We start from the raw sequence: 260,630 nt of genomic DNA, 5'->3' as shown, positions 1-260,630 counted from the left end.
AACGGTTCTATTTTTGTTTCATCAGACCAGAGGACATTTCTCCAAAAAGTACGATCTTTGTCCCCATGTGCAGTTGCAAACCGTAGTTTGGCTTTTTTTGGCGGTTTTGGAGCAGTGGCTTCTTCCTTGCTGAGCGGCCTTTCAGGTTACATTTACATTTAAGTCATTTAGCAGACGCTCTTATCCAGAGCGACTTACAAATTGGTGCATTCACCTTATGACATCCAGTGGAACAGTCACTTTACAATAGTGCATCTAAATCTTTTAAGGGGGGGGGGGGTGAGAAGGATTACTTTATCCTATCCTAGGTATTCCTTAAAGAGGTGGGGTTTCAGGTGTCTCCGGAAGGTGGTGATTGACTCCGCTGTCCTGGCGTCGTGGGGAGTTTGTTCCACCATTGGGGGCCAGAGCAGCGAACAGTTTTGACTGGGCTGAGCGGGAACTGTACTTCCTCAGTGGTAGGGAGGCGAGCAGGCCAGAGGTGGATGAACGCAGTGCCCTTGTTTGGGTGTAGGGCCTGATCAGAGCCTGGAGGTACTGAGGTGCCGTTCCCCTCACAGCTCCGTAGGCAAGCACCATGGTCTTGTAGCGGATGCGAGCTTCAACTGGAAGCCAGTGGAGAGAGCAGAGGAGCGGGGTGACGTGAGAGAACTTGGGAAGGTTGAACACCAGACGGGCTGCGGCGTTCTGGATGAGTTGTAGGGGTTTAATGGCACAGGCAGGAGCCCAGCCAACAGCGAGTTGCAGTAATCCAGACGGGAGATGACAAGTGCCTGGATTAAGACCTGCGCCGCTTCCTGTGTGAGGCAGGGTCGTACTCTGCGGATGTTGTAGAGCATGAACCTACAGGAACGGGACACCGCCTTGATGTTAGTTGAGAACGACAGGGTGTTGTCCAGGATCACGCCAAGGTTCTTAGCGCTCTGGGAGGAGGACACAATGGAGTTGTCAACCGTGATGGCGAGATCATGGAACGGGCAGTCCTTCCCCGGGAGGAAGAGCAGCTCCGTCTTGCTGAGGTTCAGCTTGAGGTGGTGATCCGTCATCCACACTGATATGTCTGCCAGACATGCAGAGATGCGATTCGCCACCTGGTCATCAGAAGGGGGAAAGGAGAAGATTAATTGTGTGTCGTCTGCATAGCAATGATAGGAGAGACCATGTGAGGTTATGACAGAGCCAAGTGACTTGGTGTATAGCGAGAATAAGAGAGGGCCTAGAACAGAGCCCTGGGGGACACCAGTGGTGAGAGCGCGTGGTGAGGAGACAGATTCTCGCCACGCCACCTGGTAGGAGCGACCTGTCAGGTAGGACACAATCCAAGCGTGGGCCGCGCCGGAGATGCCCAACTCGGAGAGGGTGGAGAGGAGGATCTGATGATTCACAGTATCGAAGGCAGCCGATAGGTCTAGAAGGATGAGAGCAGAGGAGAGAGAGTTGGCTTTAGCAGTGCGGAGCGCCTCCGTGATACAGAGAAGAGCAGTCTCAGTTGAATGACTAGTCTTGAAACCTGACTGATTTGGATCAAGAAGGTCATTCTGAGAGAGATAGCGGTAGAGCTGGCCAAGGACGGCACGCTCAAGAGTTTTGGAGAGAAAAGAGAGAAGGGATACTGGTCTGTAGTTGTTGACATCGGAGGGATCGAGTGTAGGTTTTTTTCAGAAGGGTGCAACTCTCGCTCTCTTGAAGACGGAAGGACGTAGCCAGCGGTCAGGGATGAGTTGATGAGCGAGGTGAGGTAAGGGAGAAGGTCTCCGGAAATGGTCTGGAGAAGAGAGGAGGGGATAGGGTCAAGCGGGCAGGTTGTTGGGCGGCCGGCCGTCACAAGACGCGAGATTTCATCTGGAGAGAGAGGGGAGAAAGAGGTCAGAGCATAGGGTAGGGCAGTGTGAGCAGAACCAGCGGTGTCGTTTGACTTAGCAAACGAGGATCGGATGTCGTCGACCTTCTTTTCAAAATGGTTGACGAAGTCATCTGCAGAGAGGAGAAGGGGGGAGGATTCAGGAGGGAGGAGAAGGTGGCAAAGAGCTTCCTAGGGTTAGAGGCAGATGCTTGGAATTTAGAATGGTAGAAAGTGGCTTTAGCAGCAGAGACAGAGGAGGAAAATGTAGAGAGGAGGGAGTGAAAGGATGCCAGGTCCGCAGGGAGGCGAGTTTTCCTCCATTTCCGCTCGGCTGCCCGGAGCCCTGTTCTCACAGACATCATTCAAACAGTTTTAGAAACTTCAGAGTGTTTTCTATCCAAATATACTAATATTATGCATATCCTACCTTCTGAGTAGCAGGCAGTTTACTCTGGGCACGCTTTTCATCTGGATGTGATAAACACTGCCCCCTATCCCAATGAAGTTGTTTAACAGAATGTGACTGGCAGAACGGGTGTTGTATGTGGAGAATGAGGGCTGCAGTAGATATTTCAGATAGGGGGGAGTGAGGCCTAAGAGGGGTTTATAAATAAGCATCAACCAGTGGGTCTTGCGACGGGAATACAGAGATGACAAGTTTACAGAAGAGCATAGAGTGCAGTGAGGTGTCCTATTTTATTATTTTTATTTCACCTTTATTTATCCAGGTAGGCAAGTTGAGAACAAGTTCTCATTTACAATTGCGACCTGGCAATTAAGGAGCATTGGTGGCAAGTCTGATGGCCGAATGGTAAAGAACATCTAGATTTAGATTTAGATTTAACTTTAGCCTACAGCTTTGATATGTGCTGAGAGAAGGACAGTGTACTGTTTAACCACACTCCCAAGTACTCTTATGAGGTGACTACCTCAAGCTCTAAACCGTCAGAGGTGGTAATAACACCTGAGAAGAGGGGCATTATTCTTACCAAACCACATGACCTTTGTTTTGGAGGTGTTCAGAACAAGGTTAAGGGTAGAGAACTTGTTGGACACTAAGAAAGTTTTGTTGTAGAGCATATAAGACACAAAATCCGGGAGGGGCCAGCTGAGTATAAGACTATCGTCTGCATATAAATGGATGAGAGAGAGATTCATACTGTCTGAGCTATGTTGTTGATGTAAATTGAGAAGAGCGTGGGGCCTAAGATTGAGCTTTGGGGTACTCCCTTGGTGACAGGCAGTGGCTGAGACAGCAGATTTTCTGACTTTATACACTGAACTCTTTGAGAGAGGTAGTTAGCAAACCAGGCCAAAGACCCTTCAGAGACACCAATACTCCTTAGCCGCCCCACAAGAATGGAAAGGTCTCAAAAGCTTTGGCCAAGTCAATAAAAATAGCAGCACAATATTGCTTAGAATCAAGGGCAATGGTACATCATTGAAGACCTTTAAGGTTGCAGTGACACATCCATAATCTGAGTGGAAACCAGATTGCATACCTGAGAGAATACTATATTCATCAAGAAAGCCAGTCAGTTGATTACAGACAAGTTGTTCCAACACTTTTGATAAACAGGGCACAATAGAAATAGGCCTATAACAGTTAGGATCAGCCTGATCTCCCCCTTTAAATAAAGGACGAACTGTGGCTGCCTTCCAAGCAATGGGAACCTCCCCAGAAAGGAGAGACAGGCTTTGCGATGATAGGGGCAGGAACCTAAAAGAAGAAAGGGTCTAAACCATCTGACCCAGATGTTTTTTTAGGGCCAAGTTTAAGATGCTCCTTTAGTTACTGCCTGCAGGAGGAACTTTGTAGCGGGCAGGGGGAAAAGAGGGAGAAGCATCGGGGATAGTCACATTAGAAGGGGTGGGAGATGAGGAAATGTTGGACGGGCAAGGAGGCATAGCTGAGTCAAATAGGAATCTGCCCAAGGATCAGGTTAGAAGAACCTCATGGTTTAAGGCTATTACGCCACACTGGTGGAATCGCCAGGTTTGCATAAATATCCAAATGCAGAAGAATATCATAGCTGTTATTTTGACGGACACAGCTCACTAGTCCTTACTACAAGCGAAATATGCAAGCTTTGTGCAATATACATAACTAGCGACTTACCGGTGATTAAGTGCTTAAAACACACAAATATATTGAGTAACCAGAGCCCACAGCTTTCAGTGCTGCTCAATAGCCTGAAACCATGAGGTTCTTCTAACCTGGTCCTTGGGCAGTTGATTACACTTAATTTGGTGGTATTTTTCTCCTACCATTGTTACAACAAAATGGTACACAACAACAAATCGGCATCTTAAAAGCAGGGTTAGCTAGCTAGCTAGTTAAGAAAGTCAGTTGGAATCGTCTCTTTGGCTGATAATCTTGCGGAACATTCTGTACAACCGTCTATCTGTTCATGCTAACATTTTTACGTTTAGAATTTGTGTGTTTAAGTATGATGTTATTTGTTGTTAAGACAGCATGGAAGTATGTTAAAAATGTCCAAGCAAGTATATCTAAAATATTTCTAGAATGCTTTTTTTTTTTTAAAATACAGCCATTGTCGGTTATGAGTAAAGTAGGCAATTTAACATAAGAGTAACGAGAGTACCCTACTCTGGGGCATGGTCACGTTAAGCCCCTGCTTTGCCACGCCCTGCTTCTCTTCTTCCAAGATGGCATAGCAGTCAGATGTCTTCGTCTTGTTGTGTCCCCATGCATATGTCTTTTTATATATTTTTTCTTCACATATATTTATAAAAAATATATATATATATTTTTTTTTTTCTTAACCTCAACTTCAACATATTCTCCTGCAATCCACCTCACTCATTGTGCTTATGGATCTGTTATTTTCTTTACTTTTTAACCGGAACCCCCAACAGAAGCCAGTCTGCAAAGCGCGATTCAAACCAGAGCATATCGGACTTATTTTTCTCCAAATGTTTCTTCGGATTCCTACCACATGCTCTGAACATTTTCACCTGGATCATCGCAGCTAGCTAGCTGCTATCTGAGTGGCCACTCCTGGCTAACATCTATGTCCCGAAGCAAGAACCAATTAGCCTGGAGCTAGCCTTTGCTAGGCCCATCTCCCGGATAGCCTAAGAGGTCCATCAGCCACTACTTGGGATACAATACCTATTTTGCCAATTGGACTGGACCCCTTTAACTGCCGAGATGGAGCCCCGCCGATCCATCACGACTGGTCTACCGAAGTAATCTGCCCGAGGGGGTTTTTCAACTGGCTCCTCCATCGCGATGTCCCTTGAATGCCCATCTACTTGCCTGCTAGCCGTCTAGAGCATATCGGATTGTTAGCTGAAAAGGCCCATCGGACAATTCCTTTGGCCACTATACCTATTTTGCCAATTGGCCTGGACCCTTTTACCACACGTAGCCCTGTTGATCCATCACGACTGGTCTGCCGACGTAACAGCACGAGGGGCTACAACAGCCTTCTTCTGTTGCGACGTTCCTTTAAGGCCCTTCTGCTAGCTTGCTAGCCCCGGCCTGCTAGCTGTCTGAATCGCTGTGTCTCCAGCCCGCCAAACTACTCACTGGATCCCTATGATCACTCGGCTACGCATGCCTCTCCCTAATGTCAATATGCCTTGTCCATTGCTGTTTTGGTTAGTGATTATTGCCTAATTTCCCCGTAGAGCCTCTAGCCCTGCTCAATACGCCTTAGCTAACCCCTTAGTTTCACCTCCCACAAATGCAGTAACCTCACCTAGTTTAAATGATGTTTCTAGAGAAAATATCTCTCTGTGTCACTCAATGCATACAGTGCCTTGCAAAAGTATTCGGCCCCCTTGAACTTTGCGACCTTTTGCCACATTTCAGGCTTCAAACATAAAGATATAAAACTGTATTTTTTTGTGAAGAATCAACAAGTGGGACACAATCATGAAGTGGAATGACATTTATTGGATATTTCAAGCTTTTTTAACAAATCAAAAACTGAAAAATTGGGCGTGCAAAATGATTCAGCCCTTTTACTTTCAGTGCAGCAAACTCTCTCCAGAAGTTAAGTGAGGATCTCTGAATGATCAAATGTTGACCTAAATGACTAATGATATGATAAATACAATCCACCTGTGTGTAATCAAGTCTCTGTATAAATGCACCTGCACTATGACAGTCTCAGAGGTCTGTTAAAAGCGCAGAGAGTATCATGAAGAACAAGGAACACACCAGGCAGGTCCAAGATACTGTTGTGAAGAAGTTTAAAGCCGGATTTGGATACAAAAAGATTTCCCAAGCTTTAAACATCCCAAGGAGCACTGTGCAAGCGATAATATTGAAATGGAAGGAGTATCAGACCACTGCAAATCTACCAAGACCTGGTCGTCCCTCTAAACTTTCAGCTCATACAAGGAGAAGACTGATCAGAGATGCAGCCAAGAGGCCCATGATCACTCTGGATGAACTGCAGAGATCTACAGCTGAGGTGGGAGACTCTGTCCATAGGACAACAATCAGTCGTTTATTGCACAAATCTGGCCTTTATGGAAGAGTGACAAGAAGAAAGCCATTTCTTAAAGATATCCATAAAAGTGTCGTTTAAAGTTTGCCACAAGCCACCTGGGAGACACACCAAACATGTGGAAGAAGGTGCTCTGGTCAGATGAAACCAAAATCGAACTTTTTGGCAACAATGCAAAATGTTATGTTTGGTGTAAAAGCAACACAGCTCATCACCCTGAACACAACATCCCCACTGTCAAACATGGTTTGGGCCTGCTTTTCTTCAGCAGGGACAGGGAAGATGTTTAAAATTGATGGGAAGATGGATGGAGCCAAATACAGGACCATTCTGGAAGAAAACCTGATGGGAGTCTGCAAAAGACCTGAGACTGTGACGGAGATTTGTCTTCCAACAAGACAATGATCCAAAACATAAAGCAAAATCTACAATGGAATGGTTCAAAAATAAACATATCCAGGTGTTAGAATGGCCAAGTCAAAGTCCAGACCTGAATCCAATCGAGAATCTGTGGAAAGAACTGAAAACTGCTGTTCACAAATGCTCTCCATCCAACCTCACTGAGCTTGAGCTGTTTTGCAAGGAGGAATGGGAAAAAATGTCAGTCTCTCGATGTGCAAAACTGAGAGACATACCCCAAGCGACTTACAGCTGTAATCGCAGCAAAAGGTGGCGCTACAAAGTATTAACTTAAGGGGGCTGAATAATTTTGCACGCCCAATATTTCAGGTTTTGATGTGTTAAAAAAGTTTGAAATATCCAATAAATGTCGTTCCACTTCATGATTGTGTCCCACTTGTGGTTGATTCTTCACAAAAAAATACAGTTTTATATCTTTATGTTTGAAGCCTGAAATGTGGCAAAAGGTTGCAAAGTTCAAGGGGGCCGAATACTTTCGCAAGGCACTATATGTTTACCTCCACTGTATTCACATCCTACCATACCTTGTCTGTACATTATGCCTTGAATCTATTCTACCGTGCCCAGAAACCTTCTCCTTTTACTCTCTGTTCTGAACGTACTAGACTACCAGTTCTTATAGCCTTTAGCCATACCCTTACCCTACTCCTCCTCTGTTTCTCTAGTGATGTAGAGGTTAATCCAGGCCCTGCTGTGCCTAGCTCCACTCCCAATCCCCAGGCGCTCTCATTTGTTGACTTCTGTAACTGAAAAAGCCTTAGTTTCATGCATGTTAACATTAGAATCCTCCTCCCTGAATTTGTTTTATTCACTGCTTTAGCACACTCTGCCAACCCGGATGTCGTAGCCATGTCTGAATTCTTGATTAGGAAGACCACCAAAAACCCTGAAATTTCCATCCCTAACTATAAAATGTTCTGACAAGATAGATCTGCCAAAGGGGGCGGAGTTGCAATCTACTGCAGAGAAGGCCTGCAGAGTTCTGTCCTACTATCCAGGTCTGTGCCCAAACAATTCGAGCTTCTACTTTTAAAAATCCACCTTTCCAGAAACAAGTCTCTCACCGTTTATTTTATTTAACCTTTATTTAACCAGGAAGATTTAAAATCTCTTTTTCAAGAGCGTCCTGGACAAGATAGGCAGCACCAAATCATTACAAACATTACAGACAAACAACATGAAAAACTACAAGTAATCTAGTAAAAACCATAGAATTCACAAAGAGTATAACAAAATCAAAAGCAGCTAATTTAAAAACATTGACAGGTCAGGGAATCAGTCTCAAGATCATTCATCAGTGATTTAAAAATACCAATCGGGACAAGTTCTTCCAGTTGAAAAGTATTTTGTAAGGCATTCCAAGATGATGGTGCAGAGTACATAAAAGCCATTTTACCACATTCAGTTCGGACATTTAGAACAGTTAGCAGGATAAAGTCCAGCGAACGAAGAGAGTACCCACCACATTTCTGAACAATAAAAATGCCCAAATAAAAAGGTAGTAAACCCAAAATGGCTTTGAAAATAAAAAGTATACCAGTGCCTGAGCCTACGAGTGACTAAAGAAGGCCAGCCAACCATGGTATACAATGTGCAGTGTTATGTAAGGGTTGTGCCATGGTAAAGGGTGTCAATTGATCTCAAACACTGAGTGGAAGCATTCATATATAAAATATCCCCATAGTCTAGTAAAGGCATAAATATAGCTGATACTAGCCTCCTTCTGGTTTCAAAAGAAAAACAGGCCTTATTCCTAAAATAAAATCCCAATTTCAGCTTAAATATTTTGTACGTTGTTGAATATGCAATTTAAGAGAGGCCGTCATCAATTAAAATTCCAATATATTTATATGAGGTTACAACCTCAATCTCCTTGCCCTGACAGGTAGTAATGGGTGAAAGGTTCAGAGGTCTATTTCTTTCTTTAGAAAACACCATTAGTTTAGTTTTGTCAGTATTGAAGATAAGCTTCAATTGACACACGGTATGTTGAACAGTATAAAAAGCAGTTTGCAAGTTCTGGAAAAGCTTTTGTAAGAGACGAGGCACAACAGTAAATAACAGTATCATCAGCATAACATTCTTATCGGCAGACTAAACAGCCTTGGTTTCTCAAGTGACTGCCTCGGCCGGTTCACCAACTACTTCTCAGACGGAAGTTCAGTGTGTCAAATCGGAGGGCCTGTTGTCCGGACCTCTGGCAGTCCCTATGGGGGTGCCACAGGGTTCAATTCTCAGGCCGACTCTTTTCTGTATACATCAATGATGTCGTTCTTGCTGCTGGTGATTCTCTGATCCACCTCTAAGCAGACGACACCATTCTGTATACTTCTGGCCCTTCTTTGGACACTGTGTTAACTAACCTCCAGACGAGCTTCAATGCCATACAACTCTCCTTCCGTGGCCTCCAACTGCTCTTAAATGCTAGTAAAACTAAATGCATGCTCTTCAACCAATCACTGCCCACACCTACCCGCCCGTCCAGCATCACTACTCTGGACGGTTCTGACTTAGAATATGTGGACAACTACAAATACCTTGGTGTCTGGTTAGACTGTAAACTCTCCTTCCCAACTCACATTAAGCATCTCCAATCCAAAATTAAATCTAGAATTGTCTTCCTATTTCACAACAAAGCATCCTTCACTCATGCTGCCAAACATACCCTCATAAAATTGACTATCCTACCGATCCTTGACTTTGGCCATGTCATTTACAAAATAGCCTCCAACACTCTACTCAGAAAATTGGATGCAATCTATCACAGTGCCCTCCGTTGTGTCACCAAAACCCCATATACTACCCATCACTGCGACCTGTACGCTCTCGTTGGCTGGCCCTCGCTTCAAATTCGTCGCCAAACTCGCTGGCTCCAGGTCATCTATAAGTCTTTGCTAGGTAAAGCCCTGCCTTATCTCAGCTCACTGGTCACCATAGCAGCACCCACCTGTAGTACGCACTCCATCAGGTATATTTCACTGGTCACCCCCAAAGCCAATTCCTACTTTGGCCACCTTTCCCTTCCAGTTCTCTGCTGCCAATGACTGGAACGAACTGCAAAAATCACTGAAGCTGGAGACTCATATCTCCTCACTAACTTTAAGCACCAGCTGAAAGAGCAGCTCACAGATCACTGCACCTGTACATAGCCCATCTGTATAATAGCCCATCCAACTACCTCATCCCCATGCTGTTATTTACTTGATTTATTTTGCTCCTTTGCACCCCAGTATCTCTACTTGCACATTCATCTTCTGCACATCTATCACTCCAATGTTTAATTGCTATATTGTAATTATTTCACCACTATGGCCTAGTTATTGCCTTACCTCCCTTATCCTCCTCATTTGCACACACTGTATATAGACTTTTTCTATTGTATTATTGACTGGTTGTTTGTTTATTCCATGTGTAACTCTGTGTTGTTGTTTGTGTCGCTTTGCTTTATCTTGGCCAGGTCACAGTTGTAAATGAAAACTTGTTCTCAACGAGCCTACCTGGTTAAAGAAAGGTGAAATAAAAAATATATAAAAAATGTGTATCTCTACCAACTCTGTTTATCCTCACTGCTTGATGTGCGCCAAAGATATAGTGGATATGACCAATGACGTATATACAGTGCCTTGAAAGTATTCGGCCCCCTTGAACTTTGCGACCTTTTGCCACATTTCAGGCTTCAAACATAAAGATATAAAACTGTATTTTTGGTGAAGAATCAACAACAAGTGGGACACATTCATGAAGTGGAATGACATTTATTGGATATTTCAAACTTTTTAACAAATCAAAAACTGAAAAATTGGGCGTGCAAAATGATTCAGCCCTTTTACTTTCAGTGCAGCAAACTCTCTCCAGAAGTTAAGTGAGGATCTCTGAATGATCAAATGTTGACCTAAATGACTAATGATATGATAAATACAATCCACCTGTGTGTAATCAAGTCTCTGTATAAATGCACCTGCACTATGACAGTCTCAGAGGTCTGTTAAAAGCGCAGAGAGTATCATGAAGAACAAGGAACACACCAGGCAGGTCCAAGATACTGTTGTGAAGAAGTTTAAAGCCGGATTTGGATACAAAAAGATTTCCCAAGCTTTAAACATCCCAAGGAGCACTGTGCAAGCGATAATATTGAAATGGAAGGAGTATCAGACCACTGCAAATCTACCAAGACCTGGTCGTCCCTCTAAACTTTCAGCTCATACAAGGAGAAGACTGATCAGAGATGCAGCCAAGAGGCCCATGATCACTCTGGATGAACTGCAGAGATCTACAGCTGAGGTGGGAGACTCTGTCCATAGGACAACAATCAGTCGTTTATTGCACAAATCTGGCCTTTATGGAAGAGTGACAAGAAGAAAGCCATTTCTTAAAGATATCCATAAAAAGTGTCGTTTAAAGTTTGCCACAAGCCACCTGGGAGACACACCAAACATGTGGAAGAAGGTGCTCTGGTCAGATGAAACCAAAATTGAACTTTTTGGCAACAATGCAAAATGTTATGTTTGGTGTAAAAGCAACACAGCTCATCACCCTGAACACCTCATCCCCACTGTCAAACATGGTGGTGGCAGCCTCATGGTTTGGGCCTACTTTTCTTCAGCAGGGACAGGGAAGATGGTTAAAATTGATGGGAAGATGGATGGAGCCAAATACAGGACCATTCTGGAAGAAAACCTGATGGAGTCTGCAAAAGACCTGAGACTGGGATGGAGATTTGTCTTCCAACAAGACAATGATCCAAAACATAAAGCAAAATCTACAATGTAATGGTTCAAAAATAAACATATCCAGGTGTTAGAATGGTCAAGTCAAAGTCCAGACGTGAATCCAATCGAGAATCTGTGGAAAGAACTGAAAACTGCTGTTCACAAATGCTCTCCATCCAACCTCACTGAGCTCGAGCTGTTTTGCAAGGAGGAATGGGATAAAATTTCAGTCTCTCGATGTGCAAAACTGATAGAGACATACCCCAAGCGACTTACCGCTGTAATCGCAGCAAAAGGTGGCGCTACAAAGTATTAACTTAAGGGGGCTGAATAATTTTGCACGCCCAATTTTTCCGTTTTTGATTTGTTAAAAAAGTTTGAAATATCCAATAAATGTCGTTCCACTTCATGATTGTGTCCCACTTGTTGTTGATTCTTCACAAAAAAATACAGTTTTATATCTTTATGTTTGAAGCCTGAAATGTGGCAAAAGGTCGCAAAGTTCAAGGGGGCCGAATACTTTCGCAAGGCACTGTAAACCCTGGATTGCTGATGCTATGTATTTGCCATTGAGAGGCTTTGAAGTCCCAGTCCAGCCATATTGGCACTCCCTAGTAGGAGCAATCCTCCATAGGAATTAATTGAATTCTACAGTATTTCAATTAAATGTAATACAAAAACAAACATTAGTGCTTTCAACAACAACAAAAATACTTCAATCTCTATGGGACGGTTGTTGCTAACACGCTGATGTGACTAGAGTGACATTGTATACAACAGCCAACTTTCTGGGACATAGACATGTCTTATTTGGGCAAAAGCTTAAATTCCGGTTAATCTAACTGCAGTGTCCAATTTACAGTAGCTATTACAGTGAAAAAAATACCATGCTATTGTTTGAGGAGAGTGCACAACACAACTTTTATTGACAACTGGTTTGATACATTCAGCTCTGAATGTCAGCTCTCAGGTCCTGAGCTACAGGCAGTTACATTTGGGTATGTCATTTTAGGCGAAAATTGGAGAGAAAAAGGGTACGATCCTCGATGGAAAATGTTTTTTATTTTTTATTTGTATGTTTAGCTCACATAATATTCCACACACATAATATTATATTATAATATAATTAAAAACTATGCATTAAGGTGTATGTAATAGAATAAACGTGTCAAAAACGAATGCAGACATTAACAAATGCATTTCTATAGCTTCCAACATACAATTGAGGAGTACCAAGGTGGCTGCGTGGTGGCTTCAATACAGCGCCACTTGTCAGTCATCCAGAGTTTATACACGTCATTGGATATGACTCAGAATCATTTTCTGGACACAGCATTAGAAGAAAATGTCGCATGGTTTTACTGTGGTGTGCTCCTGTCACTGGCCTAGTTGCAACTTGAGATTGAATTAGCAAAAAAATACGTGTTTTTTTTATCCTTTGAATGTCTTATGCTATTTGCATGTCATGACAATGTCGTTTAATTTGGAAATCGTTGTTGAATAAACTGTAGGCTATGGTCAATATCCACGACGTTAATTGAGCTTTCAATAATAGGTAGCCTAATTGTAGCTACAGGCCGTTGCACCGCACCGAAGGACCCAATCACAATTCTGAACGTGCTGTTCCTCTCAATTAGCATAGTCTAGCTGCAGAAACATCTTGCACATTTTTTGACGTCGACACGTGCTGTCGATACCTTTATGGGCTTGGCTGTTTCCAGACAGCTGTTACTTGTAGCTGCACCAAAGCAAAGCCTGCACATTCAAAGCCAAGTTTATCATAGCCTATACTACAGCAGTAGAATTGAGAGCAGACTACTTACTAGTCCGTGTCGGATTCCATATTTGCAAACGGTGATACTTATTGCCAAAGTAAGACTGATCTCCCTGAAACTCGTGCGCATCTTCAGATTCGGTTTCATTTGCCAGATACAACCGTGACAAGACACAGCCATGGATACTACTGTGAATTCAGAAATAAATTCAGAGAAGTCTCACCTCGTTAGCGAGAAGAATGGCAAAATGTATTCACTGAAAAGGTAATGCAATTTTTTCCCATGTTTGAGCAGTGATCATTTTATATCAAACTAAATCATCTTCAGTAGATGTTGTATCTTATAGGTTTTAGGTTTATTGTAGATGACATGCTGATAGGTTGTGCATTCTATCAGCATTCTTCAGAGGGAGTATTTTAATTTATAAATACAATTATACAGCCATAATTGTGTAGACCTCTCTCTATATATTTTTAAAATGCAGACAAGGGTTTATTAAACTGAGAGCATGTATAGGCTAAGGTGTAGGGCAGTTGGTGTAAACTATGTATCTTGTGCTGCTAGTGAAGCGTTTTGTAATTGTTGTAGATCTATATGTAGGCTACCAAAATCAAACCGATAGAATGAGTACATAGAATGAAACAATCGGTATTGCAACGAAAATGTATCTTACCATAAAGTAACATGCGGGGCAAAGCTCATGCAAATAGAAGACATTCACATAGCCTACAATTTCCAAGGACACAGCATAATTGAACTGTATATATCTATAGTAGCCTAACGTTGCTTTATTCACGCCGAGTCTTTTATTATGTTGTCCGTGTGTGGAATGTTTTATGGGAATGAACAAATGCATTTCCATGCTTGGCTTCGTTTTGGACAGTAGGCTATTTGACGGATGGCCCGAGGGAAGTTCATTGAGCACTGGCAAAAACTCATATTTCATTACGAGATCTGATGGGGGGAATGGTGAAACACCCCTGACTGACTATTTTATTGGCAATATTATTCGAATGAAAAAACGCATAGGCATTACCATGTGCTGCCAAAGAGAACAAAACATTGATTTAAGAGCGTCAAGTTAAAAAAATTAAATAAATGTTAATTGTAATACTACTTATCTAATTATCTAATCGTCTTTTCATATTTATTTAATGGGGAGGAAAAGTCCGGTGTAGTTAGTTGTATTCAACATTTAGGCCTATATTGAAAATAACAAAGCACCATACATTACATTAGCTATTATAATGAGTCACATTTGTTTAATTTAATCTAAAACTACCAGTCTATTCTTTGAGTATATCGTGTTTGATAATCGATTCCCTAAATCAAGGCAAATTAATTGTAAAGGCGAAAACACAAATGAGTGAAGGGTATTCGATTTCGGCATGGACAGGGAAGAAGAACATTTCTTTGACAAATGCTCGTGTTTTGTGACACTCAAGTTCACTATTTTACGTGAAATTAAAGAATGCACCCCTGTCACAGCAAGTCATATAGAATCCTTGATGTTTTATTGATTTTGGAAATGTATTACAATACAATGAATAATAACATTAGGCGTACGTTATGGAAGTTCATGTGGCACCCGGATCATCACAAGGGTTATTAAGGCCTATCCTGGATTGGGCGAGACCTGACTATGTCCAATTAGATGTGTTAAACACTAGCCAAAATAGATATCTTAATCATATCATAAATATCTTAAATGCCCCCGATATTAATATATTTTCCTTGTGTGAATGCTGTGTAGCCTACTTAGTTAAATTGCAGTAAAGAATGTCAATATGCCTGCGCTTAATTAACCCCGTAGATGCACCCATCATGTTCCCGCCTACAGCATTTCATTTCCAATAATGTAAAAATAGCAAATAATAGCCTTCTAGGCCTAGGTCGCAGATTTGATATAACCTAATAACGATTTCAATGTCTGCAATTACTTCAAAATACGTGTAATGACCCGAGACCGAAACTATTTGGAAATACGACATTTTAATAACATGGATTTCATTTTAATTGTTTTAATGGTCAAAGTTATTGATTTCGACCCTCCATATGCACCAGCACATGTGCCATTCTGCTCGCTCTGACTAAACAAGTGTCAAAAACTGCAGATTATTATACTAATTGGGTCCTGTTAGGAAAACTACCAGTGAGCGCAGTGTGAATTCAACAATGACAAGAGGACTTTGAAACAATCTTTCTGAGCTTTGATTCAATTATTTGGAAGGCAGGAGTACAAATTAAAGTTAGGTTGTTTGTCAACGCAATGCATGCCATGTCTGATGTAATAGCTATGAGTGAGACTGATGATTCAGGAACCAACAACCCCTGGAAAGCATTGCAGCATGAAATGGAGAATGTTTATGGCATGTTTGAGTGTGCAGACCCTATCATCTCATTCTAGTTATTTGGTGCAGACATTATGTGGGGGTGGGATGGGTTTGTTGCAGTGTCACCATGACTTCATGCCAGATCAGCAAAGCAGGATCGTCGGTCTACAACCACAGAGCCACCCATGCATTGGAAATCATCGCTGCAAGCTGTGCATGTAGTCTATTCTTGAAACCAAGAAGACCATTTGGAAGAGGATGGAACTGGAGTCAATAATCTGTTTTTAAATGGACGAATTAACACAATATTCGAATAAATCGAATTAGGAGATAACAATTTTAGCCTATAAAATGCTGAAAGCAACAGCAGATCCTTGTTGCAGTGAAGGCTATAGTGTCTGGGATCCAGCATCAGACTCGGGTTTGTAGGCAGGCTGAACCGGGCAGTAATTGTGTCTGAGAAATGGTAGATTATAACTATTTTTGATTAATCACTCATGAAAATGGGCCTCGCTAGTCTGTCTAACAGTAATGCTAATTGGCCTTATGATGATAGACCTATTTCGAACATCCCTCTCAATAGAAGGCACTAAGGTTACATGAAGCCTATATAGAGGGCTGGTTAGGTTACTTTTGACATGTAATCCGTTACTAGTTACCTGTCTAAAATTGTAATAGTAACCCTACTTTTTTAATAGCTAAACTCAGTAACGTAATCTGATTACTTTTTTTACTTTTGGATTACTTCACCGTAAAACACAAAATAAGAAAAAAGGATAATTACTAATTTAACAACATTTATTGCACGACACATCACAAAACATTACGACAAAAATGTATTTAAGCCCTGTATACAGTACCTACCTCTAACATGCGTCCTTCATCCCGATCTGGTCCATTTACACCTATAAGATCTGACCACAGTCAGACCTTTGGCTCCCAAGGCACTGCATCTCAGTGCTAGATGCGTCACTACAGAACCTGGTTCGATTCCAGGCAGAATAGGAGTCCCATAGGGCGGTGCACAATTGGCCCAGTGTCGATCGGGGTAGGGTTTGGCCTGGGTAGACTGTCATTGTAAATAAGAATTTGTTCTTAACTGACTTGCCTAGTTAAATAAAGGTGAAATATATATATATATGTCAGGTATGTGTTTACATCCCAATATTCATAATCATAATATACATCATAATATACATTATGAAACGTATAACATGAGACCTGAAGAAGGCGATTTGGTCACTTGACTGCAGGAAATGGGGTACTCCTATTCTGACCACCACTGTGAACAACACGGCACCATCTGATATATTACACAATGTAATAGATCACATTTATTGATTTAATAAAACATGTATATTCCCTAACCTGACATGTGATGTGCCTAGTGTCGTTGATCTAGTGACAACAGCTCTCCAGAATGAACAAAGCAAACATAATTTTGTTAATTATCCAGCTGATTAAACGTTTGCTAACTAATAATCTGAACAAGTAAAAACTGTTTGTCTTATAGTCTGTTGTAAATGTATTTAGTTAATTGTGCTCACATGATCTTAACGCATTTGGTAGGGTGTCCACCCACTCTGCCCAGACTAGTGAAAACCCTCCTTTGGTGATGACATTTCAAATAAAAAGCTTGAAGTACGTTGACATTTCACAGATATACTCCTGTTTTTGTGAACATTCTTTGAAAAAGAACAGGAACTTCGCATTAATATGAAAACCGTATACTAAAATACTACATGTATTGTGTCACAATCATTATGTATATATCTAATCTCCATAACGTTTTATGAGAAGAAAGATGACGAATTGTAAAACCTGTCCGGAGCTTTAATTCTCTCACAGCATCCAGCCTAGATTACGAGATGCTATTTTCCTGATTTATGACAAAACATTTTTGTCTGGCCTCCATGGATTTAGTCGCTCTAATTTTGACCAACCTACAAAGGTAAAAACTCATCATGAACGGATTATGATAGAGACATGAGGTTTGGACCATTGGTTGTTTTTAGAGGATTACACAATGAACATATTATTAACCCATTGGTAAATATTAAAAAAAAAAAAAGATGCGTTTTTGATTAGACATCCTAATTTTTTGGACTTTTTTATTTATTTCACCTTTATTTAACCAGGTTTATTTGGCTGAATAAATTATAATGAAAGTCAACATAAATATTTTTTCCTTGCTCATAGCCAATTGCCAACTCTGTAATGTTTTTGAAGATTGCTCATACATTTCGGATAATTTCATGCACTGCGGAGTCTCTCCTCAGGCAGGCCCTTTAGTCTGCTTGTCTTGAGCACAGAAACCTGGAGATACATTTGCTCACGTTATTCTACACCAAATACATAATATTTTTATCTTTACTTAAAAAAACTATTGCATGATGATTTAAAGGAGCAATAACATGTATTGAATTGAGCCAGGGAACGTTTATGTAGAACTCTATACAGTGTGAAAGTTACTATTTAATAAGAGGGACAAGATACCAATGTTGTACAAGACATTGCTTTATTTGAGGAGTACATTGAACCCACTTGCATTCATTCTAAATCTTTGTTATAAAATGGTTCCAGATAGGACAAGATGTAAATATTGGTTGTGTATAAGACCATCCATGTTTTAAACAGTAATGAGCCAGTGATGCTGATTTGTCAAATGTTTATTTTCTCTGTAGGACAAAGCGGTTTTGTCAGTGTAGCCTACAGTATGGTGTACTGACAATAATTACACGATACTGCACTGAATCAGAAGATATCCTGCAAATGGACGAGTTCACATGGCTGTGAAAATGGACAGGTCTCATAGGATTTATCCTGATTTACGTAAAGCGTTTTATTTATGACCTGGGCAAGGACACGCCAACTGATTGAAATTGGAAAGGTTTAACCTGACATAGATCCCTTCTTTGAGAACTGCTGTATAGAAATCCCCAAAACATATTCATTCAAGACAAGCCCTCCATTTGTTCAATTGAATGGAGTCGATCCTGAGGTTAACCAATCATGTTTGCTCTGCAGTGTTAGGCTATGTGTTGATGTAATGTGTGTGTGTGTATGTTCACAGCGAGGGTTTATGTTATGTTTGTATATATTCTCTCTGTGTGTGTGTGTGTGTGTGTGTATGTGTGTGTATGTGTGTGTGTGTGTGTGTGTGTGTGTGTGTGTGACAGACGGACATTTTGAATAGCCTCTGCGTTGGGTTAGGATGGGAGGGGGTGTATTTGCTCTCGTCTCCCCATGGTGTGATTAAACAGAAGCAGTTTTCCACTCGGCCGACTCCTTTCAGCCTTCGTGTCCCTGGGCTCTGGACTGATGGAGTCGCGGCCCAAAGCTGGGTTATCTCCTAGAAGCCAAAATTGCGTTTTTTTCCACCTCATTAGTCTCATCATCCTGCTTATCCTCATTACACATGGCGAGAGAGAGGGGGGGGCTACCCAGCATTTGTTATACTGGTTTAATTTGAATCTGATCTCTTACGGTGACGTGGGAGTGTGCTATTTATGTAATTATCAGGTGATACAAACACAGTTGGGGAATATCAAACCTACTTCATAAAAAACGTTATGTTGATGATTTACATTTAACACAGACGCTCTTTCCAGAGCGACTTACAAATTGGTGCATACAATGACAACCAGTGGAACAGCCACTTGCATCTAAATCTTGTTGGGGGGTGAGAAGGATTACTTAAACCCTATCCTAGGTATTCCTTATGGGGTTTCAGGTGTCTGAAGGTGGTGATTGATTCATACTATTTCATCCTTCCACAAGATACAGTCCCGACACAAATCTAGGGTTGCTACCCAAGTCGCCTGGTCGTTCGCTCTATCTGTTTTGACAGAGACAGGACCCGTTAGTTCAGTCTTTTTGTTCTGTATCTATGGACGCGACCCAATCGTTCGTTCAAAATGTTCCATTGCCATACTGGCTGGCAACGTTCTTATCCCTTTCTTGCTAGCCAACCACGGCTAACTTAGTCATGTCAAAAAGTGCAGCCAAAATAATAGCAAAGTAGCTGCATTTGTTTAAGCTGTTTTCTAGTGACATTTATTTGGATACATCCATAACAATAAGTTAATGAGGTTCGATTTCGCCTGGCATAGAAAATGTCCTCACTCATCAGGACACTGTTGTTCAGAGGAGCTAGCCAACAACGCAGCTAACACAATCACTTCAAACTGAAGCTGGAAAGACTGCAAACTAGCTGCACTTCGTTGCGTTTGACCTTTTTTCACTTGGCATTTCTTTTGTATATATCCATGAAAATGATGACAACTGATTCATGATTTCAACTGTCTGAGAAACGCTGCCTGCTTGTCTGTCTCGTCCCAACTCGTTCATTACTATGGGGCAGTTGGAGATTGAATTTGAATATTTAAACAATGTTGCAAATGTTGGCAGACAATAAGGTTTATACAAATCTCCACTGTTGAAAACAAAATGTTAGTCTAAAAGAAATGTAAGATAATGTCTAGATGCTTTTTATAGTGGAGATGAGGTGTATAAATTGTCTGGCTGGGCTGATGAGACAGTGAATTGCACAGTCAGATGGAGGAGAGTAAATAGATGTTTTAACATAATTGATTTAGCTGGTGGTAATTAGTGAAGTAGACACCGGCTGGAAGATTTTTTAACCAATCACCATTCAGGATTAGACCCACCCATTGTATAATACATATATATTTTTAAAAAAGCCACTTCCACTGCAAGTCCATTCTATAGCGTATAGTCTACATGTTGTTATGCAGCATCATCTTTTATGAAAATAGGATTTTATGACGGGGCAGTAGACTTACTGTAAGTATGCTATATAAATGCTATATACAGTGCATTCGGAAAGCTTTCAGACGCCTTGACTTTTTCCACATTCTGTTATGTTACAGCCTTATTCTAAAATGTATGACATTTTTTTTAATCTTCAATCTACAAACAATACCCCAAAGCGAAAACTGGGTTTTAGACATTTTGCAAATGTGTTACAAATAAAAAACTGAAATAAATTATTTACAAAAGTAATCAGACCCTTTGCTATGAGACTTGAAATTGAGCTCAGGTGCATCCTGTTTCCATTGATCATCCTTGAGATATTTCTACAACTTGATTGGAGTCCACCTGTTGTAAATTCAATTGATTGGACATGATTTGGAAAGGCACACACCTGTCTATATAAGGTCCACAGTTGACAGTGAATGTCAGAGCAAAAACCAAGCCATGAGGTCGAAGGAACTGTCCATAGAGCTCCGAGACAGGATTGTGTCGAGGCACAGATCTGGGGAAGGGTACCAAGACATTTCTGCAGCATTGAAGGTCCCCAAGAACAATGGCCTACGTCATTCTTAAATGGAAGAAGTTTGGAACCACCGAGACTCTTTCTAGAACTGGCCGCCCGGCCAAACTAAGCAATCGGGGGAGAAGGGCCCTGGTCAGGGAGGTGACCAAGAACCCGATGGTCACTCTGACAGAGCTCCAGAGTTCTTTTGTGGAGATGGGAGAACATTCCAGAAGGACAACCATCTCTGCAGCACTCCACCAATCAGGCCTTTATGGTAGAGTGGCCAGATGTAAGCCACTCCTCAGTAAAAGGCACATGAAAAGGCACCTAAAGGACTCTCAGACCATGAGAAAAAAGATTCTCTGGTCTGATGAAACCAATATTGAACTCTTTAGCCTGAATGCCAAGTGTCACGCTTGGAGCAAACCTGGCACCATCTGTATGGTGAAGCATGGTGGTGGCAGCATCATGCTGTTGGGATGTTTTTCAGAGGCAGGGACTGGGAGATTAGTCAGGATCGAGGGAAAGATGAACAGAGCAAAGTACAGAAAGAACATTGATGAAAACCTGCTCCAGAGCGCTCAGGACCTCAGACTGGGGCGAAGGTTCACCTTCCAACAGGACAAAGACCCTAAGCACACAGCCAAGACAATGCAGGAGTGGCTTCGGGACAAGTCTTTGAATGTCCTTCAGTGGCCCAGCCAGAGCCCGGACTTGAACCCGAACAAACATCTCTGGAGAGACCTGGAAATAGCTGAGCAGCAACTCTCCCTATCCAACCTGACAGAGCTTGAGAGGATCTGCAGAGAAGAATGGGAGAAACTACCCAAATACAGGTGTGCCAAGCTTCTAGCGTCATACCCAAGAAGACTTGAGGCTGTAATCGCTGCCAAAGGTGCTTTATCAAAGTACTGAGTAAAGGGTCTGAATACTTATGTAAATGTGATATTCATTTTTAAACATTTTAAATTTCTTAAAACCTTTCCTACGAGTATTATTTATTGACTGACCAATGCTTTCCAAATCACCCAACACTGCTATTTGTAAGGTTCATTTTAAGTGCACGTTGTGATTTTATAAAATCATTCCTGAACCTGTGACCAGAAACAAGCTACATAGGGGCAATACCAGAATAAATTATCTATTGATTCTGTTTCATCGCAAACAAAATCTACAGAGCTGAGATTGTTGTATGCCCCATATATATATATATATATATATATATATATATATATAGCATTACGTTGGTGGCAAGAATGTTATATAATCATTTCAATTGAAAAACTCTGTTTTGAATCAAGTGTAGTTTTTTGTACCAGTTCATAAACCATGTGCCATGCAATTGGTACATCGAAAATCTCCCATTTATTTTGCAACCTGTATGGCACAGCTGTTAACATTTTTGTCCTCACATAAACTGGTATATTTGTCTATTTATGCCAGTTCCTTTCAGCCAATTTGTATCTTTAATATATGGCAGGCAAACAAGTTCCCAACCTTCTCCCTTTTCCACTTGCCTCCTCCATTTTGTGGTAGTGCTGCAATCAGTTGGTTGTAAATTTGTATTGAGCAGATATTACCATATATTTTCAATAACTGCATATGTGACAACTCCTCCATTTCTATTCATAAAATCATTAAGAAATATAATACAATTTTAAAACATTTTTTTCCATAAAGAATGTTTTTTTTTTTAAATGAATCAGTATATTTGAATTTAACCATAGAACAAATGTTATCTTTTCTGGAGGATAAAACTGAAATTGTAACTGCTGTGTATGGCTTGTTTAAGAAAGGGCGAAACTTTAAACAAATGTTCAATTTGTCGGAAATGAGAAGTTGTAATCTGTATGAAGGCAATTTTTGAACATTTATTTAACTAGGCAAGTCAGTTAAGAACACATTCTTATTTACAATGACGGCCTAGGAACAGTGGGTTAACTGCCTTGTTCAGGGACAGAACGATCGATTTTTACCTTGTCAGCTCAGGGAGTCGATCTAGCAACCTTTCAGTTACTGGCCCAATGCTCTAAACACTAGGCTAACACTAGGCAACCTACTGGAAAACCAGTTTGGGTTTAAGTATAACTTATGAGTGAAGCTTTTAGTGAGAGGTTTAAAGCTTTAATATTTAATAATTTTAGCCCCTGAAACTCCTATTCAATATATAAATAGGCACGTTTAATTTCGCCTGGCTTAGCATTCCAAATAAAATATATTTTTTGCTCATATGATTTAAAAACGAGTTATCTGGAGTAGGCAATGCCATTAGTAAGTAAGTAGACTGTGATAGGACCAAAGAGTTAATCAATGTAATTTTTCCATAAATAGACAAGTATTTCCCTCTCCGTGGTTGCAGAATCACATCTATTTTTGCTAACTTTCTATGGAAATTAATTGTCTTAAATTCATTTAGATTTTTTGAGATGTGAATACCAAGTATGTCTACTTCCTCATCCGCCCATTTTATTGGTAAACTACAAGGTACTGTAAACACTGTATTTTTTTTAGCGATCCAATACATACTATAGTACACATGTCATAATTAGATTTTAATCCAGAGAGGCTAGAAAAGTGATCAAGATATTCGATGAGACTGTGCATGGTTCCAGATTGCGGATTTAAGAAAAAACTAGAGTCATCAGCATACATTGACACTTTTATTTTTGTCCCCTGGATTTCTAACCCCTTGATCTTCTTGTTGGATCTCATTTTAATAGCTAACATTTCAATGGTCATAATAAATAGGTGTGGAGACAACGGACAGCCTTGTTTTACTCCTCTTAAAAGCTCAATACTTTCTGAGAAGTAACCACTATTTACTATTTTACATCTGGGGTTGCTGTACATAACTTTAACCCATTATTGTATAAGAGATTCACCAAAATGTTAAGTAATCCAGGCATTTATAAATAAATTCTAGTCATACTTTATCAAATGCCTTTTCAAAATCTGCTATGAAGACTAGACATCTTCAATGTTTCATAATGTTAAATTGTTTCAAGTAATTGTCATATCTCCATTCCATGTTTTAAAAAATGGTCTGATCAGGATGAACAATATCTGGTAAAACCTTTTTTATTCTATGTGCTGTGATGTGAAAATCCTGGCGAAATACAACATTGAAGTGTTAGAGGCCTCCAGTTTTTTAAATGGACTGGATATTTATACTTATCACCTGGGTCCTGTTTCAGTTGTAATGAAATCAGACCTTCCTGTTGAGTACCTGAGTCTACTAGTTGTATAATAGTAATTAAAACATGCTAATAATGTATCTTTGAGTACATAAAAAGGTCTGATATACCTCTACTGGTATACCATTAAGCCCTGGTGTTTTTGCAGACTGAAAATATTTTATTGTCTTAAAGTCCCTCTTCTGTAAGTTGGCCTTCGCACAGGTCTTTCTGTAAATGTGTTAATTTTACATTATTATTATTAGGAAAGAAATCCTTACAATTAACATAATTCTGTGGAAATGGAGGAGACTGAGAAAAAAAAACACATGCTTAAAATATTTTGCTTCCTCTTTCAAAATATTATTTGGTGAATCATGGATAACTCCTTTTGTAATGAGGTTCTGTCAATTATTTTTGGTAGAATTTCTATGTTGAAGATTCAAGAAACATTTTGTGCATTTTTCACAATTTTCCATTCAATTCGTTTTATTTTTGTCATACATTACACTTAATCGTCCTTGAATAAGTACCTCCATTTCTTTTTGTTTTTCCTCTAACCTATTTTGTGCCTCTATAGTACAGTTTCCAATACCATCTCCCTGCGCTGTTACTTCCTCTATTTCCTTTATTAGTCTAATCTCTTTTGACCTAAACTACTTTAGTTTTAATGATGAGCATTGTATTGAATGGTCTCTAAAAGTACATTTGAATGTGTCCCATACAATAAGGGGATCTGCTGTACCTATGTTGTACAAAAAAAGTAAATTATGAATTATTTTATCTTAGTTAAGAACAAATTATCATCCAATAGGTTTAGATTAAATTTCCTATATCCCCGTCCACGTGGAAATTCTGTAAGAGTTATATGGAGGCCAATTAGATGGTGGTCCGATCGCATTCAGTCTCCTATTAATACTTTTTATACTTTTGATGCCAGCAAGAACGAGACTAGGAAGTAATCAAGACGGCTAGCTTGGTTAAGCCTCCTCTATATAGATCTCACTAGGTCAGGGTTTTTCAACCTCGATATATACACTAGTTCTAATGTATTCATAATCTTTGATCTTTTTCAGTTCCTTTCCAGACTCCAAAGAAGACTATCCCAACTTCCCGTTTGAAAACGGAGATGCGACTGGTGCCACCAAGCTGAAGAAGCAGCCTGTTGGTGCCCATTGTCATGGTAATAAAACAGTGAGTGAGGAGAACCATGACAAGCTTCTGGCTAAGAAGAAGCTGTACGTTGCCTCCATTGTGTGCCTCATCTTCATGATTGGAGAGGTCATAGGTAAGGCTGGAAGATAGCATTTTAGACTGATTAATACTATTTCATACCTAGGGCCAGGAGCTTTTCCTGACCATGTGACGTGGCCACCAACTATAAATTGTAAAAATGTATATACAAATATTGAAAGCATTTAATGAGAACTTAGAGGTGTGCAACATGAAAATATTGTCTCATTTACATTGTGCAATTTATTGACAACCGCTAACTAACCCTGGAGATAGGAAATCCAAAGCCAAACCAATTTTGCCACAGTCACCAGCCAGTTAATTTACGAACACACAAGAGACACCAACATCAAGCCACACCCTGAAACCAACTCACGTTTGAATTCAGACATGGTCGCTAGCATTTCTTAATGAAATAAATGTAGAATTAGGCCAAATCAGGAAGTTCAGCCGCCATTTAAGTGAAATTCGATTTAGCTGTCATTGCAATCAAAATATAATAGTTTAGTTGTTCAAAAACACAGTCTGTATTTTCCATTCATGAGACCTAGTCATCATCAATAGCATCTAAAACATGGACCTGATGTGCGCCTGCCTCTGAGACATCTCCATTGTGTCAATATGTCTATAGGTGGCTACCTGGCCCACAGTTTGGCTATCATGACAGATGCAGCTCACCTCCTGACTGACTTTGGCAGCATGATGGTTAGTCTCTTCTCCCTGTGGATCTCCTCCAGACCGCCCACCAAAACCATGACCTTTGGATGGCACCGCTCAGGTTAGGCCCATGACATATCACCTTAAAACATCTGTGAATGTACTTTCTCTTTTACCATTTAAACTCCAGATTACATGGCGAATGTTGAAATAGCTGAATGATAATAGCCACGGTCACAATGCTCTAAAATGACCTTTCCAGGGGTCATTGGATGTGTGATACTGATCGCCACTGTTTCCAACCCCCACAGAGATCCTCGGAGCCCTGGTGTCAGTGATGTCCATCTGGATAGTGACTGGGGTGCTGGTGTACCTGGCCATCGAGAGGATAGTCAGGAACGACTATGAGATCAACAGTCAAGCGATGCTCATCACCTCCGGCTGTGCCGTCATAGTAAACATCATGTGAGGGGTTCATTATCATGGCTTGATCTGGAAAAACTACACAAAGTGATGCAAATAACAGCTGAAGTCAGACATATATTGCATTCAACTATGCTGTCTTTTCCCCCCAAAGCATATGAATTTAAGAAAAACTAAGAGGAGGAACTTTAGACTATTGACATGTAGCATTCTCTATTCCCTCTGTCCTGTAGCATGGCGTACATCCTCCACCACTCTACCACCTTCCACGCCCAAGGCTCAGGCTACCAGCAGATAGACGAGAACGGGCAGAGCCCTGTGGGTCACAGCCACTCCCATGTGGGTCACGGCCACTCCCATGCTCTTCTGGGTCATGGCCATGGCAACACCAGTGTGAGAGCAGCCTTCATTCACGTGTTGGGAGACCTCCTACAGAGTGTTGGGGTCCTAGTGGCTGCCATCGTCATCTTCTTCAGGGTCAGTAACAAATACTAGTGTTTACATACATCTTACAGTACAAATTACATTATGGCATATTGTTATACTGTTGTTATACTGTTTATTTACAGTGCAACAAGTGTATCCCTTATATATTTATATTTACAGTCTCAATAGGAAGGGGTTTAACTCATCTCATCACCCTGCTGGGTAAGACAGAATTGGCTGGGTATATATTGCTCTTCTGTTAAAAACCCTCCCTGTGATCTGACTGGCCTAATGTGTTATGACATCAGAAGAGCAGCACCCCATCACCACCTGATACCACTCCCCTCTGCTCTCCTCATACTCTCTCCTGTGGACCTTCTGTTGCAGCCTGAATACAAAGTAGCAGATCCCATTTGTACCTTCCTCTTCTCCGTGTTTGTCCTGGGGACCACGATCACCATCCTCAGGGATGTCTTCAGGGTACTCATGGAAGGTAAACTCAACTCAACAGCCTTTTCTGTTTCTCTTGCTCTGCCCTGAGTCCAGGTGAATTCAAACAATAAAATGTTTATCCAGACATTTTCCTCAGTTTGTAAAAATCATTTATTTAAGGAGAAATACATCAGTAGAACATGGCCGTGAGTTCCATGAAGTGAATGAACTATTGATGCAATACTCATCTGTCCTCAAATCTTTTACAGGGGCTCCTAGGGGAATAGAGTTTGACTCCGTGAAGGAGGTGTTGCTGTCTCTGAAGATGGTGAAGTCTATGCACAACCTGCGTGTGTGGGCCCTGACCGCAGGACAGACCCTGGTCTCTGTCCACGTAGCCATCGGTCAGAAACCAACTTTACTCAATCTGGCACATCCATTTAGATTGTGCACATACAGTCTAGCATGTTCATTCACACACATTGCCAATTGTGGCCAAAATAAAAATAATATCATACATAACTTCACAGTTAGACATTACGGTATGGGGCGGCAGGTAGCCTAGTGGTTAGAGCGTTGGGCCAGTAACTGAAAGGTTGCTGGATCGAATCTCTGAGCTGGCAAGGTTAAAAAAAAATCTGTCGTTTTGCCCCTGAACAAGGCAGTTAACCCACCGTTCCTAGGCTGTCATTGTAAATAAGAATTTGTTCTTCACTGACTTGCCTAGTTAAATAAAGGTTAAATAAAATAGATGATTGTTGACATCTGTTATGGTCATTGTTGTTTTCCAGAGAAGAATGCTGATCCCCAGAGTGTCCTTAAGGAGGCTACAGAGATCCTCCAAACCAAGTTTGGTTTCTATAGCACCACCATCCAGGTGGAGTTGTACTCTGACGACATGGCCTACTGCACACACTGCCAGGACCCTATGGGCTAAGACACACACAGTCACCATGGGGACAGGAGAGTTTGAAAGGGAGTGGGCCGGGTTTGGCTTCTCTAAAACGTTGCCAGTCAATATAAAGAACATACAGCACACATACACAAGCATCATTGAGGACGTAAGGAATGGAAACACTGTGGAAAAGCCTCACCATGAAACCAAGAAACATTTTTGATCCATCGTCAGCTTTACAGGACCCAAACAAATGTACGACTACCGTGTGTATATTCACCATATCATGCCAAAGATTCCCACATAAACACCATTCATTCAGGAGATATAGATTCTTTAAAAAATAGTTTCCATGCCCTAAGAGGGCTGCCAATTATCATAAAACTATCACAAGAAACTGCATTTTAGGGAGACAGACAGACATGAAAATACAATGGTACATGTATCAGGACATGTTTTTAGTACTGTATTCGACCACTTCACCAGTTGGTGCTGATGTACTGCAATGTTCGACAGCCGTTTGGCTTTGTTTGACTTTAACACTCCCTCACTGGCACTGTGCATTAGGGCAGCAGCACCGTGTAATGGCTTGTCTCTGAGTTCTTTGGCGTAATACATTGATATTGACGTGAGAACCTTAAAACCAATTCTGTCTTACCCAGCCTTTTATATGTGCTTCAGCGAGGGTGTCTGCCAAATGGAAGCATTGTATTGTTCACAACTGAAAAGAGTTTGGGTACAAATAATGGATTATGTCAGTGTGAGAAAGCATCCTACAAGCTCACTCATCTCACTCAGAAGAGGAAGCCTCAAGACAGGCCAATTTACAAAAGGAGTTGGTCGATTAATTTCAACATTGTGGGCTGTATTAATCTATGCCCCATGATATGCCCTAAGCGGAGCTGGCAAATAGACTGGCTAAGACTCAGACAGTGCTCTGTCCCTAATTTGAAACTCACTGACGATAGGCTATAGTGGAACGTGTTGTTAAGTTACGCTTCGAGTCATAGCCCCAGGCCGGACGTTTTCTTGCACTGTTATGGGTTTTCAGAAGAGGGAGGTCAGATAAATGAACTCACCTATCCACACTCTCCAAAAGCACATCCATACACCCTCCTCACCCACTCCCACGCTGTCATAGGCCTACATGCCGTGCAGCTTTGCACAGGGTTTCTGTTTGTTGTACCAGTAGTTTGTTAGTTCCATCCAGTTCCTCCACACGGCCTCCAAACAACCTTCCTAAATTCTGGGGAGGCTCAGTTGGTCAGCTTTCTACTCCATAACTGTCCCCCAACACCACACGCATGCTCACACACCTGTCAGCTTCATCAAAAGAAATGCACCAACAAATAAATGTAGTGGAAAATCTCCTCAAATGTATAGTGATAAGTGTATTGTACAAAAAAAGTCTGTGTGAGATGTTGACACAATGAAATCTAAAAGGCACTCGTCCTGCTTGTCGTACTTTGATGCCTACAGTGAAGTCTCAATGTTGTAACCTGCACAGAAAATGAGCAGAAATTGACACATTCTTTATCAAACACTTGCATGAGTGTTGTTTATAATTCAGATGACGTAATAAGGATATCTTCATATGTTTGAGACCAAGTCTACTTCTTAATGTCACCAAAATCCTCATTAAACAAATCTATATTTTGATCACTTTTGATAACTTTGGAAAGTATATATTAAATGTAAATATATTGTCATTTGTAAACCATACGGAAATTGAACAAAGAAAGATCCCACTGTAAGGACTTAAAATAACAGGAATGTTACAGCCAAGAGTCTACTCAAATTTTTGTTCACCAGCTAAGTGTAGTGTTTCAGAGTGCTGTCTTGTACTGTATGAAAATTGTAAATATGCCAAATATCAGTATTACCTGTAGATTGTGTAAACGTGTAAATACATTTGATTTATTGTATAAAATAAGTAAAGTGTGTAAATGTTTGTTTGATATTTAATTTCTACGTATGGTACGTTTTTTGTAAAACTGAAATAAAAGTATGCAGATAACTGGTGGATTATTTAATTATTTGAGGTCTAAACTTGTACAATATTTCAGGGCTTTGCGTTGAAATCTCGCTTTACCAATAATACTCAATTTTCAGTGATTCCAGATAATGCAGACAATCTCATGGGCTGTTAATCTCCAGTCCCAATCAGAGAGAACTAATTACATCCGCAGTAGTGCACAAGGCAGCAACAGGAAATATGGCACAACAGTTTATCACAAAGTTTTGTCGTTCTAGGGCACATCCATTTGACTGCAAAAATGATCAGCAACCACAAAAAACGGATAAAGCCAAGTAATGTAGGTGCAAAGTATTCGGAAAGTATTCAGACACCTTCACATCTTCACATTTTGTTACGTTACAGCCTTATTCTAAAATGGATTCAATTGTTTTCCCCCCTCATACACACAAAGTGTAAAAAATACAAAATTATCACATTTACATAAGTATTCAGACCCTTTACTCAGTACTTTGAAGCCCCTTTGGCAGCGATTACAGCCTCGAGTCTTCTTGGGTATGACACTACAAACTTGGCAATCCTGTATTTGGGGAGTTTCTCCCATTCTTCTCTGCAGATCCTCTCAAGCGCTGTCAGTTTGGATGGGGAACATCGCTGCAAAGCTATTTTAGGTCTTTCCAGAGATGCCTGATCGGGTTCAAGTCCGGGCTCTGGCTGGGCCACCCAAGGACATTCAGAGACTTGGATGGTGCCAGGTAGGGATGGTGCCAGGTTTCCTCCAGGCGTGACGCTTGGCTTTCAGGCCAAAGAGATCAATCCTGTATCCCCAAATACATGATTGCCAACTCTTGTTTCTCAAGGTCTGAGAGTCCTTTAGGTGCCATTTGGCAAACAAGCGGGCTGTCATGTGCCTTTTACTGAGGAGTGGCTTCCGTCTGGCCACTCTACCAAAAACGGCTTGATTGGTGGAGTGCTGCAGAGATGGTTGTCCTTCTGAAAGGTTCTCCCATTTCCACAGAGGATATCTGGAGCTCTGCAGAGTGACCATCAGGTTCTTGGTCACCTCCCTGACCCAGGACCTTCTCCTCGATTGCTCAGTTTGGCCGGGCGGCCAGTACTAGGAAGAATCTTGGTGGTTCCAAAATTCTTTCACAGTGGAGGTCACTGTGTTCTTGGGGACCTTCAATGCTGCAGAAATGTTTTGGTATCCTTCCCCAGCTCTGTGCCGCGACACAATCCTGTCTCGGAGCTCTACGGACAATTCCTTCGACCTCATGGCTTGGTTTTTGCTCTGACATGCTCTGCCAAATGTGAGACCTTAAATAGACAGGTGTGTGCCTTTTCATGGCCAATCAAGTTGTAGAAACATCTCAAGGATGATCAATGGAAACAGGATGCACCGGAGCTCAATTTCGAGTCTCATAGCAAAAGGGTCTGAATACTTATATAAATGTACGTAATACATTTGCAAAAATTTCAAGAGTAGTTTTTGCTTCGTCATTAAGGAGTATTGTGTGTAGATTGATGAGGAAAAAAATCAATTCAATCCTTTTTAGAATAAGGCTGTAACATAACAAAATGTGGAAAAAGTCAAGGGTCTGAATACCTTCAGACTGTGCTGTATATAAAGCATGCAGACAGGCATCCAGTTACTGTCCTCTTGAATGTTAAAATGGGCAAAATGAGGGACCTAAGAGACTTTGAGCGTGGTATGATCGTTGGTGCCAGATCCAGTATCTTAAAAACATCCGCCTTCCTGGGCTTCACACACACAACAGTGTCTAGGGTTTACTGAGAATGGTGCAACAAACAAAAAACATCGTATCAGTGGCAGTCCTGTGGGTGAAAACGGAGACTCATGCAAGCTAACAGGCGGGCCACAAACAGACAAATAACGACCCAGTACAACAGGGGTGTGCAGAATGGCATTTCAGAATGCACAACTCGTCAATCCTTGTCACAGATGGGCTATTGCAGCAGATGACCACACGGAATCACACTCCACAATCAGATAAAAACAAGAAGTGGCTCCAGTGGGCATGCGATCACCAACACTGAACAATTGAGGACTGGAAAAACACTGCCTGGTCTGACAAATCCCAGGATTTGGCGTAAGCAGCATGAGTCCATGGAACCATCCTGCCTGGTACAGGCTGGTGGCGGTGGTATAATGTTGTGGGGAATGTTTTTTCTGGCACACGTTAGGTCCCTTCATACCAATCGAGCAAAACAAACTTTTCTCTCACCTTGTAGAATCCATGCCCCGGAGGATTCAGGCTGTTTTGGAGGCAAAGTGGAGTTCGAGCCGGTACTAGATGGATGTACCTAAAAAACTGACTGGTGAGTGTATCTAAGAATAACCATACAAAATGTGGTGAATGCAGATGATTCTGAAGCTAAAAAAATGAGTTGGCGTGTGGGAAGTGACTTTCAGGAAATGGCAATTAAAGACAGAATTTAGACCACCAAATGCCAATTTATACCCAATCACCATCTCTCCAAAGAAAGTTACTAAATATAGTTCAGTTAGTAGATTTATGAAATGGGTTTTTCAATTGTAATTCATGTAGTGACTTTGAAATCATTGATGCAGGTCCACTTTAAAAGTGGTCAAATTCATCAACATTTTCACAACACTAGTATGGTAAACTAAAGAACATTGAGTCTCCATTCTATCCGCTGAGAACAGATCAATGCTTCACCGCTGCTATGCTGCAGTCGATAAGGCAGTACTGCTAATAGTCTTTTACTGCTGCTGCTTTCTTACTGCCGGGTCCCATCCTCTCTGGACTATTTTCCACCATCATCAGCTCTTAAATAAGGTATAAGTCACATAGAATGGAGCCTCTATCACACAGGGATGGATCACCGCAGCGATAACCCACCATTAGTTACACACATCAGGCTTTTATCACAGTAACCAAGTCCACGCTTAACAGACTTACAGTACATTTACTAACTACAGGAGGCCTTGAGACTTGGGGGAAAAAAACAGGGAATATGAGATTTAGAAAAGACTGAAATTATAATTTTAATAAACAGACATTGACAGACAAAATACTTAGAGACTCATTGGCTCAGAGACAAATACATCTAAAACATGGTTTATACCTGATATACAGAAGTCATGGACCTGAAAGTGTGTGATAGAAAAGGAACAGCGGCAAGAAAGGCAGAATATAATCAGAATGAATGAACAGAAAAACCCTAAAGTGCTATAGCTTTGCAATGACGCCAAGTCTGGGTTCTATAAGAACCCTTCAAGTCAGTCCTCAGTTCACAATGTATTCACACCAACAACAACAAAAATGTTTATATCAAAATAATAGTGAAACATTTACAAGTTCTAGCAAAATAGCATGGATTTTTTCCCGTCTTGAAATAAGTTAAATATAAAAACATTGTGGTCTTGCAGAAGATAAAAACACAGTGGGCTTACTGTCCAAACAAAGCAGCCAATCACATTCCTTGGGAGCTGGATCCTACCATGAGATCCACTCCTGTAACTCAAACTTCCATGAAAATCTCATTTTGACATGGATGTTCTATGGGTGGATCCAAAGTTAGAACGAAGCCCTAATTTGAGTCTTTAGGAAGTTGGGAGTGGTGTACACTGCAGTACACTGAGGGAGCGCTACAGGGAGCAGACCTCCAGGAACCTACACCTACAGCTTTTCTGTGGTGTGTCTGACGACCCTGGCGTCCCCCTGGCTGTCTGTCGTGTCCTGGGGGAACATGGTGCTGAACTGGGCCTGGCTCTCCTGCACCATCTTGTTAATGTGAGAGCTGTTCATGGCCCTGAGGCAGTGGGCTCTTACCAGGCCCGCCTGGCCCCCAGACAACACCCAGCTCTGGGCACACAGGTTGGGGTTGAAACGGACCTACAAAGAAGAGAAGGAGAACAGGGTGGGAACAGTCAGAGAACACAGATGATGGTTTAGGATTATTTACAGATGGCTCAGATGTTTGAAGCATGGTGTTTGAGACACCAGACATAGGTTTGATTCCTGCATGTGCAACTAACTGGATACAAATTAACATGTTTATGTTTTATGTTAATGTCCTCAACTCAACAGTCACACATCCAAAACTAGAAATATCCCTTTCCCAATAAAACATACATGACATGATTAAAGGGAATCGGCAAGGATGAGGGAATAAGGTCAGCCTGTCAACCAATAAATAACCGTGCTTGTACTTGAGACAGTGGAGATTGAGCCTGTCAACCAATAAATAACAGTGCTTGTACTTGAGACAGTGGAGATTGAGCCTGTCAACCAATAAATAACCGTGCTTGTACTTGAGACAGCGGAGATTGAGCCTGTCAACCAATAAATAACAGTGCTTGTACTTGAGACAGTGGAGATTGAGCCTGTCAACCAATAAATAACAGTGCTTGTACTTGAGACAGTGGAGATTGAGCCTGTCAACCAATAAATAACAGTGCTTGTACTTGAGACAGTGGAGATTGAGCCTGTCAACCAATAAATAACCGTGCTTGTACTTGAGACAGTGGAGATTGAGCCTGTCAACCAATAAATAACAGTGCTTGTACTTGAGACAGTGGAGATTGAGCCTGTCAACCAATAAATAACCGTGCTTGTACTTGAGACAGTGGAGATTGAGCCTGTCAACCAATAAATAACAGTGCTTGTACTTGAGACAGTGGAGATTGAGCCTGTCAACCAATAAATAACAGTGCTTGTACTTGAGACAGTGGAGATTGAGCCTGTCAACCAATAAATAACAGTGCTTGTACTTGAGACAGTGGAGATTGAGCCTGTCAACCAATAAATAACAGTGCTTGTACTTGAGACAGTGGAGATTGAGCCTGTCAACCAATAAATAACCGTGCTTGTACTTGAGACAGTGGAGATTGAGCCTGTCAACCAATAAATAACAGTGCTTGTACTTGAGACAGTGGAGATTGAGCCTGTCAACCAATAAATAACAGTGCTTGTACTTGAGACAGTGGAGATTGAGACTGTCAACCAATAAATAACCGTGCTTGTACTTGAGACAGTGGAGATTGAGACTGTCAACCAATAAATAACCGTGCTTGTACTTGAGACAGATGAGATTGAGACTGTCAACCAATAAATAACCGTGCTTGTACTTGAGACAGATGAGATTGAGACTGTCAACCAATAAATAACCGTGCTTGTACTTGAGACAGTGGAGATTGAGACTGTCAACCAATAAATAACCGTGCTTGTACTTGAGACAGTGGAGATTGAGCCTGTCAACCAATAAATAACCGTGCTTGTACTTGAGACAGCGGAGATTGAGACTGTCAACCAATAAATAACCGTGCTTGTACTTGAGACAGCGGAGATTGAGCCTGTCAACCAATAAATAACCGTGCTTGTACTTGAGACAGTGGAGATTGAGCCTGTCAACCAATAAATAACCGTGCTTGTACTTGAGACAGTGGAGATTGAGACTGTCAACCAATAAATAACCGTGCTTGTACTTGAGACAGCGGAGATTGAGACTGTCAACCAATAAATAACCGTGCTTGTACTTGAGACAGCGGAGATTGAGACTGTCAACCAATAAATAACAGTGCTTGTACTTGAGACAGTGGAGATTGAGACTGTCAACCACTAAATAACAGTGCTTGTACTTGAGACAGTGGAGATTGAGACTGTCAACCAATAAATAACAGTGCTTGTACTTGAGACAGTGGAGATTGAGCCTGTCAACCAATAAATAACAGTGCTTGTACTTGAGACAGCGGAGATTGAGCCTGTCAACCAATAAATAACCGTGCTTGTACTTGAGACAGCGGAGATTGAGCCTGTCAACCAATAAATAACCGTGCTTGTACTTGAGACAGCGGAGATTGAGCCTGTCAACCAATAAATAACAGTGCTTGTACTTGAGACAGCGGAGATTGAGCCTGTCAACCAATAAATAACCGTGCTTGTACTTGAGACAGCGGAGATTGAGCCTGTCAACCAATAAATAACAGTGCTTGTACTTGAGACAGCGGAGATTGAGACTGTCAACCAATAAATAACAGTGCTTGTACTTGAGACAGCGGAGATTGAGCCTGTCAACCAATAAATAACAGTGCTTGTACTTGAGACAGTGGAGATTGAGACTGTCAACCAATAAATAACCGTGCTTGTACTTGAGACAGCGGAGATTGAGCCTGTCAACCAATAAATAACAGTGCTTGTACTTGAGACAGCGGAGATTGAGCCTGTCAACCAATAAATAACCGTGCTTGTACTTGAGACAGTGGAGATTGAGCCTGTCAACCAATAAATAACCGTGCTTGTACTTGAGACAGTGGAGATTGAGCCTGTCAACCAATAAATAACAGTGCTTGTACTTGAGACAGTGGAGATTGAGACTGTCAACCAATAAATAACAGTGCTTGTACTTGAGACAGCGGAGATTGAGACTGTCAACCAATAAATAACAGTGCTTGTACTTGAGACAGCGGAGATTGAGACTGTCAACCAATAAATAACAGTGCTTGTACTTGAGACAGCGGAGATTGAGACTGTCAACCAATAAATAACAGTGCTTGTACTTGAGACAGCGGAGATTGAGCCTGTCAACCAATAAATAACAGTGCTTGTACTTGAGACAGTGGAGATTGAGACTGTCAACCAATAAATAACCGTGCTTGTACTTGAGACAGCGGAGATTGAGACTGTCAACCAATAAATAACAGTGCTTGTACTTGAGACAGTGGAGATTGAGACTGTCAACCAATAAATAACCGTGCTTGTACTTGAGACAGCGGAGATTGAGACTGTCAACCAATAAATAACAGTGCTTGTACTTGAGACAGCGGAGATTGAGCCTGTCAACCAATAAATAACAGTGCTTGTACTTGAGACAGCGGAGATTGAGCCTGTCAACCAATAAATAACAGTGCTTGTACTTGAGACAGCGGAGATTGAGCCTGTCAACCAATAAATAACAGTGCTTGAACTTGAGACAGCGGAGATTGAGCCTGTCAACCAATAAATAACCGTGCTTGTACTTGAGACAGTGGAGATTGAGCCTGTCAACCAATAAATAACCGTGCTTGTACTTGAGACAGCGGAGATTGAGCCTGTCAACCAATAAATAACCGTGCTTGTACTTGAGACAGCGGAGATTGAGCCTGTCAACCAATAAATAACAGTGCTTGTACTTGAGACAGCGGAGATTGAGCCTGTCAACCAATAAATAACAGTGCTTGTACTTGAGACAGCGGAGATTGAGCCTGTCAACCAATAAATAACCGTGCTTGTACTTGAGACAGCGGAGATTGAGCCTGTCAACCAATAAATAACAGTGCTTGTACTTGAGACAGCGGAGATTGAGCCTGTCAACCAATAAATAACAGTGCTTGTACTTGAGACAGTGGAGATTGAGCCTGTCAACCAATAAATAACAGTGCTTGTACTTGAGACAGTGGAGATTGAGCCTGTCAACCAATAAATAACAGTGCTTGTACTTGAGACAGCGGAGATTGAGCCTGTCAACCAATAAATAACAGTGCTTGTACTTGAGACAGTGGAGATTGAGACTGTCAACCAATAAATAACCGTGCTTGTACTTGAGACAGCGGAGATTGAGACTGTCAACCAATAAATAACAGTGCTTGTACTTGAGACAGCGGAGATTGAGCCTGTCAACCAATAAATAACCGTGCTTGTACTTGAGACAGTGGAGATTGAGCCTGTCAACCAATAAATAACCGTGCTTGTACTTGAGACAGCGGAGATTGAGCCTGTCAACCAATAAATAACAGTGCTTGAACTTGAGACAGCGGAGATTGAGCCTGTCAACCAATAAATAACAGTGCTTGTACTTGAGACAGCGGAGATTGAGCCTGTCAACCAATAAATAACAGTGCTTGTACTTGAGACAGTGGAGATTGAGACTGTCAACCAATAAATAACCGTGCTTGTACTTGAGACAGCGGAGATTGAGACTGTCAACCAATAAATAACAGTGCTTGTACTTGAGACAGCGGAGATTGAGACTGTCAACCAATAAATAACAGTGCTTGTACTTGAGACAGCGGAGATTGAGCCTGTCAACCAATAAATAACCGTGCTTGTACTTGAGACAGTGGAGATTGAGCCTGTCAACCAATAAATAACCGTGCTTGTACTTGAGACAGTGGAGATTGAGCCTGTCAACCAATAAATAACCGTGCTTGTACTTGAGACAGCGGAGATTGAGCCTGTCAACCAATAAATAACAGTGCTTGAACTTGAGACAGCGGAGATTGAGCCTGTCAACCAATAAATAACCGTGCTTGTACTTGAGACAGTGGAGATTGAGCCTGTCAACCAATAAATAACCGTGCTTGTACTTGAGACAGCGGAGATTGAGCCTGTCAACCAATAAATAACCGTGCTTGTACTTGAGACAGCGGAGATTGAGCCTGTCAACCAATAAATAACAGTGCTTGTACTTGAGACAGCGGAGATTGAGCCTGTCAACCAATAAATAACAGTGCTTGTACTTGAGACAGCGGAGATTGAGCCTGTCAACCAATAAATAACCGTGCTTGTACTTGAGACAGCGGAGATTGAGCCTGTCAACCAATAAATAACAGTGGCTTGTACTTGAGACAGCGGAGATTGAGCCTGTCAACCAATAAATAACAGTGCTTGTACTTGAGACAGCGGAGATTGAGCCTGTCAACCAATAAATAACAGTGCTTGTACTTGAGACAGCGGAGATTGAGCCTGTCAACCAATAAATAACAGTGCTTGTACTTGAGACAGCGGAGATTGAGCCTGTCAACCAATAAATAACAGTGCTTGTACTTGAGACAGTGGAGATTGAGACTGTCAACCAATAAATAACCGTGCTTGTACTTGAGACAGCGGAGATTGAGACTGTCAACCAATAAATAACAGTGCTTGTACTTGAGACAGTGGAGATTGAGACTGTCAACCAATAAATAACCGTGCTTGTACTTGAGACAGCGGAGATTGAGCCTGTCAACCAATAAATAACAGTGCTTGTACTTGAGACAGTGGAGATTGAGCCTGTCAACCAATAAATAACAGTGCTTGTACTTGAGACAGTGGAGATTGAGACTGTCAACCAATAAATAACCGTGCTTGTACTTGAGACAGTGGAGATTGAGCCTGTCAACCAATAAATAACAGTGCTTGTACTTGAGACAGTGGAGATTGAGCCTGTCAACCAATAAATAACAGTGCTTGTACTTGAGACAGTGGAGATTGAGACTGTCAACCAATAAATAACCGTGCTTGTACTTGAGACAGTGGAGATTGAGACTGTCAACCAATAAATAACCGTGCTTGTACTTGAGACAGTGGAGATTGAGACTGTCAACCAATAAATAACCGTGCTTGTACTTGAGACAGCGGAGATTGAGACTGTCAACCAATAAATAACAGTGCTTGTACTTGAGACAGTGGAGATTGAGCCTGTCAACCAATAAATAACAGTGCTTGTACTTGAGACAGTGGAGATTGAGACTGTCAACCAATAAATAACCGTGCTTGTACTTGAGACAGCGGAGATTGAGACTGTCAACCAATAAATAACAGTGCTTGTACTTGAGACAGCGGAGATTGAGCCTGTCAACCAATAAATAACCGTGCTTGTACTTGAGACAGTGGAGATTGAGCCTGTCAACCAATAAATAACCGTGCTTGTACTTGAGACAGCGGAGATTGAGCCTGTCAACCAATAAATAACAGTGCTTGAACTTGAGACAGCGGAGATTGAGCCTGTCAACCAATAAATAACCGTGCTTGTACTTGAGACAGCGGAGATTGAGCCTGTCAACCAATAAATAACCGTGCTTGTACTTGAGACAGTGGAGATTGAGCCTGTCAACCAATAAATAACAGTGCTTGTACTTGAGACAGCGGAGATTGAGCCTGTCAACCAATAAATAACAGTGCTTGTACTTGAGACAGCGGAGATTGAGCCTGTCAACCAATAAATAACCGTGCTTGTACTTGAGACAGCGGAGATTGAGCCTGTCAACCAATAAATAACAGTGCTTGTACTTGAGACAGCGGAGATTGAGCCTGTCAACCAATAAATAACAGTGCTTGTACTTGAGACAGCGGAGATTGAGCCTGTCAACCAATAAATAACAGTGCTTGTACTTGAGACAGCGGAGATTGAGCCTGTCAACCAATAAATAACAGTGCTTGTACTTGAGACAGTGGAGATTGAGCCTGTCAACCAATAAATAACAGTGCTTGTACTTGAGACAGTGGAGATTGAGCCTGTCAACCAATAAATAACCGTGTTGTACTTGAGACAGTGGAGATTGAGACTGTCAACCAATAAATAACCGTGCTTGTACTTGAGACAGTGGAGATTGAGACTGTCAACCAATAAATAACCGTGTTGTACTTGAGACAGTGGAGATTGAGCCTGTCAACCAATAAATAACAGTGCTTGTACTTGAGACAGTGGAGATTGAGCCTGTCAACCAATAAATAACAGTGCTTGTACTTGAGACAGTGGAGATTGAGCCTGTCAACCAATAAATAACAGTGTTTGTACTTGAGACAGTGGAGATTGAGCCTGTCAACCAATAAATAACAGTGTTTGTACTTGAGACAGCGGAGATTGAGCCTGTCAACCAATAAATAACCGTGCTTGTACTTGAGACAGCGGAGCTTGAGCCTGTCAACCAATAAATAACCGTGCTTGTACTTGAGACAGTGGAGATTGAGCCTGTCAACCAATAAATAACCGTGCTTGTACTTGAGACAGATGAGATTGAGACTGTCAACCAATAAATAACAGTGCTTGTACTTGAGACAGTGGAGATTGAGTAAGTCTGCTGTTAAAACAACTGTCCAGTGAAAATCTGTCCAGTGAAAATTGTCATATTGTGTTAACTCATACCCATATTATGTTGTGGACTCATCCTATGCTGTTTTTGTAGCCCATAAATTGGAGAACACTTAACAAATTAAAAAACACCTCAAAATTAGGATCTTTAACTCGACCAAATCCACAGCTCTGCTCTCTGAAGCCATGGCTGCCATTACTTACTTAACTAAGCAAGTCAGTGAAGAACAAATTCTTATTTTACAATGACGGCCTACCCTGGCCAAACCCTCCCCTAACCCGGACGACGCCCGGGATCGAACCAGGATCTGTAATGACACCTCTGGCACCGAGATGCAGCGCCTTAGATCGCAGCGCTATTCAGGAGCCCTGTTAAGAGAGGGCTAATGTTAAGACAGAGCTAATGCACTCTGACACCAGCGTTGAGCTCCAATGCAACTCTTTACCCAGCTGATCAATTCCCAATCAGGAGATCTGCTCAATCCACAGCTTAATCCTGCCTGGCCAGCATCATTAGACTAGATAACAACACTACTGATATTTCTATTAGCACTAATCTAGAGTCACTGCCTGGCTCCATGACCAATCCATGGGCTGCAATCACTGTTATAGCATAGTGCCTCAATTGGAAATGTTTGTCAACGAGTCGCTGTGGCCCTCAAAGCGATTTCTGTGAATAACCAATGAGCTCTGCAATAGTTCTAAGATCAAATAGTTGCCTAAAACTTTTACTTTACTGAACATACGAGAAAGGCACAAGAAAATGCATTTCAAATAAGACTAAAGGCTCAGTGGTACAACAGGCTGGTTTAAAAAGTGACTTTGCCATGATGAATAGTGGCCTCCGGTTCTCCTCCGTGTCACCTGGGAGAATCCCACCCGTTTCCATCACTCCATAGTGAAACGACAGATCATCCCTATGGCACACTTCTCCTCGCATCCCTCCAATCAAACCCGGGGTGACACATTCCTCATTTTACAGCTCATTACTTTCTGTCTTTATCGCTGCCTGGCCATCAGAGTCTCTCCCTCTATCCCAGCTGGGCCTAATGCAGACTGGGGGGGGTCTGATGATAACGTCCGTCAGAAGAGATCACATTCACACAGCTTTCAGCTTGGCTGCTCCAGCAAGTAAACACATTAAATACGGAAGAGCTGTTGAAGGTGGAATGCAGTCAGAGAATCATGTTTTTTTACTCTTAGACATACCTTAGTTAGTGAAGCCAAAGGCATTAGGTCCAGACACGGTCCCCCTTTGGCCTCTGCAACCTGCATGTGCTTCCACGGAGCTCGGCTCTGGGCATTCTTAAACGTTCTCTGGAAGAGAAAGAGTTCAATCGTCTGATTACAAGCTAAAACACCACAAAACGGACACACCCAAATACAGAGCTATCAAGCAATAGTCACTGTATCACAAATTAAGATGAATTTAGAAATGCATTTTTTTTTTACCATTTCTTCTATCTCTGGGTTGATGTTCTTTTTATACGAAACATTAATGTGTTGAAAATCCCAAATTGTTTGCATAGTCACTTACACACAGCTCTGACACACACACTTACCCCACCAGACATGCCACCAGGGGTCTTTTCACAGTCCCCAAATCCAGAACAAAATCAAGAAAGCGTACAGTATTATATAGAGCCCTTATTGCATGGAACTCCCAACTCATATGGATCAAATGACCAGCAAACCTGGTTTCAAAAACCAGATAAAGTAACACCTCGCGACACAACCCCTCTCCCCTATTGGACCTAGATAGTTTGTGTGTATGCATTGATATGTAGGCTAAGTGTGCCTTTACATTTTTTTATGTAGTTCTGTCCTTGTCTATTGATGTTCTGTATTATGTCATTCTGTATTATGTTTCATGTTTTGTGTAGAACCCAGGAAGAGCAGATGCTGCTTTTGCAACAGCCAATGGGGATCCTAATAAAATACCAAACGCTCCTCATCTCTACTGACCTATGCTGTAGCAGTGGCCCATGGTAAAATGCCACAGCCCTCTGAACCCTCAAAGAGTCAACCCTAGCATGTTGTTTCCCACACTGGACAGCCGGGGAGACAGATTGAGGCCAAGAGAGCGCTTCTCTCAGCGGTTGAGTAAGTGGAGCGTTATGTCAAGCAGTAAGAATAAACTCCACTGCCCTGGCCATGACATCCCCCACCCCTCCCCTCCTAACAAAAGGCCCTAGTCAGGTGACATACGTCAAAGGTAAGTGGGCCGTGGCGCGATGGGTTGTGGGTAATGGACATGCTTAGGCCACGGCGACTCGGGGTGGTGTGTGGGATGTGTGTGTGCAGGGCAGTGACAGGGCCGGTGGAGCGGAAGGCAGGGGAACAGATGGAGGAGCCCTAGAGAGGAGCGGTGGCGAGGGAGAGGGGGAAGGAGGGTGCGGTATAAATTAATGAAGGGTGCAACACTTAATCAAGTCCTAACCCAAGAGTCGGCCATCGCTAAGGGCCACGGCTAGGTGCACTTCTGGGTTGTTGTGGAAACCGACGGCACCAGCGTGTGAGCAGGGATGGCGTTTTGCAGATGCGCCCTGGGCCCTTTGGTTCCCCCAGGTGTGTCAGATACAACTCATCTAATAAATCTATTGGGTCTAGCAGACCACATGTGCTCTGTGCATAAACACACCAGGCAGGTTTATGTCATCAGCTGCTCATAGACTGCAGTCTGGTCCTGACACACAAACACACAATCGTCTACAATGCAGAGCTCAGGCAGTCTTGTGCTTAGAGAGAGGACAACCGATATCCCATCATTTAACACACACTCAAACAGCCAAATGTGTTTGTGCGTAGACATCTCCTTCCTCTGTATTAACCCTAACCCACCATGTCCATGTCGTGGTAGTGGAGGTAGTACTTCTGGGCTGTCTCTCTGTAGGTCTGAGGTGTATGATGGGATGTTCCGTTACTGGTGGAACCACTTCCTTCCTCTCCAACTCCTCCCTCATTCTCCTCAACTTCTTCTTTCAATTGGACCATTTCGGTTCTGAACACCGGCTGAAAGAATAGAACAAATGTGATTGAAGAGAAAAGATGGACCCATTTAACATTCATACTGCATTCTTTAATGTGTAAGTCAATGTCATGAAATATGTGTATAATTAAGTAATAAGGCACCTCGGGGGTTTACGGTGTATGACCAATATACTACGGCACGACACAACGCGGAATGCCTGATACAGCCCATAGACCCCCGAGGTGCCTTATTGCTATTATAAACTGGTTACCAACGTAATTAGAACAGTAAAAATATATGTTTGGTCATACCTGTGGTATACTGTCTGATATAAAACGGCTTTCAGCCAATCAGCATTCAGGGCTAGAACCACCCGGTTGGAAATGGCGACTTTAGAATTGCTAATTTTGGAGATATCTGTGTGTGGTGCGAGGCCGGCCTGGACAGGGTACTTACGAATCTGCGATCGATGGATCGTTTGAGGTAGCAGGGGTTGTTGAACAGGTTGGGTATTAGGACCATGATCACGTCTCCCACCGAGTCCGCCGTCACAGCTGTGTTCAGCCAATCAGAGATTGACAGGCTCTGCAGAAATACCAAGATGGACCAATCAACACGAGGAAGGGGGTTGGACCAAGAAATGGTGTGCAGCCCAAAATCAGCTCAACCCCTCGTCTCTCTACACTAAAACAGATATGGAAGGATTTGAGAGGTATCAGCAGTCTACAGAAGTGAATAGTGGTAGGGACTACAGTGGAATTGGTCGTGTTTCTGTCCCAGTTTCCCCACCTACCCACATGGTCCCTTTCCGTGGCACCAGAAAGAGTGGCTTGAAGCCCAGATACCCTGAGTCAAAGTAATTGAGTCCATGTTGGCCAAACCTGAAGGAGGACACGAAAAATTAAACAGGTCCCCTGACAAAACAGACCGAGAACAAAGCGCGATACAATAGAACACCCTTCACAAGGTATCGATTACACAAGATACACAGAGGGGAATGAGGGGTGGGGGGGTAGGAGACGACAATGGAGAGGTAAGATGTCGATTGAATTGGATGGAGGAGAGGGGGACTCACGTGGCGTAGGTGCTCTCCTGAGAGATGAAGACCCCAGCCCAGTGCAGGGGCCAGGCCGCCTCGGTGGAGAGGAAGCGCTTGAAGGACTGGCAGGGCTCCCAGGTCCTCCTCAGGTCCCACATCTTCACCAGCCTGTCATCACCCGCCGTCACCATGAGGTCTCTAGGAGGAGGAAGGGCAGAGGAGAGGGAGGAGAGAGGAGACGAGATGAGAGGAGGGGATAAGGAGAGGAAAGAACAGCAGTAGGGAGGACAGGGAAGACAGCGGAGCTGATGGAGAGTAGAAAAGGCAGAGAGAAGATGGCAGACAGTCTCACCACAAAAGAGAGGGAAATGGAGTTGGAAGAAACGTGGGAGGGGACAGCTCCAGTCAGCCAGCCCAGTGTCCTGTACAGTAGCTCTTCATTATCCCTCATTAAAACCCAGCCAGCCAGCCAGATAAGATGGATGCCTGCAGTCTGTCCCCTACCAAACAACCCAGCGGGGCCCCCCGAGTGTCTCCATAACGCCAGCCCATAGACTGGAGAATAACCCGCTGCTACGGTTGCACTCTAACCCGTGACTCATGATACTGCTGCAGATCTTTACAGCTTTCTAATAAACCTGGTTTAGAAGTCGCTGGTGGTTGTTCAGTATGAAGCCGACTGAGGAGTGAAATAAGAGGAGGAATACCTTGCCTTCATACTCTACTAGCTAGCCAATTTGATTTCTCTGCTCTGTTACACAGGAGATGCATGGCCTGGGAGGCTACGCTTCTTCTACACCTTACTACAGGGCGGTGCTAATGAGAGGGAGGGGCAGGCACTGCGCACTAGCCAGTAAACTGAGTGGTATTGTTTGGGACCAGACCAGGGGTAGATCCCATCTCTTTCGTCCATGATACGTGTGAAACTTCCAGAGGCTGTCTTTTATGGCGGATTTCTGGAGCTCAGTTTGTGTGCTGCCACTGCCTTCATGAGACTATATGACCAGGATGGTAGGCCCCTGGCCAAAAGGACGTACCCTCTAGAGTCTGTACCCGACAGAGCATCTGGAGTGGGGCAGGATTGACAGCTGTGTGCCCCTCTCCCCTCCCTACCTCCACCCTCACACGTCGATATGTTTACACGAGTCGCGACATCACAGAGCGTAACATCTTCCTTCCCCTCCTCTCTGCCCGCAGATCCACCATCTGTGTACCTCTCCGCTCCCCCTCCATCCTCCAATAATGGGAATGTGTTTTAGCAGAGAGTGTTTATTAGAAATCCGGAGGTAGCGAGATGCGACGTGAGCTTTCTACTTGGCTTCATCCACCACCCACTGTTCCTGCTCTCCCTTCCTCTCTCCCTCCCTGACCCAGCCAGCTAGGAAAACCAACTTTGCTGCTTACCGTCCAGCAGACTCAGACAGCCGCATGGCGCAGCTCACTGCCAAAAGGTCACTGCTTATTACATCCTACATGCTCAGAATGGTAATGGTGGCTCTGGTCTCTGAGCTTGATGCAGTCTCATACTACGGATTGAAGTCATACTGCATGGTGTTTTTTCCTACAGCTTTGGTCCAGTTGGTCGTGATGCTGGGCAGGCTTTCAGAACCTAGTGGTTGGAGACGGGCCCTTGAATCCTCCGCTCTGATCGGCTGCTTACCTGGATGCGTGGCAGAAACTGAGGGCGCGGGTGGCATTGTCGTGGGCGATGAAGCAGTGGTAGGGGTAGAGGGTGAAGGAGCGGTCTGGAGCACGCACCCGCTGCAGAATAGACTTACTGGACAGGTTCCACAGGGCCACCGTACCTGCAGGGGGAAGACAGCAGGACATGGATACGAGTCTGTAGGCTCAAGAACAAGGGCAACGGTGACAGTCACACCACAGGACGCCCGTTTCACAGGTGACACCTCATTGGCATCCTGGACTATGATGTGTTGTCGTCATACCGTCATAGAAGCCAGCAGCCAGGATATTGTGAGGTTTGACAGGCAGCCAGTCCATGGAGAGAACCTGGTTATTCTTTTCATCGTGGTTGGTCTTGAAGGAGCCCCGCTTCAGAGTGATCACACCCTGTACCTACACACACGGACAAATTATAATTAGATTTGTACACACCAGCAGGATAAGCATCTCAAAAGATTTCAAATAAAACATTTTGTGTGTGGACAGTGTTTTTTTTCTCTTTCTTTCTCATAATTGCTGAGAGTTGAAGATGACACTTGGGCTAAATTAAAACGCATGAAGAGGTGAGATCAGATATTAGCCTACCTGGCAGATCATCAGTGTTGGGCAGGCTCCACCTATTGGGAAACACATGAATATTACATGAATATTATTTATAAACTCTATGATTATTAATGGGAACTCAATACATACAGATTTATTACGGATTGTAATTTAACAAACCCGGCTGTGGAGTGTGAACACACACTTAAATCAACCAGCGATCAGTGCAGTCAGAGACAAGGAGGTAAGCAATCACAGTCCCTCTCCAAAGACAGTCTGGTGTTAAAAACCATCTAGCCGTCAGAATCCCAGGCCATGTCTATCTGCTCTGCGAGATTTATTTTACCTTTATTTAACTAGGCAAGTCAGTTAAGAACAAATTCTTATTTTCAATGACAGCCTAGGAACAGTGGGTGTTCAGTGGGAGAACGACACCTTGTCAGCTTGGGGATATGAACTTGCAACCTTTCGGTTACTAGTCCAATGCTCTAACCACTAGGCTACCCTGCCGCCCCAAGTGGATGTGTCCCGGGGCCATTCAATCACTGTCTGTCCATCTGACTACTGTTTTTCAATAGAAGCAGACACTCAAGAGTCTGAACCTTCTTCTCCTGGCATTACACCAGATCTGACTGGCCACTCTGCTGGCCCAGACCCAGAGAACCAGTCTCCTTCCCTGGATGTGTCCAGAGATCTGGCTACTGTTAGGATCCTGCGTCTGTCGGTCTATTAGCTTTATTTATTTATTACAAAAGGCTGTAATAACAACATGGCGTTGGAATATGTACAATACTGGAATGTTCACGACACTTTATATCTAACAGGAGGCATACGGCAAAGGTTGGGTATCTGACAGAGTAGTGTTAGTCTGTGGAGGATTTCAGGACCAGCTACCTCTCCTGTGGTCTCATCCCTCTCTACCCCACCTCTTCCACCCCCTACAGGTCGATGGGGGTAGATACAGCATCACGCCTCACTGCCCCTCCACCCCATCTTCGACCCCCTCCACCCAAACACAGCAGCCTCCCTTCCCCATAGGCTGATTGAGGCCTGTGTGAGTGACAGGTTTGGGGGAGAAAGGTGTCGGGTACTAGGCTGAAATTCATGGCTTCCAACACTAACAACTGCGTAGCGATGCATCTTCTTTGTCATTTCAATTATAGATCCTTGTCTGATGGAACGAGCTAGTAAATTATCTTCATTGAGCAAGGAGGAGATAGGCCCTTTTTGTTTTACCCGGCAGGTTTTTTACAGGCACTCTCACGCATACCAAAAGCTATTTGTAATTATCTGCCCCAAACAGTCTCGCAGATAGTGAGCGCACACGCACAAGCATCTGATCCCTTAACCCTGTCACTTCTGAACAGAGACTAGGCTGGCTCACATTAATGCTAAATTACAGCGACGGCATTACAGAATGGGTATTTGATGATCTAATTTGCATTTCATCCAGCCGATGTGGCGCGTTTTCTATCAGTCTGTTAAAAGCCTCCCCCCCCATCTCTCTAGCTCCATGGCTAAATGTAGACAACTCACTACATTCCCTCTCCTAGCCTCACACCTGGCCCTCCAGAAAGGCAGCACAAGGTGCCCTAAATGTCACTAGTCACAGGTGTGGCTGTCCCGTCCTGCTGTGACTCTGAGGGTTTCATAGTTCAGTGTAGTGACCCAGCTCTCCCAGACTAGCTCTTGGCAGGACATGAAGGACGACTAGCCAGGGCCCAGCGTTCCCTCTCAACAGTCCAAAAACCGAAATGTAACTTCTCAGGGCACTGACCATAAACTGCAACTTTTCATCCCCCAGCTCAGAAACCTGGGGGATGGGGAGAGGCTGCTGTGGAACTGTGTACAATGGGGCATGACAACAATTAACTGATAGAAAGGGCACTAAAAGAGGAAAAGAACAGTCAGTGATTTTGGGCACTGAAAAAAATAAAATAAACCTATGCTGCATCCACAAACTGCTCAAAAGGAGCACCGTAAAATTTGGCCCCAACCTGATATACTGAAGGGAGCATTCTGACCTTATAGTGAATGACTACAGCTTTCTGAACTGCCTGTATAGGACCGACAGACACTTACAAGCTGTGACTCTATAAATATAAAACCTTTGAGGCAGAGTGATAAATTAAGACCGGTGCTATAGAAAGAACAAGGCTAAAAATGCAAGGTCCTGACGCTATACAGGTCCATGAATCAGACCCTCTCTGCAGTGCTGCTCTTATCTCCTGGAGTGAGCCCTACCCTGCCTGGCTGGCTACCCTGTGTCATATATATATATATACACATTCAAGTTAACTTCAAATTGGCACAACTATGAGGGATGCAGCAGGTATTTTCTATTGTAAATGATGGATGGGCCAGATAAACATCATCAACCTAATGACCAGTCTTTATCACATCACCCCCAACCAAGGCTGTTGAGCCTCATAGGGGAGAAGACTGTATGGCAGGTAGCCAAGTGGTTAAAGAAGTGAGTCAGCAACTGGAGGGTAGCCAGTTCGAATCCCGGGTCACATGGGAAAACTCTGTTGGGGAATGAGCTGTCAACCGGAGGGTTGCTGCTATCAAATCATGACAGCGCCCAGCATGGCAGCCTCCCGCACCTCTCCAAAACAACTTGTATCTGTATGCATGTGCATTTGACCAATGTTGTGAGCTTAATCTTAACAGGACAGTGCAGTGTCATCTGTAAGAGATACAGCAAAACACTCAGACATTTACCTCTCCAATGCTACGTCAAGTCACTCCTTACAGTTTATGGTATATAATAAACTGGGTGGCTCGAGCCCTGAATGCTGATTGGCTGACAGCCGTGATATATTAGACTGTATACCACGGGTATGAGAAAACATGTATATTAACTGTTCTAATTACATTGGTAAGCAGTTTATAATAGCAAAAAGTTACTGGTCTAATTACATTGTTAAACCATTTAGAATACAAATAAGGCACCTTATCGGCTTATATATATTTTATTTTTTATTTTATTTAACTAGGCAAGTCAGTTAAGAACAAATTCTTATTTACAATGACGGCCTACCAGGGAACAGTGGGTTACCTGCCTTGCTCAGGGGCAGAACGACAGATTTTTACCTTGTCAACTCGGGGATTCGATCCAGCACCCTTTTGGTTACCGGCCCAATGCGCTAACCACTAGACTACCTGCTGGTTACTGGCCCAATGCTCTAACCACTAGGCTACCTGCTGGTTACTGGCCCAATGCTCTAACCACTAGGCTACCTGCCGCCTCTTATGGCCAATATACCACAGCTAAGGGCTGTATCCAGGCGCTCCGCCTTGCGTTAGCTGTGGTATATTATTGCTTAGTTATACATTGTAACCATATTATACAGCTGATCTATCGGTATCTGTTGTAACTGCCAAGTGCTCACTGTTGCTACACACTACTAAAACATCTACAGCTCCAGTCACTGAGGTGTAAAAGTCTTCAGAATTAGAATGTTGTGGGTTAAGTCCTTTCATCTTTAAAACCCTGTGAATCCATTATGATGGGAGTGGATATCGATGTCTCATTAAAAGTATGCGCCTCATGATAAACCAGAGAAAGACTGCCTCTCTCATTGAAGCCACGGAAGGCCATGGCAGACCGCAGTACTGCAGGTATTGTTATCAGAAACCAGGATCCCTATCCTCCCAGGTGGCGGAGTGGTTAAGGGTGCTTGCGCCAGCTGTGCCACCAGAGACTCTGGGTTCGCGCCCAGGCTCTGTCGTAACCGGCCGCGACCGGAAGGTCCGTGGGGCGACGCACAATTGGCCTAGCGTCATCCGGGTTAGGGAGGGGTTGGCCGGTAGGGATATCCTTGTCTCATTGCACTCCTGTGGCCGGCCGGGCGCAGTGCACGCTAACCAAGGTTGCCAGGTGCACTGTGTTTCCTCCGACACATTGGTGTGGCTGGCTTCCGGGTTGGATGCACGCTGTGTTAAGAAGCAGTGCGACTTGGTTGGGTTGTGTAGAGGACGCATGACTTTCAACCTTCGTCTCTCCTGAGCCCGTACGGGAGTTGTAGCATTGAGACAAGATAGTAGCTACTAAAAATAATTGGATACCACGAAAGAAAAAACATGTAAAGAAAACAGGATCCCTAGCTTTAGGACACAACATTGGGAGTCTGTGTATTGGTTGTTCTGGTGGTTGGCGATGGAAAATAACCATATAGCCGGCTTCACACAAAAAAAATGTTTCCTACAAATAAAAGCACATTCTAGTGTGTTGTTGCCTTCCCTTACCACCTGGGGGCAGCCCATCAGGAAGTCCAGGATCCAGTTGCAGAGAGAGGTGTTTAGTCCCAGGGTCCTTAGCTTAGTGATGAGCTTTGTGGGTACTATGGTATTGAACACTGAACTGTAGTCAAAGAACAGCATTCTCACATAGTCTCACATTGTCCAGGTGGGAAAGGGCAGTGTGGAGTGCGATTAAGATTGCGTCATCTGTGGATCTGTTGGGGCGGTATGTGAATTGGAGAGGGTCTAGGGTTTACAGGATGATGGTGTTGATGTGAGTCATGACCAGCCTTTAAAAACACTTCATGGCTACAGATTTAGGCAGGTTAACTTCGGACTATGGTGGTCTGCATAAAACATTTGGTATTACAGACTCGGTCAAGGAGAGGTTGAAAATGTCAGTGAAGACACTTGTCAGCTCGTCTGCACATGCTCAGTACACGTCCTGGTAATCTGTCTGGCTCCGTGGCCTTGTGAATGTTGACCTGTTTAAAGGTCATGCTTACATCGGCGATGGAGAGCTTGATCACACAGTCGTCCAGAGTGGGAAAGCAGACATGCGTTTGGACAAATTAGTAGACACTGAAGTATATAAAAACATATCTTATCCAGGACCGGACTCTAAACAGACCGGTGCACCATAGCCAATCAGAGCTACAGTAGGCCTTTATGCCAATAAGCCATTTGCCACAAGGCAGTGTTGCCAAAAATATTTTGTGAGTATTCAGACTCTTCCAGTGACTTTTTTGGTAAACGATTCTCGTGACAAATTCAGCTGCTTACACAGGCCCCACTGTGTGTTTACAGGCAGCAGCAACAGTGCGACTTTAGATCGGTAGAAAGCATTTTCCAAAAGGCACAAATAAAACTGAATGCAAATATTTAAATACCGCGTTTTGGGAACTTTACAGTCCTATTGATCAAATCAAAGTTTATTTGTCACATGTGTCAAATATAGTGAAATGCTTACTTACAGACTCTAACCAATAGTGCAAAAAAGGTATTAGGTGAACAATAGGTAAGTAAAGAAATAAAACAACAGTAAAAAGACAGGCTATATACAGTAGCGATGCTATAAAAGTAGCAAGACTACATACAGACACCGGTTAGTCAGGCTGATTGAGGTAGTATGTACATGTAGATATGGTTAAAGTGACTATGCATATATGATGAACAGAGATGAGCAGTACCGTAAAGGGGGGAAGAGACACACAATGCAAATAGTCCGGGTAGCCATTTGATTACCTGTTCAGGAGTCTTATGGCTTGGGGGTAAAAGCTGTTGAGAAGCCTTTTTGTCCTAGACTTGGCACTCCGGTACCGCTTGCCATGCGGTAGTAGAGAGAACAGTCTATGACTGGGGTGGCTGGGGTCTTTGACAATTTTTAGGGCCTTCCTCTGACACCGCCTGGTGTAGAGGTCCTGGATGGCAGGCAGCTTAGCTCCAGTGATGTACTGGGCCGTATGCACTACCCTCTGTAGTGCCTTGCGGTCGGAGGCCAAGCAATTGCTGTACCAGGCAGTGAAGCAACCAGTCAGGATGCTCTCGATGTTGGAGCTGTAAAACCTTTTGTGGATCTGAGGACCCATGCCAAATCTTTTTAGTTTCCTGAGGGGGAATAGGCCCTCTTCACGACTGTCCTGGTGTGTTTGGACCATGCTAGTTTGTTGGTGATGTGGACATCAAGGAACTTGAAGCTCTCAACTACAGCCCCGTCGATGAGAATGGGGGCGTACTCAGTCCTCCTTTTCCTGTAGTCCACAATCATCTCCTTAGTCTTGGTTACTTTAAGGGATAGGTTGTTATTCTGGTACCACCCGGCCAGGCCTCTGACCTCCTGCCTATAGGCTGTCTCTGCGTTGTCAGTGATCAGGCCTACCACTGTTGTGCCGTCTGCAAACTTAATGATGGTGTTGGATTCGTGCCTGGTCATGCAGTCGTGGGTGAACAGGGTGTACAGGAGGGGACTGAGCACGCAGCCCTGGGGGGCTCCAGTGTTGAGGATCAGCGTGGCAGATATGTTGCTACCTACCCTCACCACCTGGGGGCGACCTGTCAGGAAGATGATTAGGTACACAGCGTAGCCTAGTGGTTAGAGCGTTGGACCAGTAACCGGAAGGTTGTGAGTTCAAACCCCCGAGCTGACAAGGTACAAATCTGTCGTTCTGCCCCTGAACAGGCAGTTAACCCACTGTTCCCAGGCTGTCATTGAAAATAAGAATATGTTCTTAACTGACTTGCCTGGTTAAAAAGGTAAAATTTAAAAAAAATTAAAAATTTTAAAAAAGTCCAGGATCCAGTTGCAGAGGGAGGTGTTTAGTCCCAGGATCCTTAGCTTAGTGATGAGCTTTGAGGGTACTATGGTGTTGTACGCTGAGCTGTAGTCAATGAATAGCATTCTTACATAAGTGTTCCTTTTTTTCAGGTGGGAAAGGGCAGTGTGGAGTGCAATAGAGATTGCATCATCTGTTGATCTGTTTGGGCGGTATGCAAATTGGAGTGGGTCTAAGGGTTTCTGGGATAATGGTGTCGATGTGAGCCATTACCAGCCTTTCAAAGCATTTCATGGCTACGGACGTGAGTGCTACGGGTCTGTTGTCATTTAGGCAGGTTGCCATTGTGTTCTTAGGCACAGGGACTATGGTGGTCTGCTTGAAACATGTTGGTATTACATACTAAATCAGGGACATGTTGAAAATGTCAGTGAAGACACCTGCCAGTTGGTCAGCACATGCCCGGAGCACACGTCCTGGTAATCCGTCTGGCCCTGCAGCCTTGTGTATGTTGACCTGTTTCAAGGTCTTACTCACGTCGGCTACAGAGAGCGTGATCCCAAAGTCGTTCGGAACAGCGGATGCTCTCATGCATGCCTCAGTGTTGCTTGCCTCGAAGTGAGCATAGAAGTGATTTAGTTCGTGCTGTGCTTCCCTTTGTAGTCTGTAATAGTTTGCAAGCCCTGCCACATAAGACGGGCGTCGGAGCCGGTGTAGTATGACTCAATCTTAGCCCTGTATTGACGCTTTGCTTGTTTGATGGTTTGTCGCAGGCATAGACAACCATGAAAAGGTAGGCTCTCTCCCTCAGTTGCCTATGCACAAGATCAACAACTAATGCTAACCAGAGCGAGATGAGCTAAAATCTAACAAGGGAACAGTAGATGAACCCTCAAACATTTTCAGCTTGTAGTTGGTCGTACAAATTCCACTGATAAACGATGGGGAGTAGTATCCTGCTCGTCCTTCTGCAGCTTGCCTGCCAATGCATGCTTGTCCCAACCCACGTTTTGACAACTGAATGGGAACTTGCCTGCCTGTCCACCCATTTGATCGATGCCAAATAGAATAAACTGGGAATTTGATATTTTTTAAAACTTATAGTATGATTGTCTGTTTGTTTCATATCTGCAAAGTAGTTAAAACGCTGTCAGTTCCACTTTAAACGAGCATGCTAACCTTTAGCGGTGTGTTTCCTGCGGGCCATTAGTGTGTCGGGGTGAGGCAGGCTGTAGATAGTGATGTGACCATCTGATGTGGAGGCAGCCAGGAGACCCAGTCTGGGCATATGAGGGGCCTGCCAGAGAGAGAGAGGAGACAGAGGGAAAGAGAGAGACAAAGAGAGAGGGACAGAGGGAGTCGTACATTTTTCTATTTTTTTGCGTGTGTTTTATACAGTTCTCTTTTACAGTCATGTGGAGCCATTATGCATTACTGACATTACTGATGTTGATTTAACACATCAGTTCTTTGTGTATTTCTGTGTGCTGCTGTTCCTACCTTCCTGTTAGTGGTGGGCAGCTCCCAGGCTCCTCCTGGACACCACTTCAGGTTCCACACAAAGCCTTTATCCTGGGCAATACCATAGGCCAGCCGTGGAGAGGACTGGGGACTGGGGAGAGATGAGGAGGGTGAGAGTGAAGGGATGGAGCAGAGAGATGTTGGGGGGAAATAGCCCAGAGAAAGGTAGAAAGATCAAGACGATTGTAGCGGTAGATAGAGAACGACTGATATTACACTGATCCCCATTAGCTGGCCATTGCCATGGTTCCTACCTGGTGTTGTACTGGAGTTGTCCCAGGTCCCAAATCTGGATGAGTCCAGGTTTGGTGTACAACTCGTTCATCCTGTGTTGGTCGTCCAGGTTCCTGTGGCAGTAGATGGCAGCGTACTGGCTGGCAGGGGCGCCATCGGGGGAGGGGCACCAGTCCATGGCCCACACTGGGCCGCCCGTATAGAATAGCATGTCCCAGCGCTCAGGGTGGGGTGGAAGGCACTCAAACCTGGACAATAAACAACAGTAAGATATATATATATATATATCTCAAGGCCTTGATCAAGGCCTTGGTGTTGCAAGCACAATTGCTAATTGCGCTACAAAGGATCTACCTCTTCATTCTGTGCAGAGGAGTCTCCTCCCTGATGCCCTCTCTTGAGAAGGTGAAGGCTGTTGACATCATCTCCTGCGGTAGATACTTCTCAGCCTCACTGGGAGGGGAAACGCATAGCAAACATTTGATGTATTCCTGGGTTACTCGGTATGTGAGATGCATGTAATATTTTCCCCTGGGAGATCAAGTATAATGTAATAATCAAATTTGTAATGATATTTCTACCTGTCTGACAAGCAATGCCAATCCTTCTCTGAAGGCATCCACTCAGCAAAGACCCATTCGTTACAGTGTTCATCACGGCTGTCAAACACACAGAAAGAGCCAGGACCAAAGACCCAGGAGTGAATAATGTAATGCATTGAGCACCCCCTACTGGCAGTGAGCAATAAAACATATATTTTTGTTTTATTGCTACATAGAAGACAGGTGAGCAACTTACAAGGTCTTGGTGGTTTTGGTGCACATCCAGATTGGTCCCATCATGTTGTTGGACAGTCCATTGGGGGAATTACCATGGTATCGAACTTGACTTGACTGAGTGACAAAAAATAGAACATGACAACAGTAATACAAAAGTCTTAATTTAGCTTGTTGGTCTCCTAGTGGGCAAAATCCCTCACAATATATCTCTGTCTGCTAGTCCATTTATCACAATCTACAAAAATACAAATAAAAAATGCCACTCACAAGACCTCTGGAAATGCGTCTGGATCTAAGGTCTTTCAGTGGTGTGTGCCTCTTCTCCAAGTCTAAGTCTTCTTGAGTATCTTCAGCCTCACTTTCCTCCCCAGTGTCTTGATTTTCTGGAACAAAGTCCACATCCTCTGTGGCATTGTCACTGTCCAAATCGGGGGCCTTCCTCTTCTTGCCCTGGCCTCTGGTTCGTTTCTGGGGCTGGGTTGAGCTGGGGCTGGGGACTGGGCTAGACTCCCAGTCGTTCTTAGTACCATTGTCAGGTTGGTTGTATACCTCCTTGGCCAGGGTATGGAGGTACTGCAATGCACTAACATGGAACAGAAACATACAACAATGGGTCAATTGAGCATGACCTTTTCCAAACTGAAATTGTCTTTGATGTGAAGAGATAAAGTTTGATTTGATGGCCATTTCTGATTGTTTTATAATCATGACAATCAAACGTGAATGAGATATTGAAAAAGCATAGGGAGTCAAAGGTAGCTGTATAAAACACAGGCCAAACAAGAATAATACTACTGCTCATTCACTTAAATCCCCACTAATAGGCATACTGTATAGGATCATCTCGTTACCATCAAAGACTGCTTACTTGCTGTAACAGAATCAAAATGATGGGGGACTAGATGATGTCACATACGCTTTTGCTGCCCTCCGCTTGGGTCTGCCACTAGGGGTGTTTTCAGGCTCCTCTGGGGTCTCCCTCAGTTCCGGGACTGCAGGGGCGGGCGTGGAGTTGACCTGTGGTGTTTCCTTTTGTATCTTCATGGCAGAGGTCTTCTTGGCAGGGGTCTGTTTGATAAGCCCCTTGTCACTGTCTATGCTCGAGACCACTGGCTTTTTCTGTGGTGCCTTTTTCTGTGGTGTCTTTTTGGCAGGTGTCTTTTTGGGGGGGTTTGGGGTCTTTTTGTCAGGCTCCTGCTGGTCAGTTTCTGTGTTAGAGACTATGGATATTTTCAGGCCCATCTTTTTCCTTGGCTTTTTTGTTGAGTCAGGACATTTTACTATGCAGAAAGAAATTACCAAAATATAAAATCAGAGCAACAAAAGAGGCAAGTTGGTTTGCGCTATCATCTAGGCATATATTAGGCTACTGCTAGTACACAATATTAATAACCAGTTTATTTAAGTTCAGACACTCACGGTTGGTCGTGTCTGGTTCTCTCTGATATTTCGGATTAGGGACTCTTTTTCTCTGTAGACGATTTCCCGGGGTGGAAGATGGTACAGGAAGCTCTTCTGGAGGCACATCCTGGCCTGGGGAAACATAGGAACATGGTGGGGTCTGTACTCCACTACATGTAGTATGGAATGCAAAATTCCCTAAAAACACACCACTTTGATACAAATATGACAGGAAGTGACTGTTTTTGTAGTAGGTTAGGAGAATTTGCACAGCAGGTTAGGTGGATTATCGTTGCAGGTTAAGATAATTAGGTCAAGGTTAGTTAAAGGGTTAGTGAAACGTCACTTCTGCTCATAGCTGTATTGAAGTGGCATGTTTTTAGGGAGTCCTGGGACACTTTACTTTATTAAACAGTGTCACTCTCTCTCTGCTGCTTACCTTGTTCAGATGAAACACCAACAGCCTCCCCATTGGTGTCCTGTGGTTTTTCATGTGGATTGGTCTGCGCCTCTGCCTGAGGTTTTTCGTGTGGATCAGTCTGCTGATCTGTCTCCTCTCCATGGGGTAAGCCCATGGATTCGCTACCCTGTTTGCCCAACTTCTGGGCAATGGTTGCCATCAACAGCCTAGACAACCTTACTGAGCAACGCTTTTGCGTCACAGGCAGAGTAGATAACTTTACTGAGCACCACTTTGTCACAGGTAGCCTACACAACCTCACGGAGCACCAATTATCTGTCACAAGAAGCCTTGACAGCCTTACTGAGCACCTCTTCTTTATCACAGAAAGCCTAGACAAGTTTACTGAGCAACTCTTCTTGGTGAGAGGCAGCTTCAACAGCCTAACTGTGCAACTCTCTGTTACAGGCATACGTCCTACAGTATACCTGAGAGAAGAGAGGGAGGGAGAGGGGAGTGAGAGAGACTTCACCAGTTGAAACATGTGACAGTAGATACCCTAGTTTATTTGCAAATTTCACAGAATGACTGCAGTGTATATTGCATGATACAATTTCTTGCTTGTTAGCTAAAATGGCTATTGGCTAGTTAATCACACCACTCATATTTGGCAGATGACTCGAGGGCACATGTAGTAGCCAACTAGCCTAAATGTGGGAGAATGGGCCACAGACTGATTTGCATTGACTGATTGATTGATTCAAACCGATAATCGACTAAAAGTAGTAAAAAAACGGACAAATTGTTAGTGATGACAAAGCTAACGTTAGCGAACTGGACTTTTATGGCATAACTAGCTTCAGTTGCTACTTACACACTTGCTACAGCAAGTTTATGTAGGAAGTGTCCGGCGTTAGCTAGTTAGCTAGCTAATGTCAATATGCTACACGATAGCTAGCTATGTAGCTACCTACTGTACATAGATTTTCTTGAGACGTCTGTCATAATACCGACTAAGACAGCGTCTGTGGTAAAAATGAGCTAACCGCGCAGACTCGTACAACACAAAAGACATCGGACATTTCTTCCAAGGGTCTATACTATCCCGTGGCTCATGGTTTGTAGACCTCGTTTCCCAGTTGGCCTGACTCGCGCCTCTACTCTAACCCCCGGTTCGAATCCCCATGTCCGTGCCAATATGGTTAGGTTACGATGGAATACAGATGTACGGTGACATAAATTAGAAACTATAGTTACCGATTAAACCTTCTTCAAAGTCCTTATCGCCGCTAACAGCAATAATAACGTATTTCATCTGTAATATTCTCAATCGGTATTCTGTAGAGCGTGGATCTAGCTGGAGACCGCCTTATTTGTTGTGACGATATTGGCCGGTAGACTGCTGCCCCCTTCTGTTCGAAACTAAATATTGCCTTAGTGCATGGCTGCGGTACACCTTTCCTGCCACAGGTGGGGCCCGAAGTGGATACAACCAGAGCTCATTCAACACATGCAGGCATTAGTAGAACACTGATTACTGTGTAAGGCATGAAGGGCGAAAATGAGTAGCATTATGTTAATATTTTATTTCACCTGTTGATATAGCGAACACTCCTGGTAGTTAAAAATAGCAGCGAATTAGGCCTACAGTACTTCTAAAAAAAAAAGTATAATGCATTTTGTTTTCTAAAACTTGAAACAATAGATTTTCCATGAATACAAATGTACACAAATGTGGAATTGAAGTGTAATACTTTTCATTTTTTGACAAACAACAGTTGGTTCAAAACAGTGAAGACTGAACACGATATTGGCCGGTAGACTCAAGAAGCAGTCTAATGCCAGACAACAAATTAGGGCACACTTGTCACCCTTCACAAGGTTGGGTTATGGGAATGCCTATCGTTAGACTGAGCACTTAATTTCATTCAATATAAAAGTGCATGCGTAATGCCTCTTGTTTTGGTCACAGGAATCATGGACCTGAGCAGAGCCTTTGAACTGAAAGACATTGGTTGTCTAACTTATCTTACGTCGATTTTAAAAGGCATCAAATAGAGAAAACCTATCGTTAACATCATGTGTTAGGGATCACTTAAAATGTCCAAGGGCCAGTTCATTATTCAATACTAAATAAAATAGTTATGAATCTACTCAAAACCTAACTTGAACAGAAGTGCGTGCACTGACAGAAATATCAACAGAAGAATAAACTAAATACATTCATACATCTGCAGAAACAGTACAGGGCCACACAGGAAGTAAATGAAATGACAACTGCACCTATTTCCATCTGGACTGTGTACATCAACAAACAATGCAGTGTTAAAAACAACACGGACAACTATAACCGACAACCACTGTATCTCAAATGTATCCTGTGTTATCATATCACTATCCAATATATAAAATACACACTACATTAACACCACATGCTATTGGTTAAATATGCATTGTAAAGAAGAGGTCTGATAACAAGTAAGGTATAATAAAGGAGTTGTATGAAATAATAGATCCATACACTAGGCACAGTCTGAATCGAGGAGCACAAGCCAACACATAAGCACTTGTCAAAATAGGGGTTAAAAGATTAGTCTAAGTAAGCATGTCAGAAAACAAAGAGTTATCAAACTTATTAAAATAATAAAACACATTAAACGTTGGCTAAGATGACCTCATAGTTACAGTTGAAACACAGACTACACATCCCAGGACCAATGCACTTCTATCTGAATGTTCTGTAACGTTGCACCCTCCTGACCAGACCCCTGATCTGAAGTCAGGTGATTGGACGAACTAGGGGTTGCTTCTGTGTTGCTTGGCGACATCGGGGTGGGTCTCGATGATACTGGGTCTTTGCAGTGCCCATTGGTCAACGTCGTGTCTCTGGCCATCAAGCTCCTCTGTCTCTGAATCGCTGCTGGAGCTGCCGCTGCTGCTACTGCTGGAGTGGTCACTGCCAGTGAAGTCATAGCAGTCCTTCTCCTTCCCTCTCCCCTTCCCCCTCCTCTTTCCTTCTGCTGCCTCAGGGTTGGCCTGCAGGGCTGGCTCGGGCACCACTGGTGGAGGTCCAATCGGCATGTCCTGCCAGGGCTCCAGGACAGGGGTGAAGACATGGAGGGTCTGGTGCTGGACAATGGGGTCGTCCACGGTGCTGTTCTCCTTGGTCTTGGCCTTCAGAACCTTAAAGTTCTTGGATTTTGAGGTCACCGCAAACCAGTCCTAAGAAAACACAGGACAAAGGAAATGAGCATTGTGTGCCACCAAAAATCACTACAATGTATTTTTGCAATACTGTATTCATATGGCAAACAATTGTAAATTCATATGATAGAGTAGGTCATCAAGGTGGTGAAAAGTCCTAAATACATTTCTGACCTGGGAGTGGACAGAGTTGATGTGGTACTTCACCCCACTCTCAGAGTTGAACTCTTTCTTACAGATCAAGCATTTATATTTCCCTGCTTCAAAGTCCCCCTGCATTGAGAGAGACAACATTTGGTTGAATTAGATGCTTAATAATGGGTTACATTTCTGCTAAAATTAGGTTTGAATGCTAAAATAAAATGTAAGAATTGACTCGGTTTCAGCTGAATAATTTTCACAGTATTCTGGATACGTTGCAGTACTTGGAAGTGAAAGAGAGGGGAGCAGTGTGGGGAAATCTATTCAGTTACCCTTCCGCAGAGCCCAAGGTGAGCCTTCAGTCCAGACACGCTGGTGTACACCGAGCCACAGCCCTGAGGGAAACCAGAAAGCTTCCCAGTCACAATATAAGCAAAGTATAGTACAGAGAGTAAAATCTCTACTATAGGCAATATGGGATGAAAGATCATTTAGAGACGTATGGTTCGTACCAGGTTTGGGCACTGCACTTTCTTTTGCAGCTTCACTTCATTTTTCCACTTTCGAAGGACCTCCTGACTGAAGGCAGGCAGCCCTGGGCGTGCATATCTCAGCTGTGGAACCCAACAGAAATAATGGTTAATCTGGAGGTCAATGTTCACACAGGAATAGATACATGAGCACAGCTCTAAGACCATCTTAGTGTTGAAGATCCCTCGCCTTCTTATCGTCAGGGACCAGGTCCCCGATGACCTTCCTCTTGGGCCACTCCTTGGCCAGCTCGTCATTAGCAATCTCTTGTAGGTGGAAAACAGCCACCTGGGCTGACATGCGTTTGACCCGGCCGCTGGGTGTCCTCTCAGGGTTGGGCTCTCTCTGGGCCTTCACCTCATCCTCCTCCACATTCTGGGGCACCTGCGGGGGAGAAGGAGACAACTGTCTATCATCTCCCACTCAAGCAAAGTTCAAATAAATTAGACTAAAAAGAGACTCAAAGGAATGGGGTCTTCTGGGAGAATGAGAGGGTGGATATACTGAGAAAAATGTGTGACATTGAAGTTGCAAGGATGTAACTGCTACAGATTGTATGCACAATGGCATGTTGTGTGATGGAACGTCTCCCAGTGAATTGTAACCTTGAAAGACCAACTGTCTTACTAGTGGAGAAGTGTATACTGTAAATGCAGTGCAATGGAAACTCACTGGTGCGTGCTCTGACTTGAGGTGGTACTCCAGGCCTGCCTTAGACTTGTAGACCTTGCCACAGTGTTGGCAGTTGAGAAGCAGCTTCTCCAGCTCAGACTCCTCCTTCCCACACTTCTTCATGTGGTACAGGTAACCCATGATGCTGGTGAAACTACCAGTACAGCCCTGTAATGTAACATACAGTCTTTAGAATGGAACAAAATCTTTAGTTCCCCTGCACCAACAATGTAGTCTCAGAAATCCCTGGCCTGTCAGAACATTGTGGGAGGCAACCCATCTGCCTAGGAAGACTACCAACAATGGGTTAAGGTGAAATCTGTACTACAATTTCAGATACAGACGCCAGCAAGGAATCATACCTCTTTCGAGCATTTTAATTTGCCCATCCGTTTCAGCACCTTCCTCAGTTTTTCCTTCATGGACTGGTCATCCAGGCCATTTATGTCATCTGGCGAGGGCTGGAAAAACAAGACAGTTAACACCAATGTCAACATGAAACACACCAAAACCAGCTTCAGATGGGAGAATGGCCTTACCAGGTTATTGTGGTCTGCCATGATGTGGTACTTCATTCCAGTGGAAGATTTCAGTTGTTTCCCGCATTGCTGACACGTGAAGGGATTCTACAAAAAACATATTCGTTTAGTTTTTCAAATTCAGTTGAACTAATGTGAGTGCAACATGAGAGGCTGTTATTGTGAGGATGGTGCAGACTCACCACTCGGCAGTTCTCCATATGTTTCTTGAGGCCCTCCACAGTCTTCCTGCTCACACTTTTACACTTGGGGCACGTGACTCGCCCTTTCCCCAGGATCATCAGCTGCCACCTCTCCTCTTGACTTCCTGTTCCACACAGGAAGTAGTAAAAAAAAAAAAATAAACATAGGATAAGGAACAATCCCTACTCCATTACTATGCAATTCTCAAAGAAAAACGTAACATCATGCTAAAACAAAATTTTTACTAGAGTAATTACAGTGTTATTACACAAGCATATGATCAACAACTAAAGTTTTGCCAGAGATTATATCTATGGTGACATTGCATTTGCTAATCCTTTGTCCTCTCACCTGGGGGGTAGACAGGAGGTTCTTTCTTGGTTGTGAAGGTGAAGACTTTAGATTTCTCTTCCTCGGACGGCTCTGCTGGGTGACTGTGACTGCTCTGGATAGCTACACCTCCAATAGAGTGACTGCTATGGACATGTCCACCTACAACAGAGTAACTGCTCTGGACAAGTCCACCTCCAATAGGGTAACTGCTCTGGAGATGTCCACATCCAATTGAGTGATTGCACTGGACATGTCCACCTCCAATCGAGTGACCGCTTTGGACATGTCCACCTCCAACCGAGTGATCGCTTTGGACATAGCTATGGACATGTCCACCTCCATGCAAGTGACCGCTGTGGATGTGGCTATGGACATGTCCACCTCCAACCGAGTGACCACTTTGGACATGGCTATGGACATGTCCACCTCCATGCAAGTGACCACTTTGGACATGGCTATGGACATGTCCACCTCCAACAGAGTGACCACTTTGGACATGTCCACCTCCAACCGAGTGACCACTTTGGACATGGCTATGGACATGTCCACCTCCGACTGAGTGACCACTTTGGACATGGCTATGGACATGTCCACCTCCGACTGAGTGACCGCTATGGACATGGCTATGGACATGTCCACCTCCAACAGGAACTGGAACTGCATCAAAGGAAACATTCAGCATGAACTAAAACTTGAATACCTGTATGTAAGAGAAAGAGTCATAAAAGAAGAGATTGATGGTTGCAAGATACAATAACTACCTGTGTGTCTCACTTCCGGAGGGAAATTTGTAACAGATGGTGCTCCGTTGTCCACCTCCACTCTCCGCATTTTCTTCATGGCAAAATCGGAGGGTGGAGGTGGTTCCTGACTTCGGCCCTGGGCCCTGCCCGTGTCTGGAGCCTGGTTGGGCCAACAGTCTTTAGCCACCAGCCTGTGAGGCAGTCTGGCAGAGGGAGGTGGAGGGGGAGGCAGCTCCCCGTTGGCTACAGCCAGGCTGGAAGACACCACGGAGCAGCAGGACGTCTCGCTGGTTGAATCCTCCACACCAGAGCCCAGGGAGACATTCTGCAGATCCTCATACCTAGAGGATTGAAAAGGTAGGAGTTGATTTCATTACACTGATGGGTGGGACAATTGATAGAAATGGACAATAAAAAATAAAAAAGGAAACTCATTTACCTTTTTCTGCCATATGTTCTTTTCATTTTTTGAGTCACCTGGGCATGGGGGTCATCATTCTAGAATATTCAATTAGAGAACTGTAAAGCAGATACCCAGTGTCCTACAGTACCTTACATGGTTGTATTGTGAAAACTGCAATAAGGACCATCGTACTGGAAGTTAATGTAGAAGTGCTTAATGCTCAATCATTTGTCGATCATCATATGATTGTCGTTATTTCAGTTTCATATTGAGGACTGGAATAGTGCACCCATTCTTTGGCCAGAACACCCATAATGGTCAAGTAGAACTGAAACAAAATACTGTATTATCCTAGTCAAAAAAATCCTACAGGGTTCCAATAAATAAATCCTATTAGAATCCAATAGAAAATACTATCAGATTTTGGAACGAATCCTATAGGATTTCAATAGGACTGGTTCCAAAATCTGATAGGATTTATTTATTGGAACCCTGTAGGATTGTTTGACTAGGGTACATTTTTTATTTTATTATTATTTTTATAGGACAGATGCATGTACATATATGGAGACAGATATAGAGAGGGGTCGAGAGTGGTTGAGGACACAGTCGATGGAGGACATAATCCTATAGGAGTTCAATAGAACTAGTTTTGTCTCCTATAGGATTTCTATACATTTTGTAGAAGGAATTGTATAGATATGTACATTACATTCTAAAGGATTATCCTCAAAACTTGGCTATATATTTGATTTACACTATAGCTAACTTGGCTGCTTAACATATGGAGCACCGACCCTCCAGCTCATTCATGGCTTGTTCTCCATCTTCTTTTTAAATAGGGAGCCAATTTGTTTTCAGCACTTTTATTTCCATGACTGATCTAAACTCATTTTCTCATGGCTCTGTCTCTCTGCAGCAGACATATGGTGAGCAATATATTGGGACTATGGAGACGCAATAAAAGGTACAACCCTGGGAGCGAAGGAGTTGAGGGGGGGGTCCCCTTTAATGTTTGTTTTTCTTTTCATTTCCCATCATAAAGATGTCATGGGAACATTCTCTGTTTTGTATGCATAGCTGACTATTATATATCAAAGTAAAGAAATGCTCATATATTTGTGCCCCGTGTAAAGCGTGGCACTTGCAAAGCCAGGGTTGTGGGTTTGATTCCCACGAGGTACCAGTATAACTACTGTAAGTCACTCTGGATAAGAGCGTCTGCTAAATGACTAAAATGTAAATGTTACTGTACCTAAAAATGTATTTTCCTTCTACTTTTTAATTGCATATAAGCAATGTAAAGATGCTGTGCATTCTAAGGGGAAAACTCCCTAAAATCTTGTGTTATTGTAAAACTGTATATAGCATTGTATGTCATATTGTAATGTCAAATTCAAAGACAGGAAGTTGAATGAATAAGGATCAAATCAAATAACTCAAGTGAGTTATTTTTTGAAAAAGGTGTACTGTACTGGTGGTCTTACTGCAAATGAACACGCAGCCTTGAATCACTCCCATATTGTGGTGGTGAATAAAACCAAAATGAATATAGAACTGCTGTTTCCGATCAACAAAAATGTTGTACTTAATGTTGTAGTATAGTACTGGAACAAATTACATCAAACTATAATTTAATGGGTTCAATGAAGATATTTTTTTAAATAATAGGCTTCTGATTGGGTTGACAAAATCCTACAATATTCATCAAAAACCTATAGGATCGATTTTGTTTTCCAAAAGGGAAAAAGTAGTCCAATTCCATTCTGATAGAGGGGACACAAAATCCTATAGAATTGTGAGAATTCTATTGGATTCTGTTGGAAAAAACGACTAGGGATTTTTTGACTAGGGTATTTATTCTTACCTTAGGTGGAGCACCAATCATACTCATCACACTCATATCTGACATCCTCTGGATAGCTGTTGGATGGGCACATTTTCATTAGTTAATCTCTTTTCAGACAAAACAGTATTAAAAAGAGAGTTTCCGAGACAATTTGCATGGAATACATAAATGGAGACTACGCAGGCAATAATAATCTAGATTAAAGACATTTGAAATTGCAACTGGCCAGAGACAGACTTGGACAGCATGTCATTTAGCATGTCATTTAGCTCTAAAGTTTGCTCAGTAAACTGACAATGTCAAACATCTAGTGATAATTTGGTGACATTTACCTGGTAGTGGAACACCACTTTTTTGTTTTGGCTGTGAAGCCTTCCTCTTCCTTGGAACATATGATGGTGACATGCTTCCCTGTGTGTGATGATGAAGTTGATGATGATGATGGTGATGATGATGATGATCATCCATAATTGCAGCAGACCTCGCCGATCAGTACTGCAACACATAACACAACACCAGGCCTGAATTATTCAAAGACATATAGTGCATGCAAAATACATCATCCCTATCACATCATTGTCAAAAGGGCTTCAATATTATTTAGTCTGGAGAACATCTATTCTGGTAGTAGGCCACTGTATTTTGACGTGCACATAGAATAAAAAAATGACGTGGCATACCAACCCTTATGAACACAGGATTAGCCCGTGTGTTAATCCAAAGGTAATATGAGCTCCTTGATTCTGTTTGATTCAGCTCAGCAGTGCAACATTGTAGCCTACTCGAGCAGTGTAGCAGTAACAGTGTGTGATCGGAGTCCCAGCCACCATCATTGTCCACCACGGATAGCCACACAAAAAAAGGGAAACGCTTGCCTTGCAGCAAATCTACACTCTGGATGCTGATACAATGTAAGCATTATAACCGTGCACTACATGCGCCCAAACAACTTGGCTACAATGGCTTGCTACTGATTTTGTTTGATACACTCACATTGTGAAATGTCTACCCGTACAGTACACTCCCATTAGCAAGGTTAGCTGCCATTCCTCCCTGTTTTAGTCCCCCCCTGTCATTTTCCCCGACAACGACCCGCCTAACAAGTCTTTGCATCGACTCGGTTATTCGAATAGATGGCTATGCTGAAAATTTCAATAGGCTATCTACTTGTGAAAAATATTGACTAGACAAACAGTACACAGTACAGTATCAATTATCTATATTCCATACCCTACACGAGATTACTTCATTCCCGAAACGCCCTCTTTGCGGAGACAACAAATGAGATTCCCATCTTATTCACCACGACTGGAGCAAAGATTTTTTTATAACTAACCCAAGATAGACCACAGCCTGTCGTTTCCACCGGGAGGAAATTGATCATAGTGGGCAGAACAAGCAATGAGGTGGGCAGTGACAAGCACGAGCTAGCGAGATCCTATTGGCGCGTTTTAGCACGTGGTTGCATATTTCCGTTAGGGAACATTTGCTATTTGAAGTGCGCATGTGCAATACGTTAACTCGCCCTTGCACTCCGAAACAAAGCATAAAAAAACACTTTGACAAAGGGTCGAGTCTACAAAACTTTGTCCATTCTGTTCCTAAGGGATTCTAGTTTTGAAAACAGAAAACTGTATTGAAGAATACTGTATTGAGATAAAATGTTTCATCAATGAGAAAATGAGCTAAATCCATCTCGCTCCATCTTCTCCCACTGCCGGCTACTGAGCTTCCTCTTATCACCATATTTGGTGATGAGTGGAAACGCCAACCGGATGCTTCAGCATTATATATAAAATTACACATCTGGCTCATTGTTATGTCTGTGACTATAGCCTCTGCGGAGTCGGGCCGAGTCCACAACAACCGTATGTTCCGGTTTTCAGGGGAAATGGAAAGAAAGCCTGTGACGCGACTTCCGGGTTTGGACGTCTTCGAGAGGCTCAAAACCCCAATGTATCATGTGTAAATTGTGACTGACTGACTGATCTACAAATAATAAAGAGTCTTTATTTATGATGCTAGGTGATTTGTATATCAGTCAGTCAGCAGTTGCCTGCAGTTGATTTTATTCTCTCGAACACGACCAAGGCAACATCCATCTTAAATCCTCCTCCACATTTACTGGATTGGTTGAACAGCCAGAAGAGAACCTCCCCCAGCATTTCCCCCTTCTCATCAAGTCCAGTATCTCTAAGACATGGTTCCCCAACTGGCGACCTGCAGGACGAATTTGGCCCAGGGGCAGTGGCGACCTGTCATTCAGGGCAGGTGCAGCAGAGCCCCACAATTTTTGCTTGCCTGTTTTGCATGTTATTTTGGCATTAAACGTGTCACATATCACTTTGCAAACAATGTAAAATATATATATATATATATAACTGAGTTAATAAAGTCGAATACAAACATGGTCTCTTTTTTGTTTTCTTGAGTAAGGGAGCTCCAAAATGCAGATGTTACAGCCTAGCTCACATTTCTGTGGTGGTGGGGCAAGCCAGCAGAGAATACGAAGCATTGCGCCGTGATCGGCTCAGTGTTCTGTTACTCATGGGGACACTACGTCAATGCCAAGTCTAATGGTAGAGCTCGAAGATTCAAGCCCCCTGGGTGCTGCCATAGGGTTACATTAGAAGTGCCCATCCAAGAAGGCTCAAGGTCAATGGCCACAGATAAAATTACATCAAATCACGTTATATCTACAGTAGCTTTGATTGGACTGATCATGCCAACATCATACTTTCAAAATCATAGGTAGCAGTCATCATCATGAATAAAGTTGACAATCTACTGGCAAATCCTTTTAAATCCTTGTTATATGAAGAGAAATAATGAAGAGAAATTCTAGATAAAACGTATCAGTGCTCATCTGCCATTGAACATAAACATTACAAGTTGGAAATCGCAAATTCAACAATTTGGCCTCCTGAGTGGCATAGCGGTCTAAGGCACTGCATCTCGGTGCAAGAGGCGACACTATAGTACCTAATTTGAAACCAGGCTGTATCACATCTGGCCATGATTGGGAGTCCCATAAGGCAGTGCACAATTGGCCCAGCGTTGTCTGGGTTTGACCGGAGTAGGCCGTCAAATGTAAATAAGAATTTGTTCTGAACTGACTTGCTTAGTTAAATAAATAAAAAATATATAATTAAAACAATGAGTGGTTTGGAAGGAATCATTGGCTAACTGCAAGCATTGAAGGAAATCATTCAGTGGAGTGGCTGTGCAGTCCCAAGTCTATAATTAAGGGTCTCTTTTCCTAGTTTAAAATGATAAACATTCAACATTGGCCATGCAGTCAGTGAAGCATGATTTGTGCCGCGCTCAAAACAACTGTTAACTTGGAACGGCAAAATCTGACTTTAGTGAGTTTAAGACAACTGGGAACTCGGGAAAAATGAGTTACAACTCGGAAAATACGTTTTGAACTGTCATCCTACTTTAAATTGTAAATCGGGAACTCAGGCCTCTTTCTAGAGCTACGACCTGAAGATCACTGACGTCATCATGATTCAACTTTTTTTTCAGAGTGCCCAGTTGTCTTGAATGCACCATAAATTCAGAGAATGCCAGACTTTGATGAGAAAGTTTGATGACACAATTTTTCAACGAAGGACCGCCACGCCACCTTCCTGTTAAATTGAGGTGAGTCCAAAAATGTCTTGTATGCTGCTGCATAAATGATGTAATATTGCAGGGAGATATGTATTCTGTAGCTAAGAAAGTAATACTAAGTGTATGTTGTGTAGTAAGCTGTTAGTAGCCCATGTGCCTCAGCCTAATAATTTGATCCATTTTCACCTCTTATTAATTTCACCTACTGTTCATGTAGCCTATAACCTGTTTTTTAAATGTAATTTAATTTCACCTTTATTTAACCAGGGAGGCCAGTTGAGAACACGTTCTCATTTACAACTGCGACCTGGCCAAGATAAAGCAAAGCAATGCAACACAAACAACAATACAGAGTTGCATATGGAATAAACAAATGTACAGTGAATAACACAATATAAAAAGTCTATATACAGTGTGTCCAAATGGCGTAAGGGGGTAAGCAATAAATAGGCCATAGCAGCATAGTAATTACAAGTTAGCAAATTAACACTGGGGTGATAGATGTGCAGTTGATGATGTGCAAGTAGAAATACTGGTGTGCAAAAGAGCAAAAAGTAAATAAAAACAATATGGTGATGAGATAGGTAGTTGGATGGGCTATTTACAGATGGGCTGTGTACAGCTGCAGCGATCAGTAAACTGCTCAGATAGCTGATGCTTAAAGTCAGCGATTTTTGCAATTCATTCCAGTCATTGGCAGCAGAGAACTGGAAGGAAAGGCGGCAAAAGAGGAGTTGGCTTTGGGGATGACCAGTGAGATATACCTTCTAGAGCGCGTGCTACGGATGGGTGTTGTTATGGTGACCAGTGAGCTGAGATAAGGCAGAGCTTTACCTAGCAAAGACTTATAGATGACCTGGAGATAGTGAGTCTGGCGACGAATAAGTAGCGAGGGCCAGCCGACGAGAGCATACAGGTTGCAGTGGTGGGTGGTATATGGGGCTTTGGTGACAAAACGGATGGCACTGTGATAGACTGCATCCAGTTTGCTGAGTAGAGTGTTGGAGGCTTTTGTAAAGGACATCGCCAAAGTTTTACGAGGGTATTTTTGGCAGCATGAGTGAAGGATGCATTGTTGCGAAATAGGAAGCTGATTCTGGATTTCATTTTGGAACGATGTTTAATATGAGTCTGGAAGGAGAGTTTACAGTCTATCCAAACACCTAGGTATTTGTAGTTGTCCACATATTCTAAGTCAGAACCATCCAGAGTGATGCTAGTTGGGTGGGCGGGTGCGGGCAGCGATCGGTTGAAGAGCATGCATTTAGTTTTACTAGCGTTTAAGAGCGGGGCGAGGCAGTCATTTGAGAAACCAAGGCTGTTGAGTCTGCCGACAAGAATACGGTGATTGACAGAGTCGAAAGCCTTGGCCAGGTCGATGAATACAACTGCACAGTACTGTCTTTTATCGATAGCGGTTATGATGTTATTTAGTACCTTGAGCGTGGCTGAGGTGCACCCGTGACGAGCTCGGAAACCGGATTGCACAGCGGAGAAGGTACGGTGGAATTCAAAATGGTCAGTGATCTGTTTGTTAACTTGGCTTTCGAAGACTTTAGAAAGGCAGGGCAGGATGGATATAAGTCTGTAACAGTTTGGGTCTAGAGTGTCACCCCCTCTTCCGCGGTAGCTTTCCAATCTTTAGGAATCTCGGACGATACGAAAGAGAGGTTGAACAGACTGGTAATAGGGGTTGCAACAATGGCGGCAGATAATTTTAGAAATAGAGGGTCCAGATTGTCTAGCCCAGCTGATTTGTACGTGTCCCGGGTTTAAAGCTCTTTTAGAACATCTGCTATCTGTATTTGGGTGAAGGAGAAGCTGGGGAGGCTTGGGCAGGAAATTGCAGGGCAAGTAACTACAGGGGGTGCGGAGCTGTTGGCCGAGGTTGGGCTAGCCAGGAGGAAAGCATGGCCAGCCGTAGAAAAATGCTTTTTGAAATTCTGGATTATCTTGGATTTATCGGTGGTGACAGTGTTTCCTAGCATTGCAGTGGGCAGCTGGGAGGAGGTGCTCTTATTCTCCATGGACTTTACAGTGTCCCAAAACCTTTTGGAGTTAGAGCTACAAGAGGCAAATTTCTGTTTGAAAAAGCTAGCCTTTGCTTTCCTAACTGACTTTGTGTATTGGTTCCTGACTTCCCTGAAAAGTTGCATATCGCGGGGACTAATCGATGCTAGTGCAGTCTGCCACAGGATGTTTTTGTGCTGGTCGAGGGCAGTCAGGTCTGAAGTGAATCAAGGGCTCTATCTGTTCTTAGTCCTACATTTTTTGAAAGGGGCATGCTTATTTAAGATGGTGAGGAAATTACTTTTAAAGAACAACCAGGCATCCTCTACTGACGGGATGAGGTCAATATCCTTCCAGGATACCCGGGCCAGGTCGATTAGGAAGGCCTGCTCACAGAAGTGTTTTAGGGAACGTTTGACAGTGATGAGGGGTGGTCATTTGACCGCGGACCCATAGCGGCTGCAGGCAATGAGGCAGTGACCACTGAGATCCTGATTGAAAACAGCAGAGGTGAATTTGGAGGGCAGGTTGGTCAGGATAATATCTATGAGGGTGCCAATGTTTATGGATTTAGGGTTGTACCTGGAGTGTTCCTTGATCATTTGTGTGAGATTGAGGGAATCTATCTTAGATTGTAGGACTGCCGGGGTGTTATATCCCAGTTTAGGTCACCTAACAGAACAAACTGAAGATAGATGGGGGGCGATCAATTCACATATGGTGTCCAGGGCACAGCTGGGAGCTGAGTGGGGTCTGTAACAGTCGGCAACAGTGAGAGACTTATTTCTGGAGAGATTCATTTTTAAAATTAGAAGCTCTAACTGTTTGGGCATAGACCTGGAAAATATGACAGAACTTTGCAGGCTCTCTCTGCAGTAGATTGCAACTCCTCCCCCTTTGGCAGTTCTATCTTGACGGAAAATGTTGTAGTCGGGGATGGAAGTCTCAACATTTTTGGTGGCCTTCCAAAGTCAGGATTCAGACACGGCTAGGACATTAGGGTTGGCGGAGTGTGCTAAAGCAGTGAGTAAAACAAACTTCGGGAGGAGGTTTCTGATGTTAACATGAATGATACCAAGGCTTTTACGGTTACAGAAGTCACAAATGAGAGCGCCTTGGGACACACAGGGCCTGGGTTAACCTCTACATCACCGGAGAACAGAGGAGGAGTAGGATGAGGGTATGGCTAAAGGCTATTAAATCTGGTCGTCTAGTGCGTTGGGGACATAGAATAAAAGGAGCAGATTTCTGGGCATGGTAGATTCATGGCATAATGTACAGACATGGGTATGGTAGGGTGCGGGTACAGTGGAGATAAACCCATGCATTGAGTGACAATAAGAGAGGTTGCATCTCTGGACGCACTACACTAGTTATGCTGGGTGAGGTCACCACATGTGTGGGAGGTGGGACAAAATAGGAATCTGAGGCATGTTGAGTGGGACTACGGGCTCCACAGTAAACTAAAACAATGATAGCTATCCTAAACAACAGTATGTAAGGCATATTGACATTAGAGACATAACGCAAGGCATAAAGCAATCACAAGTGTTGATTGGGAGAACTAGCTAAGACAACATCGGGTAAGACAACAACAGCTAATCAGCTAAGACAACAACAACAGGTAAAATGGCGATGAATGGGCAGAGAGGGTCAGTTAACTTCACACAGGGCCTGAGTTCGAGGCTGGGGCCGACAGATAAACAAAATAAACAAAATGGAGTACAGTGATTAATTTACAGTCCAGCAGGCATCAGCTATGTAGCCAAGTGATCATAGGGTCGAGCGAACAGCAATATATGAAACAGGGAAGCCGCTAGGTAGTCATTACTATGCTAGTAAGCGGGAGAAACGGCGTTCAAGAAAGGTAGCAGGCCGGGGCTAGTAGAAGTGTCTTCACTGAGGTCCGGCTAAGGCCGGTTGAGGGCACAACAGATGGGGTTACGTCGGCAGATCATTCGTGATGGAATCGGCGGGGCTCCGTGTCGACAAAGGGACCAGGCCAGTTGGCAAAAGAGGTATTGTAGCTGGAGTCATTTTGTTTGCTAGCCGGGAGATGTGCCTGGCTCGAAGCCAATGGTGCTAGCTTTGGGACAAGGGCGTTAGCCACTATAGCCACTCGGTAGTCGCTAGCTAGCTGCAATGATCCGATGCAAAGGTCCAGAGCTTGCGGCAAGAATCCGGTTATGTAGTGGATTCTAGCCATGTTAGTGAAGAGTCCGGGAGGCATCAGCTGTGTAGCCGAGTGATCATTGGGTCCACTGTACAGGCCGGAAGATGGGCCTGGCTCAAGGCTAGCTTCGGGGCTGGGCAACTCGGTAGCAGCTAGCTAGCTGCGATGATCCAGAGTAATGGTCCAGGGCTTACGGCAGGTATCCTGTGTTGTAGTGGAGAAAAACCAGGCAGAAATTGGCAGTAGTCTGTGCTAAAGGTAAAGGCCGCTAGCAGTGGCTAACAATGACTAAATAGCTGGTATCTAGTTAGCTTCTGATGGCTAGCTTCTGATGTTCTGGCTATAAGGTCTAAAAATATCAGATCCATATCACGTTGGGTGACGGTGGGTGTACATGGGAGAACGACAAACAACGTCTGCACTGCTATGCCATTTTGGATTTTATTTTGAGAAATGTAATCATCAAATATTGTACGAGCTTTCATTGTCTGCTTATATGCCCCCTTTATTTATTATACGGTTCTGACTTGGTGTACAGGGAGAACACTGTAAGAACGGCCCCTGTTCTGAATTCTGTCGCTGTACAGTGCAGAACAAATAGTCATATTGACTACGTCTGTCCTAGCTCGCTCATTAATATCTTAATCAAAATTACGGATTGGCTCTTATCGTCTTATCGCCCTTATGCCATAGTTTGTACATCTTAATTGTCTTTAGAAACCACATTTGTTTAAGCAAGTCAGCAATATCAGCTATGTTTTTTAAAAGGCAGTAAATGAGGCTGAATTAATTGTTTTGCTGCCAGACAAGGCTCCGCTGGTAGCCAGGTGTAGCAATGGTAAGATATTGGGACTGCTGTTGGGACAGTTTTATGTAGGCACCAACAGTTTAAGGGCACCGTTTGTCAACATTATAGTGCAATTAATGTATTGTTTAGTGTTGTGTTGTGTAGTGGCTTTGCTGGCATGCATCGCACCTGTAATTTGTTTTGCTCCACCAAGATTTACATGCTAAAATTGCTGCTGCCCAGGGGTATATATAAAAAAATTGTTGGACATAAAAGACTGTAAAAACACCAGCAAATCAGCTCCCAGTGATTTTAATTTTGGAAAACTGTTCCAAAGTAATCCCAAGCATAATAGAGAGATTTATCCGTAACCAAATGTAGGCAAGGTTTGAAATGATTATGTTTTAGTCAAATATTATATATGTTTGGGCTTCTTATGGTCAATTTGCAGTCTACAAATCATTTGTAATTATGCTACGGCCCCCTGACCATTCGGTTAATAATAAATTGGCCTGAGTGAGAGTGACTAACAAAGTCAATGGGAGCGCACCCGGTCGGTATTTTGACCATGATTACTACATGTTTAGATAGCTGGCCATTAGACTAACTTACCAATCACACATCTTTTGCTGACATGGGCTTATTGAGTGACTATCAGTGACTGACATAACAAGAGAAAAACTGCTGATGGACAACCACATTTCAAAATTGCACCTTGTGTATTCTACTATTCTATTCAGAAAAGAGTTGACTGGGAAATTTCCCAACTGACTGGGAAATTCAACCAAGGGCCTTTAAAAGGGGGGCCAGATGCCAATCCCATATATACAGCATATGTTCAATATCTACGGTACGTGTGGCAGGAAATCTAGCAGTTAGAAAGGCGAGTTCGAATCCCGAGTCTGATTGGAAAAAAATAAATCAAACCTGTCTGCCATTGTGCCCTTGAACAAGGCCCTTAACCCCCCCACAGCAATGTTACCCAGTGCGGCAGCCCCAAGCACCTCTCCAAGAATCTGTGTTCAGTCCCAGTCAACATTTTGGACACACCTTCAAGGGCTTTTCTTTCTTTTTACTATTTGCTACACTGTAGCTATGAACTGTGAAATAACAAATATGGAATCATATAGTAACCAAAAAAAAGTGTTAAACAAATCAATATATATTTTATATTTATATTCTTCAAAGTAGCCACCCTGTGCCTTGATAAAAGCTTTGCACACTCTTGGCATTCTCTCAATCAGATTCAAGAGGCAGTCACTTGGAATGCATTTCAATTAACAGGTGTACCTTGTTAATAGTTAGTTTGTGGAATTTCTTTCCTTCTGAATGCGTTTTAGCCAGTCAGTTGTGTGCAATTGACCAATGAAGGGATTTTAATCTTAATCTACATGCTCTTAAAATTGAATAAAACTGTTATAGGGGATCAATGTTGATGCCTCTAAGAAAAACACACTGTAAACAGAATATGTGTAAGCAGACTTTGATTTCAGTTACAAAACCACATCCACCCCTTTCTCATTTCAAAAACTATTATGATATTAAAAACACATGCTTTATTACTTACTAAAGTCATCAAATACCCTCAGAAGTGTACTGTGGTAGAGTGAGCACTTATGGCCTTCTCTCCGCCTCCAGTGCCATTCGAAAGCAAATGGCAGGCTCCTTCTGGATAAGAGTTTGGGTTTCAATGATTTGGCAATGGCTAAAAAGCATAACCTGGTGAAAATAAGTAAGTTGTGGGTGGAAATATGTACACTATATATACATTATGTATACAATAATATGTGGACACCCCTTCAAATTAGTGGATTCGGCTCTTTTAGCCACAACCGTTGCTGACAGGTGTATAAAATCGAGCCCCCAGCCATGCAATCTCCATAGACAAACATTGGCACTAGAATGGCCTTACTGAAGAGCTCAGTGACTTTCAACATGGCACCGTCATAGGATGCCACCTTTCCAACAAGTCAGTTTGTCATATTTTTGCCCTGCTAGAGGTGCCCTGGTCAACTTTAAGGGCTGTTATTGTGAAGTGGAAACGTCTAGGAGCAACAACTGCTAAGCCGCGAAGTGGTAGGCCACACAAGCTCACAGAACGGGACTGCCAGTGCTGAAGTGCGTAAAAATCGTTTCTTCTCGCGCCCAGGCTCTGTCGTAACCGGCCGCGACCGGGAGGTCCGTGGGGCTATGTACAATTGGCCTAGCGTCGTCCGGGTTAGGGAGGGCTTGGCCAGTAGGGATGTCCTTGTCCCATCGCGCACCAGCGACTCCTGTGGCGGGCCGGGCGAGGTGCACACTAACCAAGGTTGCCAGGTGCACGGTGTTTCCTCCGACACATTGGTGCGGCTGGCTTCCGGGTTGGATGCGCACTGTGTTAAGAAGCAGTGCGGCTTGGTTGGGTTGTGTATCGGAGGACGCATGACTTTCAACCTTCGTCTCTCCCAAGCCCGTACGGGAGTTGTAGCGATGAGACAAGATAGTAGCTACTAAAACAGTTCGATACCACGAAATTAGGGAGAAAAAGGGGTAAACAAAAGGAACATATTAACTCCTAGCTTAGACAAAATACAGAAATAAAATGTTACAGCTCGACATCAGCAAATTCTTTACACGCAAAGTGACTTCAAGTGCTACTTCAGTAAAGGTTTGGTCAGAGGAATACAAAGAGATGTAATGGGTTCAGGGTTGTTTATATGAGTGACAGGTGTAGTGGACAACTAGCTGAACCAGCAAGGATGATGAGGAAAACTATGGCCTTTTTGTTTATCACCTTCTATCTACAAAGATCTATTATTGTGCAGCACTTCCCTTGTTTTTCACACAATAAAATCTCTTGCATAGTTGTTGAGAGTCATTTCGGGGGCTGGGCTGGCTTACAATCTCTATTCAGTCATCTCAAGTAATCATTTAATTGGATATTGGAAAATGTATCAATAACAAGATAGAATGAGACAAAGACAATTAATTTACAACTACTAATTTCAAATTTAAAGTCCACTGCCTTGGCCAGTATGTCTTCCAGTTGTTTGATTCCAAAAGATGACGGTATCTTGATGGTCAACTCATGTCCCAGACATCTAATGATGATGGTTCCCTCCTGAAAAGAACAGTAGGGGAACCAACCCGTGGCACCAGATTCATCTAACAGGGAAGAGCGAGAGATCTTGGCATGGGACACCTAGTTAGTTGCACATTCAACTGAAATGTGTATCTTCTGCATTTAACCCAACCCCTCTGAATCAGAGAGGTGCGGGAGGCTGCCGTAATCAACGTCCATGTCATCAGCACCCGGGGGTGCAATTACTGCACCTGTACATAGCCCACCTATAATTTAGCCCAAACAACTACCTCTTTCCCTACTGTATTTAATTAATTTATTTATTTTGCTCCTTTCCACCCCATTATTTTTATTTCTACTTTACACATTCTTCCATTGCAAATCTACCATTCCAGTGTTTTACTAGCTATATTGTATTTACTTTGCCACCATGACCTTTTTTGCCTTTACCTCACTTATCTCACCTCATTTGCTCACATCGTATATAGACTTGTTTATACTGTATTATTGACTGTATGTTTGTTTTACTCCATGTGTAACTCTGTGTCGTTGTATGTGTCGAACTGCTTTGCTTTATCTTGGCCAGGTCGCAATTGTAAATGAGAACTTGTTCTCAACTTGCCTACCTGGTTAAATAAAGGTGAAATAAAATAATAATAATTGGGGGTTAACTGCCTTGCCCAAGGGCAGAACAGCAGATTTTTCTACCTTGCTGGCTTCAGGATTTGAACCGGTGACCTTTCAGTTACTGGGCCAACACTCTTACCCACTAGGCTACCTATCGCCATACATACTGTATAAATCAAACGTTATGTACTACATTACAGGGAACACTAAACAACAAATGTACATTTAGTCTGTAATCTATTGATTGTGCATACATTTCTCTGCTGTTTGCTATTGTGAGAAAGGAAAACACTTTAAACATATCAAATTGAGAATTGAAGACATCTTTCACCTGCTGAATTTGATCTGCTCAGCTCCTCCGACCCTCCTCTGGTCCAGTTGTGTTCACACCTATGAACATTTAAAAGAACATGGTGCAGAATGACATGCAACATAACATACATTAGAACAAGTATAAGCACCCACATTATTATTGGCATGTATGGAAAATATGCTTAGGAAAACAAGCAACACAGCAACCACATGGTCTTGCCAACATCTTGTGAAACATGCATTACAATGACTGGCTTGTAATATGCTTTACAATAACACTTTACCTGTTCTCATGACAAACTGTTGCACTCCACTAGTGGCCAGATGCTGCACCTCCTTGTCTTCGCCATGTTTCTTCAAGATGTGGACAACAGCCTCCACCCCAGATCCTCGAATATTTGACAACTTAATAGGAAATGTATTAAACTACATAAGGAGGAACCAAACATTATTTATTTTATAATAGATAGTAAATTGTACACTTTTTATACTGAAAACAAATTACTAACTTCTGTAACACATAATAATTCTGTCTAACTCATCTCTGAACCTTTATTTTACTATTCTCTTCTTTCATCCTTCCTGCCTTACCCCATGGGAATTTGTAAAACTTACACTTTATTTAAGCCCACACTTATCAGGCACTAATATGTAGCCATAAGAGCAAGATCACTGGTTCAATCCCCGGCTGCCAGGCAATGGCAGGAGGGTTGCTGAATACATAACAAGGGTCCAATTAACTACCTATGAAACACTTATAAACTCAAAAGTAGTGCCTAAAAAGTGTGGGCTAAAATATAGTGTTCGGCTGCCATCCTAGCATCTGTTACTCTGACCTGGGCTTTCAATGACTTTATGTAGTCATCAACTCTTCTTGCCCTAACGCCTTCAGTCATCTGTCCTTTAACCCTTGACTCTCTGAACTCCTCAGCCATCTTCTGGAATCTCCTCCTCGCCATCTCACCTAAACTCCCCCAACTGCCACTGAGGGTTGTCAGGTCACCTGAGATGACAATATTGTATACTGATGTCAACCATAAAAGAGGATATTGTCGTGGTGACAAGTGTCGTGAGCTATTAGCTTACTTGATCAATACAGGATCACATTCAAACTGCCCATGCTCACCTGCAAAGCAGTCAATGGACTGGCGCCCACACACCTTACACCTCCTGCACCCCTACATACCGACCTGCTCACTGTACTCCTCTGACACTGGTCTCCTCAGCATCCGTTTCACCAGGCTCCACTCTATGGGAGACCGCGCTTTTAGCCGTGCAAGCCCCCAAAATAGCACACAACAAGTAATATAAATTGTCAGATACTTTTAAGCGACTTATAAGATGCCCAGAAGATTCCCATTATTTGCTAAAGTTGGCATGGCTCGAGAGGACAAGAGCAGTGAATGTTCCTTAGACCAGATTTCCAGTAATGGCAGCCTATAAGTGGAATCGTAAGTATGGCAAAAGTATGATGTCCAGCCAGAAACAGCTCTCTTTCTTCCTGGGCTCGTCTTCCTAAAGCTATGCACTTTGTATGTATTGCTGTTTCTATTTGAGACTGAATGGTAATACCTATATTGTGGCAATAGGGTCATTGTATGAGCGCTGAAGATTGTGTGATATTATTGCTGAGCGCTCCAATGGTGATTATTGATTTGTGAATCTCAAAGTGGCACTGAAAAATATTGGTGCTTCAGAAAATAAATCAGCTCTACCTCTCCACCAAACCTACCACTCCCTCATCAGCTGCCTTCATGACATCCAGAGCTGAATGAGCATGAACATCCTCAAACTCAACAAGACAGAGGTCATGCTCATCGGCTCCAAATGCACTCCCTCCAAACAGCACAACCTCAGCATTATCATAGATGGTTTCCCAGTCCTTCTGTCAAGACAAGTCAAAAGCCTCGGTGTCAACCTGGACAGTTCCCTCTCATAAAAACCAGCACCCGGACAGCATTCCTCTACCTACGGAATATCTCCAGGCTCCGCCCCTTACTGTCACACTCCAGCACCGAAACCCTGATCCATGCCTTCGTCACTTCCAGACATGACTAATGTAAGACTCATCAGATCCCCACAACTCATCAATAGATTCCAACTGGTCCAGAACCATGCTGCCAGAATCCTCCCCTGCACCAGATCAACTGAACACATCACACCAATCCTCCTCAATCTACACTGGCTCCCTGTGCAATCCCCTATTAACTTTAAGATACTGCTCCCCACCTAGAAAGCCCTCCACAACTTGGCCCCCACCTACCTCTCTGACTATGCCCCCTCACACTCCCCCTCTGCTGGTCTCCATATCACCCCTCATTCTGCCTCGTCACCATAGGTGCCCAGGCTTTTAGCTGCTTGGCACACAGGCTCTGGAATGCACTCCCCCCATACATACGACATCATCTCACTCAAAAACCTGAAAACACACCTCTTCCAGGAAGCCTCAGTTTGGTGGTCCTAGTAGGCATACTCGTAGGCATACTGTTCCCAGAATGCCTATGATCTATCCTATGTGTCCCCCCCAACCCAAACCCGGGTCTGTATCCTATTCCCAACCCCCTAAACAAAACCCTTACCCTAAACCCGGGTCTGTATCCTATTCCCAACCCCCTAAACAAAACCCTTACCCTAAACCCGGGTCTGTATCCTATTCCCAACCCCCTAAACAAAACCCTTACCCTAAACCCGGGTTTGTATCCTATTCCCAACACCCTAAACAAAACCCTTACCCTAAACCCGGGTTTGTATCCTATTCCCAACCCCCTAAACAAAACCCTTACCCTAAACCCGGGTCTGTATCCTATTCCCAACCCCCTAAACAAAACCCTTACCCTAAACCCGGGTTTGTATCCTATTCCCAACCCCCTAAACAAAACCCTTACCCTAAACCCGGGTCTGTATCCTATTCCCAACCCCCTAAACAAAACCCTTACCCTAAACCCGGGTTTGTATCCTATTCCCAACCCCCTAAACAAAACCCTTACCCTAAACCCCTAAACCCGGGTTTGTATCCTCTTTTTATCTGTCCTGTTGTCTGGTTCTTTTTATTTGTGATCGTTTAGATTTTTGCACTGTTGATTAATGCACTTGATTTTACTTTTAATGTAAGATATCCTTCAGTGTCCTGAAAAGTGTCAGTCAAAAAAACATGTTATAAGTTATAATTCAAGCAGGCTTTTATAAGAATCATGCTAAGACGTAATACTACAAAAATAGACTATACTTGCCAATGCCATATTTAAGTTGTTAGAATAACTTTCCTTGCCTGTAAATAGAACACGGTACACTGCCGATCAAAAGCTCAAAAATCTCTGCAGAAACACAGGAATTTGAACTAAAACCTCATGCGAAATACACTGCTCAAAAAGATAAAGGGAACACTAAAATAACACATCCTAGATCTGAATGAATTAAATATTCTTATTAAATACTTTTTTCTTTACATAGTTGAATGTGCTGACAACAAAATCACACAAAAATGATCAATGGAAATCTAATTTATCAACCCATGGAGGTCTGGATTTGGAGTCACACTCAAAATTAAAGTGGACAACCACACTACAGGCTGATCCAACTTTGATGTAATGTCCTTAAAACAAGTCAAAATGAGGCTCAGTAGTGTGTGTGGCCTCCACGTGCCTGTATGACCTCCCTACAACGTCTGGGCATGCTCCTGATGAGGTGACGAATGGTCTCCTGAAGGATCTCCTCCCAGACCTGGACTAAAGCATCCGCCAACTCCTGGACAGTCTGTGGTGCAATGTGGCGTTGGTGGATGGAGCGAGACATGATGTCCCAGATGTGCTCAATTGGATTCAGGTCTGGGGAACGGGCGGTCCATAGCATCAATACCTTCCTCTTGTAGGAACTGCTGACACACTCCAGCCACATGAGGTCTAGCATTGTCTTGCATTAGGAGGAACCGAGGGCCAAACGCACCAGCATATGGTCTCACAAGGGGTCTGCAGGATCTCATCTCGGTACCTAATGGCAGTCAGGCTCCCTCTGGCGAGCACATGGAGGGCTGTGCGGCCCCCCAAAGAAATGCCACCCCACACCATGACTGACCCACCCTCAAGGGGCCCTCATACCACCCTCATGGAGTCTGTTTCTGACCATTTGAGCAGACACATGCACATTTGTGGCCTGCTGGAGGTCATTTTGCAGGGCTCTGGCAGTGCTCCTCCTGCTCCTCCTTGCACAAAGGCGGAGGTAGCGGTCCTGCTGCGGTCCTGCTGCTGTGTTGTTGCCCTCCTACGACCTCCTCCACGTCTCCTGATGTACTGGCCTGTCTCCTGGTAGTGCCTCCATGCTCTGGACACTACGCTGACAGACACAGCAAACCTTCTTGCCACAGCTCGCATTGATGTCTCATCCTGGATGAGCTGCACTACCTGAGCCACTTGTGTGGGTTGTAGACTCCGTCTCATGCTACCACTAGAGTGAAAGCACCACCAGCATTCAAAAGTGACCAAAACATCAGCCAGGAAGCATAGGAACTGAGAAGTGGTCTGTGGTCACCACCTGCAGAACCACTCCTTAATTAATTGCTAATTGCCTATAATTTCCACCTGTTGTTGCACAACAGCTTGTGAAATGTATTGTCAATCAGTGTTGCTTCCTAAGTGGACAGTTTGATTTCACAGAAGTGTGATTGACTTGGAGTTACATTGTGTTGTTTAAGTGTTCCCTTTATTTTTTTGAGCAGTGTATTTTGGTTTTGGCTTCTATGGTGAACATGCGCAATCACAGTATGGCGTGTGGTTCAGAATCGCCATTCAAAATGAATGACGTACCACATATGCGGTGAGAGGAAGACCACCCATATGAATGGTTTGATTGGTAAAATTATTTCCACCTTTTAATGGGTTGATTGTAGTCTAATCGTGTGTTTGAGATTACTCCGAATGCAATGAAATCAACGTCGCCCCGGCTACTCAGCTCCTCCCTCCTCACTCACGCTTGCTGTTGGTTTCGCTTATTATCAAACAGATCAACTGGCAAGAACAGCTGCAAGGCAAGTGATGTTCATTTTCTCAAACACTCCGCCAATTTATATTTAGCTAAGTGATTAATATAAAAGTTACAGCAATTATTAAACATTAGGCTGTGTCTAGGGTTGTTGGCTGGTTATCCTGGCCCGGGAAATATCGATTCAATTAGACTATGGTTCAATGTTTATACATTTTTTTAGCGGGTGGACATCCTTCCAACATCCAACATTCATTTTTTTATTCGTGGAACTGTTCCATAAATTAAGCATTTGTAAAGAAGTAATGTTGAAGTTTGGCGTTGAAATATAAATACATTAATTCCTAGATAAGAGGCTAAATTGGATCTAAACTGATATTGCTTTTACGATTAGTCCTAAAAGTGAAAGTGAAAGATTCTAGTTGGAAACAGTCACACAGAAACAATCACTGGTTGTTATGCAAAAACGAACACTTTATTTCTATTTGTTTATTTTTCCCTACACGACCACAATGAAACAGAGGTAATTTAACAGTATATTATTTAATGTAATAATTCAGTCATTTATACTACTAACCAATACCGTTGAAGTCAGAAGTTTACATACACCTTAGCCAAATACATTTAAACTCAGTTTCACAATTCCTGACAATTAATCCTAGTAAAAATACCCTGTCCTAGGTCAGTTAGGATCACCACTTTATTTTAAGTATGTGACAGAATAATAGTAGAGAGAATTATCAGTTTTTCTTTCTTTCATCACATTCCCAGTGGGTCAGAAGTTTACATATACCAATTCAGTGTTTGGTAGCATTGCCTTTAAATAGTTTAACTTGGGTCAAACGATTTGGGGAGCCTTCCACGAGCTTCCCACAATGAGTTGGGTGAATTTTGGCCCATTCCTTCTGACCGAGCTGGTGTAACCAAGTCAGGTTTGTAGGCCTCCTTGCTCGCACACGCTTTTTCAGTTATGCCCACAAATGTTCTATAGGAATGAGGTCAGGGCTTTGTGATGGCCACTCCAATACCTTGACTTTGTTGTCCTTAAGCCATTTTGCCACAACTTTGAAAGTATGCTTGTGGTCATTGTCCATTTGGAAGACCCATTTGCAACCAAGTTTATCTTCCTGACTGATGTCTTGAGATGTTGCTTCAGTATATCCACACAATTTTCCATCCTCATGATGCCAGTGATTTTGTGAAGTGCACCAGTCCCTCCTGCAGCAAAGCAACCCCACAACATGATGCTGCCACCCCTGTGCTTCACGGTTGGGATGGTGTTCTTCGGCTTGCAAGCCTCCCCCTTTTTCCTCTAAACAACAATGGTCATTATGGCCAAACCGTTATATTTTTGTTTTATCAGACCAGAGGACATTTCTCCAAGAAGTACGATCTTTGTCACCATGTGCAGTTGCAAACCGTAGTCTGGCTTTTTTATGGTGGTTTGGGAGCAGTGGCTTCTTCCTTGCTGAGCGGCCTTTCAGGTTGTGTCAATATAGGACTTGTTTTACTGTGGATATAGATACTTTTGCACCTGTTTCCTTCAACATCTTCACAAGGTCCTTTGCTGTTGTTCTGGGATTGATTTGCACTTTTCGCACCAAAGTATGTTCATCTCTAGGAGACAGAACGAGTCTCTTCCTGAGCGGTATGACGGCTGCGTGGTCCTATGGTGTTTATACTTGCGTATCATTGGTTGTACAGATGAACGTGGTACCTTCAGGCATTTGGAAATTGCTCCCAAGGATGAACCAGACTTGTGGAGGTCTACAATTTTTTTCTGCGGTCTTGGCTGATTTCTTTTGATTTTCCCATGATGTCAAGCAAAGAGGCACTGAGTTTGAAAGTAGGCCTTGAAATACATCCACAGGTACACCTTCAATAGGCTAATTAACATAATTTGAGTCAATCAGAAGCTTCTAAAGACATGACAATTTTCTGGAATTTTCCAAGCTGTATAAAGGCATAGTCAACATAGTATGTAAACTTCTCACCCACTGGAATTATGATACAGTGAATAAGTGAAATGATCTGTCTAAACAATTGTTGGAAAAATGACTTGCGTCATGAACCAAGTAGATGGCCTAACCGACTTGCCAAAACTATAGTTTGTTAACAAGAAATTTGTGGAGTGGTTGAAAAAGGAGTTTTGATGACTCCAACCTAAGTGTATGTAAACTTCCGACTTCCTTCTGGCCTGTGTCCCCGCGGAAATCAACAGTGCCACCAAAGCATGCTCCAGTGGCAGATTCTATCTCCCCTCTTATAAACCAGGCCCGCTACAGTATGTAACATGTAGTACGTTGCCTAATGTTTGAGGTCAATGCCAAGATAGTCTAACTAGGAAACAGATGGCTCGAATGTTATCTAAATATGTTTATTATAAAATCTGCACATCCCTTCTCATGCGGTACTGGTCAAGAAAGAACAGTATAATAATACCAGTTCAATGGCCTGCTCACTCAAATACATAGTTGTTTTTAATTACATTAAAGTAGCCTATCAAGTGGGGTGTTCAGGAAACAAATCAAGAAAACAGAAATCATGTAACGTCTTTATCGTGATAGCCTAAGATAACCTTGCCAAATGTCCAAGCCTTATCTATGGGTGCTTCTCAACCTTTTTTTGCACCAGGGATCAGCTATGTTGTGGCTTTTTCCCCCCCAAAATTTCAACAATTTAAGGCAATGCTACAAAATACTAATTGAATGTATGTCAACTTCTGACCCACTGGGAATGCAATGAAAGAAATAAAAGCTGAAATAAATCATTCTGTCTACTCTTATTCTGACATTTCACATTAAAATAAAGCGGTGTTCCTAACTGACCTAAGACAGGGATTTTTTTACTAGGATTAAATGTCAGGAATTGTGAAACTGAGTTTAAATGTATTTGGCTAAGGTGTATGTAAACTTCAGAATTCAACTGTACATGTAGGTAGAGTTAACTTCTTGCAGATCAGTGGGACACGTCCCACCTGGCCAACATCCGGTGAAATTGCAGAGCACCAAATTCAAATTAAATTACTAGAAATATTAAACTTTCATGAAATCACAAGTGCAATCCATCAAAATAAAGCTTAACTTGATGTTAATCCAGCCGCCGTGTCAGATTTCAACAAGGCTTTATGGCGAAAGCAAGCCATGCGATTATCTGAGGACAGCGCCCAGCACACACATGCATAACAAATAATTTTCAACCAGGGAGTTGCGACACGAAAGTCAGAAATAGCGATATAATATATGCCTTAACTTTGAAGATCTTCTTCTGTTGGCACTCCAAAAGGTCCCAGTTACCTTACAAATGGTCCTTTCGTTCGATAAACTCCTCCTTTATATCCATAAAAACAAAGTTTAGCTGGCGCGCTTCAGTCAATAATCCACTCGTTTTACCTCCTTCAAAATGCATACAAAATGAATCCCAAACGTTACCAATAAACTTATCCAAACAAGTCAATCAACGTTTATAATCAAACCTTAGGTACCCTAATACGCAAATAAACGATAAAATTTAAGACGGAGAATCGTTGTCTTTACCGGAGAAAAATACCAGAGAATGCGCTCTCATTGACGCGCTTGGAAACACTACAACCAAAATGGGAGCCACATAGAAAAACTACAAATTTTGGCTCATTTTTCCAAAAACCAGCCTGACACTCTTTCTAAAGACTGTTGACATCTAGTGGAAGCCCTAGGAACTGCAATCGGGCACGAATTCGCCCTATTCTAAAAGTGCCAGCCATTGAAAGTGGTAGGATGGTAGGATTTTTTGGGGATGGTTTGTCTTTGGGATTTCGCCTGCCATTTCAGTTCTGTTATACTCACATAGATTATTTTAATAGTTTTAGAAACTTTACAGTGTTCTATCCAAATCTACCAATTATATGTGTATCCTAGCTTCTGGGCCTGAGTAGCAGGCAGTTTACTTTGGGCACACTTTTCATCCGGATGTCAAAATACCGTCCCCTATCCCAAAGAAGTTTTAAAGTGACTGACTATGCATAGAGAATAAATAGAGAGTAGCAGCAACGTAAAAGACGGGGGGGTGGTTGGACAATGCAAATAGTCTGGGTAGCCATTTGATCAGCTGTTCAGGAGTCTTATGGCTTGCGGGTAGAAGCTGTTAAGAAGCCATTTGGATCTAGACTTGGCGCTCCGGTGCTGTTTCCGTGCGGTAGCAGAGAGAACAGTCACCGACTGTAGTCTGACAATTTTTAGGGCCTTCCTCTGACATGCCTAGTATAGAGGTCCTGCGTGGCAGGAAGCTTGGTCCCATGGATGTACTGGTCCTTACGCACTACCCTCTGTAGTGCCTTGCGGACGGAGGCCGAGCAGTTGAATTATTTTTTTATAGGATCTGAGGACCCATTTCAAATAGGCTTTGTTGTGCCCTCTTCACGAGATTGTTAGTTTGTTGGTGATGTGGACACCAAAGAACTTGAAGCTCTCACCCTGCTCCACTACGGCCCCGTTGATGAGAATGGGGGCATGCTCTGTCCTCCTTTCCCCGTAGTCCACAATCATCTCCTTTGTCTTGATCACGTTGAGGGAGAGGTTATTATCCTGGCACCTCATGGCCAGGTCTCTGACCTCCCTGTAGGCTCTCTCATCGTTGTCGGTGATCACTATTGTGTCATCGGAAAACTTAATGATGCTGTTGGAGTTGTGCCTGGTCATGCAGTCATGAGTGAACAGCGAGTACAGGAGGGGACTGTGCACGCACCCCTGAGGGGGCCCCGTGTTGAGGATCAGCGTGGCGGATGTGTTGTCATCTACCCTTACCACCTGGGGACGGCCCGTCAAGAAGTTCAGGATCCAGTTGTTTAGTCCCAGGGTCCTTAGCTTAGTGATGAGCTTTGTGGGTACTATGGTGTTGAACGCTAGCTGTAGTCAATGAACAGCATTCTCACATATGTGTGGGAAAGGGCAGTGTGGAGTGCAGTAGAGATTGCATCATCTGTGGCTCTGTTGGGGCGGTATGCAAATTGTAGTGGGTCTAGGGTTTCTGGGATAATGGTGTTGATGTGAGCCCTGACCAGCCTTTCAAATCACTTCATGGTTACAAATGTAAGTGCTATGGGTCGGTAGTAATTTAAGCAGGTTACCTTAATGTTCTTGGGCACAGGGACTATGGTGGTCTGCTTGAAACATGTTGCTGTGAGGATCGACGCTGGAGACGAGAAACCGGTACAGGGAGTGAACATTTAATGAAACACAGACATGAAACATGACAGGAACGGCATCTGGGCAGGGGAAACATAACGACATCATGCTGACACAGGGAACAAACGGGGGAACAGACGGTAATAGATGGGGGCATACAACAAAGGGAAGGAGTCCAGGTGAGTCCAATGATGGCGACAGGTGTGCGTAATGAAGGGCAGTTCATGTAGTTGTGAAAGTTCGTATTACAGACTCAGTCAGGGACAGGTTGAAAATGTCAGTGAAGACACTTGCCAGTTGGTCAGCACATGCTCGGAGTACACGTCCTGGTAATCCATCTGGCGCTGTAGCCTTGTGAATGTTGACTTGTTTAAAGGTCTTACTCACATCAGCTATGGAGAGCGCGATCACACAGTCGTCTGGAACAGCAGGTGTAGTACGATTCAATCTTAGCCCTGTATTGACGCTTTGTCTGTTGGATGGTTCGTCAAAGGGCATAGCGGGATTTCTTATAAGCTTCCGGGTTAGAGTCCCTCTCCTTGAAAGCGTCAGCTCTACCCTTTAGCTCAGTGCAGATGTTTCCTGTAATCCATGGCTTCTGGTAGGGGTTTGTACGTACAGTCACTGTGGGGACGACGTCATCGATGCACTTATTGATGAAGCCTGTGACTGATGTGGTGTACTCCTCAATGCCATCGGGAGAATCCCGTAACATATTCCAGTCTGCTAGCAAAACAGTCCTGCAGCTTAGCATCTGTGTCATCTGACCACTTCTTTATTGACAGAGTCACTGGTGCTTCCTGCTTTAGTTTTTGCTTGTAAGCACGAATCAGAAGGATAGAATTATGGCCAGATGGAAGGTGAGGGAGAGCTTTGTACACATCTCTGTGTGTGGAGTAAAGGTGGTGAAGTGTTTTTTTTCCCCCCCTCTGGTTGCACATTTAACATGTTGTTAGAAATTAGGTAAAACTGATTTATTTCCATGCATTAAAGTCCCCGGCCTCTGGATGAGCGTTTTCCTGTTTGCTTATGGCCGTATACAGCTCATTGTGTGCGGTCTTAGTGCCAGCATTGGTTTGTGGTGGTAAATAGACAGCTAGAAACTCTTGGTAAATAGTGGTTTACAGCTTATCATGAGATACTCTACCTCAGGCAAGCAAAACCTCAAGACTTCCTTACTATTAGATTTCGTGCACCAGCTGTTGTTTACAAATATACACAGACCGCCACCCCTTGTCTTACCGGAGGCAGCTGTTCTATCATGCCGATGCAGCGTAAAACCTGCCAGCTGTATGTTATCCATGTCATCATTCAGTCACGACTCGGTGAAACATAAGATATTACAGTTAACGTCCCGTTGGTAGGATATACGTGAAATGATTTCCAATTCAAAAGACAAAATCTAACCTCTAACCACAGTTACCGCTAGCTAGCTATAAAGTTGTTGTTCCACATGTTTTCTATCAAAACAGGCAGTTAGCATTCATAAAATGTTCAACCAAAATCAGATGATTCTTGGACCAGGATTATGGAAAACTCAGAGTTAGAGATATGGCTGGGGCTAGAGTTCACGGGACTGCCCACCAGCTCCAATACAACTGCATTAGTTTTGCATTTATATGCAAGAATGAAAGTTGCGTTATTGGTCTGAATGACTCGAGGAATCTTGCATAGTCAAACATAATTGTTTTTTCTCTTTACAATAACTTTGTTTTTGCATAGTAATGGAGTTGAGGGGTTTATGTTGTTAAACAAGTGGCGTAAGGAACAATACTTGTGTAAGAACTCCCTTACAATGCAATTACTAAAATACTAGTTATGTAACAACATAATACACTGTGAGGTCTTTAATTTCACTTTCTATGTGATTATACTTTTGAAATGTATACATTTGTTACCCAAGTTGACAAAAGTAATACAATTAGACAATTCAATACATGGCTTTGTGTGAGTGTCAGAGCTATAACGTTGCTATCGAGGGTCCCCGCCCCAAAATATCCAGTCTATGTTCATATTAGCTACTGAGCTAAAATATGGACATTTCTTTTATTTCTGTTGAACCAAGGATGAAGAAATTCTTCTCTGTTGTGACTGGGCATACCCTGGGGTCTCATGAGAAATTAATTAATCGTCTCGCTTCCAAAAGACACTTAACCGAAGTGACGTCACTAGAGGAGAGTGATGTCATCCTGGCTTTCTGTCCCATTGTCTCTCGTGCTGGGACTGATATTGAAGCAGCACTGCAGCAGATTTCAGGTAATCAATATCCATGAAGAACATTGTCAAAACGTTAATGATTCATTAATCAGGTATGTTTACGTGATTATTGTTACTGTTATCCCCTTTCTCTTGACAGCTGGTAAACCTGTCATCCTGGTAGTGCTGCATCACACCTTCGATCCAGACAACACTGTACCTAACAGTAGCAGACTAGTGACCAGAGGTGATGTAATACTCACAGTGGACTGTCTCTTCCATGAGAGCAAAGGACTACTGGAGTGTCAACGCAATAGGAAAGCAATCAAAAAGATTCAAGAGAGGCTAAACAAATGGCCAAAGGTATTTTACTCTTAGTTTAATTATCATGTTTGGTCATAAATGCTGGGGCGGCAGGGTAGCCTAGTGGTTAGAGCATTGGACTAGTAACCGAAAGGTTGCAAGTTCAAATCCCCAAGCTGACAAGGTACAAAATCTGTCGTTCTGCCCCTGAACAGACAGTTAACCCACTGTTCCTAGGCCGTCATTGAAAATAAGAATTTGTTCTTAACTGACTTGCCTAGTAAAATAAAGGTAAAAAAAAAATACATGCCTACAGTTGAAGTTAGGAACCACTTACACAGCCTTATGTGTGGCTGTGTTTTTATTCAAAATGCGAAGGTGAATGTCAAAAATTACAATATATGTATTTATATTTTACAACTTTACTTCTTATCAATCTGATGAGATGACCAACAATTCTACAATATCTACAGTGATAATTGGCATCTAAAGACTGGGCATCCATATGAACACTGTTCCTGGACTAAAAACCACTTTCAATAGATTCTCTTATGAGCATGCTTTTTAGTCCAGAAGGCTTAATCTGGATGTGGGAAAACAGCCCGAAGGGTTTTTAATAACTTTCATAGGTAAATGATGCCATGGAAACGGCTGAGCCAAGGACTTTTGGGATGGTACAGATGTAGGATCTTAATTTGAGCCAGTTTGCTACAGCAGGAAAATAATCCTGCAGCAACAGGAAATGTGAATTATTATTTGGATTATAATTCATGGACATTTTTGTAGGGGTTGATATGTTTTTTGTAAGGGAAAGTCTGAAAGCCTTTTTAAACCTAAACTACACTACACGTTCTCCTAGAACATGGTGATCCAATTCAGATCCTACATGTATGTGTATTCTCATTTTATATGGTTTACTTTAAATATACATAAATCATTGACTTCTTCTGGGCTTTGCAAAAAGAGACCGTGTAATCAACTAATATATATTTTTTGGTAGGAGACTGAAGGCGTACATGAGTGACATGACAGAATAGTCATGTACTATTAGTGTTTGTCAAAGTTGATTTCTGTTGGTCAATGAATGCTTTCCAAATAAGGTTGACCTATATCCTCTCTTCTAAGGTGAGACAAGAAACAGAGGGGAAGGTCAGTTGCTGCAGCATTTGCTGATGAAAGGCCCAAGAAACGAGGCAGTGCACACTCACACCTGAAGATGAAAAGAAGACGAGACCAACCTGTCTTTAGAAGTGTGTGAGACAGTGTGATCAGCAGTAATACATTAACACCACTGTAATCATTGTATGATGCAATAATTCACACATTGGCTTTTTGGATTCTGAATGAAATCAATGATAGGAAGTACATTTTCCAGTAATTTCTTGTTTGAATGCATATTACTTTGTCTATGAACATATTAATCTCAAATAGCAGAAATTACCACAGTGATATTTTCCCAAGTTGTTTACTTTCAAGTAGTTTACTCACCGACGAAGCACTTATTAGACACATAATTTAATAAATGAGAGATGTACTGCACCCTGGAGGTGACATTGACCGAGATGTTTTTTTTAAACAAGCTCACAAATTATAAAATGTGCTCATGATTTATAAAACGAGCTCATATTAAGAAGTTAATAACCACCAAGGCTCTTCCTAGAGCTGGCCGCTCGGCCAAACTGAGCAATCGGGGGAGAAGGGCCTTGGTCAGGGAGGTGACCAAGAACCTGACGGTCACTCTGAGAGCTCTAAAGTTCCTCTGTAGTGATGGAAGAAACTTCCAGAAGGACAACCATATCTGCAGCACTCCACCAACCAGGTGTAACAGTGGTAAGGTGTTGGGACTGCTGTTGGGACACTGCTGTTGGGGCAGCTTTATGTAGGCTTGAACAGTTTGTGGGCACCGTTTTTTTTAACCTTTTATAGTCCAATGAATGTATTGTTTAGTGTTGTGCAGTGTAGTGGCTTTGCTGGCACGCATCTAAAACATTTTTTATTTAGTTTGCCCCACCAAGATTTACATGCTAAAATAGCCACTGTTGAGTTGTCTAGTGCTATTCAACTGGTAATTTTCCATGGCTGTCTTGTGTTCCTTTTCTCAGGGCGCACAAAGGAGTTATTTGGTGCAGGCTCCTTATCTCTTCGGGCACCAGAGGCCTAGCTCAAGGTTGAAATCTTCTTCCAGCTAAATAACTTTTTAGGAACATCAATCCCCTCTCTTAGACATATAGTCTGTGAGAACTGGTGTACAATGCTTTAAGGAAGTGGAGCCAAGTATCCATTATCTCTCATGTAAGCTTGCCACCCATTTAGGAGAAGCAAGCAGCTCTTTGTGTAAGAAGTATATAATGACTGTGTACGACTCGAACTTTGAGTTTCCTCTCCGATTTATCCCGAGTGTGATCTCCCTTGCAATTGCTTGAACAAACTCTTATTAACTGGATAATGAGCTCTGCCTGGTCCTTGAAACAAGATTTCCTCAACAATGTTTACTATGTTATGCCTAGTCTATGAAACCAGGCTGATTCATTTGTTCTACTAAGTTGAGTGTGGCAGTGCTGGCCCCTTTCCATCCTTCCCTGCTCCTTCAGTAATCAAGGTACAGGCCTAGTCCTACAAGCTAGCCACCTTGCTTTTTTTGTGGTTGTGTCCAATGTGTGGCTCTCACTAACTCTGTTGTATCAAACAAAATAAACATGTTATTGATCACATGCACACATTTAGCAGATGCTATTGTGGGTGTAACGAAATGCTTGTGTTCCTAGTTTCAACAGAGCAGTAGTATCTAACAATAAAGAAACATCTAAAAGTAAAGGGAAATATAAGACATATATGAATATTAGATTGAGCAATGTTGGAGTGGCATTGACTAAAATACAGTAGAATAGAATACAGTGTTTACATGAGATGAGTAAAGCAGTATGTAAACATTATTAAAGTGAATAGTGTTCCATTATTAAAGTGGTCAGTGATTCCAAGTCTATGTATATGGGGCAGGGCTGCGTTACCTGCTCCATCACTAGCCAATGCCAGTTAGTGATGGCTATTTAACAGTCGGATGGCCTTGAGATAGAAGCTATTTTTCAGTCTCTCAGTCCCAGCTTTGATGCACCTGTACTGACCTCGCCTTCTGGATGATAGTGTTTCCCAACTCCAGTTCTCAAGTATCCTCAACAGCACACATTTTTGGTGAAGCCCAGGATAAACTCACTTGATTCAACTCATTGAGGGCTTGATGATCAGTTGAGTCAGGTGTGCTTGTCCGAGGCAACAAGAATGTGTGCTGTTGGGGGTACTGGAGGACTGGTGTTGGGCTGTTGTGAGTACTGGAGTTGTGCTGTTGGGGGTACTGGAGGATTGGAGTTGGGCTGTTGTGAGTACTGGAGGACTGGAGTTTGGAGTCACTGTAACATAAGAGGTTAGTCAAATAAATCAGTGATGTGACTGACGGGGAGTAGAAATTATTAATCTGGTCCGAAATATTTCCCCTGAGGGGCAAGAAGTTATGGCAACAAAGAGGAGGAGAGATACCTTCCACTGTTCTGTTATAGCCACAACATGCTCTTCCACACACACACACTCTCACACACATTCCTTGCTGCTACAGACCTTAGCCTGACTCCCAGTCTGTTTGTGCCATCCTGCCAACTCCTTGTCACTCACGGCGATGCCAACGGTTTGGCTTGACAATGACAGCAATGGAGTTGGCTACAGACACCTAGCCAACTCACACTGCATTACAAACGCACACATTAACTGCACTACGCCCCCCCACCCGCCCTCTTGGCCCTCCTCACGGTGGACTACCACCTGGCTATCTTCATCACTGTGATGCTGGCCAGGAAACTCGTGTGGACCAGAGTGTCAGAGGTACTACACCTTCTATGTATCTCTTTCCCTCTTTATCTGTCGCTATGGGTCAGGAGACTCATTATTACATTTGAAAGGACAAAAAAAACTATTACATTATTGGCAGTTATTACATTATGGACTACTCAATAATAGAGCTAAGATTGTCCACTCCTTGTTAAGTATGTCAGTCATCAGTCTTTTACATCTTGTTTAAATGCCAGTAGATTACCTAATGACATATACACTGAGTATACCAAACATTAGGAACATCTTCATAATATTGAGTTGCACCCCCCCCACACCTTTCGCCCTCAGAACAGCCTCAATTCTTTGGCGTATGGCCTCTACAAGGTGTCTAAAATGTTCCACAGGGATGCTGGCCCATGTTGACTCCAATGCTTTCCACAGTTATGTCGAGTTGGCTTGATACACCCAGGAAACTGTTGAGTGTGAAAAATCCAGAAGCGTTGCAGTTCTTGACACAAACCGGTGCGCCTGGCACCCACTACCATACCCTGTTCAAAGGTACTTTATTTAAAAATATATATATATTTTAACTTTATTTAAAACTTCTTCAGGATCGGTGGCTCCCCATGTGATGGTTGAGCTAATGTAGGCTAATGCAATTAGCATGAGGTTGTAAGTAACAAGAACATTTCCCAGGACATAGACATATCTGAAATTCTTGTTAATATAATTGCACTGTCAAATTTATAGTAGCAATTACAGTGAATGAATACCATGCTATTGTTTGAGGAGAATGCACAATTTTGAACTTGAAAAGTTATTAAACAAATTAGGCACATTTGGGCAGTCTTGATACAAAATCTTGAACAGAAATGCAATGGTTCATTGGATCAGTCTTAAGTGTTGCACATACACTGCTGCCATCTAATGGCCAGAATCTAAATTGCACCTTTACCAGATCTAATGTGTTATATTCTCCAAAATTCCTTTCACATTTCCACAAACTACAAAGTGTTTCCTTTAAAAATGGTACCAAGAATATGCATATCCTTGCTTCAGGTCCTGAGCTACAGACAGTTAGATTTGGATATGTCTTTCTAGGCGAATATTGAAAAAAAGTGTCCGATCCTTAAGAGTTAAATTCAGTTAAAACAAATATAATAATAATAATAATATATGCCATTTAGCAGACGCTTTTATCCAAAGCGACTTACAGTCATGTGTGCATACATTCTACGTATGGGTGGTCCCGGGAATCGAACCCACTACCCTGGCGTTACAAGCGCCATGCTCTACCAACTGAGCTACAGAAGGACCAATCCTTATATACAATGAATGCCTACCCTGGCCAAACACTCCCCTAACCCGGACGAGGCTAGGCCAATTGTGTGCCACCCTATGAGACTCCTGATCACGGCCGGTTGTGATAAAGACCGCTGCGCCACTCGAGAGCATAAAGATGCACTATGCAGAAATCTTTCTGCCATTTCCTGGTTGCTAAAATGTACCATATATACCAAATATATTTTCCATAACCAAAACTATTGTACTTTCAGCTGTTTGAAGCTGGTTTACAAAACCAAAAGTATAAGACGCAAAAACTAAACTTAAGCACGGGAAGCATAGATATAACATTTCTATGTGAATTTAGTTGGGTCGCCCAAAAAGTGACATACACTACATGGCCAAAAGTATGTGGTCAACCCTTCAAATTAGTGGATTTGGCTATTTCAGCCACACCCGTTGTTGACAGATGTATAAAATCGAGCACACAGCCATGCACATGGCCTTACTGAGGAGCTCAGTGACTTTCAATGTGGCACTGTCACAGGATGCCACCTTAGCAACAAGTCAGTTTGTGAAATTTCTGCACATCTAAAGCTGCACCAGTCAACTGTACGTGCTGTTATTGTGAAGTGGAAACGTCTAGGAGCAACAACGGCTCAGCTGCGAAGTGGTAAGCCACACAAGCTCACAGAACGGTACCGCCGAGTGCTGAAAGGTGTCGTGCGTAAAAATGGTCTCTCCTCGGTTGCAACATTCCCTACAGAGTTCCAAACGGCCTCTGGAAGCAACATCGGCACAAGAACTGTTCGTCAGGAGCGTCATGAAATGAGTTTCCATGGCCGAGCAGCCGCACACAAGCCTAAGATCACCATGGGCTATGCAAAGCGTTGGCTGGAGTGGTGTAAAGCTCACTGCCATTGGACTCTGGAGCAGTGGAAACGCGCTCTCTGGAGTGATGTATCACGCTTCACCATCTGGTAGTCCTACAGACGATTCTGGGTTTGGCGGATGCCAGGAGAACGCTACCTGCCTGAATGCATAGTGCCAACTGTAAAGTTTGGTGGAGGAGAAACAATGGTCTGGGGCTGTTTTTCATGGTTCGGGCTAGGCCACTTAGTCAGTGATGTAAAGTACTTAAGTAAAAATACTTTTATTTTATCTTTATTTAACCAGGCAAGTCAGTTAAGAACACATTCTTATTTTCAATGACGGCCTGGGAACAGTGGGTTAACTGCCTGTTCAGGGGCAGAACGACAGATTTGTACCTTGTCAGCTCAGGGGTTTGAACTTGCAACCTTCCGGTTACTAGTCCAACACTCTAACCACTAGGCTACGCTGCCGACTTGAAAGGACTACTTAAGCAGTTTTCTGTACTTTCCTTTATTTATATTTGACAACATTTACTTTACTACATTCCTAAAGAAAATAATGTACTTTCTACTTTATACATTTCCCCTGACAGCCAAAAGTACTCATTTTGAATGCTTAGCAGGACAGGAAAATGGTCTAATTCACATACATCAAGAGAACATTCCTGGTCATCCATACTGCCTCTGATCTGGCAAACTCAAACACATGCTTCGTTTGTAAATTATGTCTGAGTGTTAGAGCAAATCCCTTGGCTATCTGTACATAAAACAAATAAGAACATGGTGCTGTTTGGTTTGCTTAATATAAGGAATTTGAATTGATTTATACTTTTACTTTTGACACTTCAATATATTTGAGCAATTACTGTCACGTTCTGACCTTTATTTCCTTTGTTTTGTCATTATTTAGTATGGTCAGGGCGTGAGTTGGGGTGGGCAGTCTATGTTTGTTTTTCTATGATTTGGGGATTTCTATGTTTCGGCCTAGTATGGTGTCTGATTGTCTCTGATTGAGAATCATACTTAGGTAGCCTGGGTTTCACTGTGTGTTTGTGGGTGTTTGTTTCCGTGTCTGTGTTTTTCACCACACGGTACTGTTTTGGGTTTCATTCATTCCACGTTTATTGTTTTTGTATTCAGTTGTTCATGTGTACTATTTCTTATTAAAAGAACCATGGACACTTACCACGCTGCATATTGGTCCTCCGATCCTTTTCGGAAGAGGAAGTAATCCCATACAATTACATTTTCTTTTGATACTTAAGTATATTTAAAAACAAATACTTTTAGATTTTGACTCATGTAGGATTTTACTGTGTGACTTTCACTTTTACTTGAGTCATTTTCTATTAATGTCTCTTTACTTTTACTCAAGTATGACAATTGGGTACTTTTTTCACTACTGCACTTAGTTCCAGTAAAGGGAAACGCTACAACATACAATGACATTCTAGACGATTCTTCAATTTCAACTTTGTGGCAACAATTTGGGGAAGGCCCGTTCCTGTTTCAGCGTGACAATGCCCCCGTGCACAAAGCGAAGTCCATACAGAAATGGTTTGTCAAGGTCTGTGTGGGAGAACTTGACTGGCCCAAAGGTGTTCAACCCCATCGAACACCTTTGGGATGAATTGGAACACCGACTGCGAGCCAGGACTAATCGCCCAACATCAGTGCCCGACCTCACTAATACTATTGTGGCTAAATTGAAGCAACTTCCTGCAGCAATGTTCCAACATCTAGTGGAAGCCTTCCCAGAAGAGTGGAGACTGTTATAACAGCGTAGGGGGGGGACCAACTCCATATTAATGTCCATGATTTGGAATGAGATGTTTGACGAGCACATACACTACATTACCAAAAGTATTTCAGCTCTAAATATTTTGTCTTGCCCATTCCCCCTCTGAATGGCACACACACAATCCATGTCTCAAGGATTAAAAATCCTTCTTTAACCTGTTTCCTCCCATTCATCTACACTGAAGTAGTTTAACAAGTGATGTCAATAAGGGATCATAGCTGTCACCTGGATTCACCTAGTGACTCTATGTCATGGAAAGAGCAGGTGTTTTTAAAGTTTAGTTCCATATGACAAAAGTTTGCCAAAGGAGAGCTAAACTATCACTTCAACCCAGGCTCCAACAAGGAACTTCACTGCAGTAAAAAAAAACACTGGCCAGACTCCAGCCTGGCATTGGCTGGACTTTGAACCAGTCCTGCAGGTCTCTAAGTTCTCTGTGTACCATGATCCCTGGTGCTCTCTAAGTAATGATCTCACACACAGTGACTCTGTTCCTTGGTCAGTCAGTGTATAATGGCTAATCCCATACACACACTGACAGTTTGGCACATACTCAAAGAAACACCAATCCCAGGTAGCCATTTCCAATAATACGAAATCACTGACAAAGTGGAGTAATACTGGCAACATAATGTAATATATATTGAAATGGACTGGATTTATGTCTCTTTCATCTGAGAGTGGAGGACTGTCGTACCTGAGTTGGTAAACACAAACTGTGGTAGGGCAAGAGCACAGAGGCATCCAATGAGATGTGACATGTGTTTGAATTATTTTGTACAAAATGAATCCCATCATTCTCCTTTTTTTGATGTAATCACTGACCTGACATGAGTTTACTGGTGGGTTTACTGGTGTAAGCCATGAAATGTACACATTGCTTTGACCCTATCCAATTATGTTATACAGTACATACAGTACCAGTCAAAAGTTTGGACACACCTACCCGTTTTTATTTATTTTTACAATTTTCTACATTGTAAAATAATCCAAACCCAATGTATCGCTGCTGGGATTCAAGTGACACTGACAGAAGATCGACTAGGGGTATTTAATTGCCACTGGTTTAGACCTGCTGACACATTGGCTAAAACGACTGCTGACTATTGTAGTTTTACTGCAACATTTATGGACTACTGTAGTTTTACTGCAACATTTATGGACTATTGTAGTTTAACCTCCCTAATTTTTCTCTTTTTCCAAATGTTGCAATTGACTGGTTGGTATCCGCTTGGATTCAAACGTCCTGCTACAAACGGTTGAGATATGAAGGAGGGTATTGCACTGATGTGTATTTGTATTTTATTGACCGGCCAGGGGTGATCCATAGATCAGGGCAGGGTGATAAATAATTGCCTACTCGACATCCTGCTCTTCAACATCATTGAAAACAACCCCCAACTAAGCAAAAAGAAAATAAGCGACAGGGTAAATATAATGAAATATGTAGGCTTACATTTAAGTTATTCTACTGTGGGCTACTGCTTATTATTGCAGTTGCACGAAAGTGAACATTTTAGATTGCTCCATATTTCCAAATGGTTTATGTTATACAGTATATTAAGTAAATAACAAATGTTCCTATTACATAAAACAGAGGCATGTATTTGAGGTTGATATATACCGTGCTCGACTCTCACAACACAAAGAAGCGATTCTGGAGAGGATGTTGCACAGAGGTCCAACGTGAGAGAACACTTGTGTTTCTGGGAAAGAGACCAGATGACATTAACATCATAGTTTTGTGTACAATGTGATCAGATGTAATACATGATACAGTATAAGTACTACTCTGAAATTCTTCACTGTAACAACAGGGAATACTGGGACGTCTCATGAGGACTTTACAGGGTCTCTCACTACAGGAAGAGGTTTAACTGAAGTGACGAAGGAAGAGAATGATGTTATCCTGGCTTTCTGTTCCATCGTATGTCGTGCTGGGACTGATATTGAAGTACCACTGCAGCAGATTCCAGGATTTCAATATGAATGCTTGCCCTAGATTTAAGGAGCTGATACTTAGTCCTTTCAAACCACATGTACTGCACTCCTTACCACAACAATTATGTACCTTAATATATTGTAATTATCTGTTTTCCTGAATGATTTATTGTTCTTGTCTGTCCCTCACTCTCTTGACAGCTGGTAAACCTGTCATCCTGGTAGTGCTGCCTCATACCTTCAATCCAGACTACACTGTATCTAACAGTAGCAGACTAGTGACCAGAGGTGATGTAATACTCACAGTGGACTGTCTCTTTCATGAGAGCCAGGGACTACAGGAGTGTCATTGCATTGAAAAGTAGTCAAAAAGATTCTGAAGAGGTTCAACATATAACCAAAGGTAAGACATTTCACTTGAGTTCAATACTGGTGTATACTTATTGTTGGCACATTCTCATTGTTTTCCATACCAACATTCACATATGTTACCCTCTTTTCAGAAGAATCTGCTGCTCAGCTGCTGTGCCTGTTGATGTTGCTGTTCCACTGACAATGATATAATCACTCGCCTTGTGAATCAAGATGACTGACACTGGATTATACACCAGTCAGAGCTGTTTATGATGAGGGAGGAGGATTTTTGTTGTTGTAATGAGCATGGCCTTATTTCTATTACAGCATATTCCATTCATATTCCATTCACCCAGCTCAATGTAACGTCGATAGGATTAGGCGACAACATTATAATATAATATAATAATATATGCCATTTAGCAGACGCTTTTATCCAAAGCGACTTACAGTCATTCTACGTATGGGTGGTCCCGGGAACGAACCCACTACCCTGGCGTTACAAGCGCCATGCTCTACCAACTGAGCTACAGAAGGATTATCCTCAAATTTTCCATATACCCATCATGAGGTTGTTACAACCAAGCCTGAATGAAAGTGTACAACGTAGCTGCACACAGGTCAAGAGAAAATGTTGAGGAGACAGACAGTGACATATTCAATACCGCCGTGAACACTTTTTTCTTTCTTTCATCTAGCAGTTGTAAACTAGAGTTTTTATTGGACAAATTCAGGTATGTTTATCCCTGTTTCGTTCCATTTGCTTCTGTTTAAGAAGTGTTTTTCAACAGAGTCGGCGGAATGAATACACCCCTAATCACGTGTAAACAGTTCACTCACCTTTTCTCTTAATTTGTGGACTTCAATGCATTCAATGCATGCAGTATGTGACTAGGCAAAATAAAAGTTCAACCCAAACCATATCCTAAGCGCTACACACAGTCTACATGTCACACCCTGATCTAATTCAACTGTCTTTGCGATTGTCTCCACCCCCCTCCAGGTGTCTGTCCATCTTCCCCATTATCCCCTGTGTATTTATACCTGTGTTCTCTGTTTATCTGTTGCCAGTTCGTTTTGTTTTGTCAAGCCGACCAGTGGTTTTCCCTCTGTTCCTGTCTCTCGATTGTTCCTGTTTTCTAGTTTTTACAGTTTTGACCTTTTCTGCCTGCCCTCACCCTCACCCTGAGCCTGCCTACTGTCCTGTACCTTTGCCCCACATATCTGGATTACTGACCTCTGCCTGCCTGCACCTTTGCCCCACCTATCTGGATTACTGACCCCTGCCTGACCTTGACCTGTCTTTTGCCTGCCCCTGTTGGATCAATAAACTGTTGTTATTTCGATGTTGTCTGCATCTGGGTCTTACGTGAAACGTGATACTACATCGTTGTTAGCATATTAGCAAAAGTAACGTCCTAGTTAACATAGCTAATAGAACCAACGCGTTAATAAACCCCTTACAATCATGCAGTAATGTTAGTGTCATTAAGCAGTATAGCAGTTACACCAGCGGACCCTGGTGGAAATAAATGAATAAAACCAAAAGCTTACCTTGACTTGGAAGAGTTCCAGTGTTGTGTTGGATAGCCAGCGAGCTAACATAGCATCCCTCTGTTTGAGCCGGGTGTTTTGAGTAGGCTAATTTGCTAGCTAAGTGAAACTGAAAGTGAAGAAAAAATACACTCTCTCTCTATCTTCTCCTTCATTTTTGAAGAAATGAATTTGTTCAAAACTGTTCAACTATTGTCTTTCTCTCTCTTTGAGTCAACTACTCACCACATGTTAGCTTATGCTTTCAGTACTAGATTCATTCTCTGCTCCTTTGATTGGGTGGACAACATGTCAGTTCATGCTGCAAGAGCTCTGGTAGGTTGGAGCACGTCCTCGGGAAGTTGTCATAATTACTGTGGAAGTCTATTGAAGGGGGTGAGAACCAAGAGCCTCCTAGGTTTTGTATTGAAGTCAATGTACCAAGAGGAGGACGGAAGCTAGCTGTCCTCCGGCTACACCATGGTGCTACCCTGCAGAGTGCTGTTATAAGGCTGCTGTCGACCTTCATTGCATAACAGTGTGTTTAAATAAATTATTTGGTGACGTGAATATATTTACTTTCGTTTTCTAAAAAGGATAACTTAAATGTCTGACCATTTAAAAAAAACGAAATTCAATAGGGAGGATAGTCCTCCCCTTCCTTCTCCGAGGAGCCTCCACTGTATACATATAGTTTACACTACACTTTGGACTGCAGTTGAACACATACTAAACACTATCCTGACAATGACATATTTCATCGAGCACCACATCGACTGAAGCTATATTATATCAACTGAAATGAAGGACTTTTATATGTATATGATATGTATATTTTGTGACATTGAGACATTAGGGCGGGGGGAGGGGGTGATTGATGGGCATAAATGCGCTAAAATATTTGCATTGACAATCAAATAGCTAGTATAAGCTATGAAAGCAACTTGTTTACACATGCACATGGAGGGCATCAGACACCTGTGAATCATTACATAAATTAGGTAAAAAATGAGAAATGTTGACATATCAGTTATATTCTTGCAGGGCTCAACCCTTACAACAGAATTGCTCTTAATATACAAGGCAATAGCATTGTAAGGTCAATGACTAAATTAAGCAGATTTCTTTTGTCACCATGGGAGTTGCTGTGTATACAGCAATATACAATATATATACAGCAACATAAAACAATCTGTTTTGTCAGAAGCAGTTTGGACTTATCCTATTTTATAGAAGTCTGCTGGGTTAGTATAATGTAAATCCACGTGATATACTCACCCTTTTAGTTTCACTTTCTTATTATAAGAATTCAGTGAGTTCAGAGAATATTTCAAGAGTGAAAGTAAATGCTTCGACAGACACGCAGGTTCGTTATTTCATTGAATCTCTTTTCATGAATGCAATGTTCAAATTGTTATTGCTTTGTCTATCTTGATGGGCTCATTGACATTGACAGAAGTTCAGTATGCACCTTGATGTTCTGAGGTAGTGCACACTGTATCGGACAGACTGTCATTTGAGCGTCTTGCTTGTGTGCTCACGCATCTGCTTTTGTATTACATTGATGATCAGATGATCTTTGTGAGGCTCTGCAGCGTCAATTAAATTTGAAAATGAGCAACAAGGTAAAAGAATATGGCAAAAAAATTCACTCATTAATAATAACCAGATACATGTTTACTTTGAATAATGTTTCGAACCAGCACTTAAAGTAGACCTATGTATTTATCTTTCCAAGGTAAACTGTCTGCCACCTGCAGATGCAGATGCACCCCAAGGTGAGCTGAAGGACTATGCATGTGACACCTTCACAATCTTACCTTTTAATGCAATGAGGAAACCCAGAAATATGTTTAAAATAAATGTCAGATTTGACTTTTCATAGCAGGTTAGGAGAATTAACGTAGAATGTTAGGAATATTGGGTTAATGTTAGGGTTAGCTAAAATGACAAAAAAAATGACAAAAGCTGGATCCCTTCTAGCCGTGCTGCAGGCCCGTGCATTGTTTCACACAATATGATTGCAAAGTCAGCTGCAGCAAAAAAAGAAAGATTGAAAAATTACATAAATTAACGCATTTCTTTAGTTAAAAGAAAGGTGCCGCTGATAATAGTGCCATCATCGTCGAGGCAGAGGGCACGATGGAGACGAGCCCAGACACAGGGTAATTCCACTGTGAAAAAATATACGAAATTCAAAGCGTTCTTATATCGCTCAGATATAGAACAGACACTTCTAAACATACCTAATTTTAACTTAATTTTTGACTGATAAGTTTCTATGGGATAATAGCAGTAAGTTCAAATTAAATATTTCATCAAATAATTGTTTATGTTTTGGTGACGGCTCAACTGCAGCCCCTCATGATTTTTTGCCCATCGCTGCTCAAAGTTGCCAATCGCTGCTCTAGGTGGTTACAATACGCATTTCTTTCGTTAAAAGACAGGTGCTGTTGATAAATCTGCCATTGTCATCGAGACAGAGGACATGTATGTGTAGCGCTTGTATCTGATGCTGTCTGGTCAAAAAATATTATGGCATGTCATACTCTTTTTGACCAGACAGCATCAGATACATGGGCTAAATATAGTAAGAATGAGGGGCGCTGTTTCACTCACTTGGATGCTTTCATCTGTGATAGTTTCAGCCACTTGCGAATTGAAGGAATGATTTTGGATGAAAGGGTAACCTGCATTTCTTTAGTTAAAAGTAAAGTAAAGTAAATTATGACATTCTATATTTAGCTGATATGTGAGCGAATACATTGAGTCACCGATTGTATACTATGTACTTTTTATTAGCTAAGCAATAAGTGGTAAATGCAAGTTTCGTATATACGGGTTCGCTGTAACACCACACAGGGTAGAACAGAGAACTAGCCAACACACTAACGGTATCTTCTTTAATACTCTGACAGAAGTAGTTCCTGCTTCCGAGCCGGCCTGTCAGAGTAGAGACTGGGCGTTGATTGTTGGCGCACGAGCTGGTCCCAGCCCCCTAGGCGCTTCAGCGTTCAGTCGTTGCAGTTGTGTAGAATATCTATGCGCTCATACACTCGATACAGTTATCACACACCTGGCTCCTGTTATCTAACAAAAGACCGTTTGTTTCTTCCACTACGTTCTGTATGTGTCCCCCGCAACTCATTGCACCGTCCCTGTTTTTATGTTATTCTGTATTTTTCCATCATGAGAAAGGCCCATGGCCGTGAAACTGTTAACAATGTCTCAAGTTTGCTATGTTGCATAACACATACACCCACACAAGCCAACAGCAAATAATATTCAATCACATACGATATGGTAACGGGCTATAGCGCATAACACAGAACCTCACAAAATGAGAAGAATACAAGAAAACCCAATAATCCACCCAAAAAGGTATTTTGTTTAGAAGTAATAACTAGTGATTACAGGCTATTGTAAAATGATAGAACCTGCAGTATCCAACTAGCTAGCCATGTGATTTTTTTCTTTGTGACCAAAACATAACGTCCTATTTTTAGCTGCTATGGAAATGAATACACTTGCAGCATATCAAACTGTGATGTTTTATGTTACACTGGCTAAATCTGATTAAGACGTGGGAAGCTAAAAAGGCTAACTAGCTTGCTATGTTTTTAGCCAGGCTACCAGCTAGTTACTAGCAAAGGAAGGTGACTCTTCCTTATTTTCATAAAATTAAAAGAAAAATACTAAATTTTGCTATCGCGCCCATGTGAATGGGACTGGTGAGCATATCATGTTTTTATTTATTTCACAAGGCAGGGCAGTTATAAACATGTTTTTTTTATTTTCAATGACAGCCTAGGAACAGTGGGTTAACTGCCTTGTTCAGGGGGAGAACAACAGATTTTGACATTGTCAGCTCAGGGATTTGAACTTGCAACCTTTCGGTTATTAGTCCAACACTCTAACCACTAGGCTACACTGCTGCCCCATGTCAAAAAAAGTGTCCACTACTCCAAGAATCCCACTCCATCCACATGCACGTGCACATAGATCAACAGAGTGGAGCTTGAAGTAGCCTTAACCCAAACCCTTTTCCTAACCTTAACCTCATTCTCCTACCTGCTACATTAATTATCCTAACCAGCCACGTTAGTTCTCCTAACCTGCAACGTTAATGATCTTAACCTGCAGTGCTGTCAAACCATCAATATCACCACACCAGCCATCTTGTTATGTATAAAAGGCATACAAGACTGGGGTACTGCTCCCTTATACTTTGCTCCAACAAGTAAGTACTGTTATAAATGTAACATGAATATAATATGTTGCACAATAAATAGGTGTCATAGGGCCTTTTGAAAAGGTTATCTACTGTCAAGCAGGGTGTTCCCTTCAAGGTAATCAATATCCATGAAACCATGTTAAAAGTGGTTATCATGGAATAAGCTGAGGGTTCATCCACTGAAGTGAATACTTGTGTGTTGATCAGAGTGAGCAGGGCTTAAAGATCTGACAATCCTCTCTAGTTTACCTCAGACATTTCCTGTATCTCTATAGGGTCGACGATGGACACATTCTTCACGGTTGTGACTGGGAATACTCTGGGGTCTCATGAGGAATTAATCAACCGTCTCGCTGCTAAAAGACACTTAACTGAAGTGACTTCACTAGAGGAGAGTGATGTCATCCTGGCTTTCTGTTCCATTGTCTCTCGTGCTGGGACTGATGTTGAAGCAGCACTGCAGCAGATTCCAGGTAATCAATATCCATGAAGAACATTGTCAAAACGTTAATGATTCATTAATCAGGTATGTTTACGTGATTATTGTTACTGTTATCCCCTCTCTCTTGACAGCTGGTAAACCTGTCATCCTGGTAGTGATGCATCACACCTTCGAACCAGACTACACTGTACCTGACAGTAGCAGACTAGTGACCAGAGGTGATGTAATACTCACAGTGGACTGTCTCTTCCATGAGAACCAGGGACTACTGGAGTGTCCTCGCAATGAAGCAGCAATTGAAAAGATTCTAAAGAGTCTTGACAAAGGTCCTGAGGTAAAGCATCAATGTATCAACTTACCTTCTAAAATAAGGGTTCAATAATATAAAAGTAACAATCAATACCTTCATTGTGGAGGATGGAAAATCTGTGTGGGGGGGGTTCAGACTTTTGGGACTCTTCCATAGGTTCCATTATGCAGACCAAGCTAAATGAAGAAGGAAAACAAATAGGAGTTGACGATGTAATGTGAAAACATGTCCTTTTTGTGTTTGTTTGTTTTTTACAGAACAAAGATCAGTCGGCCAGACTGGTATGCCAATACTTTGTAAATTACACATTTCTAAATAACATATTATACTGTATTGACCCATTTTCATATAACTAACGTTGAGAAATGTGTTCTGTATGTTAATGATTCCTAAAAATGTTTGTACTGAAAGTAAAACTAATATACAGATGTAAGCCTAGATAAGTAGTGCAGATATAAAACTCTATTTATTTGGCATCTTTCTAATACATGATTTTCTTATCTTTCTCCAGAGGAAGATTCTCTGGATCTGCAGTGTTATTGGTGTAGCCTGGGGCATATACACTTGTTATAGAAGGATTAAAGTAAAATGCTTTCACTTTTTGCAATAAAACGGTTCCAATTTATTCATGAATCTAAGGTAATTACACAGCTGTAAGAGGAGTGCCAGTTGTATTTCACATCAGATATCAATTTTCCAATGTGATATCCTTGAAGAAGAATAAAGGAAGATAGAGGATCAGCGAATTTCTTTCTGTCATCTTTCCCACCAACACAGACACAAATTATAAAATAAAATAAAATTGTATCAAATAAAATAAAATGTTATTTGTCACATGCACCGAACACAACAGGTAGACCTTACAGTGAAATGCTTACTTACAAAGCCCTTAACCAACAACGCAGTTAAAAAAAGAAAAAGGTGTTAAGTTAAAAAATAGATTCAGTTGAAGTCAGAAGTTTACATACACTTAGGTTGGAGTCATTAAAACTTGTTTTTCAACCACTCAACAAATTTCTTGTTAACAAACGATAGTTTTGGCAAGTCAGTTAGGACATCTACTTTGTCAGTGACAACAATTTATTATTTCTATGTTTATTTATTTATTTCACTTAAAATTCATTGTATCACAATTCCAGTGGTGAGAAGTTTACATACACTAAGCTGACTGTGCCTTTAAAAAAAAAAAAAAATCCAGAAAACGATTTCATGGCTTTAGAAGCTGCTGATACGCTAACTGACATCATTTGAGTCAATTGGAGGTGTACCTGTGGATGTATTTCAAGGCCTTCCCTCAAACTCAGTGCCTCTTTGCTTGACATCAAGAAATCAGCTAAGATCTCAGAAAAAAATTGTAGACCTGAACCACAAGTCTGGTTCATCCTTGGGAGCAATTTCCAAACGCCTGAAGGTACCACGTTCATCTGTACAAACAATAGTACGCAAGTATAAACACCATGGGACCCTGCAGCCGTCATACCGCTCAGAAAGGAGACGCGTTCTGTCTCCAAGAGATGCTTGTACTTTGGTGCGAAAAGTGCGTATCAATCCCAGAACAACAGCAAAGGACCTTGTGAAAATGCTGGAGGAAACAGGTACAAAAGTATCTATATCCACAGTAAATAAAACAAGTCCGATATTTGAAGTAACCTGAAAGGCAGCTCAGCAAGGAAGAAGCCACTGCTCCAAAACCGCCATAAAAAAGCCAGACTACGGTTTGCAACTGCACATGGGGACAAAGATCGTCCTTTTTGGAGAAATGTTCTCTGTTCTGATGAAACACAAATAGAACTGTTTGGCCATAATGACCATCGTTATGTTTGGAGGAAAAAGGGGAGGTTTGCAAGCCGAAGAACACCATCCCAACCGTGATAGCACAGGGGTGGCAGCATCATGTTGTGGGGGTGCTTTGCTGCAGGAGGGACTGGTGCACTTTACAAAATATATGGCATCATGAGGAAGGAAAATTATATGGATATATTGATGCAACATCAAGACATCGGTCAGGAAGTTAAAGCTTGGTCGCAAATGGTTCTTCCAAATGGACAATGACCCCAAGCATACTTCCTTCAAAGTTGTGGCAAAATGGACAACAAAGTCAAGGTATTGGAGTGGCCATCAAAGCCCTGACCTCAATGCTATAGAAAATGTGTGGGCAGAAATGAAAAAGCGTGTTCGAGCAAGGAGGCCTACAAACCTGACTCAGTTACACCAGCTCTGTCAGGTGGAATGGGCCAAAGTTCACCCAACTTATTATGGGAAGCTTGTGGGAGGCTACCCAAAACATTTGACCCAAGTTAAACAATTTAAAGGCAATGCTACCAAAAACGAATTGAGTGTATGTAAACTTCTGACCCACTGGGAATGTGATGAAAGAAATAAAGCTGAAATAAATCATTTTCTACACTATTATTTTGTCCTTTCACATTCTTAAAATAAAGTGGTGATCCTAACTGACCTAAGACACGGAATTTTTACTCGGATTACATGTCAGGAATTGTGAAAAACTGAGTTTAAATGTATTTGGCTAAGGTGTAAGTAAACTTCCGATTTCAACTGTACATGTAGGTAGAGTTAAAGTGACACTGCATAGAGAATAAATAGAGAGTAGCTGCAGCGTAAAAGACGGGGGGTGGTTGGACAATGCAAATAGTCTGGGTAGCCATTTGATCAGCTGTTCAAGAGTCTTATGGCTTGGGGGTAGAAGCTGTTAAGAAGCCATTTGGATCTAGACTTGGCGCTCCGGCGCCACTTGCCGTGCGGTAACAGAGAGAACAGTCTATGACTAGGGTGGCTGTAGTCTTTGACATTTTTTAGGGCCTTCCTCTGACATGCCTAGTATAGAGGTCCTAGATGGCAGGAATCTAGGCCCCAGTGACGTACTGGGCCGTACGCACTACCCTCTGTAGTGCCTTGCGGCCTCCATAATTCTTAAATTAAATTAAGAAGTTTGGAACCACCAAGGCTCTTTCCGAGAGCTGGCCGAAGGGCCAAACTGAGCAATCGGGGGAGAAGGGCCTTGGTCAGGGAGGTGACCAAGAACCTGACGTTCACTCTGAGAGCTCTAAAGTTCCTCTTTAGTGATGGAAGAAACTTCCAGAATGACAACCATATCTGCAGCACTCCACCAATCAGGTGTAACAGTGGTAAGGTGTTGGTGGGACTGCTGTTGGGACACTGCTGTTGGGGCAGCTTTATGTAGGCTTGAACAGTTTGTGGGCACCGTTTTTCAGTGTTGTGCAGTGTAGTGGCTTTGCTGGCATGCATCTAAAACATATGTTTTGAGTTTGCCGCACAAATATTTACATGCTAAAATAGCCACTGTTGAGTTGTCTAGTGCTATTCAACTGGTAATTTTCCATGGCTGTCTTGTGTTCCTTTTCTCAGGGCGCACAAAGGAGTTATTTGGTGCAGGCTCCTTATCTCTTCGGGCACCAGAGGCCTAGCTCAAGGTTGAAATCTTCTTCCAGCTAAATAACTTTTTAGGAACTCATCAATCCCCTCTCTTAGACATATAGTCTGTGAGAACTGGTGTACAATGCTTTAAGGAAGTGGAGCCAAGTATCCATTATCTCTCATGTAAGCTTGCCACCCATTTAGGAGAATCAAGCAGCTCTTTGTGTAAGAAGTATATAATGACTGTGTACAACTCGAACTTTGAGTTTCCTCTCCGATTTATCCAGAGTGTGATCTCCCTTGCAATTGCTTGAACAAACTCTTATTAACTGGATAATGAGCTCTGCCTGGTCCTTGAAACGAGATTTCCTCAACAATGTTTACTATGTTACGCCTAGTCTATGAAACCAGGCTGATTCATTTGTTCTACTAAGTTGAGTGTGGCAGTGCTGGCCCCTTTCCATCCTTCCCTGCTCCTTCAGTAATCAAGGTACAGGCCTAGTCCTACAAGCTTGCTTTTTTTGTGGTTGTGTCCAATGTGTGGCTCTCACTAACTCTGTTGTATCAAACAAAATAAACATGTTATTGATCACATGCACACATTTAGCAGATGCTATTGTGGGTGTAACGAAATGCTTGTGTTCCTAGTTTCAACAGAGCAGTAGTATCTAACAATACAGAAACATCTAAAAGTAAAGGAAAATATAAGACATATATGAATATTAGATTGAGCAATGTTGGAGTGGCATTGACTAAAATACAGTAGAATAGAATACAGTGTTTACATGAGATGAGTAAAACAGTATGTTAACATTATCCGAACATTATTAAAGTGAATAGTGTTCCATTATTAAAGTGGTCAGTGATTCCAAGTCTATGTATATGGGGCAGAGCTGCGTTACCTGCTCCATCACTAGCCAATGCCGGTTAGTGATGGCTATTTAACAGTCGGATGGCCCTGAGATAAAAGCTATTTTTCAGTCTTTCGGTCCCAGCTTTCATGCACCTGTACTGACCTCGCCTTCTGGATGATAGTGTTTCCCAACTCCAGTTCTCAAGTATCCCCGACAGCACACATTTTTGGTGAAGCACCAGACAAACTCACTTGATTCAACTCATTGAGGGCTTGATGATCAGTTGATCAGTTGAGTCAGGTGTGCTTGTCCGAGGCAACAAGAATGTGTGCTGTTGGGGGTACTGGAGGACTGGTGTTGGGCTGTTGTGAGTACTGGAGGACCGGAGTTGTGCTGTTGGGGGTACTGGAGGATTGGAGTTGGGCTGTTGTGAGTACTGGAGGACTGGAGTTGTGCTGTTGGGGGTACTGGAGGATTGGAGTTGGGCTGTTGTGAGTACTGGAGGACTGGAGTTGTGCTGTTGGGGGTACTGGAGGATTGGAGTTGGGCTGTTGTGAGTACATGGTGATGCCAACGGTTTGGCTTGACAATGACAGCAATGGAGTTGGTTACAGACACGTAGCCAACTCACACTGCATTACGAACACACACATTAACTGCACTACGCCCCCCCTAAGATTGTCCACTCCTTGTTAAGTATGTCCAGTCATCAGTCTTTTACATCTTGTTTAAATGCCAGTAGATTGCCTAATGACATATACACTGAGTATGTGAAACATTAGGAGCATCTTCATAATATTGAGTTGCACCCCCTCCCCCCACACCTTTCGCCCTCAGAACAGCCTCAATTCGTCGGCATATGGCCTCTACAAGGTGTCGAAAATGTTCCACAGGGATGCTGGCCCATGTTGACTCCATTGCTTCCCACAGTTGTGTCGAGTTGGCTGGTGCACCATTCTCGATACACACAGGAAACTGTTGAGTGTGAAAAACCCAGAAGCGTTGCAGTTCTTGACACAAACCGGCGCACCTGGCACCTACTACCATACCCCGTTCACTTTATTTAAAACTTATATTTATACTGCAACATTTATGGACTACTGTAGTTTTACTGCAACATTTATGGACTACTGTCATTTAACCTCCCTAATGTTTTTCTTTTTCCAAATGTTGCAATTGACTGGTTGGTATCTCTGCTTGGATTCAAACGTCCTGCTACAAACGGTTGAGATATGAAGGAGGGTATTGCACTGATGTGTATTTGTATTTTATTGACCGTCCAGGGGTGATCCATAGATCAGGGCAGGGTGATAAATAATTGCCTACTCGACATCCTGCTCTGCAACATCACTGAAAACAACCCCCATCTAAGCAAAAAGAAAAATAAGCGACAGGGTAAATATAATGAAATATGTAGGCTTACATTTAAGTTATTCTACTGTGGGCTACTGCTTATTATTGCAGTTGCACGAAAGTGAACATTTTAGATTGCTCCATATTTCCAAATGGTTTATGTTATACAGTATATTAAGTAAATAACAAATGTTCCTATTACATAAAACAGAGGCATGTATTTGAGGTTGATATATACCGTGCTCGACTCTCACAACACAAAGAAGCGATTCTGGAGAGGATGTTGCACAGAGGTCCAACGTGAGAGAACACTTGTGTTTCTGGGAAAGAGACCAGATGACATTAACATCATAGTTTTGTATACAATGTGATCAGATGTAATACATGATACAGTATAAGTACTACTCTGAAATTCATCACTGTAACAACAGGGAATACTGGGACATCTCATGAGGACTTTACAGGGTCTCTCACTACAGGAAGAGGTTTAACTGAAGTGACGAAGGAAGAGAATGATGTCATCCTAGCTTTCTGTTCCATTGTCTGTCGTACTGGGACTGATATTGAAGTAGCACTGCAGCAGATTCCAGGATATCAATATGAATGCTTGCCCTAGATTTAAGGAGCTGATACTTAAAGAGCAATTGAAGGATCTGAACCCAATAGTAGGGACTGATCAGACGTTACACTCCTTACAAACCACATGTACTGCAACCTACTGCAATCTACATTCCTTACAAACCACATGTACTGCACTCCTTACCCCAAAAATTCTGTACCAAAGTAGATTGTAATCTGTTTTCCCGAATGATTTATTGTTCTTGTCTTTCCCTGTCTCTCTCGAAAGCTGGTAAACCAGCCATTCTGGTAGTGCTGCATCACACCTTCGATCCAGACTACACTGTACCTGACAGTAGAAGACTAGTGACCAGACAGGATGTAATACTCACAGTTTAGGCTTATACGTGGTACTCAACTTTTCCCTATACCCATCATGAGGTTGTTACAACCTAGCCTGAATGGAAGTGTACAATGTAGCTGCACACAGATCAAGAGAAAATGTTGAGGTGACAGACAGTGACACATAGACAGCGACACATTCAACACCACCTTGCACACTCTTGCATGCATCTAGCAGTTGTAAACTAGAGTTTCTATTAGACAAATTCAGGTATGTGTCACAGTTGTTGAAGGATGAGGACCAAGGTGCAGTGTGGTGAGCATACATTTTACTTTATTTACGAATGATGCCAACAAAAAACAATAAACCATACAAACAAACCGGGAAGCTAAAGGCAATAGTGCCAACAAACAAAAGACAACTTCCCACAAACACAGGTGGGAAAAAGGGTACCAAAGTATGGTTCCCAATCAGAGACAATGATAGACAGCTGTCCCTGATTGAGAACCATACCCGGCCAAAACATAGAAATAGAAAATCATAGAAACACAAAACATAGAATTCCCACCCCAACTCACGCCCTGACCAAACCAAAATAGAGACATAAAAAGGATATCTAAGGTCATGGCGTGACAGTATGTTTATCCCTGTTTCCTTCCATTTGCTTCCGTTTAAGAAGTGTTTTTCAACAGAGTCGGCGGAATGAATAGACCCCTAATCACGTGTAAAACAGTTCCCTCACCTTTTCTCTTAATTTGTGGAATTCAATGCACAACACATCAGCAGTATGTGACCAGGCAAAAAATATATAATTCAACCCAAACCATATTCTAAGCGCAACACACAGTCTACATGTCACACCCTGATCAAATTGACCTGTCTTTGTGATTGTATCCAATCACAAAGACTAATTTGCTAGCTAAGTGAAACTGAAAGTGAAGAAAGACAACTCTCTCTCTCGCTCCTTCTTAGTTTTTGAAGAAATCAATTTGTTCAAAACTGTTCAAATATTGTCTATCTCGCTCTTTGAGTCAACTACTCACCACATGTTATGCACTACAGTGCTAGCTAGCTGTAGCGTATGCTTTCAATACTAGATTAATTCTCTGCTCCTTTGATTGAGTGGACAACATGTCAGTTCATGCTGCAAGAGCTCTGATAGGTTGGTGCACGTCCTCCGGAAGTTGTCATAATCACTGTGGAAGTCTATTGAAGAGGATGAGAACCAAGAGCCTCCTAGGTTTTGTATTGAAGTCAATGTGCCAACAGGAGGACGGAAGTCATCTGTCCTCCGGCTACACCATGGTGCTACCCTGCAGAGTGCTGTCGAGGCTACTGTAGACCTTCATTGCAAAACAATGTGTTTTATTCAATTATTTTGAGACGTGAATATATTTAGTTTCATTTTCTAAAAAGGATAACTTAAATGTCTGACCATTTAAAAAAAATGAAATACACTAGGGAGTATAGTCCTCCCCTTCCTTCTCTGAGGAGCCTCCATTGTATACATATACAATTTGGACTGCACTTGTACACATATTAAACACTAACCTGACAATGACATGTTTCATCGAGCACCGCATCAACTGAATTATATCAACTGAAATGAAAAAACAAAAACTCTAAAATATTTGCATTGACAATCAAATAGCTAGTATAAGCTACGAAAGCAACCTGTTTACACATGCACATGGAGGGCATCAGACACCTGTGAATCATTACATAAATTAGGTAAAAAATTAGAAATGTTGACATATCAGTTATATTCTTGCAGGGCTCAACCCTCACAACAGGATTGCTCTTAATGTAAGGCAATAGCATTGTAAGGTCAATGACTAAATTAAGCAGATGTTTTTGTCACCATGGGAGTTGCTGTGTATACAGCAATATACAATATATATAGAGCAACATAAAACAATCTGTTTTATCAGAAGCAGTTTGGACTTATCCTATTTTATGGAAGTCTGCTGGGTTAGTATAATGTAAATCCACGTGATATACTCACCCTTTTAGTTTCACTTTCTTATTATAAGAATTCACTGAGTTCAGAGAATATTTCAAGAGTGAAAGTAGATTCTTCGATAGACACGGTACAGAAGCAGGTTCGTTATTTCATTGAATCTCTTTTCATGAATGCAATGTTCAAATTGTTATTGCTTTGTCTATCTTGGTGGGCTCATTGACATTGACAGCATTTAGAAGTTCAGTATGCACCTTGATGTTCTGCGGTAGTGCACACTATCGGACAAACTGTCATTTGAGCGTCTTGCTTGTGTTCTCACGCATCTGCTTTTGTATTACATTGAAGATCAGATGATCTTTGTGAGGTTCTGCAGCGTCAATTAAAATTGAAAATGAGCAACAAGGTAAAGAATAGGACAAAAAATATACATTATTAATATTAATATTTTTATTATTTATATCCTATTTAAAAATGGGGGGGGGGCTCCCGGGTGACACTGTACTGCAGCGCCAGCTGTGCCATCAGAGACCTTGGGTTCGCGCCCAGGCTCTGTCGTAACCGGCCGCGACCGGGAGGTCCGTGGGGCGACGCACAATTGGCTTAGCGTCGTCCGTGTTAGGGAGGGTTTGGCCGGTAGGGAAATCCTTGTCTCATCGCACACCAGTGACTCCTGTGGCGGGCCGGGCGCATTGCGCGCAAACCAAGGTTGCCAGGTGCACGGTGTTTCCCCCGACACATTGGTCCGGCTGGCTTCCGGTTTGGATGGCGCAGTGTTAAGAAGCAGTGCGGCTTGGTTGGGTTGTGTATCGGAGGACGCATGACTTTCAACCTTCGTCTCTCCTGAGCCCGTACAGGAGTTGTAGCGATGAGACAAGATAGTAGCTACTAAAAAAAACAATTGGATACCACGAAATTGGGGAGAAAAGGAGGTGAAATTAAAATATAAAAAAAATATTTTTTTTAAATGGGTGGCCAATGTGGTGTTTACATAGCAGATTATAATGACTAAAGTAGCAGGTTAGGATAATTAATGTGGTGGTGGACTTACCATTACATGCTGACCAAACCTGAGGTGCTCGTGGGTATATGCTCTTAAAAACCAATGAGGAGATGGGAGAGGCCGGACTTGCAGGGGGTTGAGCCTCCCAAAAAATAACCTACTTCTTCTATCTTAGCGCCTGGCCACGCAGACGCTCGCGTGCAGTGTGGGTGCAAGGACTGAATAACTTGTCTGTGTACATTTATTTTGCAACGAACGCGATGTGAGCGGTGTGATCAGCATGTTAGGCAGAAGTGGCATTTGCCTCAGGCTTCACATCATCAGTGGGCCTCATGAGCTGGGAATATTTAAGATTCATATTTTTTAAATAAATGTCAGATTTTACTTTTTGTAGCAGGTTAGGAGAATTAACGTAGAATGTTAGGAATACAGACAGAGCCCCCCTGCTGTTTCAAATCCACCTGAAGGTACAGTCAGCACATGGGGATTCATTTTGACACTTTATTTACAGTATGCATTGTCTTCCAATCCCTGCAAAATGCTGCGTTTCCTTGTCATTGTCCTTCAGTGCTCACTCACTGCTGTTTTTTTCTATTGTTTTTTAGAAGCTGTTAACGATGCTGACGAACGTCCTCCAGGTCTCAAGAACTCTGTGATTACAAAGCAACCTAAACAGGTTGGCATGAAGGCTACAGCTATGTCCATTTTCCTCTAGGCATTCTGTTGATATTTGATAACTAATAGTTACCTCATAACATATCGACATTAGAAATCACATTGAATGACACATAACAGTCTGCTTATGGCAATTATGTTGGACCTTTGAAATGAATATTCCCCCCCTCCAACAATTAACACAGGGTATTTTCTATTATTTTTTAAAAGGAAACTAAACTTTTCTTTCTGTTGCAGCAGGACTATCCAACAAGTAAGTACTGTTATAAATGTAACATTAATATAATATGTTGTACAATAAATAGGTGTCATAGGGCCTTTTGAAAAGGTTATCTACTGTCAAGCAGGGTGTTCCCTTCAAGGTAATCAATATCCATGAAACCATGTTAAAAGTGGTTATCATGGAATAAGCTGAGGGTTCATCCACTGAAGTGAATACTTGTGTGTTGATCAGAGTGAGCAGGGCTTAAAGATCTGACAATCCTCTCTAGTTGACCTCACTCAGACATTTCCTGTATCTCTATAGGGTCGACGATGGACACATTCTTCACGGTTGTGACTGGGAATACTCTGGGGTCTCATGAGAAATTAATTCATCGTCTCGCTTCCAAAAGACACTTAACTGAAGTGACGTCACTAGAGGAGAGTGATGTCATCCTGGCTTTCTGTCCCATTGTCTCTCGTGCTGGGACTGATGTTGAAGCAGCACTGCAGCAGATTTCAGGTAATCAATATCCATGAAGAACATTGTCAAAACGTTAATGATTCATTAATCAGGTATGTTTACGTGATTATTGTTACTGTTATCCCCTTTCTCTTGACAGCTGGTAAACCTGTCATCCTGGTAGTGCTGCATCACACCTTCGATCCAGACTACACTGTACCTGACAGTAGCAGACTAGCGACCAGAGGTGATGTAATACTCACAGTGGACTGTCTCTTCCATGAGAACCAGGGACTACTGGAGTGTCCTCGCAATGAAGACGCAATTAGAAAGATTCTGGACAGGCCAGAAATACAGCCAAAGGTAGTTTCTGCTTCTTGACAGCAAACAACTTATTATTAAATACAATACACATTCAAAAGCAGAGATTTGACACCAAAAACATTTTATTTTTAAATGTGCTATTGTCTTTAATAATATTAATAATTTAAAACTAGTATTTGAATAAATTATAATAAATGATTCATTGTTTTGGATGAATGAGTAACAACCTCTCCTTCTAGACAAGTAATCCTGCTGCTCCAGAGAAGACCAGACAGAGACCCCCTGCTGTTTCAAATCCACTTGAAGGTACAGTCAGCACATGGGGATTCATTTTGACACTTTATTTACACTATGCATTGTCCTTCAGTGCTCACTCACTGCTGTTTTTTTCTATTGTTTTTCAGATGCTGTTAACGATGCTGACGAACGTCCTCTAGGTCTCAAGAACTCTGTGATTACAAAGCAACCTAAACAGGTTGGCATGAAGGCTACAGCTATGTCCATTTTCCTCTAGGCATTCTGTTGATATTTGATAACTAATAGAGTTACCTCATAACATATCGACATTAGAAATCACATTGAATGACACATAACAGTCTGCTTATGGTAATTATGTTGGACTTTTGAAATGAACATTTTCCCACCAACAATTAACACAGGGTATTTTCTATTATTTTTTAAAAGGAAACTAAACTTTTCTTTCTGTTGCAGCAGGACTATCCAACAAGTAAGTACTGTTATAAATGTAACATTAATATAATATGTTGTACAATAAATAGGTGTCATAGGGCCTTTTGAAATGGTTATCTACTGTCAAGCAGGGTGTTCCCTTCAAGGTAATCAATATCCATGAAACCATGTTAAAAGTGGTTATCATGGAATAGGCTGAGGGTTCATCCACTGAAGTGAATACTTGTGTGTTGATCAGAGTGAGCAGGGCTTAAAGATCTGACAATCCTCTCTAGTTTACCTCAGACATTTCCTGTATCTCTATAGGGTTGACGATGGACAAATTCTTCACTGTTGTGACTGGGAATACTCTGGGGTCTCATGAGGAATTAATCAACCGTCTCGCTGCTAAAAGACACTTAACTGAAGTGACTTCACTAGAGGAGAGTGATGTCATCCTGGCTTTCTGTCCCATTGTCTCTCGTGCTGGGACTGATGTTGAAGCAGCACTGCAGAAGATTCCAGGTAATCAATATCCATGAAGAACATTGTCAAAACGTTAATGATTCATTAATCAGGTATGTTTACGTGATTATTGTTACTGTTATCCCCTCTCTCTTGACAGCTGGTAAACCTGTCATCCTGGTAGTGCTGCATCACACCTTCAAACCAGACTACACTGTACCTGACAGTAGCAGACTAGTGACCAGAGGTGATGTAATACTCACAGTGGACTGTCTCTTCCATGAGAACCAGGGACTACTGGAGTGTCCTCGCAATGAAGAAGCAATTCTAAAGATTCTGGACAGGACAAAAATACAGCCAAAGGTAGTTCACCTTTATTCAAAATGATAATTTAGATAAAGAGGAACATTGTGTCCCCAATTAATACAAATGGGAAAAAGTGAGCTTGGGAAATAACACGTAGTTGTAATCCTCCTCATGCACACTGACCTGTATGTGTACTGTGTATTTTAACTCTGGTGCAGAATGATGAGGTCTGGGAACTAATCGGAGAAGAAGAAGCCAGTGATGCCCCTGAGCAGGAAAACCTAGAGGTATGTCGTCTCATTTCAGACTTTGCCACTTGGTCAAAATACGAATGACAGGTCAGAGCAGAGGGAGGTGGTCAGAGCAGAGGGGATCAAATCCTTTTTCCTTACAGCAGCATCAGTGTGACAATACAAATATGTTTCAGGTAACTACAATTAAATGATACAGTTAGCAGCTGTATAAGCCTGTGAACAGTAATAAATAGCCTATCAATCTCTTCCTCTTAGGCAAGGACAATGAGTTTGGAAGAGCAAATCAGGGGCCTCTCACCAGTTGCAGCATCTGCCCTTGCAAGTAAGTTATCTCCCTGAGCTTTATGCAGTTGTTGTTAACTGTCCTCCTAATAACATCATATCTGTTTTCAGGAGCTGGAATTAAAGAGGACATTGATATTCAAGAGTTAACAAGAGATGATCTGAAGGAACTTCTGCCAGGCCTTGAGCATTTCAAACTTAGGAAGAAGATCAGTGAACTTCTAACCCAATCTAAACAGGTTGGTATAATCCCAAAAGCTTCTATGGTTACTGTACCACTTTGTGGGATCATTCAGTATAGTTAATAGAATGAAGGTTTTTGATTCATTGTACATTTCCATTGTATGTACTAATCCCCCCATGTTTTCTGTTATTTTTGTTTCTTAGGACACAGCTAAACTTATCGATTTCATTCTTAACGAGTTTAGGGAATTCCTTCCAGCTGTTGTCATGAAGAGTAAGTCCCTTTTCAAGGACTTTCTGCATAGCTGTCACCCAATACATTTGTGGTGTCTCTTTGGTTGTAATTGTATGGACTGGTCACTTTCTCCTTACAGATGCACTTGTTCCTGGGCGAGTGTTACATGGCTACGTCACTATTCTTAAAGATTTGAAGAAGCAGCTGGCCAAAGCCGTGCACTTAATTCAGGAACACATTGAACTGCTTGAGAGCTACAATAAAGAAGAGCCCATGGAGGCTGAGGGCAATGCTGTGTCCCCATCAGCTGACTCTGCTACAGCAGGAAACCAGCTATCCAATGTTGCAGGTAAATGACATAACTGCTGTCTGTGTTGGTTGCAGAACAGTGGGTCTCATCCCTCATGAATCAAAAGACATAGATAATGGTATACAAAATGTGGAGAAATTAAACATTCAAGACATTCACTATTGGGACTTTAATGGAGCTCGAACACAGTCTTTTCTTAGCCTAAAATTACTCTGTTAACAGCCGAAATGTACATTATTTCCAGTACATAAGCAATCTGTTGAAGGCGCTTCAGAACGACCAGGTAACTCAACCTTAAACATGGCATGTTTTTCTCAAAACATAAGAATTCTATAATGTTAAACCCTTTTACAGCTGGCAAAGCCAACCACAATGACTTGCACAGACTCACAACAATGTGCTGCAAAAACACTGGACTTGAATTCATAGTACTTTGTTGTCCTCAGCCTTAGGCGCTGTAGAGGTCCACCCCAAACGACCAAGAACAGATCTGTCCACCAGTGGTAAGTGGCAAAACTTCAAGGAACCCCCACCTCATACTTCAGGAGCAGCTGGAATAACATATGCTCCTCCAAGTACCAGTGGTAGTGTGCAGTTCAGGTCGCGAGGCAAACTAGAGACCTCAAAATCATGCTCTCCGTACACTTCAGGAACATCTGATATTGAGCCATCTGTAACATCCTACAAAGGCCATTATCAAAGCCTAAACACTGTTCAATGTCATTAAATCCTTTAAAATATAATTCATTTATAAGTCAAAAATTGATGTATCAATCACAGATAGCCCCTTTAAGGAATTGGAAACAATGTGTTGAGAATTTGATTTAAATTGCTACTTTCAGATAGGTCCTCATCAGTACCTGGTAACATCCAGGCCCCAAAAGAAAAGGAAGGAAAAGAACCTGGAAGTTGGAATCTTTTCAGCAGATTGGTAACAAAACATTTGCCGGGTGAGATTCTTGAGATATGCTTTGTACTAATCGAAAACAATTTTTTCATGCATTTCCTGTCAGTCAATCTAATTGGCATAAATCCCTCCTTACCTCTCCACTCTGATAGCTGATGTGTGATGAACTTTCTAGTGTGAAATGTCTGCAATGGAAATCCACCACTTTGCTTTAGTTTGTTGTTTGCAACATCTTGGGGATATACTGTATGTAGTGTTGTCATTTAATTATGTTTTGTTTCAAGAAGTTAAAGTCTATTCTCAAGTGTGTGGAAAAACCCTGAACGCTCACCTTGCACTCATGAAACAAGTGGAGGATCTGGGACTTAAACGAAAGGAGACCAGTGTAGAGGACTGCCAAGTCATAATGGTCTTCTGTCCTGTTACATCTCGTGTGGGAAATGACATTGAGGCTGCCATGAGCCAAGTTCCAGGTAGGAAAGCCTTTTGGGATTACACCATGAAAGCAAAATATTTCTAGACCGAATACAATTGTCAATACTACTTCTATCATGGGATTTCATTTGGTCCATGTTGTAGAACAACCTTTTGTCCAATGATTTTTTGGGTGGAAGTACTTTTATAAAGCTTGCATCATTGTCTCAACAGGTAACACAGATGCCATTCTAGTGGTGATGCACCATACTTTTGATCGCTACTTTGTCACAGACCAGAGATCTGCATCTCACTACAAAAGCGTAGTAGAGAAAGTTAATGTTCTCTTCCATGACTCTGTGGGACTTCTGCATTGTAAAACAAATGATATTGCAGTGACTCTCATACATAAGGCCTTACTGAAATACAACAGCAGTTCTTACAGACATTAAGCGCCCCATTGTGGCAACACAAAGAAAGTGTTTGAAGTCTGTAACAAGATTACAACGCCACCAACATTATTTAACCTACATTTCTAAAACTTCCACCCAGGGCGTTGGTGACTTATTCTAGCTTAGAAGAAAGCTTATCACAATCTGTGTAGTGATCCAAATTAAATATTATCTTAATTCTCAATAAGTACAAAACTAGACTTCTCTGTAGAACCTCTGTTGTGAGTGAATCTTTGAAGATAAGATACCTCATATGTATTTGTGAATTTCAGCTTGTTCTACTTTTAGTATTAGAAGCACTTATAGTTTGAGGTGTTTTCTACTGTTACATTATGCTTCAATCATGAGAATGTGTTTATGAATGTTTCATCTTATTCTATGAGAATAAATCAAGTACAAGTGTTGCATAAAATATTGAATTAACTTAGTAATAATGATATTGACAAGATTTTCCTCAACTCTTCTGATATCAAGACTTACTCATTTGTGTTGAAGAATTTCTGTCTCTGCAGATAGACTAATAATCTATTCCAAAGCTAAAATAAAAGAGTGCACACGCAACATTGATTGGAACAAGTGTCAAGTCAAATATTTAATATTTATCATAACACAAAGAACGTAATTGATTATAAAAATTCTGCTGATATCAATATAAAAGATGCATAGCGGCATTCATTTCTAAACATCCTTGTAGCAATACTTTTGCATTTATATTCACAAAGTGATTTAGAATCACTTTTCTCTTGCCTTAACAGTCTTTCCATCAAAGTAAAGACAGGCTTTAATGACAAAACAGCAGTTTTGTCAACTGATGTAAAAACCTGCTGTTAATAAAGGACACCATGATCAAAATGTCATAAGCCCACCAGGCCACAAGAACAACACTTTAGTGTCAAAACACAACCATGGGCCTATAGCACCAAAATGAAGTAGGTCAGTCAATGAGAACGTATGTTCTTATTTCCACTGGAAGTAAGGCCATGTCCCATCCATCAACCATCTCCACCTCGCAGAAGTAACCGTGTCATGACAGTGCTGATTATTGATAAATATATTATGATATTTCATGTTTCCCAAATGTAAATGTGTTTATAGGGACAGGCTTTACAGGAGATTGTCCTCAAATATTCTCCCTCAACAGGAATTGGTCTGCAACCTGTTAACGTGTGCAATATGCTTAAGTGTGAGAAAACATCCTTTTACACTTTGGTATGAATCACATGAGCATTTGTCCTCATAGGACACTAGAACTACTGCCACATGCTGGAAAATATAGGCCATTAACAGTATATCACTGTTCTTTAATATATTTAACTGCCGTCTCATCACCACCACTGGTTTTATGCCCATTAGACAGTATCATATCCCCACGTCACAAGAAACCAACTGTCTTGAATTCACAATAGCTTTACAATTCTCTCTCAGACACACACATCATGGCATTTATCCCAGTTAACTCAACCTAGACAATCAACCATCTGATACGTCTTGTGAATATGTTAACTGGACAGCCATGGTTAATATACTCCAAATAACACACACAAAAATATATACAGTACCAGTCAAAAGTTTGGACACACCTACTCATTCAAAGGTTTTTATTATTTACTATTTTCTACATTGTAGAGTAATAGTGAAAACTGAAAAAACAAACAGAATCATGTAGTAACCAAAATAAACAAATAAAAATATATTTTGTTTTAGATTCTTCAAAGTAGCCACCCTTTGTCTTGACAGCTTTTCACACTCTTGGCATTCTCACAACTAGCTTAATGAGGTAGTCACCTGGAATGCATTTAAATTAAACAGGCATGTTTTGTTAAAAGTTAAATTGTGGAATTTTGTGACAAGGTATACAGAAGATAGCAATATTTGGTAGAAGACCAAGTCAAATAAGCAAATAGAAACAACAGTCCATCATAACTTTAAGAAATGAAGGTCAGTCAATCCGGAAAAATTCAAGAACTTCGAAAGTTTCTTCAAGTGCAGTCGCAAAAACAATCAAGCGCTATGATGAAACTGACTAATGAGGAATGCCACAGGAAAGGAAGACCCAGAGTTACCTCTGCTGCAGAGGATAAGTTTAGAGTTAACTGCATCTCAGATTGCATTCCAATGCTTCACAGAGTTCAAGTAACAGACACATCTCAACATCAACTGTTCAGAAGAGACTGTCAATCAGGCCTTCATGGTCAAATTGCTGCAAAGAAATCACTACTAAAAGGACACCAATAAGAAGAAGACTCTTGCTTGGGACAAGAAACACGAGCAATGAACATTAGACCGTTGGAAATCTGTCCTTTGGTCTGATGAGTCCAAATTTGAGAGTTTTTGTTCCAACCACCGTGTCTTTGTGAGACACAGTAGGTGCACGGATGATCTCCGCATGTGTAGTTCCCACCGTGAAGCATGGAGGAGTTGTGACGGTGTGGGGGAGACACTGTGATTAATTTAGAATTCAAGGCACACTTAACCAAGATGGCTACCATAGCATTCTGCAGCGATATGCCATCCCATCTGATTTGCACTTAGTGGGAGTAGCATTTGTTTTTTAACAGGACAATGACACCAAACACTGTGTAAGGGCTATTTGACCAAGAAGGAGAGTGATGGGAGTGCTGCATCATATGACCTGGATTCCACAATCCCCCGACCTCAATCAAATTGAGATAGTTTGGGATGAGTCGGACCGCAGAGTGAAGGAAAAGCAGCCAACAAGTGCTAAGCATATGTGGGAACTCCTTTTTTAAATGTTACCTTTATTTAACTAGGCAAGTCAGTTAAGAACATATTCTTATTTTCAATGACTGCCTAGGAATAGTGGGTTAACTGCTTGTTCAGGGGCAGAACGACAGATTTTTACCTTGTCAGCTTAGGGATTTGAACTTGCAACCTTTCAGTTACTAGTCCAACGCTCTAACCACGAGGCTACCCTGCCGCCCCGATCCTTCAAAACTGTTGGAAAACAATTCCAGGTGAAGCTGGTTGAGAGAATGCCAAGAGTGTGCAATGCTGTCATCAAGGCAAAGGGTGGCTACTTTGAAGAATCTAAAACATCAAATATATTTTTTGGTTCTACATGATTCCATATGTATTATTTCCTAGTTTTGATGTCTTCACTATTTTTCTACAATGTAGAAAATAGTAAAAATAAAGATAAACCCTTGAATGAGTAGATGTTCTAAAACTTTGGACCGGTAATGAATATACACACATATTCTGGTTCGGGGGAGAGACGGGCAAAAAAGTGCCATTCATATACATTAAATTAACAGCAGAGAAAGTCTGGCTAGGGTCAACATTCCTCCCCTTATAGTCCACACCCTCTGTAACCCTGATGCTGTCGCCCTGCTATTGGCCCTCTGCGGTGTTCGTCACTGGCTAGGTCGGTTGGGGCGGCCCCTCCAGTAGTTGTTATAGGCCTCCTGGAACATGTTCTTGCAGCCGAGCTTGGCGTCGAGGCGGGAGCAGATGAGGAAGGAGCCGCCCATCTTGCGGTGGAGAGAGTAGGTCTCCTCGGGAGGCGGGGTGAGGCGCTGCTTCAGCATCACGGGGATCAGGTTGTGGATGCGCTCCGTGGTGCTCTGGGCGCCGAAGTTAAAAGGCTCCATAGAGGCAAAGGCCTCGCCCAGGATCATCACCGCGTCCACATGGGCGTTCACCATGGACTGAGGGAGGGGACGGACAGAACATACTCAGAGAGAGTAATAACCTGTATGTGTTTGTGTGTTTTTTAGTGGGTTCAGGGGGAGCCATTGTAATTAAGTTATGGGTATTCACTACTCAGTTTATGCCATGGAGTAATGAAGAGCCTTCTCAATTCATTGTCTACGACAAAATAAACTAGTACGTGGCATTGTTGATTCATGTGTTGAGAACGAATGATTGGACTCACCTTTGACTCATAACCTGTGAGGAACTTGAGCTCTACTGATCTTCTCCGAACCCCCTCTCTGTCTCCCTCTGCTGCAGACTTGATGAGCTGATTAAAACAATGAATGTCACACACACGTCAAATAAATCATTTTGATCGGCTATGTTTTGTTGTGGGATAAAGCCTAATAGCTTACCTCGATGTAGATGTCAGTGAAGTCCTCACTAAATCCTCTTGTGGCTCCGAAATCCAACAATGCAACCTATGGATGGAACAGAAGTAATGTTTAGTCATTCTAAGCATTCAACAACATCGTGCTACTGGAGGTGGCTACTGTATAGGCTTGGCAGGCTCTACAGAAGACACCAAGAAGACCCATTTAAACAGACAACCTTTAGGAGGGTCATCAACATTAGTTACAGGACTCTAATGATGAAATTGATAACAAGAGTTAAAACTCACCCTGTGTGTCTGTGGGTCGTAGAAGAAGTTGGACCAGTTGGGGTCAGTCTGCATGTATCTGAACTCAAACAGCTCCCTTAAACAAAGTTTCAGGATATTCTCACAGATCTGACACACACACAGCAAGAAAAAGGCAGAGAGAAAGAAAGATACTTTAAGAACACACATTTTTCAGTCTGCAATTTCACCACCAAGGGGCAGAAATGAGACAGAAATTAGTTCTGTAGTGGCGTTTGTCTTACACATCAAAACAAGCTTGGGCAAGCAGAAAGCACACATCAAAATCCACAAGTACACAACGTACAATAAGTAAATACCAAAATACATAATGGTGGCCTTTGTTAATGAACACAGGTGCAGCATACAGTGACCTCGTTCTTGAGCTCCTGGGAGAGTTGTTCAGCCTGGTCCAGAGGGAAGCCTGGGACCAGCTCTGTGGTGAGGACGGCGTTGCTGCTCAGCTCGTCTATTACATCTGGCACGTAGAAGAACGGGTGGTCTTTCAGCAGCTCCCTGTACCAATCACATAACCATCGTCAGACGCGGGAACAACACAACACACAGCGTTGAAAACTCAAGCTCTTATGACTAAACTCTTATGACTAAATGGGAGTATATGTGCAGTATTTATGTCATGACAATTCACAGGATATTTCCAGTGTTTCAGAAATGGCATTATGTTACTGTATGAATTTATAATAACACGGTATGATCTTCTGTTCAAACTCCACAGATGTGTCAGTGAGTGACCTCTGCAACAACTCATCTCCACAATGCCTCAAATAATCCTCCCGTGTCTACACTCTAGCTGTACAAATCACTGTTTAATACTGCATGAACATGTATAGAAGGGAGAGTCCACCGGTCATGGTCAAGGTGAAAAAGCATGTCATCCACAGCTGGTGCGTACTGTATGTAACAGGAGCCTCCTCTCTGGACACAAATCTTCTCTCACCCTCGCCCTGCCTGCCAACAAACTTGGGGATCATGGAGCGGGGACAGGGGCCATGAGGACAGGGTATGTAGAGGGGGTGCTTGTTGTCTCCTTGTATTATGTCCAGATCGGCTATATTTAAATGCTGGCTGGCTGTAGACGAATGATGCACTTTTATATCAAAGTCATCCAACCAACACTCCCCAAAGGCCTGGAGTGGCTATTCGTAGACCCTACAGGCTACAGTACATTTCCTGATCTGGAGTCATACAATAATATGCTGTGTTGTCCTCCCACCACGATCTGGAAAAGTCACTGTGTTTAAGAGATTCATTTACCTTGGCCCCCTTGGGATTTATGGATTTACTAAGTGCTCACTAAAAAGCCACTGCTTGAGTCATCACAAATTCCTATTGCTTGGCTACATCCAAAAGATAAAGCCACATTTCCCCCCCTTCATTTCTGGAGCTTGCTGTGACGATTAGATGATGAAAATAGTTACGGGGGAGGTGGGCTTTAAGAGAAAGCTCATCTGGTTGTTTTGATCACTCACTGGAATTTCTTGGCACATTTGGCCTCTCTTATGTAATCACATTCCAGTGCCAGCTCTCTGCTCATCACCTCAATCAGATGCTCAGGGAAGAGACCTGCACAAGATGTTAACAGAGGGAGAAAGAGCGAGAGAGATATAGAGAAACAGATTATGGTTATGGATTATGGTCGACTGAGGCCTAGAGGGATGTGTGCTCGGATCATTCCCAGAGTACAGTGGAGGCCCAGAATGATGGGTATTGGACACCATCATCGATCATCTGCTGGGTGACTCTGCTGTCGATGACTGCGTGGGCTTTATTTTTGGCAGGCGGTAACTGTCAAACGCACATTAGTTAGAAATTGTCATGTAAAAACTGGTGCACTGGCATTTTCCACCCCTTAAGCCAGGTTCGACAATTTACCTGTCTAACATCAGCACGTTTGTGCTGAGGTGGAGGTGTGGAAATAAAATGTGCGCCAAAATGCCAATTTCAGTCAGCGCAACTAGAAATATTGAAGAAGGACCGAAAGCTGGTCTTAGCGGAAATACAATTGGTTATGGCATTGATTTTGCCAACAAATGTGCACACAGTAGTTTTATGTACATCACCAATGTTTAAAACAGACTGCATAAAGTTTTCCCTCATCTTTAAAAAAAATATAATGCATCTTGGACCAAACAGTCAAATCGCGGGAATTCCGATCGTTGCCTGTGGTTACTACATGATTCCATATGGGTTATTTAATAGTTTTGATGTCTTCACTATTACTCTACAATGTAGAAAATAATAAAAAATAAAGAAAAACCCTAGAATGAGTAGGTTTGTCCACATATTTGACTGGTACTGCATATCCATATTTAAGCCAAGCATATTTAGCAAATATGGGATAGGCCTAGATTTTTTTTTCTGTAGGCTATTTTACAAACTAGGCTATAACGGACTAACATTCCAATTGTAGCAGATGACGACATAATACACAAAAGACCGTAAATACACAACTTGAACCAACCACATATTTATCAATGGAGCACGTTCTGATTGCCCAGTGAAAAGGGTCAAGCCTCAACATGCCTTCAACTTGTCTATTCATCAAAACCCAGCTACTGCACCCATTATTCTGGTTGCAAAAATATTTCTGACACACTCCAAACCTATAGCACTACCGCCTGCTCTTATATTTACTATTGCGTTAGGGTTGTTAAAATAGAGCCCCGTATGTGTGCGAACAGGATGAAAGCAGGATCAGTGTGTGCTTACAGGGAGGGGGGCAGTATATTCTCCACGTTATGTTGTGCTGCATGTGTGATTTACGCTAAGTCATAAATGTGATTACTACATCATGCTACAAATAAAATACATAAAATAAAAATCTAATTCTACAAAACAAATCTGAAATCCGTTCAGGGATCATCACCTTCAGGCAGTGCGTTGCTCATGGTGAGGAGAGTCATCAGGTTGTTGATGTCACTGTCGATGCTTTTAGCCACTCCAGGGTACTGCATGGGACAAACAGAGCAGGAGAAACAGCATGACAAAACAACCATGTTTACAGGTTTGACTCCCTGACACCAAAAACTGAAAACACTGCCATGATATGGTGTCCCTTAGTGCCCTCAAAGCTCATATCTAAGCTAAGGACCCTGGGACTAAATACCTCCTTCTGCAACTGGATCCTGGAATTCCTGATGGGCCCCCCAGGTGGTAAGGGTAGGGAATAACATATCTGCCACGCTGATCCACAACACGGAGGCCCCTCAGGCATGCGTGCTCAGTCCCCTCCTGTACTCCCTGTTCACTCATGACTGCAAGGCCAGGCAAACTCCAACACCATCATCAAGTTTGCCGATGACACAACAGGAGAACCTACAGAGAGGTCAGAGACCTGGTCGTGTTGTGCCAGGACAACAACCTCTCAATGTGATCAAGACAATAGGAGATAATTGTAGACTACAGGAAAAGGAGGACTGAGCACGCCCCCATTCTCATCGACAGGGCTGTAGTGGAAAAGGTTGAGAGCTTCAAGTTCCTTGGTGTCCACATCACCAACATGGTCCAAGAACACCAAGACAGTTGTGAAGAGGGCACGACAAAACCTATTCCCCCTCAGGAGACTGAAAAGATTTGGCATGGGTTCTCAGATCCTCAAAAGGTTCTACAGCTCCACCATCGAGAGCTTCCTGACTGGTTGCATTACTGCCTGGTTTGGCAACTGCTTAGCCTCTGACCGCAAGGCACTACAGAGGGTAGTGCGTACGGCCCAGTACATCACTGGAGCTAAGCTGCCTGCCATCCAGGACCTCTACACCAGGCGGTGTCAGAGGAAGGCCCTAAAAATGGTCAAAGACCCCAGCCACCCTAGTCATAGACTGTCCTCTCTGCTACCGCACTGAAAGTGGTACCGGAGCGCCAAGTCGAGGTCCAAAAGGCTTCTTAACAGCTTCTACCCCCAAGCCATAAGACTCCTGAAAAGCTGATCAAGGGCTACCCAGACCACTCTTTTACACTGCTGCTACTCAGTTTATAATCTATGCATAGTCACTAACTTTACCTACATATACATATTACCTCAATTACCCAGTGCCCCCGCACATTGACTCTGTACCGGTACTCCCTGTACATAGCCTCGCTTGTTAATTTACTGCTACTGTTGAATTATTTGTTAATTTTACATATTTTTTTAACTTCTTAAAGCATTGTTGGATAAGGGATTGTAATTAAGCATTTCACTGTTAAGGTCTACACCCGTTGTATTCGGGGCATGTGACAAATACAATCTGATTTGAAATGCTAATGAGACAGGAATTGAAACTTCTGAAAAGCACTCTAAGAGCCACATCTATATACACGTTTGGAGATACATCTCTACAGTTTATGACAGACAACAGAGGAGACTAAAGCATTTTAAGGTAAACAATACAGAGTTGACACACAATGTGATTCAAAAGGTCATGTTTTATCTTTTCAAGGAAAGACGAACATTGCCTTAAAATGGAGCCACGGGAACAGCAGAAAAACAAAACAGATTGTTAATGCTGCTGGTCACTGCGGAGATTTGTTCGCTCATTCAACATCGGTCATTTCTACACTTTGGACTATTAGGTCAATGCAGCAGACGAGGCCTTTAAAGTAAAAACAGAGGACATGAAATGCCTATACCGTGATGTAAGGTTCGAGAGGTTTGTTCAGGAGGGTGCAACATCAGAATGTTCAGATATAGAAATATACTGGTGTAAAACACAGCATCCTCCTGAATGACTCCCAGGTCGCCATCTCACCTGGATCTTCATGGCCACCTCCCTGCCGTCCTTCATCTTAGCCAGGTGGACCTGTCCAATGGAGGCCGCAGCAAACGGCCGCTCCTCAAACGAATCTAGCTTGTCCCTCCAGTTAGGTCCCAGGTCGTTGTTGATGGACTTCTACAGAGGGAAAGGGACACAGATACCTAATGGCAGCTCCCTCAACAGTGTATCACTGCAATGGGCTATAGCCTTCAATGATGGTACCTTATTAGAAGACTAATAGGAGGTATCTGTTATTCACTTTCATTGTCTTGTCGTGACTGACTGACTAATTCATGACTCAAAGAGCAGTTTGGCACAATTTGTTTTTCTAGTATTCCCCTTTATAGCCAAGGGTTACAGGGCTAGTGACGAGGGGACTTAAGAGTAGGTTATTAAAAGGTGAGACATTACCGTCATCTGCTTGATGGGCATGAAGTCTGCACTTTGTCTCACACGCTCAAATATCTTGGCCAGCTGGGGGTTGATGAAGGCATCATCTGAAACACAGAAGAGGGGGTTGATGAAGGCATCATCTGAAACACAGAAGAGGGGGTTGATGAAGGCATCATCTGAAACACAGAAGAGGGGGTTGATGAAGGCATCATCTGAAACACAGAAGAGGGGGTTGATGAAGGCATCATCTGAAACACAGAAGAGGGGGTTGATGAAGGCATCATCTGAAACACAGAAGAGGGGGTTGATGAAGGCATCATCTGAAACACAGAAGAGGGGGTTGATGAAGGCATCATCTGAAACACAGAAGAGGGGGTTGATGAAGGCATCATCTGAAACACACAAGAGGGGGTTGATGAAGGCATCATCTGAAACACAGAAGAGGGGGTTGATGAAGGCATCATCTGAAACACAGAAGTCAGGGAGATGGCAGTGAATGGCTGATTGACGTACAACAGCCAGAACAAAACATGAGGAGACAAGCCATCTTGTTGCTGTCTGTCAACCTGTTCATTACACTATGCACCAATACAGGACAGGAAATGACAGGTCTTAATCACAATGCCTTGTTCAGTTAAAAATGACCAACTAATATAAATAAAATCTAAGGCCTTGGTACCTCTGGGCACTTGGACAGAGTTTATCACAATTTACAGGTCCTTGCCAATGTTCACTAAATGTCTCTGGGAGACCAAGATGTTTGGCACAGCAACCACCTTCACATACCTGAAGCTGCCAGTGCCGTAAAAGGGCCCTTAGATTTGTTATAGCAACAGAGGTGTCTGTGCATGTTAAACAAAACAAAGTGGTGTGAGCCGCGCTGCAGGGCATTGCGGGTAAGATCTACAACAGTACAAACATTCCGACAACTGGGGAAAAAGCACTGGAGGAGAACAGCAGCAAAACACATGACTGAGGTCAGAGGAAGAGATTCCTGCCAGTTCCAGCTGATTGTGAAGTGAGGGTGACTTTACTCGGTATTTAGGCTTCGTTTGGCAGAACAAAAATCTATTACCTGAATCACTGAGAATTACAGAAGTGGTGATTTTACCAGTCTTACTTTAAATTACAGTGATTATTATGGATGTTTATCATGACTTTTATCTGTTTATCATTTATCTGTCATGATCAGACAGCCATTGAGTAAAATCATTAAAGAGATTCTCTGGTGCTCTTGTATACTTTTTAGCCAGTAGTTCTGAAAGTAGGCAAAAGTGGTCCCCTAAAATTGCATACGCATCACGTTTGTGCACCAGGTCATTGTGCTCTCTCTGTGTGTGCATTTTGCTAGCTGTCATTCAAAAGGCGAGGGGCTGAAGCTCATTGGCTTGAACTCAAATTGCTAGGGGGCTGGCCCATGTTGGGGAAAATGGCGCACCACAGCGTACAGAAAAACAGTCACTTTCAAACTAGGGAGTTAGTGGCTAAATAAGGTAAGAAAGTAATTCTGCTCATAGATTTTAAACCTCCAGCCCAAAGCAGGAGTTTTAAGTAAATACTTAGTTGCCGCCAAAGTTCCAGAATATGTCTTTAACCCTTTACACATGTAGAAATGGACTATTATGGACGGGGCGAAATTGAAACGATTCTAACAGAAGATGTATAAAAAGCATATGCATGACCATGGTAGCAAATTAAAGAACACTTTGGAGTTCATGGGGAAATGATCAGGCCGACGGTGAGGACAAAACAGTTCATCTGGCACAAGACTGAATCCAAACACTAAACCGTTGATTTCATGTGCATTTCACATTTACTGTACATTTCCCAGCAATGTATACTCTGGACACATTCAGTAACGTAACAATATTCATGGGAATTTTGGGGGAGGTGCAACAAAATAAGATTACAAGGGTTTGAGTGAGAGGTCTAACTGGTGTCTCCAAGTGGCCACAAACGCACACCTCTCCAAACTGTGCACAGTTCCTAAGTCATTTCAATGCACATTTATGACTCAAAGAAGAGTCTTCAAATATACAGTGTTTTGTTGAGCTCTCCTAGCTTTGTCGTTGGAACACAGCCCTGCGTCCCCACCATCACACAATTACTCTTATTTACACAATGCAAAAATGTACTATTATAAATCTCAATCTGGGTCAGGTAGGCATCATTTTATTTGAAAGTGTGTCCTATTGCCAACGTGACTAGCTAAGTTATAAAATACGAACTTAGTGTTAGGCTTTCACAAGGCACTTCAGACAGATTGTAATTTTGGTGCACGTAGAATGGAGTCAAAACACAATGTAAATTTTATATGAGTTTTCAATTATGGAAATGTGAAAACGCACATTTGTACTCATGGGTGTGTGGTTTCCTTGTAGGGCATCAAATCTGTATTTATTATAATCCTCAAAGTCTCATCTTTCAGAACACATGGACTCCTCTCGAATTACAGCATTTCCTACACTCCGACAACAAAAAGTGCAGAAGTAACCCAATTAGCAGGAGGGATGGGGCATCTTTTTGTTGCGCTTGGTACACACGTTTAGAATGGCTGTCAGTTAAACCCCATACAGCGCTGTAAAGCGAATAGCCTGAGCTCTGATGTCATATATAGTACGTTACTGTACAGCCACTGCCAATTGAGGCGCTTATCAATTACCAAAATCTGCCATTTTCAATTCGTATACGGGATGACAGGGACTGTGAGTGTAGGGCTACCCCATCAATTTAATGCTGTTTTAGCCTGTCTTACTTGACCTAAATAATAGAAGTAGCAGCCGCATTTCTAGTCAATGTGCTGAAAAGAAAAGGCTAGGACCCAGCCAAGAGAACCACCAACTTCTAGATAGGACACTGTATACCCAGGTGAACATTACAGTACAACTTGGTGGCCACATATTTGAAGCTGGAATAGTTCATGGTGAAACTGCCACGTCTGTTTGCAATATTACAACAACAAACACTGTTTTTCCTGTTCGGACTTCATTGCAAGCGATAGAAGAGCCCAAAAAGAAAAGCTGTGAAATGCACGGGAAACTGTTGAGCCTGAAAAACCCAGCAGCGTTGCAGTTCTTGACAGAAACCGGTGCGCCTGGCACCTACTACCGTACACCTTTCAAAGGCACTTAAATCTTGTCTTGCCGATACACCCTCTGAATGGCACACACACAATCCATGTCTCAGGGCTTAAAAATCCTTCTTCAACCTGCATCCTCCCCTTCATCTACACTGATTGAAGTGGAATTCAACAAAATCTATCAATAAGGGATCATAGCTTTCACTTGGTCAGTCCATGTCATGGAAAGCACAGGTGTTCATAATGTTTTGTACACTCCCGTGTACGTCACAGGTTGATAACAAGAACTGAAATTCTACGACTAAATCTATTACTAAGATTCTGCATACAGTTAAGAGCTACCCGTGTGCAACACCTTCCTAGAGTACCAAGCCAGTTTGAAAACCAGTTGTGTCTAAAAACAGCAGAGGACACTTGCTTAGTCACCTCTGTTTACATAGGGAAATATCAGCGGTTTTCTAACAAGCAGCGATTCTGGAGCTTAGGTAGAGACCGGCCACTTCAAAACACAATAGGTTGCAGGTCTAACATGGCTGGTGGCTTATTGTGAGCCCTGGCTATGCCTTGGCTGTTGCTGTCCCACAATGGTACATTTGGTGTGTGTCACACAATTGACATGACAACAGCAGGAGAATGCCTGTGCATCGAGTTGCATTAATCCTATGCTGTGCCCTGTGGCGCTGTTTACCAGCTAGCTGGAGCAGTTGGGAATTAAAGATGGGCATGTGTTGTTGTGAGCCGACCTGAGGTGAACAAGGCGATGCAGGAAGAGATGCCAGAAGCCAGAAATAACTCCCGTCTCCGTCACATACTAATCTACAGAGGCTGGATTAAGGCCTCACAGTATCAACCCAGTGGAGGTTATGAAGAGGACTCAAGACTGCCCTGACACTAGGGGAAAGGGTCATGAAGCCTGCCATGCTGCAGCACAGTAGACGTCGCTGGTGTGGGCAGTAAAAAGACGGAATGGAAAAGCTACAAACAACTAACCATAGGTCAACAGAGCAGCATAGAGGGGTGACTGGGGTCGCAAAGGGAGAGAATGTTTGGAGAACAGAGAAGGTGCTACTGGAGGTGTGTATTACAATGTAAGCCAGTTGTCACCTTGAATGCTGAGCATCTGGCCCAGTTTCAGTGCGGCTCCGCGGACCTTACACAGCGTCCTGACGATCCGCTCTGCGTTAGCCTCTGACAGGAACGGACTGGAGTCCAGAACGGCCTTCTTGTCAGCTGAGTGGAGAAACAACAGTCAGCTCTATGCTAAACTCTTGAGGTTGGCATGGAAAATGTGATTTTCCTGGCGAGGTGTAAACTAAATGTTGAATCTCATGGGTTTAGTGGATAGGTAGTGTATGTGTACTATATTCCTAGGTTTGTTGGTGTAGTGTAGTCTCTGATGAACTCATTATGCTCCATGTGTGGAGTCTACACTTAGGATCACCGTACTCCTCCCTCCCCCTGCTCTCCCTGGACGAAGATACACCAGGGCACAGCCTGGAAACAAACCAGCTTAAAGCCTACCCACATTCCAGACATTTAACCAAAAGAATACTTTTCATAAATGAGGCATTTTCATAAACCAGTGAGCTAAACAATCAGACAAGGAATCTGGTCTCTCTAGGTCAGGGCAGCCCAATTCCAGTCCTCGAGGCCCGAAACGTAGTTTTTTTGTTTCTATCTGGTAGTTACAGTAACTGCACACACCTGGTGTCCCTGGTCTGCATTAGTCTCTGATTTGGAGGGTGACAACCAGAAGTGTGTCGGCCCTCCAGGACCCTAATTGGGCAGCCCTGTTCTAGGTAGTGCTTTGGTAGCAGCACCAGTCGTTCTGGTTTGAAGCCCCCAGACACCCTCCAGCAGAGAAAGAGGACCGCCTGCCAGGCAGCCCAGGTGAAGTGTATGGGGGGGGGGTTCAGTGGGCCACACTGATGTCAGCAGTCAGACTAAGGCATTAGGAGCATAAGGAGATTTGAAAAGGACTGTTAATGTATCCTGAACCAAGATTACCTCAGCCACAGTACTGCTACTACGTCATATCCCCCAGGACAGTCTTGATTGGCATAACGTCAGACCCCCAGACTCACTTTGTATTCTGCAGCAATTATGCTCATTTGAGAATGATGTGTACTTGTATACCATCTTTGACTTTATTTGTACTTGACCCTGGTTGTCTCCCTAATTTCGATCTGGTCTCATTGCTCAACTCCCCAACGGGCTCGGGAGGCGAAGGTCGAGTCATGTGTCCTCCGAAACATACCCTCCAAACCCGCCCGTTTAACCCAGAAGCACCAAAGTGTCAGAGAAAACAGTCGCTAGAGTGCAATGAGCCAAGTAAAGCCCCCCTGGCCAAATCATCCCCTAACCCAGACGATGCTGGGCCAAAAGTTCACTGCCTGGTTGTAATACTTCCAGGGATCGAACCTGGGTCTGTAGTGATGCCTCTAGCACTCTGATGAAGTAGCTTAGATCGCTGCGCCACTCGGGAGGCCCTTATCATTTCTGATCCATGGATTAAAGTTGGAGCTTCATTCACAGCCCTAGATTCAATGTACTTGTCTTTCTCCCAGGGTATTAAAGAGACAATGGCCATGTGAATGGCTGTATAGTCGCCCCTGCTCTAGATTGGACTGCCACACCACCTCCAGCGGTCCAGCCGTGGCATGGCGGCAAACTAATTGAAGAGTGCGCTGGAAAGGTCAGCTCAATAAACGGCCCTCTCCAATTCTTCCCCCGACAGCTGCAGAGGGTAATATCACAGAGGGCAGTTTCATTAAGGGCCCTTTGTAAGAGCTAAGACCACCCACACCTCAACTGAACCTAACTATAACAGAGTCAAAGAACTCTAGCCTGGTGTTTTCAGCTATGCTGAATGGCAAATGATTGATTTTGCTATGAATTATTATGCCTCTCTGCATGTCTGTATAGGTTCATCATCATATCATGCACTTGTCCATTGCATGCTAATTGAAAGGTTGTCATTCCTAGACAGGTTACATCCTGCAGGGGCATTGTGTGCATTGTTACTGCTGGGTTAAGTGTCTAGTATGCGAGTGTGCATGCATGTACACGTAATGTCAAACATAAGCCCGCTTCCAGTTACCGTAGGAAAAACGCTTATGTTAAACAGTTACCGTTATCCTCACTTGGCCTCATACTCTTCTTGGCTACCTCAGCCAGCGCTCCAAAGCCCAGTCCTACAGCCAGACCTGTGAGGACACAACACACCAGCGTTATGACATCCTGTCATAACATGCTGTTAAGCTCTGGGTCGTTCAGTAGGGTACAAGGTTCTGGAACGTTCAGATAGAAATACATTGTGTAGAACATACATGGTTCTCTGTCATGAAGCGTAAGGAATTGTTCCAGCTCTATTCATGGCCTTTATATCGACAACGTTCAGATTATTGTGCCCTCCAAAAAAAAAAAAAAAAAAAAAAAAAAAAGTTAAAACCAATTTTTACATTCTTAAAATATTGCACAGTATAGCCCATTGGGTAAATTGCATCGCCTAGCCTTTTGCTTTCCCCATGACACATCAGTCAGGTCAAATCAGTTCCTGATAGCTCTAGGAACAGTCATTTATGCCAGTCTAGTTTATTTAAGACAGACGCAGTTCAGTCTTATTTACAGACAGATGTTAATAACAGAACCGACGAGACGGTCTCTGACCATTTTCTATTTTGTCATTTCAATAAAAACCTTGAACCCACCCGTCCCTGCCGAAAAAAATAGCGGGGCCTCGAGGAGTACCAATAGCCACCAGTCTAATAACAAGAAAAGCCTGGCCTCATCGTATGAATGTAACTTGGTTGTGTTTATAAAAAGGTGTTAGGTAACATTAGAATATGAAATGTACATTTCTGAAAGAACATAACCCTTTCAATAGTGGGCTATATGCAAAAATTATTGGATATATATTTTTTAAAGGAATTTCAAATATAAAAGCCATTATATTCGTGGAGTGCCTTTATTACAACTATGAAACAAAAAACATGTGCATTGAAACACAGTAACAGCATATTTTTTTATAATGACTAAACAATTAAAAATACCCACGCAACAGTCAAGAAAATATCAGCAGCATAAACATCAGCATAGGCTCCAAGTGTGCTTGTGAATAGTGAAATCTGCACAAAAGCAAGAATGGCATTGAAAAAAGAAAGCCTATTATTGTCAGTTATTGGTCACATTATTTGTGGCCTCACTCATGCTGACACTATAATATAGTATAAAAATATATGCCATTTAGCTGACGCTTTTATCCAAAGCGACTTACAGTCATGTGTGCATACATTCTACGTATGGGTGGTCCCGGGAATCGAACCCACTACCCTGGCGTTACAAGCACCATGCTCTACCAACTGAGCCACAGAAGGACCACTATGGTGTGCGTCTTCACGCAACAGTTAGGACAATGCATAACGGCTAAATGAGATCTAACAGTCACCCCAAATCTGTCACCTTCACTTGATCGCAACACTTCCCACAAAACAACAACTCGCTTGCAGCCGAAACAGGTGTCGTAGGTTGTTCCGAGTGAATCTGCCCAGCTTGCAGTTTCTCCTCCCCAGGAGCTGTGATCAATTGTCTCTCACGTAGCCCATGTGCCAGACTCATGATGAAGTCTCTGCTGCTCATGGTGTACATGCACTGCCTGAACAACACTTGTGCGTTGATAGCAGCCAAGTCAAGCATGTTGTAGAACACCGCAACAGGCCAGCGTGTTGGATCGATAGCAGAGAATCACAACACTGACTGGATCAACCCTTTGGGTGTTACTTCTGGCATAGTTCTCTACTTGTGACGATGCAAGAATCTGGGCACAGAAGAGCAATGTGTCACCGTACTGAGAATACGAGGGGCATCCAGATCTGCAGCACAGAATTAAGATCACACCTAAAATGGCACATTCCATGGAAAGTACAGGAAATGTTATTCAAGCAATGCACCCAAAATAACATTCAATAGTGCCGCGCTCGGCACATTTTGGGCCACAAACCGCATGGCACAGAAACAAAAACAATCTTGATCAGAGAGTACAACCGTACAGTAGCGTGTTACATAACTCCACATTTGGAGGAAAAAGTGGGGAAATACTGTTAACTTAATGTGGCCGACGAGCTGTTTGCTCCCTTTGAACCAGTGACCTTACAAATCCAAAACAAGCCCCATCTTTTCCCCTCTGTTAGGGACAATTCTAGGTCATATCCTGCCAATGATTAAACTACCAGGCTGTTTTCCACAACACCAGGAGAAAGCCTTATCAGTTAGTCAGCCAACCATGCAGCCACACCTGTGGTCCAAAACGCCATGTGTATTGTATTACTCGTCAATGATTAAGAGGCACTTCCTACACTGGTTAAATCTAGGGCTGGGAAATGTGAGGGACCTCACGATACGACACTCACGATACTTAGGTGCAAATACGATATGCATTGTGATTCTCAAGATTCTATATGTATTGCGATTCAATTCTGCGATTTTATGTTCCAAACATATTACTCACTATATGTCTGCTTCAGAGAGACGAGACAGTACGAGAAACGTTTTGCTCAGTCAGGGAAATAAAATAAAGTGCTGAAAACATGTTGGCTCACTACTTAAAAAAAAGGAAGAACAAGCTACAGGATGAAACAATTTTATGTAGGACCGCCCTGTAGCACTCAGTTCTGTAATCATGAAGTGCTTTGAGAGGCTGGTTGTGGCACACATTAACTCCATCTCAGCCACCCTAGAATCACTTCAATTTGCATACCGCCCCAACAGATCCATAGATATTGAGATTGCGTTCTCTCCACCTACATAAGAGGAATACCTATGTGAGAATGCTGCTCATTGATTACAGCTCAGGGTTCAATACCATTGTATTCGTCACCAAGCTTATGACTCTGAACACCTCCCTCAGCCACTGGATCCTGGACTTCCTGACGGGCCGACCCCAGGTGGTGAGGGTAGGCAACATCACCTCCACCGCGCTGACCCTTAACACAGGGGTGTGTGCCTAGTCCCCTCCTGTATGTCCTGTTCACCCAGGACTGTGTGGCCACGCACGACTCCAAAAACATTATCAAGTTTGCTGACGATAGGACGGCGGTAGACCTGATCACATTAAGTCAGCCTACAGGGAGGAGGTCAGTGACCTGGCAGTGTGGTGCCGGAGTAACAACCTCTCCCTCAATGTCAGTAAGACCAAGGAGCTGATCGTTCACTACAGGAAACGGGGGGGATACCCCAACCAGATTGACGTGGCGACAGTGGAGCAGGTAGACAGTTTCAAGTTCCTCGGTGTCCAAATCACTAAAGACTTAAAATGGTACAACACACACACACACACACACACACACGTGAAGAAGGTGCGACAGTGCCTCTTCCCCCTCAGGAGGTTGAAAAAGTTTGGCATGGGCCCTCAGATCCTGAAAAGGTTCTACAGCTGTACCATTGACAGCAATATTGACTGACTGCATCACTGCTTGGTATGGAAATAGCACCACCCTCAATCGCATGGCGCTACATGCGATTGAAGGTTGTGCGGACAGCCCAGTACATCACTGGGGCTGAGCTCCCTGCCAGACCCCAGTCATTTACTATTTTCTCTGCTGCCGTACGGCAAGAAGTACTGATGCATAAAGTCTGACACCAACAGACTCTTGCACAGCTTCTATCCCAAAGAAATACAACTGATAAATAGCTACACGGCCTGAGTTCACCTGGCATCTTCATTGAACTTTTATTTCAATATTTGCACACTCACAGAGCCCTACACACACACACACCCTCCGTAATTTACTCATGCACATACATTTACACTGACTCACACTCCCTCTCACATGCAAGCTGCTGCTACTCGGTTTAACTTCTTTCCTGTTGCCTAGTCACCTTACACCTATGCAAATCTGGTATTGGATTAGATTTGAAAAAAGATATTTCCTGTATATAGTACGCTAATTTACTTTGCGAATCTCATATTTCCTAGGGGGGTTTTGTAATACATTGTTATTTATTATTGCATTGTTGGGTTTAGAGTTTGCAAGAAAGACACTGTACTCGTGCATGTGACATTAAAACTTGAAACTCAATCCAGATTATAGTGTAAAATAGCTGCCTAACTCTTGGCTTTTGGTCATTGTAGCCTTTCTTTCACATTTCACTTTTGTCATTTTAATTCAGTCTTCCATTGATTAGATATCCCCAACATTTCTAGTTACACAAGCGTGACAAGCATGCCAGGAGTACCGATGTGTGTCAAAAACCGCAACACTGCTTGGTTTTCACGCTCAACAGTTTCCTGTGTGTATCAAGAATGGTCCACCACCCAAAACATATTCAGCCAACTTGACAACTGTGGGAAGCATTGGGGTCAACATGGGCCAGTATCCCTGTGGAATGCTTTCGACACCTTGTAGAGTCCATGCCCCCCGGCGAATTGAGGATGTTCTGAGGACAAATGGGACGGGGAGATGCAACTGAATATTAGGAAGGTGTTCCTAATGTTTGGTACATGAGACACACACATTCAAGGGTTTTTCTTTATTTGTACTATTTTCTACAGTGAAGAAATAGTGAAGACAACACTATGAAATAGATTACTCAAAGTTGTCACAATTTGCCTTGGTGACAGCTTTGCACCCGTTTGGTATTCTCGCGACCAGATTAATGAGGAATGCTTTCCCAACAGTATTGAAAGAGTTCCCACATATGCTGAGCACTTGAAGGCTGCTTTTCCTTCACTCTGCCGTCCAACTAATCCCAAACCATCTCAATTGGGTTGAGGTCAGGTGATTGGGGAGGCCAGGTAATCTGATGTAGCACACCATCACTCTCCTTCTTGGTCAAATAGACCTTAAGCAGCCTGGAGTTGTGTTTTAGGTCATTACCATGTTGAAAAACAAATGATAGTGGGACTAAGCACAAACCAGATAGGTACGTCCTATTGCTGCAGAATGCTGTGGTAGCCATGCTGGTTAAGTGTGCCTTGACGGTAGGAATCACGGTAGGAACCACACATGCAGAGATCATCTGTTCACCTACTCTGCGTCACAAAGACACAGCGGTTGGAACCAAAACGCTCAAATTCAGACCAAAGGACAGATTTCCACCAGTCTAATGTCCATTGATCGTGTTTCTTGGCCCAAGCAAGTCTCTTCTTATTGGTGTCCTTTAGTAGTGGTTTCTTTGCAGCAATTCACCCATGAAGGCCTGATTCACGCAGTCTCATCTGAACAGTTGATGTTGAGATGTGTCACTTAAACTCTGAAGCATATATTTCTGAGGCTGGTAACTCAAAATGTATACTCTGCAGCAGAGTTAACTCTGGGTGTTCCTTTCCTGTGGCGGTCCTCATGAGACAGTTCCGTCATAGCGCTTGATGGTTTTTGCAACTGCATCTGAAGAAACGTTCAAAGTTCTTGACATTTTCCGGATTTACTGACCTTATCTTATAGTAATGATGGAGTGTCATTTCTCTTTGCTTATTTGAGCTGTTCTTGCCATAATATGGACTTGGTCCATATTTCCCAAATAGGGCTTAGCATCTGTATATCACCCCTACCTTGTCACAACACAACTAGTTGGTTCAAACACATTGAGGAAAGAAATTACACAAATTACACACCTGTTAATTCAAAAGCATTCCAGTTGACTATCTCATGAAGCTGGTTGAGAGAATGCCAAGAGTGTGCAAAGATGATCAAATCAAACTGTCACATGCGCCAAATGCTTCCTTACAAGCCCTTAACCAAAAATGCAGTTCAAGAAAGAGTCAAAATTTGACCAAATAAACTAAAGTAAAAAATTATAGGCTATATAAAGGGGGTACCGAGTCAATGTGCGGGGGTACAGATTAGCCGTGGCAATTTGTACATTTGGGTAGGGGGGTAAATGCAAATAGTCCAGGTGGCCAGTTGATTAATTGTTCAGCAGTCTTATGGCTTGGGGGTGGAAGCTGTTGGGGAGCGCTTTGGTCCTAGACTTGGCACTCTGGTATCGCTTGCCATGCGGTAGCAGAGAGAACAGTCTATGACTTGATGACAATTTTTTGGGCCTTCCTCTGACACCGCCTAGTATAGAAGTCCTGGATGGCAGGAAGCTTGGCCCCAGTGATGTACTGGGCCATACGCACTACCCTCTGTAGCGCCTTACGGTCAGATGGCGAGCAGTTGCCATATCAGGCGGTGATGCAAGCGGTCAGGATGCTCTAGATGGTGCAGCTGTACAACTTTGAGGATCTGGGGACCCATGCAAAATATCTCGACCCGCTCCACTTCAGCCCCGTTGATGTTAAATGGGGGCTTGTTCAGCCAGCCTTATCCTGTAGTCCGCAATCAGCTCCTTTGTCTTGCTCACATTGAGGGAGTTGTTGGCCTGGCACAACTCTGCCAGGTCTCTGACATCCTCCCTATACGCCGTCTCAGCGTTGTCGGTAATCAGGCCTACCATTGTGTCGTCAGCAAACTTCATGGTGTCAGAGTCATGTTTGGCCACACAGTTGTAGGTGAACAGGGGAGTACAGGAGGAGGGGACTAAGCATGCACCCCTGAGGGGCCCCAGTGTTAAGGATCAGCGTGGCAGACGTGTTGTTGCCTTCCCTTACCACCTGGGGGTGGCCCGTCAGAAAGTCCAGCATCTAGTTGCTGAGGGAGATGTTTAGTCCCAGGGTCCTTAGCTTAGTGATGATCTTTGCGGGCACTATGGTGTTGAACACTGAGCTGTAGTCAATGAACAGCATTCTAACATTGGTGTTCCCTTTGTCCAGGTGGGAAAGGGCAGTGTGGAGTGCGATTGTGTCATCTGTGGATCTGTTGGGCCGGTATGTGAATTGGAGTGGGTCTAGGGTATCCGGGATGATGCTGTTGATGTGAGCCACGACCAGCCTTTCAAAGCACTTGACGCGAGTGCTACGGGGCGGTAATCATTTTGGCAGGTTACCTTCACTTCCTTCCACAGGGACTATGGTGGTCTGCTTGAAACATGTAGGTATTACAGACTCGGTCAGGGAGAGGTTGAAAATGTCAGTGAAGATATTTGCTAGTTGGTCCGCTCATGCTTTTGAGTACATGTCCTGGTAATCCGTCTGGACCTGCAGCTTTGTGAATGTTGACCTGTTTAAAGGTCTTGCTCACATCGGCTACCGAGAGTGTTATCAGTCTTCCAGAACCTCTGGTGCTCTAATGCATGCTTCGGTGTTGCCTGCCTCGAAGCGAGCATAAACGGTATTTAGCTCGTCTGGTAGACTTGCGTCACTGGGCAGCACGTGGCTGAGTATCCTTTTGTAGTCTAATAGTTTTCGGTGTAGTAGGATTCAAACTTAATCCTGTATTGACTCTACCTGTTTGATGGTTCGTCTGATTTCTTATAAGCGTCCGGATTAGTGGCCCACTCCTTGAAAGCGGCAGCTATGGCCTTTAGCTCAATGCGGATATTGCCTGTAACCCATGGCTTCTGGTTGGGATATGTACGTACGGTCACTGTGGGGACGACGTCGTCGATGCACTGATTGATGAAGCCGATGACTGAGGTGGTATACTCAATGCCACACACACACACAGTTTGAGGTCACTTAGAAATGTCCTTGCTTTCCATGAAAACATACATGAAATTAGTTGCAAAATGAATAGGAAATGTAGTCAAGACGTTGACATGGTTAAAGAATAATGATTTTTAATTGAAATAATTGTGTCCAAACTTTGCTTTCGTCAAAGAATCCTCCATTTGCAGCAATTACAGCCTTGTAGACCTTTGGCTCTAGATGTCAATTTGTTGAGGTATCTGAAGAGATTTCACCCCATGCTTCCCGAAGCACCTCCCACAAGTTGGATTGGCTTGATGAGCCCCAGAACCCCCAGACCATCACATTGCCTCCACCATGCTTGACAGATGACGTCAAGCACTCTTCCAGCATCTTTTCATTTGTTCTGTATCTCACAAATGTTCTTCTTTGTGATCTGAAAACCTAATTCCACTGTCCAATGTCTGTGTACTTTTGCCCATCTTATTTTTAAATTTTTAATTGGACAGTATGAGATATGGCTCTCTTTGCACCTCTGAGATAGGGGTTTTGCGGGCACCATTTAATGAAGCTGCCAATCGAGGACTTGTGGGGTGTCTTTCGCAAACTCGACACTAATGTACTGGTCCTCCTGCTCAGTTGTGCGCCGGGGCCTCCCGCTCTTTTGTTCTGGTTAGAGACAGTTTGCTCTGTTCTGTGAAGGGAGTAGTACAGAGCATTGTAAGAGATCTTCAGTTTCTTGGCAATTTCTCACATGAAATAACCTTCATTTCTCAGAACAAGAATAGACTGACAAGTTTCAGAAGAAAGTTCTTTGTTTCTGGCCATTTTGAGCCTGTAATCGAATGCACAAATGCTGATGCTCCAGATACTCAACTAGTCTAAAGGCCAGCTTTATTGCTTCTTTAAAATCAGCACAAAAGTTTTCAGCTGTGCTAACATAATTGCAAGAGGGTTTTCTAATGATCAATTAGCCTTTTTAAAATGATACATTTTGATTAGCCAACACAACGTGCCATTGGAAAACAGGAGTGATGGCTGCTGATTATGGGCCTCCATACAGCTAGATATTCCATTAAAGAACAGCCGTTTCCAGCTACAAAAGTCAATTAGAACATTAATCTCTGCACACCGTATTTCTGATCAATTTGATGTTATTTTAATGGACAAAACATGTGCTTTTCTTTAAAAAATAAGGACATTTCTAAGTGACCCCAAACTTTTGAACAGTAGTTAGTATATGTGCACACACACACACACACCACTTTTATGTGTTGTTTACAAATAGATAGTCAAATATCAATATTTAAAATAAAATGGGAAAATGGGAAAAATTGCAAAATGTAACTAGCGATTTCCGCCCCACCATCACTAGTGAGATCCCAAAGGGTTGTTCACAGGACAGTTAGCAGGGTGCATATCAATCGATCAAATGTATCTATAAAGAACTTTTTATGTCAGCCGATGTCACACAATGTATAGACACTAGGTACTAAATAAACCAAATCTGGTTTTAGATAATTTTTAACTCTGAAAAGGGTTTAGTAATTGATTTCTTCACTAACTTTACATTGCCCTCTAAATAAATATTCAAGCCAAAACAACAACACATCCAAAAAGTTTCACCATCCATGATATGTGGATATCGGTTTGTTTTTTTACACCCATTTGAACCCCTCAGTATTAAACCTTCCTGGTTAAACAGCATCCAATCAATGATTTCTACACTTCATGAGCAGTAGCTGAAGTCCTTCTGCCAGCCAAGTCTCAGTGAAGGCACAGAGGTTACACCTCTGTCATCTCCAGACACTGTCACACACAGCACTCACTGCTTCACACCCCCAAATTAGGTTAGGACAAAGCAGCGGGACACACAATACCAGGAAGCTGCTGGCTCACCTAGATATCAACTTACAGAAATAGGGAATTGTGTTTATGTGGCGGAAAAAAATAGATGGCTTGTTTTGGAGATGACAATAATTACCAGGGGTTTTCATAAAAAGACAACCGGTTAGACACATTTTGAACTTCATGGTATGCTAACTTCCGTGGTAAGACTACAACAAACAGCTCTACATGGAAGCATGTATCCATGTTCCAACCCAGAGAGAGCAGAACAGGAAACATGCATGGCTAGGCATTCCCTCACATCGGTACACCGACATCAGGAACTGGATAGCCTGTCAGCAACTCGATCTCAACGTGAGACCAATTTATGTTCAATCCTCAGGGGACAGCACATCACTTTTCCCCTGTAGGAGAGGGCCCTGGGGGGGGCTACTAGGTATCCCCCTGAGCCATGTTGGGGAGGGAGAGCAAACCAATAGGGTCCCAGGGTGCTGGACCGGCAGGTGTCTGTCGAGACTCACATTACTCAAATGCCACCAAACCTGGCAACCCTAACTTCCAGCTGAAGGACGGTATTGACCGGTCAATACTGTCCTCACCCCAAACCTACCATGAAAGAGAGAGAATGCCGGAGCTGGCCCTGTAATATATAAAGATGGTGTCAAGGACATGTATAAACCCAAGGTAAACAGGTTCTCCTTAGTGGCTTTGCTCTCACTTGAATCAGCTTGCTGCGCGGATCTGATAACCTTTCAAAGCAGTGACAAAATATACAGCATGCTGACAGCAACAGGTGGCCCATGCTGGGGCAGGGCCGGGCCGTCCGTCAGTCCAGGTCCCAGAGAACAGCAGGACCAGATATCAGACTGTCTCTTTTACCAAGACGCTGCCTCCGTAAACTCAGCCTGTGTTTCTCTGAGACTGCAGCAGTTGACTGGCTTTCCTAGTTAAGAACTCCAAAGTAGCTAAATCTGTAGTCTGCTCTGCAGGCCTACTACTGGTCAAAGTGCAGATTAACCTCCAGGACTCAATCTGACCATGTGGCCGTCAAGGGGAGAGGAGATCTCACTCACGGGATGAAGACACACGGGCCACGTTTCACCCACTGGCCTGCAATTTACAGGCAGTAGATATATCAAGTTGAGGATAAACAGACACTAGGGTTGTGTTAGGCAGACACTGACAGGGAACATGAGGGCATGTGGGTGGGACACTTTGGTACACGGGTGGCTTGAGAAGGGGCCATAATAGGGTAATAAATAAATAAAAAAACACAGGCCGAAACACAGGCTCTATTTCTAGATATTGACACTGGCTACAGCAATAGTTGTCGCTGAAAGTTTTGGCAGAAGAGTAGGTTTGCCTTGTGTGGATCAGTGGCATACGACTTCCCATTTAATGTAATGTGGATGAAATGGGGGATTAAAAAGGTGAGCTCAAGCCAGAAACAGTAGAATAGAGCGCTGTGTGTCAGAGCCTGATGTTGAGGACACCACATCAATATTCCCAAGTTAAAAAGGATCAAGTTCTTAATACTTATCGCAATGTAATAAAGGAGGGATCTTACTGATCCAATCACACTTTCAGTACTTTCCCGACACGAACATAAACAATATAATACATTTGTAATGGTAGCCTTTTGTGCACTTCAACGTCATAGACAGAGCAATAATAAAACAACATATTAGAAAACAAAATAATGTACAGCCTTACCTCCAAAATTAGCCAGTCTCCCTAACCGGGACACGGGTACCTTTCTCTCTCGTGCCCTTTCACTGAGCTACAACAGAGAGAGAACAGTATAATGGTAGACAAGATACACACACAGCACATCTCTGAGCCACAGGTACCAGTGAGAGAATATGTGTAGACGTACCATTTGTTTGTGTGGTTTCTCATTCCTCTTGGCTTCTCTGGCCTTCTCTATGTCCTCGGCCGTGAGGCCCCCAACCCCCGAGCCGTCCTGGTGATAGGAGCGGTAGGAGCTATAGGATAGGTAGGAACGGATCTGTCCTGAGAACTGGCTGCTGGGGTCCTTGTATCCCTCAAACAGCTTGGATTTGACTGAGGCCTGGACGTTGTATGTCGCGCAGGTCGTGCCGTCTGTGGTCCCCATCCCCTCCGAGGAGACGCCTTGTCCCTCTTCTCTGAACCCTGGCTCTATGTGTTCCCCACTGTCCATGCTGCTCCCCTCTGCTTTGGAGAAATCATACTTACTGTCTATGTCTGCTGGGAAGTCACCAGACACGCTTTGCTGCTGCCCACCAAACTCCTGGAACAGATATACAGATGTGGAAGGTCAATGAGGAGCTGGGGTTTCACTGGAGCGTCCGAACCAGGAAAAACTCATGGCCCGAGATATTTTCCATGTCAGGTCATGCGGTCAAAAAAAAAAAAAAAAAAAAAAAAACTCTTGGCCCTAATCAAGGGCCACCTTATTGATCCGCCTCAAGTCAAACTGTATTTACATCCACAGCAGGCCACTCTTAGTGGCAGCTTTGTTCTCTACTATTGGACTATTCCTACGCTGTGAAAACAAATAGGAGCTAGCTGTACAGACTGTAACTCAGCCATGATAAGACCACAAAGCTCTATGAATCAATCTGTTGTTGAGCTCACACAAAATTAGATTAGGCAAAAAGAAAGGCTAGGAAGCTATTTGACACCGAAGCTCCGACACCCATTTTACATCTGGCCATTGGTGGTGGTGTTGTCTGACAATGAAAAATACAATCTTTGCCACTACCCCCATAGAAGAGCCCCGTTCATCTCTCGCTTTACCCACCTGCATCTTCTGCATGGCTACTCCCAGGCTCTGCTCTGCAGTCATCTGCATGCTCTGGGCCATGGCCTGGGCTCCTCCAATACGCAGTGTGCTGGCCTGAGTGTCTATTACCGCCTGGCTCAGCTTAGCCAAGCCACGCATCACCAACATCATGTCGCCTGCCATGGTGGGTCTCCCTCACACCTAGAACACAGATGTGGAAAGAAATCATATTTTTGAGGGTTCGGAGTTACATACCAAAGTTGACATACAACATAGCCAGAGGATAGATGTACTGAAAGTAGGCCTAGTCGTGCTGTAACTGTGTATAATCTAAGAAACCTTCAAAAGAATGCATGTCATTTCAATAGTGAACATAAGTGTGACAAAGGGAAAGGACATGAATCATACTGGTGAAATAAGAATTGTCTACAGTCACCAACAGCCTATTGGAGAATTTGAAAGTCACAACACTATAGGCCATTGGCTGAGGTTTAAGTCTCGCAGGCTAGTGGCCAGCTATCCACTCAGCACTGGATAAGAGCGTCTGCTAAATGACTAATGAGTACCTGGCCGAGTAGGCAGAAAAACACAGCTGTTATCAAGGATCACCGTGGCCATGACAAGCTCGTAAAGGTTAAACACGTTTTCAATCTGAGACAAACCTTTAAGTAACAGCCGCCAACACACGGGCTACACCAGGAATCAAAAGGTGTTACGTTACAACAAACATGAGCATGTCTCTACTAAACATTCTCTGGAAGGAAAACGGGAAGGCATGGCACGGAAAGTATCCTTGCCTGGCTTTCAATGCAGTACTTTGATAGTATCCACTGCTGGTCAGTTATTTTTTGCTATAATCCTGTGCCATACTCACAAGTTCCTTGCATCAGTAAGTGACCAAGAAAGGCCACTGAAATGTGGCTTTACAACTAGATTATCTAGCCTTTTCAAATCTCATCGTTTTAAAATGACATATTGAGTATCTTGGATGAAAGGTACCCAGAGTAAACGGCCTGTTCCTCAGTCCCAGTTGCTAATATATGCATATTATTATTAGTATTGGATAGAAAACACTGAAGTTTCTAAAAGTGTTTGAATGATGTCTGTGAGTATAACAGAATTCATATGGCAGGCAAAAACTTGAAGAAATCAAAACAGGAAGTGAGAAATCTGAGGTTGGTCAATTTTCAACCCAGGCCCTATTGAATTCACAGTGGGATATGGATGAAGTTGCACTTCCTAGGGCTTCCACTAGATGTCAACCGTCTTTAGAAACTTGAATGAGGCTTCTACTGTGTTGTGGGGCTGAATAAGAGCTGAATGAGTCAGGTTACTGGCAGAGAGCCATTTCCTGGTCACGGGAAATAACTTTTTGAAGTTTTTGCCCGAAGTTATGCTGGACCTGCATGAGCGTTTGGGTATGTGTACCTAACGCCCTAACAAAAGTAGCTACTTGGACATAAATAAATGGACATTATCGAACAAAGCAATCATTTATTGTGGAGCTACGATTACTGGGAGCATTCTGATGAAGATCAAAGGTAAGGGAATATTTATAATGTGTTTTCTGGTTTCTGTTGACTCCAAAATGGCGGATAATTTATTTATTTTCTGAGCGTCTCAGATTATTGCATGGTTTGCTTTTTCCGTAAAGTTTTTTTGAAATCTGACAGCGGTTGCATTAAGGAGAGGTATATCTACAATTCCATGTATATAAAACTTGTATTATCATCTACATTTATGAGTATTTCTGTAAAATGATGTGGCTCTCTGCAATATCACTGGATGTTTTTGGGTCTAGTGAACGTAACGCGCCAATGTAAACAAGATTTTTTTTATAGAAATATGAACTTTATCAAACAAAACATACATGTATTGTGTAACATTAAGTCATATGAGGCTCATCTGATGAAGATCAAAGTTTAGTGATTAATTTTCTCTCCATTTGTGCTTTTTGTGACTCCGCTCTTTGGCTGGAAAAAATGGCAGAATTATTCTGTGAGTTGGTGGTCATCTAACAATCATTTGTGGTGCTTTCGCTGTAAAGCCTTTTTGAAATCAGACACTGTGGTAGGATTAATAACAAGATTACCTTTAAAACGGTATAAGATACATGTATGTTTGAGGAATGTTAATAATGAGATCTCGTTTTGAATTTGGCACCCTGCACTTTCACTGGCTGTTGTCATATCATCCTATTAACGAGATTGCAGCCCTAAGAAGTTAACCAAACTCAATCAAAATACCTCTACCAGGTAATACCAGGACATAATTCAAGGATTTCAGTCATATTGATCAATGGCATGGGTCTAAAATGCTAGGCTGAACTGGGACACTCACTTTCCCTGGCTGGTGATGAGGGGACAGTGGATGCTGAGTAAGGGCAGAATCACATAGGATTTCAAATGAACAGAGGAGTTAAGCTAGTCAAAAGGATGGATTGTTTGTGCTTGGTGTCAGCTTGGCCATCCTGGGACTCAAGAGGGCTTTAGAATTAGCCTGTGTTCTGAAGTAGAACCAAGCAGGCTGCAACGATATCTTGCGCATAGCCTTCTTCCCAGACACCATTTATGGGTCTGATATTCTCTTTACAAACCAGGGCGCATAGAAATCAGTAAATTGTGTCACAGAGCCATGGATCAAATGGTTCTTCATATATTAGAGAAAACACTAACTTCAAGGACGTCCTCGCTTGAAACAAGGTCACCGTAACGTTGTCTCAATTATTTGGTAACAGAGTAACAACTGCATACTAGCCAGCCAGACTACCCCTGTATTCACACCACACATAGTGCCTTCAGAAAGCATTCATAGCCCTTGACTTATTCCACATTGTTGTGTTACAGCCTGAATTCAAAATTGATTAAATAGATCCCCCCCCGACCCCATCTACACACAATAGCCCATAAAAGTGAAAACATGTGAAGACATTTTTGCAAAGTTATTTAAAATGAAGTACAGAAATATCTAATTCACATACAGTACCATTCAAAAGTTGACACACCTACTCATTCCCGGGTTCTTTATTTTTTTTACTATTTTCTTCATTGTAGAATAATAGTGAAGAGATCATAGGAAATTACTGTAACCAAAGTAACAAACATTAAAGATGAAGAATTAACAGTACATCTACTACAAGTGATATGTAAAGGGGAATTAATATACACTAACAATCAAACAATCCTTTCTAGGGAGTTTTTCCTAGCCACCGTGCTTCTACACCTGTATTGTTTGCTGTTTGGGGTTTTAGGCTGGGTTTCTGTACAGCACTTTGAGATATCAGCTGATGTACGAAGGGCTATATAAATACATTTGATTGGAAACGCAAACAATTCACACAATGAAGTTATGAAACACTGACTGTGCACAAATTGGCAGGAGAGCGCCCATTCTGGAGAGATTAGCGAATTGTCATCTGGGCCCATGGTGAATCCGACTTCGATTTGGCCTCTGTGTGCCCCGCAATTGCTCCATATGGAGCCTCGGACCACATTTTAGTGGCCTTTGAAGTATTCTAGTTCAGTTAAATAGGTAACACACACACGGACGCAGCGGTCTAAGGCACCGCATCTCAGTGCAAGAGGAGTCACTACTTTCCCTGGTTCGAATACAGACTATCACATCCAGCCGTGATTGGGACTCCCATAGGGCGGCGGACAATTGGCCCAGCGTCGTCCGGGTTTGGCCATCATTGTAAATAAGAATTTGTTCTAAACTGACTTACCTAGTTAAATGAAGGTTACACACACCAAAAAGTTACTTTGTTGGCATTTACATATGTCCCCATTGCCATTCAAACATATTCAAAGCCTATTTCTTTCACTTACTTGCTGTGCTGTTTTGTTGTTCATTTGTTCAGTCGTTTCATTCTCAACCAGGATTTCTATGGAATGCCATTTGGGTCTTTACGTGTTAAAAGAATATACTATTTGACGTGTCAATTAAGCTTGTTGACCAATCAGGACCTGAATATGACTGCACGTCACATAATTTAACGCGTTCTTAAAAATTTTACGTAGTTATTACACAATCACTCGTATTTCATATGTCACGATTCATCGATACGTATGAGGTTGGTAAAGTTCTTCAGTTTCGTGGCAATTTCTCGCATGGAATAGCCTTCAATTCTCAGAACAAGAATAGACTGACGAGGTTTCAGAAGAAAGTTATTCGTTTCTGGCCATTTAGAGCCTGTAATCGAACCCTCAAATGCTGTTGCTCCAGATACTCATCTAGTCGGAAGGCCAGTTTTATTGCTTCTTTAAAATCAGGACAACAGTCGTTAGCTGTGCTAAAATAATTGCAAAAGGGTTTTCTAATGATCAATTAGACTTTTAAAAGTATACTCTTGGATTAGCTAACACAATGTAACATTGGAACACAGGAGTGATGGTTGCTGATAATGGGCCTCTGTACGCCTATGTAGATCTTCCATAAAAAAATCTGCCGTTTCCAGCTACGATAGTCATTTACAACATTAACAATGTCTACACTGTTTTTCTGATCAATTTGATGTAATTTTAAATGGACAATGTTTTTGCTTTTCTTTCAAAAACAGTGTATACCAAAACGGTGTGTGTTATATAGGTATGCTCATCAGCTTTGACATTGGTTTTGCACATTGGCCGATACCGATGTTGGCATTTTTATCTAATATCCGCCGATTCAGATACTAGGGATGCATGATATATTGGTGAACGTAACAATATACTCTACAAGTACCTACAATTTCCAGTGGGCTTGCTGCTATTTCTGAAGTTCTGATAAATTTTATGAGCACCCACAATACAGTGAATGGGAAAACAGATTCAAAGCAAACCGCCTCTGCTGATTTGCTGAATGCGCAATCCAAAAAGGAGGGCTGTGATTGGTTAATGACCTATAATGTCAATTTCTATGTATAAAATGGGTCCTAGTTTGAAGAGTATATTTTCAGACCCTTTGTGTTCACTGACATTCGGATAAGCTGTCCAGCTACTCTGATAAAACATAGCTAATGTCATCTAGCTATGTCACGTTTCAAGGCAGCAGAGTTTACTCAACTCCCCGTTATACCTATACATCTTGTATGGAAGATATCCATATTACAGGGAACTAAACTAGAGAGTTAAGGCATATTTTTTTTTGATATCCAAACGTCTAAGCCAAATAAAAAAAAAAGGTTAATTTTGAGATATTAATATTTCATGTTGAATAAATGAATGTGAATAGATTCTGAAATACAACTTGACATACTCAATTTTTTGGGAGCACACAATAAGAGTATAATGACACCAAGATGTCTGTATCATGTACAGTTCATAGGGTTTTACAGGAGGCATGAAGGCTTATAGGTCTAAAAATGTCCACTTCCATCATAATTTTCTCAAAAATTGTTTGTGACACAAATGTAAAAAGTATGTATGTCAAATATCCTTCCACCAAATGAAGTTCCTATGTGAGAATTGCCAGAACAACCGGATACCAAAAATATTCTGTCTACGCTGGTGTATAATTGCTACAATCTCTTGCAAAACGTTAGAATATTACCAAGGTACAGTTTATTATGAAATAGAAGAGCTAATCTAACTGAAGATATTTTTTCGCAGTAGAAAGAGTTATTCTCCATGTGTGCAGTTCATATTCACCTGCACTAAATATCCAAAATTACAGTGCATTTGGAAATTCTTCAGACCCCTTTTCCACATATTAATATGTTGCAGCCTTATCCGACAACTGTTTAATTATTAAAAAATAATATCATATTTACATAACTATTGAATAACAATTTACTCAGTACTTTGTTGAAGCATCTCTGGCAGCGATTACAGCCTAGAGTCTTCCTGGGTATGATGCTACAAACTTGGCACACCTGCATTTGGAGAGTTTCTCCCATTCTTTTCTGCAGATCCTCTCAAACTCTGTCAGGTTGGATGGGGAGCGTCACTGCACAGGTATTTTCAGGTCTCTCCAGATATGTTAGATCGGGTTCAAGTCCGGGCTCTGGCTGGGCCACTCAAGGACATTGAGACTTGTCCCGAAGCCAATCCTGTGTTGTTTTGGCTGTGTTCTTAGGGTCGTTTTCCTGTTGGAAGGTGAACCTTTGCCCCAGTCTGAGGTCCTGAGCGCTCTAGAGCAGATTTTCATCAAGAATCTCTCTGTACATTGCACCGTTCATCTTTCCCTCAATCCTGACTCGTCTCCCAGTCCCTGCCACTGAAAAAACATCCCCACAGCATGATGCTGCCACCACCATGCTTCACTGTATAAATGGTGCCAGGTTTCCTCCAGATGTGACACTTGGCAATTAGGTCAAAGAGTTCCATCTTGGTTTCATCAGACCAGAGAATCTTGTTTCTCATGGTCAGAGTCATTTAGATGCCTTTTGGCAAACTCCAAGTGGGCTGTCATGTGCCTTTTACTGAGGAGTGGCCACTACCATAAAGGCCTGAACGGTGGAGCGCTGTAGAGATGAGAGAACCTTCCAGAAGGACAACCATCTCCACAGAGGAGTTCATGGTCACTTCCCTGACCAAGGCCCTTCTCCAGATTGCTCAGTTTAGCCAGCGGCTTCCTCTAGGAAGAGTCTTGGTGGCTCCAAACTTATTCCATTTAAGAATGATGGAGGCCACTAATTACATTTTTTCATACCCTTCCCCAGATCTGTGCCCGTCTCTGAGCTCTACAGACAATTCCTTCGACCTCATTGCTTGGTTTTTGCTCTGACATGAACTGACAACTGGGGGACCTCATGTCCAATCAATTGAATTCACCACAGGTCGACTCCAATCAAGTTGTAGAAACATCTCAAGGATGTTCAATGGAAACAGGATGCACCTGAGCTCAATTTCCAGTCTCAAAGGGTCAGAATACTTATGTAAATAAGGTATCTGTTTGTTATACATTTCACTTTGTCATTATGGGGTAGTGTGAAAAATGAGGAAAATAATTTAATCAATTTTAGAACAAGGCTGTAATGTAACAAAATGTGGAAAAAGCCAACGGGTCTGATTTTTTTCCGAATGCACTGTAACTCACCACAATTTTCCTATTGTTCCTGCCAATCTAGGAACCCACGTGCTGCCTAACTCTGCACATCAACAATGGCCTCTTCACCAAAATCAACGTGAGACATTTCCTCTGCAGCTATGACTGGATATGATTGCACTCGGTCACTGCTTGCTCTATTGGTCACATTGATAAAAGCAACAGTTGATAAAAATACTTGCCAGAAAAGTTTACAAACCATTCAAATAATGTATAAGTTAACAACCCAATCAAGCAAACTGTCTGCAGTACGCAATTTACAGCCTGTAACGTTACTGTACGATTCAATGTCTTATCATTAAAGTCATGCAGCCACAAAACTGTCAAGTATAGGACTTGAACAACTTTCAGTTGAAAAGCTAACTGCAGGCCATAAACAGAGCCTCACACTGTACAGAGTAATTGCATAGCAGCCTATCCACTTCATTTCAGTAACACAGTAAAGGACAAACTGTAATAATACAAATAATAAGGTAAAGCAGCCCATTAGCAGACACACTTGTAGGTACCCTCCGCTTTGAAAATAACCAGGCATGTGGTGTGCATGTGTCACAGCTGTCGCTGGTACAGAATTGTGTTTACGGGCCAGCAAGCGCCTCTTCTAGCCCTTCGTGACCGTTGAGAGCTGTCCTACCAACACAGTGGAAACGATTCTTCTTGTTCACTCTGCCCATTTACTTTCTCAAAATACAGACGTCATTCACTTCTACAAACTGATTTAAATATATGCGGAAATGAGCATTTATGAATTACCTATCGTTGGCTAAATGTCACGCCAGATAGCAGATCATGCATGCACGTGAAAGTTTGATGCCTGTAGTTACAGGTTGTAATTGCATCAATTTTTTAAAAGATTTATACTGCATCATGAGTTAAAATGTTTGGATTTAATCAGATTTGCATTCAATCTCGGTGCAATGTCAGTAAACTAACTAACTACACTTTTCAGACATGCTGTATTCACTGACATTCGGATAGCTATCCAGCTAGTTACTCTGATAACATTAACGTTAGCCATAGTTTTTTCACCAATGCACTGCCCAAATTGTCAAACCAGGAAGAAGCAATATGTATTAATTCCATTATTCCAAGCACCATACTTGTCATAAAAGAAAAACCCCACTTACCGCCAGTAATTACGAATGTCTGGATTTATTTTCAATGCTATGCAGCCTCGTCCCCTAACAGTGTGTCTTCTTCCACCATGAGGTCAACGCTGTTTACCAACTCAGAACCGTGATTGTCAAAGGCATTTTACCCCGCCTCTGAACATCTTCTATTGGTCCTGTCCTGATCGAGGCGGTCTGTTTTGGAGAGGTGGTGGCTGAATACTGATCTCTCATTGGTCAATTGTCAAAGAAAAGGTTGTACTCTCCAATGAAAAGTCAGATTCCTGTTATAAGGGCGGTTTTAGCTGTGGTTTCCACTGGCTCGCACAGCCAGAACCTCGAAATTGGCTATATCGTGAAAATGTATGAAAAAAAGAGACCAGGGTTGGGCATAAGGTTAGCAGTGTGGTTAAGGGTAGATTTAAAATAAATGTTTAAGAACAGAAAGAACAGGGATTATGAGATTGTGGCTGTGGTAACTAGTGACGACCCTTATAAATAAGATACATTGTAAAAATGTACAACATTGTATACATGAGAATCCACGTGAATAGTGTGATATTTAAAACAATAGCTCGACCTGCTCTATCATGTGTCAAAAAGTACCAGTTCACAAACTAAATGTGGCTAATAGAGATTCACAAGTCAAATATGATCAGTTACTCTTGTTAGTTATATTACAGAAATATCATAGTCGAGCATACAATTATATACCCGGTTGGTTAGTGATTTTAAAAAAATAATAAAAAAATACGTGTTTTATGTGAATTTTTACTGCCACCTACTAGTATTTTTTTCAGAAGTTTTCCTCTTATAAAAACGTTTACACATTTGCTGTACCAATATCAGTCACGCGATGGCGTACGTGACTGGCAAATTACATCACCTGTGGAAAATATAGGCTAGCGAGAAAGGACTTGAATAATTTATGAAAGTGGATTACACTTTTTCATTTGTTTGACCTCACTTCTCATTCAGTTCATATTTGTATGTAGTATATTCATAGTGTTGCATCATCTGTATCTTTTTTTATGCAGTAGCCATAACAGTTGATTGATAACCATATTAATAACCAACATGTTGATTGATAACCGTATTGATCATAGGAAATTATATCAGTCAGGTAGTTGAGAAATGAATTCACAGGCCCTCTCCTGGCATCTAATTTCTTTATTAGATCATTCACAGGATAAAGTCACCCTCCATGACATATATTTATAAAAATAGACTTACATGAGAGACCATGTACAGTGCACTTTACTTGACATTTGACAAATGTATAACCACCAACATCTGCATAGGTCAGGGATGGATATAGATCTTTCTTACTACCTCAGTAAACAACAGATCTGGGTAGTGCCTCGCAGCCATAGTTTTTCCATGTGATTGGTCTTTATTGACACACAGGGCTAGTATCTCAAAGTTCACCTCAGGATTTCCCTCCTTATGGGGTCTAGAAAGTACTCATGATGTTGATGTCCGTGTATGACAGACACAGCCATTATACAGTTAATTTCTGACTACTTGTAAGGTAAACATGACACAGACTCAGTTGTAGGGAACACTGAGGTTACACATACACGCACACACCCACATGCACACACACACACACACACACACACACACACACACACACACACACACACACACACACACACACACACACACACACACACACACACACACACACACACACACACACACACACACACACACACACACACACACACACACACACACACACACAAACAGGTACATATGCAAACATTCACCCCCCCTTTTGTTTTACTATCCTTGTGGTGGACCAATCAATTGATTCCCATTCAAATCTTATTTTCCTTACCCCTAACCCTAAACCTAACCCTAAACCTAATTGTGACCCTAACCTTAAACCTAACCCCTAAGCCTAAAATATCATTTTTCCTTGTGGGAACTGTTGAAATGTCCTCACTTGTTCAAATGTTTTCTTGTTCTACTATCCTTGTGAGGACTTTTTGTCTCAAGGATAGTAAAACACACACACACACACACACACACACACACACACACACACACACACACACACACACATATGCAAACATTCAACCCCCCCTCCCACCAAATGATCCAGTGTTTATATGCTGTGTTTTAATACAATCTTTCTGTCTTAGCAACAGAGACTACTATTATTAAGCTGTATCACTGAAGTAAACACCACGGTAGATCTGTGACTATGTGTCTAAAGCTTGTGTAAATCTTCCCCCTTTATTAACTTCATAAAAGTGTCTGAGTTGTGTGGGGCTGCACGCTGGACATTGTGCATTAACAGACATGGTTAAATGCTGATAACACTAAAATGGTCAAACATGAGGCAATCATTTTAATTTGAGGGCCACAATGACCTAACCTGGTCTGAAATCTCAAGGGACTGGAAAGTTAATTTTCATACCAACTATCAGGGAACCAGGCTCATTCAAATCAGAAAGGCCACTAGCATTTTCCATCCAGTTTAGTATGCCAGCTGACACACTTCCCTCCCTTCTACTAAATGGTCATTGGTCATTGGTTTGTCCTCTGATCTACACAATCATGAGCTAGAATTTTAATGGGTGAGTAATGACTGCTTTACAGCAAATGACTGATTGAATTTACGAAATAGATAAGTTCGTATGTGAATTTCACATAGATCTGTTTCACACTCATTCTGCACAATGCTGTTTGAAGGGTCATACAGAGGCTTCCAAAAAGGTTCAAATGGTTATTGATATCACATTGAGTAACATAAATTATAAATTAATTATAAATTATTCAAATAACAATTGTGAGAAAAATGTTTTACAACTTGCCTACAAGACAGCAATGTATAATTATTAATGTATGGTCTGATTTGGTTGATAAGGGCCATTAGGGAAATTAACACTTTCCCCTAGAGCCATGTAAATAGCAATATGCTAAAGATATGCTAAGAGCAGGGGCAGGAAGTGATATTCTCAAGTAAAAAAGGCAAATATTTACTGTAGGTAGTCCTATAATATTATATAATATTTATTCAATAAAACGTTTGCTTTAAAATCTAGAATAAAGTAAATAAAACACTGTTTGATTGAACAGTGCTCAATTCTCCATAAAGTTATAAAATGTCGTTGTAGTGACAGGTAGCATTTCACCTTTTGCACGGTTTGTGGCTATACAATGTAGAACAAACATGCAGAATGTGATGTGACTATAATATCAGATCACTAATATTACTAAAATGTTATATTGTTTTACCGTTTTTGGGTTTCTTTTATCGTTCATTATTATGATCCTGGGTTTATAGAATACATTTCACTCCAATTAAGTTTTATTATGTGATGACCCAATCCAGATGCACTAGCCCAGCCAAAAACACAACCCAAAACAACGTCGGTTACGTCTCAACCTAAGGCTGTGTGCGTATCAAGCTTTTTTCTTCCCTGCTAGGCAATTGGGAGAAAAGCTGTTTGTTGCGTAGTAATGACTGTCTGTGTCTACTTCCTTCCTGCTTTTTGTAGTAGCCTACACTAAGCAAACAACAGCCTAGTAGCCTACTACGCCGAAGCGAGGTGTTGAAGAACTCAAAGGGTCATAAGAGCAAGTATTTTGGACACGCAGCGGGAGAAAAAGTTAATTTCTGGGAGAACTGGCCTTCCTTTTTTGCCTGTCCGGAAATAAGAAGATTGCGTGTTGTGTGAAGTTCGCTCAACAGGTATTGAATGTTCTGAGACGCGCTGGATAGCTGTGCTCTGTACACATTCTCATCGGCTTTGATGGTTGGTCGGACAGCCACCCGTTCGATATTTCAGAACTCATAGAGCGGTTTCTATTACGACGAGGTGTCTGTTAGTACAAGGTAAGACGCTCATCTCCAATGAGTCTGTTTGGAGTCTTTTTTAAACTTTACAAGCAAATTGTCGGAATGAATTGAATGGCGTTGGTAAAAGCTATTTAGATAAAACGTTCTTTATATAACAGCTTTTTAGCCTTTATTTACAACCACGCTGCACACCAATATAGAAATGTGAAAAATTAACAAGTGATATGAGGTACTGTTGTATTTAGCTATTGACAACAAGGGAAAAAGCAAACCGTTTTTGTTGTTACAATGTATCAACAATTTTGGAACTCTGTTACAACAACTGTAAGGATATAGCCCAGATACTGCTGATGATAATGATCATAATAATATCATTAATAATAACAATAATACATATATTTATTATTATTGCTATTGTATCAAAGAAGGTCAGAGAAAATATTACTAATGATAGTTGAGGCTTATAAACTATTGCACTTTTTCTCTTGGTTTCTTATTGTTATTAGATGAGCTAAACTATTGATGTGGATTTTCTAAAGAATGTCATGATGGTTATGATCCAAACCCAGTAAGCATTTTATAACAATGGCAAGTTGAGCTTGCAGTAAATCTCACATGCAGCTATAGATTACCACGTGTTTGACAGAGATATGTAGTTATTGTACTGGAGAGAATCTGCTTTATGTCATATGAACCAATTATTGTCAAAGTTAAACAATATATATAAATTAAACAAAACAAACGTGTAAATCGTTGAATATTAGTTCAATCAAGTCCCAAATGAAATACAGCCACCGCAGTCCATTTATTGTACGGACTCGATTTATCTTTGGCAAATCCTCATGTTTTTTTTCTTTTATTTGCGATGTTTGCATATGTATTATTTTTTGTTGCCCGGTCATACAAAGAGAGACAATCATTTGAGTTAGTCAATGCTGACTAAGTTCCAGGGAGGTGATGGAGAGTTCATGGGAACCATCACAGGTTCTACTCCCTCTATAGAGGCTGGACGTGCTACTTTGCCTCTGAGAGGTATGGGTCTGACTGGGAGAGAAAGACGCAAAGTAGTTGGTCAGAATTTGACCTGTCCCCAGGCACCTGGCCAGAGGCACAGGGGTGTCCCTATGAATGCCTGCTAAATAAATGTAACCTTTATTTCTCTAGGCAAGTCAGTTAAGAACACATTCTCATTTACAATGACGGCCTGCCGTGGAACAGTGGGTTAACTGCCATGTTCAGGGGCAGAACAACAGGTTTTGACCTTGTCAGCTCGGGGAGTCAATCCAGCAACCTTTCGGTTACTGGCCCAACACTCCAACCACTAGGCTACCTGGCTGACATCTCCTGCCTGGCTCTCCTCCTCCTCTCTGCCTCCAGATGGTGGGGACTGGGGAGGCTTGTGTGGGGAGCCACACTGCAGCTGTAATTCAAGCATTATGCCACATGTTAACCAACATTTCAGTTTGAGGTGAACGGTAGTATTTTCTGTAAGGTAATGAATTGTTGTTCCATGGTGTGCCAATGTAACAATATAGATCTACTGTGGGCTTGTGCAGAATATAGACAAGTGTGCCATTTTCAAAGCAACTAAAACTCATTTAGAACCATTCATAGGAAAATCCAAAGCCCAACTCTGTCTGGTAAAGTATACAGGGAATCATTTTGAAATGTTATGTCAATGTCTTGTTTGTGTAACATACATTCAGCAGGGATGATGATTTTCTGGGTTCTGATCCAGGGTGCCCTTTAAACAATACTTCTTAAATGTCTTGCATCAGCTCTTTTCCCTTAAAAGGGAATAGTTGATGTGTTCTTCTCTCCCTGCCCCCTGAAACACTAATCTTGCAGTATTTCATATAAATGTAGCTTATACTTCATCTTTCCTTCTGTCTTTTATGTTTATTATGATTCACATATTTTCCAGAGACTCTAGTCACTGCAGTTAACCTACAGTAACAGTATCCCACTAGACAAACACTGGTTGAATCAATGTTGTTTCCACGTCATTTCAATTTAATTACGTTGAACCAACGTGGAATAGACGTTGAATTGACATCTATGCCCAGTGGGATACTTGTTTCTAGATCCCTACATTTGAGCTCAGTCAGGATATGCTTACTCACTCTCAAAATTGCCTACAAGCCTTGTTATGGGATTATTTGTTTTGACTGTTTTGTGTCACAGGTTAACTAAACCAACGTTATGTGATATAAAGATTCAGGAATGCAGTCAAAGTATTACGCTATTAATCACATTTCTGTCTCACTGAAGCATAGACATAAATGGCCGTGTAGATGTTCTCCTTCAGAAGCATATGTTTTAGGTATTTGGAATACACTTTGTATTTTGTCCAGCAGAAGACTTAAAACTGTATTTCCTCAAACGCTGCTGGACCTCATTCGCAGACAAAATGTGGGGGCTGCCCTAGATTAAAAAGAAAACTGAGTAGACAAGCACGTCATAAAAGAGCAAGGCCAAATAGCCGTATCATTCCATTTCAGGAACATGTAGTTTATGGTAGAGAGCTACAGTGAATCTCTCTCTAAGACTAATGGCAACAAGTAAATCTATTCTTGTGTCTCATTACTTACAGTACATTTTAAGTAACAAAAGTTAAACTCTGGGTATTTTCTTAGCTAGAGAAAAAGAAAACACATTACTATTTCATGCAACATTGATTTGTTTCTTGTATAGGCAAGTAATCCGCCTTGCCTTGGGAAGGAATGCTACCTTTGTGAGGGATTTGCTGGGTCATATTTTTAGAACAAAATGAAAGCTACACACTCATTAGTCCACACTCCACAGTGTGGGAAATAAGCTTTATTCTCATTAAAATGCACGTCATATAATTTCAGCCTTTATTGAAGCTTTCACTGACTATGTTTTGTTTTTCCTCTCCAACAACTCTCCTCCATAGAAGATTCAGCAGGAAATTCCACCTCTCTTTTCACATACCCCACCAAATGCTATGGTGGTGTGTAGATGCCAGAGCACCAACCAGGACTAGAGCTAGATGGGAGAACATACTGACAGTACGAGTCTGATACTATGGCTGCTTATGCCCTGAGCAGTCTGATTATGATGAATAGCAACAATCTGAAGAGTGAGAGCAGCCCTCGGACTGGGAGGCCTGTGCTCCCTGTGCCAGACCGCTCCACCTACTGCAAACTCCTGGTGACTGGGGGCCCCTACAGCCCTGGCAGCCTGAGTCCTGGCTCCCCTGGGGGCTCCTTCGTCTTTCCCCCCTCTCCAGGCCCCAGCAGCCCCAGGGCCCGCTCCCCTTGCCGCCACCCTGATACACTGGGGGTGATTGTGGGCAACCGTGTCCGCCGACTCAGCAGCAACGGAGATGATGAGGCCCCAAACGGGGAGGTGAAGCGCACAGTGCAGCTCCTGCAGATCCACCGGGAGCTCCTGAATGTGGAGGTCAACAAGAAGGTGGGTCTGTTCGAGGCCCAGATCTCTGGCCTGCGCACCCAAGTTCAGAACGCTGAGATCCAGCGCAGTCCTAGGGCCCCGCGCAGAACCGGCCCAGCCTCCCAGCCCAGTCAGCCCACACAGGTGCCCACACTCAACTCCCCATTGAGAGACTGCTCTCCAAGCATTCCCAAGGAACTCCAGAATGGGAAATTATGTCTCCGCTCGGAGCAGGGAGTAACGGGGAATGGCAGAATAGAAAATAGCACGGCTGACCCAAATACAGAACAGGGAAGTCTGCTTGTGAAGAAATCAGCAGGAACCTGGTCCCAAGCTGACAGTTCAGCAAGCAGTCACTCCCCAAGTTCACTGAGGATTGGCAGCTTCTTGGCAGGCAGTGACAGTGAGCACCCTGTGGAGAGGGCCCAGACCTGCATGACAAAGGCAGGAATGGAGCCAATGGAAATCCAGCTGCAAGCAGCCTCGGCATGGGCTGACAGAGAGGGGAGCTGCCCAGATGTGGGGACCACCATTCCAGCCGTCATAGTAACGGACCACGGGATGGAGGCCCAGGGAGAAGGCTGTGATCTGAGCAGCGAGCCCCAGCACAGCCCCAGATCATCCCGAGCCCTGAGGAAGCTGTCCTCCTCCTCAGCCTCTTCCACAGGCTTCTCCTCCTCCTGGGAGGAATCAGAGGACGACATCTCCAGCGACCCGGAGAGAGCCGAGGGACTGTCACCTGCCCTCCTTAACACCCAGCAGAAAGCTGTGAGTAACTCATTTTTATTAAGGAACAAACTCATTCATTATTTAGTCTGTCACTAATCAATGTATCTTCTCTTTCACATTGAATGGGTAGATAGATAGAAATCTAATTTTACCCAAAACATTTGGTTTATTGTTCAATGAAATAGGGACTGAAGTTAATAATTAAAGTTTTAAGAAAGCTTTTTAGGTAATTGGGAAATTCTGTTTCGACACATTTAAGTGGCATATGTAGGTCCGTGACACTCCCATCTCTAAATTAACTTGTAAGTTTGCTAGAGGGCCTCTCTTCCTCAAGTTCTTTGTCACACGGCGCTCTTGCAACAAACCGATCCGCTTCCTCCCTGAATAACGGTTGACATTCTCACTAATAAAGGTACTTCTGTGTCCCGTTGTCAACCTCAGAGACTATGACTCTGACCGCTGTTGGACGTTCTTCAAAGAGAAGGCTTCTGGCGTGGTTTATATATTAGGGGATGTGTATACAGGTGTAGGATCTTCATATGACCAGTTTCTCACAGCAGGAAAATAATCCTGCAGCAACAGGAAATGCAAATGATTGTGTGGATTATAATTAATGGCCATTTTTGTGGGTGTTGACACATTTTCAGTTAGGGCAAATACAGTCTGAAATATTTAGGGGAAATTACAAACTTTAAAAGCATTTTAAACCTAAAATACATTACAAGTTGGCATTTCCTACTGTTCAGGAAATTTTCTTGCAACAACAGGATGATCCATTTAAGATCTTACATCTGTACGTTAAGGGAAGAGTTTGCTTTAAAACAATGCACCAGGATTTGCTTACCCTAAGTGTTAGGACCAATAAATGTCATTAGTGGTGAGTGTGCTGCTGCTGGATGGTCTGAGATATTAATTACAATATACCTCGGAAATCGTCTGTGAGAATTTGTCATCTCATTAAAACCTCCTTGGCCTGTCTACGTCTGACTCTGACCTTATGTCTGAGATGCGTCACTGATTACCGCCATCACAGTGTTGTATTGCTGGGTTGCAGCTGGAGCACACACACAGACACAGGCCTCCAGTGGCAGACTAAAGTGGCAGGATGAGGATAATGTGCTCCACATGCTGTACGGGACGTGTGCCAGGAGATCCATGTGATGTCTTGTCTGGGATAAACAAGTAAATCAGAGGGAGAAAACACTTCATTGTGCCCATCTGGGCTGACCAAAGCAAACAAAATAAATATATGAATGCAGAGCACAGCCGCAAGGCTTAGATGGCCCAGATAGCCTTGAAGTTAAGTGAATGGAACTGTGCTGGTTTTGTGAAGGCTGTTTACACTGTAATTGATTTGCTTTGGAGAGGAATGTGTTGCTTTTATGTATCCATGACAGGGAGGCAGTCCTCTTTTACTGGCCTATGTCTGAGTTAAGTGTGAATCCCAGAAAAAGAGAAAATACACTTAGCAAGCTACTTGATGATGATAGATGGCAGAACCATTACCCAGGAGACCTCTGCTTATTATTGAGCGATATTATCTTGACCTTAATGATACACTGATCTGTAATTGATATATTGCAGTGAACTCAGATTGGTGGTTAAGGTGTTTGGAGTGCAGACAGGAGAAATTGACCCAGCTGGAAAGGGCATATTCTATTTTATAATGCCATTTTTTGCTACCTTCCAATTAGTTCAAGTTAACTGGGTATAAATAGTAGGTTTCTGGGGTCTATTGGCTATAGTTTATACTTACTTTTCACACTATTCTCTTATAAGGAATTAGTTATATGTGAGTCGTTTCACCAATTAGGTGCCTTTGGAGTAGTGTAACTTGTTGAGATTATTTTTGTTGCTTTATTTCACCTCATTTTAACATTCAGTCATAAAAAGCACGTTCCCATCTCAAGAGGTCAAAAAATATATACTATAGTAACTGCCTATTAAGTGCCAATTAAAGTTGACCATAACAGGTTTGACTAGTTCCTCTTAAATCATCCATAAATCCCCTTGTGACAGGGGAAATGGAAGCTTATTTCGTGCAACAGGGATGGGCAATTGAATGCAAGCGTCACAACAAAATGTTGATCGTTAAAACATTTCTAGCCTTTCTTATCTATGGGTAACAGGATTACTGTGTTATGTTCAAACCGCTCAGGTTTCTACCACAAAACACCAGAAAATGTCCAAAAAGAGTAGAACCAGCTCGCCTGCTTTTATACTGTGATTTGACTATTAGATGTTTAACGTTTCTTTTGAAAAACAAATATTTCAAAAGGAATAGTTTCACCATATTAAAACGAGAGTTCAGTTCATGTAACAAGGTTGACCTTGGAATGAGGGACATGTTTTTTTTTTTCAACTTTAAAATCAATCAGTAATAACATTAAATACATAATCATCTTTGGAAATGACTTTGTCAAAGCAGCAAAATAACTAGGGCTTTACAGTCATGGTGAAAACTTGGATAAATGTTGGGGTCAAGATCATAAAGTCACAGAGGATGCAGAGTGAATGTCAAAATGCTGCATTTTGGAACTCTAGCAAGTCTATTCATATAGAAAATCTGACTTATTGAATTGACCATGTGGTCTATATTAAATGTAGACTCCGTGAAATGACGTTCCCATATGTGCAGCACCGAAGATATTGAGATGAGCGAGACGGAAGACTTTGCTCTCACACATTGTATCTGCACATGTGTATGGCTTCTCTTCACATTGTTCCAGCGTGGTAGCCATGGAGACGTTAAACCTTGCGCTTCAACACCTTAAGTTATTGTGGAAATTGACATTATGAATGTCCCTAGGCAGGTAGTATTGTTTACACACAGACTGAAAACCTTCTAAGCACTTCAACATGTTCTAGCATCTGCCCCCTTCCTTCCTTTCTTAGTCACAGCAGTAGATTACACCAAAGTGATGGCAAATACCTTAAGTACAATACCAAACCATAGCCATGGGAAGTAGGGTGCTGATTGTGCTGCAGAATCCCCATAATTTTTTATTTGTATTTTTTATATATATAAAATCAATACACAAGTATGTATTTTTAAACCTGCATATTTAGTTAATATTGCCTGCTAACATGAATTTCTTTTAACTAGGTAAATTGTGTCACTTCTCTTGCAACAGAGTCAGGGTATATGCAGCAGTTTGGGCCGCCTGGCTCGTTGTGAACTGTGTGAAGACTATTTCTTCCTAACAAAGACAGCCAACTTGGCCAAACGGGGGATGATTTAACAAAAGCGCATTTGCGGGAAAAAAAAGCACAATCCTTGCACGACTGTCCCTAACCATAAACATCAATGCCTTTCTTAAAATCAATACACAGAAGTATATATTTTTAAACCTGCATATTTAGCTAAAAGAAATCCAGGTTAGCAGGCAATATTAACCAGGTGAAATTGTGTCACTTCTCTTGTGTTCATTGCACCCTGAGTCAGGGTATTTGCAACAGTTTGGGCCGCCTGGCTCGTTGCGAACTAATTAATTATGACATAACATCGAAGGAACAGCAATATTTAGACTTAGGGATGCCACCCGTTAGATAAAATACGGAATGGTTCCGTATTTCACTGAAATAATAAACGTTTTGTTTTCGAAATTATAGTTTCTGGATTCGAGCCATATTAATGACCAAAGGCTCATATTTCTGTGTGTTATTATGTTATAATTAAGTCTATGATTTGATATTTGATAGAGCAGTCTGACTGAGAGATGGTAGGCAGCAGCAGGCTCATAAGCATTTAGTCAAACAGCCAGCAGCTCTTCGCAACGCTGATAGCGTTTCAAACGTCACTCGCTCTGAGACTTGGAGTAGTTGTTCCCCTTGCTCTGCATAGGTAAGGCTGCTTCGAGGGTGGCTGTTGTCGATGTGTTCCTGGTTCGAGCCCAGGTAGGCGTGAGGAGAGAGACGGAGGCTATACTGTTACACTGGCAATACTAAAATGCCTATAAGAACATCCAATAGTCAAAGGTATATGAAATACAAATCGTATAGAGAGAAATAGTCCTATAAATACAATATTAACTACAACCTAAAACCTATATTGAAGTCTCATGTTTAAAGGAACCACCAGCTTTCATATGTTCTCATGTTCTGAGCAAGGAACTTAAACGTTAGCTTTTTTAATATGGGACATATTGTACTTTTACTTTCTTCTCCAACACTTAACGAACATTATTTAAACCAAATTGAACATGTTTCATTATTTATTTGAGGCTAAATTGATTTTATTGATGTATTATATTAAGTTAAAATATGTTTTCATTCAGTATTGTTGTAATTGTCATAATTACAAATGTAAAAAAAAAAGAAAGAATTGTCCGATTAATCGGTATCTTTTTTTTTAATTTGGGTCCCCCAATAATCGGTATCGGCATTGAAAAATCATAATCTATCGACCTCTAGTACGGTTGCATTTTGGCTTTGTTTAGATGGATGAAACCAGTGGGCAGCATACAGACACCACCGGCTACAGACCTACCTTAGATCTTACTTGCAGTGGTGTAGTTGTATTTGTTTAGATGATGGAGCGCAAAATATATGTAAATTACGTCATCATTTCCTCAATCAACGTTTGTACCGACAGCGTTTGTACCGACAGCGTTTGTACCGACTGGGGGCCCCTACAGCAACCCTGTTCCTGGCGTGCTAACGTCCTGTAGAATTTCACTCCAACCCCAGTTGGAACTAACCCGATTCATTTGATAAACCAGCTAATTATTAGAATCAGGTGCGCTAGATTAGGGTTGGAATGAAAACCTACAGGATGGTAGCTCTCCAGGAACAGGGTTGGAGAGCCCTGTAGAAAACATGTATAAAATGCATCCTCCAATTGCAACGTCTGCCAATGCTCACACATATTGTCTCAAGAAAATGTTATACAGTGCATAGCAAAACATTCTAAAAACCTGTTTTGCTTTGTCATTATGGGGTAGTGTGTGTAGATTGCTGAGGGAAAATGTATTTAATCCATTTTAGAATAAGGCTGTAATGTAACAAAACTTGGAAAAAGTCAAGGGGTGTGAATACTTTCCGAAGGCACAGTGTTTTTAGTACACTCCAACACCAAGTTAGGCATACCTCATTTCAAAATAGGCCATCATCACTGTCAATCATGAATGATAACGATTTACGTTTTACCGGTGAAACTGCATCTGCATGCCAATCATTTGTTTGATCTCAATCAGTTTCATGCATTTCGATCTTCTTGAATTGCTGTTTCATGAGTGAATTAGAGCAGATGATGTTAACAAACTATTAAGCGTTCTTGTATTTTGTTTCAATCAAAGCATAATGTATATCCTGCATAGTGGCTCTGAGTTTTGGCACGTGATCATTTTTTGGGGACTATTCAGCTTCAGCTAACCATCCTAAAATGTCATTAGAAATTGTGTGTTTTGGTGGAACAGTAATGTTATAGGCCTGCTATGCTGTTCGGTTCTGTTATATTACATTCTAATTCATCGTAATGTGATCTTGCGAGACATTGCTTCAGCTTTGATCTAACTTTACTAAACGAGCACCATTGTGAGAAGTGATTATCTTCTGTAATAATGATAATAATAATAATGATAATAATAATAAGTGATGAGGGCTATTAGGTGGAGGCAACAGATCTTGAGTGTTATTTTACACGATTGGAGCACCCATCGTGGTTCTAAAAGGACTGTATTGTATAAACTTTGATTTGATTAGCTTGATTACAGAATAAAAGAAAACAGAGCACTATGAATATATATAATTTATTTGCAGATATTTAATAATCAAATCAATGGATGAACATAAGTATTGACCATAAATCATTACTACGTAGAATTGCAAGAAAATTTGTTTTAAAACAGCCATAAAATGTAAAGACCGCAGCCGGACAGGAGAAGCAGGTACGGGGAGTCAAACGTTTATTCAGGAACAGACAAAGAACATAACAGGAGCAGTGTCAGCACACGGGTAAACAACGACATATGACAAACATCAATCCTGAAGCAGGGAACAGAGCTAGGGAACAGACAGATATAGGGAAGGCTATAACACAAGTAATAGAGTTCAGCTAACTCCAATGAGCGCAGATGTGCGTGATGGGGATCGGCAGGTGTTCATACGGTTGGTGGCTTGATTGTGTAATTCTGGGGAGCCTGGCGCCCTCGAGTGTCAGGGGGAGGAAGAGCGGAAAACAGGTGTGACAGTACCCCACCCCCCTAGCGTCCCACCTGGGGGAGCCGGCCCAGACATGGGCGCTGGGCGAGTCGGCTGAGGCATGGGAGCCTGACGATCCGACTGAGGCATGAACGCCTGTCGATCCCTCTGCAACGTGGAAGCCCGATGATCCGACGAAGACGTGACAGTCTGACGAGCTGGCTGGGCGAACAAGACCTGGCGATCCGGCTGAGGCCCGACGTGAGAGGGGCATCTTCCGAGCCAACCGGATCAAGGAAACCTCTCGAGCCAGCTAGTGCGTGGAAGCCCGACGAGCTGGATGGGCACCCCTGGTTCATTCTGGGGCGACCTAGAACCAACGCCTCCACCAACCGGAACACCAGTACTCCCCGATGCTTCGTGTGATGGCTTTGGGATTCTGTAAGGACCGATGCCGGACAGGAGATGCAGGTACGGGGAGTCAAACATTTATTCAGGAACCTGGCAAAGAACATGACAGGAGCAGCGTCAGTACACGGGTAAGACAGACATCAATCCCGAAGCAGGGAACAGAGCTAGGGAACAGACAGATATAGGGAAGGCAATAACACAAGTAATAGAGCTGAGTCCGATGAGTGCAGATGCCCATGACAGGGATAGGCAGGTGTGCGTACTGATGATGAGTCGATTGCGTAATCCTCGGGAGCCTGGTGCCCTCGAGCGCCAGGGGGAGGAAGAGCGGGAACAGGCATGACAATAAAATCAAGCTTTTGGTGTGGTGTATTCATGCATCTCAATAAACTAGAACCTAAAATCATTATTACCTCCAACTTGGCCCAATTCATATTTTCAATTTCCCACCCTGACATAGCCTACCTTAACGGGCCCTGCGTCTCAACCAATAGTCAATATAGGTTAACGATCCAAAGCAGAGCTACAGCAACTTGGGCTTTACAGTGGCCACTCTGGTTTGCGTGTCCTCTGCAGAATGGTGCAGCTGTAACCAAATGGTCACATATCATTCTGGGTTCCACTGCGCAAGAGCAGATCGGTGGAGTTTTATAAACATCAAGGCAGACAGGTGATTTTTCTCTTTTTTCTATACGTTCTGAAGTTGTCAAGTCTCCAATGGGCCTCTGCATTGCACACATGTAGCCTACAGTTAATCATAATTCACCATAAGAAAGGGAAAAAAACACTATTTACCTACCTCTAGGCTGCTGTAGTCTACATATTTATTTGGTTTGTCATTGTATCATTTTTCATGAAATTTGTGGTAATTAAATATAATTTATTTAGAATTTATCCCCCGAAGATGTAATGCTCTCTCACGCTCCCCCAGCACTACGTATCTGATTACTTGTGAAGCTAAGGCAGCTGCACTGCACTATTTCATCAATAAAAATATATATTTTGGGGGGATAAAATTATTTGTTGCGAGCCCCCTTCCCCCCTCCCCCGCAAATAAAATCGCAGCACCCCCGACCCCGAACTACTTCCCGTGGCTATGCACCAAACCTATTGTAAGATGCTTCTTTAGTCAGGAGCTGTCTGCTCTGCCTCCAATGAGGTTTCCCAATCCCAACAACAAAAATAAAGCAAGTTTATCACTAAACAGTATCAGTCAAAAGTTTGGACATACCTAGTACTCATTTCAGGGTTTGTCTTTATTTTTTAATATTTTCTACTTTGTAGAATAATAGTGAAGACATCAAAACTATGAAATAACATATATGTAATAATTTGGTAATGAAAAAAGTGTTAAACAAATCAAAATATATTTTATATTTTAGATTCTTCTAAGTAGCCACCCTTTGCCTTGATATAGTTTGTCCAAACTTTTGACTGGTACCGTATATAAATGCCTATTCTATATTTGTTACTAAATAGTCATTATAGATCTATTGTTTATATTATCAAGCATTCAGATGGCTTTTTATAGTCTGGATGCAAATCTAATGCTTTAGCCAAGTTCTTTGTCATGGGTTATTGAGCTTATTAGGAAGGGGTTCTCTGGGCTGCGGGCACTGTGACACCCATCTGGAACCATGTCACGGTGGTGTCTCCTTTTCCTGTGTCGACCAGAGGAGGGAAGAGCCCTGCGCGACACAGCACAGTGTAGCCTTGCTAGAACTGCAGTGCAGATGATGCAGGCTTGCGGTTGCCTGTTGCAACAGGCACAATAACAAGTGCCCAGGGGAGCTGCTGTCTACAATGTGGTGCAGTCAGGTGTTTCTCTAGCGTTGTCAAAAAGTTGTGCGGTGGTTCAATAACATTAGTCATTAGTTGGACTGACTGTTGCAGTCCAACTCGCTCCCTGTTGTCCGAATTATCTATCTAGAATATTATTACTCACGTGATAGAATATATACATATTTGAATGATATCTTTGTCTTGGGCTGTGGCCAGTTGTTTTTTTCTAACATCCGGCTTTATATTTTTCTGTGAATTGAAGTTCACGTCAAGTCCAGGGATAGTCCTGCATGGCCAGACTCAGGAAGACTGAAGATCCAGGGGTTCCCCATTGGAAACCCCATGGAGCGTTAACTGTTGTTTTTGCAGTTTGTTGTTGTTCTTGTTGTTGATGATGCATGGGATGGCAGTAGCTAATAAGGCTGCATTTAGTGATGGCAGCTTCCTGTCTCCAACAGGAAGGATGAAGGGGGCTTATCACAACCACATGGCTGGACATGCTGTTGTGGTGCCTGGGCAACAGGATGTGATGTGTTATGGTGCAGAATGGTGACACTCACTCAACACAGCTGGGTAACACTTTAGACGAGTTCTAATGAGAGAGATTGACAGCTTTTTTTATATTATTGTTGTTGTGCTTTCCCTTGAACTCAGTGAGAGGGACGTCAGCAGTGATGTGGACCAAATACGCGCACACACATTTCACACACACACATATACCCCAAAAGCTAACTTTAATTTAGGTGAAGGATCTTGAGGGTTCAGAGCAATGGAAAAAGTAACACCCCTGTGGTAGCCTGTTGCCTGGGAGACCATGTGACGTCAAGCGAGGCCTGCTTCAAACAGCTGGGTTCTGTGTGCGTGTGCGTGTGTGTGTGTGTGTGCGTGTGTGAGAGAGAGAGAGAGAGAGAGAAGTGCTGCTAGGAGGGAGGGACCCGCTTTCTTATGCATGAGACAGGAAGTGCAACAATTTTTACATTCCCCCTCTTTTAGGTTGTATGAGGCTGACCCTAATACTCAATGGCAGAGCAGAGAGCTTAGCCTGGCTGGTTGGGTACCCACTAAAGGGAAAGTATCAGTGGACTCCTAATCAGTGTTTTTGTTTGCTATCTCACTCTGTCGAGAGAGAACGACAATTGCATTTCTCAAGTGGCTGTACTCTACTTATAGTAGTGGAGATTCCTTACTAGTTCTATATCTATGCCCGTTGTGTTATGAATGGTTTGTGAGTAATTGCCACTCAATCAACAACCTTGTGTTTAGAATTGCTAAACCTGTTGGATCCCCTTGTATAGCTGATGCTGCCTGCCACACAATTACCTACAGTGACATGTTGAACTCTAGTAAATAAGCAGAGAGGTGTTGCTTTGATGCTCTCTGCATAGATGTCTTCCTTTAAGGTGATTCATAGAAGTTGATTCACAGCCTCTCCTTGACTTTTATGTCTATAAACCACCTCCCATCTTACTAGCACAGTATACTATACAGATACAGGATCTTAATTTGACCGGTTTCCCGTAGCAGGAAAATAATCCTGCAGCAACAGGAAATGTGGATTATTGTGTGGTTTATAATCAATGGGCATTTTTAAAGGGATTGATACATTTTTTGTCTGAAATGTTGAAGTGGAAATTACAAACTTTATAAACCTTTTTAAAATGTGAATACACTACAAGTTAGCCTTTCCTGACAACAAGGTGATCAAATTAAGATCCTACATCTGTAGGTATAGTAGATGAATCTTATCCCTGGTGCTAGCTCACTGGAATGTCTAAATCTCACTGTTATTGAAGGAACAGCAATGGTGTGCATCAAACAACTCTCATTACATTGAAGCAAGTCATTTACCCAGCATGGGACCAAAGTAGGACATTGAGTCCTCTAGTCTAGTCTATTGTGTGCGTGTATTCACTGCAGGATTGTTATTTACACGTTTCCACAGGTCTACATGTCTCAGGGTATCAGCATAATAAAGAGAAGGCATGATGTCAGAAGAGGCCTGTTAAAGGATTCCCTTGTTTATGGCCCATTGCCAGTAGCTAGGTCTCTGTCTGTCTGTGTAGCTAGGTCTCTGTCCGTCTGTCTGTCCTGCTTCTGTATGGTTACTGCTGTGATGCTGCTGTGGGAAGACTAAAGCTGGATGAGCTTAGGTCACATTCTCAGGCTTTGCACATGGTTAGTATATAGGATGCAGAGTTATAACACGTTCACTGTTATTACATTCTTCAGAACCTTTCACCTGAGGATTAGAGATGAAAGTATACTTAAGTGAATTCGTTCCTCATTTAGTAGAAGAGTGGTGAGATCAATACCATACAGGAATATGACAGAATCATTTTGCGTGTTTGAAGAGTGGCTGGATGGACCTGAACTTTTCTCAGATAAAGGTCAGACAGACATATACATAGATCTTATTGGCCAGTGGAAAGTGTCTTCTTATCTTCACAAGATCTATCTTTTTTTGTCACTCGATAATTTTCTTTGTCGCAGATGTGGAAAATACTGTCGCCACCAACAAGCCCCCACCACTTTCCTGTCTCTCTGACAGAGGTTCCTCTTCAGGGGTTAAAAACCACTTCCTCCCTGTGCTCGGCGCTGTGCTCAGTGGAAACTTTAACAACGCCAATGAGGTGGAGGAGTCGCTGAAGAGCGGCATCCCTTTCCTCCTGCTCAATATAGAACGCTGCCTGGGTCTATTTTATCAGAACAATAGCACGACGCAATGAGGTTACGTGCTCTCCCCACGATTACGGTTCTGCCTCTTCCGGTCCCCAACTAACAAACTCGCTGGGGCTTTTGATAACATGCTTGTAGAATGGCTGGAATGGAGATAGAGGGATGGACGGATGAGAGAGGGGTAGAGAAAGAGAGTGATCTTCTGGCCCATGGCTGTCCTGAGAAGAGTAGCTGAAGATGTTTCACACCCAAAACAATTTAGTCAGGGCCCCTGTATACACTGGATGCCAAAACATAGGTTAATTCACTACAAATAAATGTCTTGCAGCATAACAGGGTGTATGACATGTATTCACTGGGGACATATATTCACTGGGATGGACTATGTTGAGAACGGCCGTAAACAAATCCCATCCTGTCATGGCTGTGGTTTATTCACAGTAGGATGGCACAGTCATACAGGATTAAGGGGAGAATGGAGGATCTGTGGGCCTTTTATGATGGATGAAGACTGTGGAAAGTTTGTTGAGAGGTGATACTGAGAATGTGCCCGTGGCCTCTGCCCTGCTGTGTTGTTTGTTTTGTTATGTTCTATTTTGACTATTTACCTCCAGCACTGGCCATGTGATTCTCATCACTGAGCCAGTCCATTAGATTACTGTGACTGATGCATTGAGGAGCACTTCATGTCCCAATTAAAGTGATAAGATCCAAATGCCATGAGCTCGACTACAAATCACCAGATCTTTCTGTACTGAGGATGTGATTGAGGAACAAAGGGCACAGTGTATGTATTTGGAAGCACAAAGTCAAAGGCCCTGAACGAAATGAGCAAAATCTACTTTTGAACAACAACTATCTACATCTACTATCTCCCGAACAAAATTAATGCTGCTTGCCTGCTGTGCTAGGATGAGGGTTGCAAAGCTACCGGTAATTTACTCAAGTTACCGGAATCTTCTGTAATTTTGGTAATTAACAGAAAAATCTATAGCAATATATCGTAATTGTGGTACTTGAATAACTTAACTTAAAAAAAAAGATTCATAAATAGTATTTTATTTTTTATCTGTGTCCATATTGTCATTGAGTTTCTAGTAGATAGACCATATGGTTCAAGAGAAAATAGCCTAATTAATGATGAAAACATCTAATTAACACTGACATAATTTTTAAAAAACTCTTCCACTACTGACTTTTTTCACAACTGCCACCAGTTTGAAGCCAAGACATTGATAACAAATACATTTTGACAGGGGCGCAACTTTGGTTTTAGAAGTGGGGAGGGCATTTTTTAAATGATTTTTTATTTAACCTTTATTTAACTAGATACAGTGCATTCAGAAAGTATTCAGACCGCTTGACTTTTTCCATATTTGGTTACATTACAGCCTTATTCTAAAATTGATTAAACAATAACCCATAATGACAAAGCGAAAACAGGTTTTTATAAATTGTTGCAAATGTATTAAATATAAAAAAACAGATCAGATTTACATAAGTATTCAGACCTTTTACTCATTACCTGAAGGACCTTTGGCAGTGATCACAGCCTCGAGTCTTCTTGGGTATTGTTGGGGGAATCTAAAGCTTGTTCCTGCATTTCTACACAATCCAATATGACCCATGGCCCTTCTAGCCGTCTCTATTTAGAACAACAAAAAGTAAGCAAAAATTCCCCCAGTCACCAAGCTAGGTAAGAGATCATTGTTAAATATGTTTCTTGTGGAAAGCTCCTACAGACCACCAAGTGCTAACAGTCAGTAGCTGGATAATGTGTGAAATGCTTATGTTAATGTATGTGATATATGTGGTATACTTTCTGGGTGATTTAAATATTGAATGCCTTTCATCAAGCTGCCCACTCAAGAAAGCATCAAACTATAAGCAGTGCCTGCAACCTGGTTCAGGCTATCAGTCAACCTACCAGTGTAGTTACAAACAGCACATTAATTAAATCATCAACATGTGTTGATCACATCTTTACTATTGCTGCAGAAATTTGCTTTAAAGTAGTATCCAAATCCATCGGATGTAGGAAAACCAAAGTTCCAAAGGCTGGGCCTAATATAATGTATAAGAGGTATGTTATGTAGTGATTCCTATGTTGCTAATGTAAATAATATTTGTTGGTTTGTGCTGTGTAATAAGGAGCAACCAGATGCTCCACTTGACACGTTTATGAAATTGCTTATTCCAGTTACTAATAAGCATGCACCCATTAATGACTGTAAAAACTGTTAAATTCCCATGTATTGATGAGGAATTGAAAAAAAAGATGGCTGCACAACCGATTGGCAAACGGACTGCAAATTGATAAAACATGTGACTAAACTGAATAAAAAGAAGAAGAATCTATACTATGAAAAATGTATAAATTATATAAAGGATGGCAGTACAAAGCTTTGGAGCACCTTAAATTAAATTTAGGGAAAAAGGCAATCTCAGCTCCATCATTCATTGAATCAGATGGCTCATTCATCACAAATCCCACTGATGTTGTCAATTATTTTAATTATTTTTTCATTGGCAAGATTATCAAATGTAGGCATGAATGGCCTACATTCACGCTGACACTACACATCCACTGGAATTGGAATTGAAATTGATGATAAAAAGATTGTGGGAGCTGTTTTGTTAGACTTCAGACCAGCTTTTGACATGATCGATCATAATGCAGGAAAAACGTATGTGTTATGGATTTACACTCCCTGCTATATTGTGGATAAAGAGTTACCTTGTCTCGCCTGCTCCCGCTCTCCCTCCCTGGCACTCGAGGGCACCGGCTACCCTTCTTTACACGCACCTGTCGCCATCATTACGTGCAGCAGCGCTCATTGGACTCACCTGGACTCCTTCACTTTGTTGATTACCCCCTGTATATCTGTCTGTTCCTCTAGGGTCTTCCCTGCGTCCGCATTAATTGTTGTTATGTGTTCCTGTCCAGACGCTGTTCCTGTTCCGTTTCATGTCCGTCAGCTATTAAACCTTCACTCCCTATACCTGCTTCTCATCTCCTGCATCGATCCTTACATACCTGTCTAACAGAACACATAGGGTGTTCTTTAATGGAAGCCTTTCCAACATAATCCAGTTAGAATCAGGAATTCCCCAGGGCAGTTGTCTAGGCCCTTTTTTCAATCTTTAATTTTGAGTAAAGCCAGTGTGTCTATGTATGCGGATGACTAAACACTATAAACATCAGTTACTACAGTGAGTGAAATCACTGCAACACTTAAAGTTAATTTCAGAATGGGTGTCAAGAAATAAGTTAGTTCTAAATATTTCAAAAACTTAAAGCATTGTATTTGGGACAAATCATTCACTAAATCCTAAATCTCAGCTAAATATTTTAATATATAATGTGGAAATTGAGCAAGTTGAGGTGACTAAACTGCTTGGAGTAACCCTGGATTGTAAACTGTCAAGGTCAAAACATTTTGATACATTAGTGGCTAAGATGGGGAGAAGTCTGTCCGTAATAAAGCACCGCTCTGCCTTTTTTTCACAATCCCCAAGTCAAGAACAGACGATGGGATATGCACAGTACTACATAGAGCCATGGCTACATGGAACTCTATTCCACAACAGGTAACTGACACAGGTAACTGATAAAAAACAGATACAAATACACCTTATGGAACAGCAGAGACACACACAGACATATGCTTACACACACACACATGATAAGACACATACTGTGCACACACGTACACATTGAGTTTGTATTGTAGATATGTGATAGTAGAGTAGTGGCCTGAGGGAACACACTTAATGTGTTGTGAAATGTAATGTCATGTAGTATTTTATTTTCTATATATAACTGACTTAATGTTGCTGGAACCCAAATAAAAATAAGAATGAACAAGATCAAAGCTAATTCAATAATCGATATTGTGTTGCACCTTTAACAAATACCCTAACAAATGAACAAATCAAGTACAAAGACTTTTGATTGTCTTTATTAGTAAGACATCCTCTATATCAAATTTCCACCAGACCTCCCAGACAGCCCCAGCTGCCTGCATACCCGACCCCCGCCAATCTAATCAATACCTCAACTCTCTCTCAACAAAATCCCCCCCCCCACCTTTTTTAAAAGTATTCCCAAGGGAAAGGTTTGGAAACAAAAGTAAAAAAATAATAATAACACCAGACCTCCCAGACAGCCCGAGCCGCCTGCATACCCGACCCCCGCCAATCTAATCAATACCTCAACTCTCTCTCAATAAACCCCCCACCTTTTTTAAAAGTATTCCCAAGGGAAAGGTTTGGAAACAAAAGTAAAAAAATAATAATAACACATACACCTACACATTAACACACACAATTAATATCATAGGCCTAGTAGTATTGTAGAGCTCTTTTTACTTGCACACAATATAGCTGGGTCGCCCCGTCCTACCCCTAAGGGTCCACCATCCTGCACTGCCCCAAACCCAACACACCCACTCAGCTTTAGGATCTTAGTGAAACATTCATTATTGGTTTTGGGTGTGTTATGCCAAGGCCAGAGTGACAACCCACAGGACGGCAGACATGCTGAGACATGCTGAGGTAAAATACATACTCTGTCAGAATTCAGCCAGCCTTCACAAGACCATAACATATGCAAATATGTCCCCTTTTGTGTTTTACACCTCCAGCAGAGAAAGTACATTTCTGAGTGCATGTTATTCAGATACACTGGCATATAGTATGTTCTATGGAGGGTCTTAAACTGCAGTCATTTATGTCTGAAATTATATGAACATGACTGGACATTCAAACACATCTGTATCCATTCATCATCATTAATAGCTTCTACCAGGTCTTCCTCACATTTTTGTTTTACATGCTTTGTGTCATCGGAAAAGCATCTATCAACCCTTGATACCGTTTGGAAATCAATTTGAGGTTTTTCAGACTGCCTTAAAATGGTTTCAATCTTTGAAACATCTGGCTTGTAAAGTGTTTGCTGCACAGAGAGAATAAAGTGCATCTGCAAAAATTCCCCTCAGCTTCGTCACAGACTGGTCTTCCCTGGCTGCCTGACCCTGCCTGACCCTGCTGAGACTCGTCACCATCTGGTCCTCCTAAGATGAGGCATGACAAATAATTAATAGTTGTATAATTTAAATGACCATTATTACCAGATCTAAGACTGTAGCTTTAAGCTACTGTACTGTAGCTAGTGTGGGGTCTACCAATCAACTCAAGATGGAAGTTTGTATCATTCACTGATTGTTAATATACTGCAAAATTCAACTGAGCTCCGTAGATTCGTCTTCCCTGGCTGTCTGACCCTGCTGGGACACCTGTCACCATCTGATCCTGCTAAGACATGAAGATCATAGTGTTGTGTACCGGCGGTGCACCATGACAGTGAAGCCTGTAGAGTTGTTGATTACAGTGTCAGTGTGAAAAGTAGGCAATTAGCTAGGGAAACTGATAAATCAAAAACTTTACATTGCTATACTGACTCTAATAAACTCACATTGTACAAAAAAAGTATTATCGGTCTTCAATCATTTGGCCGCTGTTTTCATCGTTTGATTCAGGTCTAGTATGAATGAGGCAAAAATAATAACGTTACCTACTTTTGGCCAGCTCACTCTCTAACGGTACATCAACTGGCGAAAGCTAGCTAAGTTAATTTACTTCTGTTGAAATGGGACAGAAAGGCTACAAAATATTTCCATACAAACAACAGCTGTTAGATAGCAATAATAGCCACCTCATATCATTATCTGACAGGCTAGAGCTGTACTGGCTGTGGTAGCTACTAGCTAGCTAATTCACCTCAGTCAAGAGGGGATGAAACATTAGTAAGCTAATGTTACATGTCAGTTACACGTCTAGCTCAGCACTGAGAATAAACACTAGTTGATTTTTTCCCCTGTTAAGTTAATTAAACAGTGGTTTCCTTGCCAGCTACATCAGTCAACTAAAGAGTAGCCAGTTTCTGCTCTGCTTGCTTTTACAACTCGGAGAAAAGCGCAACACATACACAGAGACATCAGCTGCCTCTGTTCATCTCTCCCATGCTGGTCTTATGCGCCAGCCTGTCTGCACGCTGTGTGGTGTCCGAGCGGTCCTAAATCCAGCCTCCAAACAGTCTACCCAACCGCTCTAAGGTGCCCACATAGTCCTAAAGCACACCGACACGGTTTTTAGTATAACAGTGCAATGATAAAATAGAGCGGGGCAATTTCTGAATGTGCATGGGGTGTGGGGTATGTCCCCAGTGAAAGTTGCGCCCCTGCATATTGACAGAGTACAATAAATACAAGTGTAAGAAAATAGGATATTTAATGCTGAAACCTTCATATTAAACACCAATGGTATTCACTAAGTTGATGATTTATATTTAGGAGAATGTTTTACAGCTTTGTCATTCTTTAAAAAAAAATGTAATCATCTTATTTAATTATGTGATAATGCCACACAGAGGGCCAGATATAATTACAGACACCTGTGATAGTTTGAAGTACCAAGTACTGGATGTCTTGTGATAGAGTCCTTGAAAGTTACCAAAATGCTGGTAGTTCACTGGTAAACTTTGAAAGTTTCCAGTAATATACTCTCGCTTTTCAACCTTAACTAGGATACAATGGCAACTTGCTTATACCTCTATTTACTCCTGGCACTAGGTGAGGGATTGTTTACCCAGGGTGCATTGCTGCAGCGTGGTGGATATGGTTGTAGGAAAGTATTGTGGTTTCACATGGTGCTAGCTGTGCTGTACTGCACTGAGCAGTACTGCACCTGTTATCTGACTGTGAGGTTGGCTCCAATGTTTGTCCTGTCTGTGAAATGAAGAGTTTAGATGTACAGACAGAAACTTGGGCTCATCAAATCATTCAAACCACATCACCGGGAGCCACGATCTGGAAGTGAATGTTGTGTGTAACATTTCTGCTTTGAGAGCACAAAGCAGGTTGAGAAAATATAGAGAATGTATGCATAGGAGTTGCAAATGAGTTGTAGGACAATTTGCCCATAACCTTAACATTTAACTAACTTAGTTTGATTATGACCAATGCCCACAACTGTGACGTTGTCAAAGATACCCAATGATGTAGACTCAACTCATCTGAATACCTGGTGTTTGGCCTGGTACGACCTTATGTCTTTAACTAAAGAAATCTATTTAACCTCTGTCGAATTTAGTAGATAATTTGCGTATGTAAAACCGCCTCAATAACGTAATTGAAACAGATAGATACAGCAGAAACTACTCCTCAGTAGTATAGTCATGTAAATCTGTCTCTGCATGCAAATACCTGATTATCATGTGGTACAGATCAAACCTTTTTCAGCTCTGCCTAATGACAAAGAGTGCATGGCCTCTAATGTCTGTGGACACAATGGTTCATTATGTAATGCAAATAATACACAAGTATTCCATCAAAGATTACATGTTGCTAGAAAGTAAACAATATATTCCACAAACAGGCCACAATATGCTATGATGGAAGTTGTTCCAATAAAGAAATTCCAGATTTCACTTGAATTGATAATTCTGTCAGATTTTTGCCTCAAAACACTGCTCTCCAGTGCTTGGCTTGGCTGCCAGAGTGGGTATAAGGAGAGGTATATTATGTTCTTCCTACATTTGATATTAGAGGAGATAATTATTTAGTCCAGAGAGGAGCAGTAGAGTTGGGGGAATCCATCATTCCAGGAATACAGGAAAAGGAAGTCGAAACAGGGACAACTCACCCAAAATACGTCACACCACCGCAGTGACCTCAGATCCTCTCTGAAGACAACCCCAGAGACTACTCAGGAAAGGAGGTTATGTAAATAGCCTATATATTATGGACTGCATTTGTCCTCTCTCTCTCTCTCTCAAAAATGTATTCTAGTACTGTAGTTAGCGAAACCATACGCTGTATCTGGATTATAAGAGCCTTGCTAACAGAATCAGTGTTTTATTGATTTAATGCCAGTTATAATATCTGGATATGAAAATAAACAACGATAACACAGCTCTTTTACTACCAAGTGTTTGCCAAGTATAAATACACTGACATTGGACAGAGCTGTGATTCTGTATGTTCACTGTGAGTTGTTGAGTGTTGGTCGGGGTGTTTGTCTGTCCGTCTGTTTGTCCCACCCTGTCCTGATGTGTGTCTAACATGCTGCAACCTGAGCAAACTCGTGTCTATGCCATTCCCACATGTTTGTGATTTGTGTGTTTGAGGAACTGGTGATTTGCATGGGCGAGCAGGACACACAGACTTAGCCCGGCCACAGGCAGCAGGGCCGTGTGGACGGACGCCGGGTGGCCTCTCAAGTGCTCACTCTCAAAGTCATACCAGCTCATTTGCATGGCCCTGATTTTGTTTTTCCAAGGTGGCTTTGTGAAACAAATGAGCCATAAGCCTGGTTGTCCTGCCCCTGTGAAGACTCTGATCATAGCAGTCAGCTATATCTGGAGAAACAGAGTGCAGCATCCATCCATCTGTCACCATGTCGTCTTTTGTCTCTCACATGTGGAGCCTGATTGTCCCTATGCTGGATGTTGTCTCAGCATCTATCCTCCTCTTCCTCAGACAGCTGCAGGTACTGTAACAAAAACATGCTTTGGCTTTAGAGGTTAGATTCTACTGAAGTTATAGCGGTTTCCTGCTACTGTATAAAGAGTTGTTATTCTCATTTATTAAACCATTACCATTACAATGATGTCTTCTATATGGGTCTTATCTCTGTCCTGATAAAACGTTATCATGGTTTGAAAGTTATGTTGAGTGGTCATTGTAAAAGGAATTCAGTGACAAGTACCTCAAATTTGAATTGTAAAGTGCTTTTAGATATGAAGAAATGAGTTATGACTGCTTATATTTATATTTAAATCCGCTATGCATTGTTGTGCATGTGCTCTCATTTATTCAGCATGGAAAATATTGAATGAATAAATACATAACAATTATCTGTCACAAACTTACATTCATTCTTTTGACCACCCATCTCCTCCCTCCTCCCTCCTCATCCTCTCTCTTCCTTCCCTCCATCCCTCCATAGCAGTCACTCCAGTCAGTTCCTGTCTCCCAGACTCTTCCTACATCCTCTGTTTCCCAAGTCTCCACCTCATCTCCATGGCTCCACTGCTTCCTCCAGACTCTGACTTGTTTTAATCCGTCTCTCCAGTCTGTGAGGGGACTGTCGGTCTACTTTCTCTCCCCGCTCCTCTCCCCCTTCCCCTGCACCCTTCATGTTGGCTCGGTGCTGTGGCCCAGTACCTGTCGGTCTGTGATAATAAATACAATTAAAATAAAATATATATATATTGTTTATATACTGTATGTATATTTATTAAGGTCCTTCCCAGTTTTCATATTTCACATTTCAAGCCATTACACATTTCATAATTCACAATTTTAAACAATTTCAGACAAGCTCATGGATATTTTTACACTGCTCAGAGGCAGTGCTTCTCAATCCTGGTCCCGGAGACCCAAAGGGTCACTAAACACTAATGTGTTTTTAATAACTCCCAACCATACCCCAAGCCACCGCGGCCTGGTCGGTTCTGTTTCCCATCATCCACCTTGATACAGACCAGAACTCCCAGTGTCTGAGCTGAGCTGTGAGAAATGTAGATGAGTCACTCACTCTCCTTTCATCTGAACACACATAAATATGACAGAACACAGAGATACTTTCTCTTTTAAACCGTTAACTCAAAGGGCGAATGGTTTCACAATTTTCCAACACTAATGATGGATTGGGCTTTTTAAGGGATATCTTTTGAACAGAACTAGGTGGAGCCGTTATATTGTAGTCGCAACTTACTGTAGCTACATTACTTTCTCACTGGATGGAGTAGCACCAGGAAAGCAAGGGCTTATCTGATTATACGTCGGATGTGTGTATACATGTGCATGAAAAAGATGACGCTCCAGTGGATAGCAGACATTTTACAGACTCCTGACTAATTCTGCTATTTTGTGTGTTTTTTTTTATGCTGATCTTTGTTTGTACATAATGTCTCCGCCATCATTTCCTATGACCGAAAACAGCTTCCGAACATCAGAACAGTGATCACTAACCTCAATTTGGATGGAAATTTCTACTTCAACGAGTTGCCAGCTCTGGATGTTCTGCTGACTACGGACCAGGCCATAATCCCCGGGACTCAAATGAGGATGCTACGGCGAAAGAGAGGCAAACGAGCTGGCATTCTGATAAGACTTTGTTGGCGAGCAAATAAACCGCCTCCACCCTTCGTTCTATTGACAAGCGTACAATCACTAGAGAACAAACTAGAAGGGCTCCGCTCAAGACTGTCCTATCAACAGGACCTGAAAAACGGTAATATTTTATGTTTTTTTAATGAGTCGTGGCTGAACAAGGACATGGACAATATACACTGAGTGTACAAAACATTAAGAACTCTGCTCTTTCCACGACATAGACTGACCAGGTGAATCCCGGTGAAAGCTATGATCCCTTATTGATGTCACTTGTTATTTTTCGTAGCTGTCTATTTACCACCACAAACCGATGCTGACACTAAGAACGCACTCAAGGAGCTGTATAGGGCCATAAGCAAACAAGAAAATGCACATCTGGAGGCATCGCTTCCCATGGCCGGTGGGTTTAATGCAGAGAAACTGAAATCCACATTTTTACCAGAATGTCACCTGTGCAACTAGAGGCGACAAAACTCTTCATTACCTTTACTCCACACACAGAAACGCATACAAGACTCTCCCTCGCCCCCTCTCTTTGTAAAATCTGACCATAACTCTATCCTCCTGATTCCTGCCTACAAGCAAAATCTCAAACAGGAAGTACCAGTGTCGCTCTCCGATGAAACGGATCCTATGCTACCGGACTGTTTCGCTAGCACAGACTAGAATATGTTCCAGGGTTCATCTGATAACATTGAGGAGTTTACAACATCAGTCACTGGTTTGATTAATAAGTATATTGACAATGTCACCCCAACAGTGGCAGCACTTATGTACATATCCCATCCAGAAGCCATGGATTACATTCAAGAAGCGGGACACTAATCCAGACTCTTATAAGAAATCCTGCTACGACTGTCAATTAGCCATCAAACAGCCAAAGCATCAATATAGGACTAGTATCGAATTCTACTATGCCGGCTCTGATGCTCATCGGATGTGGCATGGTTTACAAACTATCACTGATTGCAAAGGGAAATCTAGCCGCGAGCTGCCCAGTGATGCAAGCCTACCAGACAAGCTAAATGCCTTCTATGCTTGCTTCAAGGCAAGCAACACTGAACCATGCATGAGAGCACCAGCTGTTCCAGACGGCTGTGTGATCTCACTCTCCGCAACTGATGTACATTCACAAGGCCACGGGGCCAGAGGGATTACCAGGACTTGTACTCAGAGTATGCGCTGTCCATCTGGCAACATGTCTTCACTGACATTTTAAACCTCTCCCTGACCTGGTCTGTAATATCTACATGTTTCAAGCAGACCACCATAGTTCCTGTGCCCAAGAACGCCAAGGTAACCTGTCTAAAAGACTATCGCTCACAACTGTAGCCATGAAATGCTTTGAAAGGCTGGTCATGGCTCACATCAACACCATCATGCCAGACACCCTGGACCCACTCCAATTTGCATACCGCCCCAACAGATCCCCACATGACACAATCTCTATTGCCCTCCACCCTGCCCTCTCCCTCCTGGACAAGAGGAACACCTATGTGATAATGCTGTTCATTGACTATAGCTTAGCGTGCAACACCATATTGTCCTCCAAGCTTGTCACTAAACTTAGGACCCTGGGACTGAACACCTCCTTATGCAACTGGATGCTGGACTTCCTGACGGGCAAACCTCAGGTGGTGAGGGTAGGCAACAACACATCCACCACTCTGACCCTCAATATGGGGGCGGATCGAGAACTTCATGTTCCTCTGTGTCCACCTCACAAAGGAATGGTCCACACTAGGGCTGACCCCATATAGCAGTCGACTGGTCAACTTTTTTGGTCGATAGGCTGTTGGTTGATCGAAATATATATTTTTTTATGTCACACGAGACACCTGTCTGATTTGGCATCTGTCTCATTGGGCAGTCCAAGAAGAAGGGGAGTGTGGTTAAGATGCACAAGGTGTGTCTCTCTCCAGAATGCACTCTCTCCTGCCACTTTGTGCACATTCATTGTTTCATAACTTCATTGTGTAAATTGTTTTTGTCATTTGATTGTTAGTGTCTATCAATTCCCCATGACATTTATCACCAGTAGTATGTTTATCGTTAATCCCCATAATTTCTAATCTACAATGTTTGTTTGGTTACGGTAATTTCTGTGAATGCATCCAGTATATTATTATTACATTCGTTTACCGTTCTCATTGTCGGGGTGGACATGTTGTTTGCAAGGCTCACAACCTATGCTACACTTGTGAGAAACAAGTTTTGGTTTATCTCATTCCATTTATTCACTGCATTTGGTTTGGAGTGCTCCTGTCTATGTTGAGTAAGGACACACCTGATTACACATAGAAGTTGGCCTAGGCTACCTGGCCTGCGCGCAAATGTATAAATGTATTTGAAAAACATTTGCAGGTCTCTCTCCCTTTCGATAACCATCGAGCATCGGCACGAACAGTAAAAATGTGATGCTCTAATCCAGTGGAAATGTCATCAAATACATTATTACTTTTTATCCCTTGCGTTAATACAGCTGTGTCTGTCCGGAGCTCACTGGTCAAAATTCTGAGGGCCCAGAATAGTTGATACAAGGTTTCTAGTTTGCTTGCTTGACCTTCAGGTCGAACCCCGTTGATAGTTGATACAATGTTTCTAGTTTGCTAGCTTGAGCTTCGGGTCGGACCCAGTTGATAGTTGATACAAGGTTTCTAGTTTGCTAGCTTGACCTTCAGGTCGGACCCAGTTGATAGTTGATACAAGGTTTCTAGTTTGCTAGCTTGAGCTTCGGGTCAGACCCTGTTGATAGTTGATACAATGTTTCAAGTTCATTGCAGACATGCCAAGCGTTGCCAATGTGATTTATAGGATATTCTTTTGTGTCAGGAAATTTTCTACCTGCAATGTTTTTATATGTTGGCCGGGGGTTTAACTTGGGTCTGGCGACCCCTTGTGACGGGCCGGGAGCCTGCAGGCTTACTTTGGTCATCAGTTGAACAGTGTTTCCTTAGACACATTGGTGCCACTGGCCTCCGGTTTAAGCTGGTGGGTGTTAAGGAGCGCGGTTTGGCGGGTCATGTTCGGAAGGACGCATAACTCGACCTTCGCCTCTCCAGAGCTCGTTGCGGAGTTGCAGCGATGAGACATTAATATAAGGTCTATAATTATTATTATAAAAATGGTTTCTACAGCTGCATCATTGAGAGCATCTTTACTGGCTGCATCACCGCTTGGCATCCGACTGCAAGGCGCTACAGAGGGTAGTGCATATGGCCCAGTACATCACCGAGCTCCCTGCCATCCAGGACCTCTATTCCAGGCGGTGTCAGAGGAAGTCCCTTAAAATGGTCAAAGAATCCAGCCACCAAAGTCATAGACTATCTGCATTGACCCCTTTTTGCACTAATTATTTTTGATTCATCATATACGCTGCTACTGCTTATTATGTATTCTGTTGCCTAGTCACTTACCTATATGTACATATCTACCTCAATTACCTCATACCCCTGCACATCGACTCAGTACTGGTGCCCCGTGCATAGAGCGAAGTTATCGTTACTCATTATTTTTCTATTATTTTTTGTTGGGAAGGGCCCATAAGTAAGTATTTCACTGTTATTCTACACCTGTTATTTACGAAGCATGTGACAAATAAAATGTAATTTAGATTTTACTGCATTTATGAGTACAGTTGATAGTTGATACAAGGTTATATCTGGTGTGTGGTATCCTCTGTGGAAATGGGTGTGATGCTATTACTACATAATAATACTTGCACTGCTTACTTTTCTTTAGACAGAGTAGCGTCAGGAAAGCATTAAAGCATGTGGTCATCTAATTGTGTCATTGATGTATGTATTCTTGTAGGCTGTTGGCGTGTGATTGGGCTGTATCTCTAATGTTTGTCATGTGAGGGTGTGGTTGTTTTGCTTTTATGATCGTGGGTAGCATAGAAACACGTAAACAGGCCTAAAGGGAAAGCTCACACTCAGTCCTGTCCCTGGTGCTGCTGTTATCTGATGGTCTGGCTCTGCCTCTCCCTGAGCGCCACCGCTACGCAGCTGACCCCTGGTTCAGTCAGTTTCCACCATGTGAAACAGTGTGTGTGTGTGTGTGTGTGTGTGTGTGTGTGTGTGTGTGTGTGTGTGTGTGTGTGTGTGTGTGTGTGTGTGTGTGTGTGTGTGTGTGTGTGTGTGTGTGTGTGTGTGTGTGTGTGTGTGAGAGAGAGAGAAAGAGAAAGAGCACTCACATTTGTGTGGTCACGCACTCATGTGCATATGTGTGTGAACCAACCGCTAGCCTCCCTGATACTCTCTTACATCTACTGTGAAGAGCAGTATGAGTGGATCCCCCCACCATTGGAGCACAGCTCAAGTGATGGAAAAACCTCCAGTGCCTTTTATAAACTTCTTAATGTAACTTAATCTACTTACTGAAAACAGATATTTCCATCTGGGTGCACGTGCACTGTTCAAAGATAGTCATATACCTTGTCATCACATCTAGATATACATTGTTCCATGGATGGGAAGTTGCTTTGTCATTATTTTTTCAAAGTCAGACGAGAGGATTTAAACATGGCAAGTATAGCCAGTCAGCTGAGAGAAAATAAACCAAATATCTCTTAATTATGTGGAGTAAGATTTCCCAGCAATTATTCAAGTGCTGAAGTGCGTTTTAATGATCTTAACTCTTAAGAGCTGCTCTTAAACATCTCACTGTGTTTGCCAGAACGGCTGTTGTTTGTGTGTTCGTCCTTGCTTTTGTATGTGTGTGTGTGTGTGTGTGTGTGTGTGTGAGTCACTGAGTTCAAAGTGCACCCTGGCTCAGTGTGGGAGAGCACCCTGAATGATGTGTGTTAGCTCAAAATGTGTCTTGGCGAGCACTCTGCTGGCTCTGGTGCTTGGGGGGGGGGGTGGTAAAGGCTTCCCTGGCCTTGGGCCGAGAGAGACCAGAGTGCTGTTGTCGGTTGGTGGCTAAGGGAAACCCCACATCCATCCGAGGTGGAGATCAGCTAGTGGAGTGAAGAATGCACTGGCCATGCCAAAACGGAAAATTAAAGAGAGCTCTCTCAGGGACGTCCAGTGAGGGGGGAATAACATCATGTTACCCATCGGCATAGCACAGCGACTAGGCTGGAACTCATCCTGAAAAACACACTCTGCCGTTAACTGTTATACGTGGGGCTCATAATGCCTTGGTGCCGCCCCTTTGCACTTAGTTAGATTGAGACCATCCTAATGATTTGGCAGCAGCAGACTCCTTAAACCTCTTCTCTGTACATTTTTAACCATGTTATGACCTTCGAGTCCTTTGTGAACAAGGCATGTGACACACAAGGTTGTCTTTTACCAACACCAGATAGCATATAAGCAGGTCATAAGCAATGGCAAGCTGCAACATTTTCTCTCATCTTCATGGCAAAATGTGAAGAATAGCAGGAGATGAGCTATAAAACAGCACATTTTTCTTTCTGCCCCATGGCAAAATGTGTTGAATTGCAGGAAGTTAGCTTTAAAACTGCAAAATGTTCAGTCTCATGGCAAAATGTATAAAATAGCATTACAAATCTGCAAATTTCTCTCTCTGTCCATGGCAAAATGTGAAGGTTAGTGGTTTTCCCCAAAAAATGTTTTTGTTGTGTCACGGCTGTTGAAGGCGGAGGACCAAATCAAATCAAATCAAGTTTTATTTGTCACATACACATGGTTAGCAGATGTTAATGCGAGTGTAGCGAAATGCTTGTGCTTCTAGTTCCGACAATGCAGTAATAACCAACAAGTAATCTAACTAACAATTCCAAAACTACTGTCTTATACACAGTGTAAGGGGATAAAGAATATGTACATAAGGATATATGAATGAGTGATGGTACAGAGCAGCATAGGCAAGATACAGTAGATGGTATCGAGTACAGTATATACATATGAGATGAGTATGTAAACAAAGTGGCATAGTTAAAGTGGCTAGTGATACATGTATTACATAAGGATGCAGTCGATGATATAGAGTACAGTATATACGTATGCATATGAGATGAATAATGTAGGGTAAGTAACATTATATAAGGCAGCGTTGTGAGCGTACATGTTCTCTTTATTTGGAAAATGACACCGAACAAAACAATAAACACTACAAAACCAAACCGTGAAGTTAAAGGCTACGTGCCCTAAACAAAGTCAACTACCCACATACACAGGTGGGAAAAAGGGCAGCCTAAGTATGGTTCTCAATCAGAGACAACGATAGACAGCTGTCCCTGATTGAGAACCCTACCCGGCCAAAACATAGAACTACACAACATAGAACATAGCATACCCACCCCAACTCACGCCCTGACCAAACCAAAATAGAGACATAAAAAGGATGTCTAAGGTCAGGGCGTGACATGTTGTTGTTGGTTTTTGGGTTGGGGGGCCCCGTGGTGGTAGGTGTTCCCCAGAACACAGCAAGGACAAGGTAACAGGAAGATGGCTTTTAATGCCACATGGTACAAAGACTATTCATGGCTGGAATATTCACAAAGCCAGGACTCACCAATTGTTTTGTATACAGACACTTTTCACTACCCAATGTCCCTCCATCTGCCTTCAAGTGATCCTAGAATCGTCCCTGATTTCAGTGTGCTGCTAAGCCTCACCCAAAGCAGCACTTGCCATGCAGTCAGATGTGTATGTCAGTCCCCTTTAGAGCACAGCCTGGAACCAGTTACATATACCCTCAAGCTTCAGTAGCAGTAAGTGAAATATTACTCCTGGACTAATTTACAGATTCAATGGAGACTCTCCCTGACTCTCTCTTTAACAGGCATTCATTCAGTCCCCAGTTCAGCTCAGACCACACTGAACCCTGAGGTGTCCCAATGCCATAATGACCATAATATGTACATAGGACATCATCTACTAAGTTGATCATATAGTTGAAGTCAGAAGTTTACATACACTTAGGTTGAAGTCATTAAAACTAGTTTTTCAACCACTCCACAAATTTCTTGTTAACAAACTATAGTTTTGGCAAGTCAGTTAGGACATCTACTTTGTGCATGACACAAGTCATTTTTCCAACAATTGTTTACAGACAGATTATTTAACTTATAATTCCCTGTATCACTATTCCAGTAGGTCAGAAGTTTACATACACTAAGTTGACTGTGCCTTTAAACAGCTTGGAAAATTTCAAAAAATTATGTCATGGCTTTAGAAGCTTCTGATAGGCTAATTGACATAATTTGAGTCAATTGGAGGTGTACCTGTGGATGTATCTACCTACAAACTCAGTGCCTCTTTGCTTGACATCATGGGAAAATCAAAAGAAATCAGCCAAGACCTCAGAAAAAAAATTGTAGACCTCCACAAGTCTGGTTCATCCTTGGGAGCATTTTCCAAACGCCTGTAGGTACCACGCTCATCTTTACAAACAATAGTATGCAAGTATAAACACCAAGGGACCATGCAGCGGTCATACCGCTCAGGAAGGAGACGTGTTCTGTCTCCTAGAGATGAAGGTAATTTGGTGCGAAAAGTGCAAATCAATCCCAGAACAACAGCAAAGGACCTTGTGAAGATGGAGGAAACAGGTACAAAAGTATCTACAGTAAAACAAATCCTATGTCGACATAACCTGAAAGGCTGCTCAGCAAGGAAGAAGCCACTGCCCCAAAACCGCCATAAAAAAGCCAGACTACGGTTTGCAACTACACATGGGTACAAAGATTGTACTTTTTGTAGAAATATCCTCTGGTCTGATGAAACAAAAATAGAACTTGGGTCTTCCAAATGGACAATAACCCCAATCATACTTCCAAAGTTGTGGCAAAATGGCTTCAGGACAACAAAGTCAAGGTATTGGAGTAGCCATCACAAAGTCCTGACCTCAATCCTATAGAACATTTGGCAATGCTACCAAATACGAATTGAGTATATGTAAACTTCTGACCCAATAGGAATGTGATGAAAGAAATTAAAGCTGAAATAAATCATTCTCCCTACTATTATTCTGACATTTCACATTCTTAGAATAAAGTGATCCTAACTGACCTAAGACGGAATTTTTACTAGGATTAAATGTCAGGAATTGTGAAAAACGAAGTTTAAATGTATTTGGCTAAGGTGTATGTAAACTTCCGACTTCAACTGTATATTGACTATCAAGTTTTGTAGTTTTCATAGTTTACAGGTGGAAGACATACACTTGGGGGGCTGAGAAAATATACCTTGCAGTATACTTAGAGTCGTGATATTCAGTCTAACAAACAGCTGTCATTTAAGACAATAGTTAAAAGGTGGCTTTTAGATACTTAACTTATTAAAGGGATATTCAATATTAAAGAAATGTTATTGTCTAGAATTGCAGGAACTTTTTAACGTACATATTCATGTGCATCATTATAATAAAACACAGTCTTCATCTTTTGTGTCTTGATTTAAATAAATATGTATGTGTGCATCATTATAATAACTCAGTATTTTGTATCTTAATATTTGCCTTGAAATACCTTCATTAATGATGGTGATGACTTATCCTTCCACTTATACTGTGTTTTTAAAATACCCCTCCATATACCCATCAAGAGAGGCGTCATAAGTCATGTCAAACTGTGTAGAATTGCAGGAAATGCGTTTTAAAATGTCAAAACAAATTCTGGGTAATCCCCGGACACCCCTTCTACTGTTTGCCCTTCTCCCCCCCCAATATCTACACCATATTTTCGCCCTGGGTTTCTATTATTCCTGTGGTCTGTAATAATTATGTGGTGTATGCTAATATTAGTTCAGATGTGCGCCTGCCTGTGACCATCTCGAGAGAAAAATCTCTGTTTTAACCATAAACTGCAAAAATAATACACTCAAATACATTAGTGATTGACAGGAAAAAGAGTCAAATGAGTGTGGTGGGTTGGATTCTGAATAGATAATAAATTAACAATGACATCCATGCACAACAGAGCACTGTTCTGTTTTTTTTCTCTTGTAATACGACAGTGTTTGCTATGAAAACAGACTGAGTACTGTGTAAGGAACACAACACAGTGTAGGTTTACTCAAAGCGTCCTCTGTTTACCATCCATACAGCACAAGTCATGGAAGAAGATCAAGAACATGGTCCACTGGTCTCCGTTCGTCATGTCCTTCAAGAAGAAGTACCCTTGGATCCAGCTGGCAGGTCATGCAGGTAGGCCTTGACAACGCTGCCTCTGGAATGTGGGGATTCTGGGATAAGGCTATGGATGGAATGTGGGGATTCTGGGATAAGGCTATGGATGGAATGTGGGGATTCTGGGATAAGGCTATGGATGGAATGTGGGGATTCTGGGATAAGGCTATGGATGGAATGTGGGGATTCTGGGATAAGGCTATGGATGGAATGTGGGGATTCTGGGATAAGGCTATGGATGGAATGTGGGGATTCTGGGATAAGGCTATGGATGGAATGTGGGGATTCTGGGATAAGGCTATGGATGGAATGTGGGGATTCTGGGATAAGGCTATGGATGGAATGTGGGGATTCTGGGATAAGGCTATGGATGGAATGTGGGGATTCTGGGATAAGGCTATGGATGGAATGTGGGGATTCTGGGATAAGGCTATGGATGGAATGTGGGGATTCTGGGATAAGGCTATGGATGGAATGTGGGGATTCTGGGATAAGGCTATGGATGGAATGTGGGGATTCTGGGATAAGGCTATGGATGGAATGTGGGGATTCTGGGATAAGGCTATGGATGGAATGTGGGGATTCTGGGATAAGGCTATGGATGGAATGTGGGGATTCTGGGATAAGGCTATGGATGGAATGTTGGGATTCTGGGATAAGGCTATGGATGGAATGTGGGGATTCTGGGATAAGGCTATGGATGGAATGTGGGGATTCTGGGATAAGGCTATGGATGGAATGTGGGGATTCTGGGATAAGGCTATGGATGGAATGTGGGGATTCTGGGATAAGGCTATGGATGGAATGTGGGGATTCTGGGATAAGGCTATGGATGGAATGTGGGGATTCTGGGATAAGGCTATGGATGGAATGTGGGGATTCTGGGATAAGGCTATGGATGGAATGTGGGGATTCTGGGATAAGGCTATGGATAGAATGTGGGGATTCTGGTATAAGGCTATGGATGGAATGTGGGGATTCTGGGATAAGGCTATGGATGGAATGTGGGGATTCTGGGATAAGGCTATGGATGGAATGTGGGGATTCTGGGATAAGGCTATGGATGGAATGTGGGGATTCTGGGATAAGGCTATGGATGGAATGTGGGGATTCTGGGATAAGGCTATGGATGGAATGTGGGGATTCTGGGATAAGGCTATGGATGGAATGTGGGGATTCTGGGATAAGGCTATGGATGGAATGTGGGGATTCTGGGATAAGGCTATGGATGGAATGTGGGGATTCTGGGATAAGGCTATGGATGGAATGTGTGTTTTGTGTTCCGCTCTCTTTCTCCCGGCTGGATTTGATACGCTACAGTGACCATTGTGTTTGGAATTCAAATATAGTCTCATGCTAAGCATCGGGGATAAACTTGTACATCATATATTCAAAGGCTCAGTACTACAATTCTGGCATAGCTAAGAGTTTCATAATATTAGTATTTACTTTAACTAGGCTACCTGTAATTGAATATTTCACTCAGAATCAGATAAGACTTTTTCTTTAGCAACAGGACCAAGCAATGTAAACCAGGCCTACAACCTCTACTGTAGGTTGTCTAAATGTTTTTATTGCATGTGATGGTTCCTCTCAGGCAGTTTCAAGGCGGGGGCTAACGGGCGGATCCTGAAGAAGCACTGTGACTGTGAGCAGCGCTGCCTAGACTGGCTGATGAATGACGTGCTGCGGCCCTACGTACCGGCCTACCACGGAGACGTGGAGAAGGACGGGGAGAAGTACAACCAGATGGACGACCTGCTCTCTGAGTTCGACCTGCCCTGCGTCATGGACTGCAAGATGGGCGTCAGGTGAGTGTCGGACACTGGAATGACACACTTTCATAGGCAGGTGCATCTCTGCGTTGAAGTTGCAATTAGGCACAGATCTAATCTCAGTTAAACGGCATGGTAACTCTCAGATCTCTTTGTTCCGGTTTGACAGGTTAGGGTAAGGTCCAATATTTAGTCAGGCAGACATCCATTAGGCCTAGCAGCGAGGAATGACCATCACCCTCCCCTACAGTGAAGAGATCGTCCTGTAGCTAGCAGACAGCCAGCTGGCCCCTCTCTCACACCTTGGCTTAAATCTGCCTGTTGGGAAAGTGTTGTGAATCCAATTCCATTCCTTTGGGTTAATTATTTGACTGCTGAACTCCACATATGTGTTACAGTTGTCAAACTCTCCCTTGTTAAGTTTGCATCAGATGTATACCATATATGGGTTATAATTGTTCTCTCCTTAGCCACTTTGTAATGTTATTAGTGACCAGTGAAGTATTGGAGTGTCTTCCGAGCCACTTTAAACTGTATTGTAACAGGTCAGGCCTGTTTTGATACAGTGTCCTATATTGCTGAAATTAATAGCTGTGTTGCTCTCTCCCTCTCCTCTCTTTTCCTCTCTAGCACAGCTTTGTGTGCTCATGTGAACATTCTCTGGAAGGGCACTGCACTGCAGAGATGGACAGAGTTAGAGATAACCAGATGGCCAGGATATTAGCAAATTATAAACCGGCCTGTCCAAACACAACAATGTGGTGTAGCTCTAACAGGCTAAAGCCTGGCCTGTTATTGAGGTAGCTGGCTGCTGCAGCACAAATCAGAATTTGAATCTGCAAAGGAAAGGTTGAGAAAACAGAGGCCCTTATTCAGGGTTGAACTGAGGAAAAGGGAACCCCTCCTGTCTTCTAAAGTATATTATGTGAAATAAAACAGTTGCTCTTCATTCACATGTTGGCTCCTGGGATATGATCACTCACTATAGCCACGGCAATACTTTGTCAAACAAGAATTATCGTTATTGTATTGGACAATGTTTGTATTCTAAGATGTAAAGAGTACAGATATCCTTTCTATTGTCCCATAAAATGACATTTATTTTGTTGCTGGACTGGTAACACCATAAAACCATAAAATCCCATTCAACAAGTCAGTACCAAACAGATAGGAATGAGTGAGTAATCTCTTTTGCTTCTCTGTCCACCAAAGGACATACTTGGAAGAGGAGCTGGCCAAGGCCCGTAAAAAGCCCAGTCTAAGGAAGGACATGTACCAGAAGATGGTGGAGGTTGACCCCCTGGCGCCCACACCGGAGGAGCAGGAGCAGCAGGCGGTCACCAAGCCTCGCTACATGAAGTGGAGAGAGACCATCAGCTCCACCGCTACACTAGGCTTCCGCATCGAGGGCATCAAGGTGAGGACAGCTGGACTGCTGTGTGAATGGACACTACAATGCATCGTGATATACAGTAGAGTGATGCATTGTAACGTTTACATTTCAGTCAATTAGCAGACGCGCTTATCCAAAGCAACTTATAGGAGCAATTAGGGTTAAGTGCCTTGGTCAAGGGCATATCGACAGATTTTCACCTTGTCACTCGGGTATTCAAACCAGCGACCTTTCAGTTACCTGCCCCATGCTCTTAACCGCTAGGCTACCTGCCATCATACTCTCGAAAACTCACTTAACAGTCAATTGTTGAGAAAATTAAACACTATAGGGAAGATGACAAAATCCTGCATATGCCAGTCTGTACATTCTGTAGTTACTAGTCAAAATTATAAATGGTGAAAAAAAGATCTCAAAATCTACCCATAAGGAAAAAAGTTATAATGGGAAATCGAATGTGTAATTCTGCTTGTAAGGGCTGACCATGATGGTCCTGCTTGGTTTGCGTACAGACAACCTGCAGTCGCCCCTTAATAGCATTCCTCATACTAAGGGTTGCCAGGGCCAACAGGGGGATCCCTTCTCTTTAGTCTCAGTGTGTATAGGCTGTGTTGAGTGTTTTTGTCACAAATAGGGCCTGCTTGTGACACTTCTATTGACAGTAACATCAGTTGCTGAAGCATCCCATTCACTCCCACACACCATCAGTCTCCTCCAAGCTGACATGAATAGATTCAGTGCAGCAGACATACAGACAGATGGTCTGATCGTGTGATTCTGCCTCAGTAAAGCTAAGCATACTAATAGTCTTATTTGTAAAAAGCTGGGAGGAACAACAACAAAAAAGAGCATATCTGCAGCATATCCTTCCTAGGCAATTAGATTACATGAGGGTAGTCTAATACCTCCTAAAGCCAAGAGGGAGACATCCTGGCCATGTTTGGGCCGTAACACCGTCTTCCACAATTTGTCTCCTCTAATGAGGGCCTGTGGTTTGACTCTGGAGGGCTACAGACAGATGTGCTGGATGAATAATTCAGACTGGACCGGCAGTGTAGGGAGCAGCGGCAGGGCTGTCCGGTGTTTTCCACTCCAACCATGTCCATAGATGGCCTCGGCCCGCGGGGCTCCTCTGGCTCTCTCTGTTGTCATGACATCAGGGGTTGCCCTCTGAGACTGTGTGTGGAATCAAAAGGCTCTCTGAGTTTTTTGAGTGCACACAGCTGCTATTGTGTCTGTTGGGTCCCAGCTCAATGCCCATATTATTGTCTGCTTGCATATTAATGTTTGACAGACACTCTTATCCACAGTTACAGTTAGTGCATTCATCTTAAGACATTCATCTTAAGCTAGTTGAGACAACCTCCTACATTATTTATATTTATATATATATATACACAAAAGTGGGTGGACACCCCTTCAAATTAGTGGATTCGGCTATTTCAGCCACACCCGTTGATGACAGGTGTATAAAATAGAGCACACAGCCATGCAATCTTTATTGACAAACATTGGCAGTAGAATGGCCCGTACTGAAGAGCTCAGTGACTTTCAACGTGGCACCGTCATAGGATGCCACCTTTCCAACAAGTCAGTTTGTCAAATTTCTGCCCTGCTAGGGCTGCCCCGGTCAACTGTAAGTGCTGTTATTGTGAAGTGGAAACGCCTAGGAGCAACAAAGTCTCAGCTGCGAAGTGGTAGGCCACACAAGCTCACAGAATGAGACCACTGAGTGCTGAAGCGTGTAGCATGTAAAAATCGTCTGTCCTCTGTTGCAACACTCACTACCAAGTTCCAAACTGCGTCTGGAAGTAACGTCAGCACAATAACTGTTCGTCGGGAGCTTAATGAAATGGGTTTCCATAGTGGAGCTGCCGCACACATGCCTAAGATGACCTTGCACAATGCCAAGCGTCAGCTGGAGTGGTGCAAAGCTCGCCGCCATGGGACTCTGGAGCAGGGGGAACGTTTTTTTCTGGAGTGATGAATCACGCTTCACCATCTGGCAGTCCAACGGACAAATCTGAGTTTGGCGGATGCCAGGAGAACACTACCTACCCGAATGCATAGTGCCAACTGTATATTTTGGTGGAGGAGGATACTGGTCTGGGGCTGTTTTTCATGGTTTGGGCTATGCCACTTAGTTCCAGTGAATGAAAATCTTAACGCTACAGCATACAATGACATTCTAGACGATTCTGTGCTTCCAACTTTGTGGCAACAGTTTGGGGAAGGCTCTTTCCTGTTTCAGCATGACAATGCCCCCGTGCACAAAGCAAGGTCCATACAGAAATGTTTTGTCGAGATCGGTGTGGAAGAACTTGACTGCCCTGTACAGATCCCTGACCTCAACCCCATTGAACATCTTTGAGATGAATTGGAACGCCGACTGCGAGCCAGGCCTAATCGCCCAACATCAGTGCCCGACCTCACTAATGCTCTTGTGCCTGAGTGAAATCAAGTCCCTGCAGCGATGTTCCAACGTCTAGTGGAAAGCCATCCCAGAAGAGTGGAGGCTGTCATAGCAGTAAAGGGGGGACCAACTTCATATTAGTGCCCATGATTTTGGAATGAGATGTTTGACAAGCAGGTGTCCATGGTCATGTAGTGTATCTGCTGAGACAGTAAAGCACAGCTTTGTTGTTGTGTTTGAATATGTGCACATTAAGTATGTGAAGACGTGTCCTGCTGTCTAAGCAATATGATGCAAAACATTGGGCCACTTTCCTGTTTTGTTCACCTCTTTCAGCAGGGTTTTCCTGTGTAGAGAAATGCCTACAGTATGTAGAATGTTATAGTAAGTTCCACTTTATGGGTCTGACTTTTGAAGTTATTTTGCCTCCCCTTGAATGATAGAGGTCTTAGACATAATATAATGTTGGAGGCCCCATCCTCAGCTCTTTCTTTCCCTTCCTCTTTGCAGAAGGAAGACGGGACGGTAAACAGAGACTTTAAAAAGACCAGGAGCAGGGAGCAAGTGACAGAGGCATTCACTGACTTTGTCAAAGGAAACCAGAACATCCTGGTGAGTGTGTGTGTGAGTCTTTCAGTGTGTGTGTGTGTGCCTCCATCTATGTGTCTGTGAGCCAGAGCCCCCTACCTCTGTGACAGACCTCCTTCCCACTTCGTCACAGTCTAACGGCCTCTGGAGGGAGTTCCCATGGACTTCCCCCTCTCTAATGGCCCAGGAAGTGAGGTCATAGCCGGGGAGGCTGTGTGTGATGTGGGCCTCCCAGGGTTCTGGAAACAGGGCAGGGAAAGGGAAAGTAAAGAGAAAGGGGGATACCTAGTCAGTTGTACAACGGAATGCATTCAACTGAAATGTGTCTTCCGCATTTAATCCAACCCGAAACTAAACATTCAAAAAAGATTTCCCCCATTCCATTCAAACAAGATTTCCTCCATTCCATTCCACATTGGTTTGTCATGTGTTTATCTGGCACCACTAGGCTCAAGCCAAGGCTGGCAAGCCCAGCCAAACCCACTATCTCTGTCATCGTGTGGTGGGCCTTGGCCCCACTGTTGTGTACTTAACTGTCACTCATGTGTGGTCTTTATCTCTCTCTGTAATGAGCTGATCTGTTGGCCAATAAGGTTTGCACTATGGAGTTATCAAAATTCACACAATGGTCTGTTTATGAGTAACGTTGTGTAATGAATACAGATTTCAATTCAGTTAAATTTTGTGGTATTTCTAACATAGTTTGTACATGAAATAACACACTTTCACCTTGAGCCTTGAATTAATGAAAGCTTTCCCACATCTCCCTGGGTAGATTGAATAATACCTATTTTTGTTCTCGCCTGTCTGTTTTCAGAACTGTTATCTGGACAGACTGAAGGAAATCATGAACACTCTGGAAATATCAACCTTCTTCAAGACCCACGAGGTAAACAAAATCTATTTTCGTCCTCCGCTGGTATTTTATCTGCAGTTGTAACATTTACTGAAATGAATGCATTTGAGATCCGCCCATATACCACTCAACTGATACAGGAGGCTACAATCTGGGCAGTGGAAATACATGAACAATGGCATCTATACAAACACCAACTAATCACAGGACATTGTTATTCCAAACAGGAAGCGTAGTCAGGCTCAGGCACGTGAACTGATAGGGCTCAACCGATGCCTGAGTACATGCCCTTTGCCCCCCAATGACAAAGTGCCCTTGCAGCTCGGTGGATTTAAGACATTTTATGTATTACTTTTTAATTACATTTGAAATGTAACGAATTGCACATCAAACTAGCTAATTTCATAAGCTCTCGAATATCAGAAAAGGTCCCCCGCCCCCGCCCCAAGAGCTCACTCGTCTGACTTGCATGCAGTGGCCATTGGCACCGGGCATGGAGACTTGAATACTGGTAGGAGGCTACTTTTGAGTTGGATCTGTCCTATGTGTCTCTGACTGTTAGTGACAAAGAATGGGGCATTTCCGCTGCTTCTTAGTAAGATGCAGATTTCAGCTGCAATTAAGTTAAAACAAGTTTGTTTCAATAGCATAGCTGACTATTACATCATCATTCACTCTGATCAGATGATACTTATTTAACTTGGAAAGTCAGTTAAGAACAAATTCTTATTTACAATGATGGCCGACACCGACCAAACCCTAACCACGCTGGGCCAATTGTGCACCATCCTATTGGACTCCCAATCACATCCAGTTGTGATACAGCCTGGAATCAAACCAGTGTCTGTAGTGACGCCTCTAGCACTGAGATGCTGTGCCTTAGACTGCTGCGCCACAAGGGAGGCCAAATAGGTAGACACTCTTCCCGATGTCAATCGTCTAGGCCTAGGAGTCACTGGCATTAGCTTGCTTACAATGTGTGATGATGGCTGTTGTTGCAGATAGCCCCCCTTCTTGGTGCTGTGGCGTTTCAGAGGAAATGTTGAGACACAGGCCCTTGAACAAACCTCCCATGAATAACCTATGTTTGTTAACCCCTCAGATATACCTACTGTATGTGAAACCAGTGGGTCTTTATAGTAACATTTGATCTAACTCAGGAATAGCTGATCAATAAGGTTATTTGGACTCACATTTGAAATCAACATTCTGTCCAGACATACTGAAGTAAGACCATAGAGATTTATAGAGATCGCAACGATGTATCTGTGCCATTATGTTAGTCAATTTTCTTCTTCTTTTGATGTTTGAAAAAAGTGTAAAGCTAATATTGTTCACTTACTGCCACCTGCAGTGCTAGAGTCTTGAATCAAATCTTGTGTTTCATTTGTTGTGACCACGAGATGGCCGTCATAGCTTAAAGCTGTTAAACTAGGCAAACCAATTTGAAGAAGAAGACGAGGCTCTGATCATTGGCTGATAGCTCCCAACCCATAGAAATCCCCACCCAGTCAACTACTTTAAAATGGAGGAAGCCCTCAATGGCTAACATGGGTTATTTCCAAGTAATGAGCTCTGTACATCTCTATGAGTAAGACACACCTGTAAAATGTAATCATCTGGATTGCACTTGTACAGTATAATGTTTTTTCCCTGTCAATGCCTTAATGAGTATTTAACTACAGAAAGCATAGGATCATTAGATCAAATAAGTATCTGAACCTCCAAGTCATAAGGTAAAGTTTAACAGTAAAACAATGTGTACGGTGTAAGTACATTGAAGGATGTTGATTTAATGGGCAGTTATTTACTCAATGCCGATAACAACCTTTACATGATTATATATGGCAATATAGACCATACAAAATTCTTCATTAGGCTTCTCCCTCTTTATTCTTAGATGGCTACCATACACACATTTCAACTACATTTTAAAATTATGTCTTGGCCTATTCTAAACAGGGGGAAAAGTTTAATTTTAACTGCTAGTTTATGTATTTGGTGCTGACAGAGATCTCAGTGTTTTGAGGGCTAAGATGGATCCCTCTCTCCTTCTCTTCTTCCCCAGGTGATTGGCAGTTCACTGTTGTTCGTCCACGACAAGCGGGAGCAGGCCAAGGTGTGGATGATAGACTTTGGGAAGACCACCCCTCTGCCTGAGGGACAGGTCCTGAGTCACAGAGCCACCTGGGAGGAAGGCAACCGTGAGGACGGCTATCTCTATGGCCTGGACCACCTTATAGACATTCTCACCCAAATGGTGGTGACCCCAGAGCCAGACTCACTCTGAGAGGACCGTCCTGTCACCTCTGTCAACCCCTCCCCACATCGACCCTACCCCCCCTGACAGGACCACCACCTCGCACTACAGTGACGCCTCTGGTGTCCCCAAAAAAGCTACCCCATCTCTCTGTCCCTCCCTTATTCCCACTCTCCCTGGCCCCAGAAAACAAACTGTAACCACACAAGTGAAATGTGATCACTGTTTTGTGTAAACTTGTAGATTCTGTACATACTGCTGTACAGTGTGTTTCTGTTCTGATGAGATCATGGGTTAGGTTCTTTGTCTGCAGCTAGTCCCGTGACAAGCCTTCTTGAGATTTTAGTTGGTTTTGTTTAATGAGGGTTCTTTAAAAAAAAATATTTTAGTGTTAGCTAACATTGTAGAGCACTTCTTGCTTTCATAGAGGATTACATTTCTTATGAGTTACAACTTCTATGGTGCTTGGCCTTGTGGTGAAAGAGAGACCATTGAAATAGTTATATTCAGCAGTCGGGCACTTCCTGTGTTTTTAAACTAACATACAATTTAACATTGACAGAAAATGTCAAGGGTTAATATTACCCTTTTTAGCTGATAGGATTGCCATATTCCATTTCCTTTATATGACTGTATTTGTGACCCCCTTTCCAGAATTCTCCAATGTTTATAATTAGTTTGTTTCTCATTGTGTTACAAAAGCTATTGTAATAGTGCACTTGAGACGGTGTGCCGTGATGTGCCTGTCTATATTCATTTCAGTGCCTTCAGAGTGAAAGTAGAGAAGGTTGCATGAGTAGATTGCCCTCCGATATGCACTAAAGAACCTATTTTATTAAGGCTAATGTTGACATTCCTGGAATCAACCATTGAGGAGTGACTATCAGCTCAGAGGTAAATGTACATGAAGCAGAGGGAGTAGGCCACTGCCTGGTCTCTAACAGGAAGTGGCCCTTAACCAAGTGAGAATGAGTTTGCATTCTAAATATTCCAAGTTCTTCAGCCATTCAGAACACTTAAAAAGACCAGGTTTTATTCTCTTATTGTCATGATTCCCTTAGTCAGAGATGGCATCACCTGTGATACTCTGTCATTAACGTATATGGCCTAGCATTGTACACCCATAATAATCACTGCTCTTGAATGAACCCATCCCATCCTGTTTTCCAAGGAACCTGTTCTTGAGGGGAGTTTGTTTATTGTGCACAAGGCAGCTTGTGATTGCTGTTTGCATGGCTATTTGCTATTCAAATCTACCATTCCTGCCTCTTGCCCAAACATCCTGAGGTGGCAAACAAAACTAATGGGATTTCTGTCTATTGGCTAGCAGGTTTATAAACAGGGAGACACTGTCATCATTGTCTGATTGTATTGAATTAGCAATAAGTCATGTTTTGGTGACAATCACACACGCATGACATGGACCATAGAAAGAGTGACTGACATTGTATGGTAGGTTTTTTTAATGGCATTTAATACCATTTTTTATATGTTGTTTAGCTTACGTTAATCATTTAATAGTAATTTCCCTTTAATAACCATATTAGATACAATATGCTCAGTTATGAGAGTGAAGTGAGGGTGTCCTTGTTTTGTAATGACTGCTCTCTCACCTTTATCTGAGGGACTGAGAGGGGTGTGGTGTGGTGTGTTAGAATGGCAAACATAATGTCCCAAGGAAACAGGGCTCACTTCTCCAAGGCCTTCAATTGGTTGAGGCAGATGATCCTAGCAGGACAAAATAGACAAATAATTTTGACCAATACTCTAGGTGTCAAACTTGTCTTGTCTCTGAGTGCCATCAAACTACTTTACCGATGTAGGATAACCATCAACTTGACACTTAAAAACAGGAATTCAGTTGGTAAATTGAGAGTGAAACTATAGGCCAACTGCATTAGACCAGAAAGCACAGACATAAAGAGTGGAGTGCCCTCTGCTGTTACTGAATTGTATTACACTGAGCAGCATAAAACAAATGACATGGGTGTATTTTACAGAAACACATTTTGACTTTGATTTAAAAATGTTGCCTTCATTCTCTTACTTCAATATTTCTGGAGTACCTTCTTTCAAATCCCTACTTTGTCATTGTGCTTGTAGTTTTTGTGTAGTCTCTTAGAATGATGTACTCATGACCATATTTATTTCTTTGTGACACTTGCACAAGAACACTAAATGTAGCTAGCTGCATGTGATTTAATTTTTTTACAATCCTGTCATTTTGCTTCAACTCAGTCATGATATAATCATTTAGTAGGTCACTGTAACATAGGCCCGACTCACTGCTTCTTACAATGTGTAAATCATACTGTATGTTTTAGAGATGAACAAGAAGTCTGTGTTCTGTGCACTCTACCAGGTGTTCTTTGTGCCTATGATCTGTGAGACCTAGTTTCGGGCTATGCTGGCCACAGAGTGGTTTGTTGACATGGAGATTGTCATAGCAATGTCATCTGTCATCCCGGTCCAGGTTGACATGATTGTGTCCTTCGTCTCCTCGCCTTGTGCTGTGACACTGTGGGGATGTTGTGATTGATATACACACACTGTGCCTTTAGGTCCTCTGGTCATTGTGCTGTCATTACCCATGAATCTTCTTATGTAAATCATGCCATCATATCAATACTGCAAGCAAAACTACCCACTGGGCACACACTGGTTGAATCAACTTTGTTTCCACGTCATTTCAATGAAATGACGTTGAACCAACGTGGAATAGACGTTGAATTGACGTCTGCCCAGTGGGTATGCTTGGCTGTACAATTTTACCGTAGTAAATTTGAACGGAGTGGTTTAAATGCTACCACTTGTTTGTGCCTTTTATTTCAATGTACTGCTCTCTGTCTTGGTTACGGCACATGTACATTTAGTTATTCCACATGGACTTCTTGTCAAGCACTTTTCACACAACCCGTTCTTAATGAATCTTTACACCATGTCATGTGTGGGACAAATCTCCCTAGCCCCGTTTATACCTGATTCTAACTTGCGTACTTTGTCTGGATCTTCTCCTCATTCTGATTGTGCGCAAATCTTTAGACAGGTGTGGACAATCGAAAATCACATTGTGATCTGATTATGATCAGATCAACCTGTCCGCCTCCGGAGGTAGTCAGACATGCATTGTGTCTGGATATCTTACAAGTGTAGACAGATCTGGACAGAATCAATATGTGTCTTACATTAAATAAATATATCATATTTTGAAAGAATAGCAGTGAAATCATCTGCTTAAAGGAAGGGACCAGGACATCTAGTCACAATGCAAACACAGTGGATGGATAGCAGACACATTTTAACCATATGTAGACATATTTCTGGAAATATGGGCACAATCAGAATGAAGAAAAGAACAGTAGAAAAGGACCAATGTTAGCACCAGGTATAAACAGGGCTCCTGTCTCTTCATCTCTCTGTTCTCCCTGACCAATTTTCATCTAATAAGAGCCTGTTCAGACATTAGGCCACAAGCACAGGAAGATGTAGCCTAGATAAGGTACATGTAAGGATGTACATGGCAGCATGCTTTCAGATGCCCCCCAGAAAGGAGAAGTGCATCATCCCACCCCTAGGCTCTTCACTGCATGGTGTTTTTGTCTAAGAATATACCTTTTCTATGGCGTGTTAAATACGCAAACAAGATTATGCTCAGAATATAAACGCAAACGTTCACATGACGACTGACAGGCACAGAGTCAACAGCACCCTAGCACCACAACAACAATACATGTTTTAAATGTAACATTTATTTAACTAGGCAAGTCAGTTAAGAACAAATTCATATTTACAATGACAGCCTACTGGGGAACAGTGGGTTAACTGCCTTGTTCAGGGGCAGAACAACAAATTTTGACCTTGTCAGCTCAGGGATTCAATCCCGAAACCTTTCAGTTACTGGCCCAACACTAACCACTACCAATAAAGCATAAAACCACTACCAAGAACCACAACCCTAGATGAGGCAGTCATTTCCAACATGGCATTGTAGCAGATGAAGTGTTGTTAGTATGTACTTCTATAGCTACAGTTTGGCCACCAGCATAGATCAAAACACATATAATGTCAACACTCCCAAGCACTGGGAGTATAAATAGAGATGATTCTAATGCTATACATTTAACTAAGCAAGTCAGTTCAGAACAAATTCTTATTTACAATGACAGCCTACCCCAGCCAAACCCTAATGACACTGGGCCAATTGTGTGCTGCCCTATGGGAATCCCAATAAAAGCCAGTTGTGACACAGCCTGGAATTGAACCAGGGTCTGGAGTGATGCCTCTGGCACAGAGATGTAGAGTCTTAGACTGCTGTACCACTCAGTGCTGAAGAACATCTCCCACACATTCAACCCAAAGTAGCTTACACCACAAAATGCACCATTGGTCAATTACAGTATAACAAACTGTTGATTTCCTCTGAAATAGTTACATCACCGAAATAGCACTAGGCTCTTTTGTTTTTTAGATGCACCTGTTGCCACCTAGTGGCCAAACTACACATAACCAAGCAGATCTTACACGTAGATGGTAGGTCAGGGGGCATGAGAAACATTTCATTTCCACAAACACAACTCTGAGAGCGCGTCAGAGCTACAGGTCAGCACAAGCACTAGATATATACATATAAAATACCAGTCAAAAGTTTGGACACACCTACTCATTCCAGGGTTTTTCTTTATTTGTACTATTTTCTACGTTGTAGAACAATAGTGAAGACATCAAAACTATGAGATAACACCTATGGAATCATGTAATCAAAAAAGTGTTAAACAAATCAAACTTTATTTTATATTTGAGATTCTTCAAAGGTGCCACCCTTTGTCTTGATGACATGATGCCAGATGTGTTATTTCATAGTTTTGATGTCCACTATTAGTCTACAATGTGGAAAATAGTAAAAATAAAGAAAAACCCTTATATGAGTAGGTGTGTCCAAATGTTTGACTGGTAGAGCTAAAACATAAAAACTAGAAAATTAAAGTGAGTGTGAGAGGAGGTGGTGTGGTGTGGCTGAGTGAGAATGATGATGATCTTATTGAGTTGCTTGGATATTTATTCCCCAAAGCAGGAGGAGAGGACTTCCTTATTTAGTAACGCTTGGCCTGAGTCAGGCTGCTGGCAGGGAGCCTAAGAAATGTTGTTGGTCTGGAGAGAGGGAGGCTTGGAGAGGGGCCATGCATAAAACCCACCCACACATGTTTACATACTATTTGTATATCTACAGCTGTACAACATTTTGGATAATTTTTTACATTTTGGATTATTGTGTGCTTGTTGACATTTAAAGCATTGATTGAAAGGAACTAGCAACATAGGCATTTCGCTGCACACGCCATAACACCTGCTAAACTGTGTAGGCAACCAATACAATTTCATTTATCATCTTCCTCGCTCTTTCTCCTCTCTTCTTCTCTCCTCCGTTACCCATATTTCCACCTGCACTAGGTGCAACATATTGTAGCCAGTAGCTGACGTGTGTAACAGGGTAACCCTTTCTGCCTGTCATCTTGTGAAGTGTCGCTATAACAGGGCTCAGGGCTCATTGTCAGAGACGACAACATTGACAAGGCAAATCTAAGTCATGGGGCAGGATGGCATGTCAGTTGTCATCAACTGAACTGGATGTAATATGTTTAGAACATTTTAAAAAACGCTACGTTCTATGAATGTTACAAAACTACGAGTAAAGAAAAGGCTTTGAAGTTAGTTTGCACATACAGTTTGCTGGGAAGTACAGTTCTGTGAATACACACATCCTTCAACAGAAGTTGGTCATGAATGAACGCAATCTGTCTAGAGAGCTGGCAAGGCTATGTTGTGATGTGTTGTGATGGCTCTCTCCCAGACCTGTGTTTTATTACTGTGGTTTTATAACAGCTCTGGGGGTGGAGGAAGAGATATGACCCCCTCAGATTGACTGATGACAGGCTTTATGTGGCCCTGGTGATACATGTTTCACTGGGCTGCCTACAGGAATCAGAAGAGGTTACTGTAAGAGCTTGTATGTGTGTGTGTGTGTGTGTGTGTGTGTGTGGGGGGGGTACCGGAGGTCCCCACAAGGAAGACCTTTCCCAGGTCCCCACGAGGTCAAAGACTATTTTAGGCTTATGGGTTAGCGTGTGTGTGCATGTGTGTGTATGTGTGTGTGAGGCAGGGGGTGAGGCAGGCAGGGTACATGAGCGAGAGCAGAGATCAGGTTGTGGGAATTTCCCTAGATGGTTATGAATCACTGTGGTGATATGCCCGAGTATCACTGGTCTGTATGAATCACACGTCCCCTACTGTAAACGACAGTCATATCAATCAATTGCCCGATCAATCAAACAGAGAAATCGATGAGGTCAATTTGTAGAGGTTTGGGTTGCATTTGAACTAATTCCATTAATGCCATTCAATGGTCCAAGCTGACTGCCTTAGTGTGAGGGACATCACGTCTATGGTAGAAAACACCCAAGATGCATGCTGCTGTCAGAACATATTGGGTTCTGACAGTAGGCCAAACAACGATGTACAGCATACAGGTAAGTGACAAAATAAAGGAAACACTTGAGTAAATTAGGGTTCTGGCGGCTCTGTTATGGTGTGGGGTGCACTTTCTTGGCATGGTTTAAGTCCACTCAACCACTTAGAGGGCAAGGTAAACACCAATTAATACACAAACATTCTGAGTGATCACCTTGGGAGTGTTTTCTTCCAGGATGACATTGTCCCCATGCACAGGTCACTAAATGGTTTGATGAGCATGAAAACGATGTAAACCATATGCCATGGCCGTCTCAGTCACCAGATCTCAACCCAATTGATCACTTATTGGAGTTTCTGAAGTGACGCCTGAGCAGCCAGGTCACCCGTGATACGAGTCAGTAGTCTACATCCATCCATGTCTGAGGACATTGAAAGATGACATGGAAACCAGCCATTAGCAGCAACAGTGAGTGCTGTTACCTTCAAGTAGGTTTTGGTTGTGCTAAAGTGTTGTGGATGGGGATGGTGGATATGCGTAAGCATTTGCCTCTGGTGCCAAAAGGTTGAATGTTCAAATCCAGCAATAGAAGTTGTTTTTGAGATTTTGGTTTTAAACCTAACCCAAACCTTAACCCTTACCTTAACCGTTCGGAGTTAATGCCTAACCTTAACTCTAACCTTAAAAATGCAGAGTTAATGCCCATGTAACCTCGCCCCTACCTAGGCTCGAAACAGGGAACCTCTGTACACGTCGACAACAGCCACCCACGAAGCATCGTTACCCATCGCGCCACAAAAGCCATGGCCCTTGCAGAGCAAGGGGAACAACTACTTCAAGGTCTCAGAGCGAGTGACGTCACCGATTGAAACGCTATTAGCGCGCACCACCGCTAATTAGCTAGCCATTTCACATCGGTTACACCTAAACTTAACCGTAAACACTTAGAAAGGTGACGTTTGCAGCAACTTTCGAAATGTGATGTTTGAGAAACATGGATGAACGTCTAATTCTGACGTGAGACTGTGAGAGCTAGTTGGCCTGAGACAGCATTTTCCAGCACTATCAACAAAACACCAATTATGACATTTCCCATAGAAAAAAGGTGTCGCATCCCTCCAATAGAGTTCCAGACACTTGTAGAATATATGCCAAGACTCATTGTAGCCCTTCTGGCTCGTGGTGGCCAAATGGTCTATTAAGACACAATGTTGTTTCATTTATTTTGGCAGTGGCCTGTACATCACCAAGTATTACCTTTACTTTACATTTTGTACACTCCATACAGATTCCGGGCCAACTGTACGCATGTGTTGTTTATTCAGTGATACCACTGAGAAACAGAGCATCTGCTGGTAGAGAATACGTCTTGCACATTCCCAGAGCCAACAGCATCATGGGAAACAGAGAGTGGAATGCTTGAGACTCACTTGACAGAAACGCAGAGGAATGAGGAAATGTATGTCACACCTCTAAGAAGCCTCAGACTGAGAAGCAGAGCTGTGTCCTCACCATATCCACAGTGTAGATTAAGCATTGTGTCCCATTACATTCCCTCACATTCTCTGGTGCAGAAAAGGAACACAAGATAGGTGCTGTGAAAAGGAATGATATTAGACATATTTGTCAACCAGTGATGTTGAACAAAACTCCTTTGCTATTAGTGGTATTGTAAATACAAATGAGTCTCTCCAGGCCAAGGTACCATGATACTGTAGGTGCACACTAGAAGGATGAGATGGTGAAGATGCATGAAACGAGAGACGACAACCGAGACCTTGCATAGTCAGGGTATCAGTGGCACCATTGTTGACGTGAGCAGTCTCCTATTGTCTTTTAATAAAGTTCTGAGCGCTCCCTACTGGCCTGTAATGTCATGGTTGAAACAATAACCCAATGCTTTCCTCGCACAGAGGCTTTGGGATCAAATCCCAACTGTCTCTGTGTATCACTGTCTTACCATCACAGTATTGAACAACCAAAGAAAGAGAATTTGAGTATGTTTATATTTGTTGGTATCTCCAGCACTGTTATAAAATTATTTAATATCCACTACCCTAACCTCAGATAGCTTAAAAATACAGAATAGCACTTTACTGTCTCCCAATCAGTAATGGAATGCTGTGTATTGTCTGTCGCTGCCTGAAAAGATCTGGCATGAAAGCCCGTTCTACCAGGAGAGAGAATGACTTATTTGGAGAAAAGGGATCCATTAGCCTGCTATTAAAGGGAGGGAATTCCACCGAGACACATTTAAAGGACAAATACAGTAACAATATCCTTTTTACTGTTGACTCAAAAGAGATGATGTCTGTCTGTCTGCTGTTATGGAACAGAGATAGAGAGGACATCCAAGGACAACCATTATCCTGCATGCTACATCCATATCATCCTGAAATGTGTTTTCAGTCTGGTTACATGTGGAATAATAACATCCAAGACACAAAATACACATTTCTTTATGTAAATTCCTTATTATACCTTAGACAATATATCTTAGGACAACTGTGAGGCAAAGTCTGCCCACCCATGAGAAGTCATACGGTTTCCTAATACCTTTGAGCTCTGCCCTGACGACTAGAGCACGCAGTCAGCTTTGTCTCTATCATCTCTCCCGCTCAGCACAATCGCTGACCCCTCCCTGGCCATCGCTATCCTCCCCTCTCTCAAAGCCTCTGTGTCCCTCAATGGCACCTTTTGTTCAAGTGATGTTGCCATTGCAAGTGGAGAAGTACCAGAAACATCTCCACAATAGATCTGCATATGAGGAAAAAAAATAGCTGGTTCAATGGGAATGGCCTAGCAACAGCTCTGACCGATCAGGACAAGAGAAAGCCTTTTAAACCTTGAACAAAATTCAGTACAAAGAGTACACAGAGTTGTTCATTACATACTTTGTTTATTGAGGGTGACACTTGTTTTTGCTGTTCTGTACACCAATGTGATTTTACAGTTTTTTGGGGGGCAAATTGGATAACAGTTAAGTGGTCTTTACATTTCACAAATGCATTGAATATCTCTCTTTGTGAAAGTAATGACAGTCTCCAATGAGGATGTCATACTCTTCACAATCCAATCTTTAAACACCATCAAAGCTTATGCTATAATCTACGGTATATGTCTATTGTTCTATTATTTATATCTTTAAAATCCCACCATTTAAATGGTTCATACAGCACCACTGGTCACTGTAGCCGTGTCTCCTCCTGCCATAACTTGTACCAATTACCTTCACTTCAGCTCCACGTGCACACAAAGATACTTGCTTAAAATGGACAGTATCTATGGCAACTGGCCCAGCAGGATTTAGTGAACAAAACATTGATGTTTCACAAAAACAACAACCAATGAATAGTCATACAAAGTCACAGAAGGCTATTAATGTCTGTGTGTGATGAGAGTAGTTTAAATATGATAGACATATCTGAAGAATGATACACAAGGTATCCATGCAGAATATTACTGTATATAAAACAAGATAATCTCCACTTGCCATAAGTCTTAATAACATCACACTCTATACAATCGTGGAGGGCTTAACAGACACTGATACCATCTTCAGACTATTGACGTCTACTAGTCAAGTGAGTGGTTAAACAGCTGATAATATACACAAAAGGAATAAACTGCACATTTCACTTTTTCATAAAAACCACTGAACACTGAATATTGCCCCAGACAGGATAGATAGTCCTTAGCACATGGTACAGTACTGTACATACAGTTGGCACATATTTATATTCTATTGTGTTATATTCTCTATTTTCACAGGACGCTTCGGGGTGTAGAAAACGTCTTTCCATCGATATTGACGTGCTCCTCATTCTACAAATGAGCTGTGAAGTGGAGCAGCAGCAGTTGTAGCAGTAGGCGATACGGTACAGTAGGTAGGGTAGGGTTAAGCCTGTGACTATCATCCTGCCTTGGCTCCCCGCCCAGTGGTGAGGCCTCCTCACAGCTCTTTCTCTGCCCCAGTTGGCCGGGGGGATGCTAGGAGACAACTGTACATCCAGGCTTAAAGTTTAGCTGGGCTCAAACCTGCTGGGGAACCCCCTGATCCCTATAGCCTGGAGGAGAGACAGGACACAGTGAGGTTACAGGTCGATAAGTAGACTGGTGAACACACCACCTGAACACATTGAGTGCAACGGTGCAGGTGAGCCCTGAACAGCCTGAGCAAACTGAGTAAAGCCATGCAGCAAGCTGGAAAATGCTTAATAGTGAAACCTTAATATACAAGACAATTACATTTGAATCTATACTGAAGAATCTTATTGAAAAATCTTCCCAGACATGCACTGCAGAGAGTATAGCGTGCTCTCTGATCTGTGATGCTGCTAGTTGCAAAGCGTGTTGTGACGGAGTCAGGGACAGTGCTGAGGACATTCAGGGCACTCCCAGCTATTTCTCCATTCCGGTCCTGCCAATGACGCCCGGTATAACGAGCATGATGGAGGACAACAAAGCCGAACAGTGTGAGAGACAGCCAGAAGGGAGGTGGTGGGATGAACAGGAACATTATCAGAGATGGAGTCGATGGACCAGGAAAAAAGCAGTGGGGGCAGCGAGTGAGAGGAGGCAGCAACATGTTGGTGGAAACACAGAGACTGTGTAGTACTACACACACAGTACGTACCATCAGAAACTTTCATCCGTTTAGGAGGACAAGCAAAGAAAAACAAAACAAGAGAAATTAGTTTTGAAACCATGGAAAGAAGACGAGACAGAAGATAGGACCCAGAGCTCAGTGGTTAGATTCAATAACAGGGTTGATAATAACAGCATGAAAATGCTCAACAGTGTTCTGGGAGCAGTCTTTCCCTCCCACACACAGAGCAATTAATACCACACTGTTATCTTGACAAAGACCTCTTCTCTAGGCAAACAATAGTAATTGTCATGATTCCAATGAATCCATCCCCTTATGTGGCTCGGAGGGAGAGAACTATAATAATGTAATCCAAGATATATATCTAAGAAATATCAGTGGGATCCATGGGGAGAAAGAACTATGTAGCTAATGTAGCCTCATTTGAATACAATACTGACTCAAGTGATAACATAAAGCAGACACAAGAGAGTGCAAGGGGAAGAACGGGGTTTGTTTGTTTATTTGGGTCCCCACTAGCTTTTGCAGAGGCAGAAGCTATTATTCTTGGGGTCCACAAAAAACACAGAGCATGACAAGTAACAAAACACTGATACACTGATAGACTAGGACAGTCACACAAATGTAAAATACACAACAACAGCACTTAAAGTTGTCCAGGGCAGCTCTAGAAGGGCAGAAATTTGACAAACTGACTTGCTGGAAAGGTGTCATCCTATGACGGTGCCACGTTGAAAGTCACTGAGGTCTTCAGTACAGACCATTCTACTGCCGATGTTTGTCTATGGCGATTGCATGGCTGTGTGCTCAGATTTATACACCTGTCAGCAACTGGTTCGGCTGAAATAGCTACATTTAGTCATTTGAAGGGGTATCCATATACTTTTTGGCCATGTGGTGTACAATAATATAAAAACATTACATGTACAACAACAAAAAACGATGTGTGTGTGTTTGTGTCTCCCCTCAAAGTCCCTGCCGTTCTATGAGATGTTCTTTAATATTTTTTTAAAGGTCATTTTGCTAGTTGCTTGAGTAATTGGACATGAAAGGAATTCCATGCGATCATTGTTCTGTATAATACTGTGTGTTGCCGTGAATTCATTTTGGACTTGGGGACTGTGAAGAGACACCTGGTGGCAGGTCTTGTGGGGTATGGGTGAATTGTTATTTGATTATGCAGGCAATCTGGAATTTCATTACATGAATACTTATCATAAACACTAGATGAGAAGCAGTTCATCGCTCGTCAACCCTCAACCAGGAAAGACTGGCATGCACGTTGTTGATCTGTATGTGCAGTTCAGGGCAAGGCGTGCTGCTCTGTTTTGAGCCAGCTGCAGCCTTGCTAGGTCTTCCTTTGCTGCACTTGACCATATTATCGGACAGTAATCAAGATGGGAGCAGACCAGAGCCTGAACAACTCGCACAGATGACTTTTGTATCAAAAACACAGAACATATTTTTTATAACAGACATACCCATCCACATCTTCACAACAACTTTGTCAAAATGAATTGACCATGATAATAGACATCCGATGTTATATCTCCTCAATGCTCACACCCTTTACACACAACTCCAGTTGAGTTTTAGGTCTTAGAGAATGTTTTGAACCATATACAATGTGTTTAGTTGTAGATGTATTTAAGACCAGCTTATATTAATCACCCATTTTGATACTGACTGTAACTCCTTGTTTATCCATTTATTGTAACCAATCATCAGTCATCTGAGTCAGTGCAGTACAAGTGGAGTGCCCTTCTCTATAAGCATGCTGAAAGTCAGTAGTTAACATGTTCTCTGAAAAATAGCATTGTTTTTTTATATATTTTTTTATTTATTTCACCTTTATTTAACCAGGTAGGCTAGTTGAGAACACCTTTATTTAACCAGGTAGACTAGTTGAGAACACCTTTATTTAACCAGGTAGGCTAGTTGAGAACACCTTTATTTAACCAGGTAGGCTAGTTGAGAACACCTTTATTTAACCAGGTAGGCTAGTTGAGAACACCTTTATTTAACCAGGTATAGTTGAGAACACCTTTATTTAACCAGGTAGGCTAGTTGAGAACAAGTTCTCATTTGCAACTGCGACCTGGCCAAGATAAAGCATAGCAGTGTGAAAAGACAACACATGGATGGAGTAAACAATTAACAAGTCAATAACACAGTAGGAAAAAAAAGGTGAGTCTATATACATTGTGTGCAAAAGGCATGAGGTAGGCGAATAATTACAATTTTGCAGATTAACACTGGAGTGATAAATGATCAGATGGTCATGTACAGGTAGAGATATTGGTGTGCAAAAGAGCAGAAAAGTAAATAAATAAAAACAGTATGGGGATGAGGTAGGTAAAAATGGGTGGGCTATTTGCCGATAGACTATGTATAGCTGCAGCGATCGGTTATCTGCTCAGATAGCAGATGTTTGAAGTTGGTGAGGGAGATAAAAGTCTCCAACTTCAGTGATTTTTGCAATTCGTTCCAGTCACAGGCAGCAGAGAACTGGAACGAAAGGAGGCCAAATGAGGTGTTGGCTTTAGGGATGATCAGTGAGATACACCTGCTGGAGCGCGTGCTACGGATGGGTGTTGCCATCGTGACCAGTGAACTGAGATAAGGCGGAGCTTTACCTAGCATGGACTTGTAGATGACCTGGAGCCAGTGGGTCTGGGGACGAATATGTAGCGAGGGCCAGCCGACTAGAGAATACAAGTCGCAGTGGTGGGTGGTATAAGGTGCTTTAGTGACAAAACGGATGGCACTGTGATAAACTGCATCCAGTTTGCTGAGTAGAGTGTTGGAAGCAATTTTGTAGATGACATCGCCGAAGTCGAGGATCGGTAGGATAGTTAGTTTTACTAGGGTAAGTTTGGCGGCGTGAGTGAAGGAGGCTTTGTTGCAGAATAGAAAGCCGACTCGATTTGATTTTCGATTGGAGATGTTTGATATGAGTCTGGAAGGAGAGTTTACAGTCCAGCCAGACACCTAGGTACTTGTATTTGGTCAAACACAATTCTCTCCATCATCGTACTAAGAGCAGGCAGCAAACTGATTGGGCAGCTGCTAGAGCAAGCACAGGGTGCTTTACTATTTTTAGGTAGTGGAATTACTTCAGCTTCCTTCCAAGCCTGTGGACACACACACTCCTTTAGGCTTTGGTTAAAGATATAGCAAATAGAGGTGGCAATACAATCTGCTACAGTTCCATTCTCATTAGTTTTCCATCAAGGTTGTCTATACCTTGTGGCTTATCATTATTGATAGATAACAATAGTTATCCCACTTCTCCCACACTAACTTGTCCAATTTCAAAACAGCAATCCTTTTCTTTCATTATTATACGTTTTTGGCTCCTGAGTGGCGCAATTGTTCAATACATCATCAATCCAGAGGGCTCTAACAGTTCTCACAGTTAATTTCTTAACAGGTGGATGCTTGTCAACAAATGAAATTAAGCATTTTAAAAATACCTCCAGTGCTGCATCTGGATTCACTTCCTCATACACATCAGACCAACATACATTTTTTACATTTTCAACAAAAGAGTCCTGAGAAAAACTTTTGTATGATCTCTTATAAATTACTTTAGGCCCAACCTTTGGCACTTTGGCTTTCCTTGTTATTGCCTCAATGTTATGGTCACCGCAGCCAATGGGAACTGATATTGCTCTTTTGCAAAGTTCTGCAGCAATAGTGAAGAGTTGTATTTGTATTCATTATGGATCACCATTAGCAGCTACTCTCCCTGGGGTCCAGCAAAATTAAGGCAGTTGATACAATTTAAAAAACATGACAATACATTCACAACACACTATGTGCCCTCAGGCCCCTACTCCACCACTACCACATATCTACAGTACTATATCCATGTGTATGTGTGTGTGTATAGTGCGTATGTTATCATGTGTGTGTATGCATGTGTCTGTGCCTATGTTTGTGTTGCTTCATAGTCTCCTCTGTTCCACAAGGTGTTTTTTTTATCAGTTTTTTAAACTCTAATTTTACTGCAAGCATTAGTTACTTGATGTGTGATAGAGTTCCATGTAGTCATGGGTCTATGTAGTACTGTGCACCTCTCATAGTCTGTTCTGGACTTGGGGACTGTGAAGAGACCTCTTGTGGCATGTCATGTGGGGTATGTATGGGTGTGTCACGGCTGTTGAAGGAGGAGGACCAAGGTGCAGTGTGGTGAGTGTACATATTCCTTTATTTAGAAACAAGATGCCGAACAAAACAATAAACACTACAAAACAAACCGTGAAGCTAAAGGCTATGTGCCCTAAACAAAGTTAACTTCCCACAAAGACAGGTGGAAAAAAATAATACCTAAGTATGGTTCTCAATCAGAGACAACGATAGACAGCTGCCTCTGATTGAGAACCACACCCGGCCAAACACAAAGAAATAGAAAACATAGAACATAGAATACCCACCCCAACTCACACCCTGACCAAACCAAAATAGAGACATAAACAGGATTTCTAAGGTCAGGGAGTGACAGGGTGTCCAAGCTGTGTGCCAGTAGTTCAAACAGACACCATGGTGCATTCAACATGTCAATACCTCTTATAAATACAAGTAGTGATGAAGTCAATCTCTCCTTCACTTTGAGCCAGGAGAGATTTTTTTTTAACCTTTATTTAACTAGGCAAGTCAGTTAAGAACAAATTCTTATTTTCAATGACAGCCTTGGAACAGTGGATTAACTGCCTGTTCAGGAGTAGAACGACAGATTTTTACCTTGTCAGCTCGGGGGTTTGAACTTGCAAGCTTCCGGTTACTAGTCCAACACTCTAACCACTAGGATACCCTGCCACCCCGATTGACATGCACATTATTAATGTTAGCTCTCTGTGTACATGTGTACATCCAAGGGCCAGCCGTGTTGCCCTGTTCTGAGCCAATTGCAATTTGCCTAAGTGCTTTTTTATGGCACCTGACCACACGACTGAACAGTAGTCAAGGTGCAACAAAACGAGAGCCTGTAGGACCTGCCTTGTTGATAGTGCTGTTAAGAAGGCAGAGCAGTGCTTTATTATGGACATACTTCTCCCAATCTTAGCTACCGTTGTATCAATATGTTTTGACCATGAAAGTTTACAATCCAGGGTTACCCCAAGCAGTTTAGTCACCTCAACTTGCTAAATTTCCACATGATTCATTACAAGATTTAATTGAGGTTTAGGGTTTAGTGAATGATTTGTCCCAAATACCATGCTTTATGTTTTAGATATATTTAGGACTAACTTATTTCTTGCCACCCACTCCGAAATTAACTGCAACTCTTTGTTAACTGTTGCAGTCATTTCAGTCGTTGTAGTAGCCGACGTGTATAGTGTTGAGTCATCTGCATAAGTAGACACTCTGGCTTTACTCAAAGTCAGTGGTATGTCTTAGTAAAGATTTAAAAAAGCAAGGGGCCTAAACAGCTACCCTGGGGAATTCCTGATTCTACCTGGATTATGTTTGAGAGAATTCCATTTAAGAACACCCTCTATGTAATGCTTTATCTACATTATAGCAGGGGGTGTAAATCCAAAACACATACATTTTTCCAGCAGCAGACTATGATCAATAATGTCAAATGCTGCACTTCAATGTACCTAACCATAAACATCAATGCCTTTCTTAACTTCTTCGATATAGGGGGCGCTCTTTAAATTTTTGGATAAAAAAAACGTTCCCGTATTAAACAAGATATTTTGTCACGAAAAGATGCTTGACTATGCATATAATTGACTGCTTTAGAAAGAAAACACTCTGACGTTTCAAAAACTGCTAAGATATTATCTGTGAGTGCCATAAAACTGATGTTACAGGCGAAAGCAAGATGATATTTCAAACAGGAAATGCCCCAGATTTTGAAGGCGCTGTGTTCCAATGTCTCCTTATATGGCTGTGAATGCGCCAGTAATGAGCTTACACTTTCTGTCATTTCCCAAAGGTGTCTGCAGCATTGTGACGTATTTGTAGGCATATCATTGGAAGATTGACCATAAGAGACTACATTTACCAGGTGCTCGCTTGGTGTTCTCCGTCGAAATTATTGCGTAATCTCCAGCTGCGTGTATTTTTCCATTCGCTTCAGAGGAGAAACCAAACTGCCACGAATGATTTATCATCGAATAGATATGAACAAAACGGAGCGATTTCTCCTACACAAATAATCTTTTTGGAAAAACGGAACATTTGCTATCTAACTGAGAGTCTCCTCATTGAAAACATCCAAAGTTCTTCAAAGGTAAATTATTTTATTTGAATGCTTTTCTTGTTTTTGTGAAAATGTTGCCTGCTGAATGCTAGGCTTAATGCTATGCTAGCTATCAATACTCTTACACAAATGCTTGTGTAGCTATGGTTGAAAAGCATATTTTGAAAATCTGAGATGACAGTGTTGTTAACAAAAGGCTAAGCTTGTGAGTGAATATATTTCTTTCATTTCATTTGCAATTTTCATGAATAGTCAACATTGCGTTATGGTAATGAGCTTGAGGCTATGATTACGCTCCCAGATACGGGATTGCTCGACGCAAGAAGTTAAAAACAATACACAGTAGTATATATTTTTAAATCTGCATAATTAGTTAAAATAAATTAATGTTAGAAGGCAATATTAAACTAGGGAGATTGTGTCACTTCTCTTGCGTTCATTGCACGCAGAGTCAGGGTATATGCAACAGTTTGGGCTGCCTGGCTCGTTGCAAACTAATTCGCCAGAATTTTACGTAATTATGACATAACATTGAAGGTTGTGCAATGTAACAGGAATATTTATACTTATGATAAAATACGGAATGGTTCCGTATTTCACTGAAATAATAAATGTTTTATTTTGAAAATGATAGTTTCTGGATTTGACCATATTAATGACCTAAGGCTCGTATTTCTGTGTGTTATTATGTTATAATTAAGTCTATGATTTGATATTTGATAGAGCAGTCTGACTGAGAGATGGTAGGCAGCAGCAGGCTCGTAAGCATCCATTCAAACAGCACTTTCGTGCATTTGCCAGCAGCTCTTCGCAATGATTCAAGCATTGCGCAGTTTATGATTTCAAGCCTATCCACACCCGAGATTAGGCTGGTGTAACCGATGTGAAATGGCTAGCTAGATAGCGGGGTACGTGCTTATAGAGTTTCAAACGTCACTCGCTCTGAGACTTGGAGTAGCTGTTCCCCTTGCTCAGGAAGGGCCGCGGCTTTTGTGGAGCGATGGGTAATGATGCTTCGAGGGTGGCTGTTGTCGATCTGTTCCTGGTTCGAGCCCAGGTAGGGGTGAGGAGGGGGACGGAGGCTATACTGTTACACTGGCAATACTAGAGTGCCTATAAGAACATCCAATAGTCAAAGGTATATGAAATACAAATGGTATAGAGAGAAATAGTCCTATAATTTCTATAATACCCTCAACCTAAAACTTCTTACGTGGGAATATTGAAGACTCGTGTTAAAAGGAACCACCAGCTTTCATATGTTCTCATGTTCTGAGCAAAGAACTTAAAAGTTAGCTCTTTTACATGGCACATATTGCACTTTTACTTTCTTCTCCAACACTTTGTTTTTGCATTATTTAAACCAAATTGAACATGTTTCATTATTTATTTGAGGCTAAATTGATTTGATTGATGTATTTTATTAACTTAAAATAAAAGTGTTCATTCAGTATTGTTGTAATTGTCATTATTACAAATAAATAAATAAATACATGTTCTTTTAAAATCGGCCGATTAATCGGCATCGCGGTTTTTAGTCCTCCAATAATCGGTATCGGCGTTGAAAAATCATAATCGGTCTACCTCTAATAGACAACAACACTTTTTTCACCTCTTCCACGCAGACTTTATGGAATTCAGAAGTACAACTCTTGTCTTGAAAAATTTGGTCAAATATACTTGGATGTATAGTATCAGCTTTGTTGCTGGCATGTCATCCCTAAGTTTGCTTATCTTGCCAATGAAAAAGGCATTCAATTAGTTGGCAATATCAGTGGGCTTTGTGATGAATGAGCCATCTAATTCAATGAATGACGGAGCCGAGTTGGCTTTTTATCCCCAACATTTCAATTAAGTGCCTCAAAGCTTTTTACTATAAAAAAGCTTTTTACTTTTTACTTTTATTTTTCTATTTATTTCATTTAGTCATATGATTTCTTAATTTGCAGTCCATTTGCCAATTCAGCTGGGCTGCCAGAATTATTTGCCATACCTTTTGCCTCATCCCTATCAACCATACAATTTTTTAATTCTTCATCAATCCAAGGGGATTGAACAGTTTTTACAGTAATTTTCTTAATGGGTGCATGCTTATTAATAACTGGAATAAGCAATTTCATAAATGTGTCAAGTGCAGCATCTGGTTGCTCCTCATTACACACCACAAACCAACAAATATTATTTACATTAGCAACATAGGAATCACTGCAAAACTTATTGTATGACCTCTTATACACTATATTAGGCCCAGCCTTTGGAACTTTGGTATTCCTAGATATGGCTATTATATTGTGATCACTACATCCTATAGATTTGGATACTGCTTTAAAGCAAATTTATGCAGCATTTGTAAAGATGTGATCAATACACGTTGATGATTTAATTCCTGTGCTGTTTGTAACTACCCTGGTAGGTTGATTGACAACCTAAACATTATCAAGCATTTTACACATATTATCCAGATACTGACTTTTAGCACTTGGTGGTCTAGAGCAGCTTCCAACACGAATGGGCTTTATGTGAGGCAGATGAACCTGTAGCCATATTACTTCAAAAGTATTTAACAATAGATCGTCTCTAAGCTTTACAGGAATGTGGTTCTGAATATAGATCGCAACATCGCCCCCGTTGCCATTTCTGTCTTTTCGGCAGAGGTTATAACCATGTATGCTACCACTGTATCATCTAAGGTATTATCTAAGTGAGTTTCAGAGATAGAATGTGCATTTTATCTGTTACAAGCAAGTTATTGACTTCATGGACCTTGTTTCTCAGGCTGCATATGTTAATATGAGCTATTTTCTAGCACTTTTCTGGGTTGCTTGATTGTTTTGAATGCTTTACTGGGAAGCTTATCAGAAGTAGACTTGCTCATGTTATTTATATTGGAGCTGATAGTGCAGGGTGAGCTGCACAAAGTGGTCTTCCTACTAGGGCATGCTGCCTAGGTGCTAACAGTGTAACTCTGGTTCATAGGCTCATGTTTAAAGCATACAATAGCTGTAGGATAAACAGAGGTATTCGGTGCAATTAGGGGCACATAAAATAATAATCATAACGCAGCATTATGACGACTCATTGTCACAATGGTAGGGATTAACTGAGCTGGTCTTGGATCATTGAAAAGTCATAGTTTCAACACAGCCTTGAAATGTGTGGCCAGAGTCCAGGAGCCACAATGATTTGGATGGACTGTCATTCCTGTAGAGTATCTTCTGTTTCCAGAAGGTGTCAAAGTTATCTATAAAAGCGACTCCAGCAGAGCTACAATAATATTTTAGCCAGATGTGCAATGCCAGCAGTCTGCCTAATCTTTCACACCCGCGGCCCAACGATGGTACTGGACCTGAAATGATTGGCCGTTTTTCGGAGTCTTTTAATACTAAAATTAGTTTTCTAAAATCAGTTTTCAAATGTTCTGAGTTAGCCCTCCTGATGTCGTTTGACCCAACATGGACTACGACAGTGTCAGCTCCCGGCACCTGTGGTAGCACAGTTGGAAGCAGCCTTGTTATGTCCTGTACACATGCTCCTGGGTAGAACGGCCGGAAGCAGCCTTGGAAAGTCCTGTACTCGTGCTCCTGGGTAGCACAGGGTTTTTGCCTTGGGAACCGAGATGTTTCTCACCATAAAGCTGCCTATGATGACAGCTCACGGTCTGATGAGGGTGGGAGCTCAGAGGATCTGAACCCGAGGTAGAAGCCACCGGAGAGGGAGACAGAACCGAGGATGAAGACGCAGGTACCTCCTGATCCGATCTTGAATGGGAATCCCCCAAGGAAGAAAGCGCCGGAACCTCTGGATCCAGGGCGGCAAAGCTGTTTCTGCTCTGTATCAGATCAGGGTTGAACATCTCCAAGGAGACCCCCGATGACAAAGGATGCCTTCTTCGACTTCCACAGTGAGTGACTTACCTCCATGGCTGATTGGTTGAGTCGAGAACAGCTCCATTCTCCAGGGAAGGTGGAGACCCCTTCAGGGATAGAACCCTGCTGAGCACCGGCCAGTCGGCTGTGGAGAGCCGACATGGGGGCGAAACTTCCACCAGAGCGGCTTCCGGCTACTGGGGTGGAAGAAAAAGAAAAAGTAGGCGTGCGTGGATTCCCTGGCAGTTTGTGCAGGTTTGCTACTTGCTTGCTAAGAGCCTGTAGTCCTCCGCAAGCAGTTGCTACATTGAAAGTCAGCACAGTCCACAATGTGATCACTGATCATCCCTAAAGCCAAAACCTCATTTGGCCGCCTTTCCTTCCAGTTCTCTGCTGCCTGCGACTGGAACGAATTGCAAAAGAAGTTGGAGACTTTTATTTCCCTCACCAACTTTAAACATCTGCTATCTGAGTAGCTAACCGATCGCTGCAGCTGTACATAGTCCATCGGTATATAGCCCACCCAATTTACCTACCTCATCCCCATACAGTTTTTATTTTACTTACTTACTTTTCTGCTATTTTGCACACCAGTATCTCTACCTGCACATGTTCATCTGACAATTTATCACTCCAGTGTTAATCTGCTCAATTGTAATTATTCACTCATATGGCCTATTTATTGCCTACCTCCTCATGCCTTTTGCACACCATGTATATAGATTATTTTTTTCCTACTATGTTATTGACTTGTTTCTTTTTTATTGTTTACTCCATGTGTAACTCTGTGTTGTTGTCTGTTCACACTGTTATGCTTTATCTTTGCCATGTCGCAGTTGCAAATGAGAACTTGTTCTCAACTATCCTACCTGGTTAAATAAAGGTGAAATAAAAAATAAAAAATTGTCCCGGAACAAAGCAAAGTAGTGATGTTGGGTGGGCGGGCGGGTGGGTGCAGCAGCGATCGGTTCAAGAGCATATATTTAGATTTACTAGCATTGAAGAACAGTTGGCGGCCACGGAAGGAGTGTTGTATGGCATTGAAGCTCGTTTGGAGGTTTGTTAGCACAGTGTCCAAAGAAGGGCCAGCTGTTTACAGAATGGTGTCGTCTGCGTAGAGGTGGATCAAGGAATCACCCGCAGCAAGAGCGACATCGTTGATATATACAGAGAAAAGAGTCGGCCCGAGAATTGAATCCTGTGGTACACCCATAGAGACTGCCAGAGTTCCGGACAACAGGCCTTCCAATTTGACACACTGAACTCTATCTGAGAAGTAGTTGGTGAACCAGGCGAGGCAGTCATTTGAGAAACCAAGGCTGTTGAGTCTGCCGATAAGAATACAGCGATTGACAGCGTCGAAAGCCTTGGCCAGGTCGATGAAGACGGCTGCACAGTACTCTTTTATCGATGGCGGTTATGATATCATTTAGGACCTTGAGCGTGGCTGAGGTGCACCTGTGACCAGCTCGGAAATCAGATTGTACAGCGGAGAAGGTGCGGCGGGATTCGAAATGGTCAATGGATATAGGTCTGTAACAGTTGGATACAGGTCTGTAACAGTTTGGGTCTAGTGTCACCCCCTTTGAAGAGGGGGATGACCACAGCAGTTTCCCAATCTTTAGGAATTTCGGACGATACGAAAGAGAGGTTGAACAGCAAGTAATAGGGGTTGCAAAAATGGCAGTGGATAATTTTAGAAAGAGAGAGTCCGGATTGTCTAGCCCAGCTGATTTGTACGGGTCCAGGTTTTGCAGCTCTTTGAGAACATCAGCTATCTGGATTTGGGTAAAGGAGAAGCTGGGGAGGCTTGGGCAAGTAGCTGCGGGGAGTGCAGAGCTGTTGGCCGGGGTTGGGGTAGCCAGGAGGAAAGCATGGTCAGCCGTAGAGAAATGCTTATTGAAATTCTTGATTATCGTGGTTTTATCGATGGTGACAGTGTTTCCTAGCCTTGGTGCAGTGGTGGGCAGCTGGGAGTAGGTGATCTTATTCTCCATGGACTTTACAGTGTCACAAAACCTTTTGGAGTTAGAGCTACAGGATGCTAATTTCTGTTTGAAAAAGCTAGCCTTTGCTTTCATAACTGACTGTGTATATTGGTTCCTGACTTCTCTGAAAAGTTGCATATCACGAGGACTATTCGATGCTAGTGCAGTACACCACAGGATGTTTTTGTGCTGATCGAGGGCAGTCAGGTCTGGAGTGAACCAAGGCTATATCTGTTCTTAGTTCTACATTTTTTGAAAGGGGCATGCTTATTTAAGATGGTGAGGATAGCATCCTCTACTGACGGGATGAAGTCAATATCCTTCCAGGATACCCGGGCCAGGTAGATTAGAAAGGCCTGTTCACAGAAGTGTTTTAGGGAGCGTTTGACAGTGATGAGGGGTGGTTGTTTGACCGCGGACCCATCACGGATGCAGGCAATGAGGCAGTGATCGCTGAGATACTGATTGAAAACAGCAGAGGTGTATTTGGAGAGCAGGTTGGTCAGGATAATATCAATGGGGGTGCCCATATTTACAGATTTAGGGTTGTAGCTGGTGGGTTCCTTGATCATTTGTGTGAGATTGAGGGCATCTAGCTAAGATTGTAGGACAGCCGGAGTGTTAAGCATATCCCAGTTTAGGTCACCTAACAGAACGAACTCTGAAGATAGATGGGTGGCAATAAATCCACATATGGTGACCAGGGCACAGCTGGGAGCTGAGGGGGATCTGTAACAGGCGGCAACAGTGAGATACTTATTTCTGGAGATTTTTTGGACATTTTTTATATTAGAAGCTCGAACTGTTTGGGCATAGACCTGGAAAGTATGACAGAACTTTGCAGGCTATCTCTGCAGTAGATTGCAACTCCTCCCCCTTTGGCAGTTCTATCTTGATAGAAAATGTTGTAGTTGGGGATGGAAATTTCAGAATTTTTGGTGGCCTTCCAAAGCCAGGATTCAGACACGGCAAGGACATCAGGGTTGGCGGAGTGTGCTAAAGCAGTGAGTAAAACAAACTTAGGGAGGAGGCTTCTGATGTTAACATGCATGAAACCAAGGCTTTTACGGTTACAGAAGTCAACAAATGAGAGCGCCTGGGGACACACAGGGCCTGGGTTAACCTCTACATCACCCGAGGAACAGAGGAGGAGTAGGATGATGGTACCGCTAAAGGCTATCAGAACTGGTTGTCTCGTGCGTTGTGAACAGAGAATAAAAGGAGCAGATTTCTGGGCGTGGTAGGATAGATTCGGGGCATAATGTACAGTAGGATGCGGGTACAGTGGAGGTAAACCTAGGCATTGAGTGACGATAAGAGAGGTTGCATCTCTGGAGGCACTAGTTATGAGGTCACCGCATGTGTGGGAGGTGGGACAAAAGAGCTATCTGACGCATGTTGAGTGGGACTAGGGGCTCTGCAGTAAAATAAAACAATGATAACTACCCTAAACAGTATACAAGGCATATTGACATTAGAGAGAGACATAAAGCGAGGCATAAAGCAATCACAGGTGTTGATTGGGCCAGCTAGCTAAGTCAACAACGGGTAAGACAACAACAGCTAATCGGCTGACAACAACAACAGGTAAAATGGCGATGAATAGGCAGAGAGGGTCAGTTAACTACACACAGGGTCTGAGTTCGAGGCTGACAGATAAACTAAATAAACTAAATGGAGTACCATGATTAATGAACAGTCCAGCATGCATCAGCTATGTAGCCAAGTCATCATAGGGTCCAGTGAACAGAAATGGATGAAACAGGGAAGCCGTTAGGTAGTCGTTACTACGCTAGCCGGGAGATGCGCCTGTCTCGAGGCTAACTGGTGCTAGCTTTGGGACAAGGGTGTCAACGATGTCCGGCAAAGGCCAGTTGAGGGCACATCAGATGGAATTATATCGGCAGACCAGTCATGATGCATCGGCGCTATGATGACGTCGCGTCCCGTGCTAAGATATGATCAATACAAGTGGATGTCGCAGATCCAACACTATTGGTATGTACTCTAGTCGGGTGAGCGATAACCTGGGTCATATTATAGGCTTTAGTCACAGTTAGAAGCTTCCTATTGAGAGGATAGCTAGTTGCTAACCAGTCACTGTTCAGGCCATGCAGAAAATAGTCCTCCCTGTTAACATCACACACACTATCAAGCATTGCACACATATTATCCAAATCCTGACTGTTATCACTTGGTGGCCTATTGTAGCACCCCAAAATAAGAGGCTTTAGATGAGGCAGATGAACTTGTAACCACAACATTTCAACAACTTTTGACATGAGATCCCATCAAAGCTTTACAGGAATACGGCTCTGGATATACTGTATACCGCAAGATCCTCTTCCATAGGCATTCCTGTCCTTTCTGTAGATGTTATATCCTTGTATTGCTACTGATGTATCATCAAATGAATTATCTAGGTGAGTTTCAGAGATGAACAGCATATGAACGTTATCGTTAGCAAGTTATTGATTTCATTATCCTTATTTCTAAGGCTAACTATATTAATATGGGCTATTCTTAGCCCTTTCCTGGGTAGCTTATCGGAGATAGACATAATATGGAGAAAAATATATAAGTAAAATAAAAACATTGTTAGCTAGTAGTCAGTTAATCAGGCACTTGTGAATGTTAGTTGGTGTATATATATATATATATATATATATAGTGCCTTGCGAAAGTATTCGGCCCCCTTGAACTTTGCGACCTTTTGCCACATTTCAGGCTTCAAACATAAAGATATAAAACTGTATTTTTTTGTGAAGAATCAACAACAAGTGGGACACAATCATGAAGTGGAACGACATTTATTGGATATTTCAAACTTTTTTAACAAATCAAAAACTGAAAAATTGGGCGTGCAAAATAATTCAGCCCCTTTACTTTCAGTGCAGCAAACTCTCTCCAGAAGTTCAGTGAGGATCTCTGAATGATCCAATGTTGACCTAAATGACTAATGATGATAAATACAATCCACCTGTGTGTAATCAAGTCTCCGTATAAATGCACCTGCACTGTGATAGTCTCAGAGGTCCGTTAAAAGCGCAGAGAGCATCATGAAGAACAAGGAACACACCATGCAGGTCCGAGATACTGTTGTGAAGAAGTTTAAAGCCGGATTTGGATACAAAAAGATTTCCCAAGCTTTAAACATCCCAAGGAGCACTGTGCAAGCGATAATATTGAAATGGAAGGAGTATCAGACCACTGCAAATCTAACAAGACCTGGCCGTCCCTCTAAACTTTCAGCTCATACAAGGAGAAGACTGATCAGAGATGCAGCCAAGAGGCCCATTATCACTCTGGATGAACTGCAGAGATCTACAGCTGAGGTGGGAGACTCTGTCCATAGGACAACAATCAGTCGTATATTGCACAAATCTGGCCTTTATGGAAGAGTGGCAAGAAGAAAGCCATTTCTTAAAGATATCCATAAAAAGTGTTGTTTAACTTAGGCCGCCCCAATGCGGGATCGTTACAGCCTGCTCATTACCATAACGCAACATTACGATTTCTGAAAATTGCAAATGAAATGAAATAAATATGCCTGCCCTCAAGCTTATCCTTTTCTTAACAATCCTGTCGTCTCAGATTTTCAAAATATGCTTTAGAACCAGAGAAAATCAATACTTTGTGTAAAGTGGTGATAGCTAGCTTAGCATTTAGCGTTAGCATTTAGCACGCAACATTCACAAAAACCAGCAAAGGGATCAAATAAAATAAATTGAAGAACTTCAGATGTTTCAATGAGGAGACTCTCAGTTACAAGCAGATGTCCAGTTGCTGAAAGATGCTTGTGTAGGACACAAAGAAAGCATTTCGAATTAACTCCATAATATCCAAAAAACGTTGTTTGAATCAATCCTCAAGGTGTTTTGTCAAATCTCTTCAGAAATCACCTAAACTGGTACCTGACTTTTCATTGACGCAGACAAACGAACTTTTTCCGAATTAACTCCATAATATCGACTGAAACATGGAAAACGTTGTTTGAATCAATCCTCAAGGTGTTTTGTCATATATCTCTTCACACTTGGTAATTGTAGGCTCTTATGGTCAATCTTCCAATGATATGCCTACAAATACGTCACAATGCAGACACCTGGAAACGATAGGAAGTGTCCGTTCATTCCTGTCGCATTCACAGCCATATAAGGAGATCATGGAAAACGTGCCTCCAGAAATCCTGTTGATTTCCTGGTCACTCAAACATCTTGGTTTTGCCTGTAGATTTTGTTCTATGGCACTCACAGTGAAAATCTTTGCAGTTCTGGAAACGTCAGAGTGTCTTCTTTCCAAAACTATCAATTCCAAGCATAGTCGAGCATCTTTTCGTGACAAAATATTGCGCTAAAAACGGGCACGTCTTTTTACAAAAATGAAATACTGCCCCTATAGGTCTAACAGGTTAAAGTTTGCCACAAGCCACCTGGGAGACACACCAAACATGTGGAAGAAGGTGCTCTGGTCAGATGAAACCAAAATTGAACTTTTTTGCAACAATGCAAAACGTTATGTTTGGTGCAACACAGCTCATCACCCTGCAGCATCCCCACTGTCAAACATGGTGGTGGCAGCATCATGATTTTGGCCTGCTTTTCTTCAGCAGGGACAGGGAAGATGGTTAAAATTGATGGGAAGATGGATGGAGCCAAATACAGGACCATTCTGGAAGAGAACCTGATGGAGTCTGCAAAAGACCCGAGACTGGGACGGAGATTTGTCTTCCAACAAGACAATGATCCAAAACATAAAGCAAAATCTACAAAGGAATGGTTAAAAAATAAACATATCCAGGTGTTAGAATGGCCAAGTCAAAGTCCAGACCTGAATCCAATCGAGAATCTGTGGAAAGAACTGAAAACTGCTGTTCACAAATGCTCTCCATCCAACCTCACTGAGCTCGAGCTGTTTTGCAAGGAGGAATGGGAAAACAATTCAGTCTCTCGATGTGCAAAACTGATAGAGACATACCCCAAGCGACTTACATCTGTAATCGCAGCAAAAGGTGGCGCTACAAAGTATTAACTTAAGGGGGCTGAATAATTTTGCGCGCCCAATTTTTCAGTTTTGGATTTGTTAAAAAGTTTGAAATATCCAATAAATGTCGTTCCACTTCATGATTGTGTCCCACTTGTTGTTGATTCTTCACCAAAAAATACAGTTTTATATCTTTATGTTTGAAGCCTGAAATGTGGCAAAAAGTCGCAAAGTTCAAGGGGGCCGAATACGTTCGCAAGGCACTGTATATGTGTGTGTGTGTGTGTGTGTGTGTGTGATGTTGGGCTGAAGCTACTGACCCGGAAGCTTGACTCCCTCCGTCATTCCAGGCTTTTGGGAGGGAGGGTGGACAATGAGCTTGTTGTAGCAGATGTAAGCAATGTCCCCACACCCCCTGGCAGCTTTTATAGCTGGGAAGTCCTCGTCGAGGAAGATTTTAGTTCCTCTCAAGTTCTTGTCTCTCTCCAGAACAGCCATCTTGTCCTTGAACCTTAGGACCTCGACCACTATCGGCCTGGGTCTGTCACCTGGGCTCGTTACCGGTTTTTTAGAACTGTGGGTGCGATCCATCTCAATCTTCCTATGATCCATCTGCAGCTTTTCGTGATAATTTTCCTCACTTTGTCCCTAGACTCCTACCAGGTCTAAAGTGGAGTCTCTTGTAGGCCATCCACAACATTGTTATTCCTCCTGGATTGTCCCTCGATAGTCTGTTTTCCCAGTCACCTGTAATAATGATTCACAGACAGTCCTGTCATCTCACGTGGACTTACAGTTTGTTGTCATCTTGCTGCAAGTCTCTTTCATGACATACACCTCTCCCTGGAAGAACTGCAAACTGTTCTTAAAGTCTAGGACCTCTGGTAAGATCGCCCATTCTTTTGTTAGTTGAGTCCACCAGTTTTGGACAAATCATTTGAAGCAATTTTCCTGTTGCTGTAATAATTGCTTGGACATCTTGTTGATTTAAAAGATCACGCACCTGTGTTAGCAAAACACTGTCCTCTCCATTACTCCAACCTTCTTTAACTTTGTGCGGCATGATGGTAGCAATGTAGGCTAGTGCTGGTACTCCACAGGGTTCCAGCCAACACAGTTTACAGTGCCGACAGAAATAATAACAAAGAGTAGGTCCCAGCCACAAACGCTAAGTGAGGTCTATACGCCAAGTAACTCATGCACAATGGGAGCCAAAATTCTAGTATTTTGACATTCTCATTCATAAAAACGCATTTAGCAATGCAATTCAATCTGCAGTGAGCAATGAAGAGAGAGGGCGATAGATAATTACGCGATCCATCAAACCACACAAAAGAACATCTATATGTTGGGGCTGTGGCTGGAAAGTGTTCAGGGACAGAGTATTACTATAATACCATACCAACCCTCTATGAACAGGAGTGTTCCTGGACAGGACATGTGGTCAAGAAAAACTCATAACACTGTCCATGAACACATGATATGATACAATTTATTGTCCTATGGGGATATTTGACCTGGAAAATTAAAGTGTGCTGCTGCTTCCACATAAATAAACACATATATACATACAGTTGAAACAGGAAGTTTACATACACATAGGTTGGAGTCATGAAACCTCATTTTTCAACCACAAGGCAATGCTACCAAATACTAATTGAGTGTATGTAAATTTCTGACCCATTGGGAATGTGATGAAAGAAATAAAAGTAGAAATAAATTATTCTCTCTGCTATTATTCTGACATTTCACATCCTTACAATAACGTGGTGATCCTAACTGACCTAAGACGGGGAGTTTTTACTATGATTAAATGTCAGGAATTGTGAAAAACTGAGTTTAAATGTATAAGGGCATAAACTGGGTCAAGACGCCAGCAGAGTAAGTAGACCTTCATGTAGTAAATGTTACAGATAAATAAATAAATAAATAAAAGACCTACAACACTTTTAAAAGCACATTACTGAACACTAGTGAGACTCATGTCACCTACGGTAGGCCGACAGTATATTTGTTGCAACTAAAATGTAGTTGAAATAAGCATCTGCATGTTTGCCTGGCATGGATCGTTCGTGGCCCTTTTCAACCCCGCCAATGCCGCCTGATTCTCCACCAATGCCGCCTGATTCTCCACCAATGCCACCTGATTCTCCGCCAATGCCGCCTGATTCTCCGCCAATGACGTGACTCTCAGCCAATAATTACATTTAGAGGATTGGAGCAATCTAAATTCATATCTAAGGGGCATATCTAAGGGGCATATCTAAGGGGCATTTTATGTAGGGCAAATTTGCTCTGTGAGAATATCTAAGGGTCTTTTACTCTAATTATAATTCAGGGTTAATAATAATAACAATAATAATGATAGCTTTGTAAATAAGGATGCATAATGAAAAGAAAATGACATGTGCAAAAGATGGTGGTATATATTTTTAACCAATTTTCTTTAACCAATTTTGGTCTTCAATGCAGGGCCGACAGACAAGTTCCTTGTTTTATTTATTTTATAACTGAAAGTGAAACCAACTTTCTATGGCTTTAAAAAACAACAACTCTATTTTGGAGATGATTTCATTTCAAATAACCGAAAGTGAGCAATTGTAACGTGGGGTGGCAGGTAGCCTAGTGGTTAGGGCTGGGCCAGTAACTGAAAGGTTGCTAGATCGAATCCGTGAGCAAACAAGGTAAAAATCTGTTGTTCTGCCCCTGAACAAGGCAATTAACCCGCTGCTCCTAGGCTGTCATTGTAAATAAGAATTTATTCTTAACTGACTTGCCTAGTTAAATAAAAGGACATCCTTGAACATAGGGTGGGACATTCTTGAACATGCGGTGAGACATTCTTCCTAATTTGTAAATAAAGCCATTTCGATGATTTATTTCTGATTTTAGAGGGAGAGAAACCAAAAGCCCACCGTGCCTATTTTTTTGAAAATCGTCAGTCCACATGTCAAGTGAAATTTCCCCATTGAGTTAGATAGAGTTCAGTGTGTCAAATCAGAGGGCCTGTTGTCCGGACCTCTGGCAGCCTCTATGAGGGTGCCACAAGGTTCAATTCTCGGGCCGACTCTTTTCTCTGTATATATTAATGATGTCGCTCTTACTGCTGGTGAGTCTCTGATCCACCTCTATGCAGACAACACCCTTCTGTATACATCTGGCCCTTCTTTAGACACTGTGCTAACAAACCTCCAAACGAGCTTCAACACCATACAAGACTCCTTACGTGGCCTCCAACTGCTCTTAAATGCTAGTAAAACTAAGTGCATGCTCTTCAACCGATTGCTGCCCGCACCCTTTACAAAATAGCCCCAACACTCTACTCAGCAAATTGGATGTAGTCTATCACAGTGCCATCCGTTTTATCACCAAAGCCCCATATACCGCCCACCACTGCGACCTGTATGCTCTCGTTGGCTGGCCCTCACTACATATCCGTCGCCAAACCCACTGGCTCCAGATCATCTATACGTCTTTGCTATGTAAAGCCCCACCTTATCTCAGCTCACTAGTCACCATAGCAACACCCACCCGTAGCACGCGCTCCAGCAGGTATATTGCACTGGTCATCCCCAAAGCCAACACTTCCTTTGGCCGCCTTGCCTTCCAGTTCTCTGCTTCCAATGACATGAACGAATTGCAAAAATCTCTGAAGCTGGAGTCTTATACCTCCCTCTCTAAACATCAGCTGTCTGAGCAGCTTACCGATCACAGTACCTGTAAATAGTACACCTGACTACCTCATCCCCATATTATTACTTACCCTCTTGCTATTTTGCACCCCAGTATCTCTACTTGCACATCATCATCTGCATATCTATCACTCCAGTATTAATGCTAAATTGTAATTATTTTTGCCTCTAGGGCCTATTTATTGCCTACCTCCCTACTCTTCTACATTTGCACACACTGTACATAGATTTGTATATTTTTCTTTTCTTTTGTGTTAATGACTGTACATTTGTTTATGTGTAACTCTGAGTTGTTGTTTTTGTCGCACTGCTTTGCTTTATCTTGGCCAGGTCGCAGTTGTAAATGACAACTTGTTCAACTTGTGAATGCACCAATTTGTAAGTCGCTCTGGATAAGAGCGTCTGCTAAATGACTTAAATGTAAATGTAAATGTCAACTGGCCTACCTGGTTAAATAAAGATAATTTTATTTTATTTTTTATTTGGTATTTACCCAAGTTCTCTCTTAACTCCAGGACCACCAACAGTTTTTGTGGTTGTTGCCTGATGCAGGACTCTAGTGCCAGAGGAGAGACTTTCAGACTGAAAATGCCTCCATTAATTGCCACAGTTTAGACTACCGATAGATCAGCGTTCTAACTCCACCTTGTGATGGAGTGGTGCAATGACAGAATGGCACCATCTACCACTAACGATCACGGCATAAGCTCAAAACTTTTGAAGGAAGAACCACTGTACCTCTGCTGCAGAGGACAAGTTCATTACAGTTATCTGCAGCTCAGATTGCAGCCCAAATAAATGCTTCACAGAGTTCAAGTTACAGACACATCTCAACATCAACTGTTCAGAGGAGACTGCTTGAATCAGACCTTCAAGGTCGAATTGCTGCAAAGACACCACTACTAAAGGACACCAATAAGAAGAAGAGCCTTGCTTGGGCCAAGTCACATTAGCAATGGACATTAGACCGGTGGAAATCTGTCCTTTGGTCTGATGAGTCCAAATTTAAGATTTTTGGTTCCAACTGCGGTGTCTTTGTGAAACGCAGAGTAGGTGAACGAATGATGTCCACATGTGTGGTTTCCACTGTGAAGCATGGAGGAGGTGTGATGGTGGGGGGTACTTTGCTGGTGACACTGTCTGTGATTTATTTAGATTTCAAGGCACACTTAACCAGCATGGCTACCACAGCATTCTGCAGCAATATGCCATCTTATCTGATTTGTGTTTAGAGGGACTATAATTTGTTTTCAACAGGATAATGACCCAACACACCTCCAGGCTGTGTAAGGGCTATTTGACCAAGAAGGAGAGTAATGGAGTGCTGCATCAGAAAGAAGGAGAGTAATGGAGTGCTGCATCAGAAAGAATGAGAGTAATGAAGTGCTGCATCAGAAAGAAGGAGAGTAATGGAGTGCTGCATCAGAAGACCTGGCCTCCACAATCACCCGACCTCAACTGTTAGAAAAGCATTCCTCATGACGCTGGTTGAGAGAATGCCAAGATGTGCAAAGCTGTCATCAAAGCAAAGGGTGGCTACTTTGAAGAATCTCAAACATAAAATATATTTTGATTTGTCTTAGACTTGTTTGGTTACTACATGATTCCGCATGTGTTAGTTCATAGTTTTGATGTCTTCACTATTATTCTGCAATGTCAAACATAGTAAAAATAAAGAAAAACCCTTGAATGAGTAGGTGTGTCCGAACATTTTATTGGTGATTTAAGGCCTATGGGCCAGGCTCCAGTCCTACCTCGGTGTCTCTTTTACTGTTTAGACATTTTTATTGACAGTGGGGGGACAAAGGAATGTTTGTATATGTTCAGCCTGCATCTAGGCAACCTATAACACCACCCTAATGGCATCAGCTGAAAATCTGTGTTCAGTACATGTGTGGGGTACGATATGACCTTTCTGGACCTTTTCTGACCCGTCTTATGATGGTCTGCTCGAAAATGTCCTGTATAGACCTGTGATACACAACAATAAGCTTTATACACATAGACTTTCAAAAGTGAAATCAATCACGTCTAAAGGCATGATACATCGTGACACATACTTGCCAGGATGACCATGTCCATGCCCCAGAATATACTCATGATCCAGCCCACCATGACGATGGCCGTGAGGATCTGGATGAAGGCTGCTGCGATGTTCAGCCAGAACACACAGCATATGTGGCGGTCGGGCAGGTCCGTCCGCGCTCCGCACAGCACCGTGAAGGCCGACACGAATGTACCTGCGGAGAGAAGACGCAGGTGTAAAGGCGCACGGACACACACACACACACACACACACACACACACACACACACACACACACACACACACACACACACACACACACACACACACACACACACACACACACACACACACACACACACACACACACAAAATATTAGGACTCTGATGATCAAAGAGAGAGGGAGCAGGTCAAAGGAAGTTTCAAATACAGTATTAATTCACATGCAGCAGTGCAACACTATGTAAACTGACTTATGGCCCAAAACATTGTCCAGTCAATTAGGAAAAAGTTCAATAATACGCTTGAAGTATACCACAGCTGGTTTACTCTGTCGAGGTCAATGGCGGCAGTATAGTGAGCATGTTTGTGCCTATGGTGATCTGAACCAAACCTCATACAGGGTAATTTATTTGAAGTTTTTCCATAATCTGATCTATTCTCAATGGTTAAATGCCAGGCCTCTAAATCAATGTTACTTTCGCAAAAAAACAAACAAAAATAACATCCAAAGGAAGTGAACAAATAAATATTCTCCCATTTTCCCACTATGTTTCATTTGAATCTGTCTTATCAAATGAGACATACAATTAATCATACTGGAGATTCCAACGAGACACAGTAAGTACACTGCCAGAGATCTGCCTCCCTTTCCCTTTAAAGCGGGCCAATCAGGCTAAGAATAGCCTCCACATTTCCTCTGTAGGCAGATAAACATGATTTACAGGGAAAGAGCTCAACAATCAACAGACAGCAGCAGGGGACTAGCAGTCCTTGTGTTCACTGTTCCTGTGCCAAGTTTGGCTTGTTCAGATGAGACCATTTCATAATTGCATCAGAATGGTAGGTTCAATTTTACACAACATCTAATTTAGGAGAACTATACTTAACAGACTTGTGAAATGCTCTTTAATTGATTGATATAAGGATTTCATCCAAATAATTTAGAGGGTTATGTATGTGAGAATGACCATGACAGATCAGTTGATTTCAGACTGACTTGACAAGCTGCTTAATTGCTGTCCTTTTCAAATCAAGGTTATATCCTACTGGAAATTCGTCCATACCATACTGATCTAGAGATAATCAAATTATGCCATGGTGAGAGATGATGCAAAATTGTCTCCTCTCAGTAATTATAAATATGAACAACAAATCCTCTGACAGGCCCAGTGCAGCCAAAAACAAGATTTTCCTGTGTTTTATATACTCTATAATGTACCCCCCATGACCAGAAACTGCACCTAGCCTCAAAACAACCCTTTTTATCCCTTTTGTTTTTACACTGCTGCTACTTGCTGTTTATCTATGCATAGTCACTTTACCCCTACCTACATGTACAAATGACCTCAACTAACCTGTACCCCCGCACATTGACATGGTACCGGTACCCCTGTATATAGCCTCGTTATTTTTATTTTATTGTGTCATTTTTTACTTTAGTTAATTTAAAACAGCATTGTTGGTTAATTTCAGTAAGGTCTACTCCTGTTTTATTCGGAGCATGTGACAGATACAATTTGATTTGTTTTGATTAGATTTAATTAGTACAGGCCAATTCCACATACCATACAATTCAATGCACGAGGACTACTTTTAACAATTTTCACAGAAAACTTTGCATCTGCACTGCTTAAGTAAATATGCTTTTGTCAATCTTTCAGTGGACATTTTTAAAAGTAGTCCTTGTGCATAGAGTTATATGGTGTGTTAAAATTTGCAATCATTGGTGTTTTGTTTGGAATACATTTTAAAGTGAGAAATCTCAGTGTCAGCATCACTGTTACCATGGAATTTCCCTACAGCATGTGGTCACAGATAGTAAGAGCTTTCTGCAATGACACTTATAATAACATACATCGTTAAAGCTGTCATTAGAACAAAACATTTGGGGTGGCAGGTAGCCTAGTGGTTAGAGTGTTGGACTAGTAACTGAAAGGTTGCTAGATCAAATCCCTGAGCTGACAAGGTACAAATCTTTTGTTCTGTCCCTGAACAAGGCAGTTAACCCACTGTTCCTAGGCCATTGTTGGAAATTAGAATTTTTCTTAACTGACTTTCCTAGTCAAATAAAATAGGTAAAGACAAGAAACACAAATAAAAGTCCAACCACTGTTGGTGGAATTTCAATCAATAATCTTTGTCACACTGTTTCGCTTGTCTCTTGTTTGTCTGTTGCCAGTGTGTCTTGTCAAGCCGACCAGTGTTTTTCTCTCTAGTCCCCGTTTTCTAGTTTTCCCAGATTTGACTATTCTGCCTGCCCTGACCCTGAGCCTTCCTGCCATTCTGTACCTTTCGGACTCTGCTCTGGATTACTGGTCTGAGTCTGCCTGCCCTTGACCTGTCATTTGCTCCCTGTTTTTGTAATAAACTTTTATAACTGTCTGCATCTGGGTCTTATCCTGAGGTCTGATAGTATGAACTGGTGATGACTTACCCTGCAGACTCAGACCAGCTCCGCAACGCCATCTCCTCTCATGGAGCCACCATTAATAGACATGAGGAGATACTCAGAGGTCTTATGGACTGTATTCAAGACTGTGCCTTGAATACAGTGCTGAAGCAATTCTGTGGATTGTCTACCGGTCCTTTAAATAGACCAGGCTCATCAGTAGTTTATGAGTACTCTGGGATGCCACACTGAGTTTTTCTTCTCCACTTATTCGCACCCCTCTCCATGCCAACCTGCTGTTGGGTGACTCAGTCTAAATCTCTCTGGGTTCTCATTGACTCTGGGGCCAACGAGAGTTCCATGGACGCTACCCTGGTGTCTGAGCTGGGCATCCCCACTCAGCCCCTCTCCAGTCCCCTGGACGTTAGAGCACTGGATGGGCACTCCATAAGCAGGGTTACCCACAATACTACTCCTATCTACCTGCGTGTGTCCCGGAACTACAGTGAGTCTATACAGTTTATGCTCATCAAGTCTCCTCAGGTTCACATGGTATTGGGGTGTTCTTGGCTCTAATCCCCTTATCAACTGGACTGTGGGTACTATTGGGGGCTGGAGCCCGTTCTGCCATGCCCATCGCCTGAAGTTGGCGCAGCCTGCCTCGGGAACACCTTCCTGTAGGCTCGGAAGAAGCCTCTGACCTCTCAACTGTTCCTGTGGTAGTACCAGGATCTCTGGAAGGTTTTCAGCAAGGCCCGGGCCACTTCGCTTCTTCCGCATCAACCCTATGACTACAGGATCGACCTTCTCCCGTGCACTACACTACGGCTGTATTTACTGTCGGGTCCGGAGACCAAGGCTATGGAGACGTGCATCGAGAACTTCCTGGCTGCAGGGGGTATCCATCCTTCTGCCTCCCCCTCGGCGCCCGTGCATCGACTCCCTGGGCCTCAATGACATCACAGTTAAAAAAAACGTTACCCGCTACCACTCATCGCATCGACTTTCGAGCCGCTCCAGGGGACCACTATCTTCTCTAAGTAAGACCTGCCACCTGGTACAGTTACAGGAAGGTGACGAGTGGAAGACAGCCTTTAACACTGCTAGTCGACACTATGAATACCTGGTGATGCCATTCGGTTTGACCAATGCTCCTGCTCTGTTCCACGCCCTAGTTAATGACGTTCTCAGGGACATGTTGAACCGGTTTGTGTTCATCTACCGCAACGATATCCTCATCTTTTCCCGCTCAGTTTAAGAACCCGTTCTCCATGTCCGACAAGTCCTCCAGTGTCTCCTGGAGAACCAGCTGTTTGCCAAAGCAGAAATTTGCGACTTCCATTGCTCCATCATGTCCTTCCTGTCAGGACCCGGTTACGAACCCGGGTCTCCGGAGTGAGAAACAGTCACTTAACCAACTGAGCCACGAATAGTCGGCAGAACCCAGAAGATGAGGCAGACACAGCAGTACTTGAGACGGTGTATTTAATGAAGTAAAAAGTGAAGTTCTTCAGGAAAACATGTAACTCCACAACCTTAAAAGGAATTCCACAAGAACAAAGGTAATCCTCCAAGACAAAAAAGGTAAATCCACAAGGTGGAAGGTATAGCACAAAAAGCCTCAAAAGATACTCAAAAACAAACAAACAAGAACAAAAAACAGAATTCCACAAGAGAGTCCACCGGGATCAACAAGAGTTCACAGAGTACTAGGGCTGGGTGCTAACATACAAACACAGAGCAAAGAACTGAGGAAAACAAAGGGTTTAAATACAATCAGGGGAAACGAGGCACAGGTGCAAATAATAATGGGGATCAAGGGAAAACAAAAGGTCAAAAGGCACAATGGGGGCATCTAGTGACCAAAAACCGGAACAACCCTGGCCAAATCCTGACACTTCCTTGGATACATCATTGCTGCTGGGAATGTGCAGATGGATCTGGGAAAGGTGAGCACTGTGGTGGATTGGCCCTAACCCACGTCCAGAGCGCAGCTGCATGTTTCAGGCAAGCTCGATGGGCCCTGTTGTTCACCCGGTTCAACTTCACCATCTCCTACTGCCCGGGGTCTAAGAATGTTAAGCTGAACGTGCTTTGACGCCGCAATTGTCCTGCTTCTACACCCTTGGACATTCTTCCTACCTCGTGCCTGGCGGCTACCCTCATCATGGGTACAGAGAAGCAGGTCCATGAGGCTCAGCGTTCCCAACCAGACCCCGGGGGGCCTGTCGGACCCTGGCCTTTGTGCGACAACACTTTTGGTGGCCCATCATAGTTCCGGATGTCTCCACTTTCGTCTGCACTGTCTGTGCTCAGAACTAGAGGTCGACCGATTAATCGGAATGACCGATTAATTAGGGCCGATTTCAAGTTTTCATGACAATCGGAAATCTGTATTTTTGGGCGCCGATTTGCCGATTTCTTTTTTCTTTTTTTAAATAGCTTTATTTAACTAGGAAAGTCAGTTAAGAACACATTCTTATTTTCAATGACGGCCTAGGAACGGTTGGTTAACTGCCTCGTTCAGGGGCAGAACGACAGATTTTCACCATGTCAGCTCGGGGGATTCCATCTTGCAACCTTACAGTCACTAGTCCAATGCAATAACAACCTGCCTCTCTCTCGTTGCACTCCACAAGGAGACCTTGCCTGTTACGCGAATGCGGTAAGCCAGGGTAATTTGCTAGCTAGCATTAACCTTATCTTATAAAAAACATTCAATCATAATCACTAGTTAACTACACATGGTTGATGATATTACTAGATATTATCTAGCGTGTCCTGCGTTGCATATAATCTGACTGAGCATACAAGCATATAAGTATCTAAGTATCTGACTGAGTGGTGGTAGGCAGAAGCAGGCACGTAAACATTCATTCAAACAGCATTTTCATGCGTTTTGCCAGCAGCTCTTCGTTGTGCGTCAAGCATTGTGCTGTTTATGACTTCAAGCCTATCAACTCCCAAGATGAGGTTGGTGTAACCGAAGTGAAATGGCTAGCTAGTTAGCGCGTGCTAATAGCGTTTCAGACGTCACTCGCTCTGAGCCTTCTAGTAGTTGTTCCCCTTGCTCTGCATGGGTAACGCTGCTTCGATGGTGGCTGTTGTCGATGTGTTGCTGGTTCGAGCCCAGGGAGGAGCGAGGAGAGGGACGGAAGCTATACTGTTACACTGGCAATACTAAAGTGCCTATAAGAACATCCAATAGTCAAAGGTATAGACAGAAATAGTCCTATAATTCCTATAATAACTACAACCTAAAACTTCTTACCTGGGAATATTGAAGACTAAAAGGAACCACCAGCTTTCATATGTTTTCATGTTCTGAGCAAGGAACTGAAACGTTAGCTTTCTTACATAGCACATATTGCACTTGTACTTTCATCTCCAACACTTTGTTTTTTGCATTATTTAAACCAAATTCAACATGTTTCATTATTTACTTGAGGCTAAATTGATTTGATTGATGTATTATATTAAGTTAAAATAAGTGTTCATTCAGTATTGTTGTAATTGTCATTACTTAAAAAATATATATGCAAAAAGAAATTGTCCGATTAATCGGCATCGGCTTTTTTGGTCCTCAGATAATCGGTATCGGCGTTGAAAAATCCTAATCGGTCGATCTCTACTCAGAACAAGACCCCTCTGCCTGCCCTTGACCTGTCGTTTGCCTGCCCCCTGTTTTTGTAAACTTTTGTTACTTCGAACTGTCTGCTTTTGGGTCTTATCCTGAGGTCTAATACTCTCCTCTGTTTCTGTCTCTGTTCCTGTCTCCCTCTCTCACCAAAGCCCCTTCTCACTCAACCCCCCACCCCATCCCTCCCCGCCCACCCCTGCACAGAGTCTGTGTGTGGAGTGAGACAGGGGGATGGTGAGTGTCATCGTCCTCATGCATTAAGCCGCTGATGAATGTAATTTTCTCAAGCGTTCACACTTAGTGCCCACTGAAAAAGTGGGAGGTTAATTATCCTGTTTAGTCCTTGTTTTTTGACGACAAGAGAGAAATAGAAAACTCTCACTGCGAGTGGCCTTGGAAGGGACCACTTGTGACAGAATTAGAGGGGAACTAATCTGAGCTGAAGAAGCAGAGAGAGAGAGAGAGAGAGAGAGAGAGATGAGAGAGAGAGACCTTTTTAAACACTCAAACAATGTCAACAGTACTGAGCACCAATGAGTGTCTCATGTTGTTCCACACTTCAGTCCAGGTGCTAATTTGTTGGATAATCTAAAAAGCTTGTCCTTCATGATTTCAATCTACTCGTCTGTGCTATTCAAAGCATTGTTTTTCACATTTATGATTAAACATTGTTAATGGTGTAGTTCCAGAATGATTCAAAAAGGTAATTTCCACACAACATTTAGATACCCTGTCTTTGTAAAGTAAATCTACTAATGCTCGGGTGGCACCAAATAAATTAAGAAACTCGATTCTAGCCAAAGGCCCTAAAGAGTTCACAGGCTGGTATTTACTAACCCACACAGAAACAGAAAACTGGATATGCTGAGATTGAAATAGAAAATGACCTCTGCTAAATGTAACCTTGGCTAAAAACATACTCCCCCTGCCTCACAACAACCGCTCCCCTTCCCATCCCTTCTCCAATCCAATCCCCACTGACTCACTCACTCTGCCCTAGCCTTTTTTGGCGACCCAAGTGAAATTTTGTTCTGAGCATCAACAAAAAATATGACCACCCCGTCTCGACAATGGAGAGAATACAATTATATTTTGGAGTTAATTTCCTGCAATTCTACACATTATGCCATGGAATGTAGAGAAACTGTTTCAGTGTTAAAGCAAGTTTGCTGCAATTCTACACATTTTGGCATGGGGCAGAGGGAAGATTTTTGAAATTTTATAACAAATTTGATGCAATTCTACTCATTTTGCCATGGGGTGGCTTTTCTACTCAGTTTGCCATATAGTGGAGAGAAATGTTTGCAGTTTTGAATACGATATCTGAGTGAGTGTGACGAACAAAATCAATGCCCCACCCCTCCTTGACGGTAATTTGACAATGGTTACTACAAGTTTAGATAGCTGGCAAGACTAACTTACCAATCTAAAAAATGTTAGCTGACGTGGGCTAATTGACTGACAACAAGAGAAAAATTGCTGTAGCACAACCAAATTTCAAATTGCAACGTCTGTATTGTACTATTCTAACTCTCAACATTAAGTTGAGGCCCCAACTGTTTATCTTAGGGGGGTTCATCTCTAGAAAATGGGGTCCGTGGCCTGCCCATCCCTGCTCTAATAATGCCATTTAGGGGTACAGTCATGTGGCATACATTCCATGGGTGGTCCCGGGAATCGAACCCACTATACAAGCGCCATGCTCTAGCACTAGCTGACACAGCCGATCAATCATTCACCCATGCAACCACCCCCACTTTCACTGGGCCTGCCTGCCTACCTGGGCTCAACATCTGCTCTCTCAACAGATCTGCTCTCTCATTATGGCGGCATACTACAACATCCGTGCTCTAGCTGGCTGGAGAGGGCCACATGTCAATTTCTTTGGATTATATCGCCTCCAAACATATTGGGATAGCGTATAACTAGTGGACGGTTAACTTCCATTAAAGCAAAACCCCACATTCAGTACTGTCTGTGCCTACCTGTGTTTCTGATCCCTAGACGCTAACAAACTGTGTATGACAGCTAGATAACAGTCTCTCTTTCTGTGTGTGTGTGTGTGTGTGTGTGTGTGTGTGTGTGTGTGTGTGTGTGTGTGTGTGTGTGTGTGTGTGTGTGTGTGTGTGTGTGTGTGCGTGCGTGCGTGCGTGCGTGCGTGCGTGCGTGCGTGCGTGTGTCTGGCAGACGTGGGATTAGCCTTGAGGTTGGGCACATGGGAGATGTGTAGCCTGCCATGATGGCACTATTGTCAAAGTCTTTCCAGCATGCAGACCGGAAATTGAAAATGTGTGCTTAAGTGACCTCAATTTATGATTTTTATAAAATGACACAAGCTCAAGGACAAGTGCAGCATGAACTCTGGGCATGTGACAGCAGCGCCATACAGTAACAGGCTGCAGGTGCTACAATGTATGACTAATCTAATTTGATTAGTTTGAATGGCCAGAATCTAGAACAGATACACTCTTAGAAAAAAGGGTTCAGATGCCCCAAAGGAGAAAGAACCCTTTTAGGTTCCATGGTGAACCTTCTGTGGAAATGGTTTTACATGGAACCCAAAAGAGTTCTACCTGGAACTAAAAGGGTTCTACTTGGAACCAAAAAATGGTTATTCAAAGGGTTCCCCTATTCGGGCAGCCAAAGAACCCTTTTAAGTTCTACATAGTACCTTTTTTTACGAACAGTTTAGGGATTCAGTTCAAATTAAATTATATTAGTTTGACTGACTGTGTTTGAAAAAAACAGTATCCAAATATCACATCAACTCTATTAATCTGTTGCAATTATGGTGGGTTGTAGAATATTTCTGCATCCACAAGTGCGAAAACCTGGCAAGAAACACCTTTCTCCCATTGGTATTAGACCGCACTTTATCAAGGGCATGGAGCTGCTTGTTTACAATGAAGTAAACTCTAACAGGCTGACCACACCGCTAGTGTCACGAGCGTTGCAAAATAAATGTAGAAATCTATGTTATTCAATTATTGCACCCACACTGCTTGCGTTTGCCAACGAACGTCTGCGTTGCCAAGGGCTAAAATAGAAATCAGTTCTATTTCTGATGCAGATCGCGCTGCAAGTCCTGCCTCTCCCATCTCCTCATTGGTTATACCTACGTGGGTGACTGAAAGACGAACGAGGTCAGTGGCGGTAATGCACCTAATTTATGAAAGTTGCCAATCGCAATATGAAGTCAAGAGAAGAAAAGGCGTGGAAGGAAGAGAGATGACTAGAAACGATTCGGTTGACCGGTTTGTGTGTGGATTAATTGGTGGAGTAGAGGACCTTGTGCATTTCAGGTAAAATAACAACTCAATGTTTATATCCCAGGACAAATTAGCTAGCAACAACAAGCTAGCTAAATAGAACAAATTAGCAAGCAAGCGCAAGCTAACTAGCTAAATTGCCATGAATGTTTAATGCTTTTCGACCTGTCCTCAAATGAATATAGTTTGTTCAGTTTGTTTTGATATTTTGTGTCATGGTCACCTTTGGTGTGGGGGAAAAAAGACATGTGCGCTCGATGGGTTCCGTGTTAGGGAGAGACTTGAACCGTCTCTGAGATTTGATTTTGAAACATTCCCATTGAATAATAGTTCTTATTGATATTAATTCGTCAACACTCAACCAAGATCACAAATACACATGACACTGAAACAGCAGGGGTAGCCTATTGTCTACTTCTAAATAAACCCACGTTATTCTCTTTTCCAAACCAAGACACAAAGCCATTCTGGAAGTTCAGTCAACACAATTAGAGACTGGGGGAGGATATCAAGATGTCCTCATGCAGCCCGACGCTTGTGCATCATATGATGGATCTCTGCTCTTATGAATCATTTTGCGATGTCTACCCAGACCTCGTTTTCCTCTGTTTTCAGTAATGGAAATGTGCATGTGTCTGGATGGAGCTGATTAAGTTGCTTCTGGGAAGGAAGGCTCACGTTTATTGCTTTGTCATTAATCATCCAGCACTTACTCTGACACGTCACTGTAACCACTCACCACATACGGCAATTTGTTCTGGCCCAATGTATTTACATTTCTGATGGCCACCGGGTTTCTGGACAGTATTAAAGCAGGATGGATGGTAGAGATGGAAGACGTGTGTCTGATGTTATCTTACTCATCTAAAGGGTGAAACATCAATTCTCTGTGCTTCTGTTGGGGTGAGGACCTGTAAGCCAGCTGTGTCGCCGGACCAATGCCAAACCAAGCATCTCCATGGCATCGCTCTCTCTCTCTCATCTCTCTTCTCTCTCAGTCCTAATAAAGCTTGTTTACAGTGCGTTAGATGGCCAGTACTGTACTGTAAGATATCCAATGAGTGTACAAAACCATAGGAACACATTTCTAATATTGAGTGGCACCCCCTTTTGCCCTGAGAACAGCCTCTATCTGTCGAGGCATGACCTGCAAGGTGTCGAAAGCATTCCACAGGAATGGCCCATGTTAACTCCAATGCTTCCAACAGTTGTGGCTGGATGTCCTATAAGCGGTGGACCATTCGGGAAACTTTTGAGCCTGAAAAACCCAGCAGCGCTGTAGTTCTTGACACATTCAAACTGGTGCGCCTTGCACCTACTACCATACCCTGTTCAAAGGCACTTAAATATTTTGTCTTACCCATTCACCCTATGAAAGGAACACATACACAATCCATGTCTTGTCTCAAGGCTTAAACATCCTTCATTAAACAATCTCCTCCCCTTCATCTAAACTGATTGTGAAGTGGATTTAATAAGTGACATCAATAAGGGATCATAGCTTTTACCTGGATTCACCTGGTCAGTCTATGCTATGGAAAGAGCAAAAAAAATGTGTTGTACAATCAGTGTATGTCCTACTGTGTTCACTCAAGTCATGGTTCATATTCTATGCAGGTCTACCATCTTGGGTTTAAAAATGTGAGTGGTTGTTTCAGGTGTATGCAATTAGCTTTCCCTAAAACAGCCCATAATCTCCCCCTGCTATGCGTCCTACTCCGGCTGAGTGTCACCAGAAAGAAAGGCACAGCCATCCATAGAGAAGACCTTTAATGGTAGGAACAGCCTTCTGTTCTGGTACCTCTACCTGCTGTCATGGAAACGGCAGCGTACTACGGGGAGGGAGAGCAATGGGAGTGGTACAATGGGGGCCCTGTAACCATTCAGAAAGCCTTGTGATTAAAGGAGCCAATAACAACTGCTCTGTAACAGGTTAGGGGACAGAGAGAAGCCACACATGGCCTGTTGCTTCTGTGGTTTGACTGTGGTTTTCCTACGTTGTTTTTGATGCTGCCTTTTTAATTTTATGAATCGCATTGTAATGCTTTGCCATTGTCAGAATGCTATTCTATGATGTATCCACAGAAGAAGAAAAAACACATCCTGTCCAAGGTTACAGTGGTCTACCCATTGTGTGTAAACTAATGGAGAGTGATACAGTACCTCCAACTGTCTCACTTGTTGATCAGATTATAATGGACATCCTCCAAAATACCTTCATTGTAAAAGACGGGAAAACACAAAGGTGAAGAAAGATTGAGCAAAAAATAAGAGGATTTCTTTCATTCTCCATCAAGACCAATAATTAGAACTAATTGTTCTTTCAAATATTCTGTGTTTACGTTTAGGGGGCTTCATGTAGCCTACAATGAAAACAGGTCTGAACAGTTAAAAAAACAGATACCAAAGTCCAATTTTAATGTTTCCATTGGCATATCTTTGAAGGGTATTCCTACGACTAGTCATTGATCTTGAAACGGAATTCAATTTGGACCAGCCTCGCCAAACAGATAAGGATCACATGGAAAGCCAATGCTATTTCCCTCAACCAATGAATCCCCATCCCTCTGTCCACAGTCCCAGTCACACTATCTGGTCTCACTCTAAAGGTAGCCTAATTTCTCTCTCTAGAAAGCTGCTGGTGAGAGGTGCTGACAAACAAGCTAGCAGATATGAATTTCTTTCGTCAGTTCAGCAGAGGATTTTTTAATATATTTCTTTCAATTATAGCCGTATCAAATCCAGTGCCAATTAACGAGATTTCATTTAACTTAATTTGGCACACAGCACATGCCACTAGCAATTACAGTAAACACAAGGAGAGGGTGTGTTAGATATGGCTCACTGACTGTAGAGGGGAGGAGATGTCTTTGTATTTAGCACTCAGCTACTGTACATTACTACTTTCTAACCGCTCTCTGTTCCTCATCTCAGGTGCTGACTTCACAGACGCCCAATCTGACCAGTCAGAATCTGGCCCTAAGAAATATCCCTCCTTCCTAATAAAACAAAAAGCTGCTACTTAAAAACAGCTTTGCCCAGCACCTGTGAATGCATTTATTTTCTCTCAGTCGTGGGACTAGTGGAAATCCCAGTTGACGTGATGGCCTTGCAGGGTTGAGGAAGTGTGATGCTGTTTCAGTGTAAATAGGCTGATGAGACAGCAACACTAGCCAGGGTATAGGTCAAACCAATAAATCAAGAATAAGACTGGTGATTGGACAAAACCTGAAGAGACATGGTAGTCACACAGAACCCTCAGCTGCTGCTGGGTGACATGGGAACTGGGAAGGCCTGTTGGCAACTGGCAGTCTCACCCGCAACACTCAGTATAGCCAGTCTGGACTGAGAAGGGAGGAAAGCTCTTTTTCACTGGTGTGGATGGCCAGATGATGGACCAGAGCACCCCACCCCACCCCTCGGGTTCCTGAGTGGCACAACAGTCTAAGGCATTGCATCTCAGTGCTTGAGGTGTCACCACAGACACCCTCGTTCGAATCCAGGCTGAATCACAACCGGCTGTGATTGGGAGTCCCATAGGGCGGCGCACAATTGGCCCAGCGTAGCCCGGGTTTGGCCGGTGTAGACCGTCATTGTAAATAAAAATGTGTTCTTAACTGACTTGACTAGGTTAAAAAATAATACAAAAATACTAGAAAGAATAAATATATATATTTTTTTAAATACTAATAAAAACCACAAAATATATAAAGAATTACATCTGGGCCAGCTAGGAACACAATGACATTACTGGGATGCCACGGATATTCCACATGGAGAGACACATTTATAGTGTTACACACTCAGTACTATAGACTCCCTAGGCCTAGTCCCCACAAAGACAGCCCAAAGAGGACAATTCATAGTACTCGGGCCATGGATAGTGTCGCATAAAAGGGCAATCAATAACTGTGGTCAATAACCATGGATACATGAATCTGAAAGGAATCTAAGAAAGACTGTGTGTAGCTCTGTCTGGCTCTATTGAAACAGATACTGAATAGAAATACTGTATGATCAAATAATAACAGTGACTCAGTCAGTGAATGCCACTGGCAGTGAACAGCAGAGTAGGCCTAGTTCACTTTTCTAACGAGGGCCGAGCAGCTCCTGGCTCCTCTCCTTTCAGATGTGCCTGCTATGAAAGGGATATGTGGGGCCTGGGCTCCACAGGATTCATTAGGTTTAGGGCAGGATAGTGTGGAGATCAATGTTATGCTGAAAATGGAAATCACTACTATACAGATCCCATTACTGACTCCCATTAGATCCTCTAACTCCGTGGTCCAGGTTAGAGGTCGAGCGATTATGATTTTTCAACACCGATACCGATACCGATTATTGGAGGACCAAAAAAAGCCAATACCGATTAATCGGACGATTTTTAAAAATGTATTTGTAATAATGACAATTACAACAATACTGAATGAACACTTATTTTAACTTATATATAATACATCAATAAAATCAATTTAGCCTCAAATAAATAATGAAACATGTTCAATTTGGTTTAAATAATGCAAAAGCAAAGTGTTGGAGAAGAAAGTAAAAGTGCAATATGTGCCATGTAAGAAAGCTAACGTTTAAGTTCCTTGCTCAGAACATGAGAAGAAGCTGGTGGTTCCTTTTAATATGAGTCTTCAATATTCCCAGGTAAGAAGTTTTAGGTTGTAGTTATTATAGGAATTATAGGACTATTTCTCTCTATACAATTTGTATTTCATATACCTTTAACTATTGGATGTTCTTATAGGCACTTTAGTATTGCCAGTGTAACAGTATAGCCTCCGTCCCTCTCCTCTCCCCTACCTGGGCTCGAACCAGGAACACATCGACAACAGCCACCCTCGAAGCAGTGTTACCCATGCAGAGCAAGGGGAACAACAACTCCAAGTCTCAGAGCGAGTGACGTTTGAAACGCTATTAGCACGTACCCCGCTGACTAGCTAGCCATTTCACATCGGTTACACCAGCCTAATCTTGGGAGTTGATAGGCTTGAAGTCATAAACAGCGCAATGCTTGAAGCATTGCGAAGAGCTGCTGGCAAAATGCACGAAAGTGCTGTTTGAATTAATGCTTACGAGCCTGCTGGTGCCTACCATCGCTCAGTCAGACTGCTCTATCAAATCATAGACTTAATTATAACATAATAACACACAGATATACGAGCCTTAGGTTATTAATATGATCGAATCCAGAAACTATCATTTCGAAAACAAAATGTTTATTCTTTCAGTGAAATACGGAACTGTATTACATGTTACATTGCACAGCCTTCATGTTACATTGCACAACCTTCAATGTTATGTCATAATTACGTAAAATTCTGGCAAATTAGTTCGCATTGAGCCAGGCGGCCCAAACCGTTGCATTTTCCCTGACTCTGCGTGCAATGAACACAAGAGACGTGACACAATTTCCCCTGGTTAATATTGCCTGCTAACCTTTATTTTAGCTAAATATGCAGGTTTAAAAATATATACTTCTGTGTATTGATTTTAAGAAAGGCATTGATGTTTATGGTTAGGTACACGTTGGAGCAACAACAGTCCTTTTTCGCAAATGCGCACCGCATCGATTATATGCAATTCAGGACACGCTAGATAAACTAGTAATATCATCAACCACGTGTAACTAGTGATTATGATTGATTTATTGTTTTTTTATAAGATAGGTTTAATGCTAGCTAGCAACTTACCTTGGCTTCTTACTGCATTCGCGTAACAGGCAGGCTCCTCGTGGAGTGCAATGAGAGGCAGGTGGTTAGAGCATTGGACTAGTTAACTGTAAGGTTGCAAGATTGAATCCCGGAGCTGACAAGGTAAAAATTAGTCGTTCTGCCCCTGAATAAGGCAGTTAACCCACCGTTCCTAGCCCGTCATTGAAAATAAGAATGTGTTCTTAATTGACTTGCCCCGTTAAATAAAGTTGTAAAAAAATCATACAAATAGCCAAAATCGGAGTCCAAAAATACCGATTTCCGATTGTTATGAAAACTTGAGATTGTCCCTAATTAATTGGCCATTCCGATTAATCGGTCGACCTCTAGTCCAGATATGGTACAGTGGCATCCGTACAAAGACAGAGGCATGCATAGAGGTAACTCCAAATGGGACCTATTGCCAGCACAGCATCGCCTCTTGACAATTAGGAGATGAGTAAGAGATGAAGATAACGGAGGTGAGGGAAGAAGGGCATATAAAACCAAATTGCAAAATCCATATTAAACATCAGTGTTGCAATTACTGAGACTTTAGGGAGGAAGCATCTGACTGAGATTCTCAATGAATTCATCTTAATAGATATTATATTATTATTATATATTATTATGTGAAGAGATGAAGGGGAGTAATAGTTTGCTGATGAAATGTCTTTCTAATGTATATTATGTATCACTATTCTGATATGCATCTCATAAATGTGTATTAATGATTTACACTATATATACACAAAAGTATGTGGACACCCCTTCAAATTAGTGGATTCGGGCTATTTCGCAAACACCCGTTTCTGACAGGTGTATAAAAACAAGCACAGTCATGCAGTCTCCATAAACAAACATTGGCAGTAGAATGGCCTACTGAGAGCTCAGTGACTTTCAAAGTGGCACCGTCATAGGATGTCACCTTCACAACAAGTCAGTTTGTCAGGTTTCTGCCCTGCTAGAGCTGCCCTGGTCGACTATAAGGGCTGTTATTGAGAAGTGGAAATGTCTCGGATTAGCAACGGGTCAGCTGTGAAGTGGTAGGACACACAAGCTCACAGAACCGGACCACCGAGTGCTGAAGCACGTAAAAATAATCTCTCCTCGGTTGCAACACTCACTACCGAGTTCCAAACTGCGTCTGTAAGCAACGTCAGCCCAAGAACTGTTCGTCGGGAGTTTCATGAAATGGGTTTCCATGGCCGAGCATCTGCACACAAGCCTAAGATCCCCATTCGCAATGCCAAGCATCGGCTGGAGTGGTGTAAAGCTCACTGCCATTGGACTCTGGAGCAGTGGAAACCCTCTGAAGTGATGAATCCAGATTCCAGGAGAACGCTACCTGCATCAATGCATAGTGCCAACTGTAAAGTTTTGTGGAGGAGGAATAATGGTCTGGGGCTGTTTTTCATGGTTCGGGCTAGGCCCTTTAGGGAAATCTTAACGCTACAGCATATAATGACATTCTAGACAATTCTGTGCTTCCAAATTTGTGGTAACAGTTTGGGGAAGGCCCTTTCCTGTTTCAGCATGACAATGCCCCCATGTACAAAGCGAGGTCCATAAAGAAAGGGTTTGTCGAGATCGGTGTGGAAGAACTTGACTAGCTTGCACAGAGCCCTGACCTTGACTCCATCGAACACCTTTGGGATGAATTGGAACGCCGACTGCGAGCCAGGCCTAATTGCCCAACATCACTGACCGACCTCACTAAAGCTCTTGTGGCTGAATGGAAGCAAGTCCCTGCAGCAATGTTCCAACATCTAGTGGAAAGCCTTCCTAGAAGAGTGGAGGCTGTTATAGCATCAAAGAGAGGGACCAACTCCACATTAATGCCCATGATTTTGGAATGTGATGTTCGACGAGCAGGTGTCCACATACTTTTGGTCCAGTACTGTGTCTAACAATTTGTATCACTAATTCACTTGTGTATTTTGCTATTGTTTAAAGCAAATGCAATGATGATGCAAAAAATGACTAGGTATCCCCCCTTACCCCCGTCACTGTCCATTTCATGTTTTTAAAGGACGAGAGAAGTGCTACACCTGGTGGAGAGAGATTGTAGGACAGAAATAGTTGCTTTATGCATGCTGTACGTTACGACATGACACGTCAAGATGTAACGGAGGGTCCATTTTTTCAACTTTTCTCCAATACTATAGAGCTATTACCATGTCGATCAACGCTTGAATAGATACCTAGTTCACACCCCTGATTTTGAAGTCAACACAGTCGCTACATTCCCATTAGTTTTCTTTGTAGCCTCGTTTGAATGTTGCGGTTGCGCACATTTGTACGGAATGGGGTGAGTTTACTTATCCCGTGAATATTGAAAGTTTTAGTTAGAGCTTCCTCGAATACTTGCTCAGAAAGCTCAATGTTTTCCAGTCGTACGCTAATCCGTTTCACCAGGGACTGTAAACAGCGAGGCTCTCATACAAAAGCGGAAGTTATGTCACAGGCTCTCCCTTGTGTTCAGAGGGCACTTTCGTTACTGCAGTTTATCTGATGTACTGCCAAAAAGACAATAGAGAAGTTACATTTTTCTAGTCCAAATAAAACACTCTAGTCATTACTTTTGTGCACAAAATAACAATGTCATTACTAAAATATTTGTTGCAGGGTCCTTTTTTTTTGCACTCAGTGTATGAGGCCATCAAAACTGTGATGCATCATGGGTAAAACGTGACCGACTGACTGATCTACAAATAATATTGAGTAGTTATTTATGATGCAAGTTGATTTGTGGATTAGTCAGTCTCACCTTGCCTTCAAAGTGGGCTGCAATGTCGAACGCATTAACATTTTATATTAATATCAATGTCTGTCAAGGTTTTAGATGACGTCATGATGACGTCGTCGCTCCTTCGCTGCTCCATGTACGCACTGAGCGCTAGTGAGCGGACAGAGTTGTCCCAGTAAAAACTGAACGAGCAAGATGACAGCAACCACTTGTAGTTTTATGGCCTCGCTTTTATCTTTACTCCTACGCCCAGAAAATGTTACAACCATGTTCCAAGCATCAGTAGTGCATTCATTACGTCTTGCAACGGAAACTGTTTACAGTTTAAGAACCAACCAGAAGCAAACTGAGCAAAGGGAATGAAGGGAGCAGGGACCTACCAGAATTTGTCCAAAATAAAACAGTGTTTTGTTGCAAAACGTTTTAAGTTTGGAGTAAACAGTATCTGTTGCAAAACGTTTTAAACAGAATGGCATAATTAATACACCCCGGGTGCGCATAACGGTGAATTCAGACATTCACAAAAAATAAATAATAATACAACTACAATTATAATATAACCGAATTTGTGATGAATACAAATCTTTTCAAAATGTATGCAAATATGCAGTTCTAAGAAAAACCTAAGAAAAACAGTGCCATATTCTCACTGTATGCTTTCGACAGTTGCTACTTCACATGGTGTTATAAAAAAGTTGCTAAATCAAAGTGTAAACTCACCTAAACCAGGAACAAAAGTGTTGAGAAATAGGCATATTACTGCTACTGGGAATGGCATGTATGGAATAGCTGCACGCAAAGGTCCTTTCTTCTCTCTTACTTGGACCACAACTCCACTGGTCGAAGAAGTAACTCCCTTTTCATTCATATCGGTGTCTTTCTGGTCCATTTTGAGCATAAAACACGCAAAGTGTGAAATGTTTATCACACTGGATGAGCACACCTCTCCAAAGATGACCAACTGAACGAAGTGGACTGACTGTGTGTATGTGTGTACGAAGGTAGCACGCAAGCACCGAGTATCTGCTCCTTTACACAGTTTTGTGAACACTGGTGGACTGACTACTTACTGTAGGTTACATAGCCTGATATATTTAAAGCGGCAGTACCCTGCTTGGTGTTTCAAAATATCTACCAATTAATATATATGCCACCGAGACACCAAGAATTAGGCAAATAATAATTATAATAATAAATAAATTCTACAATCAATATTTGCTCTATTTATATTCATATTATGGATGCACAACTAATGGCCTTTGGGTAGCAGAGAATACTGAATTTAAAACAGATATGTTCCTCTAGCTAAACCTCTCACCTGCAGATTCACATGTGTAATAAAGTGTTTATAAATGTTGAGTACATCATGGGCTAGACAGTTCTGATTGGAGAATCGCCGTTTGCATCACAGAGCAGTGAAAAATAATCTATTAAATCCCGTTTTTAGATGCTACCGCCCCCCCTTTACTTCACGTCTGCTCATTTTGCG

The 260,630-nt window shown here is 42.3% G+C and overlaps 7 protein-coding genes across 39 annotated transcripts; 3 read left to right on the top strand and 4 right to left on the bottom strand.

Moving 5' to 3' along the window:
• Positions 1–12,720: 12,720 nt before the first annotated feature.
• LOC118386936 (zinc transporter 2-like) lies at positions 12,721–30,095 on the top strand. Of its 2 annotated transcripts, XM_035774962.2 has the most exons (8): positions 12,726–13,495; positions 25,095–25,306; positions 25,883–26,029; positions 26,220–26,373; positions 26,565–26,808; positions 27,145–27,250; positions 27,459–27,593; positions 27,981–30,095. In XM_035774962.2, the coding sequence occupies exons 1-8, from the start codon at positions 13,410–13,412 to the stop codon at positions 28,124–28,126; spliced, it is 1,230 nt and encodes a 409-aa protein (XP_035630855.1). In that variant the 5' UTR covers positions 12,726–13,409; the 3' UTR covers positions 28,127–30,095. The 2 variants fall into 2 exon arrangements, with proteins under 2 accessions (XP_035630854.1, XP_035630855.1); XM_035774961.2 differs by lacking the exon at positions 27,981–30,095 and having other exon boundaries at positions 12,721–13,495; positions 27,459–27,959.
• Positions 30,096–33,071: 2,976 nt separating this feature from the next.
• LOC118386934 (general transcription factor 3C polypeptide 2) lies at positions 33,072–59,406 on the bottom strand. Of its 2 annotated transcripts, none has more exons than XM_035774950.2 (20): positions 59,221–59,406; positions 58,003–58,451; positions 57,582–57,695; positions 57,079–57,442; positions 56,430–56,745; positions 56,182–56,276; positions 55,965–56,042; positions 55,738–55,836; positions 55,404–55,631; positions 55,129–55,240; positions 54,808–54,925; positions 47,153–47,184; positions 46,831–46,960; positions 46,545–46,689; positions 44,921–45,082; positions 44,639–44,726; positions 44,302–44,430; positions 43,716–43,886; positions 42,084–42,191; positions 33,072–33,940 (listed from the first exon to the last, which is right to left on the bottom strand). In XM_035774950.2, the coding sequence occupies exons 2-20, from the start codon at positions 58,433–58,435 to the stop codon at positions 33,725–33,727; spliced, it is 3,138 nt and encodes a 1,045-aa protein (XP_035630843.1). In that variant the 5' UTR covers positions 58,436–58,451; positions 59,221–59,406; the 3' UTR covers positions 33,072–33,724. The 2 variants fall into 2 exon arrangements, with proteins under 2 accessions (XP_035630843.1, XP_035630844.1); XM_035774951.2 differs by lacking the exon at positions 59,221–59,406 and adding an exon at positions 58,838–59,128.
• A 123-nt stretch (positions 59,407–59,529) lies between these two features.
• Positions 59,530–67,927, bottom strand: LOC118386935 (zinc finger protein 512-like). Of its 9 annotated transcripts, none has more exons than XM_052523726.1 (16): positions 67,792–67,927; positions 66,894–67,056; positions 66,580–66,635; positions 64,749–64,807; positions 64,328–64,650; positions 64,071–64,223; positions 63,585–64,037; positions 63,233–63,357; positions 63,051–63,137; positions 62,874–62,972; positions 62,512–62,679; positions 62,029–62,223; positions 61,821–61,922; positions 61,641–61,703; positions 61,342–61,440; positions 59,530–61,185 (listed from the first exon to the last, which is right to left on the bottom strand). In XM_052523726.1, exons 2-16 carry the CDS (start codon positions 67,027–67,029, stop codon positions 60,760–60,762), a joined length of 2,544 nt encoding a protein of 847 aa, XP_052379686.1. In that variant the 5' UTR covers positions 67,030–67,056; positions 67,792–67,927; the 3' UTR covers positions 59,530–60,759. The 9 variants fall into 9 exon arrangements, with proteins under 9 accessions (XP_052379686.1, XP_052379687.1, XP_035630850.1 ...); XM_052523727.1 differs by having other exon boundaries at positions 67,242–67,891; XM_035774957.2 differs by having other exon boundaries at positions 67,246–67,891.
• Positions 67,928–104,625: 36,698 nt separating this feature from the next.
• LOC118386933 (uncharacterized) lies at positions 104,626–124,390 on the top strand. Of its 15 annotated transcripts, none has more exons than XM_052523712.1 (21): positions 104,655–104,751; positions 104,958–105,010; positions 105,124–105,163; positions 107,895–108,092; positions 108,193–108,279; positions 119,425–119,540; positions 119,741–119,807; positions 119,906–119,976; positions 120,216–120,228; positions 120,498–120,695; positions 120,796–120,998; positions 121,160–121,228; positions 121,451–121,517; positions 121,589–121,716; positions 121,865–121,934; positions 122,035–122,244; positions 122,450–122,488; positions 122,652–122,708; positions 123,048–123,155; positions 123,397–123,585; positions 123,761–124,390. In XM_052523712.1, exons 2-21 carry the CDS (start codon positions 104,999–105,001, stop codon positions 123,976–123,978), a joined length of 2,160 nt encoding a protein of 719 aa, XP_052379672.1. In that variant the 5' UTR covers positions 104,655–104,751; positions 104,958–104,998; the 3' UTR covers positions 123,979–124,390. The 15 variants fall into 15 exon arrangements, with proteins under 15 accessions (XP_052379682.1, XP_052379672.1, XP_052379670.1 ...); XM_052523710.1 differs by having other exon boundaries at positions 120,186–120,228; positions 123,400–123,585; XM_052523707.1 differs by having other exon boundaries at positions 120,186–120,228.
• Positions 124,391–124,541: 151 nt separating this feature from the next.
• LOC118386931 (atypical kinase COQ8A, mitochondrial-like) lies at positions 124,542–159,947 on the bottom strand. 7 transcript variants are annotated; one of them, XM_052523723.1, is made up of 15 exons: positions 159,810–159,947; positions 151,675–151,857; positions 150,766–151,161; positions 150,603–150,669; positions 139,669–139,743; positions 137,642–137,767; positions 133,477–133,598; positions 133,060–133,200; positions 131,199–131,280; positions 129,802–129,895; positions 128,680–128,827; positions 128,315–128,422; positions 128,049–128,114; positions 127,874–127,960; positions 124,542–127,646 (listed from the first exon to the last, which is right to left on the bottom strand). In XM_052523723.1, the coding sequence occupies exons 2-15, from the start codon at positions 151,837–151,839 to the stop codon at positions 127,353–127,355; spliced, it is 1,971 nt and encodes a 656-aa protein (XP_052379683.1). In that variant the 5' UTR covers positions 151,840–151,857; positions 159,810–159,947; the 3' UTR covers positions 124,542–127,352. The 7 variants fall into 7 exon arrangements, with proteins under 7 accessions (XP_052379683.1, XP_052379684.1, XP_035630835.1 ...); XM_052523724.1 differs by having other exon boundaries at positions 128,686–128,827; XM_035774942.2 differs by having other exon boundaries at positions 133,477–133,562.
• A 3,274-nt stretch (positions 159,948–163,221) lies between these two features.
• itpkb (inositol-trisphosphate 3-kinase B) lies at positions 163,222–210,132 on the top strand. Of its 2 annotated transcripts, none has more exons than XM_035774941.2 (8): positions 163,222–163,641; positions 166,526–167,790; positions 197,960–198,059; positions 199,639–199,852; positions 201,029–201,233; positions 204,133–204,234; positions 205,028–205,099; positions 207,135–210,132. In XM_035774941.2, exons 2-8 carry the CDS (start codon positions 166,654–166,656, stop codon positions 207,354–207,356), a joined length of 2,052 nt encoding a protein of 683 aa, XP_035630834.1. In that variant the 5' UTR covers positions 163,222–163,641; positions 166,526–166,653; the 3' UTR covers positions 207,357–210,132. The 2 variants fall into 2 exon arrangements, with proteins under 2 accessions (XP_035630834.1, XP_035630833.1); XM_035774940.2 differs by having other exon boundaries at positions 166,523–167,790.
• A 6,539-nt stretch (positions 210,133–216,671) lies between these two features.
• Positions 216,672–260,213, bottom strand: LOC118386929 (protein stum homolog). 2 transcript variants are annotated; one of them, XM_035774938.2, is made up of 3 exons: positions 259,862–260,212; positions 241,208–241,387; positions 216,672–217,859 (listed from the first exon to the last, which is right to left on the bottom strand). In XM_035774938.2, exons 1-3 carry the CDS (start codon positions 260,037–260,039, stop codon positions 217,825–217,827), a joined length of 393 nt encoding a protein of 130 aa, XP_035630831.1. In that variant the 5' UTR covers positions 260,040–260,212; the 3' UTR covers positions 216,672–217,824. The 2 variants fall into 2 exon arrangements, with proteins under 2 accessions (XP_035630831.1, XP_035630832.1); XM_035774939.2 differs by lacking the exon at positions 216,672–217,859 and adding an exon at positions 240,840–241,118 and having other exon boundaries at positions 259,862–260,213.
• Between the last annotated feature and the right edge of the window lie 417 nt (positions 260,214–260,630).

The sequence above is a fragment of the Oncorhynchus keta genome, chromosome 8 (assembly GCF_023373465.1).
Source record: "Oncorhynchus keta strain PuntledgeMale-10-30-2019 chromosome 8, Oket_V2, whole genome shotgun sequence".
NCBI classification, from domain to species: Eukaryota; Metazoa; Chordata; class Actinopteri; order Salmoniformes; family Salmonidae; genus Oncorhynchus; species Oncorhynchus keta.
Note: the sequence above shows the minus strand (reverse complement) of the source record. Positions and strands in the feature narration are given on the sequence as shown.

Excerpts from the sequence above, each read along its gene's own strand:
- LOC118386936 (XM_035774961.2), top strand. The coding sequence starts at position 13,410 with ATGGATACTACTGTGAATTCAGAAATAAATTCAGAGAAGTCTCACCTC. Across the intron at positions 25,307-25,882 it reads CATGATTGGAGAGGTCATAG|GTGGCTACCTGGCCCACAGT; the intron begins GTAAGGCTGGAA and ends ATATGTCTATAG. Across the intron at positions 27,251-27,458 it reads CTTCAGGGTACTCATGGAAG|GGGCTCCTAGGGGAATAGAG; the intron begins GTAAACTCAACT and ends AATCTTTTACAG.
- LOC118386934 (XM_035774950.2), bottom strand. The coding sequence starts at position 58,435 with ATGCCTGTAACAGAGAGTTGCACAGTTAGGCTGTTGAAGCTGCCTCTC. Across the intron at positions 55,632-55,737 it reads CCTCTGCACAGAATGAAGAG|GTTTGAGTGCCTTCCACCCC; the intron begins GTAGATCCTTTG and ends TTTATTGTCCAG. Across the intron at positions 33,941-42,083 it reads CTTTGGCTTCACTAACTAAG|GTCCGTTTCAACCCCAACCT; the intron begins GTATGTCTAAGA and ends TCTTCTTTGTAG.
- LOC118386935 (XM_052523726.1), bottom strand. The coding sequence starts at position 67,029 with ATGGATGATCATCATCATCATCACCATCATCATCATCAACTTCATCAT. Across the intron at positions 62,973-63,050 it reads TGGCAGACCACAATAACCTG|CCCTCGCCAGATGACATAAA; the intron begins GTAAGGCCATTC and ends TTGTTTTTCCAG. Across the intron at positions 62,224-62,511 it reads TCAAGTCAGAGCACGCACCA|GTGCCCCAGAATGTGGAGGA; the intron begins GTGAGTTTCCAT and ends TCTCCCCCGCAG.
- LOC118386933 (XM_052523708.1), top strand. Across the intron at positions 121,717-121,864 it reads TTCTAACCCAATCTAAACAG|GACACAGCTAAACTTATCGA; the intron begins GTTGGTATAATC and ends TTTGTTTCTTAG. Across the intron at positions 121,935-122,034 it reads TCCAGCTGTTGTCATGAAGA|ATGCACTTGTTCCTGGGCGA; the intron begins GTAAGTCCCTTT and ends TTCTCCTTACAG.
- LOC118386931 (XM_052523723.1), bottom strand. The coding sequence starts at position 151,839 with ATGGCAGGCGACATGATGTTGGTGATGCGTGGCTTGGCTAAGCTGAGC. Across the intron at positions 133,599-137,641 it reads CCAGATGCTCAGCATTCAAG|ATGATGCCTTCATCAACCCC; the intron begins GTGACAACTGGC and ends TCTGTGTTTCAG. Across the intron at positions 131,281-133,059 it reads AGGTGGCCATGAAGATCCAG|TACCCTGGAGTGGCTAAAAG; the intron begins GTGAGATGGCGA and ends TGTCCCATGCAG.
- itpkb (XM_035774941.2), top strand. The coding sequence starts at position 166,654 with ATGGCTGCTTATGCCCTGAGCAGTCTGATTATGATGAATAGCAACAAT. Across the intron at positions 201,234-204,132 it reads TCCGCATCGAGGGCATCAAG|AAGGAAGACGGGACGGTAAA; the intron begins GTGAGGACAGCT and ends TCCTCTTTGCAG. Across the intron at positions 204,235-205,027 it reads AAGGAAACCAGAACATCCTG|AACTGTTATCTGGACAGACT; the intron begins GTGAGTGTGTGT and ends GTCTGTTTTCAG.
- LOC118386929 (XM_035774939.2), bottom strand. The coding sequence starts at position 260,039 with ATGCTCAAAATGGACCAGAAAGACACCGATATGAATGAAAAGGGAGTT. Across the intron at positions 241,388-259,861 it reads CACTTTTGTTCCTGGTTTAG|GTACATTCGTGTCGGCCTTC; the intron begins GTGAGTTTACAC and ends TTCTCTCCGCAG. Across the intron at positions 241,119-241,207 it reads GGACATGGTCATCCTGGCAA|GTCTATACAGGACATTTTCG; the intron begins GTATGTGTCACG and ends TGTGTATCACAG.